The following is a 288,358-nucleotide window of genomic DNA, read 5'->3' on the forward strand; positions in this document are numbered from 1 at the left end:
ATACAAATTTGCAATTTTTCCTCACAGTAAAATAGAAAACAACTCCCCTGTCCCCTCATTGCATAGCCAGAAAGCGGATAATAATATTCGCCATGAGTGTACAACATTTCGCCGAATATCATCTTGCGAAAAACCTTAAGCGGAATGTACCATTTCACGGAAAACTTTTTTGTGTAAAGTACCATTTCGCGATCCTCTCCTTACTCGCTGTCGCTCGTTCCAGGAAACCCAGGTAGACGTAGTTAAACAAATAAACCTAGACAGTAGAGATTTGTGCGGGGAGTTGCCTTCCCCCAGTGGGCGGCGCTTCCGACGGCGGGTCACCGGCAACACTCGCGGCCGTCTCGTCCTGAATGATCTAGTGTTACTATAGATAGTTTTTGTGGTCTTGTTATTGACTAATGTTTTATGGAAGAGTCTCGAATTTCTCGAGTTCGATTAGTTTTTGAGTTTCGCAAAAATTTCCCCCATATCCATATCCCCCTACCACAGGGGTGAGAGGTCTCTAACTATCATAAAATAAATTCAAGACTCAAAAATCTCCCACATGCAAAATTTGGTTCCATTTGCTTGATTAGTACTCAAATTATAACGAAATTTATATTTCATTTGTATGGGAGCCCCCCCCCCTCTTAAAAGGGGAAGGGGTCGTAATTCACCATAGAAAAAATTGCTGCCATCTAAAACTCCCACGTGTCAAATTTGGTTCCATTTGCTTGATTAGTTCTGGAGCTAAGAGGATATTTGCATTTCATTTGTATGGAAGCCCACCCTCTTAAAGGGGAGATGAGTCATAACTCGCTTTCTAAAGAAGAGAGGGGTCTCAATTCACCATAGAAAATATTCTTGCCTACAAAAACACCCACATGCTAAATTTGGTTCCATTTGCTTCATTAGTTCTATAGTTATGAGGAAATTTGTATTTCGTTTGTATGGGAGCCCCTCCTCCTTAAAAGGTAAGGGGTCCTAATTCATCATAGGAAAAATGGTTGCCCCCAAAAACACCCACACTTTGCTTGATTAGTTCTCGAGTTATGAGGAAATTTGTATTTCATTTGTATAGGAGCCTTCCCCTCTTAAAGTGGGGAGGGGTCCTAATTCACCATAGAAAATATTCTTGCCCTCGAAAACTTTCACATGCCAAATTTAGTTCCATTTGCTTGATTAGTTCTCGAGTTCTGAGGAAATTTGTATTTCATTTGTATTGGAGCCCAATTTATCATAGAAAAATATTTTGTCTCCAAAAACAGCCACATGCCAAATTTGGTTCCATCTGCTTGATTAGTTCTTGAGTTATGAGGAAATTTGTATTTCATTGATACAGGAGCCCCCCCTCCTAAAGTGGGAAGGGGTCCCAATTCATCATAGAAAAAAATTTTGTCTCCAAAAACACCCACATGCCAAATTTGGTTCCTTTTGCTTGATTAGTACTCGAGTTATGAGGAAATTTGTATTTCGTTTGTATAGGCGCCCCCCCCCCTCTTAAAGTGGGGAGGGGTACTAATTCGCCATAGAAAATGTTCGTGCCCTCGAAAACTTTTACATGCCAAATTTTGTTCCATTTGCTTGATTAGTTCTCGAGTTATGAGGAAATTTGTATTTCATTTGTATGGAAGCCCCCCTCTTAAAGGGGAGAGGAGTCATAATTCACCTTCCAAAGAGGGGAGGGGTCCCAATTTACCATAGAATAAATTCTTGTCACCAAAAACACCCACATGCCAAATTTTGTTCTATTTGCGATTAGTTCTCGAGTTATGCAGAAATAAGTGTTTAGTTTGTATGGAAGCCCCCCTCTTAGTGGAGGGAGGGATCTCTAACCATCACTAAAACCTTTCTTGGCCCCAAAAACATGCAAATTTTCACGCCGATCGGTTCAGTAGTTTTCGATTCTATAACCCAAGTAGCACACGTTGTCACAATTGAGTCGCAGCGGCTGATATGCGACAAATTTAAATGTAAAACTTCGGTTACAGTAACCTAAAATATAACAGTTGTGTAACCGAAATAGCGCAACTTATGTAACTAAATCTGGTTGCATTAACAGTTACTCAATAACCAATATGTAACATGTATAGTTACAAAATGGTTACTATTGAAGTTACACATAAACTGTAAATTGACTTTCAATTGGTGGCAAATTAGTTATCTTGTAACTTTTATTGCATAGCGAAAATGTAGCAGGTTTATTATTTCAATCTATGGCTGTCAACGTCAAGCAGTAAATTTAACTGTTGAATATAGAAGAGTGTATAAATTATTATTTCAACACAAATTTTAATGCAGTTTCAAATTTATGGTGAAATGCATGATTCTAGCTTTGAAAAATTCACGCGCTCTTATTTAATATAGCTTTTCGTTACTTACTTCTTTGAAAAATTGATGTTTTGTAAATCAAATATAAAAATTTAAATTTAAATTTTTTGATTTTTTAAATTTATTCTTAGCAATAATGAATTAGTGGAGCATTCACCTAGAAACCATTAAAAATCAAGTTGTTTTCGCTATCACTTCTATCACAGTAAAATTCATAGCCATTTTGCTTTTGGTTCTAACTACTACACCATCGTCCTTGAAGTTTTGTATCGTTTTCGGCATATTGCATGAAATGATTTTAAGCAGCCATTGTTCATTGTTCACATTGTTGATATCGGGAAAAGGTATTTTTAGTGATTGTTGTGAAAAGAAAGTGTTAATTTAATATCAAAGAATAGTTTCAGTTTGAATAAAACAGTTACCACCAGTGTTAATCATAGAAGGTTACATTTAAGTTACATTCTAGTTGTACGTAACCTTAGCCTTCGACCTGGTTACGGTATCGGTTATACGATAACCAATATTAAATCTGTTGTAGTCACTTATTTCTTATGTCGTCATTTCTAAGTTACACTGTAACCTATTTTCATTGCCGGTTTCGTTTCGATGTAACTTGATCGTTTTGACGTTTGAGAATAATCATCATTTGTTTATTTAATACCAATGTCTGGGCGGAGAAGATTCCAAGTACCATCAATTAAGTAAATAAACGCATTTACAAGAGCATTTCACAACCCGTGTACCAATTGTTTATCTTTACCATTAGCAATATTCTTCAGGTCTAGTTTTTCCTTAATCCGTTGTGTTTACAAGGAACAGTGAACAAATTGTTGCGAAAATGTTACTAGCCGACTTTTTTTGACTTCGTAACTGCTCGTAACGGAAAATTAATTGTTTTGCGACCAGCAAGTTGATGACAGTTTGGAAAAAGGTTTCATTTGTGTCACTTGATACCAAATAGTAACTCGTAACTGAAAGGTGACTGTTTTGCGACGACCAAGTTGTTGACAGTTCGAAAAAAAGGTTTCAATTTGGTCATTTGGTAACTACCTGGTAACTTTTTGAGATTTTTGTCACTAGAAAACTAAAAAGTAACTATTTTTAATTTTATGTAACCTAACTCGTTACAAGTATCCTAAATGTAACCGCTGTGCAACCTTTTTGTATTTTTTTATTTTTATGATTAGTTACAAGTGCTACTTGGGAAGGAACATACGGACGGACAGACAGACAGACAGACAGACAGACAGACAGACAGACAGACAGACAGACAGACAGACAGACAGACAGACAGACAGACAGACAGACAGACAGACAGACAGACAGACAGACAGACAGACAGACAGACAGACAGACAGACAGACAGACAGACAGACAGACAGACAGACAGACAGACAGACAGACAGACAGACAGACAGACAGACAGACAGACAGACAGACAGACAGACAGACAGACAGACAGACAGACAGACAGACAGACAGACAGACAGACAGACAGACAGACAGACAGACAGACAGACAGACAGACAGACAGACAGACAGACAGACAGACAGACAGACAGACAGACAGACAGACAGACAGACAGACAGACAGACAGACAGACAGACAGACAGACAGACAGACAGACAGACAGACAGACAGACAGACAGACAGACAGACAGACAGACAGACAGACAGACAGACAGACAGACAGACAGACAGACAGACAGACAGACAGACAGACAGACAGACAGACAGACAGACAGACAGACAGACAGACAGACAGACAGACAGACAGACAGACAGACAGACAGACAGACAGACAGACAGACAGACAGACAGACAGACAGACAGACAGACAGACAGACAGACAGACAGACAGACAGACAGACAGACAGACAGACAGACAGACAGACAGACAGACAGACAGACAGACAGACAGACAGACAGACAGACAGACAGACAGACAGACAGACAGACAGACAGACAGACAGACAGACAGACAGACAGACAGACAGACAGACAGACAGACAGACAGACAGACAGACAGACAGACAGACAGACAGACAGACAGACAGACAGACAGACAGACAGACAGACAGACAGACAGACAGACAGACAGACAGACAGACAGACAGACAGACAGACAGACAGACAGACAGACAGACAGACAGACAGACAGACAGACAGACAGACAGACAGACAGACAGACAGACAGACAGACAGACAGACAGACAGACAGACAGACAGACAGACAGACAGACAGACAGACAGACAGACAGACAGACAGACAGACAGACAGACAGACAGACAGACAGACAGACAGACAGACAGACAGACAGACAGACAGACAGACAGACAGACAGACAGACAGACAGACAGACAGACAGACAGACAGACAGACAGACAGACAGACAGACAGACAGACAGACAGACAGACAGACAGACAGACAGACAGACAGACAGACAGACAGACAGACAGACAGACAGACAGACAGACAGACAGACAGACAGACAGACAGACAGACAGACAGACAGACAGACAGACAGACAGACAGACAGACAGACAGACAGACAGACAGACAGACAGACAGACAGACAGACAGACAGACAGACAGACAGACAGACAGACAGACAGACAGACAGACAGACAGACAGACAGACAGACAGACAGACAGACAGACAGACAGACAGACAGACAGACAGACAGACAGACAGACAGACAGACAGACAGACAGACAGACAGACAGACAGACAGACAGACAGACAGACAGACAGACAGACAGACAGACAGACAGACAGACAGACAGACAGACAGACAGACAGACAGACAGACAGACAGACAGACAGACAGACAGACAGACAGACAGACAGACAGACAGACAGACAGACAGACAGACAGACAGACAGACAGACAGACAGACAGACAGACAGACAGACAGACAGACAGACAGACAGACAGACAGACAGACAGACAGACAGACAGACAGACAGACAGACAGACAGACAGACAGACAGACAGACAGACAGACAGACAGACAGACAGACAGACAGACAGACAGACAGACAGACAGACAGACAGACAGACAGACAGACAGACAGACAGACAGACAGACAGACAGACAGACAGACAGACAGACAGACAGACAGACAGACAGACAGACAGACAGACAGACAGACAGACAGACAGACAGACAGACAGACAGACAGACAGACAGACAGACAGACAGACAGACAGACAGACAGACAGACAGACAGACAGACAGACAGACAGACAGACAGACAGACAGACAGACAGACAGACAGACAGACAGACAGACAGACAGACAGACAGACAGACAGACAGACAGACAGACAGACAGACAGACAGACAGACAGACAGACAGACAGACAGACAGACAGACAGACAGACAGACAGACAGACAGACAGACAGACAGACAGACAGACAGACAGACAGACAGACAGACAGACAGACAGACAGACAGACAGACAGACAGAAATCCTTTTTTATAGGTATAGATGTACGGTCAGAATGTTTTAATATTGATGCCAAACTGTTAAGAAATCTTTTCTGAACATATATTTTATATTGTACAGTCGAAGCGAATCTCGCTTTGCGGCTTTAGAAGTAAAAGCAGTCTGCATTCAGTTTTATCTGTTAGAGGGTTAAAATCCTGAGACCGTTCTGCCTTTTACGATAATTTTGAAAGTTATCCCCTTAAGCTAAAATTACTTAACATACGTTTATAGGGGAAGTAAAACCTGTTTTTGTTGCCATCGCAACTCCTATTTTCAAAAAAAAATCAAACTCAAGCATTCACTGAAACTGCACTTGTTACGATATAGGTATACTTAGGTACTTAGCGTACCATTCATTTTCCGATTAAATCTTTGATTCCAAAGTAACTATCGTGCAAATCAATCAACTACCATTAATTGTTCATTGCCCTGAACGAGTAATTGTGCACCTTCATCAATTAAGAACCAAGATCGGTTTTCCCTGAGACGACCCACTTTGCATAAATTGGTAGCAAATTAGCCACCAATCCAGTGCACCTACGTTCGTTGGTTGCCATTTACCGAGAGTGCTGCCGCGGGTAGGTACCTACGTGTGCATGTTTTTACGGCAGTCTCTTTCAGTTTGCTGGGCGGATCGGCTGATCCTCATAGGAGTCACACACGTCGCACTCATTCGAACCAGCGAACCGACAACTTTGCTGGTGGGATCTAAACAAGAGCTGTAGAAAACAATGAAATTAATACTCACTTTTGCGACACATCATCCGCAATCGAGAGTTAGGACCCGTGGATCTATGCGTGTAACCTAAGCCTCTTCTAGAGCGTGGTGATCTGAAACGAGAGCACTTGTGCCGAACCCTATACCTACCTGCCAGACCACGAACGAGAAAAGGAAAGGGTAGTCGATATGCTAGGCTGCTTGATTTAATAGCTGTGGCGACTTTGTAGAGATTTTCGCGCAAGATCGCTGCGCCGCTGCGCTGGGCTGTGCGGAAAGAGTATGCAGCAGCCAATGGCTTAAGTAGGCAACACGATTTGTTTGCTGCCGTAAGTGTCTACCATCAGGAGTGGAATGTACATGACCATAGGTACGTACATACGTACGTACGTATGAAGGCACGCACTGAGGTCTCGGCTTTCGTCACCGTTTCCTCTTCAGTGACTTTGCTAAGGTGAAAAAGGTGGCATTTCGGCTAGAAACTCGAGTAGGATCAACAACGGTGAGCGGTGAGACCTCCTGTAACTGGAAACCTTTGGCAGCATTTTGAGACTTATTGATATATGAAGTTTGTTTGTTTAATATTCGCATGTTGCATGCAGAATATCGACTGGGGAAAGGCCTTGCCGAAGTCACTCAACCGAAGTTGCAGGTCGGTACTTCGAAATTGACAAACTCGCACTTACTACTTCGACAAGAAACACTCCTCTATTGTACTTGAAACTCATCAAGTTACTACCGACTGTGGTGCATCAAAAGTTCCACTCGCACTTAGAGACCTTCGGATGTTCAAATTTTAAAACTCGCTTGGGAAAAATTCGGATTAGGTTATACTATAAGTAAATGGAATGTTCTTTCTTTTCATTTTATTACTGAATTTTCAGTTATGATCATATATTTGTGTGTTTTAGGGAACAGACTATATTCACAAATGGTTCTCGTTGCTCCATAGCATAGTTGCTATTTACATTTTAGACCAGTCGAAATAATTGGAAGAATTATCGAGAGATTATTGGCTGGTATAATATTTATAAGTTCTCTAAATTTCAATTTGTTCGCAAAGATATGCTAATTTATATTATATCTTAGTATAAATTTATACAGTATTGTACAATTGGCCAGGAAGGCAGCGTTCACTTTTTTTGTTCGTAAAACAGAGTTTGGTTTTTTCGAATCGATTATTGAATAATTATGCTTGAATCTTGTCTAGTCTTGAGCAGTTCAGTGATTTCCGAAAAGAAAAACATTACTCGATAATTGTACCGGCGTCGATTCGGGGTAGTTTATTTTAACGCTTGGTTGAACAAGCGAAGTCAAATGGAGGCTAGGTGATGCATTGCTGGAAGGTTTTTAGCTTTCGAGTAGGTAATAATCAACATTGATTTTTTTTTGTGTCCGTAGGTGTGATGAACCTCTTTCAGGAAATTGCCCCGACGTTAATGGCTTCCCTATTTCCTACAATCAAGCATATTTTTGGAGTCGGAACTGCTTTTTAGCGAAAGTGTTTTATATGCTTTCCGATCGGTTTGATTGGACTGATGGATCAATGATTAACAGAAAATGTAATTTTTCTGGCATCTCGATGTATTTAAATAAAAGTAGATGTTATCGATTTTTTTAAATTTCCACTGGATCCACGATGTCTGGTTCAATTGTACCTAATTTTAGGGACATCTATCACAGCACTCGAGTTGCTAAGAATCGCAATAAACCTTTGCTGCAGGACATTTCAAATATTAGAAATTCATGCTGATAAAGTTCATTCTATAAGCATTACGTGAAAAATAAATTTTGTGATAACTTTGAATAAAAAAGGCAAAGATTCAATTGGAATATTCATGCACCATTTTATGACATTTAAAACTAGGTTTTTTGTTAATCGAATTTCAGTCCCGATATCAGCATTGCTTCAAAATTTATTATTTTTTTGCAACAACATCTAATTTCCAATGTATTTGTCTGTCTGTTTATCAAATATGCACTGGCTATAAATTTATTTTTTTTTTATTTTCCGTGAAACTATCCATCAAACCTGGGCTTAACACTAGGCAAAGATATAGGAATTATCAAGTCTTATAGTTGGCTTCGCGTTTCACAAGTTTAGGTTTCGCTTTCGTGTCTCTTTATCGGTTGTTCTAATTCAGAGTTCTCTTGTTCACTTTACAATCGTATATTTTCTGGGTACAGGAGTGCCCACAGACAGCAATTTTGTTCTATTAACAGCTAGCTAATAAGATATAATGGTACATTTTATACAGAACAACTAGAGCTAGTCCTCAACGCACTAGGCAACAGTAATAAAAAAAGGTTAAACTAGAAGAAAACAGATTGCATACTCGAGATGTACTAATATGACAAGCAAATATATAACATAGATTAGGTAAAGAACTTTTCTCCTGCAAATAGTCCGTGTACAGGCTAAAATGGCTTGTGAATCACATCTAAAATTTATTTTTCTGCTCGTTTCTTCGTATGTATATATATACAGTGGTTGACGTTGAAAAAAAAAGCAAAACCTGTTCAACCATCGGAATCCTTTTTTGCTCTCTCGTCTCTAAGCTCTACCGGAACATTTCTTTACACCGAGGACCGTAAGGCACACGACAAAATCTGTACCGTAGGCTTATCTGGACGCCGGCGGGCATCTACTCGATTGCTATCTTGAATATTCTCGCGGTTGTTTTCGGAGTGACGAGAAAATTTGTACACCACCCTATTTAGAGACGTTGTGCTGTGGTCCACTGCACAGTGGGTAAAGTTGTTTGAACAAAAACCTCATGTGTATATCTTTTGATCATTTCGTACGTACTTTACCCACCATTTCAGTAATTCATGTGTAGTGTGGTTTGGTTACATGTCCAACGTGTGTCAGTGTTTTTGTTTAGCTATTATTTCTATTTCTAACGCTGTTTATCTGCACAGTCGTCTAGTCGATTTGCATGTTCGATTGGCAAATAACAAATTATTTCCGATAATTGCATGAAATAATTGATATTTACAGGATGATAACTGGAGTGTTGTGTCCCTTGTGTGCACTTGTTTTAATGATTTCTCTCTAATTTTCTCTACCATCTTTGTGATAGCATCCCCGCTTGTTGCTTTCGGTTGCTGATTTTTCCCTACGGCTTGCTGATTCCGGCTCGGAGTTCCAATCTACACCACCTGTACTGTGGCGAACGCACTGAACGTCACTTTTTTCGGGAATTCGGTACTATTGGAGCCACGCGTTTTGATGACTGGTTTCAGTGGCGGCCGCGGTTTTGCCGTAAGCAAACCAGCCGAGGTTGCCAAGTCTCGTAGTTTTTGCGAGATGCCAGTGCCGGTTGACTTGTTGGGTGGTGCTATCACCTGGGGTAAGGCCGTCGGCGTTATGTACCTGCGAATGATGTAGAGAAGAAGGCAAACTATTACTGGAAAGTTCTTATTTGAATGTAGTGGGTTGTAGGTTATTTTTTAATATTTTGTATTCATAAAGGTGACATTAAAACTATCATAACATTTTTCTTCAACACAATTGTAATGGTAATAATATGATTTAGTTCATTATTATTTTTTATTTAGAAGACAATCAGGATATCATGAATAAATTTTATTCTTGGTATGTACAGTCAGCCATACAACACCAATGAGACCATTATAATTTGGCAAAGGTGAAAGTGTATAACTTAAGGGATCGTTGTGTCTATCCAAGTTTGAATGCTGACAGGGAAGGGGACTTTTAATTCAAACACACGTCATTGATTTCCGAGATTTCAAAAACAGTTTTTATAGTCATAGTAATAATTATGTTCGTGAAACTGTTTTCACTTCATTTTTTGTATCTGTTAGAAAACAATGACAAAGTATCGTGAACATATCTTTTGTTTTGAGCATAAAAACTGCTTTTAAAATCCGAGAAATTAATGACGCGTGTTTGAATCTTCAGCGAATGCTGAGTATTTGCACGACAAAATAGCCTTTCCAGTCTCGAGCATCTGTCGCTATATCAGCGGTGGCTCTTGAAGGTGATTTCATTGTTTTTCAATATAGTTAGCCTCTGCACTTCATGGAGCGGCTCACAGCAGCGTCTGGCCAGGAGCTTGATATCGGAATTAAGAAAGATGTTGTCAAGGATGCTCCATTATGGATGGGACTCGTTAACTTGACCCGTCGAAATCAAAGTAATACACTCAAGTCGCTTTTTACGCGAAGGATACGTCCCGCGTAAATCAAAACCGTGTAAAAAAACCGCGTAAATTCCGAAAATCGCGTAAAAAACCGCGTAAATTCCGAATATCACGTAAAAAACCGCGTAAATTGCGAAAATCGCGTAAAAACCGCGTAAATTCCGAAATTCGCGTAAAAACCGCGTAAATCCCGAAATTCGCGTAAAAATAGTCGCGTAAAAAACCGCATAAAAAGCGACTTCAGTGAACTTGCATTGTAACAATTGCAGATCGGAATATTTGGTAGCAACAAAAGTAACGGAACAAGGACGACGAATGAGAATTTGCTACATGGAACTGCTGATTGCTCACTTATGTGGCAGGTGGCGAATGCATGCTTTTTGAACAGCGTCAACGCCATAAATGAGGTATAACGACACTGCCGGAGATTTGTAGCAAAGATGAGAAGGCCCAATTTTGTCATAGCGGTGGAGCTTTCAACAACTGGGAATGGGCTTTATAGTGTTGAGCAAAATACAAGCTCGCGGGTTGGATTAGAAAGCAATCAACGAGAGGATGTGTCTATTGAAGACAAAAGACCCTTTATTCAAAAACAGCATCGTCAACTGGCACTGTTTGCACGAAGATAGACTCGATGCGCTGTGGTCCTAAAGCGCCTAGCGCCTTTATTTTAAAACATTCGTTCGTAAAAATGCCTCCCAAATATGCATCTGAAAGTATCAAAAGTTGGTCATGACTAGCTATGATATAAATAAAAACAAATAACTTCTTTGTGTTAGGAGATAGAGATATTATTTTTTTGGCTAAGTTGCAGAAAATGTAAAAGTAAGCAAGTTTGCTGAAGAAATGTAAATGTTATCTTTACTGGATGAAGAGTTGTAGAGCATTTTCTACAGAAATTTCTTAAAAAATAGTTTTTCATACCTAGCTTTTGCTAGTGGCATTTTACAAAAACACATTATTTTAGACAATTATTCAAGCACTCAGCACTCATGCCGCAAATCTGTATCTTTATTTTTCCTTAACTTCACAAGTCAATACAGTAGAATGGGGCAAGAGAAAACATGAAATCAGTGCCTTACCTTGAAACTTAGGTCAAGCACTACACTACATTGGAGACATGCAGGCATTCGCCACATTCGGCAGTTATCAGTGGAAGGAGTTGCTGCGTAGTACTTTCGGAAAATTGATAAACGGATCGATGAACAAGTTGGAGAGAACCTGAACGAACAGTGGCAGTGGCGAACGATCAGTAAAACAGTGCGAGAAGTGTTGAATACTATTGCTGCAACCACTTCTAGTGCGCATAGATGCCATTTTCACAGATTTTTTCACACGCACAAATATGGGACCCTATGATTTCCTTCGCAACATTTAATTTTTCTAGTGTATTACTTTCTGTAATATACATAGTTTATGAAGAATTTTAATTATCAGACACATTGGTAGAACCAGAACTCACAGGAAGTGACATACTTGGACATAAAAAATCTGTGATTCTGGCATCTATGCTAGTGAGTGGCTTGACGCAGAGTGCCAGCGAGTGACTGATGAGAAGAATCGAACTAGAATTCAGAAGTTGACTGCAAGTGTGATAAGCCAGAGCAACAAGAGAGATACCGAGATGCTAGAATTGCCCAAAAGAGACTTCACCGTCATTGATGGCGTAGTTGGGAAATTTCCCTAGGAGTGCCTAGGGTGTGCCTTCCAAAGAACTTTTCACTATGTTAAAAATATCGATCTACTAGTAATTACATAAATAAAATTTCTCAGCATGAATATTTTTTATATATGGCCGAGCCGTTGCATCGAAGTAAAGAGAATTGAGAATGTTTAAGAGGAAAACTCTCAAAAGCAAAACTTACATAAGCGCCATCGTCGTCGTTGTCGTTCGCACTCGTCGTCAATTTCCCAATCGTCTTAGAAGTCGTAAATTACTTTGGACCTGGTCGAGTCATCCTGTACGTTGAGTCCCTCGGTTTCTGGTGCCGATGAGGTTGTTAAAGAGAACATTTTCGTTGCATTGTCGTCAGGTATCGTTACGACGTGTTCAGCCCTCCGTAGCCTACCGACATTCGTCGGTACGATGGAACTCTCTCCAAGCAGTGCCTGTAGCTTCTAGCCTCCGCCACTCTCCGCTTTCAGTTTACGCCGCCAAAGTTTAGTCCACAGCACTTTTCGCTCAATAGTTGCTGGCTATGATATCAAAATCATCTGCAAAGCCTAAGAGTTGGTTAAGAGTTGGGTGGAACTATTTCCTCAGGAGCGATGTTGAACAGCATGTAAGATGCGCCGTCAACTTGTCTCTACCCTCCCCGCGTCTCGAAGGAACTCGAGATTGTCCATCATGCATTCCAAACAAATTACTCGACTTGCAGTATCCGTGGGATGGTAAGACATGACCCGTAGTTGCGTGAGTCCCCAAGAACGTAACAGGATCTGGGAGAGTACCTTGTAGGCGGCCTTTACCAGCGTTATCTTGCAATAGTTTGTAAAAGAAACAAACCACACCTTCCATCCATTCCTCCGGTAGCTATTCCGCCTCTGAAATCTTGGAAATAACCCAGTGTAGAACCAGCGTTTCTTGGCCATGTTTATATAGCTCCGCAAACAGTTCTTGCCAGCGGCTTTGTTAGTCTTCAGCACCCCGATTTCTCGTTTGTCTATTTGGAGAGCAGGTGCTGGGACATTACATTCATGGGCATTCCGTTCCGCCTCCTTCTGCAACTTCTCCATTGTGGTGTCCATAGAAGAACTGCTGTCAACTGTCGACCACTTCGCGCGCGTTTGTGATTAGGTTCCCTCCCTCTTTCCTATATATGCCAGTTTTCGGTGTGTAGTCCTTATGAGTTTGGTTCACCTTCTTGAAAAAATTGGGCTTGTCATTAGCTCGGAATAGTTGTTCTAATTCTTCACAATCTCTTTCCTCCTTTTGGCGCTTTTTACTCCTCAGGATCGTGGTCAACTGGTTCCTTGCTCGTCGGTAGTTGGCCCAGTTCTCTCTACTACTCTCGCAACTACAAAACTACAAAGCTGTTGATATGCTACAAAGCTGTTGAAAGCTGTTAATGAAATCAATAGGGCTATTCACGTTGCTATGTTGCGTAAACGGTGTAATCCGTGTATATACTGGCGCTATTCGCAATACAGTCCCAGTTTCTATGGAGATGGAACTGTTACACGAGTAGCGGCAGTATAAATACGCAATACACTGTATACGCAACATAGTAAGTGCTACGTGAATACCCCTAATGACTTTTTGGGATTTGGGTTCTATTCTCGGTATTGAGTAAGAAGGAAATTTTCGAATAAATTAGGCCTAGATAAAGCAAGAGCCCCGTAATTGCAGAGCAGTTGCGTTGTACTTTCAAATGCAGATTCACAAAAGCGGAAGGTGCCTGTATCATTCGATATTGTTTAAATCATAAAGTGCGGGACTGTGTCCAGTTAGGAGTCCCCTGATTGTGCGTAGCTGACTGTTTAACTGTTCAGTCTGCAACCCTGTATTTGATTCCAACGAGATTCTTTCTTAACAGCATAATCTATTTAGCCCAAACTTTTCTGAGACGATAAGTACTACGTCCTCGGCATAAGTAATAATCTCGTAAGTCGTAACCAAGATGTGCTGTTCGTGAAGGAAAGGGTTGGCCACAAGTGATCAAAGCAAGGGTGAGAGAGCTCCTTGTGGACTACCATTCAGCGTCGAAAATGTTAAGCGATGTATCTCCCAATGAGGCCGTGATTTACTTACTTGAAAGAATTGCTAGATTCAAGCGAATAACACGTTATCGAAAGCGCCTTCAATATCACGGAAAACCCAAAGTGCCGTTTCTTGACGCTTGAACGACTTCTTAATTAACGACACAAGGCAAAGCCCTGCAGTTGCCTTAGATTTCCCGTGTTGATATGCATGCTGAGCCAATTGTGCTGTATACAGCCAGGGATTGTCCGCTAGAATTTTTAAATTTTTTCTCTAGTCATAGTCATCAAGTGCGAGGTCCCCCTGAAGCGCAAGGCTCCGTTCCACCGCACGGGTTTGCCAGCCTAAATGCCGCCGGCTCTGTAACCGAGGAGTACCTTTAACCCTCTAACGGGCAACATCGTAAAAACGATGCGATCAAGCTAAAGACTGTTTTATCATGAAAGTACACTCAAAAGAACCTTAGGTTCTGATTTTCATGCAAAAATAATTATCTGGAGGAGCGCCAGGTTAGAAAAAGTCCAATTTCTCTTTTTCGTTTTTCATGTCTAACGCTCTACCCAGATATTTTTTCAATTCAAATACATTGCAAAATTGATATAAAGCATGAAATTTACTCATAGAAAAAAGGTCAATCATTTCGTTCTAGATGTGCTTTTTCATCAAAAGTAAAAAAGGAAATATTTGTGCATTAATTATTTTCGAAATTTTTCGGAATTTTTGTTTTTGAAAAATGATAACTTTTGTATGCATAGTCAGAATGTTGTGATATTAATATCAAAATGTCAAGAAATCTGTTCTGAACACATTTTGCATATTGTCACTTTAAAACAAATTTCGTATGCGGCTCTGGAGCTCCAAAAGCGAAGGGCGTCTACAGACGGCCTTACCCGTTAGAGGGTTAACAGATAGTTGTACTGCGGCTCCCGATTTGTATGAGATCCGGCGAGAAATCGAACAGCTGAAGACTAATAGACTGCCCATCAAGGCCAACTAACAGATCTCTACAAATATGGTAAAGAACCACTAGTAACGACAGTTTTGGAGGAATGCATGGGAAATAATTGGAGGAATGCATTGTACGAGTGGTTTGTCCCATCTACAAAAAAAGGTGATCGGCTCATTTGCTGTAATTATCGCGACATTACGCAGATCAACGCCCCCTACGAGTTACTCTCCCTGATCTAGTGAGTGAGCCATGATGGTGCGGATCAAAAAGAGCAGGTAACTTCAAGACTCCGCAGGTGAATTCGAAAAGTTAATCGAAAATCAAATATATTAGAAGTAGGGGCTCAAGATATATCATCATCATTCACTTTCCACAGACTGCGACTATGAAGAGCGATGAACTTGGAGTGGTTAAGAAGTTCATTTATTTGGGATGGTCACTGCTGACAACAACACGAGTAAGAAGATTCAATGCTGGGAATAGAGCCTGTTTTTTCCCTAAGGAAGAGACTTCAATCAATAAGGATACGCCGTATCATGAAGATGAGGAACGGTAGTATTCCAAGGACTTGAAACTATAACTTTTCATGCGTGCACTTGCCGAATTCCATATAAAGGTACTACAAGGCTGGCACCACTTGGAAGTATTCCCACTGTACACCTGGTGAAGATTGGGTGGAACGGTGTGGCTCTTATTCGTTATTAGATTTTATTAGATATTATTAGATGACTCGACCAGGTTAAAACTGATATGTGAGTTTCGAGATGCTCGAGAAATTTCGGATGAGTAGTCCATGGTCGTGACCCCATCAATAAAGTAGATACGAGTTCTCGATACGGCACGAGGCACCCTGGCCCTATCTTGCTTAGGAACAAGGAGTTCAAGAAAACACGGGGCATGACAGTACAAGCAACAAATTTCAGGCGTTTAAGGCAGGTGGCATGTAGCGTACAATTTTTTTGAAAAACCTCCTGAAACAGGTTGATTCTATTAAAAGCCAAAGCTACGTGAAAATATAATTTTTGGTTTTTTTAATTCTATCGATCAGTGTTACAGATATTAACCTGTAAACTGGCAAATTCTTCATTGGATTGTGTAAGCGATAAGTTTCCCTGATACCACACAATTTCATCGAATCATTTTTATTACACTTTATATAAAAATATAGGCTCAAATTAACTGCATTGACGAGTTGCTCACGCCTTCGGGGCTACTAAATCATTTGGTATTCCAGTGATTTATAACAATAATTATACAGCAATTAAGCCGCGCTAAATATGTTTATAAATATGAAATGTTGCTTAGCAAATACTTGATCGCGAAAAATGGCTCGCGGAAAAAGATTTGGCCGGAGTGAAAAGAGCGACCAGGTATGTGATTATTTCTCGTCTGATGAAAGCAAGCTGGCAAAATTTATGGCAGAACTAAGTTTGCCTAATAGGGCATAATGATCGTTTAATATGTGTGCTGCTACGGATTTGCTATGGCCGCGCGCTTGCTATATTGACACTCGCTCTCTCTGCTAGGGTCTGAAATCGCGGGGAGCACCGCAACCGATGCAATGGCGGTGGATGGTGCGACCACATAACGCAGTAACGCGCAGCAAAATGCTCTGCAGTAGTTTGGGTCTTACCAACCGTGCACCCAGCTCTGGCTGGCAGCACGTTCATGTGACTTAATTTTTCTTTTTACCTCTGCTTACCAAAACTGTTTATGGCGCTAGACCGGAGACCCTTTGGCCAATTAAAGTTCATTCATCTCCTCATAATGAACAGGCCATTCGTTTCGAAAACATTGTGTTATTGGTGGATTCAGCGTTAAATGTGATTTATATTTGAATTTCAATTTTGTAATCCAATGTCAACGTGAATGGGATCTACATGAACATTGACATGATGGAAATTGCTACTAGTAATTGATCCGTAACACGATTAGTAAATTTTTTATTAGTACTTGACTTGAATGACATTCTGTTCTCACTTCATGTGATCCAATATTATCTGCTGGTTCTGCTGGATTCCATTTGATTTATGACTGTTGTAGTTCGATAGTAAAAATTGTAATTACTAGAAAACGTTTAAGCCTATTTAAACGGTTTTAACAATTTTCAGACATCCAACTTTGTGCGTGCTGTGTAAAAGCGACAGAAAGGATATGTTTTCGGATTTCCCACAACGAAATCGATTATGTAAACTGTCAGTCATGCACCTGCACAAGTCACAAGCGGTTGCAACGCAACTCGTACGGCAAGCTTTCGACGGGGGTAGGACGTAGAACAAATAGTTATTTGCTGAAGTTTTCAAGCACGGCATGTCGATCACGTTTGTCTCTTCGACTAGTCCGTTTGGAGTTCAGTACTCTTTCTGTGCATACTTACGATACGCTGCGGAGGGTTGCTCAAATTTGAATATTTGAATATTTTAAAGATTTACATCAAATTAAGGTTTCAGTTATCTTTTTCGGCGCTTGAAATATATGCCCTAGTATTGGTAATCCTTACCAGTGATGTTGAAAGCCACCCTAACGGTCATCGTCCGAGGTTCATTCAGGCTAGCACAAGCGCAAATAGCCGCCGGTAATCGTTAGTTTAACTGAGTTCAACGAGAGCATTTCACACGGTAAGTTTTGCACCTTTTCAAAGTCAATTGAGGCTCAACTGCTGGGAGGCTGCCTACCGAATCAGATTAGAGCGTTTCTCGTATCAACCAATGTATGAGTTGCCTTTTTGAAGGTAAAAACGAATTTTCACTTTTCTCCGCCAATTTGTAATTGAATATTTAAGTTTGTACTTTGTAAGCTCCCTTTGTTACGGTTGCCTCAATTTAACCGATAGGTTGTTTCGCTACCGATCAGTATTCAAATCGTTGTCTGCGCAACAAGCTTAGGAGGATTAGTAAATAGAGTAATGATATGCCGCCGAATAGTCATACCGCCAAAGGGTAGTTCGGAGTCCGAGCAACTCTGTGGGCTGGTTGCGCGGTCGGCCGTATATCGTGGGATAAAACGAATCGGCTGGTGCAATATGCCCCAAAGTTGTGGGACAATTTAAATGATGAGAACAGTTTCAACAGGTGGTGATTATTATTCACACCATATTTTAGTGATTGAGTGGAACAAGTTCTGATCGCCGCAAGTAAGGAACTAAGGGATACGTAGGTTATAATTGGAACATAGCACTTCGACGTAGGTTGTTTAGTAACTGCACCGTAGGTACGTGTTTCATTGACGTGAGAACGAAAAATGCATGATGGCTATTCAGTTACTGATGCCTAATGCCAAATTGTTTATATTGTTTATCGATATCACTACGTAATTTTACGCAACATTGTGAGACCAAAGCTCAAAAACGCGATCATTTAGTATAGTGTAAAAAATGTGTAGGTTTTTCGGGAAGGTATCTTTGAATGATTTCATAATGTTTACAGAGAGATTGGTTCAGGATATTTCACCAAAAATTTGAACGTTGCATAAACACATAATATTACATCGATGATGTTTTGAAGAACCAATTGCTTTCCCACAAAAAAAGAACACTATAAGAATGCACCACACTGCTTCCAACACGATTCTGCACCGTCTCACCAGATGAAAGCTACACAGGATTGGCGTGCGGGCAATTTTCCCGATTTTATTTATTCGGAAGAAATAAATTTCGTGCCTCTTCGCCTGATCTGCATCCCCTCGACTTCTATGCATGGGCTTAAATGCAAAGCAAACTAGGAAGCACCAAAGGATTTACTGTGGATACTTTCAAGCAACGTTCGAAGATTATTATGGAGTAATTATAGGATGAAATGCCTCGGGATATCAGGATAGCGTGCCAGCTGTAATGCTTTTCAACACCGGTTGCGACTGGTAATCAAAGCAAAGGATGCCTTCTTAAATCTTTGGTAAAATTATCAAATTGGAACTTTGATTATCTAACAACATTATTGAGTTAATTGAGGCAAATCATGATAAAGTTGCATTGGAACTAACTTTTCATATGCCTTTTTCCGTGATTTTTTACATAAGAAAAGTCAGTTTTTACCCCTTAAAAACAGTGGCAACAACTGATTCTCAATCGGACTCAGATCCGGAGAACAGGCTGTCAATCAAGCTTATCTCCAGCGTTTCTACGTAATCATCCGACTTGATTTTTGTTATAAACCATACTAAAACAAGCTTTCCTCGAAAGGAAAAACCTGCACAGAACATGGCTGTACCACCACCAAAGTTCTTACTTAACCTAACTTACTGCTCAACCTAGCGGTACTGCCAGCCATTAAAGTTGAACTTTTTTCATCAGAAAAAAAACATTATTTCATTCATCGCTCCAAGAGATGTACTTTTCTGCGTATTTGAAGCAATTCAGATTATGGCGTTCCGTCAACATGGGTTTTCCAAGTCGACTGCACGGTTCACTCTTCGAAGAATTCGAAGGTACCAGCGTAAAAAGCTACTGGGCACCGTTTGTATTGCGATGACCATCGGCAACTCCACGTATAGAGATAATCCCAGCGAGCAACCCTCTGTCCTCCAACAGAGATCCGGCCCTTAGACTCCGAATGCAAGACTGCCGACCCTCCGTCGTTGAACTGGATGCTAGTATGCAACGACCTTAGCATCTCGGAAGCCATCAACCCTCTCATCGCAGTCGAGCTGCTGCTATCAGCAGCGTTCAACAGTCGTCTCGGCTCTACGTGTGGGTGCGGCGAACAGGGCTTTTTTTTGTCGGAAGATTTGACCACTGCGACCATTATTTTGATCTATTGTGGTATACTTCTTGAACAGGGCTTGCGGAACTCTGAGTTTGGTACGTATAAATCCTGATCCTACCTATGCTCTGCTATTGCGTACCGCGCTTTCAGGCTAACGATCACTTTGATTTCTCCACCAAAAAATATGATGAAAACTGTCATCCCAGCCACCTCAATCGAACCGTGCTATTCCATGGATCGTACAAACAGTACCTGCCATCAGAGTCGTTCCCGACTAACACACAAAGTGTTACAAAGTAGTTGTGGCAACCGATATATAACTAGTTCTGGCCATAAACAGGTTGATGCAACTATAAGTGCTAAAATTGTGCTGCTTGCGTTCCGTTCCTGGCGATGAATGTTTCCAATTAGCTTTCCCAGGCAAGTACTGTCATGGCAGTTCATGTTCGCTTCCTGGAAATCTTTCGTGAAAAATAACCACCCCTCGGCGCCGTGCCGAGATGTTCGAGGATTGCTATAGGCGTTTTTGACAAGCTATCGCCCGCTTGGAGGCGCTGCATAAAAAAAGTGATGAGAAGTAAAATCGCTGTCAAGCTCCATACATTTTTGAAAAAAGCTGAAATAAAATGCAATTTTTGATTAACCCTTTCAATTGTCAGAAATTTAGATAGCGAAATATTGGAAGAAATTTGTTTATCTACGTTAAGGTAAGTGAAAATATTCGAATTAATTAACTTTAGGCAGAAAAATGTTAATGTTTAATTTTGTACCGCATGAAACAAAAGTACATGGAGTCAGCTATAAAGTTTACATATCCTGGATAGAGAATCACCAATTATTTTCAGTCTTCAGTGTTTTCCAATGTGTTTTCAAATGTTAACGGATTTATTTTCGTGATAAGCATCATCTGCGCAAAGAACCAAACATATAACCTATCAGTGCGTAAACATAAATACACTTGCGAAGCTCTAATAATCTCCCGAAACAGAAACAATATATATCAAATGAAAGGTAATGCTTTTTCTTACCTTTATTATCCATTTTCATCATTCCCACTGTTGTTAATTCAATAAAATATTACATTTAAAGTCGAGTTCCATATAGGTGCCAGCAAGCATTTTGGGAATTGCACTTTTTTTGTAGTTCCAATAATCACAACCAGGTAGCGAACGGTAGCTCTTAGTTTTGCTCGAATTCGCCTATAGTATTCGCGTTGACGGCATTAAACGATCTCTTGCACACTCATAGAAATGCCCGTATGTACGTGTGGGTGAAAATCTGCCAAAATGTTTCGAACTCTTGCGCTCTTTCAGAAATTTCTATTCCGCTTCACCCCTACAGTAAACTTTTGGAGGTGGCAGCAGCTTACGTTCGTCAACGCGAATAGACAGTGAGTGTTGCGTACTTTTATCTGTAGAAGACATCGAAGGAGATTACCAATAACGTAAGATGTCATTTGCCCACAGTTTATGGCATCAAAAAGTCTCCACAGGATGATCCTAAGCAAGAGAAGCCGGAAAGTGAACGCCAAACGTGATCATATCGGTTCGTGCAAAGATTGCTCGCAGCCGGGTACGTTCGATAAGGAAACTTGTCAAGGAAGCCAAAAGTTCTGAAAATCCATGCGAAGAATCATCATAGAAGATTTGCACGCATCTTTCAGAGCTAGAGTGAAACATCCCTTGGCCTTGAGTACGGAGCCGCAAATAAGCAAAGCGGCAAGCAAGCAACGAGTGACTCGTTCGAAGAGATTGCTTTGGTTGTTAAAGGAGGAAAATATAATGAAGAAGGCCCTGCAGTCTGTCATAACGCGCACATGGCAGTCGATCCTGGAGGACTATGTACGAAAGATGTGCTATAACTTCCGGCGTTGTCTTGAGGATCTCATTGATAAAAATGGAGAACACATCGAGAAGATTTGTTTGAAAGGACCTAATTAAGATGTCTGAACTCAAAAATATTGATATTATTATTTAAAGTTGTTGAAAATGGGATATGAAAGAAATACCATAAATTTTCGCATTTTTCCCTGTCGCACCATGCGGAAGCAACACGTCCGCCACTCCAGGTTGTAAAAATACAGGTTGTATAAATACAGGTGTTTTTCCCAGTGCAAAGACTGAAGTATTTATCAGGTTAGGCCTAACCTGAAGAACAATAGTAATTTAGTCACCTCAAATGTAACAAGTTGTTAAACAACCGTGAAAGTGACAACAAGTATATTTATTAAGTCTAAATGTCGCATTGTAATCCAAGTGTTAACCATTATATTTATTGTTGAACTAGCTGATTGCCCGATCTTACTATCTCTGTATAACGACACCAAGCCTTTTTTACGTTTTTGAACCTCCCATTTATCAATGGCCACCCTATTTCCACTCTTTTCTTGTCGTTCAGCCACTTGTACAACAACGATTGTTCCAAATGCAAGAGAAACGCACCCCCTTACCTACTTGAACTTTCCTCCCCACTTGTAATAGACCCCACCAGGGCTTGTTCGTTCACTTTGACTCAATGTTGATTCATTTGACAGTACCGTCTCAGTCGAGTAAAATTTGACAAAGTTATATATGGGACATTTGTAGAACCAGTCATTATTTACAATTTTGCTGAATAATGTTTTACTGTATCTTTTGTAATTACGGTGATACAATGTTAGTACCTTATTAGTGACTAAATGAATGCTCATTTAGTTACTAATGACGTACTAGCAATATAGCATCGTAACTACTACAGATACAGCAAAACTTTATTCAGCAAAATTGAAGATGATAACGAGTTCTACAAATGTTCCATACACAACTTTGTCAAATTTTGCTCGGCTGAGACGGTACTGTCAAATGAATCAAAATTGAGTCAAAGTGAACGAACAAGCCCTGGACCCCACTGCACAGTGGTCCCGCGTTTTGCCTTTCTACTATATGAAAATATAGTATAAAGGTATAGAAATCACTCGAAAAACCGTAAATCGAAAGAAAGCCTAGTGGGACGAGTGTCATATACCATTCGACTCAGTTTCGAAAACTGAGCATTTTCTGTGTGTGTGTGTGTGTGTGTGGAACGCTTTTTATTGAGCCAACATTTCTCGGAGATGGCTGGATCGATTTTAATGATCTTAGTGTCAAATGAAAGGTCTAGGTGTCCCATTGTTCGCTATTTAATTTCATACTGATCGGACTTTTAGTTCAAAAGTTATGTATAAAAATACGAAAAATATGGGACTTCATTATCTCATGGGTCCCTTAACCGATTTGAACAAAATTAATTGCATATGAAAGGGGAGTCTTTCAGAACCTTAAATTCAAGATTTCATGACGAATGGGCTTGTGGTTTGAAAGTTACATAAAAAAATGTGGAAAAAATGTATTTAAAACTGATTTTTGTTACATATAAGCATTAATTCAAAGGGAAACATCCTACAATTTATTATCATTTGAAAGTTACTGTTAAGATCTATCAAACGAAACCAAGTTACTGAAAATCGGACGTTTTATTCAAAAGTTATTCAAACTTTAACACTTAAGCACCGTATATTAAATCGTTCAAATGTATAAAATCGAAATAAATGAATCAAGGGTCGATTGTATTCAATATATGTGTTATGTATGTGTATGTATGCATCCATGCGTGTATGTCTGTATGTATGTATGTATGTATGTATGTATGTATGTATGTATGTATGTATGTATGTATGTATGTATGTATGTATGTATGTATGCGTGTATGTATGTATAAGCGATTTGCAATTTTAAAATTTGCATAGAAATACAAGAAGAGTGAGAAACATTTCAATTGTCATTTTCTTTACTTGCTGTTACTCGCAATCGGACGAGCAAAGCAAAAAGCGAAGAAAAGTATTTCAAGCATAGAGGTATAGTGGTGTATAGTATTGAAAATACTAATGAGTTGATTTTCCTAAATAAATTTATACCAATTTCAAACAAATTTTGCACATCAATAGACGCTTTTCCAATCAATAGGTGCTAGAGTTTAGAAAATTTTATATGAAAAAGAGGAAGAAAAGGTTACTAATAATCCTGTGAGATTTGTTTTCGCTAGTGACACTTTAAAAGATAATAGTCATGTGTCATGTATCATGTTTTAATAAATAAATGAATATGAGTCCACTCATAACAGCAAAAATAACAAGCGCCGGAAATAATATTGATCATATTCCCCATCCTCAAACATGTTTATGGCGCCGCTTTTGTTTATTTGATCTCATCGTTTCCTAAAACATCTAACGGGCAATAACGTATAAACGATTCGATCAAGCTAATGACTATTTTTTCATTAAAGTTTATTCAAAAGAAGCTCAAGTTTTGATTTTCATGCAAAAATAATTACCTGAAAGAGCGCCAACTAAGAAAAAGTCCAATTTCTCTTTTTCGTTTTTCATATCTAATGCTCTACTCAGTTATTTTTTTAAATTCAGTTTTTTTGGATATGGAGTTTGAAAAATAAGGAACGGATATTTAAAAATATAGTCAAGTTAATTATAGATGTTCCTGAGAAATAAAAAAATAATTATTGCGGCACTAGAAAGGCTAGGTCACACCGCTAGGTGGATTAATTCGGGTTTTTTTAATTGAGCCGAAATGGTTGATTATATTGTTTAAGTATGTTCAGTGAAATTTCTCAGCGTTAAAAGCTCTTTCATATAGCATGAACGATTCTTTGATTAATTCCCCCAAAAGTAAAATAAAAAAAATATTTTTTGAACAGTAAGAGATACAGCAGAACAATGTTTCAAGAAGTATGTACTATAGAAAGAACTGTGGTCAAAAAATTGATTTTCGTAAAGTCTCCACATAAATTGTTCCTTATTTCTACAACTATAATAGCTAGAAGGTTACTTTCTTTAACAAAGTTTTTTATAATATTCTTTTCAAAAATTTTGTGGAACATTGTTTTGCTGTAAGTCTTACTGTTCGTAGAACAGTAAGTTTGATCTTACTTTTAGGGGGATTAATCGTAGAATCGTTAATGCCATATGAAAGAGCTTTTAACGCTGAGAAATTTCACTGAACATACTTAACTAGTATAATCAACCATTTCGGCGCAATTAAGAAACCCGTGTTTGTTTTGATACCTTAGGGATCACGGTGTACTGCGCTGATTCTTTTATGCCAAAAACTTGTGTGCCAAGCCAAGTTTGATGAAGAAACTTCCAGGCGTTTCGAAGTTATGGTGGAACATACATTCATACCCACGTTCATCGTCCCCTCTGTTGGCTCCTTCCCAATCAGCTCCCCCTTCCGTCCCTTAGCTAATTATGTATCGGTTTTCTCTATGAAAATCCCTATAACCCTCCTCGGGACTCTCCCTTCCTAACCCCACCCTCCACAACCCCCGCGCCTTTTTGTCTCAACTCCTCAAGGAACGAAACCCCTTTTGCTTATGCTCTGCTTTTGCGTTGATAGGGACCACCTCCCTTTTGTCAGCCCCTCAGTGCTGATTCCCTTATGTTAAGGAACATGTGTGCCAAGTTTGGTGTTTACCCTAGATTTTATGGTTCATCACCATTCAACTACAGTTAATGCTATGGTAAATTTCGTCCAGTTTCGTTTGATTTCGACAAAGATTAAATTTCATGAGATCTCGCACAGCTTTAGTCTTTATGTTCACTAACTTCGTAAAACCGCTTGAATGTTTTTAATTTGAATCAGCGACATAAAGGTTTGAAGCATTTCTCCGGTCCAATGAAAATAAACTTGAACAGTGTTAGAAAAAATGAAATAAAAAATATGTGCATATTTTTTTCCCTCCCATTGATTGTATTAGAATTCTTCTTAGTGCATGTATGTTGTCCTTACTCGCTACCGCTTGTTTCAATTCAACTATTTTTAGTCCATAAATCTGAACAAAAGAAAAACAAAAATGATTTCGGTGCGTCGCAGAGAAATGCCCACATCATATGGCCGTTTTGGCTTTGCAGACCATTCATACGGTTGATCAGTCGTCCCATACACCTTTCATAATGTGAACATTTTATTTGCTAATTTCTCGTCTGCTGGCTAACAACCCCAATGTATACGCAAATATGACCCAACAAATATTTAATATCAGAAAAAAGATATACTTTAAAAACTAAAGCGATTCTAACGATATTTGGTATTTGGAAATAAATCATGGCTTCAAAACCTCGATTTCTCACTGATTCTAATGAAAGAAACTGTTATGCATCACAAACAAATAAAGTTGAATACCAAAAGTATAAAGAAAGCATTACTGCTATAAGAAACCAATTATCTGACGACTGATTTTCGTATTATATCATGTGTCTTTTATATTTTTAAAGCTATTCGGTACTAATGATCTGAATGGATATGTCATGCATAATTGCAATAGCAACTTTTGTTTATGAGACTAACATCGATCTTAACACCTATTGTAATTCATTTCAAATGATTTATTAACTGCGTAAGGATTAAATAGCACGCGCTATTAAGTGTACCACAGGGTTGAACCATTAAAAAATATTGAGGCAAGTTTTCATTCACCACTCCAATTGTCGTGTGATGTAACATTGTTGAGCTTACCCTAATTGCTTCCAGATTCCTCAACCACATATTCACGACGTGGCAGCCGGTGCAGTCATTAGACGGCGTGCTAAAACTTTGCGTAATATGCGCTCAATGCATATTACCTGTAGCTTGAACTAACCTGTCCGCGTTTAACCCAATGGTCAACGACACGCGGATCTTGATAGGTCTGAAGTAAGAGCAAAAGTGTTAGTCATTATGCATTCACCGTGCGCCCGGTCGGTCGTATGCAAACGTTGACTTCCGTTTGGTGTGAAAACGAGTCCAGCAGCTGACGGACGGCTTAGCCAGGCCTGCCTATCGATCTCCGGCAGACAGCGGCTAGACCGTGCAACCCACAACCCGCAACCCGGTGAGATCGAAAGTGAGAGTAGGTACGTAAACTTGTATGTTAATCGACGTTAGAATAATGATTATCGTGTAACAAGATTAGATCGTAGTTTGCTATGCTAAATTCTTCATTGCACAACATGCAATTTGGTAGCGTTGGTTTCCTATGCAGCATACGTGACTGGATTATTTAGATGGAGCCTTGCAATACGTATAAATAACTAACGATTTAGTCACTCAAATTTGTAGAGGGAAGCTAAAGAATGGGTTCACCATGACAATGCTGTGTATTATATGAAAATGATAAACGTTATAAGCATTCGATTAAATTGTACTCATTCGTGCGACCAGCAATTATCATTTGGGATTGACGAAACCACATATGTGAGAAACAATGTTTATTTTGCAAATTCTAAACTTACAACGTTAGGAATTTGACATCATTATACAATTATGTTTAGGCTCCAAACTTTAAACAGATACACCTCGCAATGAATGGATAAGATTTGTTTATTAAAATGCACGATATAGTACATATTCCTAAATGCACCTCTAAGGTAGAAAATTTTATTAACTGGTCGCCAATGAGTCAATTTTTAATCAGTATATTTGCATAATGTGAAAACACCACGCAAGAGCAACGCGTGATGACCTCCGGACTCATGGACACGCCTTTACGCAGCATCAGGCAAATAGAGATTTTATTATTTACCAACTAAGTCTGGCCACAAGAGTTCAACAGCTCTATAAATATTTGATCGCATTACAAAATGCACCTTCTTCTCCTCGGCAAGGATGTGGTAAATCTGTGCAGTCATTTCAGTGGTAATCATCACTATTGATACACAAAGATCGTACCGTTACGAACGGGAACGAATCAACAGCATTACTAAATTCAGTTGGATTATATCATTCGGCAAGCAGAAGCGATCAATGTCTCCTCCGCGGTATGTGCATGGTATCTTTGCGTACATATGCGAACGCGAAGATGGCAAATGTTGACCATGCGAGTGTTTTCTTCTATTATTTCAAGGGCTTTGATGTGCACCATGCAGTGTCTGTGGACTTCTTGTGTAAACGTTGTTTTTTTTATAATGGCGCAATCGGGTCACAGCAGGGTGACAATTTTATGACACAAGAGATTAAGGTTGTTGGTTTCATGCGAAGCCATAAAGATGGGTAAATAAGTTGATCTTGAGCTGTAGCAACCGATTATTAACTGCAGGCTTGATGGGACATTTGAAACCTAGCATGGAAGAGCACATTGAACAAGAAAACTTTTGTCTATCTCGAATGAAGTTATAGAAAACACTATGGATGCCTTATATGCAGATATTTATGCAAGCATAAATTTCAAAAAATCTTAAATTCCGAACTCACAGCAGGATGTAAAATATACAGGTTCTGCCAGATGCTTCTACTATTTGAGATCATACGATATCACTTTACTTCAAGTTTAAAGTTTTTGTTAAAATTACTTAAATATTTTGAATTTTTTCAGAATGATTGGACACATGCAACTTAAGTCTCGATTATGTAGACCTGTATGCAACAATTGCTATCTCAATCTGTATGAAAAAAAAACACTTCGTTGTCCCAATCAGAGTAAGAGTAACCAGAGGGAAGTTCCGGTACCAACACAGGATGGAAATTGGATCATATACAAAGTGACAACAGAGTTATACTTTGTTATAACGGTAGTCTTTTCATGATCGTCTTCTCGTGTTAGGGGCGGTGTACAACAGCGTTTAATCGGAAATGAACAGTTCCCTTCGAAATGCGGTATTTTGCTAGTTAGCGTGCTGGATTGGTTCGTCTATGATGTGAATTATATTCAAACTATTACCTGGCCCCAAACACGAATGCACCGAAATGGTGTAAAGTGTCTCTAATAAAATAAACAAACAAACAACATTACTTGGCCCTAATGTTTATGGAATGCCTCTTCGTTGTTGACGGAAAAATAAAGTAAGCACTATTTGTTCACATTTGAAAAAAAAATCTTTTTGGTTACCTGCTTTGAGTATGACGAAGAGCATCTGATGATCACTCGGGGTAAAGGGAACTCTGAAATGTTGAGCTGTGATTCAAACTATTTTCACTTTTTCTGTGGAAGTAGGATAGCTCTTGCATGCGACTCACAGTATACATATATAGATTTTTATAAATCTTTGTTGTATGTCCATGATAGACGAAAGAAATCTTCGTCATATGCGAAGTGCAGTTTTCGTACGACGCACTCCTGCTAGAGCATGAAGAATTGCTTTACTAAGAAATATATGCTCCCAAATTTTTTATCTGCCCAAATGGGTGTACATGTACAGGCAAGAAGTGTCAGATCCATCTCGTGTGAAAAGCTTCAATACTTACGGATCTAATTCTAATCTAATCTAATCTCACACTAATGCAGCCAATTCTTGAAAGCATCCTGGAAAATGACGATTACTTGAATCAATCGTTTCAGGCCTGCGCAGCATGTACCGCAGAGAGAATTTCAAGGAATTGAGTGGAACCAGAAATAATACCTAATTCCATCAAACTCCTTGGAATTAAGGGGAAGGAAGAAAGTGTGGATCTCCCGTACCAAACACTTCCCATGCAGATAATGATTTATTTTCAGTCGTTGGCTTTCTTTGCTAATAAAGGTTAAGTGATACGCCGGACCCACGGGGATGATCTAACGGCATTTAGATCAGAAGCTAGGTTGCAATTGGCCATGGATATAGCGTCTTATTTCGCTCTCTGAAAATAGATTAATCTCTCAAAAATATTAGTTTTATAATATAACACTTGAAAATAAAAGTTCAGTGGTTCACTGGTTGTCCAAAACTAGACATTAGGTACTGAAAATCAGACGACCCTGCACCTCCTAGCTTAGCTATTCAATTATACAAATTGAAGTATTTTCAGAAACGGCCACGTGGAGGCGCTAGGTGGGGGCTTGGGATGGCTAAAGCAATCTAAAGCGCGATCTAAGCGGATCTAATTCTTTTAAAAACTCGAAATAAAGTATGGGTCGTGTTTACGTATGACGAGGGGATCCTTACTTACTTTAATCAGCTCCAGGCCGTAGTTTCCTCTGCTGTACGAAGAAGTCGTCTCCATTCCACTCGGTCCATGGCCGCAATTCGCCAGCCACGTAGTCTACGTAGGGTCTGCAGGTCGCTTTCCACTTGATCGATCCATCTTGCTCGCTGCACGCCCCGCCGTCTCGTTCCAGTCGGATCGTTATTGAAAACTTTTTTAACCGGGCTGTCGTCCGACATCCTCACGACGTGCCCGGCCCATCGCAGGCGACTGATTTTTGCGGTGTGGGCGATGGGTGGTTCCCTATGCAGCTGATGCAATTCATGGTTCATTCGCCTCCTCCACGTTCCGTCTTCCATCTGCACTCCGCCGTAGATGGTGCGCAACACCTTCCGTTCGAAAACACTAAGGGCGCGTTGGTCCTCCACGAGCATAGTCCATGTCTCATGACCGTAAAGGACTAATCAGCGTCTTGTAGATTGTTAACTTCGTGCGGTGGCGAATTTTGTTCGATCGCAGCGTCCTACGGAGTCCAAAGTAGGCACGATTTCCTGCCATAATGCGTCTTTGTATTTCTCTGCTGGTGTCGTTGTCTGCGGTAACCAGTGAGCCCAGATACACGAACTCTTCTACCACCTCGATTTCATCACCGTCTCAATGAATCCGGGGAGGGAGGTCAGCATTCACTTCTTTAGAACCTCTTCCTTTCATGTATTTTGTTTTCGATACATTAATGACAAGTCCAATCCGTTTGGCTTCAGCTTTCAGTCCGATGTACGTTTCCGCCATCCTCTCAAAGGTACGTGTAATGATGTCAACGTCGTCAGCGAAACCAAGAAGCTGGACGGACTTCGTGAATATCGTGCCACTCGTGTCTATACCCGCTCTTCTTATCACACCCTCCAAAGCGATGTTAAACAGCAAACATGAAAGCCCATCACCTTGCCGTAACCCTCTTCGAGATCCAAAGGGACTCGAGACTGCCCCTGATACTCGAACAACACACATTACTCGATCCATCGTCGCCTTGACCAATCGCGTTAGTTAATCCGGAAATCCGTAGTAGTGCATAATCTACCATAGCTGATCTCGATCGATCGTGTCGTACGCCGATTTGAAGTCGTTGAATAAATGATGCGTGGGCACGTTGTATTCGCGACATTTCTGCAACACTTGCCGAAGCGCGAAAATCTGGTCCGTGGTGGCACGGGCACCCATGAATCCCGCTTGATATTGCCCCACGAATTCCTTTGCAAATGGTGATAGTCGACGACATAAAAGTTGGGAGAGTACCTTGTAGGCGGCGTTCAACAGTGTGATTGCGCGGTAATTGCAACAATCCAACTTGTCGCCCTTTTTGTAGATCGGACACACGATGCCTTCCGTCTACTCCTCCGGTAGTAGCTCATCCTCCCAAATCTTGGCAATGACCCAGTGCAGCGCTCTAGCCAGTGCGTCACCACCGTATTTCAGCAGCTTGCCGGGTAGCTGATTAGCCCCAGCCGCTTTATTGTTCTTCAGCCGACCGATCTCTTCTGCTACCTCCTGGAGGTCAGGGGCTGGTATTCTGTCGTCTTCTGCACGTGCTCCAAGATCTATTGCCATATCGTCACCTCCATGTTCAGCTACATCGCTGTTAAGGTGCTCGTCATAATACTGCTTCCACCTCTCGATCACCTCACGTTCGTTCGTGAGAAGATTACCGTCTGAGTCTCGACACATATCGGCCTGCGGCACATAGCCTTTGCGCGAACGGTTTAACTTCTCGTAGAACCTCCATTTATCGTTAGCACGGTACAGTTCTTCCATCGCCTCGCGATCTCGATCTTCCTGTTGGCGCTTTTTCCTCCGGAAGACCGAGTTTTTCCTGTTCTGTGCTTGTTTATATCGATCCACATTCGCCCTCGTACGGTGTTGCAGCATTCTCGCACGTGCTGCATTCTTCTCCTGCACTAATTGCTCGCATTCGCCGTCGAACCAATCGTTTCTTCGGTTCGGATTCATTGTACCTAGTGCCGTTAGAGCAGTGCTACCGACGGTGGTCTTAATGCCTTTCCAACCATCTTCAAGAGTTGCTGCGCCAAGTTGCTCTTCCGTTGGTAGCGCTGCTTCCAGCTGCCGCGCGTATTGCTGGGCAACTCCGGTGACTCGTAGCTGCTCGATGTTAGGTCGCGGCGAACGACTTCGACGCGTGTTATGCACCGTCGAGAGTTTTGAGCGCATGCAGACTGCAACTAGGAAATGATCCGAATCTATATTCGCACTGCGGTAGCTGCGAACGTTTATAACATCAGAGAAGAATTTACCGTCGATTAGAATATGGTCAATTTGGTTTTCTATTCGTTGGTCTGGTGATCTCCAGGTGGCCTTGTGGATATCTTTGCGGGGGAAGAAGGTACTTCGGACTACCATACCGCGGGAGGCTGCGAAATTTACGCATCGTTGGCCGTTGTGGTTCGTTGCGGCATGCAGGCTGTTTGGCCCGATTACCGGACTATATATAGCTTCCTACCTGCGCGTTCATCCGTCACCCTATATTAAAGATGGCAGCCTCGTTGCCTCAGTAAGGCACCATACTGAAAATAACGTACTACTGGCTATCCACAGAATTATATTAAGAGGAATAATCGGCACATACCTAAGTGAACAGTAATGAAAAAGCGACGTAAATAATTGAGCAAGCCTCTTCTCTAACACCAATGACTATACTGTACTATACTGTAAATGACTGTACTAGCATCTACTTTGCTCTTCGAAATATCCGTTAGCATATTTGGAGGCTCCTAAATGAGGGATCTTGCTCTCCAATGGATCGTTATAGTCAATGGATGGCACTTTTAAACGTTACAGACGAGATCAAACGTCGACTCGGATCAGTATTTCGGGGTATTGAAGTTCGGCGCCCGACTGTTTAAGATTCGACTGTTAGACGTCAAGGGAAATACGGTGGTTACTCAAGAAGCATTTTTTGTAAAATAGCTTATCTATTGCTTATTTTCCTGTTATTAGCTTAGCGTTCGACCGACTCAATCACGAAAACATCTGGGGCGCACTTAGGCGTAGAGGAGTTCCAGATAAGCTAGTCCATCTCATCGAGGCTCAGTACGAGGCGTTCTCGTGCAAGGTTTTGCACGACGGCGTCTTGGCCGACCCCATAAGGGTTACTGCTGGCGTGAGACAGGGCTGCATTTTATCACCGCTTCTGTTTCTCATCGTTATGGATGAGATATTAGTTGGAGCAATTGACAGTACATCAAATCGAGGATTGCCTTGGAATCCTCTAACGATGGAGCAGCTAAATGACCTCGACCTAGCCGACGACATTGTCTTGCTCGCACAACGCCGAAACGATATGCAGAGCAAGTTAGATGACCTCTCCGAGAGCTCCCAAGCAGCAGGTCTCACAGTCAATGTAGCGAAAACTAAGTCTATGGTAGTGAACACTGATAATGCCACCAACTTCACAGTAGCGGGACAACAAGTTGAGCAGGTAGCCGCCTTTCAATATCTTGGTAGCCAAACAACGCCCGATGGTGGTACCAAGACTGATATAGCCACACGGATCAGGAAGGCCAGGGGTGCCTTTGCAGGTCTGCGAAACATTTGGCGCTCAAACCAGATCACTCTACGTACGAAAACCCGAATCTTTAATTCAAACGTCAAATCCGTACTGCTGTATGCCTGCGAAACGTGGTGCGTCTCAGCGGAGACAACGCAAAAACTGCAGGTATTCATTAACCGGTGCCTGCGATACATTATTCGTGCCTGGTGGCCTGAAAATTGGATATCCAATGAGGAACTCCATCGTCGGTGTCATCAACGGCCGATAGCCACAGAAATTCGTGAACGTAGGTGGAAGTGGATCGGACACACCTTGAGGAAAGGAGCGAACGAGGTTTGCAGAGCAGCACTTGACTGGAATCCACAAGGACAGCATAGAAGAGGCAGACCCAGAGGCTCATGGCGACGGAGCTTAGCCAACGACATCCGGGGTGTAGACGAGAACCTGTCCTGGCGACAGGTAAAAGCCATGGCTGGTAACCGTCAGCAGTGGAGATCTCTGATTTCATCCCTTTGTTCTGCCGGACCGGCGGACATGGACACATAAGTAAGTAAGTAAGACAGAAGTATCCGGATATTGCCGAAAACTACGCGTTATTTTCCGAAGCCGCCCTGCCGGAAGAGGGTGACCGAGATGAAACCCTGTATTTGAGCACTGTGGGAGTGCCGTGAAAACAACCATTAACTGCGTAGCGGAGAACGTTTCAGGTCGTGTGGTGCCGAATTGACGTAACGAATGGTTTTACGAAGAGTTCCAGCAGTTATTGGATGAGAAGAACGCATCGCGAGTACAAATACAAACAGAAATGGAAACTGCAAACCGGGCTCTTCCTGAAGAAGAAGCCACCAGGAGGAAAACAAGTACGAAGAACTCGAGCAGCTGTACCGCTTTTCTCGACACACGGAAGTTGTATCAAAGACTCAAAGTATCTCGCAAAGGCTCTGTGCCGTAGGCCAAAATGTGCAGAGATAAAGATGGTGGTAAGCTGGATTGTTAGAACTACCGAGCGATCACTATCCTGAATTTCGGCTACAAAGTGCTTTCGACTGTCACCGATAGTCAGTAGATTCGTGGGAAGTTATCAGGCCGGCTTCATGGAGGGTCGGTCTAAAACGGAACAAATCTTCAACTGCGGGAAAGCCCTCAAGAAGTGCCGCGAATCTCGAGCCCCCAAACATCAGCTGCTCCTTGATTTCAAAGCCGCATATGATAGTGTAAACCGACAAACGCTATGGAAAATTCTGGACGAAACCAAACGACCCAAACACAATGTTGCGTCAACGCATTCGTCAGTGTCAATTTGACAGTAAACCGATGGGAAAATTGTCAGAATAAAACTGACTGACGCGTTGACGCAGTATTGTTTGGCCATGAAGCTTACCAGACTAATCATGGCTACGATGGGTGGGATCCAGTGCTTTGTGAGAATTTCGGGTGGATTGTCGGACCCATTCGAATTCGCAATATTCAACATTGCGCTTGAAGGTGTTATAAGACGAGCGGCGAACGAAACACGATTTTCAATAAATCCTATCAATTTATCTTCTTTGTCAATGACGTGGATGCTGTCGGCAGTACTAATTACCGGGATGCCTCTTGCCGTATCAAGAATTCCTCTCAATTGTACTCGGTCTGGGCTATTCGTCGCCAATTCGTAGCGCGTCTCGACACACGTAAGTCTCTTTCAACCTGGTCGAACCAGGAAGATCAGTACACCACACTAAAACGCGAAGCAGCGAAGAATGGGTTGAAGATTAATACATCTAACACAAGCGCGGCAGGACAAGCAAACGGCGGGTGCTAAGAACCATCTTTGTCGGTGCCAAGAGAACGGTGCAGGAGGCAAAGAATGGACTACGAACCTGCGCGTCTCTACGGCAACCCAGTATTACGAAAATGGCTAAAGCTGGACGGATGCGTTGAGCAGGACATGTTGCTAAAATGTCAGATAACTATCCAGCCAAAAGGGGTTTCGCTTCGAATCCGGTAGAAACGAGACGAAGAGCGGCACATTGAGCGAGGTGCCAAGACCAGGTGGAACGAGATCTGACGAGGACTGGGTGCCCGCGGAACTGGAGACCAGCTACCATGGACCGAGTTAAATGGAGGAATTAATTTATACAGGCTTTGTCATAAGACGTCATAAGAAGTAAGTAAGTACATTTGTATCCAGTCGACCACCGCTCTGATGATGGGTAGCATCATACCCGAAACCGGTTAGCGGATAAGGTATTTATATTTTTTGTAAGAACCGTAAGTGTTGTGTCTAGTAATCGCGTTACATTATAGTATTCGTCATTATAGCATTCGTACAAATGCAAACGTCGTTCGTGATATAACACAAGCTACGGTTGATGATGATCATGATAAAGTTAAGACTGTTGCAGGAAACCTTCGTTAGGTTATAGTAATGCTATTTCCTGAGAAGAACGCTGCTGGGGACTAAATATTTACCTTGCGACAGCAAAGCCTTGGCCTCTAACATCTTTCTAAGACTTGACTTTTTATTACCGACAGACATCGCAGCCGGCTGTTATAGTACAGTACAGTCACGGACCTAGTGCAACAATCATACTGACTCTATCTTGCAGCTTCGCCTAGCCGAGATTAGAGAATACGACGACTGGCTTGTTAGACCAGCCTGGTACCTCGAAGCTAACTTGGCGGTTGCGATAGGTTGTTGAGAAATTTTGAGAACTTAACAAAGACATTACATTTGTTCATAAATTTCAAGGTGGTGTATGATTTGGTCAAGCATAACGATTTTTGGTGGATTATGCTTGAACGTGCACGCAAAATAATCTACCCGTCCTTTCCACGTGAAAAATCCCGTAAATTTCTCTACAGGGAGTTACGTGATTTTCAGTTGATCATTATTGGGAAATATTATAACTTTTATCTGATTTTCACGTAAACGAATTAGTACGCGTGCAAATTACGTTAAATTCATGTAAATATTACGGGAAAAGTTGGATGGAAAATATTCACATAACTTTCCCCGTAATTTCGATATGAAAATTATTTTGCCAAAATAGTTTTTAAGTAGCATTTAAGGTGACCTAAATGCTTATGGGATTGCATTTAAATTGCATTGGTAATGCTTATGGTTACTTGGGCATTAACGTTATCTTTAAAGTTGCAGGCCACAAGACCTTCTGAGAGAAAAATTCTGAGAATTATCCCAAGCAGTACTCCATACGCATTTCTCGGTCGCAGCAAGCATCTTTGATTGAATTTAGTCCTATTTCGCTTGTCTCAAACGGGTTTGTAATAACCCTGCTAACAGGAGAGTAGAGGCTCATCGTTATGCCTAAAGTAAGTTGATGGTGGCTGCTGGAGAGCACAGTTTCGAAGTAGCCGACAAATCAATCTATTCGGATGCTAGTGATATGCGACAACGAGATATGTCATAAGAATAAAACGTAGTTAGTAACAGTGAATTTTTCTACCGTTTCGTTATTTAGGAAAGGAATTAGATCAGCTGAATGTTCACCTATTCTCGTTCCCTTGATCATGCTTTCCGAGATTTAGAGTTTTACATAATGATAAGTAAATATCCATTTATAATTTTTATTTTAATTTAAGTAAATAAATAAAAATAATTGAGGGGTTTGTTGATACTTTTTACCGCCGCCACCGAGAAATATCGACAAAACTCTCAATTTTAATCGAGCGGTGATTTAAACAACGGAAATAAATAAAAATAAATTTGAATAGTACAGTACGAAATACTTCAGTTTTCACTAATTTTGAAAATGCATTCAACAAACCTGAACCGACTACAATTTAAGTGGATAATCATCTCACCGTTTGAAACATTCTAGTTATTCTATTTCAACTGTCACGGGTCTTTTCACCGCGAGGTTTAAATTATGCGCAGCATATTAATTTATTACTTACATGCAACATAATACGAGAAATAACATTATCTTAATTCGCTATCATGCTAACCTAGCATTACGGTTAACCATGGAGATTGATGGGGTATCCGGGCTAATTCATAATTCAACGGAAGGCTAATTTAGTGGCTATCGTTATTCATACATAATATCATTGCTTTCAATCTGATAAGCAGCCTAGCAGTTTTACCACCTTTGCAACGGGGTTCCTGCCAACCCGATCAAGTGATTACTTCCTATCGTTCCATTATAATCACATCTTAGCGCGATTCCACGGGGTCTAACCATAGTTATCGGAGCAGCTGGGAGCCACAGTTCCACCTCGCGGTACCTGTGATTATCTACGGTGCCGGTGATGAGTGCGGTGTTTCACCGAGCCGCAGTTTAAACAGCTCAATTTTCTTACCAGAGTGAACGCTATAGGAAGCACTCACCAGGTGTTTGCATATTGTACTATTACTACTACTACTACTGCTCCCCGCCTGTCCTGCCTGCGGTGTATGCTTGGTACTTCTTCCCACTACCGATTGCGCCATTGCCCCCTGGCAGCGCTAATCGACACCCAACATCTCTGCCCTACCGCTGTCCTAACATTTAGGGGCTTTTTGAATGAAATTGAAAGTGCGAACTGGATCTTAGTCTGCCGGTTAGTGCCGGAGACAGCCGTATAAAGACTTTACGTTTCTCAGACGCACCGCAGAGAACCGCTGCTGTGAGGTGTCGTAACTTCAGATAGACTATACACTGAGCCGTCGCGACGGTCGGTAGACTACCGGATGGATTTCTGGCCTATAGGTACTCGCACGGGTAGGGGATGGAGCGGGAAATTATGATGAACGATTATTTAGTTTATTGGTGACTAGTGGTGCCACGGCTAGTAGTTCGTACTAATTAACTCGGTTTGGAAAAGAATGTGCACCTCGATGCTAGAGCGGTGCATTGAGTAACACTTGTTATTGCGGAAATAGTATGCGTTTTGTATTATACAATACCTTTTTATGGAGGCTTCAAAGCGCTTATATTACTAGCCTTAGTTTACTGTATGATTCGTTATTTGCATTAGAAAAAATGAACGTGTCTAATTTAAATCCATTGGAATTAAAATTGAATTGCTTTTTGTTTAGTTCAGTTTTCAGTAAGTTTTATTGAGCAAGCGGGTTTAGAACGTGTAATAGCTTGGATTAATTCTGTTAAACCATGACTCTTATATAATACCAGATGAGCCCGAATCTTACGATCCGGAGAATATAAATGTCTGTCATGAAAACTGCGAATACAATCCATTTCCCAGTGTTTGCGAATATGTTTAATCTTGGTTCTTTGAGCTTTAAATAAAATTTATTTGCATCACGGCATGCGACGATCTTACGATTACAATAATATAGCTCTAAGATGTTGTATCGTTGTATGTATATAAAAGAGTCATAGCCTGAAACTGAAACAAATAGCTTTTATGCTCGCATTGGGGAAATAAAAAGATCTTTATTTCTGCCGATAGGTGGGTAAAATGGTTCTTTTGTGAGTAGTTCTCAACCGTCAATTTTCTGCTGCGAACCGATTCAAATGAGCGGCACGTCGCGACGTGCAATCGAGTCGATCAGGCGAGTCCTGCAGTCGAATCAAGCAGTTAATATGAGTAGTCGAGTCGAGCAGTCATATCATGCAGTTATATCGAGCAGTCGAGTCAAGCAGTTCATTCGACCAGTTCAGTGGAGTAGTTGAGTAGAGCAGTCGAATCAAGCAGTCAAATCGTGCAGTTGAATCAAGCTGCTAGTCAAGTCGGCGAGGCGAGCTGTTAAGTCGAGCAGTTCTTTCGAGCAGTTGAGTCGAGCAGTTCAATCGAGTAATTGAACCGAATAGTTTAGTCAAGCAGCCTATTCGAGCAGTTGACACGAGCAATCAAGTCGAGTTGTTAAGTCAAGCAGTGGAATCAAGTCGAACCGAGCAGTACAGTGAAGCAGTTCAATTGACCAGTTCGGTAGAGTAGAGTAGTCGAGTCGAACAGTCAGATCAAGCAGTTGAATCGAGCTGTCCAGTCAAGCAATCCAGTTGAGCAGATCGCTCAAGCAGTCGAATCGAACAGTTTAGTCAAGCAGTTGAATCGAGCATTTGAATCGAGTAGTCTCTTTGAGCACTTGAATCGAGTAAGTTAATCGAGCAGTTGAGTTGGACAGTCGAATCGAACAATTTAGTCAAGCAGTTGAGTTTAGCAGTCGAGTCTAGCAGTTCTGTCGAGTGGTAAGTCGAGCATTGAAATCGAGCAGTTAAACCAAGCTGTCTAGTCTAGCATTCCAGTCGAGCAGTTTAGTTGAGCTGTCAAGTCAAGCTGTTGAATCGAACAGTCCAGTCGAGCAGTTGAGTCGAGTAGTCCATTTGAGCAGTTTAGTCGAGCAGTTTAATCGAGCTGTCCAGTCAAGTCGATTTGTTCAATCGAGCAGTCGAATCTAACAGTCCAATCGAGCAGCTCAGTCGAACAGTTGAGCAATGGAGCACTCCAGCAGTTGACCAGTGAGGTGACTGAGAGTAGAAAGCGAGTCCTGTCAGAGACCTGGTTTTGGCTACAGACAAGCCTCTTATATATAAGAAGATATTATTTGCTTTTAGTCTGCACTCATCAGGGATGGTTCGATCACTTCGACTCAATTTTGATTCATTTGACAACACCGCCTTAGCCGAGCAAGTTTTGACAAAATTATATATGGGACATTTGTAGAACTAGTTATTACCTACAATTTTGCTGAATAAAGTTTTGCTGTATCATTTGAGTTATAGCGCTACAATGCTAGTAACTCATTAGTGACTAAGTGAACATTCATTTTCACGAATTATGGTATGGTATTCCAGTAGTTTCGGTCCCAGGTCGCCGTTTTGCAAACTCCTCGACCACCAGCTTACCGTGCGCCGTACTCGTCAGTGTACATCCATCGCGTGCGGGGTCTGTCCCGAAGTCTATGGTCTCTTCCTGGTTCACTACAGGGTTGCCACATGCACAGATTATTCTGTGTTTAACAGATATTTGAAAGAAATCGCCGGTACAGAATCTGTGTGCACAGAATACAGATTTTCGCCAAATTATACAGATTCAACAGATTTTTGAGCTTTTACAGGAGAGTGAAAGAGATGGAAATAGTCAGCAAAATGACTCTCTATCTCTTTCACTCTCATTGTTTTGCATTGGACAGATTTTTGCACAGATATTTTTTCTCGCCGTACAGATTGTCAGATTTTTCCAACAAAAAACACAGAATTATATGTGGCATCCCTGGTTCACTACTGAACATAGTTTTGGCTTCTCTTTCGTCGGGATTTTCTGTCCATGCATGAAGCAAATCTCTTGTTCCAATCGATCCAAGGTTCACCTTATTTTTCAATTTCGCAGCGGATAAATGACTCTTCAAATTGGTATAAACATCCACTCACAGCGAACTGTTTGATCTCACAAAATTTCGCTTTGATGCACTATCTTTGCCCTTTACTTCTGTACTTACTTCTAAAAATTCTAAAAAACGCTAATAACTTTCGCTTTCAATTTCAATCTCGTCCATCCAATCTTGCTTCGCGTTTACTTTCAATCATTCACCTTTTTCCGCTTACGCTTGTTTACATTACGCTAGACTGTTATCCTCACTGTAGTCATCAGCAGGGTTGTGTTTGCGCACTCGTGAGTCGTGACCAAGGGTTTGAAACGAACGTCAAATGCATATGATTGCAGTGTAACCGTTTTTTCTGACGTTTTGGTTCCAATGACGGCTAACGCTTTATTCAATGGAAATTCTAATTGCCGGCGAACTAGTTGAAGGATGCTCTCTTCACTCCTACATGAGAAAGAGATAGCATGATTACATACCCTTGGTCGTGACTGCGCTGAGTTAACAGTGTCGCCAGAACATCTAGAGAAAACGAACGTTTGATAACGGACGCAAAAACTTTATACCATTGTATTATATTGTTCCAAAGAGAAACATTTTATTGGCTGTTATTGTTGGCATCAACTACTAATTATTTGTGCAACTGTTTATGTAATGCTATGCTAAAAAAACAATTCAATAGCCATCAACCAAACCCTTCTTCTTGTGTCACTACGCGCATTCGCGCATTCAAATCGGTTCAGCTAGCGAAACACCAAGAAGGATTTTAATAGCACGTTACATAACATTAGGCTTTCCTAATCACACACATTATATGAACTTCTGACCCATGAGTTCACGACATAGAGCTACTCTTCTCCTAATGTCTCTCATGTTATTACCTGCACTGTTTACGACCAACGAACAATTTAGCGAACGATAATTGGCCTCCGATTATCGCACAATAATAGCTATCGAAATGATCATGATCTGAAAATCATATGTTTTTCAGCAAGCATTTGTGGCAAGCATATGTGGCGTGGCGTTGCTGCCATCTCCGACGATGATGGGATAATCTGTGTTGTTCACTTTGAACTGACGCGCCACCGCACCGCGCCGGTTGAATGTTGTGCCAAAAACGAAGCAAAAATTGAGCAAAACATCAACAATTTGGCAATAAACTGCCGGTGCTTGTTTGCAGAAAAGTACAAGAGTGGAAGCATGGTTAAATAGATGAAGGCTTTGCAAACGTTTACCGCTCGACTTTGAAGTTTAGGGTACATTCATGGAAGGGCGTTTTGAAATGGTTTTCTTTTGCAAACCGTGATGAAAAATATGAATTGTTTACGCTGAAGAGCGTGTTTGACTTAAAGAGTCAATGCTGCAGACCAACTTGGCAACCATGGAAATGGGCCCAATGTTACCTTCGAGAGTGCTTATATGGGAGCTGCTATTTAGCTAATTAACGTATGTTTCCATGCAATTTTAATCTGATTCTATTAATCCATTAAGTTGTATGCAAATATTTGAGTTCACTAAACCTTTGGCGAAAGATTGTTTGTTGTATAAAAAAACTACATCATGCGTATCGTTTCCATTTTAAAGTAATTCCGGATTTAAACCGTTCAGCATACTGTGTTGGAATTAAGAGCATCACGAAACGCTACTCATGGCGTCAGGTCAATGCAGAATTGAACTGGATGCGCGATGCATCATGGTCATTGTGAAAACTGTTATTCATCACTTCGAGTGCATGTCAAGGCCTCCAACATATTTGGCAAACTTATATTCGTACTTATGCGCCAACTACCCCATGTGACCTTTACTCGAACATTAGCGAGAAAGACGAATCAACGCCTCTTTGAAGACGGTATTGACGAATGATCAAAAAAATTTTTAGATGCAGGCTTGGTTTGAATCAATATGATTTTTTTGAATAAATTTTTCAAACTGTGTACAAGAATTAGGTCGATTTGATAAAAAAGAGCTCAATTAAAAGCTTGTAACTTTGTGTTCTGAAAAAAGAATACAACTTATTTGAATGGTTCAAGCTCAAAATTTCGCTTTTAAAGGGGGATTTTTATGAACATTATCACTGCGACCGGCATTTTGATCTATTGTGATACCGTCGAAGTTTTGTATACCGCACTTCGTTCTATTTCCTATCTATTTTCTATTAGCTATTCGCTAGTATCTCCATAGAGTGATAGCTGCTTATTATCCGTGCTTAAGTGATGGTATTTTCTATTTAAAATGTCTATAAGTTAATCAGATCAAAATAGATTCCAATGATTCGTTTGATGCTTATTATTTGCAAAATCCTTTGGTTGTGAATTTTGTATTCAAAACAACAGTTTGACAGCAGTTACCGACAGAGCATCAAGGTATAATTATGGTTTGAATTGTACTTAATTTACTTGGCAGTGCTGCATAGAACGGATGACACAGTGACGCTTGCTGGTTTTCTTAACGGGAAACTAGCAGTCATTTTTTCCTCTTAATTAAGACAAACACCATGCAACTCCATTGCATTATAAAAATTGAATTTCCTTAAATATAGCATCTCAAATATAACAAAACCGTTTAATTTAAAAAAATATATCGAGAATGCGAGTCTCTTTTGTCTTCACCAAAAAAAAACAAATGTTTACTCAAATTGCAGCCAATTGCAGCCTGGCTTCTGGTCTAAATGCCGTTAGTTCATCCCCGAGGGTCCGGAGTATCATTTAACCTTTATTAGCAATGGTACTCCCAACGAAAGTAAATAAATCATTATCCATATGGGAAGCGTTTGGTACAGGAGGTCGACGCTTTCTTCCTTCCCCTTGATTTCAAGGAGTTTTGTGGAATTAGGTGGAATATTATTTCTGATACTACTTAATTCCTTGAAATTGTCTCTGCGGTACATGCTGCGCAGCTGGCCTGGCCGTTGACAAGAAAAATGGTTGATTGAAGTAATCTTCGTTTTCCAGGATGCTTTCAAGAATTGGCTGTGATAGAGTGAGATTAGTTTAGACGGTTTTGCTTTGGCTTTGTGCATAACAGAGAGTGATTAGATGGTGGTCGATCAACCCTTGAAAGTGCAGCTTGAATACTGAAAGCTGATTTTTCAACATCAGCATCATCAACGTGCACAGTCCCCACCTTGGAAGTACCGATTATGACAAAGCCGACATGATGCCCAAGACATCATCTGTGGAAATTACAATGCTCTGATCGGTCTAACGGAGCCCTTCAAACCGGTTACTGCACGGTTCAGCGCACACCAGCAAATAAACCAAAATGACTTTGGTTAAAACGTTAAATCACCGCAGTATCATGATTTGAGATTGTTTGATTCTTTTTGGAAAAATGATAACGTAAGCGTAAGGAATAGACAGTAAATGCTTAAAGTAATTAGATGTGCCTGTTTTGCGTCCGTAGATGGCCGAAAGAATACAGTAGGCTGAAACCCATCACGCATGAAACAACCATTGTCATCATTTCACCGAAAAGAATCAAGCAATCTCAAATCAAAATGAAAATGAACTTGGACTTATCGACTTCAAGAGAACATTATTTGAAGATCAATCAACCAAAGGACCACGTCTTGATAAATGGTCGACAGTTTTCAGATGTCGTCAGAACCTAACGTTAACATCAATTCGGACGGCTACTCAGGGATGGTTAAGATAAACTAAAAACTATCTGTTGCAAACAACATACAGGGTGTTCAATAAGTTCGAATACAACTTTTCATCGTTGTGCAAGTGCGCATCATGTGTAATCTATGTATTGGTATTGGTGTCAGCATTAGCCTTATATATAGGCTAACCGACGCGCAAGGTGTCGACTTGAAGTCATTTGCTATTTGTTTACCGCGCGCGATGAAGGAGTACCGCAACGTCGTAGTAAAGTTGTTTGCGAGAGGTGAGCGACCCGGCGACATATTTCGGCGGTTGAAATCCCACGGGGTGAAGCGGAATTTCATCTATTCACCGGGAGACGGGCTCGACTAAGGACCGTGCTAGATCCGGGCGGCCGCGTTCGGCGAGGACGTCAGCAGCCATCAAGGTGGTAAGAGAGCGGGTTCGTCTAAAAATGAACCGCTCGATCCGGAAGACCGCTGTTGGCCTTGATGTGTCGATCGGGACTGCCCACACTATCACGGCGAAGGACCTGAGATACAAGCCGTACAAGAAACGCAAGGTTCACGGGGTAACGGAGGCTACAACGAAGAAGAGGCTGGACAGAGCAAAACTGATACTTTCGCGGCACGCTGGTCAGGAGTTCGTGTTTTCTGATGAGAAACTCTGCATCTTGCAACAGCCGCACAATGTCCAAAATGATCGGCTGTGGAAGCCTACGTTGGCCAGCATCCTCCTGTCCCACATAAACATCCCGCGGTTTGGGGGGCCGTATCCAAGCGTGGGAAGCCTCTACTGGTGTTTATCGAGAAAAACGTGAAAATCAACACCGCGTACTATAAGACCGAGGTTCTGGAGAAGGTTGTGGCCCCGGCACTTCGTGACCTCTACGGAAAAGATCATTACGTCTTTCAACGGAACGGCGCACCGGTTCACACGGCTAATATCGTCCAAGCGTAGTGTCAGGAGAATTTTAGTGATTTTCTCGATAAGACTTTGTAGCCTCCCAGCTACCCAGATCTTAATCCCTTCCACCAAATATATCTTGAAGGTTCTTAATAAAAATTCTGCGAAAATGCTTCAATAAAAATTGACTCAGAAAAGAATATCTTGTATTTTCATTTTTAAACACATTTCTAAAATGTATGCGAACTTATTGAACACCCTCAGAGGTGGGCACCGCTAATCAGCTAACCGCTAACCTTTTAGCCAGCGAGTAGTGCGTTCGCTAGGTTTCAAATCTGTTAGCGCTTTTATTAGCTTCCGATAAGTTAAAGTGCCACTAAATAAACTACTTGCCGCTAATTTTTGAAAATAATAACAAAAATAAGTGTGCGGTTTCTTACAAATTGATAAAATTGCTCGCTGCTGTTCGCGACGCGAGCAAATATAGTTCATTCATGGCTAGTTGAACTATTTCCAAAAATTATTTTCAAAAATTAGTGGCTGGTAGTTTATTTAGTAGTACTTATGTTTATCGGAAGCTAATAGCAGCGCTAGCACATTTAAAACCTAGCGAACGTGCTACTCGCTAGCTAAAATGTTAGCGGTTAGCTGATTAGCGGTGCCCACCTCTGAACACCCTGTAACTACACGTGGCTGAAGCATCTCGATGTTGCCGAAAGTTATGCGACATCCCTCGACAAGCCTCGCTACCGGAAGAGGGTGAATTGGGTAAAAGTCTTTTGGAGCATCGTTGAAATAACCATTAAATGGTTAACGGAGAAAGTATTAGGTCGTGTTGAATCAACTTTGATAAGAGGAGCACGGGCGCAAAGATCTAGAGCGGTTGTGCTGCTTTCATGACACACGTTAATTCTAGCAAAAGGCTTTGAGGTGGTCTACCAGAAGGTAATCGAGAGGTGGAAGCACCGAAGCAGCACTTCGATTAACACTCGAATGGTGTGCATGCTGAGGGACAAGATAGCGAAGGAAGCGACTTCATTGATGGAGCAAACGATAGAGTTGTACTTCCCCAGCAAGAGGTGAAATTTAAGAAGATATTTAGCGGACAAGCTGGCCTGTAGTTTTCATCAATTGATCGTTAAGAATTATTATCTGGATTGAGAAAATCACAGAGCGGTCTCTGTTCTGTATGTCTGCTACAAAGTGCTTTTCCAAACTTTCTTCTACCAGTTTATAACGGACCAGATTTCTACCTTGCGGCAGATCCTTTAGAGGTGTAGCGAAGTCTCTAGACATCACCTTGTTTATCGACTTCAAAGCGGTGTATGGTAGTGTAAATCAACAAAAGCTATGGAAAAGCAGAGACGAAAACAACTTTCCGAGGACGAGTTTGATGTAGTCGTTACTTTGGTTTATTGGCAACCGAAGACAACAACACCAACCATGAAATTAGGAGGCGTATTATCAACGGCGGGGTTAAAATGGGACTAGTTAAACTGGCTACCTGTCTACACCGGTTAACTGTTAGGATTTGGGATACAGAACAGCTACCGGCGGAGTGGAAAGATGGAGTTATCTGCCCGAGCTACAAGAAGGGCGACAAGTTGAACTGTGAGAACTATCGAGCGATCACCGTTTTCAATTCCACCTACAAAGTGCTGTCCCAAATCATTTTCCACCGTTTATCACCAATTGCAAACCGATTTATCAAGCTCAACTTATCAAGCCGGCTTCGTCGAGGGACGGTTATCAACAGATCAATTATTTGCACTGCAGCAGACTCCAAAAGTGCCGTGAATTCAGAGTTCTCATGCACCATTTGTTCGTTAACTTCAAAGCCGCATATGATACCATCGACCGAAAAAAGCTATGGAAAATCATGGACGAGAACGGCTTCCCCAGGAAGCTCATCAAACTTATTCAATCCACAATGGATGGTACATAGTGCTGTGTTCGCATCCCTGCTGTTCAACATAGCGCTATAAGGTGTTATGAGCCGAGTGGATATCAACACGTAGGTCACGTTCTTTAACAAATCCAGTCGATTCGTCTGCTTTGATTGATATGTCGCGATGATATGGATATTATCGACAGAACATCTGTGACGGTGGCTGAACAGTACATCAGACTAAAGCGCGAAGCAGAAAAGATTGGGTTAAAGGTAAATACGTCTAAAACAAAATACATGCTGGTCAGCGGAACGCCTCTTGGGCAGTAATGTAACGATTGACGACGATGAGTTTGAGGTGGTTGGTGAATTTGTCTACCTTGGTTCGCTGGTAACGGCGGACAATGACACCAGCCGTGAGACCCGGAGGCGTATTATCAGCGGAAGTTGTGCTTACTATGGGCTCCATAAACAATTGCGGTTGAACAGACAAAACCCTTGTACAAAGTGCACCCTGGTTAAGACGCTTATTGGGCCGGTTGTTCTCTACCCGCATGTAAGGTTGACAATGCTCGAAGAGGACATGCGAGTGCTCGGAGTTTTTGAACGACGAGTACTAAGAAAGATTTTCGGCGGCATACAGGAGTACGGAGTATGATGGCGGATGATGGACCATAATTTGACACAGCTCTATGGCCAACCCAGTATCCAAAAGGTGGCTAAAGTTGGGCGGATACGAAGGGCAGGCCATATTGCATGTATTCCGGACAACTATCCTGCATAGATGGTGTTTGCTTTAAATCCGGTAGAAACAAGACGACAAGATGGTTAGACCAGGTGGAACGAGATCTAGCGGAGACGGAGAGTATTCGGTGTCCAAGGAATTGGAGAGCGGTAGTTCACAACCGAGTACATTGGAGACACTTTGTTCATCAGGCTTTGTCTTAGAACGGCAAGTCAACTAAGTAAGTTAGTAATTATCAACGGATGTCGTGTCTTCTATGGATTCCACAACCTTTGCCGTCGAATGACCCGAGCTTCCGTGCAATGTGAAACTTATAAAAAACGGTATTAGAGTTAAAACGGTCGACTTCTATGAGCATGAGACTTTGCTCGCACTCGGAGTTTTTTCCGACGACACGTTCTAAGAACCACATTTGAAGGTGTATGAAGATGAAGAATGAGTCAAGAACTCTCTACGCCGGTCTCTTACGGCGTACTATATATTCAGAAGGTGCATAAAGCTGGAGGGATACGGTGGGCACGACATGTTGCCAGAAGGCCGAAGAACTATCCTGCAAAATAGTGTTCGCATCGAATCCGTTTGGTTGGAACACGACGAAGAGGAGTGCAGCGAGCGAGGTGTCTAGTGGGTAACCATTCCAACGTTATGGGACACCATGCCCATTATGCAAACTAGTTCTTACTTAACCAAATTTCTGACATACAACTGAAAAATTAGCCCGTTCTTGGTCATATATTTTTCCAGTTAGGGTCTTTTTCTAATTCCCGTCGTAATAAGGAAAGCTATTCTAATTTTCATCATTTGCTGGATGGATTTAACGAATACTCCAAAAGTTCTTGTGCTGATTTGACTAAAACACACTTACCTTCCGATCCGTGAACTTTGAAATCACTGAAAAGCGACTATTAAAGCATATTTTTGAAATTACGCAACTGACTTCATTGCTAAAATTCGTCGTACCGTTTTAAAATCCGTCCATCAAAATTTTTCATCGTCCGAACTAAAAATAACAACAAAGTTTACGCGCTAACGCGCATGTATTTGTGCAGGACGGCATGACAAATGTTATTCTACAAAATTTCTGCAGGTCAGGCAAGTTTTTCTGGCTGTAGAATAGCGACAATGCCTTGCGTAAGTTAATTTCATTTATGAATGACGGAAATTAAAACGATTAGTCGACATTGTCTTCTTCGTCGCACGAAAAAACGTAGGTAATTTGGCTGGTAGGACTTCTTTAATGATAAAAAGCATTTAAATAGATCTCAGCTCACTTTGATTGATCGCGTATGATAGACAACTAACTAAAATAGTAAGGAATAGCTAGTTTTGCATTGTGTGTCATAAAAATGCTGATATTTTTAATAATTTGTGTTGGATAGGACGGGAATAGGCAATTACGACGATGTAGCAACATACCCTGTGTGCTGAAAATTGTTGTTGATTATGTCCCATAACACAAGAATGTGTCAGGTGGAGCAAGATATGGCGACCACTGAATACCCACAAAACTGGAAACTATCGACCCTTGACCGATTTCGATGCAAGAATTACGTTATGTCCAACGAAGTAAGTGTTTTGTTAGAGGGGGTTTTTATCTATTTTTTTCTTTATTTCCTATGATTATCAGCAAACATTTTGGATTTCAGAATGGCGTCAAAACAAGCTATTAGACTCTCACTCGACCAGGTGTTTCTTCCATCACCTATTTTATGGGGAAGTTTACATCATTTCATGTCATTTCAAGTCCCATGCCGATGCCAGAGACTACTCTCTGGCGAAATGTTTTTAGGATTGCAGAAAAACTACGAAATCCTCTCAATTACATATTTAGCTGAACAGGGCCCGGGATTAAAAGTGCAATCGTATTGTGCGTCATTAGAGTGAGGAGGGGTAAAAATGCGATTCAATGATTTATCCGTACATATTCCGCATAATTTGACAACATTTGTATGAATGGGTGGATGGTATGGTATGGAAGAGCTTGAACTCCTTCGTAAACATTTGCTTTTTTCGAAACATAGTTGCCGAGTTGAGTGTAAATACTATTTTAGAGCTTTTTTCGTTTAATAGTTAGTTAGAAGATATTTCGGTTTTGTTAGTTACTATTGCGTTAATTTCATGGATTCACACTTCGAACTTTTGACTCGCTAGTGGGGCAAAAGTGCGAGTTGGCGGTAGATTGAAAAAAATTAAGAATTTATCGGGCATAATGCTATTACTCGAGATGATTTACAGTTGAATGTGAAGATATTGAGTTACTGTATCGAAATTAAATAATTTTAATTGTGGTGCTGCTTTATATCTCATGAAAAATGAAGACAACTTCCAACAAGCTCTTATGCCCCGCTTTACTCTATAACCAGCATTACTTAAGTAAATGTATAGAATCCACACAAATATAACAAGTTACAAGACAACAAGATATTAACTGTAACAAGATATTGAGCCGTGCAGTCTAGATTCCATATTTTAGGTCACCATCTGTTTGTGCTACTGGTTGGTAGCACCTGCAAGCTGAAATCAAATCCAACCATCATCATACAGACAAGGCTTATTGAAATTATCATTCGATACAGTCACAGACTATCGAGGTTCGATACTGTAGAAAATTGATTGACAATAAATCGAGTTCAGATTGTCTGTCTGAATGCTGCTGATGCGCTATTGCATTTTAATCAAGTAGCAAAAAACAGAAGAATGGAATGACATAAGTCCCAATGAAATCAAATTTAATTTCTCAACCAGTTGGATCAGCTGAACCTCATGATCTAAATATTAAACATTTTGTAGTTAAATTAGAACTCAAACAGAAGTTGACTCGAGAGATTAAAATAAATTTCAAAGCAGTACAAATACTGATTAAAGTACAGCGAGAATTCTAATCAGCAACCGTCGAATTTGATTTTCTTCTAATGTACGATAATTGCAAATTATTCCTTTCTTTCTTTTTTTTTCGAGCGATCGTAACTTGGGCGTGATGTGATGCTGTTTTAGAACCATCATACCGTTTCATCCACTTTGTTCTCGTCTGCCACAATTTCCTCGTTTTCTGTGTTACCAAGGCACTTGTGATGATTGTGATTTTTACGATTTGCATTCTTGCATTGCACTTTTATCCGCGATTCCGAATTGCTTGCAGCAAGCAGTAGGTACATCCGCTGTTTAACTGGTAGTTATTTATAATTTAACCCTTAAGGACAATTTGCGTTCGGTATTCTATGTAAAAGTGTGAGACAAAAAATTGAAATATTATATTGCGTTTATGATAATACTTTTTCTAAAGAATGTTCTGAACGGATGAGAGCACTGTTACCAGCTGTACAGTGCCAGCTGCAGCTCGCGAGGATGCGAACCCCGTTAGGAGAATGTTAAACTTGATTATCTTATAATGATGTTCTCTAAAAAGGCTGTTACCGAGAGCAAGATTTCTCACAGACCGTTATAATTTTGTAGAACAGAATCAATTTTCTGATGGATAAGAATGAATCGAACATAAAAAATGCACTTATATGTAATAAGGATGGACTCCACATTAGAGTGCATTATTTCTAACTACAGTTACATATTGTATAAGACTATTATTCTCATCGCTTTGCGGCCATTTGCTTGCCACCCATTAAGCTAACCTCCTGAATAGATCGTCTTTTGCGATTTATTGTAGCGCTTGCCATAACCAATTGTATTAGAAATTAGTTTTTCTTTAGAATAATAAACAAATTCTGCAGTGTAATTTTTTAGATTGATTTTCTTGGCATTTTTATATCTGGACTGGGGACTTACATTATAGCTGTTTGTATTCATAAAAACACAAACTGTATCAGCTGGTCCAAATATATTAAAAATTGTAATTAAATTGTTAACAGAATATTTCATATACAAGGTTTTGATAACAGCTAAATGCTCATAGCAGCATCTGTTCAAAATATTCCCGGACTTAATCTGATCGTTCCGGTTAATTTTTTGCAGTGAAAACAAAGCACAGAAATATCTGTCAATGCGCGGACGGCACTGGGCGAAACGTGTTCTGCTTTGTGCAATATCCATCGGGCGAATGATACAGAAAAAAAGTGTGCCATTTCTGGAACGAATTGCGTCTGTTCACTGGCACTGGCAAGGGCTGCACGGTTGCATCTGCTGCCGGGAAACTTTCTGGCCAAGCCTCCAGAGAGACCTGGTGCACGCGGACACGATCGGGCGGAAAGTGTGTTACCAAGGCAGGTGTTGATGGTAACCGTTCGTTTTCGGTTGGCATTATCCCTGCCGGCATGCTTTGGCGCGGTGCCGCTTTGCCACTTGTAGTCGAGGCTCTTCTAGCCGGCGACTACGACGACTGGCGTGCGGGATTGGCAACAAAAGCGGCAGCGGCAGCAGTCCCAGCATTAGTACCGGGACGCAGAAGTAGGTTGAGTGATATTGAACAAGTACACTAAAGAATTAGGTTCGGTACCGTAAGCAAATTACGGTCCGTATGCCTTCCGGATGAAGATGAGTTATTAAACTGCACTTGTGTCAGGGTTATTCGTGCCACCGATAGCGATGAGTGAATGTTCGCTGATGTAGTCGGTTGGTAAGTTTCTGTTCCACAATAATTATTTCCTCTGCTGGAGAAAAGCCGTATGATTGAATGGCATATGTGGAATTCTTGTTTGTTCTCGAGATAGGATGCTGGAATTATAGTTCAGATAACATACGGTGAAGCCCGGACAAGAGATTGGATTATAAATGCTAATAGGCTCATTTGATGGTTTTGATGGGCCGTAGTAATTTCACTATTGTTGGTTTTCATTTCGGATTCGTTATTTTATGTTGGTACTTACTACTCTTGTTAATGGTCAATTGACGTACCTGAAAGAAGGAAAAAGAAAGCAGTTTATTAGCATTTTTTTGATAAAACGACATCTGGTTATGTTCAGGGCACAAGGTCTCATCTCAACGAAACGTTTAAATTTGTTAGCTATCCCGATCAGGAGCCTATAACAAAATTATATCAAGTTTTGTTACCATTAGACTTGTTTTGTTACCAACTTTTTTGACCTTGATATGGTTTATAGATAGATAAAGTTTATACATTGGTATTTCATAAATATGACAGCAATGAAAAATATGTCTGCAAGTATAGCAAATGTTTTTGCAATATTATATTATGCCAAGGTGACTTATTTTGTTATAAAACTGATACTTAGCGTATTAAGTAGTGGAATTTTCCGTTATTACTTCTTGATCAGTTTACTACCAATATGTAACACAATGTGATTAAAGTGCAGCGAGAATTCTAATCAGCAACCGTCAAATTTGATTTTGAACATTTGTAGCATAAAACTGATATAATCTTGTTATGGCCTGCTGATCGGGTAATCGGCATATCTACATATGACAGTTGTTAACTTACTGTAACGTGGCAGAAACGATATATTCCTGTATATTCCTGTCATTTTTTAAGGGAGATAAGTAAATTAAATTATATTTTTCTGCACGTGAATAAAACGCAATTGTCAAATACTCATGCAAAAATAAGTTTGCTAAAATCGTATTATCAAACTATATCTGCGAGTATAAAATGATTCGTTATGTTTTATAAAATGGATGAAAATTGCACAGAAGCTGCTTTTGTGTCATTTCCAATGATTCAGCTAGCTTCTCTTGCATTTGACTTGGATCTCCATCCATTGCTGCCTCCAATTGTTCGTCTTAGTCTATAAACTGGACAATCAAATACCAGAGAGGGGCAGAGGGGCTTGCTTTCAATACTGAAATTAATAACCTTGAAACGTCGAAATCATTCTCTGCACTATTTATCGGTAGGAACATTGTCGCCATAACCATCCACGGGCACTTTATGTGGTTTTTTCCAATTACCAGTACCACAACATTCAAAAATTTTACAACCGTATACAGTAAGGTTTATCTGTTTTATCGATAAACAAGCGATTTAAACTGTAAATTATTGACTGACTGACTGATTCACTGATCGCAGTATTAGCTCCGCAATTGTCATGTACCCTGACAGCTGGCTGCAAAGTCTGTAGAACAAAAACAGAAAAGGTCAAGGTTCGAAAACGAAATGTAGCACTTACGCTTCGCTAAGCTCGCTGAAGCTACCAGAACCTGCTGTCCCATGAAAAATTTATAACAGTTAAATTAAGCTGTTAAATATCTCTTAAAAACGAACCGAATTACTTTGTACAGCCAACAAATATCTAATAACATCATTTTTCATTGCCGTATTTTTTTGGAAATATAAAACATAAACTTTTCTAGATCAAATTTGAAGTTCATTATGATTAATTTCATGCATTTAGCAAACAATGTTGAATACACCCTGAAATTGCATCTGTGTGTATCTCCCACAGTACGTCCCTATAACTACTTTGGTTCCAACCAGTGCGAGCGAATTCCGGAATTTACGCGTTTGTTACGCAAATCTCGATAAATACACGATTTTTATGCGGTTTAGATTTACGCAAAACGTATTCTTTGTCTGAAAAGTCATTTTAGAATATTTGTGTCCAAGTTTATGTTAAATATGGCATGTCCGAATTTACCTTACTCGAAATAGTCAGAATATTGACTATGTATAAGTACATTTAACCTTCCGTTATTCGCGCTGTTGTATTTTGTACAACACTTGTAGATTTTTGGATGCCATTTTGTTTTAAAGTAACAGATCGATGTCAAACCAAAATGTATTCTTCAATAAACTTATTATGTAAAAAAATGACATAATTATTCAATACATTAATGCCTTCAGCAAAACAGATGAGCATAAACCGAAATCACAGAAACGATGTAAGCGGCGTGTGAGGGGTACCGCACTTGGTCCCTACTGGAATTTTCTCTTATTTCTTCATAAGGGAAAATGGTTTCTGTATACAGCAAAGTTATTCAGCAGTTGATGGTCATTCCGCGGGTGTGCAAAAGTTCATAATTTCGTGACTTCACGGCGCTAGTGTATGGGTTAGTTTTCTGAATGTGTTCTATCTACGGAATCTGTTTATTTGTAAGATCCTATTTTCAGAAAATGTTTTAGTAGACCAAAATGCTACATCATTTAGGAACGGTAAAAGGATCTTTCCGAATGCAGCTACTTGTATATGGCCGCAATTGTAAGATGTACAATTTGCAGCGGGTTTTGGCGCCGCCTGGTGACAAACTTATAAAATTCTATACCCCAAACGAAAGGTCTTAACCTACTGATTAACTTTGCTGAAGACAGTAACTTTCTATATAACCAGGATTCCGAGATATTTCGAGAAAAAGAGTGTTGCACAAAATACAACGAGCGAGTATCCGTGTTACAAAAGTTGGCGCGAGTAACGGAAGGTTAACACTGCTAGGTAGATAAAGCGAACAAAGATGTTGTATACAGCACAAAAAGTATGTCAATACCATTTGTAAGCCTTTAATATTGAATAATATATCTTTTGGAAATTATGCTACGAACCAAGATCATAAATGCTACGAACCAAGATCGGCATGGTACGAATCAAGATCATAATTTCGCTGTTATTAAAAATCAGATTATAAATCAAGTAGATATCAAAATATTGTTTCAAATCCAGAAATAGAATCGTCCGTAGTGGTTCTTTCCACAAATACCAAATTTTGGTTGAAAATCGTTGTAGTTTTGTAGAAAACTGCGAATCACTGCGAGGGTACCATGAAAAATAGTAAGGGTGATACGAACCAAGATCAGTTACCCTACATATGAACATACGAACAAAGCTATATTTGTACGAATTTTTGCATTTTACAAAAAGATTCGTAGATTTTACGAATGCACGAAAATGCTCACGATAAAAACAATACTACATTTTATTATTTTCCGATAGGTGTCCGTGTCAGTATTATACATTACCGAAGTCTTTTTTATCTCTGAAAAAAGCTGGTTTTATCGGGAATCGAATTGAGCTCGGTTGTCGTTCTTCTTTACGAACAGCCGATGACGCCGCAAACCACAGATCCACAGCTGCTGCATACCAAGCAGGTCATAACTGCACAAGTCTATTTTCTCTTCATTCAATCTTCGCAACCCGTTTTCGTCTATAACGATGCCAGAAAACAACCGTGCATCGACTAAGCGAACCGACTAAAACGTTTATAGCGTTATTATGGCGGAAACACAAGCAAATATTGAAAATAAAACAAACATTTGTATACGACACCTTATTATTTACTATTCGGATTTCCCAATATATAGAGTAATTTCTCGCAATATCGTCCTAAAAATGTTTCAGTCTGAAGTGAAGTGCTGGACCCAATTTAATTCAATTAAATTGGGTCCAGCACTTCACTTCAGACATAATTATTTTCATTAATATTATGTTTATTTGTATAAAACTATAATTTCAATCAATGGATGAAGATCAAACAGGAAGAAATAAGGTAATTTCTGGAATCATGCCTTTATGCTTTATTTACTATTAAACTAATCTAATCAAACTATTAAATAATATAATATAACGTTTATTCCGCAATTGTATTACCCCTTATAATACAACTCAGGGTATTCCAGCAGGCGCCACATGGTATCTCTCCTGGGCTGTACCATACTTTTACGTTTTTGAGTTTAGCTAACCAGGAATGTCTCTAACCGCTAACCAGGAATGGCATGTTGCCAAACTGTTCAGGCCAAGATGACGGCATGTTGATTATTATTGGATCTACTGGTACTCTGGATAAACACTTGCAAACGAAATGATGAAGACTCTGCAGTACGATACTACTTATAAACCGTAGTTCAGGTAAGTAGTGAGTAGTTCAGGTAGCTCACCGGTGGCCAAGGCGTGAATGCCGGACTCTTATCTATACCTATCCCAATTTTTTACCTATACCTACCTATACCTATATATACCTACCAATAGTTGATACTTTATTGTTTACCTATAGGTATATATACATACATACAAGGATGGCGTTTGACCTAATTCACATTCATTTGACAGTACCGTCTCAGTCAAGCAGAATTTGAAAATGTTACATATGGGAAGACTGAAGAACTAACTATTATCTACAACTTTTCTGAAAAACTTTTCTGAACGTTAAAAACTGTAAAAATGCTTTGGTTAATTTAATGTAGTATTCTTATTATAAAGATGAGAAGCAATATTTTGATACTAACCACTAAAAATATAAATATCCAGCGGCGAACTCGAATTTCGAAAACAGACACTGAGGAAGCCTGCAAGTGTAGGCAAAATACGTATCTGTCAAGAATAAATATACATAGTAGAATTAAATTGGATAAGTTTTCTTTTTTTTTAATTTCCAGGTTCAACTTTTTGTTTTATTGGATCTCCTCTCAAAAATCGAATGCCCGCGTCTTGCCTTTTACACCACTTATAAGGTTTTAGCCAATGGTGGGACCAACTTCTTTTGATACTTTTGCCCACTGTTCCTACGAAGCCACATTGTTCTCCTAGACATTAGGTATTTTATGAAGTCTGACCTTCATGTTGACTCAAAACTTCTCAATTGGGCGATGCCCGGCTTTTGATAGAAAACCACGGTTGTTACCTTTTATACCAGTCTAACATTGGATGCCAAATCCGGCCAAAACAGGACACAGTGGGGATTTTTTTGCCAAAAGGTCCTTTATCTCAATATCTCAAAATACCGCTGGGTTACATTGGATCTTTTGATGTCAAAAAAAATTTTCTATGAGGTTTCCAATGGTGTGGTCGTTGCTCACGGCGCGAGTCTGTTTTTAGCAGTTTTGGTCAAATGAAGGGGAGTAACGGGTGATAACTAAAATTTTAGAATTGTTTCGAGGCCTTTATACTCAACAACAAACGAGCTCAGAGAGAAATTAGAGTATGTAGGGCACGGGAGGGTATTTTCAGCCCATTAGCATCTATTTTTCGGCCTATGGCCTAGTTTTAGTTGAAGAACAGGTGGTTTTGACCTAGTTGACCTAGGATAGTAGATTACTTACAGTCTTGAGAAAATAGTTATAACATACTAGAGAACCCGGCGCGCATTGCTACGCCATTCTAAAAAGGGGGTACATGCATAATCCTGCATAATGCATAATGCATAATTAATGCATAATGCATAATTAATTGTAATCTTGCAACCAAGAGCTTTCTTTTTGACAACGCAAGATATTCCTAAATCATGCCGCAAATTTCTAATCCAACGCATCAGCATTTGTGACTCGAGCAGCAAGTCCAACGTAACGATTTGGGTTCTATTACCAACCCATAAAATGGTAATGTTGGCAAAATCGTAATAAAATATCAGTGCAGTTCGATTGAAATCAGTTGAAAACTGGTCAGAAACCATAAACTTAGTGTAATCTCAACATTATTTTCTTCATATTTTCATTTCAACAATGTATTTTCTCTTCAATTTTGTTTTTAAAATAAGTATTATATTTTCTTACTTTTATTTTATTTGACCCAATATTTAGGCTTCACCGATTTATTCTTAACAATTTTGATCCAAATTTATCTTATATTTTAGTATGGACGGCAACACTCGCGCGTTCGATTACTTTTTGAATATTGCAAAAAATTCTGTTTAGTTTGTATGAGAGCCCTCCCCCCTTCCAGAGGGGAGCAGAATCTCAATACGCCATAGAAAAAAATGTTGCCTCCAGTAACCCCCAAATTCATTTGCTTGATTAATTGTCGAGTTATGGGGAAATTTATGTTTTATTTGTATGGGAGCCCCCCGTTAGAAGAAGGAGGTTTCTCAATCTACCATAGAAAAAGAAATTCTACCTCCAAAAACCTTCACATACCAAATTTGGTTCCATTTGCTTGATTAGTTCCCGAGTTATAAAGAAATGTGTGTTTCATTTGTATGGGAGCCCCCCCCCTTCTAGAAGGGAAGGGGTCTCAAACAACCATAGAAAAAAATCCTGTCTTTAGAAACCCCCACTTGCTAAATTTGGTTGCATTTGCTTGATTAACAGCCAAATTATGAGGAAATTTTTGTTTTATTTGTATGGAAGCCCCCCTCCTAAAGGAAGGAGAGGTCTTAATCTACTATAGAAAAAATATCTGCCTCCGTAAACTTTCACATGCCAAATTTGGTTCCATTTACTTGATTAGTTCCCGAGTTATGAAGAAATTTGTATTCCATTTGTATGGGAGCCCCCCTTCTAGAGGAGGTAGGGGTCTCAAACCATGCTAACAACATTCCTCACATCAAACGCAATATGCATGCTAAGTTTCATCAAAATCCGTCGAGCGGTTTGCGTGTCTATACCGGACACACGAACAGCATTTCATTTTATATATATAGATTAAAATTGTATGTCGGCAAAGTATTTTTATTGGCGAAAGAAAAGGCAAATAGGCTGAATTTAGAAACCTGCTGAAAATACCCTCCCGTACCCTGTAGGTGTTTTCTCCTCATTTTACCAATTTTTTTTGTTTTTTTTTTATGCTTGCACAGTTTTGGTTAAAATGGCGTCGAAACAAGAAGCATTTCGGTAGCGCGTTGTACACTTCTACGAACTGCCAAAAAAATCTCGGCAAAAAGTATACGGTTTAAACAACATTTAAAAAGCGAATATGTTGCGGCTTCGACTGTTTACCATATCCTAAGATGCGCAACAACTAACTGGAAGAACAGTCAAAATTATGGACGCAGAAGGACATCGTTCTCTTTCTCGTGTTGTTGAAGAACAAACCCTCTGGTTTGGCTATCAATTTAGATGTGCACCAGACGAATGTTTGAAGAAAATTTTGATCCCGTTTCTCCAAAAATATCATGCAGATGGACAATACGTGTTTTGGCCGAATAAAGCATCATCGCATTACGCGAAAAAAACACAATCGTTCCTGAATACCCGTTCGATTCCATTTTTACCCAAAAACCACGACCCGTCAAATCTGTCTCATTGCGCCCAATCGAAGATTTCTTCGGGACTTTGAGTTTCTTGGTGTACAAAAATAACTGGAGAGCCACGAATTGCAAATAGTTGATTAGTAGAATCAAGAGATGCATTTGAAAAGTTGACATGACGGCCGTACAACGCTCCTGTTTCGACATCAAACGGAAGCTTAGCCGAACAGTCGATTACGGACCGTTTTCAAATGTACACTAATTTTTTTCAACAATGGATAATGTATCTTTAATTTCATTTAATCAGATCTTCTTTTTGGAAAAAATTCCAAAATTTTAGTTATCACCCGTTGTTTTGATCAATAACTTTGGAACCATTTGAGATAAAACCGATCTTTCTTTACGACAAAAAAGCTATCTTTACGTCGATTATGATGATGTGGTATTTAATAGTGACAAAATTAGTTATTTTCCCCATAATTTTCTTAGCTGATGTCGCAAAATTAGGGTGGCATCAACTGTATTTGACCAAAATTACAAGAAACAAACAGGCGCTATAAATAAACATCATGCTGTTGATATGCATATGAAATTAGCTTTCTTTCGGTGAAAAAAGATTAAATTTATCCTGGAGAAATCCAGAGATATTCGCTTTTACATTAATAAAACTAGGGTAAAATGCCGTTTACTTGACTAGAACATCAAGAAACAACCATGTGCCGTAAACCAATACCGGATGTCATCGGATTCTCTTGGAAATAGCTTATACATGGTGCAAAAAGTTCAATTTTATCCAAGTGGAATCCGGAGATATAAACGTTTACATCTCTTCATATCGAGAAAACTAGGGTAAAATGCTCTTCTTTTGGCAAAAACTGCTAGAAATAGATGCGTGCCGTAAACAAGCATCAACTCATTGGAATTATTTTATAAATATCTTTCTTTTGACATCAATGGATTGAACTTAGCTCTGCCACATTATGAGATAAAGACCTTTTTTCGAGAAAATCCCCACTGTACAGCGTCTCGCCTGCGTGAGACCGCAGGAAGGGCAACAAGGCTGTGAATCATTTCGCGAAATTTTTAACTTTTTAGTTAAAGTTTGACAGTTCGATGGTTATTCTGAGAGCCAATGAGATAAGCACTGGTGAGGAAGAGAGTTTCGATGTATTTCACTGATTTTTAGTTGGATTATTATTACCAATGTATGGATATTGACCAAACTCGTGACTTTAGTCATGACCTTGAAATGCGGTCAGGCATATATTAATATTTTTTTTTCTTGAAACGATGATTCTACAATTGATGAAGGGATGGTAAGGGAAAGTAATGAAGAAGGATTTTGTTTCGGGAATGAAGGGGAAGGGTGGAAAGGAAGGGGGGGGGGGGGGTAATAGGTAGCTATGCTCAACAAGTTGTCGTTGTGACTCCTATCTTTTGTCCAATGCTGGAAGGTGCATGGTGTCGTGAACCAAAGCGACTGGCTTGCGTTCATCCGCCCGTGCTATTGCTGCTGCTAAGCAGTAATCGGAAGGGTCCGCGCCGCTGGTGGGTATCAGCCACCTTTTACTGCGACGCTTTCAGACCCTTCGGTATTGCTACCGATTAACCTTTCTGCTGGTTCTGCTCCAGTGGATGTCCTTTCTGCTGCCTCCGCTCCAGTGGATGGCCTTACTGCTGCTTCTGCTCCAGTGGATGTCCTTCCTGCTGCTGCTGTTGCCTCTCCAAAGTTCGTCACAAGAATGAGCATTCATATGGATGACGTCCGTTTATATAGCATCGCTCGGCAGCTGACGCGCCGTTGCCATATTGGACTATAATACGTTGCATTGACAGTGTTGTCAGAGCAGACCGAAGTGAATCGCTTTATTATTATTTTTTGTTCATGATGTTTGTTCATCATTAATTGTTATTATTATTCTTATCTCCCACACATGGGTCGAACCAAGCTGTAATCAGAGATTATAACCGGATTTGAACCCACAACACCTGCCAGGGCGTGTCGCTCACTGGTACCCGTGTACCTTTGAACCACAGAGGCGCTTCCCCTTCATTCCCGAAAAAAAAAATCCTTCTTCATTACTTTCCCTTACCGTCCCTTCATCAATTGTAGAATCATCGTTTCAAAAAAAAAAAAAAAATATTAATGTATGGATGCTAATCGTATAATGAATTTGTTTATTCAACCCGGGTTGAAATAAGATGAATTTTATCTATCAAATAGGAGAAAATGAACAAAAAAATTCCTCCAATTCTAACCCGGACTGAATAAACAAATTCGCTATTACAAAAGGATGTCTTCATCCTCACCTTATATGCTCTCATTGAGCAAAACAATTATCAATCTGTCCAATATCAATGGTTCGCATTCTGAATTGATTTTGATCACTCGAGGAGAAATAACTCGAGGAGAAATGGTTCACAACCCAAGTAGATTTGCCTGTTGATGGCATCCCTTGTGATGGCTGGCTAATCTTGTCACACCCATCGATGGCCTACCAAACCAAAAGCGTTTTGGTGGATTTGTTTATCTTCTTCTTTCTTGCCTCGTCAAGAACTGCCAGTCGTGGCAACTACTTTGTGTGCGCCTTGATGTAATTCTCGTCGTCCATTACGACGTAGCTCGGTTTCGTCTGCCACTCTCGACACAGCTTCCTATCACAGGCTTTGGCAACCGTGTTTTGTTTGTTGTTCCGGTTCGGTGTCTTCCGGACCTTGAAAACATGGAGTTGAGCAACTTTCGTCGTTTTTTGAACAAACCATATAGAAACATCCGCATTCATCGGCATATTGCGAATCGAAAGTTTCGGTCAACGCTTAAGCTTTTTTTATTGACTTACTTAGGTTAAAGGTTAAAAAAAAGTCAGGTGAACAATATTTGGTTTTAGTTTATTCTCATTATCGACTAGTTAAAGATAACTCTCTAAATTTGAATAAACCACCCTTACGAATATTTTCTGGCTACGCCCCTGATTCAACCTATATAATTTTAGGCCCAGATCCTTACGTAAATTTTTTAAGTGATCGGGTAACATAATCCCTATTGCTAATGCTAAGAATGGCATCGGCATCGACAATTCGCGGTTTGAATGTTGCCCTCATTAGGTTATTTATGATGAACATAAAATGATTTCAGTTCGTGAAATACATTTTTATAGAGCATAAATTTTGATAATAAAACTCAATGCTTTGTATACATTACTTGGCGTAAATCTTTCTATGATGAAATGGCAAGACAAACCTCCAAAGAAACCGCCATTTAGATTAGAAATTCGTTTATGTGCAGTGAGTCACTGAAAGCATTTAAACCGATGAAGTCATTGCGGAGAAAATTTGTTTTAGAAATATAGTCGTTTTGTATGTGAAAATGTTTTCGAAAATTTGTTGAAAAGCTCATTTTGGTCGGGAAATTATAGCCTTCTCTCAATGAAGAAGACAACACAAAAGTAGTGAATTTTCAGATTGCAATATCTATTCGAATCAGAGTATCAGACAGCTGACTTTCACTACGATAATCAAAACCTGTATTATCACTAATTCAAAGCATCAATTTTCGAAGTGCCGATCAAAGCCATAATCAGTGATAATTTTTCACGGGAGCAATTTGTTCACTATCGAGAAAAAAATCATCCTCTAATTTTTGGCACGATTAAAGTCTGTACACATTGCATTTATTACGCGCACTTTACCTACTGTCGGAAGATTTGATTTCCCAATTTTCCAACCGCGGCGCACAAAATCGCACCTCCATCGCACCAAATCGTGGTACCACAAAATTGCCGAAGATCATCGAGTGCCTGCCTGCTTCATCTCCGAACTGGCGCACGTTGGGCTGACTGGCAAGTGCATCCGCCCCAACTCGTCCCACCCGGTAGGTACCGATGAAGTAATCAATTCTACGGCATGCAGATCGCTGTTTCGTTGAACCTGTCCGGTTGGTTTGCTGGAGGTATGGTAATGCGAAAAGATGCACGAAACTATTATTTTAATGAGCATTGGCTTATGCACACTTAGCATACGCAAGTGTTTCTCCGGTGCTCCCCAACTCCACCCCCCCCCCCAAAGGCCAGTTAACCGAGAAGTATGGCCGTTCTGTAAGCACATGTAGTTAAAAGTGGATTGGAGCTTGTGGATTTTTTTTGTGTTGATTGGCACTTCCGCGGGTAAGAATAATGGAAATTGGGTTGGGAAAAAGGTACTCTCGGCAAGTCGGCAATCGGTTTGGAAGATTTTGCGCTTTTATTTTCGCTGCGTTTTGTAGATCTAGTGAGTTCTCGGTTTCGCTAAATAGCAGGAAACAAATCTCAAACTGAGTGGAAGTTGAATGATTTGCAAAATCATCGTCCAAATGCTGATGGGATGGTTCAGTGCGTTCCGCAGCAAGCGCTCGTTGGTGTTTTGTTGGACTAATTCAAAAGTGTTTCTAGCTGTGCGGTCCTTTCGAGTATTGTCGGATTACCGTCATGATATACAAACTTGATGGAACCAGAGAGCAGTGTGCTGGCAGAGCCGGAGTTGATGGAAAAGTGTACCTCGATTGTTTAGAAAGTTGTTTTGTTTTTACTGGCGTATTAGTTCTGTGAATTGCTAGATGAGTTTATTTTGTTGTTGTTTTTTAATTTAGATTAAGGTTAATAATAAAAAAGCAAGCAATTGTAATGCAAAATAAATTATGGTAAAGCAGCCCATAATTATACATTCAGAAGTAAGTCTACACTAAAGCTGTTTGCTCCAGGTTCGTAACAAAAATCAGTATTGTCATACTTTAAAGCTCATATTTCTAAATGACTGTGACCGGCAGTCCTTGCCCAGCGGATCAACAAACAAGATAATTTAACACTTCCTTTTTGGTGAATTGAAATAGCTTTTGCCCCAACAGTTGTATGTGTGTAGCTGAACGTCTGCACGCCAGGTAGCCACTGTCAGTGCATTCAACTGCCTACGGCAGTACCGCTTCTTTTTACGAATGCGGGAAATCCTGCTTCTCCTTAAGTAAAAAAGCACTCCGTGATCTGTGCCGCATTTGATAATTAATCGATATGCGCAAAAAAAGTGATGTCAGTCCTAGAAAGGTTCTGTGGCAGTTTTTGCGTAGGGTCATATTTGGGCAAATTGGCGAACAAATCAACCTTCAAGGTTTTTAGAACGGTCAGATCGTTGTATTCGATAATGAAGCTCAAACCGTTCGCTGCGATGCAGATTGGAAGGTGGACAACACACACATTTCCGAATCTTGACAGGTGCACATCAACGGCGAAACACGAAAATGAATTGAAAATGTTCAAGGAAAGCTAGTTGTGGCCGGTTTAAATATGAGCATATAAATCAAGAGCAAAAGTTGATGTCCATCATACTGACTAATTTTGCACGAAAGACGACATGTGTAAGCTCATAAATTGTATCTGTGGCTGTGGCCGGGGAAGATGAATGAGCGATGATCTTTTCGTGTCTTGATTATGAAACCGTTGATTCCGATTGGGAGGTCTTGGATGAGTTGGCAGGCTTGAAGCAAATTTTTTTCTTGTACAGAATAATAAGCAGCAGCAAAGCGGTGTGAAACTAATGAACCCACTGGGCTCTCTGGGGGATAGTTCGTCACGTCGATTGATAATATTCTAATAACCTACCATTGTGTAGAGTTCGATTGGGACCGAAATAGGTTTTCTCATGTTAGGCCTTATGTTCCAAATCTTTGTTTTCTTTTTAGATATCCGTACTTAACATTTGAAACTGTTAAATCATGATTGTTAATGATTATTTATGAGCCGATTTGATAAATTTTTCAAATAAGTTTAAAGAGATTGTATTAATACAAACGTCTTGTTTTATCATTGTTTAATTGTTATCATTTCTGTTGAAGTCACAAACCGTTTCTTACTTATTTTTGATATCTTTATTTGGAAGATCAAAACCATTATACCATGTGTGGGTGTGGATACCAGAGTAAGGGCTCCAAACAACAGCTGCCGTCTCCAGTGATGAGCGTACAAGTGCGTAATACAAAGCTCTCAGGGAGTATGGATCACGAAACTCTTTTGTAATTTTCATTATGAATCCCAGGTTGTTGTTTGGTTTGAAAATGATGCTACTGTAGTGATCCTGAAATGTAAGCTCGGTATCCAATAGAACACCAAGATCCTTGACGACTGTTACGCGTTCAATATTCTGATCGTTCAAGGAATAACTGTATTCGATTGGAGCTTTCTTTCGGCTGTAACTGATTACAGAGTACTTGGAGACGCTGATAATGAGCCGGTTGCATACACACCAACCATAAAACATATCGATTAGCTTTTGTAATTCGATGCAATCAGTGACTGAGCGAACTGCAAGGTAGATTGAGGTCTTCAGCGTACACGATTCTGCATCCTGGAGGGAGTATCATGCAGACATCGTTGTAATACAGCGAAAATAGCAAAGGCCCGACGTTGCTGCCTTGAGGCACGCCTGAGGTACTCCGGAAGTCGCTAGACTCGTTGCTCCCCAGTTTCACGGAAAGACAGCGGGGTTCAAGAAAAAATTTCAACCATCGGACAAAAGCAGCAGAGGCACCGGGATGCTTTATTTTAGCAAACAGTATGATGTGGTCAACACGACCGAACGCAGCTTTGATGTCATTACACACCATGTTGACCCTTGTACTCCACCTTCCATATGTTGTAGACAAATGAGCTGAACTCCACCAGATTTGTGCTAATCGTGCGACCAGGAAAAAAACCATGCTGATCAGTTGAGATGTATTGTGCAAAACTTCTATGCAACGAGCCACATATAAGGATCTCAAATAATTTCGAGCCAGCTCAAAGCGACGTAATCCCGCGGTAATTGGCAATATCGTTTTTGTTTCCCTTTTTGAACACAGGAAAGATATAGCGTTGATAGAATAATATTTACTAAATATCGGCGTGCACTTTGCTCTTAATGAAACGCTACTGAATTTGAGTTATAGTAGCGAGAAATGATGAAGTCGGTGCGGCTAAATTGGGTTTATTTTCCATAGTGGTGTTTGTGTTTTTTAAATCCGATTGGCCGAAACAGCCTGCACAGGGATTAGATGGGGGTTGGTTGCTACGCTTAATACAAAAGGTAGGAGTCATAACGACTACTTGTTAAGCGTAGCTGCTGGTTTTTTCAGCCTGATTACGTACCAGTTTACGACTGGTAAATGGTTGGATAACGCGTAAAAATGACCCCATTGTGGTCCCTAGCCTCTTATCTAGCAACTCCTACCCCTACCTCCACGTGGTACCAGCTGGAATACGAGCAACCTTAGCGGAGATCGGGTAACCAACCCCGGTGGAAACTAAGGTCGTATACCAACAGGGGAGGAGGCACAGTGTGTCTTGACACTGCAAGATGGCAGCCCCATCACGAGACTCGGTAGGGTAAGCCCTAGTACGGCTACCTATCTAAACAACAAAAAACTTACAACAAGAGTCAAGAAATATCTTCTCGGAATATTCGGCATGGACCAAGGCGACGAAATAAGGACATGGAATGGGAACTTGGTACCTGGAAATGCAGATCGCTAAATTTTGTTGGTGGCGACAGGGTGCTGCTCGATCAGCTAGAACCCCGAAAGTTTGGCATCGTGGCACTGCAGGAGATCTGTCGCAAGGGTGAGAAGGTGTGGAGGATCCGTGGCGGCAGAGCTCGTTTTTTTCCAGAGTGGTGGAGCTACCAACGAGCTGGGAACGGGCTTCGTAGTGTTTGGCAAAATGCAGGATCGCGTAATGGATTGCAAAGCGATCAACGAGAGGATGTGCGTGTTGAGGATAAAAGGCCGTTTCTTCAACTACACCATCATAAACGTGCATTGCCCACACGAAGGTAGACCCGACGACGAGAAGGAAGGGTTCTATGCGCAGCTGGAGGCAACGTACGACAGCTGCTCACCACGGGACAACAAGATCGTCATCGGGGATATGAACGCCCAAATCGGCAGGGAAGCAATGTATAGACCGGTGATCGGGCCCCATAGCCTGCACACCGACACGAACGATAACGGCCAGCGATGCATCAATTTTGCGGCTTCCCGAGGCTTGGTGATCAAAAGCACCTTCTTTCCTCACAAAGATATCCACAAGGCCACCTGGAGATCACCTGACCAACGAACCTCGAATTAAATCGGCCATATTCTCATCGAGGGCCGGTTTTTCTCGAACATCACCAACGTACGCTCCCTACGGAGTGCGGATATTGACTCGGACCACTACCTAGTAGCAGTACGTGTGCGCTCAAAACTATCGAGAGTTATACCTCGCGACAAAGTCGCCCTTCTCGGCTAAACATTCGGCAACTAGACAACTCGCGAACTGCCGAAAACTACGCGCGCATACTGAATGAAGCTCTGCCTTCTTCTGTGGAGTTAGATGCTTCGACCCTCGAAAACGGATGGAGTAGGATTCGCTCGGCCGTCAACGAGGCCGCAACCGCGGTGCTAGGTGTGGAAACCTCGAGTTCACGAAATGATTGGTTTGACGGGGAATGCCAGGAAGCGATAGAGAGGAACAAAAGAGCTTGGGAAAACTATCTGAGCATATCCACCAGAGAGAATTTGGCCAAGTATCGACGAGCGAGGAATGAGTTGACCACGATCCTGAGATGGAAAAAGCGCCAGAAGGAGGACAGAGATCGTGAAGAGCTAGAACAACTATTCCGGGCTAATGATACCCGCAAGTTTTTCGAGAAGGTGAACCAAACTCGCAAGGCCCACACACCAAATCCTGACATGTGTAGGGACGAGGGAGGGGATCTTATCACAAACGAGCGCGAGGTGGTCGACAGGTGGAAGCAGTTCTTCGATGAATACCTCAACGGCGATATAGCAGCAGGAGACGCAATGGAAGTTAACCTCGGAGTATCTACAAACGACAACAGCGTACCGGCTCCCGATCTCGAAGAGATCCGACGAGAAATCGGTCTGCTGAAGAATAACAGAGCCGCCGGGAAGGACCGACTCCCGGCAGAACTCTTCAAAAACGTCCAAGAACCGCTAGTAACGGCACTTCACTGGCTGATTTCAAGGATTTGGGAAGAAGAGAAACTACCGGAGGAGTGGATGGAAGGCGTAGTCTGTCCCATCTACAAAAAGGGCGACCGGCTACACTGCTGTAACTACCGCGGCATTACGCTGGTCAACGCCGCCTACAAGGTGCTCTCCCAGATTTTGTTGCGTCGTCTATCCCTAATAGCAAGAGAATTCGTAGGGCAGTATCAGGCGGGCTTTATGGGGGCCCGTGCTACTACGGATCAAATTTTTACTCTCCGACAAATCCTTCAGACATGTCGAGAGTACAACGTGCCCACGCATCATATTTTCGTGGATCTCAGAGCAGCATACGATACCATTGAACGCAAACAGCTATGGCAGATAATGCAGGAGTACGGGTTTCCGGACAAACTGACGCGGCTGATCAAAGCTACTCTGGAACGAGTGATGTGCTACGTGTGCGTTTCGGGGACACTCTCAAGCCCTTTCGAATCGCGCAGAGGGTTACGGCAAGGGGATGGACTGTCCTGTATGTTATTCAATATCGCTATTGAAGGTGTGATCCGGCGAGCGGGCATTGAAACGAGAAGAACGATTTTCAGTAAGAGTAGCCAACTCCTAGCCTTTGCAGACGACTTCGACATCATTACTAGAAACCGTGGGACGGCGGAGGTAATCTACGCCAGACTAAAAACGCAGGCTAGGAGGATAGGGTTACAAATTAATGCATTGAAAATCAAATATATGGTAGGAAGAGGCTCCCGAGATAGTAACGTTTGCCTCCCACGGACAGTGACTATTGACGGCGATGAACTGGAAGTGGTTGATGAGTTCGTATATTTGGGATCTCTGGTCACCGCCGACAATAATACGAGTAAGGAGATCCAACGACGCATTCAAGCTGGAAATCGAGCCTACTTTTCCCTTCGCAAGACGTTTCGATCAAGGAGCATACGCCGCCGCACAAAGCTAACGATGTACAAAACGCTAATCAGACCGGTAGTCCTCTACGGACTGGAGACAGTAACTTTACTTACGGAAGACATACGTGCACTTGCCGTTTTCGAACGAAAGGTGTTGCGGACTATTTTTGGCGGAGTACAGACGGAAAGCGGAGAGTGGCGGAGACGTATGAATCACGAGATACAGGCACTGCTTGGAGAGATTCCCATCGTACACCTGGCGAAAGTTGGGAGACTACGGTGGGCCGGCTACGTCGCAAGGATGCCGGACGACTGTGTAGTGAAACCCGTTCTCTTCAAGAACCCCACCGGCACCAGGATTAGAGGGGTTCAACGTGCTAGATGGCTCGACCAGGTTGAAGCCGACTTGCGTGTGTCGAGACGCGCAACGAATTGGCGACGAGTAGCCCAGGATCGAGTACAATGGAGAGGAATTCTTGATACGGCAAGAGCCACCCCGGCTCTCGGCTGAATAAGTAAGTACGTACCAATGGAAAAACTGAATTATTTTATTGAATAAAATTTCGCAAATTACATTTTTATGAAAATAGTTATAACACATTAAAGCTTATGAGTGCTACATTCGTTTAAGTATTGTTATATAGCGGCAAAGTTTTTATTTGGGAAAACACAGCAAAAAAAGGTAATGTATGCCCAATTTAGTAGCGTGCTGGATTTACCCTCCCGTACCCTTGTTATGTTTATATCGCACACGTTTACTGAAGTACTGTTACTGGCGAATATACTAGAGAATTGCTGAGCAAAAAGATTACAGGTCAGGCCGTCGTGCCGCACATTGTCGAATGCCTTTTTGATATTCAAGAGTGCTATTGTAGTCGTCTTGGATGCTGACTTGTTTCGCTGGATTGTGTTGGTAACGCGATGAGGTTGATGGATGATGGATCTTCGCGTTGCGTCGTTGAATCTCTTTACTCGTATTAGGCCTTGGCCTTGTTTTGAGGACCTCAATCATGTACCAGTATGGTTTTGAATATGGTGGTATTTGTTGGAGCTCCCGTTCGAATACCTTGTTTCTTAGCTCTTGAAATAATTTTCGACAGTCTTTATAGGATTATCCAGGAAATCCTATAAAGACTGTCAAAAATTATTTCTGCCGATCACCAGTACGCTGTTAGTGGTGCCGGTACAAAATGCACAACCTCATCAGATGTTTGATGGTGAAATCTTTGAAGAGGTACTCACCTAGTGTTGTTGATCCGAGACCACATTTGCCTGGCAATCGCTCGTTGAAGTGTTTTCAGTGCCTGATCGATCAGCTCCGGTGTATACAGAGGGTGTTCGAAATAGATGTAGTCATCAACGATACGTTGAAACTCGACCCATCACAGGGTAATGATCGGAGTACAGTTCTTCGAAGACCTCTGATACTGTGGAGATCGCCACGTTCGTTATAAAGATGTCTATAATGGAGTGGACCCCCGATCTGGAGATTCTAGTCGGACTGTGTGGCCGGCGTCAAAATCTTCCGCCAAGATGGTCCCATTCTGATATCTCCTTCGGTTGCCCCATACTTCATGCCGATCATTGAGGTCACCGGTAATGATGTACTTCTCCCACCGCCGAATTAGTTTGCACAAATCGTATCGTAAATGAGCGGCAGTACCGTCCTGGGCCCTGGTTTGTTTGGGACAGTGGGCCGTAATTATGTTAGTTGAGCCCATCGACGTGCTGATCTCGACTCTTATGGCCTCGATGACTTTCAAGTTAAAGCTCGGCAGTAGGCGGAATTTTATGTTGCGCCTCACAGCAACGGCTACACCCCCTCCTCCTGCACTTGTTCGATTGAGTCTCAAAAGTCGAACATCGAATAGGTAGACGCTAACCTTTGGCTTGAGATAAGTTTCCGTAATGACGGTGATGTCGATCTTCTTCACTTTGAGAAAGTCGAGCAGTTCAATATGCTTGCTTCTCAGTGAGCAAGCGTTCTACTTATCTATGGAGTCGGCTTCACGGTCCATTTTTGCTGACGATGGAAATTACAGCTTGGAGCTGCTGAACTAAAGTATTACAGGAACGCTTCATGGCGATTGCTTCCGAAATGAGTTGGACGAGGTCTTCCGTCGCGAGAGGGGCACCGGTGGGCGCACCGGAGGCACTGACCAGAAGCGGTTGTAGAACCTGGAAAGGTAACTGTAGACACGTATTCGTTGGTTTTTGAGAGGGAACGTAGACAGGTTTGGGATCTGCCGACGAGGCTGAAGAGCAAGATACTGGATATCCGTGATTACTGGAGGTCGGCGATTGGTTCGCTTGTAACAATGTGCCTTCCAGTCGAGCGCCCCGTCGAGTAGTCAAGTTGAGCGGTCGAGTCGAGTGGTCGAGTGGAGCACTCAAGTCGAGCAGTTAAGTCGAGTCAATCAGTCGAGGCGAGCAGTTAAATCGAGCAGGTGTGTCAAGCAGTCGAGTATAGCAATCCAATCGAGCAGTATAGTAAAGTGGTCGATCCGAGCAGTCCAGTCGAGCAGTTGAATTAAGTCAAGCAGTCGAGTCAAGCAGTTGAATCGAGCACTCCAGTCGAGCACTCGAGTCAAGCGGTCGTGTCAAACAGTTAGTCGAGCAGTCAATTCAAGCAGTTCAGTCGAGCATTCCAGTGGAGCACTCGAGTCAAGCAGTCGAATCGAACAGTCCAATCAAGCAGTCCGGTCGAGCAGTTGATTCGAGCAATCCAATCGAGTAGTCAAGTCGAGCAGTCGAGTCACGCAGTCCTGTCGAGCAGTCGAGTCTAGCAGTCGAGTCGAGTAGTCGAGTCTAACAGTCGAGTAGAAGAATTGAGTCCAGTCGGGCAGTCCGAGTGTGACCCGTGACGCAGCAAGCGAAAAACAGGATCGAGGGTGAAACTCATCCAACAATTTTCCACATGACGATATCTGATAATCTGATGATCTGATCTGATAAGTCATAAGTTTATTCTTCTTCTTGAAGCAACAGTAGCAGGCTACTAGCAGCCGTACGTTTGGTGTATGTAATAGTCGTTCGTGCCTGTGAAGCAAAGTTATCGCATGGAAAATATATGGGGAAATTTAACCTCGAAAGTTTTCGTTGATTTTCACTATCTAGTGATTGGAAAACAATTTTTTTCATGAAAACCACAAAATTGCTGCATCTTTTGTGAATCAAATGCTATACGAACCAACAAAATCCGTTCTGAATTGGAAAAGCTATTAAAGGTCAACATGTTCCATTCTTTTGTGACACCTTTTGGCCTGAATCTAAATTTTGGATTGGTAAGATGGTGTTCTACGTCCAAAAATCATGAGAAATTCAAATTTATTAAAGCAACGTATGTTACATATTACAAAAATTTGTAAATTTTGAGTTGGGTTGTGAAGTTTCCTCGGTTCTCGGCGTGAGAGGCGTGAATGCTAACCAATACACCGGGATTAGCCCGTTTATATTAGCTGCTTAGTTAAGCTTAAAGAATCCCTCACCTGCGTACATAGACCTTATAAGGCGAATCTACAATACCTACTGAGGAGATATTGAATTTCACCATAGAGTTAAAATAGCTAGAACTCATTTTACGACTATCATATGGGTATCATAGCTATTTACACTGAAACTACTACCCAGATGTGGTAATTTTCTCTATTGCATCAATATTTTCAATAGCTGCAACGAGTAAGAACTCGCTACACCAACTGCGATTTTCATGGACCATTCCATTAAATGAATGTGATAAAATGATAATTGTGCGGTGACAGTATTATAGTTCACCACTTTCCCTAACCTAGCCATTTTTATTACAAGTTGCGTAATTTGATGTACTAATAACTATAAAAAAATCAATTACATTTTTCCCCTGAATAGAGTACCATTTTCTAAAACTGAACGCTGTTGCAATAAGTATCGTTTATAAGAAGTTATGTCAATACGGAAATTGCCAAGTTAATGGGTAATACAATACATACAACATCGTAATTTACTCAACAAATTAACTAAAGAGAATTAATTTTCCTGGTGACTATGTTATGAGTCAACTAATTTTACAGTATCTCGCTTTCATGATTGTAACAATAAATGGTAAAAGTGAAAGCATTAACTCAACATCGTTCGGAGACTCGGTATTTCTACCATGATAAGAATTTCTATTACGGTGCATTATAAAAAAACTCACGTAATACAGCACGTTAAAAAGCGTTTGCCGTAATGCAATAATCATTGGCTTTTCTTTCATCACTCTAGCAAAGTCTACCGGCAGTTGTCGGCGTCCACTAGATGGCGGTACTTTCAATAAAAAACCAATTACCTTCAACACTGATAACAGGTTTGACTCGAAATACGGTCGGACCAAATCATTTACAGCCAGCTGTCGATACATCGTGGACAAGCCATGAAGCCTACCTATCAACATATCAGACTACATAATAGCGTTGAAGTGCGATCACCTAACAGTGGACAAGGTAGTAGCGGAAACCTTGAGGTTTGAAACTGGGTTTACGTTATTTTCATGTTTTGGTTGCAGTCAATTTAATTTTATGATACTAATTCGCTACCATTCTAGAGTTGTTGCTTTTAATATTTTGATTATCGGTTCTGTTTCACGCTATCGATTTTTTCTTGTAAATCGCTACAAAACGTATGTTTCATGAAGGGGTTCAAAGGAAGCAAGCGGGAGCACATTTTCAAAATAACCCTCTCAGTTCAGCGATATTTTTTCCAAACAATTTTATAAGCAAGATTGGTCACGCTTTAACAATACCGGTGTTGAAACGCCTGCTTTTGCAAATCAGTTTCGGGTTTCAATATGAAGTAAACATTTTGCCTTCAAAGAGCCCATACGCTACCTGTCACCCCTGTTCGTGGTGCGACTATCACAGGGATTGGATACCTAGCAGTGCCCTAGCGGGGAGCAGAAGCACAGTCGATCCACGCCATGGTTCGTCTCTTGGTTGCAAGGTGCCAGCAGCGTGAGCATAGCTTCCAGCTTGAAGAAACACAGCGACAGCCACCGATGACCAGAAGAAAGAAACGAGAATTGCTTTCACTTTCGTTTCGATGCTTCTTTTATCGAATTCCAATTCACTTTTCAATGGCCGTTTAACCGGCAGCCCGTAACTGCCGGCTTGTCTGACTGACTGGCATCATCATGGGGTTGTTTTTGTTTATGCCGACAACGAGCAGCAGCAGCAGCAGCATCACAGCAGTCAAATAGCCGGCTGAGCGAGCCGGTTCGTTGTTTCGAAGCCGTTCAAGTCTTTCTCGCGAGGTTACTGCATGCATGCAGACAGCACGGTCTTAACCATTAGGGGAAGGGCGGTAAAGACGGACACCTTAAGGTAAAGACTCAATATCTACTCAAATATAACTGTATTGATCGCAATTTTCGCACAAACTGAACCTTTAAGTCTCTGTCTAATAAAGTTACAACGTGCGCTGGAAAATTTCTTCCAAAATTTATGCTTTTTTTAATATTATAAACATCATGTATAAATCAGAGTTTCTGCGCAAGGGCGGGAAAGACGGACACTTGATATGGGAAAGACGGACACTCGCAAAAAGGTGTCACGCGTCGTCGAATTATCAGTATTAAGAAAGATTAACATATTTCATCATGTATTTAGGAAAGAATTGGTTTGGGAAAACCCCCTTCCCGATCCCCCCTTTGAGCGAGAAAATAAAATGGTTCCCTTCAATATTTTAATTGGTGACGAATTAATCGTTTCTAAAAGTTGGCCTATTCCAACTGCTATATGACTTCTGGTTACTTTTACATATAAAATATTTAAGTATTTGCAATGTTAAATAGTTGTTGGGCAAAATGGGTTCAAAATCTGTGTGTCCGCCTTTCCCTACCTTTGGGTGTCCGTCTTTCCCGACTTGGATATCATTTGTTCAAACTTCAATAACTTTTTACTGAATATTCAAAAGTTTACCAGGTTTCCAATGCATATTCAGTGAAGGATCAAACTAACGGAATGTCGTCTGTTTAGCATGATTATGTTATTTTTTAACGATTTACTAGCTATTTTCTTCACACACAAAATTACATCGGTAAGCGTATATACGTATTTTTTCTTTGTTTTGCTTATAAATTTGACAGCTGCGCTGCTAAAAATCAGCAGTTTAATTCAAAAGTGTTAATTCAGTCTATAGAAACATTTCCCATCATTGATTTGCTTCAAAAAAATATTGTTTATGAAATATGACAAGTGTCCGTCTTTCCCGCAGTGTCCGTCTTTACCGCCCTTCCCCTACGTAGGTACTTTACGGTATGAAAAGTCACTGACACTGTGGATGCGGGGCCAGCGGAGGGAAATGTTGTTTCTAGTGTGTTGTTTTGGCCCATAGGGCATAGGTTCATGCAGTGTTATTCCGATGCGAAGATGCGCTAATAATGAAAGTATAGTACAACCGAAGAATGGAGGTACCTACTCGACTGTAAAGTTCAGGTGTCAAAACGATCTCAGCACGGTGAAATTGCCGGGGGTTTTGCACGTGAAGACGATCCAAACGGAAATTTCTCAAAACAAAATTGCTCATTACTGACCTTTTTCAAATCTGGCGTGATTTTTATGTTTCTAGCATTTCTCTTTGTTGCAAAAGTATTCCATGATTGACTAGATAACAAACACTGATCGAACTACGAGCTATAAAACCATGTGAAAGGAGCGTTATCTCTTAGACATTTTTTTCTTGATAGGAAAAGTATAAATGATGATGTTCATTTGTTTATTGTAAGAATGGATCATCAGATAATTACAGAATATTTCGTTAAAAACCGCGACATGTGAAATGTGATCCTCATACGTTGATTTAGTTGATCAATCAGAATTCCCAAATCCTTAAACTGTTGATTCACGCTGTAACCAAAGTGCCAAAGCAAACCATAGTGAGCGTTTCGGCATGTTCTGGTTTATACGGTTAATTTGGCATTCTTTTGGTTACTTTATCGTATAGTACTTACAGTTTCAAGTTGTTAGCGTACGAAAGTTTCAGAGATTTTAAGATATAATTGACATTGTTCATCCCAAGTAACAAATCTACAGCTGCTTGGTTTTATTAAATTTTATGAAGATTTTATTGCGGAATGACGATTACCTAAAGCTTTATAGTGGACATACCCATTGCCAAGAAAAACGAGTAATATTTAATACTTTTAGCTGACTATTTAACTCGAATAAAACTATCCGTAAACCTGCATCACAGATTACCACAAGAAAACTAGTTGACTATGTAACAACTGTTACAAAACAGTTCTGAGTATTTCCCAGAGAGCGCGTACCAATACATTGGCGTATCAATACAAAACTGTCCTTATGGAGGCTATTTGTCAAACTGCAATACAACTTAAAGGCTACAATATTTATAGATTACTAGCTGACCCGACAAACTTCGTATTGCCACAAATTAAACTGTGTTGTACATAAATCCTGAATCTCGGATGACCTTTATCACAATCTCGAGTTTTCCAAGTTTCTGATGAGTTCATGGGTGTTTTAATATACAAATTTTCCTCACAGTAAAATAGAAAACATCTCCCTCCATTGCTTAGCCTGATAAAAAAAAGCGGATAGCATTTAAATATTCGCCATCATTACAAACCATTTCACCGAATACCATTTTGCGGAACACCAATTCCCGGTTGACCATAACGCGGAATATAGAGTTTCGCAGAATACCACTTTATTGTAATTGTGTTGAAATGATGGAAAGGTTTTGTGCCTGTGGGAAAAGAGGCTATTGCTTCATTCCCAAGGGTTTTCCTTCTCCTATTAATAAAAGTAAGTTTTCAAGCTGGAAATTAAATAAAAACAAAACTTATCCAATTTAATTCCACTATGTATATTTCATTCTTGACAGATACGTATTTCGCCTACGACTTGCAGGCTTCCTCAGTGTCTGTTTTCGAACTCGAACTTAGGAAACCTGCAAGTCGTAGGCGAAATGCGTATCTGTCAAGAATAAAATATACATAGTAGAATTAAATTGGATAAGTTTTCTTTTTATTTAATTTCCAGGTTACGTATTCTACTAAGACGCTCCAAAAACTTCAGTCAAGTTTTCAAGTTCAAGTACCATTTCGCGAAAAACCTTACGCGGGATGTACAATTTCACGGAAAATCTTTTCGTAGAAAGTACCTTTTCGCAGGGGTGACCCAACTGAAGGAAAGTAATAGAGGTCAGTAGATCTGGGAAAATAAATAAAACTAGATAGAGGTAATCTCTACGGGGGGCTGGTCCCCGCAGTGACCGGCGCTTCCGACGGAAGGTCGCCGGCAATACTCGCGGCCTGTGGCCGTCTCGCGCTGAATTATCTAATGTTACTATTGGTAGTTTTTGGTGGTCTTGTTATTGATTAATGCTTTATGAAAGAGTCTAAAATTTCTCGAGTTCGATTAGTTTTTGAGTTACGCAACAATTTCTGTTTTATTTGTATGAGAATCTTAATCCCCCTACCACAGGGGTGAGGGGTCTCAAACCATCATTTAAAAAATTCCTGCCTCCAAAACCCCCCACATGTTTGGTTCCATTTGCTTGATTAGTTCTGGATGAGGATGATTATGAGGAAATTTGTATTTCATTTGTATGGTAGCCTCCCTCCTAAAAAGGTAAGGGGTCCTGGGCCAAATTATCATAATGTGGTCGTATGTGGGTTCTCAGATGGTTGTTATAACAGTAAGGTCGTTATAGTGGGTTTTAAAATTTGGTTCTGGAATCTACTTTACAATCAAAATAAAACCAAATTTACTACTTGGGACATATAGCATGAATAGAAACGGCCCGGGGGGCTTCCTTGTGTTACGTTAGCCACGGACGCACGTGGAAGAAGGTCTACTTTCTGAATTCAACAAAAAATATAATTTGCGTAAGAGGATTTTCTTAAATTATAGCACTGAGTTGGGCCGAAGGATGCTAGTATTTCATAAAACTTAAGTAATGATTAATAAGATGAACTGGAAAATTTAAATATAGACCAAAAATATATCGGGGTGATGGCGGGTGGGATTCGCACCCACACATTTTCGGTTGGTATCCGAATGTTTTACTATCTAAACTACTCCCTTCCGCTCGATTTTCTTCGACATAAGTTTTTCAAAAGGTTATAACTCTTAAACTATGTCCTATAGAACAAATCAATACCTATAAAAATGGATTTCTGTCTGTCTGTTCCTTATAGAATCGAAAACTACTGAACCGAACGGCGTGAAAATTTGCTTGCAGGGGTTTTTGGGGCCAGGGAAGGTTCTGATGATGGTTAGAGACCTCTCCCCCCACTAAAAGGGGGGGGGGGGGACTCCCATACAAATCTATATCTATAAAAATGGATTTCTGTCTGCCCGTATGTTCCTTATAGAATCGAAAACTACTATCGATGTGGTTCTTGAAGAGAACGAATTTCACTGCACAGTCGTCCGGCATTCTTGCGACGTAGCCGGCCCCCCGTAGTCTCTCAACTTTCGCCAAATGCATGATGGGAATCTCCATGTAGTATCTGCAACTCGTGGTTTATACGCCTATGCCACTCTCTGCTATCCGTTTGTACTCCACTAAAAATAGTCCGCAACATCTTTTGTTCGTACAGCAAATGCACGTATGTCTTTCGCAAACAAAGTTACTGTCTTAAGTCCGTAGAGGACTACCGGTCTGATTAGCGTTTTGTACATTATCAGCTTTCTGCGGCGGCGTATGCTCCTCAATCGAAGCGTTTTGTCGAGGAAAAAGTAGGCTTGATTTCCAGCTTGAATGCGTCGTTGAATGTGCCTACTCGTATTATTGCCGGCGGTGACCAGAGATACTAAATATACGAACTCATCAACCACTTCCAGTTCATCGCCATCAATAGTCACTGTCCGTGGGAGGCAAACGTTACTTTCTTTGGAGCCTCTTCCTACCATATATTTGGGTTTCGGTGCACTAATTTGTAAGCCTATTCCCCTAGCTTCCGTTTTAATTTGGCGTAGATTGCTTCCGCCGCCCCAAGGTTTCTAGTAATGACATAGAGGTCGTCTGCGAAGGCTAGGAGTTAACTACTTTTGCTGAAGATCGTTCCTCTCGTTGCGATGCCCGCACGCCGTATCACACCTTCAATAGCGATGTTGAATAGCATAGAGGAAAGTCCATTTTCTTGCTGCAATCCTCTGCGCGATTCGAAAGGACTCGAGAGTGTCCCCGAAACGTGCACGCAGCACATCGCTTGCTCCAGGGTAGCTTTGATCAGCCGCGTTAGTTCGTCCGGAAAACTGTACTCGTGCATTATCTGCCATAGTTGTTCGCGTTCAACTGCATCATTCGCTGTCCTGAAATCCATAAAATATGATACATGGGCACGTTGTGCTCCCGCCATTTCTGGAGGATTTATTGGAAAGTAAAAATTTGATCCGTAGTAGCATGGCTCCCCCATAAAGCCCGCCTGATATTGCCCTACGAATAGTCTTGCTATTGGGAATAGACGACGTAACGCAACTTGTAATTACGTAACGCCTCGGTAATTACGGCAATCTAACCGATCGTCTTTTTCAGGGGATATGATGACACATGCCAGACCTTCCGCTCCTCCGGTAGTTTCTTCTTCTTCCAAATACTTGAAATTATCCAATGAACTGCCGTTGCCAGCGATTGTTGGCCAGTTTTGCAGAGTTCTGCTGAGTCGGTTCTTTCCGGCGGCTTTATTATTCTTCAACTGACTTCTCTCTGGCTCTCTTCGAGATCGGAAGCCGGAACGCTCTTATCGTTTGTAGGCACTCCTAGCTTAACTTTCGTCGCGTCTCCTTCTGCTATATCGCCATTGAGGTGATCATCGAACTACTGGTCGACTACCTCGCGCTCGTTTGTGGTTAGTTCTTACATATGTCAGCAGTATTAGGTGTGTAGTCCTTACGAGTTTGGTTCACGGTCTCGTAAAACTTGCGCATGTCATTGGCCCGGAATAGTTGTTCCTCCTCAGGTTCGTGGTCAACTCATACCGCGTATGTCGATTTTTTGACCAAATTGTTTCTCGTGCAAATGCTTAGATATTTTTGCCAAGCTCGTTTGTTCCTCTCCATCGCTTGGCATTGCCCGTCAAATCAATCATTTATTGCTGCTATTAAGAAGAATAATAGAGTTCAACAAGAAAGACATTTTTTTATGAGAGGCCATATTGCCATATTCTAGTTCTAGTTACAATTTACTGCGCATATGCTGCACAACTACGGAAGCTCCCAAAATAAATTATTTATTCTATCGGATATTTTATTATGACCGCTATAAACCAAATTGTAGAATAAAACATACTTTGTAGAACAAAACGAAAATTTCACTAAATTATGGTGGTCGAGCAGCGAAAAGCAGAGCGTGATAAAACTACTTAAGCTTATAAGCTGATTCTTAAAGAGGTTAAAAAAAACTTATGAAGAGTGAGCCGGTTTACCACTAGCCAATTTTATAGCGGCCATCAAAAAGTTTTAGTGAAGCTCAATGTTTTATTAGCGGTATTATTAAATTGGTCATGAAAACCACTAGAGTAACGTAATATTTGAAACCTAAATTGCTGGTTGGGAATGAACGGAAAAATCTACGTTAAAGAGTGTCTGCAAAAAATTGCTACCCTTGATTAAACAACATAACTTTAATCTTCTGTCTGTACAAAAAAATACTTATGTTGTCTGTACATTCAAGGAGAGGTTTTAACAAAAATAAGTAGGAAAAATCAGACTTTTTCAGATTTTCAGATTGCGTTTATATTACGAAATCCTTACCATCTATAACGATGCTTCCTTCTACAAAAATATACGCCAACATGAGATCTTCAAAGTTATTTATGGCATTTTACAGAATTTGCTCGCTAGGTGGCGTTTATCTGGAAAAAATTGATGGTTTTTGGTATCAAAGTTTTGGGTTCTACACGTGTGAATTATTTTTGTTCTCACTAAAGTTGATTAGATATACAAAATATGAAGTGAACATAGTCCGGTGGTAGTAAAAACCTTGGTGAACGGTTCAGAATTCATTCATCAGGTGGTGTACGTGAACCATTTTATAAATATTGGTCGCAGTTAAACAAGTTGATGACATGCAAGTTTCTTGTCTTCGGCAAGATTGGTTAGATGGACTAGATTCATTCTATGGTGGACAGTTTAGCACAGTATTTAATCACCAGGCGGCGCTAGTGTGCATTGTGTTTTGGTTTATTTATTGCGTATGAACATATTGTCTCGACAATATGCAGTAAACATGGTCTTGTGACAGATAAAACTTATGCACAGACTAACAGACGTAACACTGGAGCCTAGTTCCATGGCCGACAAAAACCATCACTTCAAATTTCCTTCTAGCCAAGACGCAAACAACAGTCGTTTGCCTGCGCTGGCGCTGCTATCAAATAAAATACGAGTAAATTTATAGCATAGCTAAATTTATAGCTATTCGCTTTGTAAAGCGCGAAGACTGCACCAGGTGGTGCTAGTGTTTTTTGTGAGATTTCGAATAATCATTTGAACGACTACGACCACATAGTCTGTGACTTATGGTTAATAGCGTGGTTCGCGATCAAGAACGATTTATACGAAGATCATTCATAAATTTAGGACAAAAAAATTGATTATTCTCGCATTAACGCCACCTAGCGAGCAAATCCCGTAAAACGTCACAAGTTATTTTGAAGATCTCATGCTCGCGTATATTTTTGTAGAAGAGAGCATCACTCTAGGTGGTAAGGATTTCGTGTTTATCACAAATCTGAAAAAATCCGATTTTGAAACTTGGTCCCGATGTATACTAAAACCCCTCCTTGTAAAAGGTCCCCCCGCTAAGCTTTCATAACTTTATCATTTATTCTACTAAATTACCTTTCCAAAACACCTAAAAATTCAAAAATCCGTCAAGTTTTCGCTGAGATACAGTAGTTTAAGTCTTTGGGTCAAATTGGACCCAATGTACAGACAATGTAAGTTATTCAATAAAATTGTCGCAAAACGTAAATTTTCGAAGTTTTTTGATCAAACAACTTTTATAATAAAAGATCTCCGGTAGACACACATAGTCAAAAAGTCAAAAAAGACAAAAATTAGATTAATCCATTGTAAAATAATTTTTTTTTCGAAGTGGCCTGGGGTCAAATTAACCCCAATGTACAGACAGGAGTTAAATGAGAAACAGGAGAAAGGGTTAGGATGCGCTACATTGGTATGAAGCCGTATGAATGTGGTATGTGCACCGAAAGACATAACCCCTCGAAACTGTCAAGCTTTGGGCTTTCGCGAAGGCGAAGCCTAGGAAACACATAAACCAGTGTACAATGTTGAAAAATTGTAAAGGGCAAACCAGAACTTGTGAGAGATAAATAAAGAAGTAAAGAAAGAGAGAAAAAGAGAAAGAGAGAAAGAGAGAAAGAGAGAAAGAAAGACACTAAGAGAAACCACCTAAGTCGGAAGGGGGATCACTTCTTGTCATGGAATTACTAAGTGGGTACACCTGTACCCGGTTGATCAGATTGCGTTGATTTTTTGGTTGATCAATTGAGGGTTAAACTGAAAAACTGGATATAGACCGAAAATATATCGGGGGTTTGCACCTACGCTTTCATGGTTGGTATCCGGGTGTTTTACTAACTAAACTACCGTCACCCGCTATATCGCGAATATCTAATTTTGTTTTATTCTTCCAATTCTATCACTCCCGTATTACAAAATAAATGAAATTTGCTCTCACGGAGACTCTGACCTTGTAAAACACATGTTTTTCCGATATCTCACATCACTGTAAAGTCCACAATTCCAATGAAACTAACTGTTTTAAACGTTTTAAAATCATCCTTCGTTATTCGCTATTTGTTCCTTCGACTAAAGCAATTATGTAGCTACTCGCCACCCTTGTTAACAGTTTGGCTATCAGTAAACTAAGTGAAACAAATCTTCCACTTTATTTATATTGGCTACTTGAAAGTTCAAACCAAAATTATTTTACGGTAATTAGTTGATTTTATCACCAGAGCATGTTTATTCATGAAAATAGAAGATATTATTTTACTGTGGTCAAACCAAAAATGTTTTAATAAAAAAATTCGGAAGCCATCAGCATTTGTCATCACTTTCCGTGTGTGATACATGCCAAGGGGTCTCCAACAGCTAGGATTACAACGCATCGTTGAAAAACGTTACCTTTGATTACTGATTACATCTGATTACCAGTAAGTTTTGATAACCATGCTCTTGAGATTACTAAAAATGAATAAAAATTAATGAACCAATGATTACTTAAGATTACCATTGATTACACTAGTTAACAGCATTTATGAATTCAGTAAGCTGAAGGGGAAGGTGAACCCGAGCAGGAGCGAAGAGCAAAATAATATCAAAATGTGTTATTGGAAATCGAATAACTCATATCAAAATTTGGTCTTGTTTTGGCTGACATAGTTGGTAAAATAACAAAAAATAATATCAAAATTTTACTCCTTTAAGGCAAAAGAATAACTACTTGTGTTATTTGAATAACAAAGCAATAACATGACTGTATTCAGACTTTAGAATAACATATTTTAGTATTTAAGGTATTGAATAACAAATGCAGTAGTATATGAGATATTAAAAAAACATTTTATAAAATATTTATAATCTAAAATCTCTTTAATCAATAAAAAAATGTTTATGAAATATATCGAATGTCATTTTAAGGCCAAAATAAGATATGATAACAAAATAAGTTTTTAAACTCATCTTACGACTGTTTTATATATCTACTCAATAACAAAATGTGTTATCAATGCATCTTCATATCTATTCAATAACAAAATATACCATTATAACACAGTTTGATATTGTTTTTATATTATTTTGCTCTTCGCTCCTGCTCGGGAAGGGGAAGGTGAGGTGCGCAAATATTACTGTTTTAGTAAAATGGTCATAACTTCTACAATTTTCAACCGATTGTTATCATTGACCACATGATTTCTTTGTTTTGTATCGGCCTTTAAGACCCACATTTTTAAAATGCGTTAATCTTGTCTAAAACCTTTGACAAAGTTGAAATAATTCCAAAAAATGCATTCTTTTTTGTTTTGTTGTGAACAAATTCTCAAATATCTACAGTACTATTATTCTTACAGAAAAGTGAAGTTCAACTAATCGGTAACAAATTTTCTCCTCTTCAATATGAAAACAAAAGATATTTGAAATTGGTGCACCGCAGCCGGAGAAATTTGTATTTATGTGCATGTACTTTCTTTCTTTAAGCAAAATTTCAACTTTAGTGTATATCTCAAAAACTATCCTACTTTAAGTTTTTCTGACCTCATTTTCGTATTCAGCGGCCAATTTTACATGAAAAATCACCTTCAGCTTACTGAGTTAGCGCGTTTAGTTTTATTTGGTTAACCAGTTTTATTATATTGATTGACGGGTGGCAACTAAAATTTTGGAATTTTTTTGCTCAAGCTGACAAAAAAAGACAAATCTAGTCGTCTAGGCAAATCTTATATGCCTTACTGGAAACCCCTTGTGCATGTATTGATTTTTTGCTGGGAAAATTTTGATGGACGGATTTTAAAACCGCACGACGAATTTAAAAAAAAAATCAATTGTGTAAGTTCGATAAAATGCTTATAATAATCGTTTTTTACTGAAATTAAAGTTCACGGATCACAAGGTAAGTGTGTTTGAATCAAATCAGAACAAGAAATTTTGGATTATTCGTTGAAATCCATCCAATAAATGATGAATAAATACAACTGGCTTCTCTTGCTGCAACGGGAATTAGCAATATACCCTACTTGGATGATTTTTTTGTAATTTTCGGTTAATTATATTTTTATATTTTTTTACGAAACACTTAGTGAAAACGCATAACTTGTAAATAAATGTTAAAGGGTTATTTGTTGGTAAGGACTCAAAGTTGAATGATGCGGGATTCACGGTATATTTGCGAATAGTTTTGAAACAACTTTCGAAACGTATGATATTATTTTTAGTCGCTTTTGTTACTATTTACATTTACATTGTATGCATTTTATTTTATGGGACCATTTTTATTACTTGTTCAATAAATTTTATGCTTTTCAGTATATAAACAAGAGATGCACATTGAAAATAGTGTCAATTATCTGTAGCAACAAACTATTACAAATACGAGAAAGATCAACAAGAGTTTATTGAAAATCACCAATAATGGACAATTGTGACACGAAAAGGAAAAGGTAACGCCTGTTTTGCACTCGTTTTCCAAGATGAATGTATAAACATGCACGGTAGATCGTAAAAAGCTTGCTGAAACGTTTACGTAAAGCACATTGAATGGTCCCAATGCAATGTTTATGTCTCAGCTTTAAACCAAATTCTTTTAGAAACTACTGTTTCAACGCTCTTCTCAGTGACAGCCGGATTGTAAATGCGTATGTCGAAATTGAAGATCTAAAGCAACCAGAAATGTTCGTATCAGCATTGATCAAGCAATAAATTCTTCATAGGCCAATTAGCAGGCAAGCAGCCGGGCAGTGTTTACAGAAGTCTCGTCAAATCAGCCAAGGAACTACAAAGTACCCAATCAACCCAATGTACCCAATGACAATAGTGAGGAGTCGGCACACAACAGGATTATCAGCAATTTCACTTATGCAATAAGCATTTAACTCTTGACCATACTGTTATTTTCCTTCATGTTCAACATTCGAAGTAGTATCCAACATTTTTTATAGAGTAATAATTTTATAGGTTAAGTGTACTTTGAACAAAAGCTGCCCGTTTCAGCAATGGTCATAAACATAGTAAAAGATTTCGAAGAACGATAAATCACTCGTATCAGCTGAAAGTTATTACCGTTGCACCTCATGAACGCTCATTATTTAGATTATCGCCTTACCATCGCCGCCTGAAAGAAGTACTACCATAAAATCATAATTATGCGTCGATCAATTTCTCACTCATCACAGGCAACCGGTAACCAAAGTGACTAAAGTACCTGGTGGTTTAGTTGACGGCCGGCGAGCTAATCGCGCCCAGTTATCAATCAGTTACGCGCAACTTCATCATCGTCATCGCCTGTCGGCTTCCGCTTTACATGCCTCAACCGGTCACTGCAGCAGCAGCAGCAACGAGATGGAGAATAGACAGGCGAGCCACTTCTTCCCACCAGCAAGCAACATCAGTGACTCCGCTGGTGAAGTATTTTCAGCGCAGGCCACTGCACGTCTAGTCTGTGATCAATCGATTACGAAAGTGACGCAGCAGCCCAGCTCACCAGTCAGTGCTATGCGGTTGCTCACTGTGTTATGCAAGATATGCGTTGACGAATCAGGAAAAAAGCCGCACCGTTGACCGGTGATCCATCCATAAAGGAGAAAGGAATGATGCTAACAAATTTGGTTCCGCTCTAGCTTCGGTTAGTGACCGTGTGGAAAGATTACACCGATAGAAGACTCTTGATCAGGCTTTCGATCGAATGGGATCACTGTCTGTGTGCGGTCAGTATGCCAACCAACCTTTCCTTTCGGTTAGAAAAAAAATATACGAGAGGGCAGGCGTGTAAATGCTAATCTTATGATCACTTTCATTGATGGTAGCTAGCTGACAGCCCAAAATAGGAGAAACCAAAAAACAAAGTGCTCTACGAAGAGGCTTCCCATTCCGAGCTGTTTTACGTTCAATTTTGAAGGGTTTGTTGCGGTTCGAGTAGATTATGCGGTGAGAGGAATCTACTACCTACTATGCATGTCAGTGTGTTATTCAACCGCGTGCGAGTTTTGGCTTTTTGTGGATCGAAGATTGGAATCGAATCTGCAGCAGTGTATTGTTGGAATGGAATTGTTTCAAGCCGACCACGCCTCTCTCGCGGTTATGTAACCGCGTATCGATGAGCGATTGATTAAGGGGAGTTCGATTTTTCGCGATTTACTGGGACAATTGACCGATACAAACCGCGCCGGCTTATGTTGTGTGGTCATTGTTTGGGTAGCAGATTGGAAAAAGCTATTAATTTACAGGTCGAGAGGTTCATATCGACAAGCTCATGCTTGACTTACGATTTCAATAGAATTCAAACAAGCTTCACTTAGGATTATCCTACCATAATCGGAGTTTTCAACCAATTTTGTGAATAACTTTTTTAAAATTACATCTTTTTGGTTCGTTAATAAAATTTATTTACGTTTCACACAGTGAGAATGATATACGCTTCAACAGGTGCGGCTAATGGCTAGTGGTATTGCAGCGGAATACGTCTGATCAAAGAATCGGCAAAACAGCAGGAAGAGTTAGAGCTGAAATCTCTATCCACGATAGACCAAATATTCACCTTGATATAGATCCTAGTTAAATTTCAGAAGTAATTGCAAAGGTATAATCTATCTGCGGATTTCGAGGCGGCGTGAGATTTAGTCAAGCAAAATTAAATAATAATTGAACATGGCTTTCGAACGAGAGAGAATGGTAGAGGAAAGTAATGAAACGAGAAGTGCTTTATAGCATCCCTAGAGTGGGTTCAGACGTGGAGGGGAAAGAACTGAAAATTTGGGAGGGTTATTCAAGCAACATTAAGGTTAGTGGTTCGTTACCTTTTACCAAACTAAGCAATTCGCGGGTTGAAGCAGGTTACAGTGGAAGCCAATCAAAACCGGATTCGAGTCCATGTTTTTCCCTAGGCTTTCCCGGGATGCTTACGATACCAGTCAGTGTTGCGAAGCCCGCACTCGTGTGGTCTGATTTTCACACACATGCGTACTCATTCTAACGAACAACCCGGCATAAGCATCTCTTTAAAATTCCCGCACTTATTTTTTCATGCACTGTGTTCGGACGTTTCCGGAACTAATTTTTTGAGCAGCTTGATTCTCGATCATAGACAGCTAAAAACTGTAATCATTTATTTTAGTTAACTTCATTTTTTGTAACAATAACTTGTAATTATCTATACCCACATGAGTAGTTCACGCTAGTTACTTCATCCGAAATTTTCAACCTCACTTGACTATCTCTCAACTCCTAAAAATCATTCTCCATACGGATTTACAATGTTACAAATTAAGTTAAAGTTAATTTACCTTTTTAAAGCACAAATTCTCTTTAATTACTTCAATTTAATCATAAAAAAAACTCCTACACTACCACTTTACTTCAATTAGCCTTTTGTTTGATTTTTCTTCTTCCGTTTACTTCCGTCGATGACAATTCGTCACGATGACAGGTCGTAGCGATGACAGTTTTCACTCACTGTTCAGGAGCGCTTCTCACCTCCGGTAGGGTTGCCAGTGGTGCCGCAACAGCCCCGCCCCGTAATTCTGGTGAGGGTCCACCACTAGAACCAGTTTTACGCTCTCCTACTTCAGGCACCGCCAACTTAGCTACCGGGCGTTTGTAGACACCCTTGGTTGTCCGCACTATCGCTTGCCTAACGCGCCCGTCGATGCCCTCGATAACCTTCTCCACGATTCCTCGAATCCACGTCTTTCTATTCTCGTTGTCTGCAAGGTAAACTACGGCACCAGGCTCGATCGGTTTTTGATTGTCGTACCACTTGGTCCGCTTGTTAATATACGGTAAGTACTCCAACAACCACCGTTGCCAAAGCTTGTCCGATAACAACTGGGACCGCTTATAGCTGTCCTTCAACGCTTCCGCTTCGCTCGCTGAAACAACATACGATTCTGTGCCACCTGGAGGGTAGCCGCGAAGGAAGTGATTGGGTGACAATGCTTCCTCTGTATCCGTCCCCTGCGGCATGTATGTCAACGGTCTCGAGTTGATCGCGTCTTCAGCCTCGGCCAGAACCGTCAGCAATACCTCGTCTGTCAGCTTTCGCCCGTCGTTCATCGCTGATAACGCTTCTTTCGCTGATCGCACCAGTCGTTCCCAAGCCCCGCCCATATGGGGGGCTGCTGGTGGATTGAAGTTCCACCTCGTCCTCGCATCCGTGAATACTTCGCTACAGCTCATACCGATGTTCTTCATCACCTCCTTACTCGCCGCTACGAAGTTCGTCCCATTGTCTGAGAAAAACTCCGTTGGCATTCCTCTTCGACACGCAAAACGCCGGATCGCCATCAAGCATGCCTGGCTTGACAAACTATGGGCTACTTCTAGGTGGATTGCTCTTGTGACAAGGCAGGTAAACAATGCCACCCATCGCTTCTCTACACGCCGACCAACGGTAACCTGCAAAGGACCGAAGAAGTCCACCCCAGTAAAGCTGAACGGACGACGATTGGGAGTTACGCGTTGCACAGGTAACGGTGCCATCCTTGGTGCTTCCGGTTTGCATTTTCTAGTTTTGCACCTCATACAACTGTCCATCACCTTCCTGACTTCGGCTCGAAGATGTGGTATATAGAACCTCTGGCGCACTTCGTTAGTGACCGTCTCTCGTCCTGCGTGGCCGAGCTTTTGATGGTAGTGTTCCAGAAGTTTCCGCGTGATATGGTGGCCCTTCGGTAGTACTATCGGGAAACGCAGTTCGAACGGAAGAAACTCAGCTGTTGATAATCTTCCTTCCATTCTAATCACATCGAACTCATCTAACATCGGCGAAACTTTGTAGAGAGGACTGCTCTTCTCGAGTTTGACTCCAGTTGATCCCTCTGTGCGACGACTCTTCAGCAAAACTCTAACCTCGTCCGGGAACGCTTCAACCTGAGCAAGCTTCAACAGCGCTCTCTCTGCCACTTGATACTCCTCACGGGTCAATGGTTTCACGATCGTCTGCAACTTCGTCATGACCAACGCTTTGACGTTCGTTGATGCTGGAACTGTTTCGATAGCCTTTCCTAGCCTCTTGGTCCGTAGATTGTCGATAAACCTCTTTACACATGCCAGCGTTCTGACGAGCACGTTCCACTTGGAAAATCTGGACACGTCCACTAACTGAGCTTGTACTTCGATGTCGTGTAACAAAAACGCCGTTCGCATCTCTTCCTCTACATTCGGTTTCGTGGATCGATGCTGCGGCCACTCAGACTCTGGTCCATACAAGAACTGTGGACCCCGGAACCAAGAAACCAGCTGTGGGCCTTTGTTCCACTTGGTCAATTGGTCTGCTACATTTAACTTGGTTGGCAGCCAACGCCATTCCGATGGCTGTGACCGGCTGATGATCTCCCCGATCCGGAATGCCACGAACGGCTTATATTTCCGTTGGTCGGAGACAATCCATGACTGCACGGTGCGGGAGTCCGTCCAATAGAAAACTTGCGTTACTGTCAAGCTGTGATTCTCTTTGATTGTGTCTGCCAGACGACATCCCAAGACGGCTGCCATCAGTTCCATCCGGGGGATCGACACTTGTTTGATCGGAGCGACCTTTGATTTCGCCTGTACCAGCGCACACCGAGGGATACCACCAGCCAGGATGCGAAAATAGCCTACACATCCGTATGCCTTTTCGCTTGCGTCTGCGAAAATGTGTAGTTGCAACGTTGAGTAGTCGAGAGATAACCCATCGCCGAAGTAGTACCGAGGAATTTGCACCGCCTCAACATCAGCTAAGTGACCCGTCCACAATTTCCAGTTTTCGAGTGCTTCGCCTTCGATGACTTGATCCCACTCACAGCCCATTCGCCACAGAATTTGGATCAGCGCCTTCGCATAGAAGGTGAACGGTGCCAGTAGTCCTAGAGGGTCAAAAAGACTCATGACGCAGCTAAGCACTACACGCTTTGTAGGCACCTGTTCGTCGTATAAATACGGTAACAACGAGTCACGCATCTTCGTTGTGAACGTGAAAACGTCGTCTCTTGTGTCCCAAACTATACCCACGACTCGTTCGGGGTTGGCCGAATCAATGTGAATTGCCTCCTTATTTTCCGTTTCCCCCATGCGCTCCAGGAAAATGGGGGAGTTGGATACCCAACTCTTGATTTCGAAGCCCCCTTTAGAATGCACAAATCTTACCTCACTCGCTCTCTGGACTGCCTTTTCAACGGTGTCAGTGCTATCAAAGTAATCGTCCACATAGTGTTTGTGGACGATCGCTTCGTATGCTTCGGGGAACTGGTCGGCGAAATCTCGAGCATTTTTGTCCTTTACGTACAACGCCATGCTAGGAGAGCAGCTAGCGCCGAATATCGCACAGTCCATCACGTAGATTTCGTTCTGGTACACGAACATTTGGGCCTGCCTGTCCTCCGGCCGGATCTTAAGCTGGTGAAACATCTCGCGGATGTCACCTCCAAACCCGACGAGATGTTCCCGGCATTTGACTATTACGGACGGTAACGACGTTAAGTAGTCCGGTCCTTTCATTAATTTGGAGTTAAGTGACACCCCGTTTACTTCCGCCGCCGCGTCCCATACAAGGCGAACTTTATTTTTCTTTGGGTTGACGACGACGTTCAGCGGCAAGTACCAACACTTTTCTGGATCAGCAGAATTTAACTCCTCCTTCGTCGCTTTATGACAGTAGCCCTTCTCCAGGTACTGCACAATTTGTTGCTTTACTGCCACTTCCAATTGTGGGTTCGTTGACAGTTTTTTCTCCAAACTCTTCATGCGCCGCAACGCCATCGGTAGACTGTCCGGAAACGTGGGGTTTTCTTCTTTGAAAAGCAATCCGGTCATAAAGCCATCGCCGACACGAACTGTCCTTTCCTCCAAAATGTCTCGTGCCCTTCTGTCCTCCTCCGATTCTGGCAGCATCTCAACCGAAATTCCCTTTTCTTCGAGAGCGTACTGCGACTTGAGAAGATCGTGCAACTCTTCGTTTGACAACCCGGCACACGAGTGTTGTCCCACAAAACCTTCACCGGTGATTGACCCTTGTGGCCCGTAGATCGACCAACCGAGTTTGGAACGGACTGCAATCGGTTCGCCTGGTTGACCGATGCGCGATTCCAACGGGGCGAATATTTCGATGTGTTTGAGCCCAATCAGAAGCATCGGTGGAGACGGGGCATAATCGGCTACAGGTAATCCTTCTAAATGTCGATATTTTCCGGCCACGTCAGCAAAACTCATGGACTGTGCTGGCAACTTTAGGTTGTTCACGGTGTACACATCTCGCAAAATGAATTTTTCGTTTGAACCGCACGCTGCGATCGTCAACCGTAATCGCTGTGAATCTTTTTCCAATCTAGAGACCCCAGCGGTCCAGGAGATACGTAGCGGCTGAGTAGTACCGTTGCATTGCAGCTTCCTAGCCAACGAACTGTCGACCAGTGAATATGACGATCCTTCATCTAGGAACGCGACTATCGTAACGCTCTTGTCCCCGTTGAATATCCGAACCGGCACCATCCTAAAAAGAATCGAATTCTTGTTGAAAACGTTGTGGGTGTTACAGTTCGACTGAGCCTCGGCAGGATGTAGTAGGCTGTTGTGACGCTCTGAGCAATCTCCCACTGTACAGCGAATATTCAGCTTACACTTCGCTTTTCCGTGAGCATTGAGGCATATCTGGCATAGTTCCCATTTATCCACCGCTTTCTTCCGTTGTGGCACACTGAGCTTGCGGAAGTTCTCGCAATTACGTAAGCGATGATTTGTTTGTCCGCACATGACGCAGGGTGTTCGACCTTGCTTATTTATTTCACCGGTACCGTCGAATCCACCATGTGTGTAGACGTAGCTCTCCTGTTCCTTATTCGTGGCATTCTTCGCTTTCCCCATTTTACCACCTCTGATTTGAGCCGACGTATCGGAGTAGTCGACCACTTCGCTTGCAGCGGATACTAGATCGGACAAAAAATCTGCCAAAGTACGCAGTGTCACCGTCGCTGTTTGCCGCTTGTACCGTACCCAATCAATTTTCGTAGTCGCCGGCAGTTTTTCTACTAGCTCACGGATGAGCATAGGGTTTTTCACGTGGTCCTCCAATTTCGATGCTTCGAGGTGGTCGCAAAGCTGTTGGACGAGCACCCCGAAGGTGATGAACGACGTCAACTTGTCCGACTTCGGCGGATCGGCCTTCCGTACTTTCGCTAAAAGTGTATCCAGAAGCTGCTCGGGGCGTCCGTAAAGCATACGGAGCGTCTCCATTACTTGGGGCACAGCATCCGGTGACAAAAGGCGACTGCAAACTGCGTCTCTGGCTGCACCCCTCAAGCACTCTTGAAGACGGGCTAAATTTTCCAGATTGGAAAACCCACATGCTTCGGTGGACGTGTGATAACTGCTGAAAAACATGGGCCACTCTTCTGGCCGCCCGGTAAACGTTGGAAGCTTGCGGGACAAGAACTGGCGTGCTGTCAACTGCGCCTTGGTCGGTCCAATCCTAGCGATGTCACGCTTACCTTTCCTTTCGGTTTCCTCTTCATCAGACTCCGTCTCGGAACGACTGCTGTTATTGGATTCCGATTCGGAAGTGCTGCTATCACCGGTTTGGGCTTTAGCCGGCGTCAGTGCTCCTCCATGTTTGGGATGTTTTTTGCCGATACTCAACCCCGAAGGTCCAGCTAACGGAATAGGAGTCGAATGGTTCACGTTGTTGTCGCAGAACGCTTTAGGATTCACCATATCCTCTTTTTTCCCGACGGCATCGGACTTCTTCGAACTCTTCTTTCGCTCCTTTTCCTCTTGGGATCGCTTTCCGACGAGCTGTTTTAACTCCTGCTGTAACTTCTGACGCTCGGATTCCCGTTTATTATTAAAATCTGTCTCTGCCTTAATTTTCATCTCCAGAATCTTCTTTTCTGTATCCCACCGCATTTCCGACCTCTCTCGTTCCAGGTCTAACTGCATTTGAGCCAGCTTAAGCTTCTGAGCCTGATTCTTCTTTAACTTTTCCCTCTGCTGTTCCAACGCTTTCATTGCAGCTGCAATCTCTTCGTCTTCGCGGTCGGGATCTACCTCTTCCGCAGCAGTACCGGACCCACGGCACTCGGGACATATCCATTCATCTTCTTTTTCCACCGCTTCAGTGGCACCGACACACCCGATGTGGTACCATTTTTGACAATGATCACAGCAAACCATATGTGTGTCTTCGTGATCCGGCCGAGTACAAATCGCACAGTTGTACGCCGTTTTGTCTGGATCCTCTTCGAGGTTAGGTTGCTTCGACTTTGACCGAGGTCTACTCATTTTTTAGAATGTTCGGACGTTTCCGGAACTAATTTTTTGAGCAGCTTGATTCTCGATCATAGACAGCTAAAAACTGTAATCATTTATTTTAGTTAACTTCATTTTTTGTAACAATAACTTGTAATTATCTATACCCACATGAGTAGTTCACGCTAGTTACTTCATCCGAAATTTTCAACCTCACTTGACTATCTCTCAACTCCTAAAAATCATTCTCCATACGGATTTACAATGTTACAAATTAAGTTAAAGTTAATTTACCTTTTTAAAGCACAAATTCTCTTTAATTACTTCAATTTAATCATAAAAAAAACTCCTACACTACCACTTTACTTCAATTAGCCTTTTGTTTGATTTTTCTTCTTCCGTTTACTTCCGTCGATGACAATTCGTCACGATGACAGGTCGTAGCGATGACAGTTTTCACTCACTGTTCAGGAGCGCTTCTCACCTCCGGTAGGGTTGCCAGTGGTGCCGCAACACACTGCATTAAGTTTTTGCGCGTATATGTTTAGCTAACAGCTACAGTTGTCGCTCGTCGTTGCATCTCGGTCTGCTGATGCGGATTACACGCGAGGGCTCGCGCTCCCGCCCGTGAGTGGAATCGAGGGCGAAGATGAAGAAGAAGAAGAAGAAAACGTACTACAAAATATGCATCCCAGTACGCCACCAGCCTCACGGGCATTTGATTCTCCACAAGTTTTTTGTCTCGGGAATAAACCATGCAGGAAGACGATGTGAGGGTAAGTGTGTGCGTAGCAAACTGTCTGACACAGCACCGGCGGCGGTTTTTTTACGCCTGCGTGTGCGGCGTAAGTGTTGAATGCTGTTTTCCTCATACTTTTTCGCGTGTGAGTAGGCATGGTTGGCTTCTCGCTCGATTCGCAACATTGGACAAGACTGACTATCCCGAATTAGCCCAATGATGCCATATGGCATCACTTGACATATTTCATATTTTTCACCATAAAATAAAAACAAATTGATGTTTTCAACATTTAGTAACCTTTCTTCGAAAGCAATTGGATACAGTTTAACAAATATCCCATTAAATATTTGACCGTTGTACTTTGATGCAATAGCGTCTCAAAGTTGATAATTGGATTGATTTTGCGGGATAAGTCTAGGCTGATTCGGATTAATATCACAATAGATGGTGTACAGTGCTGTGTAACGACATCGGGCGCGTTATCAGGCTAGTTTGAAACACGCAAGGGGCTTTGACAAGGTGATGATATACATATTACATCGTTGAATGCCGTCTCGAAATTGTTCGAGCTAATGGTCTTGGATATCTACTATGCAACCTAGATCCCTTCGAAATACTGCTATGCTGGAGGATGTCACAGCATCGTACGAACTAAAGCAAATGAGGGGCTTGCCAATCAGAAGCTGGTCTAAAATCCAGATCAAATAGCTAGCGATGAGTTCATGCTAAAGATTGCTAAACATTTTCGTAGGTAGCATATTTGTGGAACTGGAAAGTACTATTTGTAGGAAAACATTTTAGTAGAAAGAATAGCATCTAATCAAGTCCGTGGTTTTCAATCTGCTCACAAAGAATGTGTGATCCGTTTTCACATACTGTCGCTTGTTTATCCAACTGAAGGAAAGTATGAGAGGTCAGTAGACATAGGAAAACAGATAAACCTAGATAGAGGTGAATTGCGGACGCCACGCTCTGAATCTCTCACAATTTGCTATAAATATTATTGCAGAATAGTTTACACCGCTAAATGGTTTTCCACGAAATGGTACTTTCCGCCAAAGATTTTCTGCGAAAGGGTTTTCGGCCCTACGGAATCAACCGTAGAGCAGTGGAAGAGGCCTTTACGCCTTTTAAATCGGAAGCAGCGAGATTTGAAGTTACCATTAACACTGCCAAAACTAAGTACATGGTTGTTGGCAGGGAACGTGTGAGTCCAAATGGTATTGATGCCGAGGGGGACTTGGATGGGGAACAATACGAGGCAATCGAGGAATTCATATACCTTGGTACGCTCGTGACTTGTGCCAACGATGTAAGCCGCGAAAAGAAACGACGGCTTGTAGTCGCGAATCGCGTTTTCTACGGATTACGTATGCAGCTGAAGTCCCACAGTTTGTAAATTCGCACAAAACTGGCGCTCTAGAGAATACTAATCCTTGCAGTGGTCCTGTATGGACATGAATCATGGACGCTGAAGGAAGCTGACCGAGGAGTATTTAAAGTTTTTGAGCTTAAAATTCTACGATCACAAAATGGAAAACGGAATGTGACGTAGAAGCATGAACTACGAGCTTTACCAAGTATACAAATATGCTGATATAGTGAAGGTAGTACAATGTAGGAGGTTGCGGTGGGTTGGGCACGTGGACAGAAGGCCCGACGAAAGAGTAGCCAAAACTATTTTCAGCAAAGAACCAGGAAGAGGCCGTAGGCTTCGGGCAGATCTCGCACCCGATGAACATACGCTGTCCAGGTCGACGCACGGTCAGTTGGTGTTCGAGACGATTGGAGAACGGCAGCCCAGGCCAGACAGTACTGGAGGACCATAATTTTTCAAAGGAGGATCGATGACGAGCCGTCCTCAATAAAGTAAAGTATAGTGAAGTAAAGTAAATACTGATCACGTTTTTTTGACTTTCTAACAAGAGAGCAAAAGTATTCTACTGTCCTTGGATGCATAGTTGACGTAAAAACTAATTTCTCCAAAATCTACTTTATTGTTGCATCATATGATTTACTATATTATACACAAAATACACATAAAAATAAAAATGTTTTGTTTGAAAAGATTGCGGCAATAATGAAAAAGCCATCTGACGTAAGTGCCACTTTTATACAATAATGTCGTCTCTCCCTACTGTTTGCATTCCAAAGAAACATCCACAATTGAACAAAGTTTTTGTTATACACTGCCCATATATCACCTCAGAATTCGTGAAGTCATTACTATCAACAGGTTCATCTCTTGAATTAGAATTCTTATTATTACCCTTCTAAGGTCTATATACACACGGGTCTACATCATTTTTACCATCCGAAAATTTGCTAAAATGTCCGTAACTTTTCTATATTTCAATATTTTTTCAGTAAATTTGAGAATCTTTCCGAAAATATTTTCTACTTTCATAATATCTACAAATCATAGCCATATGTCATATGGTCCTGGAGTTATTCCAGTGTTCCTTGGGGGACCGCGACATAGCTTTTTTACATAATGTTGCTAAATATTTGAAATTTGTTGGAAACATGCTAATTTTTTTTAGCAAATCATCGACTGTGGTCATATCAGGGGTATGAAATGGGGAAGCCAAACGAGAAAGCGACCAACATAGCTTTTGCCAGCCAAAGCTCCTACCTAGCGCCTCCACGTGGCCATACCCGGTAATACTCTATTGAGTAGCTAAGCTAGGAGGTGCGATGCCGCGTGGTTCCCAGATGCAGACGGCTGAGCCACCCGGCATTGGTAGAAGGTAAGTATAATATGTTATTTTAATTATTTGTTTCGTTTTAGCCCATCAAGCACAATTACAATTAAGACTCTAACTGTAACAAGCTCAAATAACGCATTAAATTAATTATTGGATATTAGAATGATGGAAACTGACGCAATTATTTTTCATTCGAAGGATTGCTGGTGAGATTGTTCTATTTTTCCCATATATGCTCCATTTCATTTTATTTTTAATATTTTATTCATATCGTAGGGTACAAGAACACCTATGAAGATTACGTGAGTTTTTGCGCATCCTCTTAAAGTAGGTGGTCAACTAACGTACCCATTTCTACAATCGTGAGGACATGGCCAGGTGTGTGGTGTACTTACGGGTACATCATGTCAGCCACCCGTGATGTGTACGGTTGTCTATGATATGCTATGCTATGCTATCATCGACTGTGGTCATATCAGTTACTTTGCTGCAGTTATAAACCATGTGCGCGCCATGCGGATCCGGGAGGATACTGGAAACCGGAACCGGTTTCAATAGAGGGATATTTCAGCATCAGTAAAATTGTTGGCAACTTCGAATATCACAAACTCGATAGTGAATATCACAATCACGAGCCATTTCAACCCACCCCTGTCGGTTGCGGGCTTAACGCTAAGCGGCAACTGTCATCATCATCATCATCATCATCATCAGTGGTAACACCAAACAGCAAGTATCCGAAAGATGATCAACTCATCCGATGGAGCTCTACGATAATCGGCCTGAGGCGGAGTGGAGTAAAACTTCGGTTTAGAGCTGATTCGAGGAACGAGTGCGAACTTGGATAAATCCTCAAAAGTGGCCACCATTGCCATTTTTGCCGTGAAACAGCGAGGACGCTCAAATTACTTTCAATTTATAATTACAAGAAAATATATGCTAGTTACGTTTAAATAAAGTTGTTTGTGGTGTAGGAGTTTTATAAGGCAAAAAAAGTATATTTTCTGTACGCAATTGTTCTGATTTGGCGACAGAAAAATCCTTGGCGAAGCAACGGTGACTTCAGTGAATTTCACCCCCAACACTACACGCACGTTTTACCCCGGCTGTGATTTGGCTAATTTTCGGATTCCGTGATACAGTCCACGCGCAAGGGAAGAACCAGTCCGGGAACTAAGGTCCAGTTCCCAAACATTTCATGTCGCGTATCAAAAAACATCAGCACTTCACAAGATAGCGATTTGATATGCGACATGACATATTCTACTGATGCTGAAATGTCCCTCTATTGGAACTGGTTTCGGATTCCCAGTGTCCTCCAGGACTCGTATCCTCATATCGACGTAAACAGTTGGATGGAATGGGATGCTTATGAAGATTCAACAATCTAAGTGCGAGTATGTTCCATTTTCAAATTTTATTGTTATTCAAGTTTTTATTATTTTCTACAAATTAGAATCCAAAGACAAAAACTATTTGTTCAACACATAATATAATACAGTGGCAGAGAAAAACTGACGTATTGAGTGCTACTGTTACAGGGAACACAACTGATATGAGCTACGAACGTAGCAGCCTAGTTTTTAAGCCGAACATGACAAAAAAAATAAACGTTTATCGAAACGACTGATTAGGGTAGTTGATCCAATAGTTGTGGTAGTACCAATAGTTGCGCTACTATGCATTATTAATGCATATTTTCGTCACCGTAGCATTTTAGATAAAACAATTACGTTCATTATATAAAACAGGTTCTTAGAAGTATTGGTAGTTAGACTACACCATTTAAAATTAAAGCTTTATTTGCTAAAATGCCAATTTTCCAAAACCTAACGCAACTATACGCGCTGTTTGCTACGTATTTCTATAGTTTTGCTACGATGTTTTTTCTATAGTTTTGCTATGATGTTTTTTCACTCATTTCTATAGTTTTGCTACGATGTTTTTTCACTTAGCAACCTAGCAATGTGTATAGAATAACACAATTAAAGGAACACCAAACTTAATTAAGGAAACATTAGCGCTGTTGGTACAATATAATTGAATCGGAAAATTCATTTTTTCGTTATAAAGCTTCTCATACAACGAAAGCAATTGTCTTGCCTTGTGACAAATACCTTGTATTTGATAAATTTATATCCCACAAGCATTAATTGAAGCATATACCTTAATAAACAAGAAAAATGAAGTTATATTGTGTTAAGTGGCGCAACTAATGGAACATCTACCCTATTCGTAAAAACTGGCGTAGGCATTTTTCAGATAAAATAAACTTGCATTGAATTACAAAACCTTATCGGCCCATTTCTTATGAATAATCTTTATTGAAATGACAGATTATTTAGTTGAAAATGTTAACAGATACGGTTATTAATCTAACAACAATATAAACGCGTTTTCCCAATAACAATGGTGATGGTTGTTACGTCAACTATGCATCCATGGGCAGTCTAGTGAAGAACGAAAATGGAATGAACTGATGATAAACTGATTGGTGGTGTAATTGGATAACGCACTCAATCGAAGATTGAGACTTCGGTTGATGGTTCAATCTATTATTTTTAACAGTTTTCATATCATTTTTCTTAGTTCATTGAATTTTTGTTCTTCACAAAAATATATTTATACCTGCTCCTCCCATTAGAATGACAAAAAGGACAAAAAGGTATTAGGAGGCAAGTTGAAGAATAGTAGTTGAATAAAGTGCAAATAAAACTATTTCAAATTTTACAACAGTTTGTTATTCCATTGGTTTAGTTGTTTGTTGGTGTTAAAAAAGTAACTACTCTAATGCAATTGATTTGATATGATTGAATTCTATACCTAATATATTCGGAAAAGAAAGCCTTAATGTTGGTCGCAAATGTGAGGTTATGCGATCTTTGTCTTAAAATGAAGAATTTCGACAGCCATAAAAATATTTAAAAATGCCACAATGACTTCATCCGTTGGTACGGAGGTATAAATAATGTCAGTGATTTTTTGTAATAAATTACCACAACCGGCAAGAATGTTTTTTCCGTATACCTATACCTTCCCACACATATTTGCGTGTTTAGAATATGGTATTCACTGTTAATTGACACAGTGCAGGCAACAGAAAAACGAACAGACTGACTTTTGTTTTTTCGTTCATTAACACTTAATCACAAAGAACGAACATCCAAGTGATAGACGCTCACACTGGGAAATCATGTGACAACCTAAACTAAATAGGGTGCCGCTAACATTGTCAAAAAATTCGCGAAAATTTGGGGTCAAACTTTATACTTTGCCGCAAAAGTAATCTTAGTTTACAGATAGTCTGTTCTTCGTAGTCGGAAATTGTTTAGTCTGCTTGCAACAGTAAGTGCTTTAATTTCCAGCTGCTGTAAACTTGTACCTATGAATCACAATTTTAAACAATCGTGAAATGTGCTGTCAATTTCCTTTCAAAGCGGAAACCCCGACTAGTACCTTCATCTGGTCGATCACAGTTTACGGGGTAGCTCGAGTTTCACTGAGTCTTGCGGTAAAAATGTCCCAATGTCTTGAGGCCAGCCGGAAGCGATTGACTTTTCAATTTTCAAGCGAGAGTACCAACTCCGAAAGTTGTCAATCATCGACCGGCGAGGAAATCACTTTCAGTATTTAGCAACATTGTCAACATTTCCTATACTAATGGGAACTACTAATACATATGTATTATATATAGAGGTTGAATTCGAGTACTTATATTACGTTATCTTACATATTACATATTTAGTGTGAATTCCGTAAAACACAAACTAAACTGTCAATTTTCAAACGATGTTAAGTTTCTCTGATGTGCTTGATTGCCATTCTGGAAGGACATTTCATTTAAGATTTCGTTTCCTCTCTTCTATCGGCCGGTGTCGGCAGGGGAAATTCATGGGAACAATCCAGATCCCATCTACGGCACACAAAGTGCCACATTGGTCATGCTCATCAATTCTCGAATGCAATCTATTTACGACCTGTGATTCCGTCAACTGCATTTCGCTTCCTACTCGGTCGGTTCGGTTGGAACGCCAACAACCGGCAAGACACACGTCAACGGTCTGTGAGATAAGACCTTTACGTACCTCTCCCGAGAGACCCGTTTGCAGGGAAGAATCGCGCAGGAAGATCTGTACACCTGAAAGGCTCGGCAACTTTAACGGATCCAACGCTCATTGCTATGATAATTTACTACCTGAGATAAATCAAATTAATCCATTCTGGCTGCATTGCATCATATCCCCTACAGTCCCGTCAGGCGGATCTGCGGATCTGACCCAAAGTAGGTTAAGAGCGGCACGAATATTATGCGAAACTAAGCCACACCGTTACTATCGGCCAATCCACCTGACATAGATTTTTCCTGATCCCAAAGAACCGGCTGGATGCAACAGGCTGCCTTCTTCGAAACTGCAGCCACCGATCCCGCCAAACCGCAACCAGAAGAACTTGTTAGCAGTTGTCTCTCGCTGCGCCAGCATGGTTAGCTAGTTAGAAGTAGGCTGCAAATATGTTACTCTGCCCGGCCATTTTCGACGATTGGATAGCGATAGGATAGAATGTGCGCATAATCGCCCGGAGTCGACAGACGGAACGTACGCCGTCGAATGTGGTGAAGAACGGTTGGCCCGAGGGGAAACATGGTTATTGGTTGTGCTCGCTGACTGTCGGCAGAAACGGTGTACTGGTTTTCAACTCTCTTTGAAGAATTATCGGCTTTCAGCTGGAAGACCTGGCAGGAGAATTGATGCCCAATTGCAGCTCCGTTTTATACTGCTGTTGTATTGTTGTTTTAGTTTGCAGCTTTTATTGGCTTTATTGGTAGTCATGTATGGAATGTGGAGCAAAAACCCTCCAGATTGCTAAATTCATTATCGCTGCAATTGCACTTCTAACCGAGTAATTGGTCATAACTTGCGCTTAAATATGTGTCATTATGTTATGTTTTATGGCTTTGTTCTTCAAACGAAATGGATGTTGTTTTTAAGATATTTATGCGTACTAACATAGTTATTTTTATTAGGAGAATGTATCAATTGAAGGGAGTGGCATTAGTTTAATCGATGGATTGCTCAGAGGTCAGAGCTCAGAATTCATGAAAAATACCTAATAGCCATTTTTTTATCCTTGATGATATTTACCGTCGGTCTACATTTATTGCTAATTGTGCCAATCAAGGACGCCTGGGGGATGATTTAGACCTAACCTAATAGGATGTGCTTTAAGCTGGCGTCGCACGTTTTGTTTTCTCATGCAAGGTAAGGCAATTTTTCGGCTCAGATAATCTTACTCACGTCGCGGAAATTAGAACAGTAAGAATGTGAGGCGGTAATATATATATCCCCTGGCCTCCGACATCGGAATTCACTCAAAAAAGTTACCCTCTAATGCCCAAGTTTTTTCTTAGCTATCCAGAATTTTTTAACTTCCTTAAGCAATAACTCCTTCAAATTAACGTTATAAATCAAAACATATATTGGAATGAATAAATTAAAGGGTGTTCCACATCAAATTGCATCATGCAAAAAGCGCTGTAGTAAATTACCGATTGGGTATTTTCTCTGGAAAATTTGGGTAGAAGTAGTTTAGAGTGTATTTTTTACATACACTGTATTTTTATCACTGTCAGTTTTTCGAAAATTGGAAAAGATGGCGTCACCCGAAAAGCAACATCGCGAATTGATTTACCGTGACCGCTCCTAATTCTGCGCATTTTTCTTTATATAAGTATTTTTTGATCATTGTGTTATTTTTTTTATAAATGTCTGTTGAATATTACGCCATTATTCACAAACGGGCCATAATATTTGAGAGCGAAATAATTGAACGTGAAACATAAGTATTTTTATGGCAGAAAACATTGTCGTTAGCAGCAACGCTATCCTTCTAGAAAATTAACAAATTTATGATCGAAATTTTTTGCAATGATCAAATTACCCAGAATAATTAGAAAGAATAATTAGTTTTAGTCATGTTTTAGACAAAAAGAGTGATTGCATGCATTGCTTTCCTTAGAAAAATGTGATGCAATAATGCGCAGATTTAGGCACAGAGTTTTAATTCATGTTCCAAATTCTGCGCAGTAATGTATCCTACGAAGAAATCGCGAAAGAATACGCAACCTCACCCAAATGGCTGAGGTATAGAGGCATGAAAATTCAAGTAGAATCTTTAACTTGCATTGATTGGCATCCTGTGCTGTGTCTCGGGGTCCGAACCTACGAGCGCCAATTCATGAAACCATGTCTTCTATTTTTTTAATGTCCAACCTCATGGGGCTGTCAGAGAGTGGGGAAGTGGTTTCTACATGAAAACACAATTATTAGTATAAGTCTACAGTGTAATGTTCAGTATGCAGAAAACCCGATTCAATTCGCCCTTTACGTTATCAAGAATAAAATATTTAAAATGAGGCAATCAAACTGGTTACAATATTCCTTTGCCACCCGTACAGCACAAGAAGGCCGGATCATGGATTTAATTTTGGTAATGGCTAATGCCAGATTTTTTGGTGTGCTTTCAGCGTATAAAGACATAAATAGCATGGCAGGAGTATTTATTTTCACTTTTTGGATGCGCAAAATTAGGAGCAAACATACGCAGAATTAGGAACATGGGCAAGAAAGTGCGCAGAATTAGGCACCGTGGATAAGTTTACAAAACGAAAAATACACTCAATTGTTGGTCGACTTATAATTCCCATATTTTTTACCAGATATTATAGCCCGTAGCACTACACGTTGCTGCTATCCACGTTGTTAATTTAAATCTAGAATACTTAAAATAGCGGAAGAATCATAAAAATGTCTTAACTGCGCAGAATATGGTACGTTCACGGTAGCACACCTGGAAAATCTTCAACTCTCTCATCGGGACGTCGGAAAACTACTCAGAATCGTGCAGTCAACGGTGAGTCGTGTGATTAAACGTTACTACGAAACGCTGAGCATCGAATGGAAGGAGATATGCGGTTAGAATGGATATTAGATGTGGTAAAAATGTTGAATCTGTCCAAGTCTTTTGTTTAGAGAGCCGACGACCGGAAGGTACTGCATACGTACAAATAGCAGAAGGTTCCAAATCGTGACGAACGGCAAAAAATGGTGGGAAGTCACGGGCCCGAAAACCCAGATACTGACGAAGCCTCAATGTCTCGTCATGGATGGTGAGACTTACGTCAAGGCGGACTTCCGGCAGCTTCCGGGGCTACTGTTCTTCACCGTCCAGTACAAGTTTGACGTTCCGGAGGAAGTAAGGGTGCAGAAACCTTCAAAGTTTGCCAAGAAATACATGATTTAGCAAGCGATCTGCTAATGTGGCAAACGGAGTGCGCCATTCGTGTCTATAAACGGGCAGATCTAATTTAAGAAGTGTCTACAGAAGCGTCTGCTTTCTCTGTTGAAGCAGCACGAAGGCCCTACGATCTTTAGCCTCGTGCCGCTATTCAAAGGATATCCTGGAGTGGTACGAAACCAATGAGGTCACTTTCGTACCCAAGGACATGAACTCCCCAATGCACCGGAAGGTCCATCGAAAAATACTAGGCTGTTATCAAGCAAGTACTACGGAAGCATCCCAAAGAGGTCAAATCTGAGAAACACATGAAGAAAAAGTGGGTTTCCGTGCAGAAGAAGCTACAGTCGGATGTTGTACAGAACCTTATGAGTGGCATCTTAAATTGAACATGGAATGCGGCGCATGCTCAAGAAACAGCCGGACAAACATGCAGATGTAGTCTGACGAATAAACCATGGTAGACGCAGTGGGTTGGACATGCACCAATAGTGTTAGATGTGCGACAAGCAGAGGAAGCAGAAATACCAATAGACGCAGACTCGCAGTTAGTGTTTGTGAGCTATAGCCGGAAACATCAGTGCCACGTGTATTATAACCCACTGAAGATTAGCTGTCCAAAGCCGAGTGACCTGCAAGTATATGCTGAATTCGGAACTAAATACAGCGTTAGATTCGGTACTGGATTTAGCACTAAACTCTGCATTGGTTTGAGCATAGGATTCGCATCAGATCGCAACACCGTCGTCGTTATCGCCAGCAGCCTAGAGCCGGAGTGGTTCGTGCTGTTTCTAGCGGTCGTCTCCATTGAACTCGATCTTGGGCCATTCGTCGACAATTTTTCAGTCGTCTCAGGAGTCGCAAATCACTTTCAACGTGGTCAAGCCATCTGGCACGTTGAGCCTCCTATTCCTGGAGGTGGATTTGTTGAAGAGAACTGTTTTCGTCCTACTGTTGTCCGGCATCCTCACGACGTGTCCGGCCCACCGTAGCCTACCGACTTTCACCAGATGTACAATGGGAATCTCTCCTAGTAGTGAATGTAGCTCGTGATTCATACGCCTCCGCCACACTCCGCATCGGTCCGCAGTACTTTCCGCTCGAACGCGCCAAAGGTGTGTAGGTCCTCCGTGAGCAGCGTCACGGCTTCAAGTCGGTAAATAACCACCGGTCGAATAAGGACTTTGTACATTGTCAGTTTCGTAGGGCAGTATATGCTTGTTGGTGACCGGACGAGAGCCACAAATACGATAGCCATACGGACGGTTGCCATACGGATGGTTGCCATACGTACGAATGCTATATAGACGAATGCCATAATGTACGTTTGCCATAATCCATAAATTCAACGTTTCCTAGATGATTCAGGGCGTGCCGGCCGCAGGAACGGCGAGTGTTCGCCGGTAACCCGCCGTCGGAAACACCGGCCACTGCGGGGGGCAGCCTCCCCGCAGAAATCACATCTGTCTAGGTCTATTCGTTTTCCTAGGTTTACCGTCCTCTAGTTAGTTTTCCCTAGTCCTCGCTTCGAGATACTTTTTATAAAATGAAAAGCGGCAAAGCCGCTTTTTTAAGCTGAATCAATTAGACCACTTGCGACTTGGTCGCGCTGGTCCTTTTAACTTTGAACTGGTCGAAGTGTAGTTCTGGGCCTCCATACCAAAAATATGAATTATGGCAAACATACATTATGGCATTCGTCTGTATGGCTCCCGTCTATTATGGCAAACATACATTATGGCATTCGCCTGTATGGCAATCGTACGTATGGCAACCGTCCGTGTGGCAAAGGTATATATGGCTGCTGGGGTGTTGTCATGTTTGTTGATCGTAGCGTTTTGCGTAGGGCAAAGTAGGCTCGATTTCTCGTTTGAATGCATTGCTGGATCTCTTTACTTGTGTTGTCCGCGGTCCCCAGCGATCTCAAATACATGAACGCATCTACCGCCTGCAGTTCTTCGCCGTCAACGGTTACCGTCCGTACCGTTGTTTTCTTTGAGCCTCTTCCTTTCATGTATTTGATCTTCGACGCACTTATTTTTAGCTCAATCCTCCTAGACTCCGCCTTCAGTCTGGCGTAGCTTGCCTCTGCCGTCGCAAAGTTCCTGGCTATGATATCATAGTCATCTGTAAAGCCTAGGAGTAAACCATACATCTTGTTTCGATACCTGCTCTTCAGATCACGTCCCCCTAGAGCGATATTGAACAGCATGCAGAAAAAGCCGTCACCTTGTCTCAACCCTCGTCGCGTCTCGAAGTGACTGGAAAGTGTCCAGCGATGCATACGAAACACATCACATGATCCTATGTAGCACGGGGAAACCCGTTTTCGTGCATTATGTGTCCTAGTTGGTATCGTTAGACTGTATTGTTTGCTGCTATGAAATCAATAAAGTTGTGAGGTCTGTATAGGTTGTACTCCCGACATTTCTGCAAGATCTGTCGGATAGTAAAAATCTGTCCGTAGTTGCGCGAGCCCCCATGAAGTCCGCCTGGCAATTCCCTACGAAACGCTGTTCTATTGGTGACAGCCAGAGCAACAGGAACTGAGAGAGTATTTTGCAGGTGGGGGTCATCAGCGTCATGCAGCGATAGTTGCAGTAGTCGAGTCGATTAACTTTTTTGTAGATTGGACAAACCACTCCTTTCATCCATTCTTCCGGTAGCTTCTCCTCGTCTCAAATCATGAAAATAACCCAGTGCAGAGCCGTTGCCAGTGTTTCTTGGCCAGGTCTGCTGGTAGGCGGTCCTTATTAGCGACTTGGAGGTCTACAGCAACTTGTTGGTTCATTGCACTAGACCCGCAATTGTCGTGTACCCTAAAAGCTGGCTGCGAAGCCTGTCGATGAAGAAGAGTCAAGTCTTAGAAATATGTTTAAGTCCAAACTCATCCTCATTCTAAATCGTCACAAGATTCTTCACATTCACAAGATTAATCACAGGATTCATCACAAATTTCATCATAAAATTCATTACAAAACTCTTCACATGATTCATCACAAGATGAGTAAGTGAGTAAGTAAATGAGTAGAGTGAGTAAGTAAGTAAGTGAGTAAGTGATTAAGAGTGTTTTAATCGTTGAATGGTTATTCGTCTCAAGAGTAAGTGTGTAGGTGAGTAACTAAGTAGGCGAGTAAGCGAGTAGATGAATAGGGGAGTAAGTGAGTAGGTGAATAAGTGAGTATGTGAGTGAGTAGGCGTGTAAGTGAGTAGATGAGTAAGTGAGTTAGTGAGAAAGTAACTGGGTGAGTAAGTGAGTAGGTGAGTAGATGAGTAAGTAAGTGGGTGGGTGAGTAAGTGAGTAGGTGAGTAAGTAATAGAGATGGTCGGGTATGAAAATTTGAATACCCGAACCCGACCCGTACCCGATTAAGAAAATAAATTAAAAACCCGTACCCGACCCGAATCCGCAAGTTTAGTATATTTGATACCCGAACCCGAACGAAACCGTTCGGGCACGGGTACCCGACCATCTTTAGTGTTAAATGTGGTCAATAGAGATACCCGACCCGACCCGTACCCGGTTCCAAAAACAAAAAGAACCCGTACCCGACCCGAACCCGCAAATTATTTTTTTTCAATACCCGAACCCGGCGGGTACGGGTACGGGTGCGGGTTTCGGGTAAATTTTCCGCTACCCGACCATCTCTAGTAAGTAAGTAAGTAAAAAACACTTTTAATCAATCACTTACTTACTTACTTACTCACTCTACTCATTTACTTACTCACTTACTCGTCTTGTGATGAATCATGTGATGAATCTTGTAATGAATTTTATGATGAAACTTGTGAATGTGATGAATCTTGTGACGAATTAGAATGAGGATAAGTTTGGGCTTAAACATTCTAAGTAAGTAAGTAAGTAAGTAAGTAAGTAAGTAAGTAAGTAAGTAAGTAAGTAAGTAAGTAAGTAAGTAAGTAAGTAAGTAAGTAAGTAAGTAAGTAAGTAAGTAAGTAAGTAAGTAAGTAAGTAAGTAAGTAAGTAAGTAAGTAAGTAAGTAAGTAAGTAAGTAAGTAAGTAAGTAAGTAAGTAAGTAAGTAAGTAAGTAAGTAAGTAAGTAAGTAAGTAAGTAAGTAAGTAAGTAAGTAAGTAAGTAAGTAAGTAAGTAAGTAAGTAAGTAAGTAAGTAAGTAAGTAAGTAAGTAAGTAAGTAAGTAAGTAAGTAAGTAAGTAAGTAAGTAAGTAAGTAAGTAAGTAAGTGAATGTAGGAAATTAAATTCGAATTTGAGAAAACTCCGGATTTGTGACATAGTGTGTCCTCTTTGATTGGTAATGTCTACAAATCCTTAGGTTTCCTTGAACTGGACTTTCGCGATTTTTTTATTTCTATGGTCTCTTTACAAATTACGCAAAATTACGGCTAGTTTACTGTTAATCTTCTCAAACGAAAAATTCAAAGCCTAGGTGCTACATTCCGTTATCGAAACTTGACCTTCTGGTTTTTATACGACAGACTTCCCAGCCAGCTGTTAGAGTACAGGATAATTGCGGGACTGGTGCTGGGAGACTTCTCAAAATGCTGACAGTATTTATTTGCAGCTCGTTACCCGGAAGAATTCGAATAGAATTTTTGATGCCAAATTACAACAGCTATGTTGTCAAAAAGCTATTATACAACAGTGTGCAGTTGAAATGCCAAAAAAGGTTGATTTATAGCGCAGTTTAATGCTTATGACGTAACTGGGCATTCACACTATTGAATTATTTTTCGTAATTAGTATAGGAATCTGGAGATATGCATTACAAATCAAGCGATGTGACCTAGTAAGTAAATATGAAACGAATCGTCCACGACTGATCGGCGCTGACACAAATAGGTTCTGCGGAAGATGAAAACACATTCGTGTATAGACAACAAATGGACGAACCGGAGACAACGCGCCATTAACGAATGTGTGAGGGCAGATAGAAGATTAACCGCTATGGGGGACGCGGCGCGCGATCGCCCGGCTGCCGCGTCGGTCGGGATCTGTTCGGTGCTCCTAATGATGGCTATAAATCGTTTCGACGACAGTTTTGGACTCCCGTTTGTTTCCACTGCTACTCCCTGATTGGCCGTGTACCGCTGCTGGTGGGCGTTGTGATTCCAGTAAAGGGCATAGCACAGAATTGATGTAGTGTATGCTGAAATAGTGTGCGCAGGTTTTTCCAGGACGGTGACACAATTTAAATTGATACCATCGAGCCTACTCCCAGGAACGACTTCGATTGGGGGAAAGAAATACGCTCTATCAACCCGACGTGGGGTCTGTGAAGTTGGTATTTCTCAAGTGTCGATAAGAATTTATTATGTCAGTTAGATTCAGCTGGCTTGATGGGTATGATGGTTTCCTTTTATAGTTCAATATAATCGAGGCTATTTAACTTGTTGGTTTGTGTAATAATTTGTTTTATAATGAGTAGCAGAGGAAATATGGCGAAAGAAGTTATTTGGTATTATTATTTCTGTGGTTATTGATGAATTATCAAGAGAATCATTTTTCAAAGATCGTTCGTCAATAATGAACTTAGAAGTATTTTAGGAAAAAGCGCTTTCTTAAAACTGTTTAAAGTTATGAAAGTATGTTAACTTGTAAAACTGAAAATTTTCAAGTTCGTCAATCTCTAAGATGAATGCTGTAATCCTTTTGTCTTATCTTACACTCGTCAATCTAAAAACGATTTCTCGAAGGCAGACTACGGATGTTTCGTAAAACGTAATCAACACTTCTGCTCTTAATTATTAACGACTGTTTCAGCATGCATCTGTAAAAAAGCGGTGACAAGAAAAAATAAATTCCCGAAAATTGAATTATTTCAACACAAATTCATTAAGGTGTTCCGCGGATACAACTATTTTTTACTGTACTTGTGCAACACAAAGATGACTAGAAGTCATCGAACAGAATGATTTATGACGCCATATCTTGATTGGGCCAATCTTCAAAGTTATAACATTGATTTGGCCGCCAATAAAAAACATATTATGAGTCCACTGGTTTAACAAGTGTAAACACCTACACGTCGCCAACACGCGGCCTTCAATCATCCTGATTGAAAAGATCATCGGAAAATATGTTATCATCAGCTTGAGATCACATAGTATGGACCACGTCTGTATCGTTATGCCTTGGGGCTAAATCGAACGTTCAATGCCTGATTCGGCCCCAGGGCAACGACCCATTCTTCCTCTGTTTTGATTATTGAAATAGATGTAGTTTTCGTGGAAATGGATAAAAACCACTAGCCAATGCTAGGGTTCAAGCTATAACTCACAACAATAAAACATAACTACGAAACCGTTTTTGTTTCACATGGAAAGGAAAGTGAAATTAGCTGGGAAAATTGGCTTTAAAATGTGGGAAGATGAACAGTTTTGCCCAGATGGAGTTTGGTCCGATGCTGATTTTGCATCGTTTTAACTCAATTGGGCGGATTTTCTCGAAATTGTTACCCTGCGTAATATTAATGACCGGAAATAGAAATACACAATAAAATCGAAAAGAAATGTTACCAATTTTGCCGTCCAATCATCAACTAATACATCACACAACCGATTTCAATCGAGTCAATCACATGCGTTTGCAATCGAGCTGCTTACCTACAATGAGAGAACAAAAGAAAGAGAACTAATTAGCGAAATTCCATCAATCAACCTCTAGGTTTCGTGGATGCAATTGGCAGGTATATAATTTAAAAATTGAACGCGCGTTCGCACATGGTGTGCAGTTTGTGACAGAAGAAGTATGTGCCACCACGGTTCGTCTGACCGGCGGCCCCTGCCCGAATCTGGGACGGCCAATTTCAATCGTCTTCAATCGTTTCAGATTGCCTTGATGTGCAAAAACCGCTTAAATAAATTGTCGTCGCAGAAATCATCAATTATTGCCTTACAAAGATAAATATTATAAACATCGGTCTGATAGCTAAAACTTATGTAATTTGTGCAATTGCAATGCCCCGTGCTCGGGATGTTGGAGTTACTAATTATGAACTTGTCTACCAGTTCGGTAAAGCAAAGGGTTCATGTCAGGTTATTTAGTGCTAGTACAGTCGAGTTTTTTACTATCCGCTTAAAAGTTGAACGAGTTTCCTTGTAGTGCATTTAACCAGTTTTCATGGTCATTGAAGGTTTTCGGTCCAAATATGGGTAACCGGGTTGATGCTCTCGTGGTTGAAGTGTAGTAAAAATGACTTTCATTACTGTCTAGTTGATAAATTGTGACTCATGTTGCCATTCAGACAGGTGATACAATTGAAATTAACAAACAGCTATAGGTACATAATTTACTGGACGCATTCGATGTACCGTAATAGATGACTTGGTAATTTCTTTTCATTAGGTAAAATGATGAATTTCATTTGAAATATAGTGCCTTCACGAAGCTAATTTTTTGCGATTTTGTGATTTGACAAATTTATAATTTTTAAATTGCGATTTTATAACTATTTACTTTCATTTAGAAGTTGCACAGTTGCTATTTTTAGGATTTGATTTTAATATAAAATAAGTGACAAAATAATGAATTCACGTAATGATGAACTGTAAGGACTAGGCTCATTACTCTAGATTTGCAGCAAACAGTTCCACAATTCAATGCTCAAACTATTTAAATCTATTGGGTTTATAGTCACTTAAACGAAACTAATATGTATCATACAAATCGTAATATTAATTTCCGAAACGCAACCACCTATATAAACGATACGCAACATCCCAAGCAACAATGTCAGTTTTATTGTACTCTTATGGTGGTCTTCAAGACCAATTTTGGTCTTAAATGCCATCATAAGAGTGTAATAAAACCCAAATTGTTGCTTGGGATTACATATACAAACACAACCCCAACCCCAACCCCATCCACGATCGCATCCACGGCTAAATATTATATAATACACTTCGCTCTTCCTGACTTCCTGATCTGTTCAGGTAAAACATCAAAAGAAGAAGACATAGAAGATCAGCAATCAGCTTCTCAAGTATAGAGTCAATAGCTATAGAGTTCGTAAGATTGTTGCACTAGCTTCGTAATTGTCCTGTACTCTAAAACCGGCTTGGAAGTCTGTCGATAAAGAAGGGTCACTTTCTTAAGGACGTTTATACCCATGGCTTTGCTTTGCTTCTCAAGCAGCTAGAACAAGAGCAAGAAACCTTTTCACGAATGTTCGAACAAGACCAAAAGCACGTCATTGCTTTTCCTTAACTTGCGTTTGGTCAGTTCGGAAATTTTTCAGTATAATGATAGGAACCTACATTGTTTTCAAGAAGAGCGTGAAAACAACGCATCAATTTGTTGCATATTTGTCGAACCGACCACACGGAAGTTAAGGAAAGCTAGGTATTCAACCAACTTCTCGTTAAGACCGAGATCCAACGCAAGTTTATTTTGGTTCAGATAGTAGTTTTCGGCACAATGATCCTGTTGTTATCGATCCAGCTTCACCTTGTTTAGAAATATCCTCCGGTGTTTCGAACTAACGTAGTAGAACGTCCGGAATTTCTGCTTTCCTCTGTTTAAAATTAAGTTCAACTGGTTTGACCTTTAGCTCGAAGCTGTCCAGATAGCTTCGAGGTACGATACTGGTCTAATAAGCCAGTCATCGTATGTTCGAATCTCGGCAGAGTGGTGCAGGTAGAGTCAATAGTATCGTTGCACTAACAACCACTAGTCAACCACCATTGTCCTGCACTTTAATAGCTGGCTGCGAAGTTTATCGATAAAGAAGGATCAGGTCTTAAAAACGTTTATAATCTAGGTTTTAGCTTTTTAATTTCACCTTCAAAACTATTATGAAGATGATACCATTAGACGCTTTTTAAAGCTAGCAATTCCCCATTTTAATGTAAAACTAAGATCAAAATAACTTTTTTTCGAAACAGTAATTCTCTACGCAATGTAAAAACACTTTAGCATATCGGAAAAGCATTTATACAGTATATCAAAGGGTTTTTGTTAACAGTGTTGCCAACTTTTCAGTTACCTGCATGATTAGTTACATTAATTAAGGGTCTCCTAGCAACAATAAACGCAATAAACAAGGAAGGTAAGAGCTCATGTCTATTAGCGAGATGAAAAACAGTTTACCAGGCTATGATCAAATAACTAACGTATATTTTACGCCTTTTTGAAGTATCATTTCCTCATCTAGTATTATAAATCAGACGAGAAACTGAAAGACTGGCAACACTGTTAAGAAAAACTCTGCCATATATTGTATAAATGCTTTCCCGATATGGCAAAGTATAGTTTTACATAGCTTAAAAAAAGTTATTTTGCTTATATTTTTACTTAAAAAATGGGGTATTGCTTGCTTTAAAACGCTGTATCTCGGGATTGGCAAAGTATACCTCGGGGCGATAAGTGATTCTTATGTAAAAAACCCGATTTAATCCACCTAGTGGTGAAAGGAACCTTTGTTATACGGTCTTACTTGCTATTTGAGACAGAAATCGACACGTCTTCGAAACATAATTCATCTATTGGTTATCGTTGCGTAGTGCGTTGGTTTACATAAAATTTTTGAAAATTGAATAAGTTTACAAAATTTGAACAAAATAGGAACACTTAAATTTTGATAGATATTTTTTTCATGAAATTGCCGAGTAAGGATAAGTAAGTTGTTATTAATCTGAGTAAATGCAAATAAAAGTAAGTTGTAAGTGTAAATCTTATCCTTTAGCATATACATTGTCTAGTAAAGATCTAGTTTATAGGTTTTTGAACTATGCATAGTTTCCTGTAATGCCATTCTATTTGAATCACATCAATAGAGTTTTCTTGAATAATTTTCATCAATTTTTATTAACTTATGCTGTTGTATTTTATACAACACGTGTAGGTTTTTCAACGCCATATTGTTATAAAGTTACAAATCGTAGTTTAACTAACGTGTATTCTTCAACAAACTTACTGTGAGCAAAATATCATAATTATTCAATGCATTAATAATTTAAATTGTTGGGAAAATTTATGCAGCAAAACTATCAGCAAATGTAAAATGTATCCGTCTGCTGGTAGTCGAGTAATGCGGAGTCAAAATTAGGGTATTTTTTATAATCAAAGTTCCACAGATCCTAAACAAGCAAACATAGAGGTATACTATTTTCAGCAAAGTTGTGTATTTTTACTATTTGTACAATTTTGTAGTACATGAAAAAGTCATACAACAATTACAAAAAGAGCAAAAATAGAAAAATTGATTTTACAAATTCATATACAATAAATAAGATATTTCTATCTTCGCTGCATAGATAGAAGGTTACTGTCTTTAGCAAAATTTCTTGTGATAATATGCTCTATAACTTTGCAGAACACATCAATGTGTTATATTGACACTGAAGAAAAATATTTTTTTTATTTCACTTTTAAGGGGATTAATCAAAATTTAAATTCCACCAGACGATAGAGCTTTCAATTTCAAGAAACTCTTCCAAAGGTTCGATAAACCTAAAACCAAGTTTTCCCAGTCAAAACTCTAGTGCACACGTTTTCTTTCGTTTGGGGCTATTGTGCGCGCGAGTAACTGTGTTACAAAAGTTGGCGCGAGTGTTCGAGGGTTAATATCTTTTAACCGGTGAAACCAATTTTTATGCAATTTTGCATATATATTCGTAGTGTCAAAACCTCTCGTTTGATATTAAAAATAATTGAAATTAGGTAAATTATCTTGGTTAAAATCATTATAAATTATTGTTAATTTTGGTGTGGTGTATACGGTTGCTCATAACTTTCAAATTAAACGTCCAATTAAAAAACCATTCAATTGTGATCTATTAGGATATATTATCTTTCAAATCAGACTAATAGCGCATAAATCGGTTTGGCCATCTCTAAGAAACAGGCGATAATTATTACCTTGTCAAAACAGGTTTTTTAAGCATAACTTTTAAACTACTTGTTTGTTTTCAATTAAAAATTCCTGAACAATTTAGCTTTAGTAAGGGCTTTCATTTGATACTAAGATCGTTGAAATCGATCATGTAGTTCCGAAGAAACCCGTGTCACGTATTTTTCACATTTTTGCTTATAACTTTTAAACGAAACGTCGTATCACGAAACAACTCAATAGTGATCTACTAGACAATAACACCTTTCAAACGAAAGTAATAGCGAACCATTCGGTTCAGCCATCTCTGAGAAACAGGCGATAGAAAAAATCATTACATACATACACACACACACACAGACATTGCTCAAATCGTCGAACCCTATCGATTGGTATATGTGACTTGGCCCTCCGGGCCTCGGATCAATTTCGTGTTTTTCGACCAATTTTTAAACCTTTGTTACAGTATAACAAAGGTAAAAATCTGCAAAATACGATGAAGTTGGAATTTTTGAGATCAAATTGTCTTCATTGAGAGAAAAATGAAAATTTAGTTTACAAATTGAGTTTAAAAATATTTGTCAGCACTGGTGCTTAAAAATATTTTTAAATTTTCCTTTAAAAATGTGAAAATAGTGTCTTTGTAAATCCAATACTTCCGGAGAAATAAGCAAAAGAAAATAATAGGTTTTGACAAAAAAGGGTATTTTCCTTAAAAATGGAGGTGCTCCCATTAATCGAGGGAATGTCCGATCGGCACCAAATTTTCGATTTTTACTTTTTGACCGAAAATGAACAATGTAGCGAAATTTGGTTCAAATTCGTGAAGGTCGATTACACGGGGCTCGGACACTTCGCGTGGAATGACCCATATACCGTGGACCCCCGTTCGTTTGACCATTTTTAATCTTAACACTTTTTAATTTGAACCCCGTTGGTTTGCACGACGTGCAAATTAAAAATGGTTCAAATGTCATTTTCAACATGACATTATTTGTTTATGCAGACAATGCACATAAACACGATTCGTTTATACTGACCTAGCGTGTTTAATCGGTTTCACATTTCGTTTTCCTAACGATTAAGAGAGAAATCCGATCGGAAAATGCAATATTCGCACTTGCAACTGCCAACTAAAACAAACCACCAAAACAATAACAGAGAGCAGGGCGGCCCGTTCACACAGGTTTCAGCATATTTTGGGTTACCAGTTGTTCAAATTAAAAAGTAACCCCGTTAGTGTGCATGAGGAATCGTTCAAACGAACGGGGGTCCACTGTATAATAAATGTAAAAATACTTACTTTTTAAATGCATTTTTCTATAGAACAAGAGAAGTGTGGAAAAATGTCATAACATGGAATTTGTGGAGTCCGATACGTACTTTTAGACCACGCATTTTTGTTTTGAAAATATGTGCCAACGGAAGTTTAAAATGTCGTTGGAAACTGCAATATTTTGGTACAAAAACCTCTGTAACTTCCTTCAAACAATCGATTGCAACTGCCTAACAGCTTAAAAAATGCATCATTTTACGCCGTAAAAGTCATCTGAACACAGTTTCTGAACTGATTTTCAAATAAAAGTGTTAGAAGAGTAAAAATACTGATCCTTTAAGACCCATCCTGACACAAACTAGAAAAATCGTTAGATAGCGATACACAAATGAGAAACAATTTTTGTTTCTTCAGCAAAGTTTCTGCAAAATAAATTACCTACAACTTTGTAGTAGGAATATTGTGCTATAGCACAAGAATAAAAAGTAAAAATGTTTATTATGAGCAAAAGTGAACCACCCTAATGACTAATTACACCGAAATCATAGTGGAATGGTGGAGATTTTTAGTGGTTTTTAAAGATGTTCTTTGTTTTTGTCATTTTCTTATGGTAGTTTTACTGCTAACAGTGCACTTTATACCTTAGTTACTATGACTTATAATGAACATTGAAGAAATAAATGACTTCCGATTATCACTGGCGTGACCAGGCTGAGGCACAATGGGGTACATGTCCCATCTTCTCTACAAATACGAAAATGAATCTATACCTATAAAGAAGGATTTCTGTCTGTCTGTCTGTCTGTCTGTCTGTCTGTCTGTCTGTCTGTCTGTCTGTCTGTCCTGTGTTCCTTATAGAATCAAAAACTACTGAACCAATCGGCGTGAAAATTTGCATGTAGAGGTTTTTGGGGCCAGGAAAGGTTTTAGTGATGGCTAGAGACCCCTCCCTCCACTAAGAGGGGGGGCTCCCATACAAATGAAACACAAATTTCTGCATAACTCGAGAACTAATCAAGCAAATAGAACCAAATTTGGCATGTGGGTGATTTCGGTGACAAGAATTTATTCTAGGGTAATTTGAGACCCCTCCCCTCTTTATAAGGGGAATAATAACTCCTCTCCCCTTTAAGAGGGGGGGTTTCTATACAAATTTCCTCATAACTCGAGAACTAATCAAGCAAATGGAACCAAATTTGGCATGTGAAGGTTTTCGAGGGCAAGAAAATTTTCTATGGTGAATTAGGACCCCTCCTCACTTTAAGAGGGGGGGCTCCTGTACAAATGAAATACCAATTTCCTCATAACTCGAGAACTAATCAAGCAAATGGAACCAAATTTGGCATGTGTGTGTTTTTGAAGACAAAATTTTTTTCTATGATATGATGAATTGGGACCCCTCCCCACTTTAAGAGGGGGGGGGGGGGGCTCCTATACAAACGAAATACAAATTTCCTTATAACTCGAGAGCTAATCCAGCAAATGGAACCAAATTTGGCATGTAGGTGTTTTTGGAGGCAAGAATGTTTTCTATGATGAATAAGAACCTCTCCCCACTTTAGGAGGGGGGGCTCCTATACAAATGAAATACAAATTTCCTCATAACTCGAGAACTAATCAAGCAAATAGAACCAAATTTGGCATGTGGGTGTTTTCGGTGACAAGAATTTATTCTATGGTAAATTGAGACCCCTCCCTCTTTATAAGGGGAATTGTAACTCCTCTCCCCTTTAAGAGGGGGGGCTTCCATACAAATTTCCTCATAACTCGAGAACTAATCAAGCAAATGGAACCAACTTTGGCATGTGAAGGTTTTCGAGGGCAAGAAAATTTTCTACGGTGAATTAGGACCCCTCCCCACTCTAAGAGGGGGGGGGCTCCTGTACAAATGAAATACAAATTTCCTCCTAACTCGAGAACTAATCAAGCAAATAGAACAACATTTGGCATGTGGGTGTTTTTTTTGGTGACAAGAATTTATTCTATGGTGAATTGAAACCCCTCCCCTCTTTATAAGAGGAATTATAACTCCTCTCCCCTTTAAGAGGGGGGACTTCCATACAAATTTCCTCATAACTCGAGAACTAATCAAGCAAATGCAACCAAATTTGGCATGTGAAGGTTTTCGAGAGCAAGAAAATTTTCTATGGTGAATTAGGACCCCTCCCCACTTTAAGAGGAGGGGCTCCTGTACAAATGAAATACAAATTTCCTCATAACTCGAGAACTAATCAAGCGAATTGAACCAAATTTGGCATGTGTGTGTTTTTGGAGACAATTTTTTTTCAATGATGAATTGGGACCCCTCCCCACTTTAGGAGGGGGGGTCCTATACAAACGAAATACAAATTTCCTCATAACTCGAGAACTAATCCAGCAAATGGAACCAAATTTGGCGTGTAGGTGTTTTGGGAGGCAAGAATTTTTTCTGTGATGAATTAGGACCTCTTCCCACATTAGGAGGGGGGGCTCCAATACAAATGAAATACAAATTTCCCCATAACTCGAGAACTAATCAAGCAAATAGAACCAAATTCGGCATGTGGAGGTTTTTGGAGGCAAAAATATTTTCTACGGTGAATTAGGATCCTTCCACACTTCAAGAGGGGGGGCTTCTACACAAATGAAATACAAATTTCCTCATAATTCGAGAACTAATCAAGCAAATGGAACCATATTTGGCATGTGGGTGTTTTTGGAGGCAACCATTTTTCCCATGATGAATTAGGACTTCTTACCTTTTTAGGAGGGGGGGGGGGCTCCCATTCAAACGAAATACAAATTTGCTCATAACTTTAGAACTAATCAAGCAAGTGGAACCAAATTTGGCATGTGAGTTTTAGATGGCAGAATTTTTTTCTGTGGTGTATTACGACCCCTTTCCCTTTTAAGAGGGTGGGCTCCCATACAAATGAAATACAAATTTCCTTATAATTTGAGTACTAATCAAGCAAATGGAACCAAATTTAGCATGTAGGAGATTTTTGAGTCTTGAATTTATTTTATGATAGTTAGAGAACTCTCACCCCTGTGGTAGGGGGATATGGACTCATACAAATAAAACAGAAATTTTTGCGAAACTCAAAAACTAATCCAACTCGAGAAATTCGAGACTCTTCCATAAAACATTAATCAATAACAAGACCACAAAAACTATCTATAGTAACACTAGATCATTCAGGACGAGCCGGTCGCGAGTGTTGCCGGTGACCCGTCGTCGGAAGCGCGGCCCACTGGAGGGCTTGCAAAACTCGAGAAGTGACAAAGATCATCCGAGATTCATGATTTATGTACAACACAGGTTAATTTGTGGCAATACGAAGTTTGTCGGGTCAGCTAGTATAGAATAAAATAATTTTTTTTATTAGCAGAAAGAAAATCCATGAGAGTGGAGCTACTTCCCTCTTTTCCCACAGGCACAAAACCTTCCTTTATTTTCAGTCATATACAATAGATTACACTTTCAGTGAGTGAGAACTCTTTTAAGGAAGCGCCAAGTTATCACAAAATAAAATAAATAAATAAATAATTATCACATATCACAACAAAATTACAATTGCTTGATTGCATAACTACCGGATGAGATACACGATACAGTACGGCTGTGGTGATTCGTTCTGATAGTGCCTTATTGTGTGCGTCTCGGTTGAACTCCGACAGTTGGTTGTATCATCTAGGGTTACTGGGTTCTAACGTATTCGTTAACATGTCACTGGAGATACTGACTGAGAGATCCATGATGCGACTCCGACGACAAGACCGGGAAGACATTGGTGGCAGGATGCAGTATGACTGTGATGATTCGTCCTGAGCGTCACGACAGGGTCAGAGCCACCAGTGGTTTAGTTGTGTGCATCTCAGTTGAACTCCGACAGCTGACTGATTAACTTTGGAGTACTGGTCTCTAGCGGGTTCATAACCACCATGGGCAAAAAACATTTCAGGGGCAGCAAAAATCCCGGATATTCACCATACTTGCCTGAACGTATAGGCTGAGAGGCCCCTGCCACGACTCCGACTACAAGTCTTTGAGATGTAATTTGGATGTTCCCAGTTTTCATTACAATAGGCACTGTTTTTGCGACAGGTAAATTAACACCGTAAAAGTAGATCCAGTCAGTTTTAAGTTGAATATTTATGCAGGAAGTGATTCACCCCGTGGGTTGTGCATTTCTTAGATACGGTTTACTTTCAGGACATCGACTTCGTCTACGTCCACTAGGAACAAATGACCGGAACGCGTTAACTTGGCTTGCTATTTATTGGAACCGAAGCCATCGAAATCGCAGGTGTATAAAATCGTCGTCTGGGGCAAGGGCAACAAAAGTATGCTTGGTAGAAAAATTAATATTCCAAAAATGTTATCGTGGGTCCGATTTTCATTTTATCTCTCAGCTCTATATCAGATAAATAAAGTTCATGTTTATCTTTACTATTTTTTGCAATCAGGCTTTTTAGGTGTTGCTTTGATATTATGTGACTGCCTGTCGATATAAATATTAAACAGAGAGTAAATGTTTCATGCCTTGCGACTTATTCTACCAATTCACATGTCTCCGTTTAATAAACAATTCTTTAGTTTGTTTATAGTGTGTATAGTATCTTGAACATTAACGGGAGTGTTATGTTGTCAGTTACTCAGTTAGATGTAAACCAACTAGCACAATGAGACTCAAAATATTGAGTGTTGAAATAGTAAGTTCTCGATATAATCCCATCTTTTGAGGACATCACGGTGTTCGAACTTATTATATATGTATTCGTATATAACACATATGGGGATGCAATACGTGCCAGGGCTAAGGCTAGTTGCACTAAGCATAGTTACCCATAACAAAGGAACTTAGGGTACTACACTGATAAGATACTTTCGTATTTTTTCGGAATTTTTTGACGTAGGACTACGTCTTACGGCAAGTTTTGAAATAGGGTGTCATTCCAAAAAATCGAAAAATGCGAGCGTCACGAAAAATGAAAGGTTTTGAACGCTAATAGCTCAGCGGTTTTCCGATCGATTTTCAATATTCTTACACCAATCGATCGATAAATCTTCTAAGAATTGACCCAAATGAAGAAAAGTATAGATCCTTGATGTTGAACTATTGAAAAATTGAAAATAATGAACCTATGTTTTACCAGAATTCTCGCTTCGTGATTGGTTGGAAGATTCTTTGCGATGATCTAAACCAGACTTCCTGAAATCTCGCGAGCAAAGAGAAGAGACAACGAGCTTTGCTCTATTTAGTTTCGTATCTCATGCAATCAATGCGTGCTATGTGTAACAGTCAGAGGTGGGCACAATTTCGCTAATCCGCTAACAGCTAATTAGCTCAGCTAACATTTTGGTTAGCGGTTAGCGTTTTCGCTAATTTTTATAACCGTTAGCGTTTTTGTTAGCTTCCGCTAAATTTATGTACCGCTAAATAAACCGCTAACTTTTTTTTTGGCAGAAGGAAAATTTGTGAGAAATATCACACAGGCTTCGGTCGAAGGATTCCAAATTCCAAACTTTTGTACGTACTTTACCAGCCAAGCGCCGGGATGGCTCTTACCGTATCAAGAATTCCTCTCCATTGTACTTCTGGGGTGACATTGCGATTCTCGTTTCGAGTGATTTTGGTTCGTTTCGCCCAATCGTTTAACGTGGTCGAAACGAACCAAAATCACTCGAAACGAGAATCGCAATGTCACCCCTGGGTCCTGGGCTACTCGTTTCCAAATCGTTACGCGTCTCGGCACATGCAAGTCGGCTTCAACCTGTTCAAGCCATCTAACTCGTTTGGCCCCTCTATTCCTGGTGCCGGTGGGGCTCTTGTAGAGAACAGATTTTACTACACAATCGTTCGGTATCCTTGCGATGTGGCCGGCCCACAGTAGTCTCCCAACTTTTTCCAAATAGTGACTACAACTCATGGTGCATACGCCTATGCCACTCTCCGCTATCCGTTTGTATTCTGCCAAAAATAGTTCGCAATACCTTTCGTTCAAATACGGTAAGTACACTTCCGTAAACAAAGTTGCTGTCTCAAGTCCGTAGAGGACTACTTTTGGACGCGGGCTCAAATAAATCGATATTTAAAAAAAATCGAGGCCTCCTACATTCACTGAAAACATCAAGGGAGATTTTTCGATTTTCTCGGACATCACTAGTTTTATAAATTCATAAGTGTTGGGCCAAGTATCAACGCAATAAAGTTTTCACAACAACCAAGGAAAATTATTATCAACAAAATATGTTTTTACAAATTTTCTACCTGCTAATTCCCTTTATTCTGATTTCATTGTATTTTTACTAAAAACTTGAAATTTTATTACTACCTGAAACAAAAATTTCTTTTATTGCCGAAATCAGCGCTTTTCGCTTAAGTAATGTTGATTTTACAGTGCTAACAAATTTAGCTGTTAGCGGTTAGCGTTAGCTTCCGCTAAATTATTGATTGATTTAGCGGTTAGCGGTTATCGAAGCTAACGTTTTGATTTAGCGGATTAGCTGTTAGCGAAGCTGAAATTTCGGTTAGCGGTGCCCACCTCTGGCAACAGTCGACCGTCGCTAAAGGGAAACGAGCGAGACTTTGTCTCGATACGTGGAATTTTCGGTGCGACGTGCTTTACGATGTCTCGTCTCTTGTCAGGCCCAGCGAGCAGCAACAACTTCGTGCACATGAAACAGCTCGTGTACTTTTTCTCGTGAGCTCGTCTCGCGTACCCCAGATAGATTGACTTTCTGCGTAAAGCGAGATATCCAAATGTGTAGCTGTTTTCCAAGCTTTATTCGAGGTAACGTTCTGACATGAGCTTGCTTATCTCTGATAAAGGGTAATGCTTAGAATGCTGAATGTTTAAATAATTTAGTTGCTGTGCATAAGGTGTAAACAAAGGTGCACGTTAAACTATGATTCTAATCAACGTTTTGGGTCGATTAATGAATCGATGCTTTTGAGCTCTTATGATTCTAAATGCTAAATTTATACAGGGGGATTACGATTTTGGCATGCCTCGATTTCGGCACGGAGTGATTTTATTAATAAAAGTATTCGTTTTTGTCAACAAAAAGTATCTCGCTTCCAAAAATATGCTTAAACATCAAGCAGTTTCTGCATACATGTTCAAAATGTCGCAAAATGATGCCGTCCGTATGTACAGTAGGATTTCGAATTTGGCAAAATCGTAACCGTGCCAAAATCGGGACCTTTTTTCGATATAAAAAAAATTAATTCTAAAGCATTTAGATGTTGACTAAATATCATTAATCAACGATTGCAACCATTTTATGTTTAAAAAGTCCGACAAGAGCTGTCCGTCCGGTGCAAATAAGTTATTGACACAAAACATTTTTTTCATGAAAATACTCAGGGCATAATTTTTTTGTCATTTAAAGCATGTATGCGGAAACTGATTGATATTTAAGCATATTTTTGGAAGTGAAATATCTTGTGTTGCCCAAAACGAATACTTTTGTTGCCAAAATCGAACCATGCCAAATTCGAAATCCAACTGTACACGAGAAAAAGTTTGTAGTTGTAGAATGTTTCGAAAAGTAATATTTTTATTGACGTAGGACTACGTCTTGCCGCAGAGTTTAAAAACTTGCACATACTGATGTTATCATTTTGGGTCATTTTGAACATGTATGTAAAAATTGATTGATGTTTAAGCATATTTTTGTTTGCGTGTTGCCAAAAACGAATACTTTTGTTGCCAAAATCAGTCCGTGCCAAAATCAGTGCGTGCCAAAATCGAGGCATGCCAAAATAGAACCATGCCAAAAACGAAATCCCACTGTATTAAGAAAACCAATGAAACATAATTCCAAAATGTAAAGAGATAAGTTCATAATCATTTCGCCTCTCCTCTCCCGGACCCAATTTCTCGCTACAATTCTTTTGACTGCAAGTTCGATAACTGCAACAACTTTGCAGTCATCAGATCCATATATGTATGACGTATAAAAATCAACGCACAAGACTGGATCCACAATGCAATAAAAAATAAAAATTTATGAATATGAAATGCTTTTTTATATAAATACAGTAGGATTTTATATTTGGCAACAAAAGCGTCTCGCCTATGTTGTCAAAATCGAGACCCTTTTTGTAATGGAAAAATTGAGCAAAAATGAGTCAAAATGGGCTAAATATAAACAATTAACGATTTATCTACGATTGCAACAATTTTATACTCGGAAAGCCCGACAAGAGCGTCAGACCGACGCAAGCAAGTTTTTGACCCCCTGCGGTAAAACGTAGTTCTATGTCAATTAAAAAATATTATCTTTTGAAAAATTCTACAGCTACAAACTTTTTTTCATGCACATACTGACGTCATCATTTTGCGTCATTTTGAACATGTACCTGTGCAGAAGCTGATTGATATTTAAGCATATTTTCGGAAGTGAAATACTTTTGTTGCTAAATTCGGTCCGTGTCAAAATCGAAGCATGCCAAAATCGAAATCTCAAAGTTCATAAATTTATATTCGATTTTGGAGCTTAAATAACTCAGGAAAGATTTTTTAATGAGTAATACTCATTTTGGGTGCTATCCGGTAATATTATAAAAGTTCGTTGCGAAATTAACGACATCTGGTTTTATTAACCTTCTGCTAAGGTTCCCTAATCTTAACGATTACGCTGTTGTGGAAGTCTGTTGGACACCTAAACTTAACTTAATAATTGTTTATTCGGCCATTGCAGACCATTTTCAAAGTTTTTGTCGTCCGCCCACCCCCCTTGGAAATTGGCTTGAAAAATCGGGGGGCAGAAAAATAATTTGTAGGATATGAGTCAACATTTTTTTTATAAAATCAATTGTATGTGGGCTCTACAGTCTGAAAAACTCGAAAAATGAGTGTACACGTTGAGGTAAAGCTTCTAGCACGAAACAAAAATGGAAATTCAAACAACGGAATTTCCAAAAATCGTTCAAAAAAAATTCCTTCGTTTTAGTCTTTTTTTCGTAGATTTTTGCATAGAAAATAATAACGTATATATATTCAGGGTGTCGATTTCCTGGAAAAACCTGGAAAATCAGGGAATATCAGGGAATTCATTTTTGGATCAGGGAAATCAGGGAATATCAGGGAATTTCGAAATTCAATCAGGGAAATTTTGTTTACCCGGCAATATTGTTGATCAACTTTGGAATCAAATCAATTTTCGTGTAAAATATACGCAGATTGATCGGTTGAATTAAAACTTGTTACATGTCTAGTGGCGACTCGATTATCTTTCAGTTTGCCGTAAATTTCTTATTTGCTTTGCGCCGTACAATTGTCAGACTTCAATCGCTGTAGTGCTCGAAATCGGCAATGGCAGGCCTCAAGCACTTCACGGTGCAGACATCAAGAGCACAAACCGGGATACAGACTGTTATTTACACGCGATCCACAGCGTTTTCACCAATTGCAGAATTTTACACTCAGAAGCCCCAAGCATTGAGCATCTTCCTTCAGTGTCCATGATTCATGTCCGTTGAGGGTTACCGGGAGCATTAACGTTGTAGAATTTGCGTTTATGCGAGTTGGCAACCTTCGGGACTGGTTCAGCTGGTTACGTACTACGCAGAAAGCTTACATGTTTCTCTGTTCTGACGTGATCCGCAGTGAGCATGCGACTCTTGGCCTGGTCTCATCTGTCATTTCCTGGCATTCGACATCAAACAAGCTGTTACACTCACCCTTATTCTGCGAGGCGAGTGACGTATCTAATTTGGAGTCATCGCGAATGAGGTGACAATTGTCACCTAGGTGACTCACTTTGTCACCTAGGTTACACGGTTTGTCACTTAGGTGGCACGGGGTTGTTACCTAGGTGACACGGTTGTCACCTAGGTGACAGCACTCAATTCGACTCGCCGTGGCGAGTCACGGCGAGTGACAATTGTCGTATTGAGTCACGTGACTCGCAGAATAAGGGTGATTGTCTTCCCCACGTCGTGCCTATCACTTCCCTCGTAGTTGTTGGCGCCATGGCGGATCCTCCACAGCCTACTTACGTCTTAATCCCTTTCGTCATGCTGTTCTGCGATTCGTTGATCAAGCCCGATGCCGTTTCATTAGAAGTGTAGTGAAAAGATGTGCTGTTGATAAAATAGGATTGAATTGGTAAAATCCCTTCAACTTGGGGAACCATGGGTAATAAAAACAATCTTTAGTTTCAGTAAGGTAGCAGGAAAGCATTAGTTTGTGTTCTTGATTTTGTTAAATTGTTTTCAAATGCACAATATTTTAAGAATTGAACCTATGCGATGTTACTACTTTGATAAATGTTACATACTACGCATGTAGCATGTATATATGTTGCATATAGCATGAATACATGAAGAATCGAATGATTACAAGCATGAATACATGCTACTATCACTACAAAGAGACTTACGTAGTCCTGCGTCACCTATATATGCGGTCGTGTCTTGTACACAACCCCTCTGATTTTTTCGTAAAATGAGATTCGTGCAGTATATACATCTTTCGTACCGTTCAAAAAAGATTCGTAAGCTCAATTTAAGCACAAGATATTTCAGTTACGAAAGATTACTTAGTATTTGGCACAAAACCACATTTGTAGCCGGGTCGGTATCGGTAGTAAGAAACGGTCAGTGATGCCACATAAGTTTTTTCCTATTTAAAACATTACAAAGACCATCACGGAGCTCGCTGATGAATTTGGTTCACCCAATTTCGCATGAGTTTTGAATAAGCTGCTGTCAAAACATTTATAAAATCACCCAGATTCCGTTCTATTAACCCAAAAGTGTTAATTTTGAAACTTCGGATATCGCTTGTTAACACAAAGTAAATAAACAGAAAATCAGTTTATAAATATTGTGCATGGAAAACCTGCGGTAATCTATAAAATATTCTAAAAAACTGCAATATTTCTTCAGTTTATAGAATTTGCATTTCATGTTCCAAAATCGGCAATTTGCAAATTTGGCATCGCTGATTGATGACAATAAAAATCGATGATGTTGCAATCACAGAAGAAAAAAATCTCCCCTCTCTTTTTTTTCTTGTGAAAAGTCACCATCGCGAATAGAAAGTTCTACAAATCCAAAGTGTATGTTCGCAACGGATCCGCTGCTTGCAAAGTGACAAAGATATTTCGTTAATTTTGTCATCCTTTTGGAACAGTAAGCATGTATAGCGGTAACGATAAGCAATTTACTTATTACTTAAATATATCTCTCTTTTATGCAAAATCCTGAACAGCACTCCAACGGAAACGCCATCGGAAAACGTATTTCGGTTAGTTGCTTCCTGCTATTTTAACTAGTGGTCCTTATCTAATTGTCATCGATTAGGAATAGTAAGTTTATGAAAGATTAATATTACAGAAACGAAGTAGAAGCAGACAGTTCCGAAAACTTTAAGTATTCGGTGTTTGGAATTTCCCATTCTACATCGTCGCTGTTACATTAATTTTTACGGTTACCTATTATCACAAACTATACAGACAACATGCGAACGGTTTTTCCAAGACCCAGAAGGGACGTGAGAAAGTCACTCACGGTCCCTTCACAAGCACTCTTCAATAGAGACGTTAATTCATCAACAAGTACCATGCTAGCACCATGTTCAAAACCTAATTATGAACAGTTGCAGATTTGACCTACATATTGACCATAAAAATAGACCAAACCTCGTGATTTTAGTCATGACCTTGAAATGCGGTCGGGGCCTTCCCCCGAAACCCCGCACTGAGAATCGCGGCTAACACGCTGACAGACGAACAGCGTTCACACGCAGTGCCTTGTAAGCCGTAAGGACCTGCATAGTGTCGTCGTCCCGCCAGTAAACACTAAGTTAGATTAAACTTCTCGGTCGGTGGTTTCTACAGTAGGTGGAGGACGAGACACAATTTGTGTCTAAAAATAGCCCTACTCATGTCGCTACAATAATAACGGGAGTTGTGCAGTCTCCTGTTGTCCAGCGCCTCTGTGGTTCATAGATACACGGGTACCAACGAGCCACATGCCCTGGCGGGTGTTGTGGGTTCGAATCCAGTTATAATCTCAAATTATAGCTTGGTTCGACCCATGCACCTTCCAGCATTGGACAAAAGGTAGGAGTCACAACGACAACTTGTTAACCGTAGCTACCTATTACCCCCACCCCCTCCTTTCCACTCTCTCTCCTCCATTCCCAAAAAATCCTTCTTCATTACTTTCCCTTACCGTCCTTTCATCAATTGTAGAACCATCGTTTCAAAAAAAATATTAACTTAGAAGGGAAAAAACGCTTAAACGTTTCAAAGGTGACATTTATTCATTTGTAGAACTCCTTGAGAAAGATGTTAAATACATCGAAACGTCGGGCATAGAATAAATAAGTGTCGTTTTGCTTTGCCGTTTGACTGTCCCGCCGAAAACATAAAGTTTGAAATCAACAACAGTCGACAGCTTGACTTCGTTATTTGAGAAAAGCTTGATCGTTGTTCGATTTTCTGTTCTTTTTCAACCTAACCAACAGGCCTGTCTTCTTGAAAATCTCTGGTAAAAGTATCGAAATGGCATTTTCCCTGTAATACAAAAACCTTGAGTGAAATGGAGCAAAACAGACTTCTAGATTATGTTGTATTAAATAAAAAAATTTCGTATACCTTTCTCCTAAGATTCATCATCCTTTCTTATCATAGAATCTCAAATTAGAGAGAGTACTTCCCGTCATTCCCGCGCGTTGAGACCATCATCAATCGATTTCTCGTGATTTTTTACATAAAAAAGTCATTTTTTACCCTTAAAAAACTGCGGCAAAAGTTCCGTTTTTTCGGTCGATTTTGCCCACTGTGCACTGGTAGGCTTACGCTGGTGCACGTTTTCCACGTTTTTCATAATTTAAAATTAAAAAATTTCGTATCCGTACGCGGAAGTTCGAAGTTTTAACCTATTTGACCGATATCTTTGCGATTATTAAATTAATTACATTAAAAATAAATTTTTCCAGACCAAAACATGCTTTTGAAAGGGCGATGGCCTAGCTGCTGTTCATGTTTGGGCAAGCCAGTGCCGATTATCATTTCATAATGCTTAAAAGTTCATTCGCAAGTGTTGAATACATTGAAATCCAATTGCAATTTGGTATCTCCACTGCGAAAAAATGTTGCTCTGCGATAAAGAGTATAGAAATCCAACAGCAAAAATTTATTACTGCATGAAACGTTCATTGAGATAGTCCCGTAGTTTCAAATTGAAACGTATTAATCCAATGTAGTGAAATTGCAGGCCGAAATTATGAAACACCTTGAATTATCCAGTCATTTCCTGCATTTTTTTAATTTTCACCTTTGATATATAAGAATGAGACATTGCTTGCATCGGCCGGCGCGGCGGTGTGGCGATATGAGGAATGATATTTATCATCATCAAACAGAAACACGGCCGGCGACCGCCGTGCCAATGTTCAGTTATAGCTATTAAAAGCCACTTAGCCAAAACTGAGGCGCATCATTCGACCGGAAAGCGGATTAGCCTGGGAGAAGAACTTTATTCTGCGCGCACCTGACCTCTACGTCGGGAGTGTGTGCTGTATACGAGTACGTATAGCGGTTCTCGCGCAAAGTCCCTAATGCCCGTTGAATTATCTAACGTGCGCGTCACAAGCGTCCCGCTTTTCGGTTTGGCCGCATGAACCTGTCCGTAAAACGCCTAATTTCTTTTTATTTGATTGCCGACGTTGGTTGTTGATTCCGGTACGCTGCTGCTACGAACGAACACGACGACGATGACTGACATTGACGAGCCTCAGCCAGCAGCGCCTGAGCGCAGCGGCAGCGGCAGTAGCCTAATGATGAAGACTGCATCGTACTACGTGAACAGTTAGCGAGATTTCCATCACCTACCTACCAGTACCAGGCGGACCTTCTTCTGTCGGCTGTTGGCTCTTTGGGGTTTCATTTCCTTTCTACCTTTGCTTGGTGTGCAATGGCTGTGCAATCCAGGCGGAAAGTGTGCAATCGATCTAGCACTAGTAATTTGGTATCTAATTTCTTTGTCTAGGCCTAGGTGACAAAATGTATGCCAACTAACGGAGGTAATGTAACGTAGAATAGAATTGCTGCTTGTAGATATAACAAAACGAATAAACTAACATAGTTATGTAATGTTAGTTTTCAAAGTTGGATTGATTTTAATAAATAACAACATACAATTGGCATAAAGATGCTAGAACAATGTAAGAAAATTATAGAATGCATGACAACCTGAAATGAAGTGAGTACAATTATTGAATTACTTTACTTCAATCTTGTCTTCGTTTTGTGTCCAACATCTTGGGTGATTAGTCCACAATCTATTTTATTTAGCTGGCATTCTTTTTAATCAATCACACACTTACTTACTCACTCACCTACCCACGCACGCACTCACTCACTCATTCATGCAATCATTCACTCACCCATTCATTCATTAATTCATTCCCTCTCTCACTCACTCACTCACTCACTCACTCACTCACTCACTCACTCACTCACTCACTCACTCACTCACTCACTCACTCACTCACTCACTCACTCACTCACTCACTCACTCACTCACTCACTCACTCATCCAATCACTAACTCACTCATTCATATTAACCCCTCTAAGGTCTACATCATTTTTAGCACCGCAAAATTCACTAAAATGGTCATAACTTTTTTATCTTTCAATATTTTTTCACCAAATTTGGGAATTTTGCCGAAAATATTTTCTATTTTCATAATATCTATAGATAATGGCCATATGTCATATGCCATATGGAGTTCCTTGGAGGACCGAGACACGGCACGGGTTAATATCCATGAATATATTTTAAGTTTCCCAACATTGTTTTTGGGAAAACACATCAGAAAATTGACAAACAATGTCTTTGTATAGAATAAGAACTGCACTGTGCTTATGTAAGAAAGCTTCCATTACTCACTTTAGGTGTTCGGCGGCCAGCGTTCTTGACGAACCGTCAAAGGATCGGAAAAGATAAATCCCTGCTCATTAAAATAATTCTTATTTGGCTTTATGGCTACGATCGGAGGACAGCAGAAGGAGGAGGGAAAGCCTTAAAAAAGCTACCCAGAAGATGCACAGGTGCACTCAAGCCGTAAATGTGAGCTAAATGAAGATGTGCGCTGGTGTGTTGTTTGTTTTGATCATATTTAATTTTGTTGTCGTACGATAACGTTTTTTCGGGATACCTACTTGGAAATAAGGCTTTAATGTTGATGGGTATCGAGCAAACACAAGCTGTTGAAAATAATTTTAAATGAAAATGCCTAGCAGTATAATACAAACCGTGTAATTTTGCTTTTAAGACCGCAAAGGGCGTAACAGTAAAACTTAAAATGGGTTCAAATAAAAGATGCTAAATCTTACTATTGTTATCCAATCAAGTTTCAGCTTATTATGCGTTATGAAATGATAAATTTCTCAAAGTTTATTTCTTAGAATTGCGACAAAGAATACAGAAGTGGTTAAGTATTTTCTTGGTATCTTTTATATTTCCAATCGGTTATTCCCTCGCAGCACGTTCGGAGCAGTTTTGGCATGACAGGAGTTTTGTCGAACTATAAATTACAGAATCTTCCTAAAAATTTAAATGGTAGCAGCTTAACTCGAATGGCTATATTGTGACGGAGGCGTTGCGTCAAACAATGCGGGATTTCAGATTCTAGGAAGATTAGAATAGGCCAAAGCATGTGGCGGAAAATTATGAACTGGAAGTTTATGAGCTGCTTCCAGTGGAGCAAATAACTTAAGATTCTTTCCGCACACAAAAGTCGTGCGTCGCAAATCGTGCGACTCTATATTTCAAGTTTGAGCAAAATTCCGCTTCCTGGAGAGCATTTGTTTCCCACTTGTTATATAATATAAACTAACTAACATGATACATGACTTCCCGATGTTACGTAATGAGAATTATTGATCAACCAAAAATAGCATCCTAGCATGTAACGCATAGAAATATCTCGAATCCCATCGCTAAACTTTTGGGTGCCAATTTTGGATGGCTTTTCGTTATTGTCCCGTTGTCCTGTTGAGAATATAATTAATTAATGCGTCTCTTCTGCGGGGTCTGAATCGGTCGCAAATAACTGATTGCTTGTTTTGAGAGTAATAATTCTGAGGCTGAGACTCAGCATGAGCTACCTACACTAGTCGACAAAATGTTAGCGTTTTCTTCGAACCAAACAGAACTTGTTTTAAAGCTTTAATTTTCGTTGATTCTTCCATAAGACTGCTTCGAATTTTCGAACTTCGGTGACCTCCTAACAAATTAAAACCAACGCACAATGAATCTTTGGTTGCGGTATCGAAAATTAAAAATATTTGGTAATGGAACCTTTTAAACTCCACCCAATTGGCAGAACCCCTGTTGATTAGTGATTCACGCAGACTTTCCAGAACAATGTCGTCTGGCCAAAGGCGCGCGGAATATTCCATTCAAATTCCGATTATCACATCGTTGTTGCTACAAAGTGGCGATTAATGTTCGGGAAGTTTCGAATTCGATTTGGTTATTAAAATCCCTGTTATTAGTTCTTTTATTGATTTCGCTAACCGCGGTTTCGTCCACCCAGGTTTTGAATAGATAAATGATTTGTTGATCAGACAGTCACTTATCCAGCCACAAATGACCAGCAAAGAACAGTTATGCGAGGGCTTGAAATGTACGCAGCAAGCAGAAAAACCCACAAAAAATAGAATTTATTGCCCTCATCCGGCTCATCATTCTCAGCTAGAGACAAATTAGAAACAAGAAAATATTTGGACCACACAGTCATGTGTTAGCTCGGTCGCAGCTTGTAGAATCCCTAGTGACTGCCAGATATGGCCATTGGTTTCACGTCAACACAACCCGACAACCGCCAATTAATAACGTATTGTATGGCGAAGGGGCCCATTAGGGCGTTCGGCGGGTGTGCGAAATTACAAATTAACGGGAGAGAGACGACGGCTTTCCGTTCTGACTGGTCGTAAGCGTTTGCGGTCATGGTCGGGCGGGTCGGTTTGGTTTAATCGTTTCGTCAAGCCGTTCTTTGCTTTACCGCACAATTGATCATTGAATAATCCTGCCTAATGTTCGAGAGCAGCGGGATCTAACATCGCCGCTGATATCTAGTGGCTGTGGGCTCAATTTCAGCCGATGCCGGAGAATCCGTTATGTTAGAATCCTGGATGGAGTTGAGGTGAGTCCCCCAGCGGGTGACAGTACGCATTACAATGAAAGATAATCAACCAGTACATGGGAAAGACCAAAATTTGCTCCTACTTCTAGAAGTGTTCTATTTGGTACACACGTGGTGCTTTTTAAGGTTAGAATTATTTCATTACATTGGATAAAATTTTGATCGTCATCACAAACTGAACTTACCTTTCTTCCAATCACAATGTTCATACCCTTACAGTTAGGTATCCAGCTTTTTACGAGCCATAATGGAGGACGTGTTCGTAATATTTGAGCAGCATTTTTGACATTTCTGTAATACATCGCACGTTTTCTTTCCGTACATTCCTTTAGTTTTACCGTGAACGCGCGGAAAGAAAACGTGCGATGTATTGGGGAAATGTCAAAAATGCTGTTCAAATATTACGAACACGTCCGCCATTATGGCTCGTAAAATGCTGGATAGCATAGCTTTTTTGATTTCTGACGCCAAGGAATCTACTCTAGATTAATTCGTCCCAGACTAATGCGAAATAAATGAGGCAAGTATTGCCACAATTGATTATTTGTTCGAAAAAATGTTTTTAGCGAATGTCAAAAGCCTGTAGAAATTATCTTAAAGAGCTGTGCAGCGTTCCCTCAAGATCGGAATAAATCCGAGATCAAGTAACATATAACGAGGTTTAAGAGCACATTAAGAAACTAGAAAGGTTTTTCGGGAAAGTTCCCAAACTTGGTGAAAAATGTTGACATTAGTTTAACATTAAGTTTTCGAGCAACCGATTTATTGACTTTCCAGTACATTTGGTTTCGATGAATGGAATCTGAGTTACGTGTCTTTTCTTTTACTAAAACTTCTTTAATCTAGGGATAAAGCAGACTACACAGTGGGGCGCTCTGTAGCCTTAGGTTTACCGAGCACCTTTTGACAAGCGAGTGGTCGTGTATTCGAATCTTAGTAGACTCAGGCCATTAGATATCTAGTGACCTTAGCATGGGTTTATTCTCAGGTCCTTCATCGCCCTTTCGTGCTGAATTATATATTACCGCAATGAAGACTACTTTTGACAGTGCAAAATGTCACTCTTATAGTTAAATGTAGTGGTCGGCAGCTTTAGGGATGGCTATATATGACTAGAGGAATACAAATCGGTGATTGGAAGGTTCAGTGCACACCAGCGAACCAATGAAATGGGCCTAAGACTTATCGACTTTGCCGCCTCCAAGAATATGGCCGTACGTTGTACTTTTTTCCAGCACAAAATCCATCACAAGTACACCTGGAGGTCACCAAATCAGACAGAATCACAGATCGACCACGTTTTGATCGACAGTCGGCACTTCTCAGACATTATCAACGTCAGATCCTATCGAAGCGCTAACGTTGACTCGGACCACTACCTAGTGATGGTTAAGATACGCCCAAGACTCTCCGTTGTGAACAACATTCGGTACCGACGCCAGCCTCGGGCGCGGCAGAAGCAGCCAGACGTCGCCGCAAACTACGCTGCGCTGCCGGAAGAGGACGAGCTGCACGAAGCCCCTCTCGAGGACTGTTGGAACACTATCCAAACAGCCATCAGCAGTGTAGCGGAGAGCTCCATCGGGCATGTGGCACTGAATCAGCGGAACGATTGGTTTGACGATGAATGTAGGAGGGTGATGGATGAGGAGAACGCTGCGCGGGCGGCCAAGATGCGCAGTGCCACACGTCAGAACGTGGAAAGACACAAACAGAAGAAGATGCAGCTAAACCAAATCTTTCGGGAGAAAAAGCGCAACCTGGAAGAGCAGGAATATGCAGAGTTGGAGCGGTTGCATCGTTCTCAGGAAACGCGGAAGTTCTACCAGAAACTGAACGGATCCCGCAAAGGCTTTGTGCCGCGAGCCGAAATGTATCGGGATAAGACTGGCAGTATTCTGACGGACGATCGTGAGGTGACCGATAGGTGGAAGCAGCACTTCGACGAACACCTGAATGGCGCCCAGGCGGAAAACTATGGCGGCGGGGAAAGCGATTTCGACGGTGCAGCAAACGGGGAAGAGGTGCCAGCCCCAACGATAGGCGGAGTTAAGGAGGCCATCATGCAGCTAAAGAACAACAAGTCAGCTGGAAAAGATGGCATCGGAGCGGAGCTTATTAAAATGGGACCAGAAAAGTTGGCCGTTTGTCTGCACCGACTAATTGTTAGAATTTGGGATACGGAACAGCTACCGGAGGAGTGGAAAGATGGGGTATCTGCCCGATCTACAAAAAGGGCGACAAGTTGGACTGTGAGAACTATCGAGCTATCACCGTTCTCAATGCCGCTTATAAAGTGCTGTGTTTTCCGCCGTCTATCACCAATTGCGAATAGATTTGTGGGAACTTATCAAGCCGGCTTCGTCGAAGGTCGGTCTACAACGGATCAAATATTTACACTGCGGCAAATCCCCCAAAAGGGTCGTGAATACAGAGTTCCCACGCATCATTTATTCGTTGACTTCAAAGCCGCATATGATACCATCGACCGGAAAGAGCTATGGAAAATCATGGACGAGAACAGCTTCCTAGGAAGCTCATCAAACTGATTAAATCTACGATGGATGGTACACAGTGCTGTGTTCGGATTTCGGGTGGATTGTCAAGTTCATTCGAATCAAACAGAGGGCTTCGTCAAGGTGATGGTCTTTCATGCCTGCTGTTCAACATAGCGCTACAAGGTGTTATGAACCGAGCGGATATTAACACGCGGGGCACGATATTCAACAAATCTAGTAAATTCGTCTGCTTTGCCGATGACATGGATGTTATCGGCAGAACATCTGTGGCGGTGGCTGAACAGTACACCAGACTGAAGCGCGAAGCAGAAAAGATTGGATTAAAGGTAAATACGTCTAAAACAAAGTACGTGCTGGCCAGCGGAACCGAGGCCGACCGACACCGCTTGGGCAGTAGTATATTGATCGACGGCGATGAGCTTGAGGTAGTCGATGAATTTGTCTACCTTGGCTCACTGGTAACGGCGGACAATGATACCAGCCGTGAGATTCGGAGGCGTATTATCAGCGGAAGTCGTGCTTACTATGGGCTCCACAAGCAATTGCGATCGAGCAGACTAAGTCCCCGTACAAAGTGCATCCTGTACAAGACGCTTATTAGACTGGTTGTTCTCTACGGGCATGAAACATGGACAATGCTCGAGGAGGACCTGCGAGTGCTCGGAGTTTTCGAACGACGAGTGCTAAGAACGATATTTGGTGGCGTACAGGGGAACGGGGTATGGAGGCGGAGGATGAACCATGAACTCATACAGCTCTATGGCGAACTCAGTATTCAGAAGGTGGCTAAACCTGGACGGATAAGATGGGCAGGGCATGTTGCAAGAATGCCGGACAACTACCCTGCAAAGATGGTCGCCTCAAATCCGGTAAGAACAAGACGACCAGGAGCGCAGCGAGCAAGATGGTTAGACCAAGTGGAGCGAGATCTGGCGGAGAGTACCCGTTGCCCGAGGAATTGGAGAGCGGTAGCCCTCAACCGAGTTACATGGAGAAACTTTGTTCAACAGGCTTTGTCTTAGCACGGCAAGCCACCTAAGTAAGTAAGTATATTTGGAGACAGGACTGACATAAGAAGAAGGTCGTGTCAAAAGCGAGTAAGCATTAAAGGAAGGTTAAACAAAAATATTCAAAAGCACGAATATAAATTTAATTCTCTAAAGTATGAATGAAGACTTGAAGAAATATCCATAAATCTGCGTAATTAATAAAGGTAATTCATCTTATATCTTGAACCAAATGGACCATATTCTCATCGAAGGCCGATTTTTCTCGAACATTACCAACATACACTCCATACGAGGTGCGGATATCGACTCGGACTAGTAGCAGTACATGTGCACTAAACACTACCGACGGTTTATATCTCGCGAGAAAGCCGCCTTCCTCGGTTAAACTAATCCGCGAGTTGCCGAAAATTGCGCGCATGTACTGGATGATACGCTCGGCCGTCAACTAGGCCGCAACCGCGGTGCTAGGTGAGGAAACCTCGGGCGCACGAAATGATTGGTTCGACGGGGAATGCCAACAAGCAATAGAGAGGAAAAAAGAGCTTGGGAAAACTCTCTAAGCATATGCACGAGAGAGAATTTGGCCAAGTATCGACGAGCGCGGAATGAGTTGACCACGATCCTTAGGACGAAAAAGCACCAGATGCAGGACAGAGATCGTGAGGAGCTGAAACAACTGTTCCGGGCTAACGACAAGCGCTAGTTTTACGAGACGGTAAAGCAAACTCGTAAGTGCCACACGCCTAAACCTGACATGTGTGGGGACGAGGAAGGGGATCTACTCATAAACAAGGGCGAGGTGGTCGATAGGTGGAAATAGTTCTTCGTTGAGAATTCAACGGCGATTACACAGAAGGAGACGCAACGGAAGTTAGCCTAGAAATGCTTACAAACGACAACAGCGTACCGGCTCCCGATCTCGAAGAGATTCGTCGAGAAATCGGTCAGCTGAAGAATAATAGAGCCACCGTCTCCGCCTGCAAATGACGGATCTCTGTAGAGGCATGTTCGAACCAACCTGAAGCTACTGAGAACCAGAGCAGAGGGTCCCAAGCCTCTAAAAGGAGAATGGTTTTAATAGCTTTTATTCATGGCTATTACGTAAAGACCTGAATAGATAAACCCCTAATCCAAGGTGTGACGCGACCCGTGTCGAGGGATGAATGGTGGAGGGGGTTCTATAAATATTCAGTCGTAATGGAGCCTGTAGAGTACCAAGGCGCCATCCACACTAATTTGCCCTTGCTGCATTAAGCCGGTCACTGATGCAGTGGATCATTTCTTACCGAGCTGCCTCTCTCTGCCGGAAAACAAAGAAACGAAGGGGGCGGAGATGAGAATAGGGGATGAACAGGATCTGAATGATGCGCTAGCAGAAATTCAGTCCAGCTCCTCATCTATCCTCAACACGCCGACTCCTAGTGAGCCGACAGATGAGGATGTGCCACCAAATCTCCATTCACGAGTCCAGATTAGTTCTCCCGAATCTCTGACTGTTTGCTGAAGGGTGAGCTGAAACAATGGGAGAGCCGAACAGTCATGATCAATTGGATGGCCGTACAATCGCCCAAACAGTCAAAAAAATATTATAACTCCGCGTATTAAGGTTACTCAAAAGTTGCTGAGTCTCAATAAGAGAGGCCTCAGCACGCTTATCGGTCTTGTGACAGGACATTGTCCGAGTAAATATCATCTTCGGAATCTCAATTTCGTACAAGATGATATTTGTCACTCGTGTAATGCCAAGAGCAAAACCTCGAAACACCTGCTCTATAATTGTGGACGCAGACTGCAGTATCTCAAAAAGGGCCTACTACAGCCTAGGGAGATCTGGTTTGCGACGCCGACTAGGGTAACAAGGTTCATAAACCAAGTCATCCCTGATTGGCACCTGTCTCGCTCCAGCTACCAGCCTATCACTTCCTCAATAACTGATAGGTAAGCTTGAAGCTCACAGTAAAAGAAATCTATGGGGCATACCACAACCGCGCAGTTAGCTTCGAGGTACGAGGCTGGCCTAACAAGCTAGTCGTCGCATGTTCGAATCTCGGCTAGGCGGTGCTTGCTAGATAGAGTCAGTAGGATTATTACATTGGCCCCGTAATTTTCCTGTACTCTAATAGGCGGCTACGAAGTCTGTCGATAAAGAAGGGTAATGTCTAATGATGGTTTAAGCCCACGGCTTTGCTTTTTTTGGGGCATACCACAATAGTTCCAAATACTGGGCGCATTGTTAAAAGTACCTAACAGAAGAGTCATAGAGCTGCCGGAAAGGACGGGCTCCCGGCAGAACTCTAAAAATGGCCAAGAACCGTTAGCAACGGCAGTTTACTGGATAATTTCAAGGCTTTGGAAAGAGGAGAAAATACTGGAGGAGTAGATGGAAGGTGCGGTCTATCCCATCTACAAAAATGGCGATCAGCTAGATTGTTGTAATTACCGCAGCATAACGCTGGTCAACGCCGCCTACAAGGTGCTCTCCCAGAGTTTGCTGCGTCGTTTATCCCCGATAGCAAGAGAAATCTCATGCTCATGCTCACAATCAGGCGGGCTTGGTGGGGGCCCGTGCTACAATAGATCAAAATTTTTACTCTTCGAAAAACCTCCAGAAATGTCGAGAGCACAACGTGCCCATGCACCATGTTTTCGTGGAATTCAGGGTAGCATACGATACGGTTGAACGCGAACAGTTATGACAGAAAAGGCACGAGTACGGTTTCCCGGGCAAACTGACGTGGCTGATCAAAGATACCCTGGAGCGAGTGATGTGCTACGTGCGCATTTCGAGGACACTCTCTAGTCCTTTCGAACTGGAATAACCGATTTCCTATTGTTCTTCAGAACGATCAAGAGCTCCCTGAAGGATTGAAGTGTCGCAAATTCAACGTCGTGGCACTATAGGACATGTGATAGAACTGGAAGGGCTCAATGGTCAGGCCTTTAAGAATGGTCGTACCATCTACCAAAGCTTCGCAACACGCATGAGCTGGGTAGAGCTTTTATAGTGATGGGTGAGATGCAGAACGAGTGATTCAGCAAACGAGATGAGCGTAACGTTAGCTGCGATGCTTGAAAGTTACGCAAAGATAGCAATTTTGGAGAATCTATTTCGCCGTTGATGAGTTTAGCCATGAATATTGCCTGATGCATTTTGCTATCAGGATGCTATCAGCATGCTGCCATGGGGGATGTCGTAAAGCCAGTCGAAAAATTCTTCGTTGCATTATTATTATTATTATTTATTTATTCCATCCGACGAATTGTCTTAATGAACTATCTTATTATCTAAACACAAATTGTAACAGTCTATTTTTAAATTCATTGTTTGTCACATTAAAATCAAAAAGGTGTGATACATCATTAAAAACATCCATCATCGCTCGAACAGGCTCATTTATGGTATAAACTTGTCTACCCAACGGAAGTCTCAGGAACTCTGCACGGCGAAGCTGGTACCCGGGAACATTCAGATCAATGAGTTCAAGAAGCTTCGGGGCATCAATATCACCAGTTAACAGTTTTCCAATAAAGATGGCCTTAGCCCGTTTTCTTCGCTGCTTTAGAGTTTCCATCCCAATCAATGCGCATCGATTTTCGTATGGTGGCAAAATCAGGGCATTATTCCATGGTAAGTTTCTCAGGGCGAACCTCACGAACCTTTTTTGAACGGCTTCAATTCGCGCGGTAGTGGAGCTGTGGTAAGGGTCCCATATTACTGAAGCGGTTTCCAGTAACGGTCGAACAAGACTAACATATAGACATTTCAGTGTATACGGGTCCTTGAATTCTCTGGCAACTTTGCTAATAAATCCGAGTTGACGACGAGCTTTTTCGATAATACTTTCGTAGTGATTTCTAAACGCAAGACCAGTGTCTAGAGTCACTCCAAGATCTCGAATAGTTTGTACTCTGTTCAATTGTTCTCCGTTAATAGTATAGTCAAATGATATGATGCTCTTTTTACGGTGGAAGCTAATAGTGCAACACTTAGCGATACTAATTTGCATTCCATTGACTCTACACCACTCAGCAAATTTGTCAAGTAAAGTTTGGAGGAAATGACAATCATCAATGCTGTCAATAACTTTGAACACCTTTAAGTCGTCAGCATAGACTAAACAGGAGCCATTTCCAAGGCAACTAATTGCATCGTTAATGAATAGCGAAAACAGAAGTGGGCCTAAGTTGCTACCTTGTGGCACTCCTGAACTGTTAGTAAACCAACGTGAAACGGACCCACCAATCTTTACCGCCAATTGTCTTCCGCTCAAATAAGAACGAAGCCAACCAATAAACGCAGGAGAGCATCCGATTTTGTTTAATTTTGCTAACAGTATCGAATGGTCTACTTTGTCGAATGCTGATTTGAGATCGGTATAGACCGAATCGATTTGTCGCCCTTGTCCAATGTTACGAAGACAAAACGATGTGAACTCGCATAGGTTTGTCGTAACACTTCTCCCAGGAAAAAAACCATGCTGGTTCGTTGAGATGTAGTGCTTAGTTTGATGAAACAAATATTTTGATACGATGATCTCAAGAAGCTTGGAGCAGGCACAGAGAGAGGTAATACCTCGGTAACAGCGTATATCATGCTTGCTGTCTTTTTTATGTACGGGAAACATAAATGAAGCTTTCCAGCAGGTTGGAAAAGTTGCTTTTCTGAGAGACATATTTATAAGGTGCATTAACGGTAAAAGCAGTTGAGCAAAGCATTTTTTAGGATGCACGCAGCAATTCCATCCGGTCCTGGTTTATATGAAGTTTTCAGTTTTTGTATAGCATTGTTCATGATTTCAGGCGTCACTTCGAAGATGTCCACATCAACAGTATTACTGGGTGTATACTCTAAAGCATCTCCGACTATGCCGGAATCAGCGTGGAAGACTGAATTAAAGAAAGTAGCAAAAAGGTTGCATTTATCAATCGTTGTGCTAGCTGTACGTTCATCCAGGAACATCGACGATGGTAATCCTGACTCTTTCCGCTTGGATTTTACAAAATTCCAAAAGCCTTTTGGGTTGCGTTTAAGATTTAGTTCCGTAGAGGCAACATGGCGTTGATAAAGTAAGCAGTTTAAGCGTCGGTAACGGCGGCTGGCATTATGAAACGACAATTTATTAATTGCTGTACGATGTTGTCTATAACATTTAAGCGCGGCATTGCAGCATCTTTTTCTATAGCGTAGCTCGGGATTAGACCATAACGGTTTCTTTGGAGGCCTTTGGACAGGAACGTACATTGTGAATGCATGCTGGAGAGTACTAGTGAAGTAGCCGACTGCAATGTTGAGATCCAAGCATTCGGTTACATGGTCCCAGGAGATTTGCGACAGATACTGGCTTAACTGTCTAAAGTCAGTTTTTCTAAAATTAAGCGCTTGAGCATCAAAGTCTTGGTCAACAAGCTCCGATGAAAAATCACTTCCATAAAACATGCACGTGAATGGTGGGTGGCAGCTGTCGATTGCAACGAGGGGGTCGCAAGCGTCATCGATAACAATCGAGTGCGAAATCTCCTCATTGACGAACAATAGATCTAATGTGTTACCATAACGGTTTTTGAAAGGATTCATTTGTCGCATGTTGTTGGAGCTCATTCCATCTAGCAATGCTGTATTGGCGCGAGTTAAAGTTGAGGTTTCAATTTCAACGGAGCATATCTGGTTCTCAGAACACAGCCAGCGGAGGCCAGGTTGGTTGAAATCGCCAAAAACAGCAACAGCGTCGCAGCAACCGCTAGATGACGTAACGGATTCTAAACAGGTAATGTACCGCATTCGTAGGTTCCCGTAGGGCCATGACTCAATCGGTAGGATACAAGTAAAATGACTGGGGAACCATACCAAATAACAGTTCTCCAGTAGCGGACGAACTAAGGCACAATACAATGATTTAAGGTAGATCTCTAAAGTTACGCCCAATTTCGACAATAAATCCAAATTGACGAGTCGCCTTAGAACATGACCGTATGCCGTATCTTCTTCAAACAGGACCGTAGATCGACCACGTGTTAATTGATGGCCGGTACTTTACAACTGGTAAACATTACTGATGTAAGATCCTGTCGAACGTGCATGCAGACCATTATTTAGTGATAGTTAAGATACGCCACTTCATATTGTGAACAACATGCGATACCTCGATTATATCTCGAGTGGTTGAAACAGCTCGACGTCGCCGAAAATTACGCGCATTCGCTCGTAGCTGGGATGAGGAGAACGCTACACAGGCGGCGAAGGTGCAGTGCCACTCAACAAAACGTGAAAAGACATAGACAAATGATGCTGTAAACCCTAAACTTCCAGGAAAAAGCGTTGATTGTAGGATGAAGAGTATGCAGAATTGCAGTGCTACCAACTCTGGTCAGCCAGGTAAGCAATACTCTCCGATAGACCAAATAGACTACTATGTAATATCTCAGGATCGGCATGAGTTAAGAAGGATAAGATTTTTCGTATTCATATGCAGTTTATTCCCGCGGTATCCTCACTAGGCCCTAACCTGAGCTAATCACGCGGTTCACTTTACCTTACGTACTAACTGCATGCAATTTGTAGCTTATAGGGTATGTTACTGTTTCGTCGTAATTGCCTATTCCCGTCCTATCCGACACAAATTATTTAAAATATCAGCGATTTTTATGACACACAATGCAAAATTAGTTATTCCCTAATATTTTAGTTTGTTGACTATCATACGCGATCAATCAAAGTGAGCTGAGATTTATTCAAATGCCATTTTTCATCAAAGAATTCCTAGCAGCTAAATTTCCTACGTTTTTTCATAAAATGAAAATAACTCACGCAACGCATTGTCGTTATTCTGCAGCCGGGAAAACTTGACCTGCAGAAATTTTGCAGAATAACATTTGTCATGCCGTCCTACACAAATACATGCGCGCTAGCTTCGTAAACATTATTGTGATTTTTAGTTCGGACGATGAAAAATTTTGATGGACGGATTTTCAATCGGTACGATGGATTTAAGATATAAAGTCAGTTGCGTAATTTCAATAAAATGCTTTAATAATCGCTTTTTAGTGAATTCAAAGGGCACGGATCGGAAGGCAAGTGTGTTTGAGTCAAATCGGCAGCAGGACTTTTGGAGTATTCATTAAATCCACCTAAGAAATGATGAAAATTAAGGTGGCTTTCTTTACTACGACGGGAAATAGAAATAAACCCTACCTTCGATCATAACGACAGTGCAGGGCAGATTTCCCGTAGCTGCTATCAGTGTTGTGAACGGCACTGAATTCGCTTTTTCAGGTCGTGTGTGTGATTCACTCTTTTTATTGGAAAACGTTCACTTTCGTAGCGTTAATATTGCAAGCAAAAGCTCACTTACTGTTACATTTGAAATGAGTATCGTATAAATGAACATTTATCTTGCTGATTGTAAATCGAAAACTTTAGTTCTTTGCTATGTCTAAAAGATGAAGTTCGTGAGAGCAAATAAGTTTATAAATTTTATTCGATCTAACAAAAGAGTAAATGAGCAAACGTAAATAAACCGAGTGAAAGTGTTTCCAGTACTAACGGGACCATCGTAGAAGAATAAGCTCTCTGCTCTTTTAGGGTTCGTTTTTTAAAGCCTTTCTGTAGTTTCACGTTTCAAATGTTCTTTATCTGTTTGCGCAGATTTCAACGAGAAAGAAGTAGTATGAAAAGGTAGATCAATTCAACTTTGTGTGAATAAGCATTTACGACGATGATTTTGGAATGGTTCGTCCAGGCTAAAATTTTTAAGAGCCGTTATTCCCATAACAGTCCCATCTCCATAGAAAAGCGCCTGTTTTGCGCGTACCAGCAGTATATTGAAAGAAGAATTTTATAAATACTCTATGCGTGTTGCTTGAAAGTTCATACAATGTTTCCATTTCGAATTATTCGCCGTTTTCAAAACTTAGTAGCAGAATTGGGAATCAGTATTTTGAGCAACGTGTTTTTATGTATAGCAGCTGTCAGTTTGTTATTCCGTTGGTTTTGTATCAACACGTCACAATAAACAAGCTCTAACAAACCTAGTAATGTGATAAACTTAATTGTTTCGTGGTTTGCAGTGTGTTTCAGCGACATTTTTGCGCTTCCCTGGCGAATTGCTTGCATCAGCGAATTAGGAAGTTGGCTCCTTTTTGACAGAAAATTAGTTTCTTTGTGATACGATTTATCACGTCCTGTCGTAGGCCTCAACGATAGGCGGTTAAAGAAGCAAGGACGTCATCAATCAGCTCAACAGAAATGAATCGGCTGAGAAGGATGGCATTGTGGACCCTAATTGGATTTGTCTGCACCGGTTAATTGTGTGAATTTGAGATAAAAATTATTTGACAAGTGGACGGATTGGGTTATTTGTCCAATCTACAAGAACAAGCAGGCACGCAGGACTGTGAGAACTAGTGCGATCATCGTTTTTAATGCCATCTACAAAGTGCTCTTCCAAATCAAAATAGAAGGCTATGAAGCCGGCGATGAACTTCAACTTGACGCCACGCCCCTTGCATCAACTGTCCATCGATTTCAAAGCTGCATATGAGACCATTGACCGCAATGGATTATGGAAAATTACGGACGAGAATAGATCTCTCTGAGCTACGGACACTAACGAGAACGAGACTGATTAAGGCTTTGCTGTAGAGAAAATAAAAGTGGTGAGAAGTTACGTGCCCGAAAACCCCAACGAGTGCATCATTAATTTGTTTTCCGTAGCAATGATTCCAAGTTTCAGATTTTCCTGTTTCGTTTTTATCTGAATTAGTTAACCCGGCACATTCGCCGCTTTTTTCTGTGTGGGTTTATCACTACGACCAGTATACTTTGATCTACTGTGATATTGCTCGGGTGTATGCTGTATTTTGCACTGAATTTCCTCAGACATTACTTCAGTAGGCAATATGACTTTATGATCAGTACACTAATTATAAGAAGCAGCGCCAGGGTAATGTAGAACTCAACATGAAGAAAGAGTATAGAGAGATCTTAGAATAAACTTATGCTTACGTTTACCGACATGGACTGGCCATGGACTGGCCATGGCTCTACTAAGATTCGAACCTGTAACCTTGCAGGTATAGAGCCTCCTAAATCGGGACATTATCCGCTTACTGTATTCGCATTTTGATACCATCATCAGCTCTATGATAAATGGAGAATTGGCCATTTTAAATGCCACGTTTATTAACGTTTGCAGGCCATCTCGATCTGAATCTGAATTTGACCTAGAATAAAGTCAAATTCAAATTGGGATGCTGATAACCTTTGAAAATTTGATTAAATCATGAAAAAATGCCGCCTTTATCGCGTTGATATGTATCTTCATCGAAACATTTAAAATAGACTAGTTATTCTTAGTAGTTATATACATTAGTCCAAAATTTCGAAACCTTTTCAATCTGTGCCACTATATTGTTCAAGGTTTGGTAGCAAATATATGCTAATCAAATATTAAAAAGATGTTTGTTGAAAGAACTACTTTCTAATGAAAATAAATGAGCACAAAATAAGAGAGCAAAATGATATTGATCATATATTTACCACAACAATTCATTTGCTGTTGGTTTTCAGTAGATTAAATGATTCACCAGCAACGTGCACCAATTAATTACAGCCGGAGATGTGCGGTCACGCTTCGACCGGTTTAATGAATTCGAAATAGATGTTTCCTATGTGAGAAATTTTGCTGCCCCTCGAAGCACGAAGGATTCATTGATCATTCCGGCGAGGTGGCGAACCGTGGCAGATAGTTTCAGTGTGATATGCGGTTTTCCTGAATGTCGCGACTCAACGGTTCGATGATTGATCCCATTGAAATGCAACCATTAAGTTGGCAATGACCTACACCTTTCAACGAGACGACGTTAGTAACGACGGCGAAAGTGAACAGTGTTCAACCTCTATTCAAGTAAAAAAATGGTGCGTCCAACATTATTGGATTGTAGAAGTTTATTAGCACATTAGCAACATTTATAGAAGAGTTTGCGATATAAATATTGTGCATTAAACACCAAAATAACCAAAATTTAAAATAATTATTGCCTTGGTGTAAGGAATCTACCATCGTCGAATCTTCAATGCAAGATCATGTTTGTTTGAATCCTCTCTTTCTTGCTTTTGGTAATTGGATTATATAATCACGCATGTATTTATAGTTAATTAGTCAACTACAATCAGATCCGTTACGCAATGGATTGCAATTTTCCTTTCGCTTCTGCAATTGACTATCCTCCAAAGCAGCTTTCGTTTATGTGTTATTTTATAATCAGGACGGACGGCTATTGAAAGTAGCCACGGAAAGTTCACTTGATTTAACCTTAAAATCGAAATGGCAGTCGGTAGCGCGACCGCTACTGCGGCACTTGGTTTATTATTCGAGTTTGTTGGTTATCTAAGAGTTTCAATTTCATTTTTCATTCAATAATGGGCAGTAAAATTTTTATCTCTACAGTCAGTAGGACTACTGAGATGAAATGACACGAATAATGTTTGTTGGGTCGCAATCGACTCAGTTATGTTCCCAAACACCTGCCACGGAAATGTGGAGTTTGATTTGAAGTATCGATGACGGTAGTTGTACTGGTGTGCATCGAGTGCAAATCATAAACTGGAGATCTCATCATTCGTTGCGTGTTTCCCGTGTCCCCATTTTTCTGAGTTCGGTGATTATGCTAGAGAAGATCTTATTATCAACAGTCTCTAAGCTCAGAGCGCTAAAGATGAGTCACAAGCCTGTCATTTGTTAGTCACAAAACGTTGAAAGTTAAAACCGAATGACAATTAGGCAACACACGTCCGTAGTGTCGTGATGGATTACCTTCGTGCAGTGTGAGAGAATGATAGTTATTACAAACGAGTTTAAAATGAGGCTGCTACCCAAACTAGGTTTGACCTTCACCGTTGGGGCTTGTGAGTCAGTCGAAAGATGGAATATTTCTACTAAACCCTCTATAGGTGCGCTTAATTTGAGGTCACAAAAAATAGGGGTTTTTTGTTTGCATTTTTTTGTTCTACATCCTTTTGATCCGACTTGCTCATAAGTTTTCAAAAAGGGAAGAAGACTAAAAAGACAAAAGCATCAGTAAAAAACTGAAACGTTCTGTTACATACACGGCAGCATGGTTGACGTAGGAGGTCGTTAGGCAGCTTTTTGCTTTATAACCTTGCTACATAATATGGTAAATTCTACTGAACAATTCTATTGGTTGTGTGTTTGAGATATTTTTCAACCATTGACGAGTAAACTTCAAACAATTTGAATGATTCTAGAAGTGTTCAGCACATCTGGTTATATTTAGCAAAGTCAACCATCCTTCGTCATCAAACTTTGTCGGTTGTTTGTAGAATTTAAATTTGGAATAAAAATAGCTTTATTTTTCAATACTTTTAGTCGTTCATTTCCCTTTAACGGAGATGGGACGAAGAGAGGGAGAGTTAGAAAAAGGGATGGATAAGAAATCGAAGGTGAAATATAGAGACAAAGAAAAGATTACATGAACATGGAAGAAGTGAAAGACAGAAAGTTGAAAAGAGAAGAGAGGGATAGTAAAGAAGTAAAAAGAGAATAAGAGACAGAATTGAAACAGAGAGACGGCAGGAGGGATAAGGAAATGGAAAAGCCTTATTTTTCATAGTTTTCGTACTTGTTACCCGAGCAGGAGCGAAGAGCAAAATAAAAATAAAAACAATATCAAACTGTGTTATAATGGTATATTTTGTTATTGAATAGAAATGGAGATACATTGATAACACAATTTGTTATTGAGTAGATATTTAAAATAGTGGTTGTAAGATGAGTTTAATAATTGATTTTGTTATCATATCTTATTTTGGCCTTAAAATGAATTCGATATATTTCATTCAATTTTTTTTATTGATTAAAGAGATTTTAGATTATAAATCTTTTATAAAATGTTTTTTTAATATCTCATATACTACTGCATTTGTTATTCTATACCTTAATAATACTAAAATATGTTATTCTAAACTCTGAATACAGTAATGTTATTGCTTTGTTATTCAGATAACACAAGTAGTTATTCTTTTGGCGTTAAAGGAGTAAAATTTTGATATTATTTTTTGTTATTTTACCAATTATGTCAGCCAAAACAAGACTAAATTTTGATATGAGTTATTCGATTTCCAATAACACATTTTGATATTACACTGATGTCGCCTTTTACGCGGTTTTCTTACGCGTTTTTTACGCGAATTTCGGAATTTACGCGGTTTTTTACGCGAATTTCGGAATTTACGCGGTTTTTTTACGCGATTTTCGGAATTTACGTGGTTTTTTACGCGATTTTCGGAATTTACGTGGATGTTCTCAAAACGTCTATTTTTTCGCGTAATGTTGAAAACCACAAAGTTTTTTTACGCGAAATTTTGGTTTTTTACGCGAATTTTGGAATTTATGCGGTAACCGCGTAAATTCCGAAAATCGCGTAAACAACCGCGTAAATTCCAAAATTCGGGTAAAAAAAACAAAATTTCGCGTTTTTGATTTACGCGGGACGTATCCTTCGCGTAAAAAGCGACTTGAGTGTATTTTGCTCTTCGCTCCTGCTCGGGTACACATTAAAGGCACATTCCAGCATTACGGGACATAATAGGCATCCAATTTGCAATGTGAATTGATTTCTGTTTCACCCAAATTTGGCAAATATCTTGTAGGTGACTGAGGAAGACCTTAATCTTGCCAGGAATTTGGTGATGTAAGAACTGATTTGTGCAGTGACGATGGTGTCCCGTAAAGCAGGAATGTGTCTAAGGTGCTATAAATAATTCAAATTTTAGTTCAGATTTTTCTTGTAAAGTAATTCTATTCATAACTTCTCGTTTTATAGAGAAGAGATTTCTAATCTATTTTCTGAACTTTTTTCAGTCAATTATTTTTCACAGTTCACGCGATAGTTTTCTCAGTTCATTTAATTTTAAATAATAAGCATAATAAGCATTACCAATGCTATTCAAATGCAAGCCACTGTGCATTTAAGTCATCCTTAATACTAGTTAAAAACTATTTTGGCAAAATATACGGCTACTTTAGTGCTAGCCTTCTTATGTGCTGACAATGCTTATTTGCAGCTGTCTACTGACAACAAGAATTTGAATAGAATTTTGGATGCAAATTTACGACAGCTATTCAGTTAGAAAGCAAATATACATCAACGTGCAATAGAAAATGCCAATAGATGCCTGCTCACGTTAAGCCTCGTTGGATACATCGGATTAATTTACGAAAAAAATCATTTACTCCCCACAGTGATCCAAACAGCGAAATAGGTGATCTCGTGAGATTACGTCGAAAGGCATGATTTTTCGCATATGGCGTTTTTGAAAAAGTTTCCTGGTATCAAAAACCGCTTTTTTTATTTGCAAATAGGGGGTCATTAATTCGCTAGAGAGTGAGATACGAAATTTATTTTGTGGTGAATTCGTGATACAGTTTTAGTGTCTTCGATAGAGTTGTAGTAAACAAAACGAATTTTACCTAAAACACCAGACTAGATACAGATCTGGAGTTTTTAGCAAAATATTTCATTAAAATTAACTACGAAATCTTGTTTATGGACAAACCCTTAAGAACAGTTTTTTGACCCAAACATTTTCTGGTCAATTTTTATGTGTTCGTAGTGTTCTAGAGAATGAAGAAGATAAAAGAAGTATAGGAAAATCTACTGCTATACATCCTACTCACTAATAAAAAATGTTTATGTTGAACGTCGTAGCAGAATTTTGAATGCGAGTTACAAAAAAAGTTTTCCGTTTTATTCTGCTTCATAACTTTTTCTTTAACTCGCATCCTGCTTACGTTCACAGGCTTTTGACAGCGCACGATCTAGTGGTTTCATGAGCGGGCTGCACAGAACGACGCTACGAGGTTGTATGCTTGCGAGTGTGTCGGTAGCAGAAATACCTATGCACACAGCAACAGCGGTTGTTTGTTGTACGCTTGCGTCAGGGAAGTAAGAGTTGGATGCTATGCTTTTCACTCTCGCTTGCGTATGGGTCGACCTCGTTTGATTCTCGCTCGATTTTGATATTCCATTCCAAATCTGTAGTTTTAATGTTCCAGAAAATTAACTTAGTATCTCACATTTAGAGGGATTTATCAGCCAACAGTTAATATCGAAAGAAGGAGTTTTTATACTAATAAACTTTTCGAAATACATATGTGAAAAGTTGCACCACAGATAAAGAGACTCGTTCTTCCATTCGTCGCAGGCCGTAACAGTCATTTCAAATTTATTGTTGGTCGGGAAAGTCTCCGTATTCATCAAACCTAAGTAACAATTCTAAGTTGTATTACGTTCCTCTAGTGGTTTTCTTGACCAATTTCGTAAAACCGCTCATAAAATTATGAGCTCCACCGGAACTTTCTGATGTCCGCTATAACTGCATTCCGACCAAGTGGCTCACTCTTTAGAAGGTTTTTATAACCTTTTTATAGCCGTACCACGCTCTGCTGAAAGTAGCAATAAAAGCGATTATGCTTTTGCTCCGGGTTCCGCAACCGCAAGGTTACCGAGTCTGCCTTGACAAGCGAGTGTGTGTGTGTGTGTGTGTGTGTGTGTGTGTGTGTGTGTGTGTGTGTGTGTGTGTGTGTGTGTGTGTGTGTGTGTGTGTGTGTGTGTGTGTGTGTGTGTGTGTGTGTGTGTGTGTGTGTGTGTGTGTGTGTGTGTGTGTGTGTGTGTGTGTGTGTGTGTGTGTGTGTGTGTGTGTGTGTGTGTGTGTGTGTGTGTGTGTGTGTGTGTGTGTGTGTGTGTGTGTGTGTGTGTGTGTGTGTGTGTGTGTGTGTGTGTGTGTGTGTGTGTGTGTGTGTGTGTGTGTGTGTGTGTGTGTGTGTGTGTGTGTGTGTGTGTGTGTGTGTGTGTGTGTGTGTGTGTGTGTGTGTGTTTTTGTTTTGTTTACGAGTAGGGAAATTTGTTGAGCCCCTTTGAAGATACGATACTATCAGACACCTGAGAAGACAACTCAGGGAGTGGGATTTGCTATCCCGACCCCGTGAGGATCCGGACCCACTAAAACCCTACTCGAGTCTCCAGTCTCCATACCCCATTATCGGTATTAATTCGAGGAGGGGCTATTGTGCTTAACGCACCCTCTTAGATAACTACTGGACTATGGTAGTTAGGCTATTTATTCGCCGTTGATTGGCTCTCCAGCGGTTTTGTAGCTTAAGTACAATCTGGGTAGCAGCCGCATTGACCGCTCTCCAGACGTCCGAACTGGAACACATTTTTGGACTAAGTTATCCGGAGTAGTGTCCTGTCCGCTCACTGCCATCATGTTGCTTCTCTCGTCCGCGAAACAAGGGCATATAAAGAAAGAATGTTCTGCAGTTTCCTCAACATCCACGCATTCGGGACACGCGGGGGACTCCGCATGCCCAAACTTGTCCATATACTGTCTAAAACAACCATGCCCTGACAGAATCTATGTCAGGTGGAAGTTGACTTCGCCGTGGCGCCTGTTGACCTACACGGATAGTTCCGGGATAAGTCGGTGTGTCCACCGACCTTTTGTGGAATTATACCATGCCCGCTACCATGTGGTCATCGAGGCCGATCTTGTGGTACTCCGCATGCCTTTAGTTCCACGTTGGTTGAAGCACTCTACGTCCTCGCTGATGATGATGCCAATAGGCATCATACCCACTAAGACGCAGCTTGCGTCATGCGAAACTGTACGATACGCACTCGCCACTCTCAAGCACATGAGACGATAGGTGCTTTCCAGCTTGGTTGGATAGCTTCTGGTACCTTACGTCGATGACTACACCGGCCCGCCATACCTGAGTATGGACTGGACCACGTTGGCTAAAAGCCTTCGCTTGCTGCCATATACTGCAGAGCTATTAGACATCATACGAGACAATGTCGAAATAGCTGTGAAAGCCTTCTTGTAGGCATAGTCGACGTGGCTCCCGAACTTTAGTTTGTCGTCGACCATGCCTCTCAGGAGTTTTAAGGACGTTGACGAAATAGTGCAGTCTCCGACACTGATATATGCGTGCGGCTTTGATTTGCGTTTGTTCACCACGATAACCTCCGTTTTATGAAGCGCTAGCTCCAGTTTCCTGGATGTCATCCAATCTTCAACAATGCTTATAGAGTGGGTAGCCGTCAACTCAACTTCTATGTTAGATTCACCGTAGATTTCCAAGGTGATGTCGTCCGCAAAACCGACAATCACCACCCCTACCGGGAACTTTAGCTTCAACACCTCGTCATACATGACGTTCCACAACACCGGGTCCAGTATGGAACCTTGCGGAACACCTGCGGTGATTGGAACACACTTCTGACCCTTCTCCGTGTTGTAGCATAGCACACGATTCTGGAAATAATTTTTCAGAATTCTGTACAGTGACACCGGCACTTGGACGTTCCGAAACGAGTTGGCTATGGAGTCCCAGCTAGCGCTATTAAACGCATTTCTCACGTCGAGCGTGACAACTGCGCAATAATGGATACCTGTCCTCTTGCGCTGGATTGTCACGTCGGCTGTCTTAGTGACAGACAAGATGGCATCCACCGTAGATTTGCCTTTTCGGAAGCCGAATTGGTGCCTTGATAGACCGTTTGTGTACTTTACGAGTCTGTTAAGGATAACCCTCTCCAGCACCTTGCCGGCAGTATCGAGCAGACAGATCGGCCTATATGACGAGGGGACACCCGGAAGTTTTCCCGACCTCGGCAATAGGACCAGGTTCTGTCGCTTCCATCTGTCGGGGAAGTGGCCAGCTTCCACGTATCTACTCATTACTGCCCCGAATAATTCGAGAGCCTCTAGAATAGCCGCTTTAATGACCATATTCGGGATTCCGTCTGGCCCCGCACGCATACCAGGAATAACAATATTATGTGACTAGAATGAACCCAAAATGTTTCTTCACAGGGATTTAATATATGATATACCCTTTCAGAAAAACATAATCCCAAAATATTCTATCGGTGAAAAATTGAAAAAATCATGTTTAAAGTTTTTTGCCGTGACATAAGCAAGACAAGACGTTGTTCGGGCGACCAAATAGTTTAAATTTATCTCCAGTGTCTCTCAGCCTCTGAATTCGTCAAAATGGTGTAAGAAGGATTTGTAGATAATAAAATTACCTATAATTTTTCCAAATATGGTATTGTTCTATTTCCAATATACACGTCACCAGGGAAGCGAGACCTCCAGCGCATATAATATGGTAACCAGTTTCTAAACCTTCATCTATTTCTTCATTCCTTCCTGTGCTTCAAGAAAGCACAAATCACACATTTTTTACGAGATGTTCTAAAGCATGCTTAATAAACTTGTCGGTTTGTAGTTTTTTCGCTATTTTGAATATAAAAAATATTTACCCTATTGAAACTAAAAAAATTTAAAATTTCTTCATTTAGGGTGATTTAAAAATCGTCACATTTATTGTTTGTAAAAACCCATAACTTTGATAGTTTTGGTACAATGTAGCAAATTAATAAGTTTTCAAAAGCTTTCTAAAAATATAAATAATAAATGCACAAAATTGAGACAAAGCTACAAATATTACGTCAAGTCGTTGTATTGGCAGAATTATTTATTTTAATCGATATTTTTTTCCTGAAAGTTCAAACTACAGCAAACCAACACTCAGCAAACATGAATCTCAAAACACTTTGAATCTCATATTGCAAGAGATTGAATTTTAATTAATATTAAATTAAATTAAATTAAATATTCCAAGAGACAGTCTATCTGACCGGCAACGATCGTACTATCAAATGATCCTACTCAAACAATTCCTCTCAGGTAAGAATCGAACATGGAGGCTGGTTTGTTAATCTAACATCGAAATGCTAATCAAAAGCATGTTTAAGCCCTTTTCGTGACAAAAAAAACAAAATTTCATCCTTGGGTCTAATAATATACTCATATCATTTGCTGATTGAGGATTTTTGTGTAGGAAAGCGAGAGAGCACTATATTTACGTTTTTGCCATTACAAACACGTAACCACTTTCTTACGGGTTTCGTCAGAAATTTCGCTGCCCAGGAACAAAAATTTTAATTTTTTGATTTTCTTCACAGTTTTAACATATCGTTTAGTGGTTTCATAGCTACTCGAAATCCCATATGAAGTTATCAAGTAGGATCATTCGCCTTGTAATCATTCTGCATAAAATCACTCAGAATTTCAAGTTCCAGTTTTCTGAAGAATTACGATAAATACACGGATTTGGTTTCATTTGTAATTGAAAAATGGGTAAATATTCACCATCAAAAATCAATCTAAAATCCATGATTTGTTTTGCAGAACGTTCTGACCTTTTAGGGAAAAATAACAAATTCCATATGGCCTCTAAATATTTCAACATGCTAATAACAAAATAAATCAGTTGTTAATGGGACTGTTGCTGTTAGCAGCCATGAAAATCATCAAAATCGACCTGGAAACTAAAAAACTGTTTTTGTTTAAATAACATACGTGACTTCGCGAATAACCGCGAGTGGTTAAAACGTCTCTAACAAAAACACGTGACGGCCTTTCGAAACGCCCTAATACCAAAATGTTCACCCTAATGACTAAATTCTCAAATTTGAAACAATTTTGAAACATTCTGCATAATATTGCAGCAGTTTTAATACGTGAAGTTACCGGCGAATTGTATTGAAAGTACATGTGCACAAAAATCTATAAGATTTTAAATCCCAATATTCCCATACCTACGCAAAATATGCTTTTCATCGAAGATTTTTGTATTAAAAAATTAGGAAAAACTAAAAATCTAGAAGTCTTGTAAGCATTGGTATAGAACTTCACGAAGAAATTCATCAAAAGTTAGATTTGTGCTTTTTTCAATGTAAAGAAAAGATGAAGGTTTAGAAATTAGTTTCCATGTTACATGTGCTAGAGGTCTCTCTTCCATGGTTACGTGTATATTGGAGATATAACAATATCATGTTTGGAAAAATTATAGGTAATTTTATTATCGACAAATCTTTCTTATATCATTTTCACGAATTCAGAGGCTGAGAGACACTGGAGGTAAATTTAAACTATTTGGTCGTCCGAACAATGTACGAGTTTTGCTTATTTCACGGAAAAACCTTTAAACATGATTTTTTCAACTTTTCACCAATAGAATATTTTGGGATTATGTTTTTCTGAAAAGGTTTATTATATACTAAAACCCTGTAAAGAAACATTTTAGGTTCATTCTAGTAAAATAATATTGTTATTCCTGGTACGCGTGCCCCGGTGCCTTGCTCACTTTTAGAGATTTAGCGATCCCAATGAGTTCCTCGTTCGTAACCGTCACTTCCTCCCCGACCTCTATGCCGTCGTCACCCACGTTACTTTGGATGTTCGGCTGGGAGGCCGATCATCCTATGCTATGGTCTGAGATACTGTAACCTCGGCCGTGGGACGACTCAGCGGCCTTGGCTCGTGGCGCGGAAAAAGGATCTGTGTATGTGTGTGTGTGTGTGTGTGTGTGTGTGTGTGTGTGTGTGTGTGTGTGTGTGTGTGTGTGTGTGTGTGTATGTGTGTGTGTGTGTGTGTGTGTGTGTGTGTGCGCGTGTGTGTGCGTGTGTGTGTGTGTGCGTGTGTGTGTGTGTGCGTGTGTGTGCGTGTGTGTGTGTGTGTGTGTGTGTGTGTGTGTGTGTGTGTTTGTGTGTGTATGTGTGTGTATGTGTGTATGTGTGTGTATGTGTGTATGTGTATGTGTGTGTGTGTGTATGTGTGTGTGCGGGTGTGTGTGTGTGTGTGTGTGTGTATGTATGTGTGTGTGCGGGTGTGTGTGTGTGTGTGTGTGTGTGTGTGTGTTTGTGTGTGTATGTGTGTATGTGTGTGTATGTGTGTATGTGTGTGTATGTGTATGTGTGTGTGTGTGTGTGTGTGTGTGTGTGTGTGTGTGTGTGTGTGTGTGTGTGTGTGTGTGTGTGTGTGTGTATGTATGTGTGTGTGCGGGTGTGTGTGTGCGTAAGAGAGAGAGAGAGAGAAAGAAAGAAAGAAAGAAAGAAAGAGAAGGATCGAGATCGAGAGAACGTTGTAAATGAATAAAAGATTAAGTTAAAGAAGGGCGAAACGTGGAGGAATGTAGAGGAAAGCAAAAGAGGAAAAAGGCAAATAAAATGGGAAACAATATATAAATAAACGAGAGAATACACAGTTTGCATGCTATACTTATATCTTTTCACGCTATACAAGCAATGTTATATAACAATTCGCCGAAGGCCATAACTGTTTCGTGGAAATTACTACTACGCAGAAAACTCTTTCGGGGAAAGTACCTTTTGGCGGAAAACCATTTGGCAGAAGTAAACTGTTCTATGAAAATCTATATATCAAATTGAGCAGGCTGCTGTAAACGATTTAGAGGGCAAAGTCGGAAGCGCGTTGGTTTTCCTAGGTCTGAGCTCTAGTATCATCTTTCAGTCTGAGCAAGCGACAGCGAGTAAAGAGGAATCACACTTACTTTCCTTTAATAGATGATTTTCCAAGAAATTAAAGTTTCCGCAAAAGTGTAGTTTTCCTATTTGTTGTACTTTCCGCCAAATGGTAATCGGCGAAATGTTATACAATCGTTCAATCTATAAATGTTTGGCACTTGAATATACTCCTTGTACTTCCTACTCCTTCTCACCACAACGATTTTGGAAGTTTAGTGACTGTAGTGTATTAACATTCCCATCGCAAAAGAATTGATTGTAGTTCAGTAAAACATAGCTGACAGTCCAGCTTTTATTCTTTTTATATTCGGCAAGGCTTCGTACAAATTGCGTTGGGCAGAATTTAATGAACTTTGTCGTAAAAATACTATTGCATATTATACAAACATATTATGACAATCGGGTTCAGTAAAAACGGGGTTATAAAGTGGATTTATGGCGGCCAGGAATACGTCTAAAGAGTTATAGCGAAAACGTCATATAGTAAAATATTTGTAAAATTTGTGGAACAGGTATAATCGAGTTTTCTTACTTTTAAAGCTCGAATAAAAAACTAGGTATCAACTGGGTTAGTTTATAACTGTAGCTGTCCTTCTTATAACACATTTCGTTCTCCGAGCAATAATAATGATTCGATATGACCGTTTTTAGGTATGATTTAAAAGTCTGTAATTTCAGAATCGTTGAATGCTATTTTGTTTTGTTGGAGGTTATGCATAAAAATCACAAACAAATTTCGTAAGCAATGGCACAATTAAGAGCTGTTGTATTCTAGCTAGTTTCTGTTGAATATTTTATTGAAAGATTTACTAAATAGAAAGTTGCGCATGAAAAGGCTTATACACTTATCGCTCTTTACTAAATATTTCTTACGGGGAAAATTGAAAACCATGTGCTGTGTGGGTAATCAAAAAGTACTTAAATCACCGTCTTGATAGACCTTTAAATGTGTTTGAGCTCTTTGAAACATTTCTTTTGCAGTGAGCCTAACCCAGCTGGGTATAATATGGAGTAATGCATTTGCCATGATGTATGTTACCGTTTAAGTTTTTATAGCTTTGTTACGTAATTGAGCCAATCTTGGTGGTCTCTTTGGTTACGAGATTAATAAAGACATTCGGTTTTTCTCACATAAAAAATGATATTTATTTTGCATAACATAATAACACTGATACTAAAATACACTCTAGTCTTTTTTACACGGGGGATAAGTGGTGCGTAAAAGAAAACCGTTTTAAAAAACCGCGTTTATTCGAAAAATGTTGCGCAGCAGCTTTGGCAATTTTGCTCATATGCAACTTAGGGGAAATGTGTATAATGTGCTCCCCCCCCCCCCCCCTAAGAATATATGGATATATCTCTGTTATGATTCCCTAAATTAACGTTACAACTACGAGTGTATGTTGGTATCTGAGCTGAAAACCAATTGCAATTGTTTATTTCATTTAGTATTGTGGATGCTACTGTTTTACCTGACTCACAGCAAATAAGCGTTGTGTTCGCGGGAGGTCAAAACCTGGAAAAAGTTGAAACGAGCGAAGTTCCCTCGGCACATTACACTGCAGCTGTGGCATTTTGCACCACGTAGTTCAATTACCTGGAATTTGGACGTTGGTAATGAATTATTCCCACTACGGTTTCTCTACAATACTAATTGAATTGCCATCATTTAGGCAATTGACTTCAACTAAGATCTATTTACTTATGTTTTAGCCACATTTCCTTGCCCCTTTGCACCACCGCAAGTGGGGCATATTGGCCTGCTCTTACTTATTTGAAAAAATATTAAATGTTAAAGCAAATCATGCATTTCATACCGTTTTTTTGGCAGGGATGTATTTTAGAAGCTCACTTCACGCAATCGAATTGCAACATCTGGTTATTTACAGATTTTGACAAGAAAATAGCTTATAGAAACGACGCAAAAAGTTACATCGGAAGCTGCTCAAAACTAAATTTATTTTTGTTTTGTTTTTACATGTGACAACTGTCATACTTGCATAGTATGCTGGTTCCATCAAATACTATGGTATCTGGGTGGTTTTGCATTTTAATTTCGCTTGTTTCGGCAAAGACGAACGGGGACAAATTGGCCAGAGGGGCACATTATACACAATTCCCCTACCGCTAGTGAGCACCCAAAAAAACACCGTCTTAGTTAGAAGGCCGAGTATATTTCTTATTTTCTACACATAGAATATTTAACACATAGAAATCATTTAGTGGGCACATTTCTAAAACCTATAGCTAGGACACATAGAAACAATATTTTATCAGTGTACGATCGCGGTCAAAGTCACATATAAGATATTCATAATTGGTATTGGTATTTTTTGTATGATTGTTTCTTGGCAAACACAATTGCAAAATAAACTGCATAAGTGACAACGAAGAAATGCTTTTAAAACGTGTCGCTTGGAATTAATACTATCATTTGAAAGGTTGGTCATTCATATTGTTGCCAGAATAGCGAGCTTTGTTTCATTTTATCTATTGCGAATGTTTAGAAACTTTTATATGGTTCGATGCAAAACGACGAGCGAACAATGAACGGAACTGTAAACAGCGTTTGTTCGAGAAAAAATGAATCATAAAGCTAACTACCATGCCATCATAAAGTACAGCGTAGAATTACGACTCCGACAGCTTTCAACACAATTATGCTAATTGAATTAGTTCATTCCAGCTCGACAGCAGTCGCTGTAGGGTGATATAGGAAGGTAGTAGCGTTGCTGCGAAGATTCAGATTCTATCGCACAATAAATGTTTTGAGAGCAAGAGTTATGATGAATGATCAAATCGTTATTAGCACTGATTTATCAAAATTTATGTATGCAGGTAAGAAAGGAACAACGGTTTTGCGTTTTACTTATTTCACCATTGAACTAAATACACAATTGAAACCAAAAAAAATTTTTTTTAGATATTTCAGAGGTGACAAAACCATAATTGCAGTCAAAACTAAACCAAAAAGTCAAACTATAATTGCTGTACATGAAGCACTCTTACTCTTGTGGCTTGTCCCCTCTGAGGTCTATACAGTTTCTGGCTGAGTTACGCTCTTTAACTGCGCGCTTCCTTTAACGTGCAATTTGAAGCTTCCGATATTAAGTACACAAATACCGGCATAAATTACCAGAAAGCTTACGTAAGTCGACTGCGCACTTTCTTACCCTGTCCACTCAAGGGGAGGATGAACAGTGCAGCACTTGTTCTCATCAAAATATCATTTTTTATTCATCGGTGTAATGACGCGCAATACTGACGCTTTCTGCGATGCCGTGAGTTCACTGTTTGCTTAAAAAAACTGTATCTGTAATAGTACAACAAGGGTGGACGATGTGCACTGAAAATATTTACATTAGAAATTATAATCACAAAGTTAAACGAAGTCTGTATGATTGTAATAAAATTTAATTTTTGAATGCTTATTCTAAAATTTGATGAGATTTGGCAAAATGCGTCCACCCCAGCGTACCTCCCACAACGTTGCAAACAGTAGCATTCATGACTTACGATCATCGCCACCGACCGAGCGACGACGACGGCGATAGCGCCTCTCTGAAAGCGAGTGAACTGCTGTACTTCTTTTCACACAATTTATGACTCAGATGATAATTAGCAAGATGATCTCAGATGTTTTCTTTTTCCGCGGATTAGTTTTCCACAAGCTCGCTACTGCGCACATAGCCCGCTCGTAGATCATGAACCGATGGATCTTCAGCGCTAACTGATGGTGGGTACGAGATGAAGGGGGGGGGGGGGGCGTTTTAGATGATAGACCACCCAGTAGTTAGCATGACGCTTTGGATAAACATAATGAAAATTATCATAGCAGCAACTGGGTAATTTGATGTGATAACTATTTACTAACAATCTTTTCTGGTGATTATTTTTTAGATTCAGTATGAATATCATTATGATTGCTTTCCAAATAACATTTAAACACATGAGCGAAGCAATTGTTATGAACAGGTGTACTTTCTAAATTTATTTGAATTTGTGTGGAAAACTAATGTCATGTCTATCGTTTCGTACTATTCATTTTGCCTTATGTTGATATAATTTAAACAAGTTTTAATGTTTCGCAAAGCTTTTCTAGTTTTTTTTATGCAGTTTTATATTTGCTATAGTCGTGGTAAAATCATCGCAACGATTCTATCAAATACCACAGCTTACAACTCTTTGAGGATGCGCTATGAAACACGTTAAAATAAAAATTAAACGAGAAAATGAAAGATTTACACGTTTCGCATTTTATAGCGTATATTATTTCATATATCCTGTCACTGATTGAATTTTAACCATTAATATATTGCCAGATGGATGAATTGTATACCGATTGGGTAACATAATGGAGAAAACTATTTTGTGATGATAAAAGTAGTGAAATTTTCACATAAATATTATTCAACAGTCAATTATGTTCTCACTTTGCGCGTCGCAGTGTTTGCACTGTAAGTGCGCTAGCGATAAACGATATCGTTATTCTCTTAACTAGATATGCACCTTTTAAATAAGAAAGACAGTTTGTTTTTATTCGAATATCTTTCATTTCGCTAATCGTGTACCACATACCACCTTCTTTATTGCTTGTAAAATTGTCTGGGCTTGACAAGGTGTCCCTCATCACAGTATCAATGTAATATTTAATGTAATGAATTGTGGGTTCAAATCCCACCTGGACAGTTAATTATTTTTCGCAGTTTGCATATCATTTTTCACTATTTTCTTCCAATGCGATGTTCGTTCTTCACAAAAACACATTTCACTCCCTCATAAGTGTATCTTAGTAGGGTTTATTTCTAATTCCCGCCGTAGTAAGTAAAGCCATTCTGATTTTCATCATTTGTTGGATGGATTTAATTAATACTCCAAGAGTTCTTGTGCTGATTTGACTAAAACACACTTAGCTTCCGACCCGTGAACTTTGAAATCACTGAAAAGCGATTATTTAAGCATATTATTGAAATTACGCAACTGACTTTATTTCTTAAATTCGTCGTACCGTTTTAAAATCCATCCATAAAATTTTTTTCATCGTCCGAACTAAAAATCACAATAATGTTTACGAAGCTAACGCGCATGTATTTGTGTAGGATGGCATGACAAATGTTATTCTGCTAAATTTCTGCAGGTCATGCAAGTTTTCCTGGCTGTAGAATAACGACAATGCTTTGTGTGAGTTATTTTCATTTATGAATGACGGAAATTAAAACGATTTTTCTTCTTCGTCGCACGAACAAACGTTGGAAATTTACATACCCTATAATACAAAATTTATTGTACGATTTCTCTTGAGTTTTCAAACTATAATCAATATGATTTTGATTGCTTTTTCCTGCAATCTCGTTTGAATTATGCTTGATTCGTTCATTATTTTAACTTGGCTACTCAAACAATCGAAAGTTCAGCATCGTGGCAATGCAAAAGATCTGCCGCAAAGGTGAGATGATGTGGAGAATCCGTGGCGGCAAAGCCCAATTTTTCCAGAGCGGTGGAGTGACCAACGAGCTGGGAATGGGCTTCGTAGTGATGCGCAAAATGTAGGATCGTGTAATGGACTGGAAAGCGATCAACAAGAGGATATAAACGTGCAGTGTTCACAATAAGGTAGACCCGACGACGAGAAGGAAGCGTTCGATGTGCAGCTGGAGGCAACGCACAACAGGACAGCTGCTTAACACGGGACTTCAAGATCGTCATCGGGGATATGAACGCCCAGGTCGGCAGCGTAGCAATGTATTATAGACCGGATCGGGCCCCATAGCCTGCACACCGACACGAACGATAATGGCCAGCGATGCATCAACTTTGCAACTTTGCAGCTTCCCGAGGCTTGGTAATCAGAAGCGTTTTCTTTCCCCACAAAGATATTCACAAAGCTACCTGGAAATCACCTGATCAACGAACTTCGAACCAAATCGACTATATTCTCATCGAGGACCGGTTGTTCTCGAACATCACCAACATACGCTCCCTACAGAGTACGGATATCGGCTCGGACCATTACCTAGTAGCAGTGCATGTGCGTTCAAAACTATAGACGGTTTATACCTCGCGACAAAGCCGCTCTCCTCGGTTAAACATTCGGCAGTTTAACAACCCGCCAGTTGCCGAAAACTACGCGCGCGTTTTGGATAAAGCTCTGCCTTTCTCTGTGGACCTAGATGCTTCGACTCTCGAAAACGGATGGAGTATGATACGCTCGGCCGTCAACGAGGCCGCAACCGCGGTGCAGGAGTGGAAACCTCGAGTGCACGAAGCAATTGGTTTGAAGGGAATGCCAACAAGCGATAGAGAGAAAAAAGAGCTTGGAAAAACTATCTAAACATGTTCACGAGGGAGAGTTTGACCAAGTATCGACGAGCGTGGAATGAGTTGATCATGATCTTGAGAAGGAAAAAGCGCCAGAAGGAGGACAGAGATCGTGAGGAGCTGGAACATCTAATCTGGGCTAATGACATGCCTAAGTTTCACGAAAAGACGAACCAAACTCGTATCGGCTACACATCTAAACCTGACATGTGTAGGAACGAGGTAGAGAATCTAATTACAAACGAGCGCGAGGTGGTCGACAGGTGGAAGCAGTTGTTCAATGAGTATCTCAACGCCGATATAAAGAAAGTTAGCCTAGGAGTGTCTACAAACGATAACATCGTGCCGGCTCGGTCAGCTGAAGCATAATCGAGCCCCCGGCAATGACCGTCTCCCGGCAGAGCTCTACAAACATGGCCAAGAACCGTTAGCAACAGCACTTCATTGGATAACTTCAAGGATTTGGGAGGAGGAGAAACTACCAGAGGAGCGGGTGGAAGATGTGATTCCATCTACATAAAGGGTGATCGGCTAGATTAATGTAATTACCGCGACATTACGCTGGTCAACGCCGCCTACAATGTACTCGCAGCTTTTGTTGCATCGTTTATCCCCAATAGCAGAATTCGTAGGGCAGTATCAGGCGAGCTTTATGGAGGCCCAGGATACTACGGGTCAAATTTTTACTCTCCGACAAACCCTCCAGAAATATCGGGAGTACAACGCGCTACGTGGGCGTTTTGGAGGCAATTTCCAGTCCTTTCGAATCGCGCAGAGAGTTGAGGCTAGGGGATGGCCTGTCCTGCATGTAATTCAGATTCGCTGTGATTCAGCGAGCGGGCATCGAAACGAGAGGAACGATCTTCAGCAAGAGTAGCCAATTCGGAGCTTGCGTAGATGAGCTCGTTATCATTACTAGACACCTTGGGAACGCAAAGGCAATCCACACCAGACCAAAAATGGATGCTACGTGTATTGGGTTACAAATCAACGCGTCGAAAACCAAATATATGGAAGAGGCTACAGCTAACGGACAGTGACACAGTGACAGTGACTATTCACGGCGATGAATTGGAAGTAGTTGATGAATTTGTATCTTTGGGATCTCTGGTCACCACCAACAATAATACGAGTAAAGAGATTCAACAACGCATTCAAGCCGGAAGTCGAGCCTACTTTTCTCTCCGCAAGACGATTCGATCAAGGAGCGTTCGCCGCCGCACAAAGTTGACGATGTACAAAAGGTTAATTAGACCGGTAGTCCTCGACGGACTTAAGACAGTAACTTTGCCTACGGAAAACATACGTGCATTTGCGTATTTGAACAAAGAGTGTTGCGGACTATTTTTGGCGGAGTACAAACGGATAGCGGAGAGTGGCGTAAGCGTATGAACCACGAGTTGCAGGCACTTCTTGGAGAGATTTCTATCGTACACACTTCGAAAAAATCTTGTAATTGTACGTCTTCTGTCATGCACATAAATGGAACATTGCAAATCATATAAAATTACGTGTTATTTCACTTAAAGGCTTGTTTATTACGTTTGAATTGCTGTAAAAATACATCATTAAAAACGGTGTAAGCTGTTTACGTTTTATTTAATGCAAAAATTTATCGGATTTCAGTTCACGTGGAACGTGAAATTCATTTATTCGTTCTGTGATGTTGGGCCGCCCACGTCGCAAGAATGCCGAACAACTGTGCGGTGAAATCCGTTCTCTTCAAGAATCCCACCGGAACCAACGGCCGCCCCGGCTCTCGGCTGGTAAATTATTATGACTGACAACGTAATGAAAATGTTCCATCAGTTTAATATAAGTTTTATTGATTGCCAATCGTGTACCGTAACCGTCCAAGAGCTTACGTCATGGACGTCGCTACATTCGGGTCGTCCTGTTCCCGAGCCTCCCAGTTGGCCTCGAGGTAAGACGCTGGTCTAATAAGCCAGTCGTCGTATGTTCGAATCTCGGCTGGGAAAGGCTGTTAGAGTCAATAGGATCGTAGCACTGACCCCGCACTGTCCTGTATTCTAACAGCTGGTTGCGAAGTCTGTTGTATAAAAAACAGAAGGTCAAATTTCGATAACAGAATTAGCACCCAGGCTTTGCTTGCTGTTCCCGAGTGTCGGCACAGCACATCAAAAACCTCAATGCGAATGAGTTTGCCAACGAATATCCGAGATCTGCAGCAGCCATCAAGAACAAGAATATTACGTTGGTGACTACTTGGGCAGCTTCTAGGCGACCGAGGAGCCGATACAAGTGGTAAACGAAGCTATAGCAAGTTGGTACACTCCAAAGTCGGGTTCACTCTCCGGTGATTCATATCAAATGAGTCTGAAGTCCTACGTGGAATTGGCGAGGTAGCAAACGGAGGATCGAAAAACCTAGAGGTGCTGGGAATGAAATGGATCCTGGACGAGGCCGTGTTTACCTATTGTACGTAGGACGATCTGTTGCGCATTCTGAAGAGCAATCACATTCCCACCAAACGAGAAGTTGCTAGGGTGGTCATAAGTCTATTCGATCTGCTCGGTCTTATCGCATAGTGCACAGTGAAGTGTTTAAACAGGAGCTTTGGGCATCAGGTGTGGAATGGGACCAAGAAATACCGTACGGTATCAACAAACGCTGGCGATTTTGGGCAGCTTCTCTTCAGCAACTAGACTAATTCTGCATTCCGAGATACTATTTCCGCTCTTCGAATGACTTCGATCATCTACTGATTCATCTTTTCGTGGAAGCCAGGGAAACCGCCTACGCTGCTGTAGTCTACTTCCGGTTGAAAACCGATCGTGGTATCGAGGTGGCACTTGTAGAGGCGAAGACTAAGGTGGCGCTGCTGAAAACGCTCTCGATCCCTCGACGTGAACTGGAGGCGGCGGTTCTGGGCCTCCGCTTGATAGAAACCGTTCAGAAGTATCATTCGTACACGGTCAATCAGCGCTACTGTTGGTGCGATGCAAGCACTGTACTTGCGTGGGTGCGTTCAAGCGATCATCGCTGCTAGCACAAGTTCGTTGCTGTTTGGATTGGCGAGATTTTGTCAGCAATACAGCAGTCGGAGTGGAGGTGGGTATCGTCGGTACTGAACGTTACCGATCAAATGGAAAAACAACCCGCCGGTAACCTCAAACGGCGCTTGGTTTCGAAGAGCGGACTTCCTCTACGAGGCTGAAGAACAGTGGCCTAAGCAGCGCACTGTCGCACCGACTGAAGAAGAGTCGTCCGATTCATCTCACTTTGTTACTAACATGATATTCGCAAGATTTGATCGGTGGACCAAAATGCAAAGTGTAGCTACGACAATTTCCGCGACGTAGAGCCAAGGAGAAGTTGAAACTGGGTCACCTCACCAGCGACGAACTCCGAAGGGCTGAAGAGTGAGTGAGTGCTTTGCTGATGAAATTAGCATCCTCGTCAAAAATCAAGGGCCGCTCGGGAATCGACATACTACCGTGAACAAATCACATCGGCAGACACCACCTGGAAATTCATCCCACCAGCGGCGCCGCACGTGGGATACGCGGGGGAGAGGCTCTTGCGATCGGTGGCGTTTGGAGCAGTCCTACATTGTCCACGCAAACGCAAACCACTTACCGTTGTCCCTAAGAGTCTGCGGATCAGAAGGGTTTAACTGGTTTAACATCCAACCACTTCCTGCTGGGTAGCTTTTCTGGGTCGAAGTTCCGAACTGCTGGACGTACGCTCTACACTTCGGAGTAGATAGATGTGAAGGATTTGGTGGAAGGCGACTTGGTACTCGTGGTTGACGGAACGGCGAGAAACCAGTGGATACGAGGACGGAGTATGTCACGATGGGAGACCTTTCGGTGCGGTAACGCTTCTAACGGCAGCGCACCGTCAGCTGTCAACGAAGAGTTAAATCGAGATTGACCTTCGTCAGATACTGTTGGAACGTCAAAACGGATAAAGCAGAAAAAAAAGTTGATAGTAGCATCGATTCACAGTTCAAATTTCTTATTTTATTTATTTCGCTAAGTTTATTATCCTATTCATGCAATCTATTCTAATGTAAATACTAAAACAAGTTTAACTGCAAAAGAGGCGAACCAGCCGCAGGCTGAAAACCTCTCTAATATAGAATAAAAAAAAGTTTAACTGCGGTTATAACTTACCCTTAGCAAAAGTGTAAAACTAAAATATGTAAGTAAGGAACGATAAAAGTGAATTTAGTTAAACTTAATACTGGCGTTAAAATACTACGTTAAACATACAGATAAAAGTTTGAAGTTGTGGAAAGTGCGAATTATGCCACACCACTCCCAGAAACTGTACACCAAATTTGTAAGACTGAATTAAATTGATCATTTATATTTTTTTAGCTTAAAGCTTCACATGATTAAACACACGAGTCGCTATTCAGTGTTAGTCGACGTAACCCAACATTTAAGTATAAAAATTGTTTTTACAATCTAAAATCAATCTAAAATCTAAAATCAATCAATGACGACTGCTTGAACCGTAATCAGCTTACATTTGTTTGAAAAATAACGGGAAAATCCAATGTCTTCGGCGCTCGACGATAGTTTATGAATGTGTAGTGCAGCTTATAATTTTCAAAAGAGGCTTAATTAGTGCGGCTGGTGAATAAATTTTCCCTTAAGACATTAAATTTAAATGTTTCTTTTTGTTTTCATATGCCAGGATGGTTTCGCTAACCAAGTCAGATTTCGCTTACCAGGATCCCACGGGTAAAAGATATCATAGAACGGGGCTTACTTGCAAAAAATGAAAAAGAGAACATGTTTTACTATATTTTCAATTGAAATGTAGTATTAAACTCATGCTAATTATTTTAAAATGCGATAGCTCCGGATTTTCCATGTGAATTTTTTCCCGCGTTTTCACTTGACTCGCTTTCGAACTTCACTTTCGAGAGCAACTGTACTACATTTGGTTAATTTAGAAAAAATATGACCAATTGTAGGTGTTGCGATAATTTCCTGTTCGCCCTTTGCTACACAAATCTTCCAAACAGCTTCCAGTGTGAAACCTATTGCTACAAATGCTGAAATCTGATAATTTTACAACAAGTCTGTTTAAGATGAAGCGGAACATTTTCATCGTTTAAAATCATCTCTATTTCATACGACAGTCGATTGACCAAAGCTGCAGAATAGAGGTCGCGTTCGCGAGTTCGCAAATCGATGCGGAACGGCCTTCTTCTATCCAGCTGGAAATTTACATATCCATATACATTATGACCAAATATATAGTTACACACTGTCCACGGAGGCATGACGTTTAGAGATTTTAGAGTCTGTCAAAAACTGTACATAGACGGCGAATTTTCATGACCATCATAGTGCAGTTCAAATATTATCCTCTGCATCATGTTTCATGATAGAAATATAACACCTCAACCGGTATTACTGAGCTTCTCTTTATTCGACGGAAATGACAACGAATAACTGAAGGCCTGAACCTAACACTGTATTTAACGCTATTGCGAGAAACCTGCGCTTACTTCGGCCGTCAAAGAGCAGAAGATACGGGTAAACAGTTACGTAACTAACCGGAGAGATTTAGCAAATAGCAACATCAATGATTACCATTCCGTGAAATATCACTTGCGTCACATGGTGCACGTCCTGTGCTCGCCCCGGGGAAGCGGGACAGCGTTTTCTCCGGAACTATTGAGCAGACGAGAAAATTGAAAAACGAAGAGTCCCTAAGGGTGAATTATTTATTCCCATCTCTGCAATGTCGTGTCGTTCCACAACATCAGATGTTAGTGCCCAATCATAAATATTCGAACGTAAAGGCCATTTAGTAAATCTGATCAAATGATTTCGTTCGAAGTGCGCTGGTAAAATATTTAGAGAAATAAATTTTGTACCCAGATGGCATGAACTTTTTTTTTCTGAGATTGAAAATCTAAAAAGTAGCTAAACTAGCATGAAGTAACGCGGATGAAAGAAAAAAAGCACCAATTCTGCAAGCACTTGCTGGAAATGAGCTTAAACAAAGCACTGATTTGAATTAAAACGAGGCCTGGAACATTTTTCAGCTGTACATAATCGGAACACTCCGAGCTGCCTTGAATTTGCGAACTGTTTGCGCTAAACAACATTCACTCGTACATGCTGTCTGCCGGCGGTTGCTCCTTTCTTCCCACGGAGGCTACCCGAGTTGATGCCGAGCTGACAAGAGCCTTTCTCTTTATATTACATCACGATTAACAACAGAAAGACAACATCAGTTTCGGGGCCAACCAGCTGAGCCGGCCAAAGTCGCCGCAGTAGTATTGGCGGCGCGGCAGCCGCGGCGTTGCTTCTTGTTTCTCGGGGTTGTTGATATCATTTTTTTTTGCTCCAGGCCGCACAGGCACAGGTTTTTGGTGAAACAGCTAGCGGCTGTTTGGGTGACTTTTTTCCCACCGCGGATGTATTATTTTCCTGTTTGTGGATGCTGTGGACACGGGAATCGAAGCGTCGACGTCGAACAGGTACTAGGTAGCTAGCAAATTGTATGACCGAAGAAGTATGCCGAGGAACCTGCTTGTGCATTATCGAATTGGTAACAGACGAGTTCGTTTAAACGTAATTGTCATTTCCGGGGTCTTTATCCATTATAGCTTGAATTGGTGTTAGATTTTTTTTTATTTGTAACCATCTGCAAAGAGGGTTCGGCGACGCCGCCTTCAATTGAAAAGCGTCGCTTGATGATGAAATAATAAACCTTCAAGTTCAAATGAAATGGATCCGATTCAATACAAAAAGCCTTTCTATATAGTCATCAGTGAGACAGCCTTCAATGTCATTATCAAATGTTTGTTGTGGTTTCATCAGAATTCAGTTGTTTCTCGATGCCAATTATTATTGGGTAACAGGCTACCTGCTTTCAACGGAAGTAAATTGAAATTAGTTTGTGATTGCAACACAGTAGCGTTGATAATTTTATCCAGTCAACACACTTTTCACAGATGATTCAAAATAGTGATTAACCGTTATGTGTTCGACAAAAAAACACCTTTAAGTGCTCGACAAGGGTACCCGGGTACCCACAAATTGAAATGCTTGTAACTTTGGCAATATTTGACCGATTTGGACCATCTTACCACCTAAAGATTTAGGAACTTATCCACTTTCAGTGGGGTTGCAACAGAACCGGAAGTGGTTCATCTGGTTCCCGGAAATCCGGTATTCCGAGAGTGTGTTCCGGAATTAAGGCACTTTTTAAGATTTTTGATGTAATCATAGTAATATGGGTATCCAAAATTCCTCAAATGACTCCGAAAGGTCATTTTTCATAGTTTTAAAACCGTATAATGATTTATCCTCGGAATGGCCATTCTAGAACAAGTTCCCGTGGGACCTCCTGTGGCCACAGAACTGTTTGGCTTGCAACACTGGCAATTTGGGTATCCATATCCATGAAATTACTCCGGAAGGTCGTTTCTCATTGTTTTGACTCTATCTGATGATTTTGCCCCGGCATGGCCATTCCGGAACATATTCCAGTGGGGCTTCACAGTGGTCCAAAACCACATAAACGTGCGCATTACAGTTTTGAGTGGGAAAACTTGATTTTAGGTTTATGAAGGCTTTGGAAGAGTTTCTTGAAATTAAAAGTTCTATCGTTTGGTGGAATTCAAATTTTGATTAATCCCCCTAAAAGTGAAATAAAAATTTTATTTCCTTCAGTTTCAATATAACACATTTACGGGTTCTGCAAGGTTTTAGAGCATATTATTACAAGAATTTTTCCAGAAGACAGTAACCTTCTATCTCTTTAGCGAAGATAGAAAAATCTTTTTCAGCACTTTTTAGCTTTAATTCCGGAACACATCCTCGGAATACCGGATTTCCGGAAACCAGATGAACCACTTCCGGTTCTGTTGTAATCCTACTGGAAGTGGATAAGTTTCTGAATCTTTAGGTGGTAAGTTGGTCCAAATCGGTCAAATATTGCCAAAGTTACAAGCATTTCAATTTGTGGGTACCCGGGTACCCTTGTCGAGCACTTAAGGGGTAAAAAATTTCGAAGCTCCCCCTTTCCTCCCCCTTAAATGCTACATGAAAACTTATTTTATAAAAAGTTGTAATTTAGCGAGTTCTGAGATGTCACGGAGTTTCAGTATCCTGGGTCGAAGAAAACTTTAAAATTTCTTACTTTGAAATCTGAAAAGGTACCCGGGTACCCTGTCGAACACATAACGGTTAAATTCATTTCAAATTTGGTTGTGTTTAGAATTGAAACCTTTACTACTTGAAAAACACTACTATAGGAAATGATAATAAAATGGAGATAAAGATCGCACCTAATAGAAATAATAATTCGGCAATAAATGAAAGCATACGTAACGTAAATGTATGTATGTACATAAAACGATTTACATAACTACTTAACTATCAACTAATTGTAATGTAAATTCTGCCTCGCTCGACGTGCTCATAACACTTCAATTAGCATGTGAATGACAAATCGTGAAACGACAGAAAAATATAATTGAGCTCACGTGTTGGTGCAGTACTTTTCCTCATAAAAATCACTGGAAGTGAGAATACTTGAAATACTACTATTCTTATTACTCCGTTTATTCTGATTAATAATTGAAGATAGAATTAACAAAAGGGCGAATGTCGCAAGCGTAAACAAACCGAGTGAGGGTTGATTTTCCTATGCTGGTCCAGCAAAAAGTAACTCTCACTCGTTTTGTTTACATTTGCGACATTCGCCCTTTTGTTAATTCCTTCTAGAATTATGTAATTCAAAATTGATCCAGATAATCAATTTTAACCAATTTGTGCAAATAATGGTACCATGAAATGTAGGTTATAATTTCACTAATGATTTTATTGGTTAAGTGATAAAAACTTGAGATTTAATGTGTGTATTCAAATTGTGTCATTGTAATGAGACACTATTTGTATATGATTTCAACGATATATTGCGCTTTTTGCACCATATTACACTCCTGTGCAAAAAATTTCTGCACAGTGAAAATTTTTGCACACTCATACTTGCATTTTGTAGCGTTTTGCACACTTACACTTGTACTGTTTTCATCTACTGTCAGACGATTTATACTGTTGAACAAATGTAAACAAGATCAACGTTATTGGTAGTCATCACAAATATTTGATAGTATTAGTGACTGCGAAAGTTTAACTGTCATTGGAATTATTTTGCAGAAGTCTAAGAATTCGTGCAATCATCAATATTGCGACATTTGCCCCTATTTAGACTACCTTGATTTACACGATTATCACAGTCAAATCTCGCACACGATTTCGCTCAAAGAAAATGAAGTGAAAGAGAAGGGCAAGAGAGAAAAAGAAGTTAAACTCATTAGTAGATCAAACTAAAAGCCACTCTAGTGTCAGATTAACAGTGCAAAATGCGGTACGTTGCAATAAATGATTATCACAGTAGTCTAAATAGTCATAAAAGGGGCAATACTTTATTACGAAAATAACCATACTTGAGCATTTTGTAATGAACAAAATTACTTTGAAAGTGCTACAATTGGCATGACCCTTAGTTATTGCGTAAAAGATACAAGTAACATTAATAGTTGTTTATTAACAACAATAACTGTACTCTATAAGCATTAGTACGGTTTCTACTGAAAATGAATAGAGTGACACTTGATTAAACATTATTTAATGATCTATTTTACTGTTTGTTACTGTTCGCTTCACCTACCAATATTTTTTTTGAAAAAGTAACGATTTACTTCAATCTGTTGTAGATTATCAGTTTTAGTTCCGTCTGAAATTTAACTTTAGTATGTGAATTAATTCACATGGTTTCATCTCCTATCAGTTATCGCTGGATATTGTTAAAGAATGAAATCAGTTCGTCTGCACTTACGATAAAACTTGCTCCGAATTCACGATCTTTGCAAATACACCGAAAAAAAATATAGAAACCGGAATTCGAGAATAGTGAAAACTAAATCGGACTCTACATGCTAAACAACTGCCTAAAAACTGGAAATGTATTTTAATTAACCGATCGTCGTATCGGTATCGAATGGCATAGAAAATGCATTAGTTATTATCTTGTTTACCTCGTTCATCGATTTATTAGATTTCAACCAGCTGAACTTGATTGGCTTCCAGTAACTCGTCTATTGTTGCTTTGGCTATAAATCGAACAATCACTTGCAGCATAATGAGCTACCTATCTACCGTTGAAATGTCGATGATTATTTTTGTATTGTTTAAGATATAATTAACTATTCATAGTTCTTTTTCTGTACAGTTCCTACTAATAAACAAATCATCTCACCGTTCGCCGATAGTATTGTATAGGCCTTCAAGAGTTATTCAATGAATTACCATATTTGTAATGGTCGAAATGATCTGTATCATAGTATGGTTGTAGAGATGCTGCTTAACGTGAAATAGGCAATAATGATTTGTTTGTGGGTTTTGATTATGCAGCAAATCTAAAAAATGTGTTATAAATGTGTGAATTGATTGTGATTCAACTAAATCTTTCCATCGCCACCCACGGTACTGTGATTAAGTAAAACTGATAGTACAGAGTTGATTTACTATCAATTTCACCTTGTTTTTGTATTCCAAATTCTTATTTTCACGTGAAGGATTCAGTGCAAACATAGAAACCACGAAACAGCCTTAAGGTGAAGTGAGAGGTTATGTGGTTATCATATTTGTCTTAGTAAGTGTATTCCAATAATAAAAAAACGTTGTCTATACTGTGAACCACCGCTAATCTAAATGACACCTCGTTCAAATTAAGTGATTTCATTTTCAATCCGAATATTTGGTAGCTCTATTCATATTCACATGCTTAGTAATCGCATTCATACCACCGGGGTTCAGATTAAAACATGTCATGCTAGTAGGGGTTCACGGTACCTACATGTAGATCGACCAGCAGCATTATTGAAAAACGGGAGTATTGTATAAACTATATGAATATTGAACTTGCAGTGATGCTAAACAAACACTGAAAAAAACACTCACTCTCGATCACAGTGGAAATCACATAGATTTTCTTCTGATGCTAATTACTACAGTTCCATAGAAATAACACATGAATCACATTTGCTTAATGTGTTTTGCTTATGAAATATTTCATTTTACGTTAAATCGAAGGAAAAAACTTTTGATACCCAAATGATTGGTATATGAAACAAAATTAACAATATTTGCACGTTAAAATCATGTGTCAGTTCCCTTGGTAACGCCGTGTCTATTTTTATCAATGCAATATTCGTTAATACCATGAGCCTGAGTGGGGGCTGTGTATGAGACCTTCTTTAATTTAAACATTTTTACTCTGAACCTTGAAAATTTGAATGTGTTCATATTAAAAAATTAACAAATAATTGAAGGTTAGAGTGAATTGCCGAGCGATCTTCTTATTTTCTGCAATCCGGACGTTAAGAATTTGCGTATGTTAGATTCATTTTTCGAAATATTTTTTATTCTTGAATTAAGCTTTTGGCGATCTTTGAGCACTTTGAGGGATTCTCAACCATTCTGTTTAAGATACTGCAATTAGCGAAAGCATCCTGCTGGTGTTGGAGTTCGTGGCAGTCTTAATAACGTGGTCCTTCAAGCACAAGGTTCACGTCGATAAAATAGAGCAATAATATGAGCGGTCCCCATTGACTGACCTGCGGAATACCTGAGGTGGCGCAGAATGTGCTAGATCTGCCAGACCTTCCAGCCGCGCGTAGAACGCTACTTCTCATTATCGGTTCTACCTTTCGTGTGGGAAGTGCACGTGTTCTCCAACATAGCCAGCTCTTCTTTAACATCACGAACATACATTCCTTACGGGGTGCAGATTTTGACTCTGACCATCACCTAGTAGCAGTATATGTGCGCTCAAAACAGTGAGCAGTATACCAGACACGTCAAAGCCGTCCTTCTCGACTGAACATTAGGTAGTTAGATAGCCGTCAATATGCCGAGAACTATGTACGAATACTGGATGAGGCATTGCCTTCTTCCGAGGAGTGGAGTGCTTCAACTCTCGAAGACAGTTGGGGGAGAATGCACTCGGCCATCGAAGAGGCCTAAATGTACTAGAAAGAGATCATGAAGAATTGGAACAACTATTTCGAGTTAATGACCCGCGCAAGTTTAATGAGCAGGTGACCTAATCTAGTAAGTTGACATGTGTAAGGACAAGGGAAGGAATCACAAACCAATGTGAGGCGGTACGGAAGTTAACCTAGAAATGGCCATGGAAGATAGTGATGTCCCATCAGCTGTTCTGCGGGAAGTCAAACGAGAAAACGGGTTGCTGAAGACCAACGAAGCCGCCGTTAAGGACCGCTTACCAACAGAGCCTTACAAATATTACCGAGACACGCTGGCAGCGGCTATATACTAGGTTATTTCTAAGTGTTAGGTTTATACATTAGAAATATGACCCACCCTAACAAATTATTAATCACGAGAACACTCATCACACTTGAGAGTGAGTGTACCCGATCGATGACCGATGATCGTCATCCACACTGTGTGCCTACAGAAGAGGCAACAGTAAGCCTATAAAATGATCTATTATCACTGTAAATAGTTTAGTCTTAAATTACACTTTATCGATAGCAAACCTACGTCGCTCGTTTTCTTCGTTTATTCGGTCGATAACATCGACCTTATGTGTGCGGTCAAGTTCCCGTTTAGAAGAGGGACTTGTCGGTGATCAGTTTTCTCGTCGCGGTTTGGCAGTCGACAGATCTTGAAGAATTGGAAGGAGTATGTCGATGTTTCAATTTTTTATTGATTTTAAAGCAGCATTCGATACAGTCGATCGAGGTCAGCTATGGTAGGTAATATGCCTGATCAGAGCTGCAAGAAGGCTTCCACAGCTATTTCGGCATTGTCTCGTATGATGTCTAATAGCTCTGCGGTATATGGTAGCAAGCGAAGGCTTTTAGCCAACGTGGTCCAGTCCATATTTAGGTATGGCGGACCGGTGTGGTCATCGGCGTTAGGAACCAAAAGCTACCTAGGTAAGCTGGAAAGTACCTATCGTCTCATGTGCTTGAGAGTGGCGAGTGCGTATCGCATAGTTTCATATGACGCAATCTGCGTGTTAGCGGGATTGATGCCTATTTGCATTATCATCAGTGAGGACGTTGAGTGCTTCAACCAACGTGGAACTAGAGGCATACGGAGTACCACAAGATCGGTCTCGAAGATCACATGGCAGCTGGCATTGTCTAATTCCACAAAGGGCCGGTGGACACACCGACTTATTCCGGAAGTATCCGGGTGGGTCGACTGGCGCCACGGCGAAGTCAACTTCCACCTGACACAGATTTTGTCAGGGCATGGTTGTTTTAGACAGTATCTGCACAAGTTCGGGCATGCGGAGTCCCCCGCGTGTCCCGAATGCGTGGATGTTGAAGAAACTGCAGAACATGCTTTCTTTATATGCCCTCGTTTCGTGGGCGCGAGAAGCAACATACAGGCAGTGAGCGGACAGGACACTATTCCGGACAACTTAGCCCAAAGGATGTGTTTTAGCTCGGACGTCTGGAGAGCGGTCAATGCGGCTGCTACCCAGATTGTACTTGAGCTACAAAACCGCTGGAGAGCCGATCAACGGCGAGTAAATAACCCAACTACCATAGTCCAGTAGTTATCTAAGACGGTGCGTTAAGCACAATAGCCCCTCCCTGAAGTAATACCGATAATGTGGTGCCAGGGGGGATTGAGGCTGGAGACTCGATTAGGGTTTTAGTGGGTCTGGGTCCTCACGCCCCATTATGGGGGTCGGGATACCAAACACCACTCCCTGAGTTGTCTTCTGATAGTACCGTATCTTATAAGGTGCTGTGCAGATTTCTCTACTCGTTAAAAAAATACCAATAACGCAATGTAACACCTAGGTTTTGCTTTGTTTTTTTTAACCGATTCCTAGGCAGTTGACCCAGATATTATACCCAGAAACATTGCGATGACATAAGCCATCTATGTAAGACTTCAAGTGAAGCTTAGACGAATTGGGCTAGAAATAAATGCATAGAAGGCCAAATACGTTGAATGGTAGAGGCTCAAAGGAGATGAATGCGCGCCTTCCACGGATGATAATCGGCGATAAATCAGAAGAGGTAGATGAGTTACTGTATTTGGGATTGCTGGCGACCACGGACAATGACACTAGTAAGGAGATCCAGTAGCATATTCAAGCTGGAAATCGCGCCTACTTTGTCCACCACAAAACGCTAGGGTCAAGAAGGATACATCGCCGTACGAAGCTGACAATATAAAAATTCTTACTAGGCGGGTAGTTCTTTATGGACTTGAAGCTATGACACTGCTCACGAAGAAATACGCGTCCTTGTCGTGTTTGAGTAGACCCGAAGACTGCAGAACTCAAGACTGGGCATAGAAGGAGGATCGCATATATACAGCAAAGGATCATACTACTAACTCCATCTTTTATCTCAAGGGAGTTACTACTGCTTATAAGTGTTAGTGATCGCAATCATCTGAAAGAGTGGATGCGTGTGATGTTGATGTACGATTTCATACAATGACGTCCGTATGGTTGTGATGCTAGAGTGATGGCACATATACAACTTAAAAGTTACCACCGTCATCCGTAGAGGGCGTACTGACCCTGTCCGTCGAGATTTGGCAGAATGTCAGAGGGGTGGTAGAAGGTGCTGCGCACGATATTTGCCGGAATGCAAATTGAAAGCGAAAAATGGTGGAGGCGTATAAGTCACGAGCAACAGGCACTACTTCGAGATTCGAGAGATTCCCATCGTACACCTGCGAAAGTCGGTAGTGGACGTGACACGTTCTAAGGATGCCGGATGACAGTACTTTATTTAAGACAAATTTAAGAAACAATTCTTATTAGTGTCAAAATAAGCGGAAAAGTATATTTTAGAAGCTAAATTATTCTGATGACTTGTCGATTATTTGCAAACCATTTTAGTGAAAATTTATTTCCTACGAGACAATCCAACTAAGTCGTATAGTCAAGGACAATGACTGTTTAATGTTTTGTGCCATATAATTCAATGTGCTACTAAATAATAATCAATAATTTCAATTTAAACCAGTTATAATTGTAGTTATAATTATATTGAATAATTACTTTTTGCGACTGTGGTAGAATTTTTATTTTTAAATACAGTCGAACTACAAGTAAAATGTGTATAGTTTGTTTCTAATTTTTTACTTTATGGCACCTCTAGGGTCCAGAAAAACCGGCCCATTTTCATGTTAATCTCTCCACTGATTCCACTACCAGCTTTTTCGAATGGGAAGCAAGCTGCTGCAAAGTTGTTCGCACTAGGTACCTAACCATCCAGCGCGTGCACAAAACAATTGAAGAATCAAGACGACGACCGTGGGAGTTGCACTTATTTTCTCCGATGATCACTATTATTTTCTCCATCATCATCGGCAGGGTTTCATTTTCTGCGGCCCAAGCCAAGGGAAATTTCCGATCTTTCTTCGCACAAAAATACTTTCTCGACGGTTGTCAGATTGGCTTAAGTGGGAAATACACTTCTAAGTTGTATGATTTTAACAAGCATGCAATTATGTAAGCTGAGATAAGGTTTTTTTTCATAGAAATTATGTTGTTAAGTATATGTGTCTTAAATTCAACTAGACTATGATGCGCAGCACACCAGATGCTACCAGATTTATCAACTTTTAGTAATCGGCGTTGTAACATAATAAAAGGCAAAGCAGATGTTCTGTAGGTTCGCTCTCGAGCATCTCTTCTGCATACATTGCATAATTTATACACTTTTAATCCTCTTTATTTTTAAAATTATACATGTGGAATATAGAAATATAGAAAGTATCCTGAAAACAGTAGCTTTTAATTAAATTTTACTAAGTAAATGACCTTTTACGCCTGATTTCACAAGAGCTTGCATTCTTCTAGGTGTGTTCCCAGAAATTTGACGGAGACAAAATAGCACACCATGGGTTGAATGCCTTCGAAATACTATACGAAGTTAGCAGTTCAGCGTTCACAGCACCGGAAAAGACCGGCAAAATTGCCGGTTTCAAAATAATAGAAAGCTTGGTTTGCTAATAATATGTATTCGGTGGAGACCCATGGCGTAACGAATTGATGATTGATTTTCATTAGGATATATTGCGTTTGCACTGTTTTGACAGGCTGATTACGGTTGAACTACTATTTGAGTTTGATAGTTGGTTTGTTATGCCTCAAAAGAATCAACCATTCATTCATTTGTGTTAAAAAAAATCAGAGAAACGTGCTTAAAGCTAATCATGATCTGCTACACGGAAAAGCATGAGCTCTTACTTTCATTAAAGCAACAATTTAGCCAATAAGCCTGTTTGTTCAGTCTAAGCGAAGCAAAAATTTGTTACCTTTTCGGCAAAAAAACTTACATTATCATTTTACACTTTTAGTATTTGCCCTACTAGCACGGTTGTTACAAATCTGTTTTGGCGACCGATATATGACTAATTTTAGTTGTAATCCGGTTGCTTCAACTAAATGGACCTAAAGTGTGCTACTTGGGTGGTTCTGAACTAAGAGAGCAATAAGTTTTAAATAAATTAATTTAAATTAGGTACTTTTATATGACAATGTTAAACATTTCATTTTCATTATTTGGTTGAAAATTTTTAAGGCTGATGAACGATGTAAAATACTTTTAGAAAAATTAACATTTCTTTGACAAACTTTGCAGAAATGGAAGACAGTATGCTTTTTCCACATACTAAAACAGGATTTTTATCAACTTGATTCGGCTTTAGAGCTCCGCTGTAAGTAAACATTTGAAAGGTGGTAAAGCAGCTAAACGTTGCAATTATTCGCAAGCTTGTTTTTGCTCACCCAAGCGACCGGTCGGTTGGTCGGTCGGTCCGTCTCTGGCCGTCGTCGTCGTCGCCGACGTGCGCCGTCTCCAGCAGCCAGAGTCAGTGATTTCTCACAGGAATGCGTTGCAGTTGCCTTTCATTTCGTCTGCTGAGAGACGTCGGTTCCAACCAGCGCAGCGGTACGAATGGAGGGCTCGGAAGAGACCGCCAAAGCATCCAGATGCGATCGCTTACGGCATGAGTGTTGAGCGGCTCGAGTGGCATCACCCAGTTCAACACTTTGGCCGTGTGAATTGAGGAAGTAGGTATATCAGTTGGGAAGATTTACCGAGTACAGGAAGTTGCCCAAGATTGTGAAGAGTGCGAATGATAGTCTGATAAAATTATTTTTAACCGGCGTGGCGCACGTTTCCTTGAATTCCTCACGGGGATGTTACGTAAATGCATGTCGTTTAATGTCAACATCTCAGAGGGATAGCAAGCAGGTTTTTGGTTTTGGGTCAGGTTTCACATCATAGATATAGAAGTGACAGGCTGCAGGTAAGTGGATTTTTTCTAGGCACGCAGTAATTACCAATCTAAAGATATTTGCACTTTAATTGTTTCCTCATTTCAAATCGATAGAATTCTATACTTGTAGAACTTGTAAGGAATGTGTTGAGTTAAATGAATTAGCGATTAAAATAAATCAAATTAAACTGAATTATTTCTTTTAGTGCAATAAAAGTTTCTCTGCATGTTAGGAATTTCTTGCGAAGGGAAGTGGCAAGCAGAGAGATCGAGAATCTAATATGACCTAATATTTTATGTAATTGATTGATTTGAATTACTGTATACGCAGCTTCCACGTTGCACCAAGTTGGACTACGGATCAGTTTCATTATGTTGCTAGATGAGCTTGTTGAAGCCCTCCCAAGTAACCAAAAGTTTCGATAAAAGGGGATTTTTTGGCTTAATCAGCCAACGAATTGATCATGAATAAAATTTTATTCAGCTTAATTTTTTTTAATAATTAACCGTACTTTCAAGTTCGCATTTGATGATTAAACTTCGAAAGGAATGCAAAGCAACTCCCAAACAGAACTAGAAAGTTCGCTAAAAGTTCACTTAAGTCGTTATATAGAATACTGCTCTGTCCAAAAAAATAACTTCAATAATATTGCAAATTGCATCAAAAACGCGAAATGCAAGAAACTTGCAGACATTTTGCAAGCAAAATCTCAGCAGCGAGCCGTCAATTATTCATGTCAATTTATTGGGATTGACACTCGCAATAAGTTAATATAAATATTTGACAGCTAGCTGCTGGCATTTTACTTGTAAACTGTTCACAAGATTTTTGCATTTCGCGTTTTCAATGCAATTTGCAATATTAGAAAAATTAAAACGATTGGGGGAAAATTTTCCACTTCATCCTGTTTTGTATTTATTCATGACATTTCCTTAACTAAAGCATTTATTTCGGTTATTAATGCCATTACAAATATTTTACAAAGTTTTTGTCCTTCGGTGTCCTTCCGGTGAGCAAAAAAAAATATTGATTTTCGGCATTTTTACTTAAAGTTTAAACGTGAAAACCAAATCTATTCTTGCTTTTAATATATACGTTATTATTCGCCATGCAAAAATCTACGAAAAAAGACAAAAACGAAAGAAAAACTTTTCGGCCGATTTTCGGAAATTCCGTTGTTCGAATTTCCATTTCTGTTTCGTGCTAGAATCATGAACTCAACTCGTACACTCATTTTTCGAGTTTTTCAGGCTATAGAACCCACAAATAATTGATTTTATGAAAAAAAATTAACTTATATCCTACGATAATTATAATAGACCGTTGTATTTGTATTAAAAGATGTGGCTTTTCGGTCTCGGGTTTCTTACGAAAACTTTATTTTACGTTTTCGGCTGACGTTTCGAAGGTCTATGCCTTCATCCTCGGAGCAACTATTGTTATAAAACATTACAATTATTTAAACAATCTTCGTCATTACACATACAATTACTTACAACGTTAACAAATGTTTTCTTAGTCAAGTGTTTACATTTAAACGTGAGAATGTTGATTTTGTTTAACCCTCTATACTGAAAGTATAACAAAATGAACGGAAACGGACTTTTTACAACTAACTATTGTATAAGATAATTTAAAAATTCTAACTTACACTATAACCTTCCACGCACATCACAACCAGACCGATTAATCCAATATGAACTTTCTAATATGCTGCTGTAAACGAAGCTTATACTGTATTTAATTTGAGAGACGGAGAGAAAGAGAGCAAAAATTAGACGGTTACTGAGCAAGTGAATGCAAAATACCCGAATATGCCACATTTAAATTGTTCGTATCAGTTCTAAAATTAATTGTAAGTTGGTCTGTAAATATATGGCACATTTCAAGTATTTGCAGTGCTTGAACTCGATTATCTTGATTTAAAATCGTTACTTTAGATAGATCAAAATTATGATCATTATCTATCATGTGTACCATCAGCGCCGTCTTTTTGAACTCATCTTTTTTGTTACTCTCCGCACTGCCCGACGCATTAAACTCTTGATATCGTTTCATAAGTGAACGATGACCAGACAAACGTTGTTTGAGTTGTTGTGTTGTTAACCCAATGTATGCACTGTCGCAGTCTATGCAAGGTATGCGATAGATTACATTGCGCTTAAAAAGTTTTGGAGTCGGATCTTTTAATTTTGAAAACAAAATTGAATTTGTTTTCGAACACTTAAAACCCAATTTAACGTTTTTGAAGTTTCTGCGTATTATTCTTGCAAGTGCGGGAGTTAGAGAGTCAACGTGATGAAGAGATCGATAAACTTGCGGTGTATTCTCAGTGGTAACACTATTTCCATTTCCATTTGCCACTCTGTTCATCAAGCGGTTGACGAGAGCGATCGGGTAATTGTTTTTAGCCAAATACTCACGCACCGTTTTCTTCTTCTCTGCTAGCGGTTTGCATGTTGATAAGCGAAAAACTCGACTTATGAAACCGCTGGCCGTGTTAAGCTTCTGTGTTAGTGGGTGCAACGAAAGATAATTTAAAATTCGTCCCGAAGAAACGGATTTCATGTACCAGTCGGTGACGATTTTTTGTTCCTCGGTTCTTATTAGAATCATATCTAAGTAGGGCAAACGGTTTTCATTTTCAACTTCACACGTGAATTGAATATGTGAGTCGTACGCGTTGAGAGCGTTCTTAACATGCTCAATTTTGTTGGGGGGAACAGCGGCTATCAAATCGTCCACGTATTTTTTAACAAATGGAATGGGAATATCGATCATCTTCAGCACATTGTCTAGTAGCGTTTCCATTACGAGGTCAGCAAGTGCCGGGGAGAGAGGATTCCCCATTGCAGTGCCTGCCATTTAATTTAATCTCTCCTCCAGTTATTTCGTCTTCCGTGGCATGTACTTTCGGCAATTGGCAGGCACTGCAATGGGGAATCCTCTCTCCCCGGCACTTGCTGACCTCGTAATGGAAACGCTACTAGACAATGTGCTGAAGATGATCGATATTCCCATTCCATTTGTTAAAAAATACGTGGACGATTTGATAGCCGCTGTTCCCCCCAACAAAATTGAGCATGTTAAGAACGCTCTCAACGCGTACGACTCACATATTCAATTCACGTGTGAAGTTGAAAATGAAAACCGTTTGCCCTACTTAGATATGATTCTAATAAGAACCGAGGAACAAAAAATCGTCACCGACTGGTACATGAAATCCGTTTCTTCGGGACGAATTTTAAATTATCTTTCGTTGCACCCACTAACACAGAAGCTTAACACGGCCAGCGGTTTCATAAGTCGAGTTTTTCGCTTATCAACATGCAAACCGCTAGCAGAGAAGAAGAAAACGGTGCGTGAGTATTTGGCTAAAAACAATTACCCGATCGCTCTCGTCAACCGCTTGATGAACAGAGTGGCAAATGGAAATGGAAATAGTGTTACCACTGAGAATACACCGCAAGTTTATCGATCTCTTCATCACGTTGACTCTCTAACTCCCGCACTTGCAAGAATAATACGCAGAAACTTCAAAAACGTTAAATTGGGTTTTAAGTGTTCGAAAACAAATTCAATTTTGTTTTCAAAATTAAAAGATCCGACTCCAAAACTTTTTAAGCGCAATGTAATCTATCGCATACCTTGCATAGACTGCGACAGTGCATACATTGGGTTAACAACACAACAACTCAAACAACGTTTGTCTGGTCATCGTTCACTTATGAAACGATATCAAGAGTTTAATGCGTCGGGCAGTGCGGAGAGTAACAAAAAAGATGAGTTCAAAAAGACGGCGCTGATGGTACACATGATAGATAATGATCATAATTTTGATCTATCTAAAGTAACGATTTTAAATCAAGATAATCGAGTTCAAGCACTGCAAATACTTGAAATGTGCCATATATTTACAGACCAACTTACAATTAATTTTAGAACTGATACGAACAATTTAAATGTGGCATATTCGGGTATTTTGCATTCACTTGCTCAGTAACCGTCTAATTTTTGCTCTCTTTCTCTCCGTCTCTCAAATTAAATACAGTATAAGCTTCGTTTACAGCAGCATATTAGAAAGTTCATATTGGATTAATCGGTCTGGTTGTGATGTGCGTGGAAGGTTATAGTGTAAGTTAGAATTTTTAAATTATCTTATACAATAGTTAGTTGTAAAAAGTCCGTTTCCGTTCATTTTGTTATACTTTCAGTATAGAGGGTTAAACAAAATCAACATTCTCACGTTTAAATGTAAACACTTGACTAAGAAAACATTTGTTAACGTTGTAAGTAATTGTATGTGTAATGACGAAGATTGTTTAAATAATTGTAATGTTTTATAACAATAGTTGCTCCGAGGATGAAGGCATAGACCTTCGAAACGTCAGCCGAAAACGTAAAATAAAGTTTTCGTAAGAAACCCGAGACCGAAAAGCCACATCTTTTAATACTTATATCCTACAAATTATTTTTTTGCCCCCCGATTGTTTAAGCCAATTTCCAAGCGGGGGGGGGGGGGGTGTGACAAAAACTTTTGAAATTATTTGCAAAGGCCTAATGATATCCAATATTAATTGGAAATAAAATCCAATTGCCCGCCCAGCTAGGTCCGAGGTACGATGCTAACCTAACACGCCAGTCCTCGTATGTGTGATTCTCCACTGGGCGGTGCCGCTAAAGAGTTTTTCCCCCGTATTGGGGACTTACGACAGTGTTCAACAGAGATCATTTGTTGAGACTCTACGTGTTGACAGTAACTTCTTTGACCTTTTTTGCGATGTAACAATGTCTACAATACGGGATCCTAGAAGCAGACGAACCCCTGCTTACTAGTGGAATGACGCTCTTGAGGAACATCGAGCTGACGGTTTCAGGATCAGAAAAGCATTTAGCAGGCATATGATACCTGTGAGAGCGAATCACGGAGAATAGTGCCCCGGGTGGTCAAGCTGCACTGCAACAGGCAAATCTAATTGCTTTAAGAAACTACGTCGAAATACCAATGCTAACCCTTGGGGGACGCATATCAGGATGTCCGAAGTCCGACGATGTCCATTGAAATGTGTCCAGACAAGCTAAGGGGCATCATTGAACGGCTTTGTCCGTTCCGGCTACCTTGTCCATACGGCGAACTTGAGGGAGTTGACGGCAAAGACAAAGGAGTCTTATATTCCTAGATACTTGTAACAACAGCGAAAGGTATGAAAGCTAAGAAAGCTAAGACTGTCCTAGACGGAATCCCCAATGTATCACTGATAGAGGCATTTCCAGATATGTTTAGAACGGGCGGTCCTACAAAAATGTTTTGATGAAGGCTACTTTCCAGAGCCATGGAAGTTTCAGAAGTTAGTTCACCTGCTGAAACCGAGAAAATCCCAGGAGAACCAGCTCCTTATAGACCCATTTGTCTGCTGGGCACACTCGGTAAACTCTTGGAGAGGATTATTCTCAAGTGGGTTACAAAATACACGTAGAGTGAACATGGACTGTCAGAGAATCAATTTGGGTTCAGGAAAGAAAAATGTACGGTAGGCGCCATACTGACAGTAATCGAATGTGCTGAGAAAGCAACTAAGCAGAAGACAAGTGGGAACTGACACTGTGCCGTAATCACGATTAACGTTAAGAACGCTTTTAATAGCACTATCGCTGCAGTGCAGCACCCAATTGGTGTCCCTGTCTAACTGTGTAAGATCCGCAATAGCTAATTCCAGAACCGTTTTCTGGTTAATGAAACGAACATCGACTAGAAGTCGATTAGGGTTACCGCGGAAGGCCCATTCCTCGGCCCGTCGCTCTGAAACGCTATGTACAACGGTGTGCTTATACTGCAACTGCCTAGAGGTGTGGAAATCTTCGTACATCGCAATGACGGCCTATACCCAAATTATCAAGAGTTCCGATAAAAGGGTTTTTTGGCCTAATCAGCCAACGAAATGATCATGAATAGAACCCTATTCAGTTTAATTTTTAAGTAATTAACCGTACTTTATAGTTCGTATTTGATGAATAAACTTCGAAGGGAATACAAAACAACTTCTGACAGAACTAGAAAGTTCGCAAAAAGTTCATTTAAGTCGCTGTATAGAACACTGTTCAGCTCAAAAGGAAACTCCATAAATCTTAAAAAAAGATTGGGGAAATTTTCCCAGTTCTTCCTGTTTTGTGGATTCATGACATTTCCCATTTAAACTAAGGCGATAACCAATATCAATTATTTTATTTGAAAGATCATCAGACGAATAATCGACTAGTTTTTTTTATAAATATTAATTTACTATAACTTGCCACACACCACCATCCAAATCTTGGGGATTTGAACTCGAGTACTCCCTTTCGGTGACTTAGATGCATACCACTGCTCCGTTGCTGGAATATGCGATTTGCATCGACACAGTGGACCAATCAGCGAAATACGTGATCGTTTGATATTGCACCAAAACGTGAAGTTTTTCGCATATCTTTAGTGTCTTTCGTGTCTTTAGGAACATTTCTTGGTACAATAAGCCCCTTCTTGTGAGAGAAATCTTTGGGTGATTAATTCCCTTAAAAGTGAGATAAGAAATTTATTTTCTCGTACATTCGAGATACAGGTTTGGTACTTTCGGCAAAGTTGTAGTAAATATCAATGCAAACAACTTTGTCAAAGATACTATACTTGTATCTCTTCATGGAAATTATCTATGAAGCGTTATTCGCGGACAAACCCTTTAAAACAATTTTTAAACCCTAACTTGTATAATAATTTTGTACAAAAACGTTGATTTTAGCAAGATAAACAACTTTCTAGAACACTATGAACACGTAACAATTGACCAGAAAAAGTTAGGGTTTAAAAATTGTTTTAAAGGGTTTGTCCGCGAATAACGCTTCATAGATAATTTCCATGAAGAGATACAAGTATAGTATCTTTGACAAAGTTGTTTGCATTGATATTTACTACAACTTTGCCGAAAGTACCAAACCTGTATCTCGAATGTACGAGAAAATAAATTTCTTATCTCACTTTTAAGGGAATTAATCACCCAAAGATTTCTCTCACAAGAAGGGGCTTGTTATACTAAGAAATGTTCCTAAAGACACTATATGCGAAAAACTTCACGTTTCGGCGCTATATCAAACGATCACGTATTTCGCTGTTTGGACCACTGTGCAGCCCCGAAACGAATTTACGCTCAAGAACAATTCATCGGCAAAATTCATGTCCTGAAATTGAATGAAAAGAAAACTTATCCAACTTAATTCTACTCTGTGTCACTAGCGGTGTCAGAGATGGCGCAATGCATCAGGAAAGGCTTGCAACGCGGAACGCTTGGGTTCAAATCCAGCAGCGGTAGGTGTTAGTTAGAGTTTTTTATATGGTCTACCATGACCCGATTTTACAGAAGTTAGAGGGAGGCGGAGGTAGAAAATAGAAAAGTATAAAAATAGAACTTAAAGTGCAATTTTATAAATTTTTGACTAAGTTTCTTTAGAAGCTGCATAGAGAACTCAACGCAACTTTGAAGTCACAGGTCACAGGTAAAGCTGCTTAGCAGGCTATACATCCTTAGACATAAAACTTGTTAACCTTCCTAAGACACCACTATCAGAACCCTTGGTTATTTTCAAGTTCCATGTTGAACTTTCAAGTTGCTACAGATATTAACGGTACTTTATTGAGAATAAAGTTCGGTTTACAAATGTAGTGTCTGGTTGTTCAGCAATAAAGTTCTGCGGAACTAAATTTGAACCAAATATGAACTTCCAAGTTCGTTCCTTAAGTGAAATTCGAACTTTTGGTGGCTTGGGTAGGCGAGACTTTGAAGGAGGTCGATATACTGTTCTCCCAGACGGAGACGACAGACTCAATCGAAACCTGGATGAAAGGAGTGAAGCTGCAAATATCTCTCCACAAAATAGAGGTGCTATTAGTTAGCAACTGTAGAGCGGTGCAACGGTTGGAACTCAACATTGGTAAGTATACTACACCCTCTAGGTGTGTGCTGAAACACTTGGCTGTGATGGCCGAGATTTCAGGCCAGGAGCAATGACATTCTTAGCGGATTAGCCTCCCACCGTGCCACGTGAACATCCATCATTAGTGTTCGTACATCATCGTTAGTGTTCCAGGTATTAAGGTTCTTCTCACTTGAAAAAAAAGTACACATCTTTGTCAACACATACATCATCATTCACTCTCGGTGCAGCTTCCTGGTGCAGGTTGTAGCCACCATGTTTTGTTTGTCATTCCGGTTCGGTGCCTTCCGGATCATGAAGACGTGCAGACTGGCATCGTTTTTCCGACATTCAGATCAAAACACTGGCTTATTAGGCCAGCGTCATACCTCGTCATACCTTATATGGAGGTATTACTGAGTAATAGTGGCTTATGTTACTCTCGCTACATTATTATTATCTACTCTTTTCCTTTCACGCCTTACTGTTCCATTAGAATGATACCACACTCTGCAATTTTGTTATCCTTTTCTATCTATGGAATAACATTACAAAATAATTCGTATACTGTTGATTTTATTTATAAACCAAGACAAAAAATCACGTAGGATAACATATAAAGCATGGTGAATATCAGTAAAATTGTAATAATGATAAAACAAATGCTTTTAATTATACTGTAAAGCAGGGTTTACTGAACATATGATCGAACTATTCCAAACAAGCAAAAACCATACATGAAGTTTTGTAGACCAACAGCATGCGAAGTCTAATCGATTCAGGAAATATTCCCCATCAGCTTAAAGTGTATACCTAAAGTAACACACACAAAAAAAAAAAGCTCCAACCCAGTGATCGAATCTTGACCCGTTAATCACTGACCTCGTTTAGCTTCACTTTTCCAGTTCAACTTTATGCTTGCTTCCACTCGGTGCACTTTGTCTAGCAATGCCGGGGCAATGTTTAGGAAAAAGCATTTCAACAAGTTTGCGGTTTGCGGAAAACCTGACCGGCTGCTGCCGCGGTATCGGCCTGGCCTCGGCCTGGTAATAGTGGCGAAAAGCTAATTAAAATAGTTCAGGTTGCGTGTTAAGATCACGCGGCGGCCTCACTCGTACCGAAGCATGGGCTAAGCCGTAGATGTTGTCCACAGATACGGTGCTTTCTTCTGTCTGTTAATCCATTAAATAAATTAGTACGAAATCATCAAGTGAAGAGTGATAACTTACCTAGAAGGTTGTATCGCTTCAAATAAGCACCTGATTTGAATTAACTACCATACTCGAGAGCGTCTATTTTGTTGCTTAATGTCGAAAATTGGATCAGCGCTGATTAGAGTGGAAGATGGCTTAATTTACTGCCAAAGTTCCTAGTGAGAGTTAAGTGACCCAGTAATCAAAAAAAACTAAACTGAGAAATATACCAACTCATAGTTCTTTCTTCCCTTTCAGCTTCGCTCTTCCACGTTTGTCGTTCGTTTTTACCACAAATGGGTAAAAGTCTGCCAGAAACCTATTGTGGTACAACATTAATTACGTTCGCTCAATTAGATGCAATCTAAATGATGTTTTCTATACCGCACAGCAGCAGCAACAGTACGAGCCCCACCCAGTGTGGTGCCCACTGTGCGCGCAACCGTTGGTTGTAGTAGATTTGGAATACTTAAAAAGCAAAGGCTTCGGCTTAGACGTCTTTTTCTAAGATTTGACTCTTCTTTATCGACAGCCAGTTGTTAATGGGCTGTTGGAATACTTATTGGAGTAAGGAAAAACTTTTTACCAATTTTTGCTTATGTTCATTTATGAATGTGTGAAAGTGAAAGCCATCGGGCATCGACTAGTCAGTAGGTAAGTAAGGTAATACCATTAGTAGAGAAAACCTAATCATACTCGCTGTAGAAACTTTTTTGCACGACGGAATATTCGGGAGCATACCTGGAACATCTTAAAGGAGAGGCCTGCTGTCATATCGACCACGTTCTGCTCGATGGCTGGCACTTTTCGAATGTCGCAGACGTGCGATACTTCCGGGGACCAAACGTGGACTTTAATAACTATCTCGTAGTAAGCAAGATTTGTGTCCGGTTGCCCGTAACGTATTCCAAACGAGACCAACGAGGAAAATACGACTGAATTTTTGGAGATTATCAGCGGAAGGAGTTGCTGCATAGTACTCTCTGATGAGCGGATCGATTAACAACTTGGAGAGACCCTGAACCTGAACGAGCAGTGGAAGCACGTCCATGATGCGATCAGTATTATAGCGTGTGTTGACTACTACCGCTGTAGATACTTGCAGTGAGTGGTTCGATGCAGAGTGCCAACGAGTGACTAACGAGAAGAACCGAGCTAGGGCTCACCCTGTCAGCCAGAGTGCTGCAACTGAGCAAAGAAAGATACCGAAATGCTAGAGCTGACGAAAAGGGACTCAGCACTGGGACTGGGTCCTTAATAAGGTGGAGAGTTACTTCGAGAGGCACGATACGAGAATTTTTTTTAAAACGGCCAACAGAATCAAGAACCAGAACATGTCAACTCCTATTACGTGCAACAACCTGGAGGGAAAACTGATTACCGAAAGGTGGCCAGACGTAGGAAACAACATTTCCATGTGCTATTGAATGGTGAACAAGGTGAAACTGTAATCAGAAATAGGTAACCGATTAAAGATGACAGGCCAGCTGTGAATCCTCAACTTTGGACGAGGTTTCAAAAGCAGCTAGAGAGCTAAATAATGGCGAAGCAGATGGAAAGGATGGCATCCTCGCCAAACTTTTGAAAGTCGGGAGCGAACGGCTGTATTCTGCAATCAATCAGGTTATACTGAAGGTATAGACTGAAAAGGAACTACCTAGGAACAGGTCTCATATGCCCTATTTACAAAAAGGGCCATCGACTTGAATGCAGCAATTATCAGGGCATTACCTTCCTCTATTCTGTATTCAAAATTACCTCTAGCATTCTATTTCATAGATTGAGACCGCTGCAGGAAACCTTTGTTGGTGAATACCAGTGCGGTTTTCGAGAAACTTACATTAATCTTACAGACTCACCATTTGTTATTAATTTGTAAATAAACTTCAAGGTGAAGTACGATTCAGTTAAACGAAATTTTGTTGTGCGGATTATGTTTAAACATAGTTTTCCAACAAATCTGGCTAATATTTAACCTTCATGGTTCAAAATCAGGCGTCAGAATAGCGGCTGAGATATCGGGCTCGTTTGTGACAGACGGTTTGAGGCAAGGTAACGAACTATCACATTAACTGTTGGACATTGCATTGGAGGGTGCTATTTGAAGGGCAGGCGTACAGTGAAGCGGTACCATCATCATCGACGTTCGGAGAATTTCGCAATTGATGATAGTCGGCGTCAAAGGACTTGAGACAACACTTTGTAGGCGGCATTGAAAACGGTGATCGCTCATCGGTAGTACTCACAGTCCAACTAGACGACCTTTTTGTAGATCGGGTAGATAACCCCGTCTTTCCACTCCTCCGGTAGCTGTTCCGTATATCAAATTCTAACAATTAGCCGGTGCATACAAACAGCCAGCTTTTCTGGTCCCATTTTAATAAGCTCCGCTCCGATACTATCTTTCCCATCTGATTTATTGTTCTTTAGCTACATGATGGCCTCCTCAACTTCGCCTTTCGTTGAGGCTCTTCCCCGTTTATTGCACCGTCGAAATCGCTTTCCCCGCCGCCATGGTTCTCTGCCTGGGCGCTAGTTAGGTATTCATCGAAGTGCCGCTTACACCTATCGGTCACCTCACGATCGTCCGTCAGAATACTGCCATTCTTATCCCGATACATTTCGGCTAACAGCACCAAGCCTTTGTGGGATCCGTTCAGTTTCTTGTAGAACTTTCGCGTTTCCTGAGAACGATGCAGCCACTCCAACTCTGCATATTCCTGCTCTTCCAGGTAGCGCTTTTTCTCCCGGAATATTTGGTTTCGCTGCATCTTCTTTTGTTTGTGACGTTCCACTTTCTGACGTTTGGACGCATCTTGGACGCCCGCGCAGCTTTCTCCTCATCTATCACTCTCCTACATTCATTGTCAAATCAATCGTTCCGCTGATTCCGTGCCACATTCCCGATGGAGCTCTTCGCTACATTGCTGATGGCTGTATTGATGGTGTTCCAAAAGTCTTCGAGAGGGGTTTCGTCCAGTTCGTCCTCTTCCAGCAGCGCAGCTTCGAGTGAATGCGCGTAGTTTACGGCGACGTCAGGCTGCTTCTGTCGCTTGAGACCTAACCGAGACTGGCGTCGGTACCGGATGTTGTTTACAACGGAGAAAATCCACAATATTCAGGAAAGCCTTCAGCTATCAGTTTTCTGTCAAACTGTTTGTCACCAGCTCATAGCCCCTAAAGTTCCGGAAAATGGTTTTCTAGACGGACGAATCAAAATTTGAGCTGTTTGACCGAAAGCGCCAGGTTCGTGTGTGGTGCAGATCGGGTGAGAAGCTTCGAAAGCGCAACATCCTAGGCACGGTGAAGCATAGAGGAGGAAATGTGATAATCTGGGTGTAGTTTTCGTGGGGTTGAGTAGGAAACCTCGTGAGACGACGGAATAATGATGACAGATTCCTATATCGGTATCCTGCGGAAAAATCCATAGGTTTCGTTGATTCACGTAGGCCTTGAAAAGAGGTTCGTGTTTCAGCAAGACAACGACGCGAAGCATACTGTGAAGAAGACCAAGCGATTTTTCCGGTCTCGCTGAATCTAACCGCCGAAATGGCCTTCACAAAGCCCGTATCTCAACCCCATCGAAAGTTTGTGAGCAATACTACTAATAAAAATGAAAATTTTAAAGCCTTGGAGAACCCAGGTGAGAGCATGCCGAAGCGCAATAATAGAATTTAACCAAAAATTCATTTTGAGTATGTTCTCTACATGATTCTACCTAATTTTCGTTGAAACAACCACGAACACGAGGTCTTCAAATATTAGAAGTTTTGTACTTCATTGGTTGAAAATAGTGTAATGAGAATTACACTTTTAATAAGTCGATCAAGTGGACCCCTCGTTCGCCAAAGGGCCTTTAGTATTCGGAAAAAATGTGGAATTTTTAGCAAACCTTGAGATTATATCATGTGATATTTTGTAAATTTGCAACGAAATAATTATCAAATGGCACGGTTCTATAAAGAAGAAGAACTGAGCTTTCAAATGGAGTTTTTTGGTGGCTATCTTGGATTCGGTCGCCATATTGGATTTTATCAAAAATTGCCGTTTTCGCCGAGAGCCCCCAAATCGATTTTCATTCTAAAACCACCATTGGAAAGTGGCGAAAGAATGCTACAAGAAACAATCATAAAATTAGTTGTGCATTGGTATCAACTAAATAAAACAACCGCAACTACCAATAACTGGTAGGAAGGTTCAAAGTTTTCATATGATTATTGTGATATTTCCAAAATTTGCTATGAAATAAACTACAAACGACACGATTTTGTAAAGAGAAAGAATAGGGGTTTCAAATGAAATGATAAAAAAATGGCGGCCATCTTGGATTTGACCGGATGTTATCAAAAAACCGCCATTTTCGCCATGATCTCCTCAATCGATTTTAATGTTAAGAACACCATTTGAAAGCTGAGAAAAAATGCTACAAGAAACATTAATCAAATTAGGTGTACAGTGGAATTTCCTCATTAAGGAGAAACCGAAAGTGGCTAACGTTATTGTGCTAGTGCGACAAACACTATACTATACATCTCATGTGTTCATTGAAAACCAAAACATTTATTTGAATGTTGCATAAGTATTGGTAATATATGTCAAATAGCGGAGCCTGCAAACATAAACACAGCTGATCCGCAGCCAACCGCATCGACTACGAACATCCCGAAATATAGTTTGTTTTCTTTATCAAGACATTCTGATACATTTAGGATTACCAGCAGCAACTGTATAATGCATAGGTTCAAAAGGATGGTTAATTAATCAGTTTGCATTGCAGGCCAGTTTTTGATTCCTGGTCAGCTGATCGTTTGTTTACATCACTCTAAGCTTATCGATGCGGCAAAAGTTGAAAGCTCTTTAAAAGCTCATTGATGTGACGAAACTTTGAGACCGTGGTGCTGTTTTTTCGGAAATCGCTAGTGCAATGAAATATGTGCGCAACCAAATAATCATTATTTAATTCCAGATTATACGTTTTACGAACACGTAATGATCTATATGATCAGTTAAATTCGTTTTCCATTAGCAATTATGTTTTGCTGAGCGTTTGTTGATATATATCGGATCGATAAATGAAATGACAAGTTTTAGGAAATTATAACAGCACTGGAAGCACTGATTACGTGGCGAAAGCATGAACTGCCAATACAGATGCATTTTTAAGGCATAAAACAATACATGCATCGAAAGGTAGCCATTTATCCAGCCATCTTTGAGCCATTTTCGGGTTCCCCTTAATTTAAAATTTCTGTAGCAAGATTTAATTTTATAAGAGAATTGTAAACCTTGCCATAGATAATTATTTTTTTCGTTTAATTAATGCCACTGCACTTCTAATTTGATGACTAGTTTTTGTAGCATTTTTTCTCAGCTCTCCAATGGTGGTCTTGAAATTAAAATCGGTTGGGAGAGGCATGGCTAAAATGACGAGTTTTTAATAAAATCCAACATGGCGGTGGCGGTCAAATCCGAGATGGCCGCCAATTTATTATCATTACATTTGAAAGCCCTATTCTTCCTCTTTACAAAATCGTGTCGTTTGTAGTTTATTTCATAGCAAATTTTAGAAATATCACAATAATCATATGAAAACTGTGAACCTTGCTACAAATAACTAGTTGTTTTATTTAGTTAGTTTACTTAATACCAATGCACACCTAATTTTATGAATGTTTCTTGAAGTATTTTTTCTCAGCTTTCCAATGATGGTCTTAGAATGAAAATCGGTGGGGGGTTCATGGTGAAAACGGCGATGTTTTGATAAAATCCAACATGGCGTCCAAATACAAGATGCCCGCAAGACAAAATTTTACTCCATTGAGAGCTCACTTCTTCTTCTTTCTAGAACCGTGCCATTGGTAGTTATGCTATCTATATAAAGTGATGAGTCCATCCAGAATAAACAAAATCTATATAAATATCAATGTATGTATGTTTATATGTTTATTTGCAGCGCCATAACTCAGGAACTCCTGGACGATTCTTCATCAAACTTAGCATACATGTTCCACGACATAAGGGAATAAGCTATTTCCAGAAACGTATCACTGAACACTGTTTCAAGAATTTGGTTTTTCTAAAAAATCTTAACACTTTAAATACTCGATTGCAAAATTGCCCCACCTCACGGTACAAATGAAAGGCACCCGAGCGGCGAGCAGTACCAGCTCTCAGTTTGTAGCCAAACCCTCCGCGCTCGGTGAAAAGATTTGCACCCGCGTAATAAACCGGCAATGCAGATGCTGCGGAGGCGGATAAATGTTGCGCTGCGCCGCGCCGGTGAATGTTATCTTGATATAAAAAGAGATGAAAACCGTTGAGTGCATTCTACTTTTTGGTCGAAACAAAACAGGAGTCAACTGCGGGTTAACTGCAAAATCGCCGGTTGCAATTTATCTGTCCGACGAGGTTAAATGCTCTCTTATTATGTATCATCCGCGGTTGTGTTTTTTTGCTGAATTCTGGGTCAGCCACCGCACCGGACAATGGAGTCCGAATTGAAGTATCAACTGCAACATCTTAAGTACGCATATATTTGTCATTCTGTCTATATAAATGGAGAAAACAGTCCATCACGCCGAAAGAGCACAGTTCGGTGGGATGTTATTTTTAAAATTCGAGGATGATTTTGAGACGAGTAAAAAAACGTGTCCAGTTTGGGGAAACATTTAAATCTGATTATCACATTCTCAAGGTCTCTTGCCGATATTCGATTTCCCAGATGATCGCTGATCAATTCGCATTCTCTCAACAACCGTTTGCCATTCAGAAACGTTTCGGTCAAACAAATATTTGAATAAAATCAACATAAATCTGATTCCTAATCCACACACTGTTCTTCAATAAGCCATTAGCAGAGAGCCATAATCGGAATACGGTTCGCGTAAAAGTCGGCGTTGATGTCAATTTGCATGCGCATCGTTATGCGCCATTAGGGTGAAGAATCGCATTTCACTACAATCGCGCTTTCTAGATCCGCCGGCTGTCTACGAAACCTCGCTTAGGACCAATATTGGGCCGCCGCAACCACTACAAACCGGAGGATCATTCAGCGATGATGACACCATCTCCGCTGCCACTTGGCAGCCAGCCAGCGGGGTCTGCTTTTCTACTTGATATTTTTCTGCATCATAAGCTCTTCAAGTAGCGCATAACTGACCGACCGACCGTCGCTGACGGGCATTTAGCGTCGCAACCGAACAAAGCCGATGCGATGCGATGCGGCAGCGACTGCGGCCGGCTTGGCACACGGAATTGGCGCATTGATATGGGCTGTACGGTATTTACGTGGCAGATGTTGCTTTTTACATGGTCGTTATCCGGCGTTGTGAGGCGCAGATTTGTTTTGGACGCGCGAGAGGTTCAATGGTGAAGCGTAAGTGCCTATCGAAAAATATATTCATAAACAATAGAGATGCACGTAATTGCAGCTGGGCTATAAGATCGGCAATGTTATTGTGCCCTTTCTGGTATAAATTATGTTATTGTTAAATTGAAGTGACTTCATTAGCTTGTGTTTAATTATGTAATCTTTTGAAGTGTAACGAATTGCAATGACTGATATTTCTTGTATTGATTACTGATGTGGTATGTACATAGCTACGTCTGACAATTGCGCAATAAGAATGGTAGTAAAATGAAGGTTGTATAATATTTTGCCGAAGACGAATTACTCTTCCTTTGTGAGCACATCGAACGCACTGGGTTTACCGCAAAAATATGGTTTCCGAGAAAAGGTATTTGCTTCGTTTACTTTTCCACCAAAAAATTCTTTCCACTACAATGTTTTTCGCTAAATGGTACTTTACGAGAAATGGTAAGGCGGATTTGCACATGTGCAGGGACGAGGGAATGAATCTGACCACAAACGAACACGAGGCGGTCGACAGGTAGAAGCAGTTCTTCGATGAACACCTCAATGGCGCAGTTGCAGAGAAAGGCGGAACGGAAGTTAACCTAGGGATACCCATGGAAGATAGTAATGTCCCAGTACCTGATCTCCAAGTATTCAAACGAGAAATCGGGTTGTTGAGAAACAACAAAGCCGCTTGTACGGATCGCCTACCAGTAAAGATTTATAAACATAACCGAGAAACGCTTGTAACGGTTCTGCATAGAATAATTTTCAAGATTCGGGGAGAGTAAAAGTTAGTGATCGAAACTGGATGTGAGTTTATCTAATATAGGGTGTCGTGTACTGATAGTTCAATTGTCAAAACATTTGGGCGCAAACCGAAAGAGTGTGAGTTACAGTCCCACTCAGTAAACTACGCAATATATTTTTGGTCACATCGAAGTTTCGCAATATCATCCAGTCTACCATTCTTACTCACCAAACGCTCCTCCACCTTTAATAAACAAATGATGTTCGTTGGGCCGCGACAGAGTCAAAGACAAGTAAAACAGAAAAATAAGTAAAGTTTTATTTGTATGCAAGTTGAAAAATCACCAAAGGGGTTAGTACGTCAAATCGGCGTTTTCGAAATTGTTTTTTTGACGCCAAATAAGGCCATTACAAATATTTTATAAAGTTTTTGTCCATCCGGTGTTGGGCCAATGAAGGGGGGGGGGGGGTTCGAAAAAAAACAAAGAGATTTTTTAAATTGAGCACCAAAATATATAGATTTTAGGCATTTTTACTTAAAGTTTAAACGTGAAAACCAAATCTATTCTTGCTTTTAAAATATACGTTATTATTTTCTATGCAAAAATCTACGTAAAAAGACAAAAACGAAAGAAAAATTTTTCGGCCGATTTTCGGAAATTCCGTTGTTCGAATTTCCATTTCTGTTTCGTGCTAGAAGCATTAACTCAACTCGAACATTCATTTTTCGTGTTTTTCAGGCTGAAGAACCCACAGACAATTGATTTTATGAATAAAAATAACTCATATCCTACAAATAATTTTTTTGCCACCCCCACCCTATTTTTCAAGCCAATTTCAAAAGGGGGGGGGGAGGGGTGACAAAAACTTTCAAAATTAATTACATTGGCCTAACTTTAAAATGTATGAAATGTCGAGATCTGGCGTTATCTCGAAAAAAAATTTTCGTCAAAAATCAGCCCCCCCCCACTATTTAATTTCATAACACCCGTTTGTGTTGGAGTTCGAACGCTATACACAGTACCGCCACTCTTCGTTCAGTCATACCTCTTGATTGTAAAGCAAAGTGAACGCGTTCTGGTTTTTTTACATTTTCGTTTCGATCAAGTTTCCTTTATCGTCTGGAGCAGCGAATGACTGCAAAACAGTCAATTGACTGGTAGTCATCACATTAACGAAAAGCAACCGCGCTATCGTACAACAAACACTGCATGTACATGGAAGAAGTCGGTTGGCTGTCGTCCGACCCAAACGAACACTTTGCTTGCGTCGGGTTAACGCCGGGCGACAAACTTTTACTGTGGGTAGCCGATTTGAAAACAAAAAGAGAGACGAGAAAAAGATAAATAGGTCACCTAATGCTCCCAGTCAGTTTACAGTTTATATTCTTCAATATGAACGTAAGTACGACTGGATTTTATACTGAAAATTTGATGTTAAACCAAAAATATCGACTAAGCGAACCGACTGAAACGTTTATAGCGTTATTATGGCGGAAAGACAAGCAAATATTGAAAATAGAACAAACATTTGTTTATTCTAAATACGACACCTTATTATTTACCCAATATATAAATTTTTATTATTATTTACCCAATATATAAAGCAATTTCTCGCAATATCGTCCTAAAAATGCTTCAGTCTGAAGTGAAGAGCTGGACCCAATTTAATTCAAGACTTAGTTTTAGATCGCGCATAATTATTTTCATTAATATTATGTTTATTTGTATAAAACGATAATTTCATTCAATGGATGAAGAACAAACAGGAAAAAATAAGGTAATTTCTGGAATCATGCCTTTATGCTTTATTTACTATTAAACTATCTAATCTAATCTATCTAATCTAACTATTAAATAATATAATATAACGTTTATTCCGCAATTGTGCTACCCCTTATAATACAGCTCAGGGTATTCCAGCAGGCGCCACATGGTATCTCTCCTGGGCTGTACCATACTTTTATGTTTTTGAGTTTAGCTAACCAGGAATGTCTCTGAAGTTGAGCAACTGCATTGTAGTCTGCAAAACATCCGCCGAAGAACATAGTTAGCCGTTCAAAGTGGTTATGGGGTTCGGCGAATGTCAACAGTTGAAATGCGAAATCGGACAGGTGCAACTTTTCCAGTTGAGGAGCGTACAATTCTAGTTGGACGTCGGCTGGTGTTCCCCGCATGGTACCGAAAGTTTCTTTGGCTATTAGAACGATTAATTCCGTTAACTTCGGTACGTGAATCACAATAGGATCTTGCTGTTCGGTAGAAGATCCATACGGGAAGCAGTAAGCCTCGTCGATAAGAAGTTCTTTCAACTCCGGGAAGCTTAGAACAGATGGAAAATCCGTGCTGATGGCGTGGTGCATTAGGTGTAATTTCGAGAGATTCCTGCAGTACCGTTGAACGGAAAGAAGAGCCTGATCATGACCGTTGCGCATGATCAGACTGGTCAGCTCGGAGAATTTTGCGAAAGCATTGGACCACGAGGCGCAATCGAACGTGCCTATATCAATGGTGATGTCTAAATGCCGTAGATTAGGCATGAAACTGGTGATCCAGCTGTCCGAAAAGCTGAAATGTTCTATTTTGGCTGTTTGGAAGTCACACCGTGCGCTGAGCTGCTGGACTGCGTCGACTAACGCAATTTCCCGGGATAGATTGCAGTGGTTCCTACTTGCTGTGAATGTTATACCCTGATAACGTCGTTTGGTGGTCCTGATTATATGCTCATCTATCGGACGCATATTGTTGTGCTCGTCATAAGTACATACTTTCACCGATAGATTACGAAGAAGCCTACGGGACTGATAGATGGCTGCTTCCCAATTTTTGCATACTAACGAAACATTTAACAGATCTGGAACGTTCAGACGTTGAAAAATGTTCTCAAAAATTTGAAATGGCATGTTACCAAACTTTTCGGGCCAAGATGACTGCATGTTGATTATTATTGGATCTACTGGTTACTCTAGATAAACACTTGGAAACGAAATGATGAAGACTCTAAGTACGATACTACTTTTAAACCGTACTATAGGTAAGTTTGAAACCCATCAATTGAGTAGCTCCGGTAGCTCCTATATACCATTTTTTTACCTATACCTATATATACCTACCAATAGTTGATACTTACACATTACATTTGGTTACCTATAGGTATAGGTAACATTTTGACCTAATTCACATTCATTTGAGTACCGTCTCAGTCAAGCCGATTTTTTTTTATTTAAACAGAGGAGCGTTTGGTGCGAAAAATGTTAGACTGAATACTAGGCAAGTATCAACAAAATATACAGCCCAACTTTATTCAGAAAAGTTGTAAATAATTAGTACTCCAGATGGAATGCTTGGATTGGTAGGACAAAAACTAGATCTGAGACTAATTAATATATGGGTGTAGAATAGTTTAAATGCGTAAAGCACTCGAGTAGTAATCGAGAAATTCCGGGTTGGAGTCCCGGTGCCGCGCTAAGCCCAATATTTTTGGCCGCAGATCGAAACTTGCCCAGTATTCAGTCTAACATTTTTCGCACCAAACGCTCCTCTGCTTTAATAAAAAAAGAGCTTACGTTTGACCGCGATAAAGTCAGTACCAGTAAAAACAAAAAACAAACAGAATTTGAAAAAGTTACATATGGGAAGATTGAAGAACTAATTATTATTTACAACTTTTCTGAATAAAGTTGGGCTGTATCTTTTGTTGGCTGAGGAAGCCTGCAAGTCGTAGGCGAAATACGTATCTGTCGTGAATAATATACCCATAGTAGAATTAAATTGGATAAGTTTTCTTCTTTTTTATTTTTAGGTTTGGTATTCTACTAAGACGCTCCAAAAACTTCAGTCATTTAATAGCTTTTGAAAATTTATATAACGGAATTATATATAATCAAATCATATTTTAAAAAATTCAAAAGGATTTCGAATTTGGCAATAAATGGGTGTCACCTATGTTGCCAAAATCGAAACCAGGCCAAAAATTGAGACTTTGATATGATAAAATTGAATGTAAGTGCGTTAGAAATTGACAAAATGTTATTAATCAACGATTGCAACCTTTTTATATTTACAAAATCCGCCTAGAGCTATCCGTGCGGTGCAAGTGAGTTTTTAGCGACCCGCGGTAGGACGTAGTTCTACGGCAATAAAAATATTATTATTAGAAATAATCTATAACGGCAAACTTTTTTTCGTGAACACACTTAGCTCAATATTTTTTCATCATTTAGACTTTAGAGTATGTATGCGGAAACTGACTGCTATTTAAGCATATTTGTGTTACCAAAAACAGATACTTTTGTTGCCAAAATCGAACCATGCCAAATTTGAAGTCCCTCAGTAATGGTTTTTGCTCAAGAGAAAGGCGAGCTCACACCGCAAGGGGAATGGATTCCAGTTTTTTACGTAAGACTACGTCTTACCGCAGGATATCATTCCTTAAATTAGATTCTAGTTACCGTCAGGAAAATATGAAAGATTTTGAACGCTAAAGCTCTACCAATTACGAAGAAAAAATGAAACAATTTTTTTTTGTCCAACAGATCGCAAATTCTTTACGGAGAAACTATTGCTCTTAGGCGTATTTGATATTGTATTGGAAATGTGTGGTACAAAGTGATGAATGACCCTCTGGGTTGAAACCACTCTAAAAAAAGTGTGGTACAGCTGTAGCGCTCGGTTGCAATATGTTTCTATATATATGCGCACGTAGATGACGGTAGGTAATAAATGGAAAACCACGATTTAGAATGAGTAATTCTCGCTGAAACGGGGCCACTGCTGGAAGGACGTCTTCAAATATTGAAACTTTTGCCCTTAATTGGTTGAAAATTGTAAAAAAAAAAGAATTACACATTTGATTCCTCGAAATAGGTTCAAAAAAAGTTCAATTGTGAGCAAACCTTGAGATCTGTATCATATGATATTTCATAAATTTGCCATGAAACAACTAACAAATAGTCCGGTTCTGTAAAGAAGAAGAACAGGGCTTTCAAATGGAGTTAAAAAATTTTTGGAGGCCATCTTGTATTTGGTCGCCATATTGGATTTTATCAAAAAATCGCTTTTTTCACCATGAGCCCCCAACCGATTTCCACCGTTGGAAAACTGAAGAAAAATGCAACAAGAAACTTTCATAAAATTAGGTGTGTAATAACATTAAGGAGAAACCGAAAGTGGCTAACGTTGTTGTGTTAGTGCGACAAACACTGTACTATACATCTCATGTGTTCGTTAAAAACCTAAAATTTTATTTGAATGTTACAAAAGTATTGGTAATACATGTCAAAAAGTGAAGTTTGCAAACATAAACACAGCTGATCCGCAGCCAACCGAAGCGCTTCATATGATCCTCCCTTGCCCTCATCTTCCGCTCTTTCCCCTTCACGACTGATCTCAATCTATTAGATCCTATCGACTCTTTCACTACTTTCTTCTACCGTTCCCTTCGTCAATTGTATAATCCAGCGTTATAAAAATTTGCAGTTACAAAAAAGTAGCAGTTTCCCGACGTGTGGTGGGTACGCCAACCGCGATTTCTCAGTTGTCCATTAACCAATAACTTTGATTTTTGGCATATGATTAGTAACTAATATAAGCTAGTCATCTACTAAAAATCAACTTTATTGGTTAATGGACAAACGAAAAATCGCGGTGGGCATACAACACCACCCACCACCTTTTTCATGATTTATTACTAAAACGGCTTATGGAATTGATACGACATCTTCAGCAATGTTATGCGCGCCTTTATAAAAAGTTATACACTGTAAAAAATTATTTTTGGTGAAAATAAAAAAACTTGAAATTTTCAAAATATTGTAACTTGATTGCTTTTAATCATGAAACTTTTAGAAACAGTAGTAGATATTACTACCTTTAATACAACAAAAAATAACATTTTAAAAAAATGAAGTTTGTTGGATATTTAACCTTTTAATTTTATTTTCTATGTTTTGTCAACAACAAAAAATATTTTCACAGTGCTCATATTTTTTTTAGAGAGCAATTTTATTGTCTACAACTTTGCTGAAAACACTATTTCAATTAAACCAATATGTTTAATTCATTAGTACCATTTTTGGTTAGGCCCTTTTGATAAAGCAGTCGAACTCGAGATCTTAAAAAAGTCATTGATACGGTGAAATGACATCTTTTTTTAAGGAGAATATCTATGCAAAGTTTCAGCTAAATCAAAAATGACAAATTAAAATCGTTTTGCGAAACTCCGTGCAATCACTCTACTGTGAAGATAAAAAACTTTAAATCGCACAGCTTGTGTGATTTCTTTCACACGCAGAAAATAATCGATTGTATGGAACTACACCTTGCTTATCTGGTCAGATACTCTCAAGAGCGTCAGCTTCAGGATCTACTATGAGAGATCCCTTAAATTCTACTATTTATATTTATTCCCGACAGATACGTATTTCGCCTTCGACTTGCAGGTTTCATGAGTGTCGTTTGTGAACTAAAATTTACCAACATTTTTTGACTAAATCATGTGTATTTCTTGTTTGTTTTGCTTCCTTTTGTATTTGCGGTTTGGTTGGGTTGTGCTTCTTACAATATTTATATTTTTAGTGGTTAGCATCAAAATATTGCTTCTCATCTTTATAATAAGAATACTACATTAAATTAACCAAAGAACAAAAGATACAGCCCAACTTTATTCAGAAAAGCTGTAGATAATAATTAGTTCTTCAATCTTCCCATATGTAACTTTTTCAAATTCTGTTTGTTTTTTGTTTTTACTGGTACTGACTTTATCGCGGTCAAACGTAAACTCTTTTTTTTATTAAAGCAGAGGAGCGTTTGGTGCGAAAAATATTAGACTGAATACTGGGTAAGTTTCGATCTGCGGCTAAAAATATTGGGCTTAGCGTGGCACCGGGACTCCAACCCGGAATTTCTCGATTAATACTCGAGTGCTTTACACATTTAAACTATACCACACCCATATATTAGTTATTCTCAGATCTAGTTTTTGTCCTACCAGTCCAAGCATTCCATCTGGAGTACTAATCGAGAAATTCCGGGTTGGAGTCCCGGTGCCACGCTAAGCCCAATATTTTTAGCCGCAGATCGAAACTTGCCCAGTATTCAGTCTAACATTTTTCGCACCAAACGCTCCTCTGTTTTAATCAAAAAAAAAAAAAATTCGGCTTGACTGAGACGGTACTCAAATGAATGTGAATTAGGTCAAAATGTTACCTATACCTATAGGTAACCAAATTTAATGTGTAAGTATCAACTATTGGTAGGTATATATAGGTATAGGTAAAAAAAGGTATATGGGAGCTACCTGAGCTACTCAATTGATGGGTTTCAAACTTACCTATAGTACGGTTTAAAAGTAGTATCGTACTCAGAGTCTTCATCATTTCGTTTCCAAGTGTTTATCTAGAGTAACCAGTAGATCCAATAATAATCAACATGCAGTCATCTTGGCCCGAAAAGTTTGGTAACATGCCATTTCAAATTTTTGAGAACATTTTTCAACATCTGAACGTTCCAGATCTGTTAAATGTTTCGTTAGTATGCAAAAATTGGGAAGCAGCCATCTATCAGTCCCGTAGGCTTCTTCGTAATCTATCGGTGAAAGTATGTACTTATGACGAGCACAACAATATGCGTCCGATAGATGAGCATATAATCAGGACCACCAAACGACGTTATCAGGGTATAACATTCACAGCAAGTAGGAACCACTGCAATCTATCCCGGAAAATTGTGTTAGTCGCCGCAGTTCAGCAGCTCAGCGCACGGTGTGACTTCCAGACAGCCAAAATAGAACATTTCAGCTTTTCGGACAGCTGGATCACCAGTTTCATGCCTAATCTACGGCATTTAGACATCACCATTGATATAGGCACGTTCGATTGCGCCTCGTGGTCCAATGCTTTCGCAAAATTCTCCGAGCTGACCAGTCTGATCATGCGCAACGGTCATGATCAGGCTCTTCTTTCCGTTCAACGGTACTGCAGGAATCTCTCGAAATTACACCTAATGCACCACGCCATCAGCACGGATTTTCCATTTGTTCTAAGCTTCCCGGAGTTGAAAAAACTCCTTATCGACGAGGCTTACTTCTTCCCGTACGGATCTTCTACCGAGCAGCAAGATCCTATTGTGATTCAAGTACCGAAGTTAAAGGAATTAATCGTTCTAATAGTCAAAGAAACTTTCGGTACCATGCGGGGAACACCAGCCGACGTCCAACTAGAATTGTACGCTCCTCAACTGGAAAAGTTGCACCTGTCCGATTTCGCATTTCAACTGTTGACATTCGCCGAACCCCATAACCACTTTGAACGGCTAACTATGTTCATCGGCGGATGTTTTGCAGACCACAATGCAGTTGCTCAACTTCAGAGACATTCCTGGTTAGCTAAACTCAAAAACATAAAAGTATGGTACAGCCCAGGAGAGATACCATGTGGCGCTTGCTGGAATATCCTGAGCTGTATTATGAGTGGTAATACAATTGCGGAATAAACGTTATATTATATTATTTAATAGTTAGATAGTTTAATTAATAATAGTAAATAAAATAAAAGCATGATTCCAGAAATTACCTTATTTCTTCCTGTTTGATCTTCATCCCTTCTTCTTCTTCAGCAGCATAGAGCCGGGGTGGCTCCTGCTGTTTCAAGGACTCGTCGTCATTCAACTCGGTCTTGGGCCACTCGTCGCTAATTTCCTAGTCGACTCAGAAGTCGCAAATCGCTTTCGACCTGGTCGAGCCATCGTGCACGTTGAGCCCCCCCTGTTCCTGGTGCCGGTGGGGTTGTCGAAGAGGACTATTTTCGTCGCACTGTCGGCCGGTATCCTTACGACGTGTCCGGCCCACCGTAACCTCCTAACTTTCGCTAGATGTACGATGAGAGTCTCCCCAAGCAGTGCCTGTAGCTCGTGATTCATACGCCTCCGCCACTCTCCGCTTTCAGTTTGTACTCCGCCAAATATCGTCCGCAGCACTTTCCGCTCGAACACGGCAAGAGCGCGTATGTCCTTCGTGAGCAGCGTCACGGCTTCAAGTCCATAAAGAACTACCGGTCTAATAAGGGTTTTGTACATTGTTAGCTTCGAGCGGCGGCGTATGCTTCCTGATCGCAGCGTTTTACGAAGGGCAAAGTAGTAGTACGGGAAATCGGGCCTCCCGCTTGGATGCGCCGTTGGATCTCCTTACTAGTGTTGTTGTCCGCGGTCACCAGCGATCCCAAATACACGAACTCCTATACCACTTCTAGTACGTCGCCGTCAACGGTTACCGTCCGTGGGAGGCGCGCGTTTGTTTCCTTTGAGCCTCTTCCTTTCATGTATTTGGTCATCGACGCATTTATTTTTTGCCCAATTCTCCTAGACTCCACTTTCAGTCTGGCGTAGATTGCCTCCGCCGTCGCAAAGTTCCTGGCAATGATATCGAAATCATCTGCAAAGCCTAGAAGTTGGCTACTCTTGGTTCGATGCCCGCTCGTCGGATCAGCCCCTCAAGAGCGATATTGAACAGCATGCAGGATAAACCGTCATCTTGTCTCAATCCTCGCCGCGTCTCGAAGGGTCTCGAGAGTGTCCCAGAGATGCGTACGATCAGTCGCGTCAGTTTGTCCGGAAAACCGTATTCGTGCATTATCTGCCATAGCTTGCCTCGATCGACTGTATCGTATGCTGCTTTGAAATCAATAAAGATGTGATGCGTGGGCACGTTGTACTCCCGACATTTCTGCAAGATCTGTCGGATAGTAAAAATTTGGTCCGTAGTTGCGCGAGCCCCCATGAAACCCGCCTGATAATTTCCTACGAAGCCTGCAAGTCGTAGGCGAAATACGTATCTGTCGTGAATAAAATACACATAGTAGAATTAAATTGGATAAGTTTTCTTCTTTTTTATTTTTAGGTATTAACAAAATGTTTTCTCCGCTTTTCTTAACGTATTTTTCAAACCAGACGATCACACAGATCTCTTCGGCAATTGTTAAATTTTGAACGGTCCCTTCTTGCCACAATGTCACCTATCGCTTGATATTTTTTTATGGCTTGTCGGGCCAGCATCGCACCTCGGAGCTAACTGGGCGGGCTTATCGATCGATCAATCGAAATATGAACTAAAAGCAAAGCAAGGCAGATATTTTTTTCGTAGAAAGTAACAGTTTAGGTTACATGAATTATGAGATATAGCGTACTCAAGAAGTCATATATACACTAGCGCTGCCTGTTGAGTAAATTCTATTTTCCGTATTATACTGAAGGTGACCATCACTTGAACAACCAGCAATGCAAGATATAACCTATACAAGAATATTATGTGTACGCTAGCACCATAATCCAACAAAAAAACGTTTTCTACTGAACAACTTTGTCGAAGACACCAATATTCAATACGGTCAGGATTTCAAACTATTTCGTGTTGGAACCAGTTGAGTCAATTTCTATATGCTTCGTGGACTCCATTAGGGCGGTCCTTCCCAAGTAACAATTTGCGTTTTATCACACTCTTAGGGTGGCATTTAAGACCAAAATTGGTCATGAAAACCGTCATAAGAGTACAATTAAACACACAGGGCTGCTTGGGCTATTAGCGTTCTGATTCGGGTGATTTCGTTTTTTGATCCAGTCCGCTGTGGTTCAAAGGTTCATCAATAGCTGCGATTAACATGGCCTGGGGGAGAAGTTGCGTTCGAATCCAGCTATAGTTGGTTCGGTTATACAACGTTATGCAAACTCAATAAGCATTGCTTCATTAACCCTCCCTTACCTAATTTTCCGCTCTTTCCCGTTCACGCCTTGTCTCCCCTGAGCTACTATTAATACTTTGGTTCTATTACTTTTTTACCGTGTCCTTTTATCTTGTTGCCGTATGGCATCATTGGGATGACTCGGGTTAAGCTTTTGTTTAGGATCCATAAAGTAAATCACAAAATTTTAGAATAAAAATGACGAATAAATATTGCGAACATAGAAAAATATGCATACTGTAAAACTTAAAATTACTCAATACACGTTAATAAGGCCGATCATAGCGAAAAATTTATCTGTAATGGAAAATCTTAACCTATCGTGCGCGAGTCTTTCTCCGCCAGCGGAAACGTCAATTAAAAACCGAGTGAACCAATGAATGCAATGGAGGGCCATGAACTTTCCCATGGGTCTAATTGGCCCCGTGCTGCATCATCTTCACCCGGAAAGACGTCTTCATTTGTGCCAAAGATTGCCGATCTGTCGAATGAAACGTTTTATAGTTGCTCGCGATAGCAATCGAAAGTGTTCGTTCGGTGTGGCCGAATTTTCCATCCCCAATGATCCGGGTACGTTAAACGAGTTGCTAATTATACGATTATGGCTTCGCAGTGCAATGAAAGTAAGCATGATCTCCCCTTTCGGCAGGTGTGCAGAGGTGAGCCGGGTTCTTTAGGTGCGAATAAGTATAAAAGTGAAAAGCCGATACGATTGGATGCCGAGCGATGGAAATACAATGAAGCATACCGATATGGGGCGGTACCGAAAACGCGAGAGCAAAAAATGAGACCCAGAAATTGTGTCAATCGAAAGCGTTGTTGTAACGGTGGGGTCTTCTAAGCAATCAATTAACGCGCACTTCTGCGTCGGACGATGCGGAACTGATAATGAATTCAGTAGACGGAAACAAAACGGAAAGTGTTTATTGCTGCTCAATTTCCTATTGTTTTGATCACTGGTAGTCATTTGAGATGCGTTCAGATGTGAAATTTTCTACGGGGGGTAGAAAAAGTATTTTAGCTTAACTTGGTTAGCATACAGCAAAGGTTAAGAGGTTGTTCGGTACGGAGCCGTTTACTTTCCAATTCGAACGAAAAAAATGTGGTGCACAGAGAATGAGTTATGGTAAATATACAGAGAGTTTCGTTATAGGCTATAAAATTTCGGACCCATTCATTGCTCGAAAATTACATACAATTATTAAATCATTATATGTACCATAGCACCTTTTCGTACAGGACCACCCACCAATCATACGAGGGAACCCCTATTACTTTGGTTATGCAATTACCGGGAGCCAGCCAAACACATCACATCGTCGATTGCCGCTACCACTCAACGCTCAAAGCAGAGGGTTCATTGGTCCGAAATTGACCAAAACACATAACAGTACCGCCGAAGCAAAACAGCTTTCTCGTTATCTTCGTCGAAATGGATCGAGTTTAAAGCCCTTCAGCAATGACGTACGGTGCTGAAATGTAAAACGTTTTTACGTTTCCTACCTGGAAGAAAACTATAAAAATTGTTGAATTGGAATTTGTAGTAACCTGAATCATAAAGGTATCCTTATTTGAACTGTAGCCGTAGACATGATATTTTGTTTTGCACGCTTTAAACATACTTTTGCTTATGAATTTCGAGCTTATTTGCATTCGGCAAACTTTGAAGTGAGAGGAATATCTTGATCTGACTGCTAAGGCGATGTAATCTTTTTTTTTTGCAAACACATTGATGATATACATCGGAGGAGGTTCATTGTTCAATTGTTTGCAGGTAATAGGTGAGACAGCAACTGAAAGTGATAGCGAACTTTTTTGCCTCACTGTGCAGTGTTAATCTTTAATTGAGTAAAGGGAGTAAAAGCAAAGGTAATGAAGTGTGTAAAGCTTTTCAGTTAACTTTTTCATCGAAGGTTGAACTCTTGAACCTGACAGGTGCAGGGAGGTCGTCAAAAATTTGTTAGGCCATTCAAGTGGCGTATTACAATAATCGAATCGAATCGAGCGAATAATTCGTGTAGATGACGAACAGACTAGTTTATAACCCTCAGCTGTAGCTTATGAAATTAGATGGCATAAGGTCCCAGGTTTAAGTTTTGGCGCTACATTTTGACAGAATTTCGCCTTCTGATTTTTTGTTCGATATTTTGTTTCGAATAACTAACTAAATAATTATAAAAGTCTGGGTAATGCATAAAATAAATCCCAGCCCATAGTGGTTCTTAGCAACCCCTATCCTTACCTCCTCATGGTACCAGCCGGAATACGAGCAATCTTTGTGGAGATCGGGTAACCAACACCGGAGGAAACTAAGGTCGTAAGCTGAAAACGGAAAATCATGGTCTTCGTGTCAGTGTGAAACACTAAACAGTACCGTTACGATTGTCCTCCGGTGACACAGAGGGTTGGTGGAGGCCTTACAAGCCCTCCGTAACACCAATACCGGAAGCAAATCCAGCGCCTCTGTGAATCATAGGTACACGGCTACCAACGAGCCACATGCCCTGGCAGGTGTTGTGGGTTCAAATCCGGTTATAATCTCAGATTACAGCTAGGTTCGACCCATGCACCTTCCAGTATTGGACAAAAGGTAGGAGTCACAACGGCAACTTGTTAAGCGTAGCTACCTATTACCCCCCTCCTTTCCACTCTTTCCCTTCATTCCCAAAAAAATCCTTCTTCATTACTTTCTCTTACCGTCCCTTCATCAATTGTAGAACCATCATTTCAAAGTTGGGTACGAAAGTAACCCCGTAGGCTTCGTACCACTCCAGGACAACCTTTGAATAGTGGCACGAAGCTAGAGCCGGCCAGAAGATCGTAGGGCCCTCGTGTTGCTTCAACAGAGCAAACAGACGCTTCTGTAGACTATCCTTGAGGTAGATCTACCCGTTTACAGTCTCGGTAGTCATGAACGGCGCACTCTGTTTGCCACATGAGCAGATCGCTTGTCAAATCATGTATTTCTTGGCAAACTTTGAAAGTTTCTGCTTCCTTATTTCCTCCGGAACATCAAACTTGTACTGGGCGGTGAAGAACACTAGCCCCGGAAACTGCAGAAGATCCATCTTGACGTAAGTCACATCGTCCATGAATAGACAATCAGGCTTCGTCAGAATATGGGTGCACAGTTTCCGGGTCCGTGACTTTCCCACCGTATTTTGCAGTTCATCACGATTTGGAGCCTTCTGCACTTTGTACGTATGCAGTCCCTCCCGTTCCTTGGCTGTCTGAACTAAAGACTTGAACAGATTCAACTTTTTGGCCACATCCCTGACCGAAGCATTGGAATTCTCCTTAAACGCTTCCACGACACGCTTGTGATCCTGATCACTAATAGAACATCCATTCTGACCGCTTTTCTCCTTCCGTTTGATGGTCAGAGTTTCGTAGTAACGTTTAATCACACGACTCACAGTGGAGTGCAGGATTCCGAGTTGTTTTCCGATGTCCCGCTGAGAGAATTGAGGATTTCCAGGTGCTTGCGCAAAATCAATTCCGACGTTCCTTTTCGGGTTACTCATTTTTTCCAATTTTCGAAAAACAGACAGCGATAAAAATACAGTGTAAACAATACATTCTAAACTACTTCTATTCAAATTCTCAAGAGAAAATGCCCAATGGGTAATTTTCTACAGCGTTTCTTCCGTGGTGCAGTTTGATGTGGGACCTAGGGTTGCCAAGTCTCAAAGTTACAAAAACCGGCCGGTCGGTCCTGCCTTTAAAAAGTGCGGGGGGGGGGGGGGGTTGTCGCAGCATATTGTTAGAGGATTTGCCTGGAATGCGTAATAATGTGCGTTATTGACATATTATTTGGGTAGTCGCCGGAAACGAAACCACAACAAACATTAAATGGATTATTGAAGATCGCATAGCTAGTTTCGAGTGACTAGTTGCTTCTGGTACTGGTGGACAATTTAATTACCGTCAGAAGCAAAATATTGTCACTGCAAAACTGGCTATTTTCAATGATCCACTACTCAGGATTGCTAATAAATTTATCAGAAAATTTCACAAATCCGGCAAAAAGTACCAATCCGGCTTCATATGTCAGAAAACCGGCCTATTTTGCAGGATTGAACGGCCACCGGCTTTGCAGGTGAAAAACCGGTCGGGCCGGCCAAAAACCGGCCACTTGGCAACCCTAGTGGGACCTTCGACATTCTACACTCTTGAATGATTCTACCAGTGAATTGGTCGGATTTAGTTGAAGCTAGGTTGAAACTACTCAAAATGCCCTTAAAGTGCAAAAAACTCAAACTTTGGGTAAAAATTTCAACCAATTTTGGCTACTTGCTACCGATAATTGAGTTATTCTCTATGACAAATAACGCACTTTTAAGTTCCTGCTACCAATTTTTTGGTTCAAAAACTACTCAAAATCTGAGTTTGTACACTTTAAGGACATTTTGAGTAGTTTCAACCTAGCTTTAACTTTAACTTTAACGCTTTAGCGCTGCAGGAGGTATGCTGGAAGGGATCTATGGTACATTCGTGACAGAAATTGACACACCACTTACCAGAGCTGTGGCATTACATACGAGCTGAGTACAGCTTTTATGGTGATGGCTGATGGGTGGCATGCAAAAGCGCGTGGTTGGATGGTGGCCAATCGACAGCCATATATGTAAGCTTAGGATTAGATATCATTTCTTCAACATTAGGATTATCAACGTGCATAACCCACACCTAGGAAGTGACGAGAACGATAAGGATGCGTTTGAGCATGAATACGACAACTGCCCAAGACATAACGTCAAAATCGTCATCGAAGACCTCAACGTTCAGGTAGACCAGAAGGAGGAATTCAGAGCGGTTATTGGAAAGTTCAGGTCACACCCGCTTACGAACGAAAATGGCCATCGACTCATTGACTGCACCGCCTCCAAAAATATGGCCATACGAAGTATTTACTTGCGGCACAGCCTCCCATATCAGTACAGCTGAAGATCACCACAACAGATGGACTCGTAATCGACCACGTTTTGTTTGATGGAAGGCACTTCTTGCATGATAGCGTTAAAGCAGCCATCAACAGTGCCACGAAAGGTACCATTGCGTATGTTGAAAGAAGTCGACGTAGCGACTGGCTCGACAAGGACCCAGCTAGCATTTTCATATGTATAAAAAGGTAAAAATCAGCATTACGTACAGATATACATGCTAAATAAATCATATTTCATGCGCAAAATTGGCATATCCGTACTATTTTGGAGGCGATTTACGTGATTACGAATAATTTTCAGCGTTGCGACTATATAAGTATTTATATACGATAATATCCGATTAAGCGCGAGTCGTTCCGTACTACTCTACGATTTTTTGCTGAAAATCGTATGTATGTCAGTCATCATTATATACGACAGAAAATCAACTTGATCCCACTTTATCCAGCTTTAGTTACGATTTCGAGTTTGTTAGGAGATATTTACGATAGTTTTCGTACATTGATATACGAGTTGGTGCTAGCTGGGGAATGCTAGCGGATATTAGACGAGAAAAATGCAGCGCGGGTGTCGATGCTGCAGCAGAGGACCCGTCAAAACGTGGAACGATATAGTCAGAAACGAAGGCAGCAAACCCAGTTTTTGCGGAATAAGAAGCACCACCTTGAATTCTGTTTTACAAGAAACTGAACGTATCCCGCAAAGGCTTTGTGCCGCGAGCCGAATCATGTCGGGATAAAGACGGAGGAATCTTGTCGGCTGAACGTGAGGTGATCGAAAGGTGGATGTAGCAATACAATGAGCACCTAAATGGCGTGGAGACGAAATACCAAAACAGCAGGGGAAATGGCTACTGCGCAGTACTGCGGATGATGGTGATGTGCCGACCCCCACAGTAGGTGCAGATATCGAAGCCTTCAAGCAGCTCAACAATCTCAGGTCATCTTTCGACGTCTATCGCCGCTAGCAAGTTGATTTGTGGGAAGTTATCAAGCCGGCTTTATGGATCTTTGTGTTGCGACAGGTCCTCCAAAAGTATCGCGAATGCCAAGTCTCTACGCACCACCTATTCATAGATTTCAAGGCTGCCCGTGATTATTGACCGTGAAAAGCTATAGAAAATTATGGACGAAACGGCATTGCCGGGAATACTGATTAGGGCGATGGTACGATGGATAAGGATATCGGGTGCGTTATGAAGCCCGTTTGATATATACAGAGGACCTCGACAAGGCGGTGGTATTTCATGTCTCCTATCCAATATCCACGTTGTTATGAAACGTGCGAGTTTTAACATGCGGGGTTCAATCTTCAATAAATCTAACCAATTTATCTGTTTCACTAACGACGTGGATATTGCAGGAAGAAAGTTCTAAATGCCTACTGAGCAGTATACCAAACTGGAACGTGAAGTAGTGAAGGTTGGATTAGTAGTGAATACGTCTAAAACCAAGTACTTGTTAGCAGAAGGAACCAGCAGAAGTGTGGTAGTCGACGGGGACGAGTTCGAGGCGGTGGACGAATTTGTATACCTCGGGCCGTTGATAACATCTGTAGTAGAGAAATACGTAGACGTATCCTTGCCGGAAGTCTGGCTAGTTATGGACTCCACAAGACTCTAATCTATGGTAAGCTTGTATAAAACGCTAATAAGACCGGTAGTCCTCTAAAGCAAAGCAAAGCCTAGGTGCTACATTCCGTTATCGAAACTTGACCTTCTGTTTTTATACGACAGACTTCGCAGCCAGCTGTTAGAGTGCAGGACAATTGCAGGGCCAGTTGCTACGATCTTATTGACTCTAACAGCCTCTCCCAGTCAAGAACATACGACGACTGGCTTATTAGGCCAGCGTCATACCTCGAAGCCAACTGGGAGGTTCGGTAGTCCTCTATGAGAACGAAATGCCCAGCCAGCACCAACTCGTATATCAATGTATGAAAACTATCGTAAATATCTCTTTACAAATTCGGATTCGTAGATAAAGCCTAATAAATCGCACTCAAGTTGATATTTTATCGTTTATAATGCTAGTAAGTGACAAACATGCAATTTTCAGCACGAATCCGTATAGCTGCATGCAGCTGGTCACGCTTAATCGGATCTTATCGTATTGAAATACCTATATAATCGCTCAAAATTACTCCTCAGTGCGTACACTCAAGTCTTTTTTTACACGGTTTGTTTTTTTCGATTACTCGAAAACGGTGCAGCTAAGGAACTATTTACAATCTACGTGAGGAATGTCGAGCTACTCCCAAATGTATTGAGAAATAAATGAATGGTCTCTAAGTTACCCCGTTCTTAATACCCAAAAAACTAAACCGTGTAAAAAAAGTACTTGAGTGTATAACGCCTCCAAAATGGTACGGATAAGCGGCTTTTGCGCGTCGAATACGATTTTGTTGAATACATATCAGTACGTAGCTCTTATTTGCAATCTAATTATACATATGAAAATGCTGACAGGATGTGGACAATGTTCGACGGGGACTTGAAAGTATTGGTCGTTTTTGAACATCATGTGTTAGGACCATCTTTGGCGCAGTTCTTCGATGAATTCAATATCCAGAAATTCGCTAAAGCTGGAAGGGTACAATAGGCGGGACATGTGTTGAGAATGTCGAACAATATAGCCATATACGCCGAGTGCAAACGATAAGGGACTTGGGCGTTACTGTTGATTTCAAAGCCAGATTCAACGATCACTGCTAAGGCCTTCGCAATACTTGTGAATACAAGCCTAGGAAAAGAAACACCAACGCATTCCAGGGTTTACACGCGCTTATTTCTTTGTATTGTGCACTTGTTCGCAGCATTTTGGAGTACACAGTGGTTGTGTGGACACCATATTATGCTGTGTATATCAACAAGATAGAGGTCATCCAATACAATGTTTTGAGATATGGGTCTTATGCCTTGAAACGATGCCGCAAATCTTCCAGCCTACGACAAGCCTTGCAAGCTTATTGATCTGCATTCGCTGGCTGCCAGAAGAAAATTAGTGCAAAGGCTATTTGTCTTCGGATTACAGAGTGAAGATGTCGATTGCAGCTCTCTCTTCAGCCAGGTAGACATTCATGTTCCCCGAAGGCAGCTTCGAAATCCTATCCTACTGTGGCAGCCCTCCCATCGCACAAATTACGGATACAATGAACCTTGGGCCATGTGTTGCCGTGTTTTCAATGAAGTTGGTGAAACCTATGATTTTCAAATAAGTAAGATTGTTCGACGTCGCAGCCAGGTGGAAGGAGCACTTTTCAGATACTATTGAATGGAGAGGTAAATGCGGAGATCAGCAGGGACAGGATAGAAATTGTAAGCGATGGTCAAGCTGTGGAGCCGCTAACACAGGAGAAGGTTAAGAAGGCAATCAGTGAGCTGAAAAACGGTAAGGCTGCTGGGAAGGACGGTATCCCGGCTGAACTTCTAAAAGCGGGGAGCGAGCGGCTGTACGAAGCAATCCACCGGATCTTTGTCAGGATCTGGGAGGAAGAACAAATGCTGGAGGAGTGGTTGGATGGCCTCAATTGCCCAATTTTCAAAAAGGGACATCGAATGGAGTGTAAAAACTATCGAGGAATTACATTGCTCAATTCTGCCTACAAGGTGCTTTCCCGTATCTTGTTCTGCAGACTGAGACCGTTAGCGGAGTCCTTCGTCGGCGAGAATCAAGCTGGTTTTCGAGAGGGTCGCTCCACGACGGATCAGATGTTTACCCTGCGTCAGTTGCTAGACAAGTTCCGGGAGTACAACTTGCAGACACATCATCTGTTTGTGGACTTTAAAGCGGCGTACGATTCAGTTAAACGAAATGAGCTGTGGCAGATAATGCTAGAACATGGTTTTCCGAGGAAACTAATTACGCTGATTCGTGTGACGCTGGACGGATCCAAATCATGTGTTAGAATAGCGGGTGAGACCTCAGCTGCTTTCGTGACATTGGATGGACTGAAGCAGGGGATGTACTCTCTAACCTGCTATTCAACATTGCCTTGAAAGGTGCATTACGAAGGGCAAACGTGGAAAGGAATGGAACTATCATCACGAAATCTCACATGCTTCTTGGTTTTGCGGATGACGTCGATATCATCGGAATCAACCGTAGAGCAGTGGAAGATGCCTTCAGGCCCTTTAAAAGGGAAGCTGCGAGATTGGGGCTTACCATTAATACCGCCAAAACGAAGTACATGGATGCTGGTAGGGAACGTGGGAGCCCAAGTGGTGTTGGTGCCGAAGTGGAGTTAGATGGGGAACGATATGACGTAGTGGAGAAATTTATATACCTTGGTACACTCGTGACATGTGACAACGATGTAAGCCGCGAAGTGAAGCGACGAGTTGCAGCCGTGAATCGGGCTTTCTACGGATTACGTAGCCAGCTGAAGTCCCGTAGTTTGCAAATTCGCACAAAACTGGCGCTCTACAGAACACTAATCCTCCCGGTGGCCCTTTACGGACACGAATCATGAACGCTAAAGGAAGCTGATCGGCGAGTGCTTGGGGTTTTTGAGCGTAAAATGCCAGAATGCCCGATGAAAGAGTAGCCAAAACTATTTTCAGCAGAGAACCAGGAAGAGGCCGTAGACTCCGAGGCAGACCCCGCACCCGGTGGGTGCGTGCTGTCGAAGACGATGCACGTTCAGCTGGTGTTCGTGGGGCTTGGAGAACGGCAGCCCAGGACCAATCATTGTGTTAGTAAATTGTCTGTGCAACTATGCTGAAGATGTAACAAATAAATTAAATTAAACAATCCCGCGAAAATGGTGCTCGTCGTAAATCCGATTAGTACCGAATGCTAAGTATTTGTATGCTTGGATTGTACTTTCCTCAGTGTGTAGTTTAGGGCAGATTGCAGTCTATTGGTACACTCATATTTACCCCTTACAAATTTTTTTAAGTCGTCAGCGAATCCCATGACCTCCTTATCTATGTTATGAGTTTATTTAGAAGATCAGTGACTACCAAAGACCACAGCACAGGAGATAAGACATCCCTTTGAGGGCAACCTCCAGTTGGTTTTGTCGTTAAAGTAGTTCCTTCCAGTTTTGCTGTTATTATACGGTTGGTTAGCATTGCATGTATCTGGTTCAAAATGCACCTGACAATACCCCGTTTTTCCATGGCTTTATTTATTGAATCCTGGGAAACGTTGTCAAATGCTCCCTCAATATCAAAAAAGCTGCAAATATGGTTTCTTTATTGTCAAAAGTCCTTACATTATATTAGAACGTCTACGCAGCTTATTAGAGTTGACTTAATTGGTCGGCTAATCGAATTGGTTTCAACATCGAATGATCTTGTAGAGGTATATGGTGTCTTCGACAAAGTCGTTAAGTACATTAAAGTCTTCCGGATGCACAAAGCAATAGTCTAGAATGTTTTAGTTACGTTGCGCTAGTGTAATATTCTTTTATATGCTGTACCTAGTGATGCTTACTATATAGAGAGATAATTTTTTCGGGTCAGATGTTCAGATAACCGATGCCGGTGGTATGGAAAATGTATCCGGGTTATTCCTCTATACGGCGCTAGCATATTTGTGAGCTTCTTGTATACGTTACAATACTGTATAGAGGCTATAGCGAAAATAATTATGTCACTGTATCGTGCAATACTGACTCATTGAAGATGGTCATAGCAAAAAACCTAAAATCCGCTGACCATCGATTGCTTGGTGAATTTGGGGATTGAAACTTAAAATCATTGAAATCTAACCTAGATTTTTATCGAAAAAGCATCTCTTGGTCAAGGTACATTTCTGCTTGAATGGGTATGTAAACAAATAGAATACTATCAATCACCAATCATTACAACTCGAATAACTGACGATTCGCTGGCATCACAGATAGGCCCGTATTTTTATTTCTTTTTAATGAAGAAGCTCATACGATTACGGTCAATAGTGAGCGGGGTCGTAACTTGTTAACTATCTTTTACTTCATCGGTCTTTAGTTTTTAACAAGACAGTGAAATATGCAATACTGTGACCGCTACAGTAGGTTTATTGCGTGTAACGTTCGATGAATCTATAGTTACTTGAAATGGAACATTCATTAGGTCACCAAAACTATACTACATGACACCGTTGGAATATTTCTGATGCGATAGGTAGAATGTAAAGGTAAATGTAAAGCTCTTACACAATGTTCGGACCATTATAGCGGTCATGCCAGCCAAAATGCTGCACAAAGTCATCGAAATTTGGACCGTTAGAATGCACCACTGCAATTGCATTATTGCAATCGCGGCAGCCTTGTTGATTTCTTAAAGTCCATAACATTTTCCACCAAATAAAGTGAATGTACATAAAAATCGATAAAATGGTTTTATTTCTAATTCCTCATATTCCAGGCTTCTGGGTTACTCTTTTTTGTCTAAGTTAGATTTACGCAGGGAGAGAAAAGAGAGTTGAAAGGTATAGAAGTTTATAGTTATTTCAAAATCGATGATGGCTTAACCAGGGCTTAACAGTTTCTCAGTTGGGCTCGAGAGACGACACAGGTCTAACAAGTCAGACCTGCAGATAATTTTGAAAACCTCAAGTAAAAAATACATACATATCTACAGATATAACCCGTCACCGGTCACGTGTAGCAAAAGTTTCACTGTGTGAAAGGGTATTCAAATTGAAATGTATCCACGGTAGTGTCGTACACTCTGAAATGAGTTTATCCTTAAATTGGTTGGACTTAGCCAAAACTTGGTTAAAAGTACTCATAATGCCCTTAAAATGTACACACTCAGATTTTCAGTAGTTTTTCAATTAAAAAATTGGTAGTAAGAATTTAAAAGTGCGTTTTTTGTCACATGGAATAATTCAATAATTGGTAGCAAGTCGTCAAAATTGGTTAAATTGTTTACCCAAAATTTGAGTTTGTACACTTTAAGGGCATTTTGAATAGTTTCAACCAAGTATTAGCTAAATCCGATCCATTTACAGGCAGAATCATTTAAGAGTGTAGCGTCGATTTTGTTGTTAATTGGTAAAAATCATGTTCAGTATTGCGGCCTCCGCGCTCTCTGCGGCTGCACTGCAATGAATGGTATAAAAGTGAGACTTTTCTTTTCGAATGTGGATAAATAGACCACTTTTCACGTTCATGTCGCATTCCGACACGTGTGCTGGTTTCATAAAAGCTAAAAATGTACATATCCGCCCGCTGGAACAGGCTATCAAAGATGACTGCTTATAGAAATTCCTAACATCTAAACTGCTTGCTTCCATTTCGTGAGCACAGAATCATCCCAAAGCACCAGCAGTTTTTTCATGTCAAAAGTAAGAGCATAAAAGTGCGTCATAAAAAAACCATCACACATGAAATTCCTTTCGTTTCTCCAGAAACATTCTTTCGCGGTTAGTCGTGCGACATAGGTATAAATCGGAGTTACGCTGTTTGATGTGCGTTAACGTTAACAGTGCGTTACGAAGCGGCCTCCGTCGCTTAACCTCGGAGTCGAGGTCGTTATTTTTTTTGGCTGGCCAGGATTACATTTGATCCAGCTGTAGCCATTCTGGCACAAAATGGTAAAAAATTCATCGTTTTATTAGACTCAGTGATACCAGCCAGCAGGTAGAACCGACTGTCACGAAATGTAGGTTATTATCATTTCAACTGTAAACGGATACCGAATGTTAAACGGATGCACGCAAAAAAAAATACCGAGGGAAAGCATGTGCAGATTAGCGATGCAAAACCGGGCGATCGTTTCGTTACGGATTGCGAGAACCTTTGACAGCAGCAGCGCCGGTACATATTGACGGGCGACCGAAATACGTGAGGAATTTGATTAATCCTGTCCGTCTCCGGTACGGTGCGGTGCGGTATAGTTTTGCACCGATGCGATGTGCTCTCTCTCTTTTGCATACCTGTACCTGCTCTGTTCAGGTTCATTGGGATTCCGAATGCTGTAGTTCGGAAGCGGTTTTCTTATTTTGCAGACTTAGGTTGATAAATCAGGGCTGAAGTTATATGTTTTGTGTGAGGGAATTTCAAGCCTATGACAAGAAGCCAGAATCACAGCACGCTCCCCACATGCTTCACACATAAAAGAATATATATTAGATTCACCTAACCTAAAGCTGGTGTGTTCGCTTCACGAACACTTCCTTGTCCGAGGTAAGGTTTGTTGTAGACTCGAAAAGAGACGGACTCAAAATTTGTGTTACAAACAAACCCTGCGCTTTAATCTAGGGATGTCAGCGGCCTAATCAAAGGTCTTGGACTGCTATGACTTCAACAAACGTGACAGAAACTTAATCAATAAGCTTGATGAACAGCTGACAAATTTGCTAATGCTAAACGCTCTGTAGTACTGTAGTCGCTTAGTTTGTAAGTTTTAGCGTGTGAGTAAAAATTGATGACATTTTGACTGAATCCAGCTACGAGTGTAATGTTTACATTGGCCGCATTTCAGCTCAAACTGTTAAGTTGTTATCGAAATGGCATCCAAGCAAGAGCAGTTATGCTAAAAAATCGTGAACACCGTCGTAGAAAATTCGACTGCGTCTCACAGATCGATCAGAAAAAAAAACCTGGAAATCCATCTTTTGACGCTGTCTCGACTAGTGAAATCATTCAAGTAGGCACAGACAAAGACGATCCAGCAGCGCAAAGCCGAAGACCAGGATGGTGTTGGGTCTACATAAACGTTAACCGAGACTTTCGATTAGCGATGCGGTGTATAAGGAGAATATTTCCATCTGATTTGTCAAGGTCCGAAGAGCACTGATCCCGAACGGCAAACCCGTGCCAGGAAGCTGTACGAAGAGTGGCTGATGAAATCGAAGTGATGGTTGTGATGGATGACGAGACTTACGTCAAGGCCACAAAACAGTTACCGTGGCAGGAGTTTTACGTAGCAACATTACGATTGACCATTCCGGAGCAGGCAAGAAAGAAGCAAATAGACAAGTTCGCCAACAAGTGCAGCATACCATGAACAGGCAAATCTACCGTACCTAGTACCTCCAGAAGGGTCTGTTGCGGTCTGACGGCGGAAAGACGCTGTTTTAGTCGTGTTTGGCCTCCTGCTACTATGAGCAGCCGGTTGTTAAGGCCCAGACACAATGCATACGGATTTTACTACGTTGCGGCAATTTGACAGTTTTTCCATGGGTTTTCTGTCAAATTTCCGCAACGTAGTAAAATCCGTATGCATTGTGTCTGGACCTTTAGACTGGTGCAAAGATGACAATGTAGATTTTGTACCAAAAGACTTCGCCCGGTTGAGAATTTTGGGCTATCATGGAGGCCAGACTTACAATTATGTAAAAATATAGGAACGGATGGTACTGTCGTCCCCGTTTCTTCTTCTCTTGAAGATTCGAAAATGTATCATTGATCAATTAATGTTTGACCTGGTTACATGTCAATGAATTATCCCTGCGGCAAATGTCACTACATAGGCCGATTTAATATTTATGTTGTGCAGGGTGAGTAGTAATCTCAAGTAACAATTCTAAGGGCAGTTGGTTTTACTTGAATTTTATAAAGGTTTTATTGCTGTATTAATCATTACCTCCCAAGTAACACACTTGGTTTTAAATAAGAATTGACAACAGATTTAAAACAAATCGAATTGCTGACCTTTCGTTTGCTCATACTTAGTTATGACCTGATTAAGACTGAAACAGCGCTAGAAACGAGCTAAAATGTAACATGTTTGTGAAATATTTCAAAGTGACGCCTATGCGTTGCATGGTTTTCGCACTACCAACAGAAAAGCTTAATCGCGCTGTTGACAGGATTTTTTTCTGATATTTCCCTGAAGTTATACATTTACATTCAAAATAATGACAGACATTTTTCGCAAGATAAAATGGCTAAAGTATATTTCGGTAATTCATCAATCACTCAAAGCAACATTGTAGCCTTCAAATAACCCAAATTAAAGTTCGATTTTAAATTTATCGTGAACTTTGCCATTCTACTTCCGAAAAATTGATGCGCTCAAGATATACTTTTATAAGCAAAAATTGAGTGGAATCGAAATAAATATCATTTTTTGACAATCTCACAAAACATGCTCATCTCTTTGCAAACCGGTGGGATATTTTATATTAATTATGTTATATGTCCCTTGTATACATAAAATCGTTCTACGACACAAAAATAATGATCTATTTCATTATATTTTGGCGCAGTCATCGGCCATGTTTACACAAGATTGCGTACAAATGAGCATACCGATGGCCGAAAAATTCGAAACCAACGAAAAGCTGTACTGTATGCATTTTGTTCTGCGTTACCTTACAACTGATTCACAGTTAATTTTTATTTTTCAGAGAACTTAAATTGCGCTAAAAAAATACTCGGAAAACTCATAAATTGGAGCATTTAAGCTCAATAAAATATTGCAATGTTGCGAAAATGTGTCAAAGTTATTGATCTGCGCTGTACTCACGTCATCGCTTTGCCCGCCGTTCAATGCCGGCAATTCACCATTACGAAATTGCTGATATTTATTTGATTTTTGTGTGAGAAAAAAGAGAAGGAAGTATTTCTGCTTTTGTTTTCACGCAAGTTTTGACAATTCGGCATGGGGTTTCGTGTGAGTGCGAACAGCCTTAAAAATCTCTTTTACTGTCGCAGTCGCGAATACTCAGTTATAAATTATCGATAAAAGCTTAGCTTTACAACCGAAATACAACTTTAACCTGTCATTCTGGCTGAAAACATCGGCGTTAGAAATAAAACATTTGTATGACATCTTGTTTTCCATGAAACTTATTTATAATTTAAATGCAACTGTTTTCTGCATATTTTTCTAAAAAACATGTTGCAAGTGTCACTTGGGCTCTGGTTTAATTATGGTATTACGCCAAGACGGTACAAGTCTAAACACACTTATAGCCAGCTATACAACCATAATAAAACTGTTAATAAAGTAAAGTTAATGTTGTTGCCTGATGATGTGGATTATTATTATTTAGCTTATGTAAATTACCACGATAAAACTAGTTGCGGGCACCACGTCTCCTAAAAACTTACCATACGTGTGACGTAGCAATACAATATGGCGCACCGATTAAAATTGATCTTATTACGGTTGCTTGTCAAACCGCAATAAATCTGTTAGTTTTATATAGCTATTAAAACGGTAACATCCTGACTAATCAGATTTATGGCTGCTATTATGAAGAATATTAAAGTTCAACACCGAAATTATTTTTTTATGCGAGACCATATTGCCATACTCGAGTATTGCATATAGTAAGGTCTCGATATATTGTTTTTAAATTCTTTGAGAAATGACGTATGTGGTCAAACCAACATTGTTACAAATTCTCAGTTACTCTCCGACGTTTCGCTTTTTATTTCTAAAGCGTCGAAATGTCAGAGAGTAGCTGAAAATTTGTTACGATTTTAGTTTGACTACATACGCCATTTCCCGAAGAAATTATATTCTAGTATTTTGTAAAACTCATCAGAGCAAAGTGTTTTGCAGAAAGAAAGTTTATCGGTTTTCCTGTCACAAGAAGCAACAAAAATGATTTTGATAGATTGAGACACTGAATATATTTATTTTGTTAAAACAGCCTCTTTTCGAATATTGCAGAATGTCGATGGCGCGTTAATTTTATGCACCTATCATATCAATATGCACAATACAATTTAATGCGCATGTGCTGCAAAACAACGGAGACTGCTGAAAAGTTATTCATTGTTTTATTCACGAAAGCGGACAAGATGATTTGACAGTAATACTTCAACTTTTCTGCTCACGAATGCATTTCCAAGTTAGCAAAGCTACCGGACTTAAGCTATGCACTAGAGCAGTGGTGCCCAGACATAGGCGTAGTGCGGGCCATATCAGATCACCCCACGAGTCCGCGGGCCGCAATGACCTCTGACGATTTTCGCGCATAGAAAAAGGTGACATAGGCGGCGGCAAAAGCCGATTTTTAGGAATCACCACAAGATTTAAACTGGAAAGCAATCAGATCTACAATATGCACGAGGTATTACGACTGATCTGAGTGACCTTTGTATCATCAAAAAAAATTATTCATAAGTTCGTTATCCCCCAAACTAGTTCGCGGGCCGCGTTTTGGCCATCACTGCACTAGAGCAAGCAGTGTAGGTTTTATAGCTTTCCAGTGAAAAGCTTCAGTAAATTATGGCGATATCTGTCAAGCAACGAAAGGAATAATCGGTTGTATTGCCTACTTTCTGCAGAGTGTGATAAGTCTACTTAAGCTTGTAACCTGATTCTTAAAGTCGTTATCAAAACATTCTGAAGAGTGGGCCCCCGGTCAGAAGGTGGAGTTCACAGTTTTATTGGTGGTTTTATTAAATTGATCGTGAAAACCGCTAGAGAAACGAACTAAAACATGGCATTGTTACTTGGGATAACTGTCGATACAAGGAAACCGGCTTTTGGAAAATATTTCCCAAACCTGACCATAAACGCACTGTAAGGAACACCGGAAGTAATCAAACGAGTCAGAGATCGAATCCCTCTGAAACCAGATCAATCTGGAAATAAGATAGCTAAGGGACCGGGAATTTCGCAGTCAACCATGAAAAATGTTTTGAAAGATGATCTTCGATTGATTCCATACAAAAACAACGGTTCACGGTTTAAGCATAAGCATAGGATACCGCCCGTGTGCTGCTACTCCGTTATTGACCAGGACCGATGAAAATTGCAAAATGATGGTTGGCAAAGCATACTTGGGACAGCAGGCAATTTTTCATTGTGCAACATTATCAGGTCCCTGCATGCTGATCAATACCGACGCCGGCCACGTCCGAATGCGGGTCCTGGTGGGATGGGAAGGAATGTTAGTCCAATACTTGTTGCTACTAAAGACCAGGGAATCCTCTGCATCTTCACAAGTATTTCGGGGAAGGAATTGTTGTTAGTAGATGGGCGGAGCTAGATGGATAATGTAAGTATGTAAGCATCGGTCATATGAGACTAACCTGGATATTCGAAAATTTTCTTGTAAAGCCAGTAACTCCGAAAATTAAGATATAAAAAATACCTTTTTAACAAATTTAATATAATGCCAATGGTGCTCATATACAACCATAATTTAATTTTATATCGAAAAATACTATGCACATGCGAGATTTACGGTTCAAAAACCACGTAACAACTTGAACTTATCCGCGATCAGGGAAATCAGGGATAATGAAACGAGTCAATATAGTCCCTAAGTTGATAAGCATTTCCTCTTACCAACGCTAATATGCAGAGATATAGCGCCCTACACGCTTAACAACGGTTCACGGTTTGACTGAAAAGCAGAAGGTTGCAAAAGTCGAAAGATGTCGGTTGCTGCTCAAACGGCACGGTCATTTGTTTGTGGTAGATTTGTTTTCGGACAAAAAAATGTTCCTGCTACAGGATCACCACACCACTGGTGTTAAAACCAACGCTAAATATTACTTCGACAATGTTTAAAAGACCATTTTCTGCTTTCCATCGTGAAAAAACATTACAAGGATGCACTTTACTACCTTACTCCAACAAGATTCTGCACCGTCTCACCAGGCGAAAGCTACACAGGCCTGGTGTGAGGACAATTTTCCGGATTATATTTCTTCGAGAGAGTGGCCTGCGTCTTCGCCTGATTTGAATCCTCTCGACTTTTATGCATGCTAGGCAAACTAGGGAGCACCGAAGGATTGACTATGGATACTTTTAAGCAACATTTAGAGACGATTTGGCTTGAAATGCCTCAGAATATCGCGCGTTCCAACTGTAATTTTCAACTGACGGCACTTAGTAGCTCGCATTCGCCTGTTAGATAAAAAATAAGCACCTTATCAGATAGAAAGCAGCAGCTTATACGATTCTACTACGATTGATCGATAAGAAACTATGATAGAACATTTAAAATATGATATCACCGCTAATCAATAAAAGATGTGTGATTGTAAAAAATTTGAAAAAGTTATGTTAGTTATGGGCATTTGTAGACCCAAAAATTATCTACCTATTGCGGAATTAAGTAAACTTAATTAAGAAAACACTCTCGGTTAACACCCGGTGGTGCTCAAACAACGCTCTTGGTGTACCAACCGGTGTGGCACGGCCCAGGCAGCAATGTAAGTTTTATTATACTCTTATGGCGGTTTTAATGACCAATTTTGGTCTTAAATGCCATCATAAGATTGTAATAAAACCCAAATTGTTACTAGGGGGAATGTTTTTTTTTTGATAAGACGGTAGAGACAGGACAGCCCTAGGCCCCAGGTTACAGTGACTCCCAATCGAGATGATTAGCCAATCATCACAGCCGAAACCAAAGAAAGCGTAAATTGTACATGAAATTATGGACCTAGTTAGATTGCATCATAATGGACGATGAAAAATACGTCATAACTAGTTTTAAGCAACTCCCTGGTCAACAGTTTCATTACCGCTACACGAAAAGGAAAGGTTCAAGATAAGTTTAACCTGAAATACTTGCTAAATTTCTCAACTAAATATTTGGTTTCGCAGACGATTTCCCACCTGTGCACAGGTGTGGGCTGAATAGCGAACTTTTGTCATGTACTGTTATGGCCACACCTCGCTTTCTATTACTACAGAAAAATGACCGAGGAAAGTTATACTACCAACCACGTTGTTATGTCACGCTTATGTATTAGATTAGATTAGATTCTTTATTTCAAAGGCTTTCAGACTGCAACTGTATCGCATCTTATAGCCACGTAAAAAATCTTTCCAAAACTCGCCGGAGCAGCTTCCAGATGAAAAATATGGAGAAATCGTGAAACAGAAACTCAGAAAACTGTTGGAAGTGAGAAACGGTTCCAAGCAAATTGGCAGAACGCAACAAACATGGATGAAGCAGTGATAAAAAGTGTGAAACGTAAAGTCCAGCAGTTCGTATTAGGAAAATCGAACACCCAATCCAATATTTTTCCTGTATATTGTGGTCGTTGACTTCAAAAAGAAATAAATTCTAATAATTTATATAATATTAACATACTTAGTGTGTGCTGCATCATTTTTGAACAATTTTTAACCGTTACGCTCTTTGATTCATTAATAAAATAAAGTACCATGGACCCCCGTTCGTTTGACCGTTTTTAATCTGAACACTTTTTAATTTGAACCCCGTTGGTTTGCACGACGTGTAAATTAAGAATGGTTCAAATGTCATTCTCAACATGACATCATCTGCTTATGCACCCAATACACATAAACACATTCCGTTTTCCCAACGATTATAATAGAATCCCGATCGGAGAATGAAATATTCGCTGCTTGCAACTGCCAACTAAATTAAACCATCAAAACAATAACAAAGAGCAGGGCGACCAGTTCATACGAGTTTCAGCATATTTAGGGTGGCAAGTTGTTCAAATTAAAAAGTAACCCCGTTAGTTTGCATGAGGAATTGTTCAAACGAACGGGGGTCCACTGTAATAGGGTGGAAAAGTACCTATATATTTTTTCCTAATTTTTGTTAGAAACGAAGCAAACGAAGAAAAAAGGCTCGACCGAAATCAATCCCATAAAATCAAAGAAAGATTTGTTCATTTGTAATTAATTTCGTCAAAATCGATTAAGAAAACTGCCAGAAAATTAAAAAATGTTTATCTTTTCTTAAGGTGAAATTAGTCGTCATCGATTCTGCCAATTTCAAAAGCAGTTTTTTTGTTTGACACAAAAATTCTGTTCATGGGAATATATTCGCTGTGTTCAGATTGACATGAAAAATGCAGTATTTACATTTTTATAAACAGAATCCCGCTTTTGGGCCTAAAAACTGCTTACGAATTTGGGCTTTCCGACGACAAGTTAATGACTGCTAGTTTCCCGTTAAGACAGTAACAAAATCGTAAAGAATTAAGGTGAAATTCCAAGCAATTTTTTTTTATATTTTTGGAGGAACTAATGTTTTTATTTCACCCTAGCCAAATTTGCTCCAACAAACTAAGCAAATAACTGATCTAATCCAAGCTAATATTCACTACACCCCTGCAGTCACATCGTTTCACACGAACTTGTCAAGGGCACTGGCCGCAGGGGCACGAAAAGTGTCCCCGTAGCCGTGCGATCCGTTTCCTCGGTGCACTAGTACAACCGGCCGGCCGGACGCGGCTGCGATGGCACGCAGCAAAGGGGCACATGCCTTGAATCCTAATGAATTCGCGCATCCATGGGCACTATCATCGTCGATACGGTCCAAGATGCACCGGTTAGGAAGTTAGTCGCTGAGGAATTTTCGAGGAACTTACCGTCTTGTTTGCCTAGGTATCGACTGAGTCCAGCATACTGGAACGTGGTTGAAATGTTTGTAGTTCCTGCCGGTTTGCTGTGCAACTGCTCCTGCTGCTGAGGTATGATTCGGCGCCGGTTGAATCGATCCTGCGGATAATCCTCCGTGGTATTGCGGCGGTAACGTGTATAAATTGCTGCGGCTACTGGCGCTGGCTATCGCAGAATTGCCACCACCGCCGGCGCCAGCTGAACCGTGAAGATGATGATGCATCGAGTGATGCTGATGGCCGGTCATTGCCGTTGATGCGTGACAGTACTTGTAAATATTGTTTGTCGATAGTGAAGATAAACGGTACGGATGGTTTAGCGATAGATGCTGTGACTGCTGATGGTGATGTGGATTCACGGCAACACGTACGAATCGACCTGCTAGAACGTCACCGTTGCTATTGACCATATCGAGATGCGTGCCGGACATTCCGAGCACCGGGTCCATGCCGTACCGGTTACTGTTGTGCATATTGGCTCTGTTCACGGAGTCAACAGATTGCGAGCGTTTTTGATAATAGTAGCTTCCCAAGGGTGGTGGAGGTGCTCTAGTCTTGATTCGGCGATAGCGAATGTGATTGGTATTGGTTTTCTGTTGGCCAAGATTCTGAAGACCAGTTGGAGGTCTGCCCAACGTTGTTTTCTCTAGTTTGCTACGAAGTTCGTTTTCGACTTCGCCATCCAGACAAATTATGCTTTCAGGACCACTGTCTTTTGCAACCGGGCTGTCCTGAGTTCGCCTCGCAATCTGAGTGTGCTGAACTCCGTCGCGGTCTGTTGTTTGCAGAACATCGAAAGCCGGAGCAGCCTGAGCAGTAGCTAACTCGGAATCCGTAGAAATACGATCAGGGTCGCTCTCGAATCCTTCATCCAATGATCTCGTTGGACTCAAGATAGGCTTGGAGCGGATCTCCGTTTTACCTTCCATTTTGTCCTCGTCTATTGTCACTACTGTATGTCAAGGTACTCGCAAAAAACACTGATTTAATATATACAAATATCTCACTTCCTGTCGCTTATTTTCCACTTGGCAGGCACTGATCACTTGACTTGCCACCAACTATCATCATTACTGGCAGTCTTTCTAACTCATTCATTCGCGTCACACTAGAGTGGCTTCCCTTTCGGTTTCGGATCCAATCTTCCACACTAGACTGCTCTCACGTGCCGCGCGAGTGTTTTCTTCCCTTCGCAGCGGCCTTTTCCGACTACAGACGGTGTCGAAATTTCAGAACATTCAATCTTCATCGAACCGAATCTAAAGAGCTCAATTTTTCACTGCTCGCCGGTTTTCGGTCTTTCTATTTCTTTTTCCCTTCGAGTGGTACTGTAAAAATCACTGTTGCATGTCACCACACTGGCAATAAGCTATTACACTCTGGTACGAATTCGGCTTGATATACTGATTTAGGCAAGTTTCGGCTTAACGTTCCCCAACAATCAATGAAAACCTCCAAAAATTCTGACACCTTCTTTCGACCCGATCCACGATTCAAACATGCACAATCTACATATCAGTTTCAACATCCACTTGTGAACATCACTAGGATGCAAACAGACACCTTTCACTCAAAATTTCGGCAAGTTTTCTGCGCAGCCCAAGGCGCAAAACTGTAACGACCCCTGTAAGAGGGATCTGCTTTGTGCCCGGAACACCTCTCGATAGTTTAGTTCGTTATCACGAAATTCGTGCGCGAAAAATTTTCACCCGCCAATTTCAAAACACACTAACCCGCGCTCACATAGCTACAATCCATCCGCGATGCAATCCGGCTGGCCGTCGTTCGTAAACTAAACCGATCAGTTGGTCCAGCAGGTTCCCAACCTGAGTCATATGTGCCCAACCTGAGTCATATGTGCCGCACTGCCGCGGCCATCCGTTCCGCAGCTGTGCGGTCGCTCAGGGCTAATCCACTTGACTTAGCCGCGGTACGCGTGCAGCGCACTAAGCGAATGAGAGACACTGACGGGAGCTTTCGAGAATTCTCTGCGAAAATGGGAGAAGAAGAGCGAGTAAAGCGAGAGACGATGTTGAACAGGGAAATGAAAGCTTTCCGACAGGCACGCACTTTTCCAGTACCTCTGCCGGACCGGTTTCGGCGAAAGATGTGAATGAAACCTGCTGCAGGAGCCTTGCCACCACCGGCAAGAAGAGAGTTTGGCATGCGCAAGGGCAGTAGAAGCTCTCTCACTATCGGCTGGCCCCGTCTGGAGAGTACAACCGCAAGCACCGGAGATAGTTTCGCTGAATGAAGTTATGGGTGTGAAAACCTTGGGTGGCAATGTAATAACTGGAAAGATTAGTTATAGCATCGGATTTAACCACTTTTACCGGACCGGTTCGTAGATTGCAAACAGTCGTTTGTACATGCGTATCGATGTTGTGTAAATTGGAAAAATTGAGCAAAACAAAAATAGCGTAGGCAGTTTGCCAATTTGGCAAGTGCAACTGCCAACTTTAGCGCTAGGTTTGTTTAAAAATACAAGATACGAACCCTTGGGATAAGGTGAAAAGGTTATTTCGAATGGCGCTATGTAACACCTGTTGAAATCTGAATGCTGTTTGAGGTTTGCATTGCATAGAATTAGCATAAAAAAACTCCTCTAGGCTTTGGGTATCATAAAATATTCAAAATTATTGATCCACCTGGGGACGAGACACGAGATTTGCGGACGTGTTATGGATGGAAGACAAAGACATGTTGTCTATAGCAGTGGTGGCCACGGTATAAGCATGATGCGGGCCAAATCAGGTCGACTTCTGGCATTAATAAATTTAACCTATAGTTCTCGTCAACCATCCGTCAAATCAGTCCACGGGCCGCAAGGACCATATTGGAGAGCCACATGCGGCCCGCTGGCCGCAGTTTGGCCATTACTTAGCTATAGGCATAAAGAATGCGACGTAGAATGGATATGCGATCGCATGGGCGTGAGGCCGATAAGATCTGAGATCAAATGTGAGACCAGTTGACCAGTTGAGTTGCTGCTCATTATAGCTGCTTACTTTTTGCTTCACATTCTCACTTCTCATTTCACAATTTTCCTTTATCGTTTTTTGTTTTTCACTTTTACTTTTTACTTTTTACTTTTTACTTTTTACTTTTTACTTTTTACTTTTTACTCTTTACTTTTTACTTTTTACTTTTTACTTTTTACTTTTTACTTTTTACTTTTTACTTTTTACTTTTTACTTTTTACTTTTTACTTTTTACTTTTTACTTTTTACTTTTTACTTTTTACTTTTTACTTTTTACTTTTTACTTTTTACTTTTTACTTTTTACTTTTTACTTTTTACTTTTTACTTTTTACTTTTTACTTTTTACTTTTTACTTTTTACTTTTTACTTTTTACTTTTTACTTTTTACTTTTTACTTTTTACTTTTTACTTTTTACTTTTTACTTTTTACTTTTTACTTTTTACTTTTTACTTTTTACTTTTTACTTTTTACTTTTTACTTTTTACTTTTTACTTTTTACTTTTCGCTTTTCGCTTTTCAGTTTTCACTCGCCTTCTCCGCCAGTCTCGTTGGCTCAGAATGTCTCGAGATGGACACTGTGACGGTACCACTTCTTTCTCTCACTTCTTATTCCCCACTTCTGATTTCTTGCTTCTTACCTCTTAGTTTTAACTTTAAGCTTTACACTACACTTTTTACTGTTCATTTTTCTCTTTTCGTATTTCACTGTTCATTTTTCACTTTTCACTTTTCATTTTTCTTTTTCTACTTTTCCCTATTCACTTTTCATTTTTAACCTTTCACTTTTACATCGCACTTCATTTTTCATTTTTCATTTTTCATTTTTCATTTTTTATTTTTCGTTTTTCATTTTTCATTTTTCATTTTTCATTTTTCATTTTTCATTTTTCATTTTTCATTTTTCATTTTTCATTTTTCATTTTTCATTTTTCATTTTTCATTTTTCATTTTTCATTTTTCATTTTTCATTTTTCATTTTTCATTTTTCATTTTTCATTTTTCATTTTTCATTTTTCATTTTTCATTTTTCATTTTTCATTTTTCATTTTTCATTTTTCATTTTTCATTTTTCATTTTTCATTTTTCATTTTTCATTTTTCATTTTTCATTTTTCATTTTTCATTTTTCATTTTTCATTTTTCATTTTTCATTTTTCATTTTTCATTTTTCATTTTTCATTTTTCATTTTTCATTTTTCATTTTTCATTTTTCATTTTTCATTTTTCATTTTTCATTTTTCATTTTTCATTTTTCATTTTTCATTTTTCATTTTTCATTTTTCATTTTTCATTTTTCATTTTTCATTTTTCATTTTTCATTTTTCATTTTTCATTTTTCATTTTTCATTTTTCATTTTTCATTTTTCATTTTTCATTTTTCATTTTTCATTTTTCATTTTTCATTTTTCATTTTTCATTTTTCATTTTTCATTTTTCATTTTTCATTTTTCATTTTTCATTTTTCATTTTTCATTTTTCATTTTTCATTTTTCATTTTTCATTTTTCATTTTTCATTTTTCATTTTTCATTTTTCATTTTTCATTTTTCATTTTTCATTTTTCATTTTTCATTTTTCATTTTTCATTTTTCATTTTTCATTTTTCATTTTTCATTTTTCATTTTTCATTTTTCATTTTTCACTTTCAACTTTTAACTTTTAACTTTCAACTTTCAACTTTCAACTTTCAACTTTCAACTTTCAACTTTCAACTTTCAACTTTCAACTTTCAACTTTCAACTTTCAACAATCAACTTTCAACTTTCAACTTTCAACTTTCAACTTTCAACTTTCAACTTTCAACTTTCAACTTTCAACTTTCAACTTTCAACTTTCAACTTTCAACTTTCAACTTTCAATTTTCAACATTCAACTTTCAACTTTCAACCTTCAACTTTCAACTTTCAACTTTTAACTTTTAACTTTCAACTTTAACTTTCAACTTTCAACTTTCAACTTTCAACTTTCAACTTTCAACCTTCAACCTTCAACCTTCAACCTTCAACCTTCAACCTTCAACTTTCAACTTTCAACTTTCAACTTTCAACTTTCAACTTTCAACTTTCAACTTTCAACTTTCAACTTTCAACTTTCAACTTAAAACTTTCAACTGTCAACTTTTAACTTTTACTTGTAACTTTTGACTTTTAACTTTTAACTTTTTTCATTTTTCACTGTTTTTAAATTTTAATTTTTACTTTTCATTCTTCACTTTTCACCCTGCACTTTCATTTTTCATTTTTTATGTTTTGCTTTTTACTTTTCACGTTTCATCTTTTACTTTCACCCTTTCACTTTTCACTTTTCACTTTTCACTTTTCACATTTCACTTTTCACATTTCACTTTTCACATTTCACTTTTCATTTTTCATTTTTTATGTTTCACTTTTTACTTTTCATTTTTTTACTCTTCATTTTTCCCTTTTCCTATTCAATTTTTACTTTCTACCTTTTACTTTTCAATTTTCACTTCCCTTCTCCACCAGTCCCGTTGGCTCAAGATGCCTCGTGATGGACACTGCGATGGTTTTTTGATTACGCCGCACCTTGGCGGTTATCTGTGGCTTAATAAACTAATTTCCGTACTATAAGGTACGTCTTGAGACTCGCTCACAATCCACTTGACAAGATAGACCTCAACGGTATGGCGTTCTCTATGTTCACTTAGATAAGCGGGAAATGTCTCAGATTGTCAACTGCGGTAGGTTTGGTACAGGATCAGGAATATGCGGATTCAGCTTGTCATCTCGGACTCGGTTCTCACTTGCTTTGCCTCTACTCCAGTGAGCCGGGTTTTAAGTTACACCGCAACGGTCGCAATGGTTACCAGGGACTCTTTTAAATTCGTTAAAACTTTTCACTTTTCACCTTTCCCGTTTCAGTTTTCACTTTCTGCTTTTCACTTTTCACTTCTTCTAAGTCTCTAATAATGTCTCTTCTGAGTCTCTTCTAATGAGGGGTCACCCCTCATTAAATGGGTATAAATGAGGCTTTGAAATGGGTATAAATAGTATGGAATGTAGCCCTGGTTCTCGCAAGCCCCTGCCTAACACCTCCTCGCAGATCTACGACAAACGATCGATGACCATACTTGGAAACGCTACATGTACATGCTTGAGCAGCTAATCTAAGAGGTGCGAACTGGACCTTCTATTCCCCAGGTGAGAGGTTCCTCAAACAGTGACAGTCTCAGAGTGAGATTATGCAACGCTGTATGGAACATCCACTCGAGTGTAAAAACTATCGAGGCAATACATCGTTAAATTATGCCTTTGAGGTGCTCTCCCGTATCCTGTTCTGTAAACTGAGACTGAGACTGAGATCAAGCTGGTTTTCCTAAGGGTCGCTCTACGACTGATCAGATGTTTACCGACGTCAGTTACCAGACAAGTCCCGGGAGTACAACTTACTGATTCAACGTACAATTCAATCAAATGTAATGAGTTGTGGCAGATAATGCTAGAACAACATGACTGAAACAATGCGATGCTCTGTCTAAACTATTATTCAACATTGCCTTGGAAGGTGCAATACGAAGGGCAAACATGGAAAGGAACGGAGCTATCATCACGAAATATCGCATGCTTCTTGCGGTTTGATATGAGGATGATATGAGGAACACCTCGGAATTAACCGTAGAACGGTCCAATAGTTCTTTAGGCCTTTTAAATTCGAAGCAGCGCGATTGGGACTTAACATTTATACCACCAGAACATTGTACATAGTTGCTGCCAGGAATCGAGGGAGTCCAAAGGGTGTACATGCCGAGAAGGATTTAGATGGGAAACGTTGGCGAGCGAGTAGGAGATAGTATTCAATACTTACGCCACTCGCGCAAGCGTAACACAAACAGCCGCTGTTGCTGTGTGCAGACATTCTGCTATCTACACACTCGCAAACGCACAGCTTCATATCGTCTTTCTGCATAGCCCACTCGCGAGTCAAACAACTCGTAAGCAACCAGCTACCTGTGAGGGCTAGTGGCGTACTAGGATATAGCTTTTACATTACTTTTTCTTTTCTTCTTCCTTTTTGCCCTCGATTCTATTCACGGGTGGTAGTGTGAACCCTCGCGAGTAATCGGTATCAGCAGCTCGAGCTGCACTCGAGACGAGTGAAAGCGACGACCGTGGCGGTTAGCTAAATATACGCTCGCAAAAACTCGTCGCAGAGCATGAATAAATACCGTGGACCCCCGTTCGTTTGACCATTTTTAATCTGAACACTTTTTAGTTTGAACCCCGTTGGCTTGCACGACGTGCAAATTAAAAATGGTTCAAACGTCATTCTCAACATGACATCATTTGTTTATGCAGACAATGCACATAAACACGATTTGTTTGTACTGACCTAGCGTGTTTAATCGGTTTCACATGTCGTTTTCCTAACGATTAAGATAGAAATCCGATCAGAAACTGCAATATTCGCACTTGCAACTGCCAACTAAAAAAAACCACCAAAACAATAACAAAGAGCAGGGCGGCCAGTTCACACAGGTTTCAGCATATTTCGGGTTACCAGTTGTTCAAATTAAAAAGTAACCCCGTTAGTTTGCATGAGGAATCGTTCAAACGAACGGGGGTCCACTGTATGAGCAAGGATGGAATATGAGGCCGAAAAGGATGCTTTGCTGACGTGTTCGTTAGAACGAGTACGCGTGTGTGAGAAAATTAGGCTACATGAGCTTCGCAACACTGGTCGTTAATCGGGTTTTTTACGGATTACATAGCCACCTGAAGTCCTGTAGTTTGCAAATTCGCACAAAACTGGCGCTTTACAGCACACTAATCCTCCCGGTGGCCTTTTACGGACAGAAATTATGGACGCTACAGGAAGCTTATCGACGAGTTGGTGGCAACATGAAAAATGGTGTGTGGCGCACTCCTAATATAATGTGGCAGGCTGCGGTGGACTGGACGCGTGGCCATAATGATCGATGAATGAGTAGCCAAAACTATTTCCTGTAGAGAACCAGGTGACCATAGACTTTGGGGCAGAACTCGCGTCCGATGGATCTGCGCTGTCGTTGGCGATGCACGTAAGTAAAGTAAAGTAAAGTAAAGTAAAGTAAAGTAAAGTAAAGTAAAGTAAAGTAAAGTAAAGTAAAGTAAAGTAAAGTAAAGTAAAGTAAAGTAAAGTAAAGTAAAGTAAAGTAAAGTAAAGTAAAGTAAAGTAAAGTAAAGTAAAGTAAAGTAAAGTAAAGTAAAGTAAAGTAAAGTAAAGTAAAGTAAAGTAAAGTAAAGTAAAGTAAAGTAAAGTAAAGTAAAGTAAAGTAAAGTAAAGTAAAGTAAAGTAAAGTAAAGTAAAGTAAAGTAAAGTAAAGTAAAGTAAAGTAAAGTAAAGTAAAGTAAAGTAAAGTAAAGTAAAGTAAAGTAAAGTAAAGTAAAGTAAAGTAAAGTAAAGTAAAGTAAAGTAAAGTAAAGTAAAGTAAAGTAAAGTAAAGTAAAGTAAAGTAAAGTAAAGTAAAGTAAAGTAAAGTAAAGTAAAGTAAAGTAAAGTAAAGTAAAGTAAAGTAAAGTAAAGTAAAGTAAAGTAAAGTAAAGTAAAGTAAAGTAAAGTAAAGTAAAGTAAAGTAAAGTAAAGTAAAGTAAAGTAAAGTAAAGTAAAGTAAAGTAAAGTAAAGTAAAGTAAAGTAAAGTAAAGTAAAGTAAAGTAAAGTAAAGTAAAGTAAAGTAAAGTAAAGTAAAGTAAAGTAAAGTAAAGTAAAGTAAAGTAAAGTAAAGTAAAGTAAAGTAAAGTAAAGTAAAGTAAAGTAAAGTAAATTAAAGTAAAGTAAAGTAAAGTAAAGTAAAGTAAAGTAAAGTAAATAAAGTAAGGTAAAGTAAAGTAAAGTAAAGTAAAGTAAAGTAAAGTAAAGTAAAGTAAAGTAAAGTAAAGTAAAGTAAAGTAAAGTAAAGTAAAGTAAAGTAAAGTAAAGTAAAGTAAAGTAAAGTAAAGTAAAGTAAAGTAAAGTAAAGTAAAGTAAAGTAAAGTAAAGTAAAGTAAAGTAAAGTAAAGTAAAGTAAAGTAAAGTAAAGTAAAGTAAAGTAAAGTAAAGTAAAGTAAAGTAAAGTAAAGTAAAGTAAAGTAAAGTAAATAAAGTAAGGTAAAGTAAAGTACAGTAAAGTAAAGTGGTAGGTCCGTCGCTAAGTTCTCGGTATTTTTTGTATGAAAATACATTTCATCTGTACAGAAGTGATTTCGGCGAAAAACACATTTCTGATGTGATAATCTAGATGTAGCATGTAGCAGAGATAACTAAATGTGTGAACAAAACGTCTAAATGTACCTCTAACGCTATGTAACTTAATGCTTGGCTTGGAAGCAATCCGGCATAATTTGTTTGTGTGTTACATTTATATACCTACTATATTTGCCACTGTCAATTGTGGTGCTGAGATTTTAACTAGGGTACTGAGCTGCGATCCTTACTATAAAAATATAGCGTCCTGTCAGGGGCCTGGTTTTATTAGCAGGCCTGGTGGTAATAGAAGTTTGTGGACAGCGAAAATGAATCAAGGAAATAGCAATGGATTAAAAAAAAAAGAAATAAGGCCAATTAGAATGGAGAACGGTAAAGCGAAATAGAAAAATGAAATAGAAAATGGAAAAGGAAAATGAATAAGAAAGCAGAAAAGGAAAAGGAGAAGGTAAAAATGCAAAATGAAATGGGAATGTAAAATAGAGAATCAAAAAGGCAGAGAGAACCAGAAATAAGAAAAGGGAAAAGGAATACAAAATAAACAAAAGTTTAAAAAAGCAAAATTGATTAGTGCTAGTGAAAAAAGCCACTCGTAGTCACTCAGATACCAAAAAAGTAAAAGAAGTTATGAATAATGGAAGAGTTCTCCTGTATCAAAACGCTATATTTTGATTCATTTTGTTTGTTGTGTTGTGTTTGTGTATACCTACACGCATAAACCATTAGAGATCCAGGTCAATAACGGAATAGTTGCATACGGGCGGTATCCTATGCTTATGCTTATCTACCCATATGAACCATAGGAATGGAAAAAATCGCCGTTCACTGTTATGCTACTAACTAATTATAATACCCCAAACACAGTTTGTGTTTACTTTTAATTCTTATTTGAATAATACGTTATTGGATTTGACCTTTTCAATAATTTCGATTTCCTCCAGCTTGTTTACTGCTGATGTTGTGTAGTTTAATTTAGCCGAAGCAGAGCGGTCATGTTTAATGATTATCATAAGTACACAAAAATAAGTATGTCTACTCTACGGCGATGTTTAAAAGAAAAAATACCGCGCCGAATCGAATCGAACACTGTGGTTTGATTGATGAAGACGCCCGCGGAGGATGTTCTTTGCCAAAGGCAAACAAGCAAAAAGTGGTTCGCGGTTGATTAAAATGGTCGATACTACTACAGGGTTTTCATGGGCAAAATCATCAGTGACGGCTGAAACCATCAAACAACCGTTCGTTAGTTAACTTCAATGTTGGCCAATTAGAAGATAAGTTCCTGGGGCTGTGAATAAACTGCTGGCCACTAATCTTTGTTGAAACTGTTCGGTTACTAAGTGAGCTTCCCTACAGGAATGCTTTTTTATAGACTTATAGTACAATAAAGTTCGTTCTGGTATACCTAAAAAACTGGTTCATAAGAAATCAAATTTATAACCATCCAAAACAGTCGTTGGTAGATATCAAATATCATATGCACCAAGGTGTGTAACATATGTTTTAGTTGTAAACTTTACACCACACTTTGATAGATTTCTGACGATCTGTTCATAAGAAATTATATTTTTCATATCAACATGGAAAGGAAAAATCTACTACAAGTAAATAAATCCTACAATTCATTTACAAAACAGATAAAAGCAATTTCAGTACCAGCACTAAGTTTGAACTAGCTTTGCTAGTCGTATCACTTATCGAATAATTATTAATTTTTCAGTAGTTTAATACATTAATTCAATCCAACATAGCCAATTTTGCTAAACCAAAACAATAAGGAAGTTCACATGCCATTGTACCGCAAAAGTTTTCAAATTATTTATTTCCCAATGCTTTCTGCTAAATACCAAAACTCATCCAGTTTGTCGGGCAAAAAAAAACTTTTTTGCTAAAGTGAAAACCAACTTGTGAACGTCAAGGGTCATGTGACGAGCCGATGACGATCTTACAAATTGCGATTAATCGCCAGCCGGTTTCCATCGACATTTCGATCACTCTGTTTAATTCTTTCACGACGTGGTCAACGTTGTTTTGTGCCGAATTGTAGGTACCTCTACCTATACCTATAAGTATTTACATCACATTCTCTTCTGTGCCGTCCACTGCTGGCCGGTCAGCGTCTCCGAATTGGCGTCGTTCGTCGCGATCGCGGCTGCATATTTCCGCTGATTTTTTTTCTCTCTCTCTTGTTCCTCCGTCGGCCATTATCGGTCGATTTGTTTTTATCGACCAGTTCGATCAGGTTTGCGGGATTAGATGTCTCTTCGTGCATCGGAATTTAAGCCCCGTATGGATGGGAAGTGTGCGCAGGGAATCGCCAAACAAGATGGGTATATTGAAAGCGAAAATTGCGAATAACCCAACCGGTGAAAAGTTACCTTGTTCGTGGCTTTGCCGATGTTGATTGGTACAGGAAGTGGGGATTTGAGGGGAGAGAGAGAGAGAGACAGAGTAGAAGGTAGGAAGGCATGTTACTACTAGCCAGAAGGCAAACCGTCGCTGGATGGATTCCTTATACGGAAGGTTGTGAAACAGGAAATTTTTGGCTCTCGTTCGTTGATGGCAACGAAACTCTCGGGACAGACTCCAGCGTTGCTGCTTGCATCCATCGCAGGTTGTTGGCAAGCGAATAAAAGCGAATGCAGCCGGTTTTCGGGGAAGTGTAGCTGGGAAAAGTAAAAGTGATTAGCTCGTGAATTGATGAAACGGAGAAGATAAAAATTATGTCAGTAAATTTGCGCGCGTGTCGGTTTCATTAGTCGTTTCCTAATGTAATCATCTAGGTATATGCAGTTACTCGAGGGTGTGCTTCGATAGTGCAGTTTGGTTTGATAAGCTAACCAGCAGCATGTATGTGATCATTAGCAGATATTGTTATTAATTGACCATAAAAGTGAAGTATCTGCCGTTAAAAGTAGTATTTAATTTACTACTCATTAAGTCTTACCGATATACCACTGCTGAAGCTTGGTCTTTTGTTCGGACGGACTGCTTGACCACATTATTTACATTCACGTAATGTTGTAGTATGCTTTTATTGATACTTAAAATTAATTCCAAATTATTACATACGACACCTGACTGGTGTATTTATTATCTCACTCCATGGCTAGATAGATGGCTAGAAGTATTGCACACAACATTTAGTCTATTATGTCTGTTGTTGATCATCGCATCTAATGTTAATTCTGTTCGGTATACATCAAACCTTACGTCCATTATGCCTAATGTTTGCATGCCACTACCTCTAATATCATGCCACGCCATGCCTGTTATACCTAACATTTTCTATATGTGTATTTGGTTTGATTTGATTTGTTACAATTGTACAAACTATCGAGGTCAGTCCCGGCGTAGTGGTGAGCATTCACGCCGAGGACCCGGGTTCAAATCCCAACCCTGCAGAAGTCACGTATGACCCAAACTGGTTAATGTGACTAAAATCTAAAAAAAATTGTACAAACTTCTTTGTTCAAGCGGCCCAGCTAGCACCAACTCGTATATCAATGTACGAAAACTGTCGTAAATATCTCTTAACAAACTCGAAATCGTAGCTAAAGCTGGATAAAGTGGGATCAAGTTGATTTTCTGTCGTATATAATGATAATGACTGACATACATACGATTTTCAGCACAAAATCGTAGAGTAGTACGGAGCGACTCGCGCTTAATCGGACATTATCGTATATAAATACTTATACAGTCTTAACGCTCAAAACTAATCGTTATCACGTATATCGCCTCCAAAATAGTACGGATATGCCAATTTTGCGCATGAAATACGATTTATTTAGCCTGTATATCTGTACGTAATGCTGATTTATACCGTTTTTATGCATATGAAAATGCTAACTAGGCTAGGCTTGCATTGGTACTTGACACCTTAGTAAGTCGAAAATCTATAGCTCGAACACGACAAGGGCGCGTATGTCCACCGTAAGCAGCGTCACGGCTTCAAGTCCATAAAGAACTACCGGTCTAATAAGGGTTTTGTACATTGTTAGCTTCGTACGGCGGCGTATGCTTTCTGATCGTAGCGTTTTACCAAGGGCAAAGCAGGCCCGATTTTCCGCTTGGCTGCGCGTACGCGTGCATCCGTGGTCAATTTGGTTCATTGTACGTTGGTCAGGTGATCTCCAGGTGGCTTTGTGGATATCCTTGCGCGGGAAAAAGGATCACCAGGCCTCGGGAGGCTGCGAAGTTAATACATCGTTGGCCGTTATCGTTCGTGTCGGTGTGCAGGCTATGAGGTCCTACCACCGGTCTATACATTTCTTCCCTACCGACCTGTGCGTTCATATCCCCGATGACGATCTTGATGTTCCGTGACGAGCAGCTGTCGTACGCTGCCTTCAGTCTCGTGTAGAACGCTCCTTTCTCATCGTCGGGTCTACCTTCGTGCGGGCGGTGCACGTTAATGATGCTATAATTGAAGAAACGGCCCTTTATCCTCAATACACACATTCTCTCGTTGATCCCACCCAACACTACAAAGCCCGTTCCCAGTTCGTTGGTAGCGCCACCGCTCTGGTAAAACTGGGCCTTTCCGCCACTGATCTTCTATACCTTCTCTCCTTTGCGACAGATTTCCTGCAGAGCTACGATGCCGAGTTTGCGGGGTTCAAACTGTTCAATCAGCACCCGCTCGTAACCTGCGAAATTTAGCGATCTGCAGTTCCAAGTACCGAATCTCCATTCGTCGTCCTTGTTCCGTCGACTAGGTCGATACCGAATATTCCGCTCCAAATTTGCTTGAATTTTGTTAGTGATTTAATTTAGGTGTGTAGCCGTACTGGGGCAACACTACCGAGTCTCGCGATGGGGCTGCCATCTTATAGTGCCGAGACTCACTATACCTCCGTCCCGGTTAGTATACGACCTTAGTTTCCACCGGAGTTGGTTACCCGATCTCCGCTAAGGTTGCTCGTATTCCGCCTGGTACCACGAGGAGGTCGGGATTGGAGTTGCTGGATAAGAGGCTAACGACCACTATGGGGTCTATATTCCGCATTATCCAGCCATTTACCAGGCAACACTAAACACTATTACAATAGTGTAATAAAACCCTAACAGTTTCTTGGGTTCAGCTGTTCATCGAAGTGTTGCTTCCACCTTACGGTCACCTCACGATTGTCCATCAAGATACTACCATTCTTATCCAGACATATTTCGGCTCGCGGTACAAGGCTTTGGCGAAATCCGTTCAGTTTTTGGTAGAACTTTTGCGTTTGCTGAGAACGATGCAGCCGCTCCAACTCTGAATATTCTTGCGCTTCCAGCTCCAGCTCTTACTGCTGCAGTATTCTTCTCATGCATCGAACCAAACGTTCCGTTGATTCGATGACATATAGCCGATGGAGCTCTCCGCTACACTGCTAATGGCTGTTTTGATGGTCTTTCAACAATCTTCGAGAAGGGTTTCCTCCAGCTCGTCCTCTAATGGTTTGCGGCGACGTCTGGTTGTTTCTGCCGTGCAAAATTCAACATTCAAATTCAACGTCAACATATTGTCCACAACGGAGAGTGTTAGGTGCATCTTAACCATCACTATGATGACCAGGTGTATTTGTGAAGTCTATGCTAAATGAAGGTATTGCGTACGACCATGTTCTTGGAAGCGGCAAAGTCGGTAAGTCTTAGGTCCATTTCAATGGTCAGCGGGTGTGTACTGAACCCTCCAATCACCGGTTTGTGTTTCTTTTCTTGGCCGACCTGAGCGGACCCCGATGATGATCTTGATATCATATTTTGGGCAGCGGTCGTATGCACACTCCAACTGCGCGTAGAATTCCTCTTTGTTGTCATCGGTACTTCTTAGGTGAGGGCTGTGCACGTTGATGAGGCTTATGTTGAAGAACCGGCCTTTGATTCCCAACCTGCACTTGTGAAGGATGATTGGCCACCACCCAATCACACGTTTCCGCATCTCGTCCATTACTATGAAAACTGCACCCAGCTCGTGTGTGTTGTCGCAGTTCTGGTATGTCTTTCTTGTAACGTACGTACCATTGAGCTCTTTCAACACACCTCCTGCAGCGCTACGACGTCGAACTTGCGGCTCTTCAATACGTCGGAGAGGACTTGAGTGCTCTTTTAGAAGTTGAGAGATCGGCAGTTCTACGTCCCGAGTTCCCAATATATAGTTCTTTTTTGTCGCATGCGTCTATTCCGATTGTTCTTGATCCTCGTTCATTGCTTAATAGTTTTTCGTGGTGGTGGCTTGCGAAGTCTGCTGCACCAACCCCCTGTTTCAGCGGACGACCGACGAAACCCGAAAGAGCCCTCCTTCCTTGTCAGCATACGACCATGACTTCCACCGGGGTTGTTTACCCGACTTCCACTAAGGTTATACGTATCCCGTATAGCTGGTACCACGGGATAGGAGTTGCTGAATAAGAGGCTCCATTTTATGCCGCAGGTGCGCAAAGCACCGACGGTACGCATTATTCAGCCATTTACTAGCCTTCCAAGAGTACTCACAGCTTTTAATGCTTACTTTTCCGATGGGAGTTCAGTGCGCGGTGCATGACAACTGTAAGCTAGGGGATTTCGACTCTAACGGGGTCACAGCGAATAGACCCCGACACACACAGCGATGGCAAGAACAGCAGAGCAAGCAAGGGTGACAGACACGCGGAAGTAAGGCAGCAATTTTCTTTTCCCGGAGGTCTAGGATCGCGACTGCAATTTGCGTGAGCCAAGCGGGTCGCACTGGCCTTTGGATTCTTTCCCTACGAAGACCAATTTGTATTTTCGGCTACCACCTTACCCAAGCAGCACGTGTTTGGCACTTTTGGTTGCAGCAACTCATTTATGACTAAAATTGGTCACAAATCAGTTGCCACAACCGGTTTGTAACAACAGTGCTACTAAGGTAGTAGCGTATTGTGCTTACGAGGACGAGACTCCAAATCGACGATAAACGCACTCCGAATGCACTAAACTTCAAGGCGATAGGTGCTCCCAGAGGATCCACCTAGTCCACCGATCCGATCCTAATTCGTTCACCGATGGTAACGCGTGCAACATTGTGGATTCCCAATCTAAGGGACCGCCAACGTGGTCGCTGCAAACTAATACTTTCATTAGCACACACCAAAAATGCAACCGACCCTAATCCTGACCTTTCTTATGGCTCTAATAGTCCACAATTATCACGACTAACGACTTGACTTCTGTCGGTATGACCTATTATCGAATCTAATTCATTATTTTCTTTTCCAATCATTTCAACTTTTTTATCACTAGATTCACGACTTTTTATTTTTACGGCGAATTTTAGAAAATACAAACTAAATTTTAATTTTTATCCGGGGGCCATCACGTTTCATACTTATAATTAATTTTGACGTAGGACTACGTCTTTCAGGAAGGTAGCTGGTATAGGGGGTAATTCGAATTTCGAATATTCTTACACCAATCGTTTGGAAAATCTTTTAAGAATTGGCCCAAATGTAGAAAAGTATGGATTCTTGATGTTGATCTATTGAAAAGTTGAAAATAATGAAACTATATTTTACCAGAATTCTCGCTTCGTGATTGGTTGTTGGAAATGACGTCATCAAAGTGGAAATGCGTTTTCACGCATCGGCTTATAATTCAGTTAATTTTCAATAGATTTCCAAGATATTTACACCAATTAATCGGAAAATCGATTTGGAAAATACTGAAAATATAAAAAAATGCGCGTCATTTAAAAATTGAATTATTTTCATATTTTTTTGCCTTCCCACGTCAGTGCTTCCCTAGCACGGATGACAGAAATATATACGATATGAGCTGTAGGTTAAGCTTCCTTATGATTGTATTTACGCCCTATAGAATCCGATCGAAAATTGTTGAGCTTCAGCTGTTGCTGCTTCCCCGCATAAGGCAACGAAGACATCCAAATTCACCAAGCGAGACGCCAACAAACCGAAGAATCCATCGAGTCATTCGCTAGTGAACGATATGGTTTTGGCTGCTATGCCTTTTACTGCGAATCGTCAGTCGGTTAGCGGCTTTCGTTGGCGACACATCGGAAAGCAGCTAGCTTGCGACACATCGGCCAGGCAGCTTTCGAGTCTCATCCGTGGCATAATTTTGTTGTATTGAAACATTGTTTGCCTTACGGTGAACATCGTCGTCAGTTCTGGAATTGGCAGGAAATATGCTGCTCGCGACAACAAAATGACCAGAATTATGCCACGTCACTTGCAGTTGCAGTTGCTTGGCTTAGATGTTACAGTTAAATAAGCAAAATCGACGCACTGAGTGCAGGACAGCCCTGGCCTTCGGACATAGCGTGCGGCATCAAATCTACTCAATCCTGGTCATCCCGTTTAGGCAATACGAATGCCAGACAATGGAACCGTATTCGAGAGGCGAACGGATAAGTTAGCAGTATAATGCCTTGAGACAATACACTTTGCTCCACATGTTGGATTTCAGTACCATGGGGCTTTTAGTTAAAAATCACCGGTTGACGAATTCGGGGGAAAGAAATAATGAAGTATTTTCCAGGCTTGACGAGCATGTGATTCAAGTTACACCAATCCATAAAGATGTCAAGCTCTCGTTGAAGACGGACTGCATCGACCTTGGAGCGAATCCTCAAGAAAACTAAGCTGAAGTCTTCAGCTCATCGGCGTAGGATAAATGAGGGTCTTTAAGAACGTGGTTGACATCGTTGAAGTACAGCAGGAAGATTAATAGGCTAAATGACTGCTTTATGGGAACCCAGGCGAGACCGGAAACGTATAAGATTGAAAACCTTTAGCCGTTACAATCAGTTAACGACCTGCGAGGTAGGAACTAAAGCAACGCAACACACTCCCGCCGATACCGAGTCTTTCCAACTTAGCAACTGGAATAGCATGATTGATTTTGTCGAACGCAGTAGACAAATCGGTATAGACGTTCGTTTGAGCACGATCCGCTAAGCTTTCCGCAATATAGGGTACGGGTGGGTATTTCCAGCCCATTAAGCGGTAGCCTGAACAATATTCAGGAATTACGTTGAAACTATATTTATTCGAAACAAGATTTTTATACCAGTTGATAGAATATTATTTACTGAATATCGGCGTGTATTTTGGTTTTAATTAAACGCTACTGAATTTGAGTTATAGTCGCGAGAAATGATGAAGTCGCTGCTGCTAAATTGAGTCCATTTTCTATAGTGGTGTCTGTGTTTTTAAATTCGACAGGCCGAAGTAGCCTGCACAGGGATTAGATGCTTCGCAAAACCAGATCAAAAGAGACCGATGGATAACGTTTCGGTATTGCCTACATTCCGGGCTCATTGAAGATAATTAGTTTTGCAGTGACAACAGCTTGCTGCTATGTCTAACCAGCTATGTCAACACGATAGAAGCTTTTCAGGCGTTTCAGACCTCACATATCGGTAGTAGTGCAAATAACGCGCCATATGCTGGAATTACAAACAAAATGCTGCTAATAGCTAGTGAATGAAAATTGATCTATATTTTGATATCAGAGGGGAATTTTTGTATTCTTCCGTGATAAAAAGAAGTAGAATAGGACACCATACGAACCGTTGCTTTTCAAGAGATGGCGCTTTTCTAGTGGTAGTAAAATCAAAATTTCTCACTTATTTATGTTTACCTACCTGAAAAACAATCACTAATCATATTTTATTTGTGGTACAGTTATTCTGTTATACTTAATTTTCATGATTTCTGCCTAATTTTGATAAAAAACAAACATTTCTTATACCTCTCCATAGCATCTTACTACCAGTCATCCGAGAGCCCTATAAAAGCTAAAGCCCTATAAAGATACATTTATAGGGCTTTATGAAAAGTATGTTTGCGACATTTCAATTCGAAAAAATTAAATTTCACAACATGAACGCAATAAATAAAAATAATGTTTACCAACTATTTATTGGTTCAGGTGTCAAACGTTATATAACGATTAGCGATAAACACAAAAGAAACTGAGAAGCATCAGAGAGTAAGGGTGTTGATTTCAGTTAATTTATTGTCGCGCAAAATTCAGATATTACGGAAATGCACACTATGCGCTACGAAGTAACGACATCTGTTGTATTCAACAGGGAAACATTGATAGTTTCAAGCATACTCTCACGCATGGCGCATGATGAAACCCTGGCGCCAACTTCTGGTATTTATTATCAGAAACTAGAGGCGGTGTCCTATTGTACTGTGATAGCATATTCACAGCTGTTTAGTTTCTAGAATTAGTAAACGTGATCATAATTGTATACGTGTGTGTGTGTGTGTGTGTGTGTGTGTGTGTGTGTGTGTGTGTGTGTGTGTGTGTGTGTGTGTGTGTGTGTGTGTGTGTGTGTGTGTGTGTGTGTGTGTGTGTGTGTGTGTGTGTGTGTGTGTGTGTGTGTGTGTGTGTGTGTGTGTGTGTGTGTGTGTGTGTGTGTGTGTGTGTGTGTGTGTGTGTGTGTGTGTGTGTGTCTGCGTGTGTCTGCGTGTGTGTGTGTGTGTGTGTGTGTGTGTGTGTGTGTGTGTGTGTGTGTGTGTGTGTGTGTGTGTGTGTGTGTGTGTGTGTGTGTGTGTGTGTGTGTGTGTGTGTGTGTGTGTGTGTGTGCGTGTGTGTGTGTGTGTGTGTGTGTGTGTGTGTGTCTGCGTGTGTGTGTGTGTGTCTGCGTGTGTGTGTGTGAGTCTCTGTGTGTGTGTGTGTGTGTCTGTGTGTGTGTGTGTGTGTGTCTGTGTGTGTGTGTGTGTGTGTGTGTGTGTGTGTGTGTGTCTGCGCGTGTGTGTGTGTGTGTGTGTGTGTGTGTGTGTCTGCGCGTGTGTGTGTGTGTGTGTGTGTGTGTGTGTGTGTGTGTGTGTGTGTGTGTGTGTGTGTGTGTGTGTGTGTGCGTGTGTGTGATACTTGGATTTTCTATCGCCTATTTCTCGCAGATGACTGAACCGATTCGTTCAATTTTACTTTGTTTGAAAGGTATTATTGCCTAGTATATCACTATTGAATTGTTTCGTGGTCCGATTTTTCGTTTAAAAGTTATAAGCAAAAATGTGAAAATTACGTGACACGATTTTCTCCGGCACTACACAATCGATCTCAACGTTTTTAGTACCAAATGAAAGCTGTTGCTATTGCTAAACCTTTTTCCCAATTTTTATTGTAAACAAACAATCAGTTGAAAAGTTAGCCTTAAAAAACCTGTTTTGACAAGGTTCAAATGAACGCCTGTTTCTCAGAGATTGTCAAACCGATTTATGCGCTAGTAGTTTCATTTGAAAGGTAATATAGCCGGATTGATCACTATTGATTTGTGTTTTTGATTGGACATTTAATTTTTTTTTTCATTATAATTTAATTTGAGTTATGAGCAATCGTGTACAACACATCAAAATCAACAATAATTTATAATGATTTTAACCAAGATAATTCAACTAATTTCAATTATTTTTATATCAAACGAGAGGTTTGTCGGTTTATTCTGATCGATTTTCCAAACAATTTAAAGCATTTATGCATTGAACAATTCTGACATTTTGCTCATAACAAGTTTATTGAACAATATACGTTAGTTAAACAACGATTTGTAACTTTGCAAACAATATGGCATTCAAAAACCTACACATGTTGTGTAAAATACAACAGCGTAAGTAACCGAAGGTTAATAAAAATTGATGAATTTTATTCATGAAAACTTTATTGATGTGAATCAAATAAAATGGCATTATAGGGAATTTTGCACAGTTCAAAAACTTATAAACTAGACCTTTACTACGCAATGTATATGTTAAAGAAAAATATTTCTTCTTACAACTTACTTTTGCTTGCACTTACTTACTTATACTTTTTTTTTACTTATACTTACTCGGCAATTCAATGAAAATAGGATCTATCAAAATTTATTGGTGCTCCTATTTTGTTCAAATGTTGTAAACTTACTCAATTTTCAAAAATTTTATGTAAACGAACGCACAACGCAACGTTAACCAATAGATGAATTATGTTCCAAAGACGTGTCGATTTCTATCTCATATAGCATATAAGACCGTATAACAAAGATTCCTTTCACCACTAGGTGGATTAAATCAGGTTTTTTTTAATAAAAACTTTTAGATGTAATTTTGGAGCAATCGATAGTTCTCTAGATATGAATTTTGAAACATAATGCTTATGAAATTAAATACGCCCTTTTTAAAAATGTGTGGAAGGTGCATGTTTCCTCCTATCAAATTCGCAGACAAGGTTTCATCCAAATTAGAAAGGTTCAAATTTTGTCATTTACCTATTTCACGTGGAACTGCTTTAAGATAGGCATTTAAAATGTGTTTTGTTTCTAGTTTGACTAATAGGCATTTTGAAAAATTATGTGAAGCTTTAACTACAGTTGGTGAAGGTCATTGAATCTATGTACAACTATTTGTTGCTTGTTTTTTTCTCTTTTTGCTATAGTTTTGCATGTTCTTGTCAGCGGAAAAGCAGTGGGTAGTAACCTGTTGCTGAATCTGAGCAACAATAAAGCTTTTGCTTGCAGTTCGATGCTGCTCGTTATGCGATTCTTTGTTACGCGGGCGATGGTATTCGTTGGTTTTACTGTTTCCCGGTACCCATGTACCCATTAGACAGGCAGTAGTTCGTTGTTTGGTTTGTTTTTACATTAATTTACCACCATTAGAAGTTAATCGAAAAATATGTGGAAAAAAATCACCGACATACGCACACTCCTATGAAAGGGCTGCTTAGTTATTTATTTAGCAAGTAATGCAGATGTTAGTAGAAAAAAAATTATACTGAACTGCTCATGTTATAAACGTAACATTACATTAATATGCAATTAGATTTTTTTTGCCGCCACCACTTCACCGCTGCTGGAAGAAAGCAAACTGGTGGGCGCGGAAAATATTTGCCGATCAAACCCGACAAAAAGCTCAAAACAAACGTGTACGAAACAAACAATCGAAATGAAAAAAATAAACTAACATTGCCTTTCCTTGCCCTGGGGGCAGTAAAAGCAACAAGAGTCTTCTCGCGCGCGGAGTTCGCTTCAATTTGCACACCACCCACTCGAAACGGTGATCGCTCCAGATGTTGCTCCTACGCATCTCTCTGTTACGTAAAGCATGGTGGGTGCTCATCAGCAGAAAGCGATTATGTACCAATTTTCGCATTCATCGTGTGAGGAAAGTTTCATTCTGATCAGCCGCGTTTTACCGCTGCTGCTGCTGCTGCTGCTGCTGATGCTAGGCTGCTACCTCAACGTTCAGACGCTAATAATCGTTCCAAGTCTGCGCTTTTAAAAGCAAACTAAAAGTAGAGAACAGCGCCGGGTGAAAGGCATTCGTGCTTTCTTCATTATTTCATATGCATGTATATTGGAGCCGTGGATTTTCTTTTTCCATCCATTCATACGCGCTGTTTTGTTTACTCACATTTCACTCTTTTCGCATGATTGATGCTAACAGAAGCTGAAGCATCGCATAGTAAACTGGCAGCAGCATGAGCTATAGCCCCGGCCGGAAAGCATTCACGACTGTTTGTAGTAGGTATGATGCTTTTAGCTTGAAATTGTGGTGATAATTTGTAAAATAGTTCAATTTTCGAAACATCTCCGGAGGAGATCGTAATTTTTTTCTAATGATTGTCGATTTCGGTTGGTTTGAATATTTATATAACACTTTCAACTTTAATGTGAACATATGCATATGTATTATGACTTTCAACTTAAGTGTTTTAGCAGTATAACAGTGAGGGATATTGATTTAAACGCAAGCTGATATTGGAACGAGCTGAACTACCAAGTGATCACAAAAAAGTCAATGCAATTTTATGTTTTTATTTGTTGAAGGTTCCGATCTGTAAGGACTCATTTTAAGCACTGAGTATGTCTATGATAGAGTATAAAATCTGGATTTATCTATTTATTTATTTTTTTATTTATTGTCTTTGTGCATCGGAATCCCCAACAAAACTTCGAACCGTGAAAGCCGGTTCGCGAGATTTCATCCCGTTTTCAAATCGACATTAAAGATAATGAATATCATTTATTTTTCAATTAATTCAATTTATTTTCTTTTCAAACTTAATTAAACATAAAAACATTAAATTCACAATTCTATAATATTAAATTTAATCCTATTCTTGATTGTACACGTCGATAACGGAAAATCAAATTGCTCATAAAATCTATTATATTAAAAGCGCATTGCATAAGTTGGTTCTTCTAGGAATAATGTGTACGATGAAAAGAATGTCCGAGAAATGCTCGGAATGTCAGCGGTCGAGGTATAACATTTACGCTTATCATACATAGAGCATTCGGAGCATCGATCACTCACTTCAAGAGGATGGCAACAAAAACGATTCTAGAGCCATTTCTTTGCTGCTTTTACTTGAAGTTTGACCTCCAGTAGATAAAACTAGACTCCCAGTGGCTCTTATCCAGCAACACTTGTCCCTACCTTCTCATGGAACCAGCTAGGTAAGCTTAGCGATCGAGTAACTAATCTTGGTGCAAACTATTATCATATGAGGTCGGAGTGTTGCTGCCTCGTAACATCTGTTTCTTATTAGGGGCGGTTTTTGACGATTTGACGTTTTCTCAACCTAGTGAGTAGCCTGCACTCCAGGTTAGGAGCGGCTCATGACAATGTCTGGTCCGGAGCGGACGGCTGAATTAAAAAACGTGTTATCTCAGTATCAGCACTAAACCTTATCGAATCTTAGTGGCATGGCCGTAGTAAGGCACCCCTAATAAATAAACAAAGTTACTACGAACAATCATTCGAACCTTCCACTGCCGACTTGCAGAGAACTACGCACGCGTCCTGGGTGTAACTCTACCTTCCTCTGTGGAGCTAAGTGCTCGAAGACGGATGGAGATTGCAACTCGGTCATGACGTCCCTCACCGATCTATCGACAGCGTTCCATGCACGCTGTTCTGGACACATTATCTGCACGATGTTGTTGGCGTTGATGTCTACTCCGACGACTGCAAGCATCTCACACCAAGTGGCTTCGAAACGCGGATAATGAAATATCGGCGTTTCCGCGGCTACCGTACACATGGAGCAGATGGGTGAACCTACCTTCCCACTTCCTGTGTAGGTACTTCTTGAAACACCCGCGGCCTAACAAAAATTGCGTAAGGTAAAAGTTTACCTCATCATGTCTTCTGCCGATACAAGATGAAATATTTCGGATCAGCCTATACGATACTCACATGCAATCCATAGCGGCTGCAGTCTGAACACCTTGTTCAGACATGCCTGATTGCGCCTACTACTCAGCACTGAGACCCAAGTCGTTGCACCGCACCGCACCGCGCAGTGACCTGGCCACCAGACATCTTTAACTGCTGTTAGGTCCAAAGCCATTCGGCGTAATCTTGGACAGCGCAATGACCGCCGTTGATGCCTTAAACACACAAGCCTTATTCAAGGGGAACCAGCCGCAGGCTGAAAATCTCTGAAATAAAAAGAAAAAAGGCCTAATCCAGATGGTTGATGAAGTTCACCCAAGTACTTCACATTACGTTTACTAGAGACAATCACTTGTCCCGCTACCGTATTCTTGACCTTTAAGGCCACCTTACGGTTACTGCTCATTACAGCTTCCGTCTTATGGTGTGCCAATCATAGATTGACACCAGCCATCTCTCGATTATGCTTATGAGATCTAATGCCAGCATTTGGACTTCTTCAAGAAACTCACCTATCACTGTTCGGACGATATCGCCAGCGAAACCGGTGTTCTCGACCCCATTGGGCAGCTTGAGTCTCAACACTTCATCGTACATGGCGTTCCAGAGCGTCGGGCCGAGAATCGATCCTTGTGAAACACTCGCGGTCACTTTGTACTTACTTGCACCATCAGCCGTGTCGTACACTAGCGTCCGGTTCCCAAAACAGCTTCTAAGTAACCTGTATAGGCGGTCCGGTACCCAGCTAGCACCAAATCGTACATCATGTACGAAAATTATCGTAAATATCTCTTAACAAATTCGGAATCGTAACTAATACTTAATAAAGTGCACCCAAGTTGATTTGCAGTCGTATATAATGATAATGACTGACATGCATACGATTTTCACCACAGAATTGTGTGGCAGTATAGAACGAGTTGCGCTTTATCGGATTATATCGCATATACATACTGATATACATAAAATGCGTATAATTATTCCTCATCACGTATATCGCCTCCAGAATAGTACGCATATGCCAATTTTGCGCATCAAGTACGATTTATTAGCACGTATATCTATACGTTATGCTGATTTTTTACTGAGAGTAAAAATGATAGCTCGATATGTATTCTCATATTGTGCAGTACTAGAGTACTAGGGTATGCAGTACTACGATCGCTCCTCAACTAGCGCTGTTGAAGACGTTTTTGTCGTCAATCGTGGCTATGGCACAATATCTGTCACCCCACCTCTTTTGTTTCATTTGTTTTTCCGCTTTCCCTATGACTGACTTGATGGAATCGACGGTGGAGTTTTCTCTGTGAAATCTATACTGCGTTTTTGCCAGCCCGGTCTCGATCTCCATAACGGGCGTAGGCCTATTTAGGACAATTCGTTCTAACAGCTTCTCTAGCGTGTCAAGCAGGCAGATAGGCCTGTACGATGAGGTATCTCCTGGGGGCTTCCCCGGCTTGAGTAACAGCACTAGCCTTTGTATCTCGTCAGGACCGGGAGCCTTCTTCGCCTTCAAACCCCTGGCAACCGCTATGAGCTCCTCATTCGTAACCGAAATGAGGGTGTCGTTCGCTTGACCATACGGGGTCAAAGGCCATGTTACTGGGTTGTGCTGCGGAAATAGCCTTTCCACGATGACTATTAGTTTTTGTAGGCAGGTTTTCGGCGCGGAGTCGATGCACCATTCAATTGTTTCATTGCCACCTGGTAGGCACCGCCCCAGATATTTGAGTTCGCTTCGCGGCATAGTTCCTGGAAACATGGTTTTTTTTACTGCGCCTGACCTCATTGTTGATCACCAACCTGGCTGCTCTAAGTTCGACCCCACGCATTTCGGTGTCCGCGTCGGCGCGGGCGCTCTGCATAATCCTCCTCGTCCTATGGCACTTAGTGCGAAGGAGGCCAATGGTCTCGTTCCACCAGTATACCGAGCGACAACCGTTCATTAGCTGCACGTTCCTAGGTATGGTTGTATTATATGCTTTTATTAGGACGTGTGTCGGCTCTGAGTGCCATTACGAAAAGCTCCTTATTAAAGGCTTACACCTTCCACTTCCGAGTGGTCGATTCAAGCCTTCGCGACGACAGCCTCCGTATGGCTTGATGGTCGCTATGTGTGTACTCACCGGACACCTTCCAGCTGATGTCAGCTAGCAGCGTAGAGCTGCAGAAGGTGAAATCGATGAAAATGTACTAACGGAACTCACGTTAGCCAAACTCCCATCCAGCTTGACAAAGCTTCCAATAAGCTTTGCCATCTAGGTGCAGTCTGCATACTACCCCATTCGACTGCTCAGGCATTGGAGTCGCCCTCAATGACCACCTGCTTCTGCTGTGAAGAGCAGGCATCTGGGTCACCCTTTCGCGAAGTAGCATTCCTCAACATATCGCCTACACAGCTTAGACCGATCGGTAGCTTTGCATTTCCCCATCCGATAGCCGAAACCTATGCACTTAAAACAACTTTTCCACCAGTCCCTTGAAATATACTTCGAGCTCTGAACCGTCGGGTCTTTTATGAGCTCGAACAGCATCTCCCCCTTTTGAGTACCGCGGGTCTTTGCCACTTTGGCTCCTCGCTCTTGCAGTGTACGGTCGGCTTTCACCTTACGGAGTTGATCAGCATCGCCCTTATGGGCCTTCTTCGGCTTTGGCTTTGCAGCCGTGGTCTCCTACGGCTTCCGCCTAAGCACGCGTCATTTGTCTTCGGTTCTGGATGCACCAGCCGGGACCTGTTCCGTCTGCTTGCTGCTTGAGGCGCGGTTAGTCCTCTCGGCAGGCGTCGCCGCTTTGCGCTTGCCAACTTTTTTGCCTCCTCCAGCTTGCTACTAGCTGGAAGTGGCACCTCTCCCATTTCTAGAGGGTTCGCTTCCGCTACTTCCTCGATCGGGTCCTCGTTTAGAAGCATCGTCTATTGTTTCTTTATTCCGCTGTAGCAGCAACAGCAAACCCCTGCAGTCTAGCAGACATGTTAGATTTGGGAGGGGCCTTCTTAGGCGGTGCTCCCGATGTTGGAGGGTTCCTGTTCTTAGATTGCGCCGCAGATTTCGTGTGGCTCCCCTTCTTTAGCTGCACCCCTCGCCCGCCCAGTTTGCCTGCCCTGTTAGCTCCGGGGTACGATGCTGGTGTAGCAAACCAGTCGTCGTAGGTTTGAATATCGACTGCGTGATGCCGCTATTGAGTCAATAGGATCTTTACACAAACCCCGTAGCATTCCTGTACTCTAATAACCGGCTGCTGTCTGTTTGTCGATAAAGAAGAGTCCTTAAGGACGTTTATATTCATGGCTTTGCTTTGCTCTATGATCCCGTAGTTACCTATGCAAGTCGTGAGGTCATGCGAAGGTTGTACCGCTATACTTCATGTGGATAGCGTGTAGAGCCAGATCGACGCTAGTCAGGAATATTGCATCTGAGCTTACAAGCCATTCGAAGTTTATGATGAGTGCATATATTTGCAATCTCTGGTCACCACCGAAAATATTACGAGTATGGAGATGCTATGAGCTAAAAGCTGTGGTTCGACATTATTCGGCAGTGACCAGAGATCCCAAATATATGAACTTATGAACCACTTCGAGTTCATCGCCGTCAATAGTTACTGTACATTGTTTTCACTGAAGCCTCTTTTTATCATAAATTTGATTTTCGACGCATTGATTTGTAGCGATGATCAATAACATACAGCACAGTCGCAACACTCAAGAGTGCTCTCGAAACACGTACGTAGTACATCACCTACTCTAGGGTAGATTTGATCAGCCGCATCCGTTTGTCCGGAAACCCGTTCTCGTGGATTATCTGTGATAGTTGTTCGCGCTCGACGGTATCGTATGCTGCCCAGAAATCCAAGGAACCATGATGCGTGGGCACGTTGTACTTCTGATATTTCTGGAGAATTTGTCGAAGAATGAAAAGTTGATCCACAGTAGCACCGCGTTTTTTTGTATATATGGCACATAAGCACCTTCTATCCACTCCTCCGGTAGTTTCTCCTTATCCTAAATCTTTAAAATTAACGGGTGACAACTAAAATTTTGGAATTTTTTCGAGGCCACTATGCATAACAACAAACGAGCTCAGGGAAAAATGGGAGTGTGTACGTGTTAGCACTTTCTCTCCTCTTTCTGCCAGTCTTTTTGTTTTTGTTTATACTTGTCAAGTTTTGTTTAAAATGGCGTCAAAACAAGAAGCATTTCACGAGCGCGTTGTACATTTCTGCAGGACTTCATTCTCTTTCTCGTGCTATCAACAATAAGAATTTCGTGAGCCAACGGAATGCCGCAAAAAAGTTCAACTTTAATGCCGCAAAAAAGTTCAACTTTTCCCACTAGTACATCTGCAAAACATTGAAAAGAGTCGGAATAAAGTGCGGAAAGAAGACAAGAGCCTCGGAATATACTGAGGGACAGATTTCGACGCTGAAATCCCAATTCCGCTGGTTGATGAAAAAATATACCGAAAAATGCTTTGTTTTGGTAGTCGAAAGTCACTTCCCTCTTTCGAACACGCACATCCCCGGTAATGATCGATACTACTCCGTGGATAGTTCTGCTGTATCTCGTAACATAAAATATTAGTTTAAACATAAGTTTGAACATATAGTGATGCTGTACATTGCCATTTCCGATTTGCCATTTGACCCTACTGAATCTATACCTATAAAGAAGGATTTCTGTCTGTCTGTCTGTCTGTCTGTCTGTCTGTCTGTCTGTCTGTCTGTCTGTCTGTCTGTCTGTCTGTCTGTCTGTCTGTCTGTCTGTCTGTCTGTCTGTCTGTCTGTCTGTCTGTCTGTCTGTCTGTCTGTCTGTCTGTCTGTCTGTCTGTCTGTCTGTCTGTCTGTCTGTCTGTCTGTCTGTCTGTCTGTCTGTCTGTCTGTCTGTCTGTCTGTCTGTCTGTCTGTCTGTCTGTCTGTCTGTCTGTCTGTCTGTCTGTCTGTCTGTCTGTCTGTCTGTCTGTCTGTCTGTCTGTCTGTCTGTCTGTCTGTCTGTCTGTCTGTCTGTCTGTCTGTCTGTCTGTCTGTCTGTCTGTCTGTCTGTCTGTCTGTCTGTCTGTCTGTCTGTCTGTCTGTCTGTCTGTCTGTCTGTCTGTCTGTCTGTCTGTCTGTCTGTCTGTCTGTCTGTCTGTCTGTCTGTCTGTCTGTCTGTCTGTCTGTCTGTCTGTCTGTCTGTCTGTCTGTCTGTCTGTCTGTCTGTCTGTCTGTCTGTCTGTCTGTCTGTCTGTCTGTCTGTCTGTCTGTCTGTCTGTCTGTCTGTCTGTCTGTCTGTCTGTCTGTCTGTCTGTCTGTCTGTCTGTCTGTCTGTCTGTCTGTCTGTCTGTCTGTCTGTCTGTCTGTCTGTCTGTCTGTCTGTCTGTCTGTCTGTCTGTCTGTCTGTCTGTCTGTCTGTCTGTCTGTCTGTCTGTCTGTCTGTCTGTCTGTCTGTCTGTCTGTCTGTCTGTCTGTCTGTCTGTCTGTCTGTCTGTCTGTCTGTCTGTCTGTCTGTCTGTCTGTCTGTCTGTCTGTCTGTCTGTCTGTCTGTCTGTCTGTCTGTCTGTCTGTCTGTCTGTCTGTCTGTCTGTCTGTCTGTCTGTCTGTCTGTCTGTCTGTCTGTCTGTCTGTCTGTCTGTCTGTCTGTCTGTCTGTCTGTCTGTCTGTCTGTCTGTCTGTCTGTCTGTCTGTCTGTCTGTCTGTCTGTCTGTCTGTCTGTCTGTCTGTCTGTCTGTCTGTCTGTCTGTCTGTCTGTCTGTCTGTCTGTCTGTCTGTCTGTCTGTCTGTCTGTCTGTCTGTCTGTCTGTCTGTCTGTCTGTCTGTCTGTCTGTCTGTCTGTCTGTCTGTCTGTCTGTCTGTCTGTCTGTCTGTCTGTCTGTCTGTCTGTCTGTCTGTCTGTCTGTCTGTCTGTCTGTCTGTCTGTCTGTCTGTCTGTCTGTCTGTCTGTCTGTCTGTCTGTCTGTCTGTCTGTCTGTCTGTCTGTCTGTCTGTCTGTCTGTCTGTCTGTCTGTCTGTCTGTCTGTCTGTCTGTCTGTCTGTCTGTCTGTCTGTCTGTCTGTCTGTCTGTCTGTCTGTCTGTCTGTCTGTCTGTCTGTCTGTCTGTCTGTCTGTCTGTCTGTCTGTCTGTCTGTCTGTCTGTCTGTCTGTCTGTCTGTCTGTCTGTCTGTCTGTCTGTCTGTCTGTCTGTCTGTCTGTCTGTCTGTCTGTCTGTCTGTCTGTCTGTCTGTCTGTCTGTCTGTCTGTCTGTCTGTCTGTCTGTCTGTCTGTCTGTCTGTCTGTCTGTCTGTCTGTCTGTCTGTCTGTCTGTCTGTCTGTCTGTCTGTCTGTCTGTCTGTCTGTCTGTCTGTCTGTCTGTCTGTCTGTCTGTCTGTCTGTCTGTCTGTCTGTCTGTCTGTCTGTCTGTCTGTCTGTCTGTCTGTCTGTCTGTCTGTCTGTCTGTCTGTCTGTCTGTCTGTCTGTCTGTCTGTCTGTCTGTCTGTCTGTCTGTCTGTCTGTCTGTCTGTCTGTCTGTCTGTCTGTCTGTCTGTCTGTCTGTCTGTCTGTCTGTCTGTCTGTCTGTCTGTCTGTCTGTCTGTCTGTCTGTCTGTCTGTCTGTCTGTCTGTCTGTCTGTCTGTCTGTCTGTCTGTCTGTCTGTCTGTCTGTCTGTCTGTCTGTCTGTCTGTCTGTCTGTCTGTCTGTCTGTCTGTCTGTCTGTCTGTCTGTCTGTCTGTCTGTCTGTCTGTCTGTCTGTCTGTCTGTCTGTCTGTCTGTCTGTCTGTCTGTCTGTCTGTCTGTCTGTCTGTCTGTCTGTCTGTCTGTCTGTCTGTCTGTCTGTCTGTCTGTCTGTCTGTCTGTCTGTCTGTCTGTCTGTCTGTCTGTCTGTCTGTCTGTCTGTCTGTCTGTCTGTCTGTCTGTCTGTCTGTCTGTCTGTCTGTCTGTCTGTCTGTCTGTCTGTCTGTCTGTCTGTCTGTCTGTCTGTCTGTCTGTCTGTCTGTCTGTCTGTCTGTCTGTCTGTCTGTCTGTCTGTCTGTCTGTCTGTCTGTCTGTCTGTCTGTCTGTCTGTCTGTCTGTCTGTCTGTCTGTCTGTCTGTCTGTCTGTCTGTCTGTCTGTCTGTCTGTCTGTCTGTCTGTCTGTCTGTCTGTCTGTCTGTCTGTCTGTCTGTCTGTCTGTCTGTCTGTCTGTCTGTCTGTCTGTCTGTCTGTCTGTCTGTCTGTCTGTCTGTCTGTCTGTCTGTCTGTCTGTCTGTCTGTCTGTCTGTCTGTCTGTCTGTCTGTCTGTCTGTCTGTCTGTCTGTCTGTCTGTCTGTCTGTCTGTCTGTCTGTCTGTCTGTCTGTCTGTCTGTCTGTCTGTCTGTCTGTCTGTCTGTCTGTCTGTCTGTCTGTCTGTCTGTCTGTCTGTCTGTCTGTCTGTCTGTCTGTCTGTCTGTCTGTCTGTCTGTCTGTCTGTCTGTCTGTCTGTCTGTCTGTCTGTCTGTCTGTCTGTCTGTCTGTCTGTCTGTCTGTCTGTCTGTCTGTCTGTCTGTCTGTCTGTCTGTCTGTCTGTCTGTCTGTCTGTCTGTCTGTCTGTCTGTCTGTCTGTCTGTCTGTCTGTCTGTCTGTCTGTCTGTCTGTCTGTCTGTCTGTCTGTCTGTCTGTCTGTCTGTCTGTCTGTCTGTCTGTCTGTCTGTCTGTCTGTCTGTCTGTCTGTCTGTCTGTCTGTCTGTCTGTCTGTCTGTCTGTCTGTCTGTCTGTCTGTCTGTCTGTCTGTCTGTCTGTCTGTCTGTCTGTCTGTCTGTCTGTCTGTCTGTCTGTCTGTCTGTCTGTCTGTCTGTCTGTCTGTCTGTCTGTCTGTCTGTCTGTCTGTCTGTCTGTCTGTCTGTCTGTCTGTCTGTCTGTCTGTCTGTCTGTCTGTCTGTCTGTCTGTCTGTCTGTCTGTCTGTCTGTCTGTCTGTCTGTCTGTCTGTCTGTCTGTCTGTCTGTCTGTCTGTCTGTCTGTCTGTCTGTCTGTCTGTCTGTCTGTCTGTCTGTCTGTCTGTCTGTCTGTCTGTCTGTCTGTCTGTCTGTCTGTCTGTCTGTCTGTCTGTCTGTCTGTCTGTCTGTCTGTCTGTCTGTCTGTCTGTCTGTCTGTCTGTCTGTCTGTCTGTCTGTCTGTCTGTCTGTCTGTCTGTCTGTCTGTCTGTCTGTCTGTCTGTCTGTCTGTCTGTCTGTCTGTCTGTCTGTCTGTCTGTCTGTCTGTCTGTCTGTCTGTCTGTCTGTCTGTCTGTCTGTCTGTCTGTCTGTCTGTCTGTCTGTCTGTCTGTCTGTCTGTCTGTCTGTCTGTCTGTCTGTCTGTCTGTCTGTCTGTCTGTCTGTCTGTCTGTCTGTCTGTCTGTCTGTCTGTCTGTCTGTCTGTCTGTCTGTCTGTCTGTCTGTCTGTCTGTCTGTCTGTCTGTCTGTCTGTCTGTCTGTCTGTCTGTCTGTCTGTCTGTCTGTCTGTCTGTCTGTCTGTCTGTCTGTCTGTCTGTCTGTCTGTCTGTCTGTCTGTCTGTCTGTCTGTCTGTCTGTCTGTCTGTCTGTCTGTCTGTCTGTCTGTCTGTCTGTCTGTCTGTCTGTCTGTCTGTCTGTCTGTCTGTCTGTCTGTCTGTCTGTCTGTCTGTCTGTCTGTCTGTCTGTCTGTCTGTCTGTCTGTCTGTCTGTCTGTCTGTCTGTCTGTCTGTCTGTCTGTCTGTCTGTCTGTCTGTCTGTCTGTCTGTCTGTCTGTCTGTCTGTCTGTCTGTCTGTCTGTCTGTCTGTCTGTCTGTCTGTCTGTCTGTCTGTCTGTCTGTCTGTCTGTCTGTCTGTCTGTCTGTCTGTCTGTCTGTCTGTCTGTCTGTCTGTCTGTCTGTCTGTCTATCTGTCTGTATGTCTGTCTATCTGTCTGTATGTCTGTCTATCTGTCTGTATGTCTGTCTGTCTGTCTGTCTGTCTGTCTGTCTGTCTGTCTGTCTGTCTGTCTGTCTGTCTGTCTGTCTGTCTGTCTGTCTGTCTGTCTGTCTGTCTGTCTGTCTGTCTGTCTGTCTGTCTGTCTGTCTGTCTGTCTGTCTGTCTGTCTGTCTGTCTGTCTGTCTGTCTGTCTGTCTGTCTGTCTGTCTGTCTGTCTGTCTGTCTGTCTGTCTGTCTGTCTGTCTGTCTGTCTGTCTGTCTGTCTGTCTGTCTGTCTGTCTGTCTGTCTGTCTGTCTGTCTGTCTGTCTGTCTGTCTGTCTGTCTGTCTGTCTGTCTGTCTGTCTGTCTGTCTGTCTGTCTGTCTGTCTGTCTGTCTGTCTGTCTGTCTGTCTGTCTGTCTGTCTGTCTGTCTGTCTGTCCTGTGTTCCTTATAGAATCAAAAACTACTGAACCAATCGGCGTGAAAATTTGCATGTAGTGGTTTTTGGGGCCAGGAAAGGTTTTAGTGATGGTTAGAGACCCCTCCCCCCACTAAGAGGGGGGCTCCCATACAAATGAAACACAAATTTCTGCATAACTCGAGAACTAATCAAGCAAATAGAACCAAATTTGGCATGTGGGTGTTTTCGGTGACAAGAATTTATTCTAGGGTAATTTGAGACCCCTCCCCTCTTTATAAGGGGAATTATAACTCCTCTCCCCTTTAAGAGGGGGGGTTTCCATACAAATTTCCTCATAACTCGAGAACTAATCAAGCAAATGGAACCAAATTTGGCATGTGAAACTTTTCGAGGGCAAGAAAATTTTCTATGTTGAATTAGGACCCCTCCTCACTTTAAGAGGGGGGGCTCCTGTACAAATGAAATACCAATTTCCTCATAACTCGAGAACTAATCAAGCAAATGCAACCAAATTTGTCATGTGTGTGTTTTTGGAGACAAAATTTTTTCTATGATGAATTGGGACCCCTCCCCACTTTAAGTGGGGGGGGGGCTCCTATACAAACGAAATACAAATTTCCTTATAACTCGAGAGCTAATCCAGCAAATGGAACCAAATTTGGCATGTAGGTGTTTTTGGAGGCAAGAATTTTTTCTATGATGAATAAGAACCTCTCCCCACTTTAGGAGGGGGGGCTCCTATACAAATGAAATACAAATTTCCTCATAACTCGAGAACTAATCAAGCAAATAGAACAACATTTGGCATGTGGGTGTTTTTTTGGTGACAAGAATTTATTCTACGGTGAATTGAGACCCCTCCCCTCTTTATAAGAGGAATTATAACTCCTCTCCCCTTTAAGAGGGGGGGCTTCCATACAAATTTCCTCATAACTCGAGAACTAATCAAGCAAATGCAACCAAATTTGGCATGTGAAGGTTTTCGAGAGCAAGAAAATTTTCTATGGTGAATTAGGACCCCTCCCCACTTTAAGAGGAGGGGCTCCTGTACAAATGAAATACAAATTTCCTCATAACTCGAGAACTAATCAAGCAAATTGAACCAAATTTGGCATATGTGTGTTTTTGGAGACAATTTTTTTTTCAATGATGAATTGGGACCTCTCCCCACTTTAGGAGGGGGGGTCCTATACAAACGAAATACAAATTTCCTCATAACTCGAGAACTAATCCAGCAAATGGAACCAAATTTGGCGTGTAGGTGTTTTTGGAGGCAAGAAATTTTTCTGTGATGAATTAGGACCTCTTCCCACATTAGGAGGGGGGGCTCCAATACAAATGAAATACAAATTTCCCCATAACTCGAGAACTAATCAAGCAAATAGAACCAAATTCGGCATGTGGAGGTTTTTGGAGGCAAAAATATTTTCTACGGCGAATTAGGATCCTTCCACACTTCAAGAGGGGGGGGCTTCTACACAAATGAAATACAAATTTCCTCATAATTCGAGAACTAATCAAGCAAATGGAACCATATTTGGCATGTGGGTGTTTTTGGAGACAACCATTCTTCCCATTATGAATTAGGACTTCTTACCTTTTTAGGAGGGGGGGGGGGCTCCCATTCAAACGAAATACAAATTTGCTCATAACTTTAGAACTAATCAAGCAAATGGAACCAAATTTGGCATGTGAGAGTTTTAGATGGCAGAATTTTTTTTCTGTGGTGTATTACGACCCCTTTCCCTTTTAAGAGGGTGGGCTCCCATACAAATGAAATACAAATTTCCTTATAATTTGAGTACTAATCAAGCAAATGGAACCAAATTTAGCATGTAGGAGATTTTTGAGTCTTGAATTTATTTTATGATAGTTAGAGACCTCTCACCCCTGTGGTAGGGGGATATGGACTCTCATACAAATAAAACAGAAATTTTTGCGAAACTCAAAAACTAATCGAACTCGAGAAATTCGAGACTCTTCCATAAAACATTAATCAATAACAAGACCACAAAAACTATCTATAGTAACACTAGATCATTCAGGACGAGCCGGTCGCGAGTGTTGCCGGTGACCCGCCGTCGGAAGCGCCGCTCACTGGGGGGCTTGCAAAACTCGAGATAGTGACAAAGATCATCCGAGATTCATGATTTATGTACAACACAGGTTAATTTGTGGCAATACGAAGTTTGTCGGGTCAGCTAGTTATTAATAAATATGGATTGAATTCAAATTGGAGGTATCTAGCAATTAGCAGACTAAAAAGTCATTTACCACAGCCGTAAAACAAATATAAACAGTCATTTTGATATTTTTTCATCATGCGAGCCAACGTTTCTGAAAAGTTTAGACTGCTCCATTCACCTGCTGTTATGTGCATTCACTAATCACTGCAGCTACCAACAACGCAGTTCAAATCTAAAGGGGGAGAGTGAATTTTCCACAGAAAAATGAAAACGGTGAACTTACGCAAAAGGAGTCCACATAATTAACCTAATCTGGATCGCACTCACTTCTCCAGCTGCATTATGCTATGCTCCACAAAAAATGTTCACAATGCTGGAGATGCAACAATTGGAACTTGGTGTTGCTCACACAGGCCGATGTCGGTGCAGCAGCGGGTGGCTGGGGGAGGGGCGGACGAATTTGTACGCTTGACGTGCGCATCATGTGAAATGGGGAAAATTGGCTCAGAGGCTTCTACGCTACGCAACCGTGGGAGGGTTGACAGGCAGACAGAAAACAATCTGGAGACTGTCAACTGCAGCGAACTACTGGTAAGAGACAATGCAGCTCTAATTAAAGGTCATGGGAATTTGCTGGTTAAGTAGCTTCATGCTCAAGTACGTGTTAACGATGTAAGTTTGTTAGCAGTGATCGCTGCTGGCTGGATTTATAGGGACGGTTGATGCAAAGCTCAACCACATTACTTTTTTGAAAACATAATCAATTACCTGTATCTAGACCACTTCTCCAATCATTCTTCAATGACCCAGCAAACTAATGGGCATTGCAAATCTAGACCAGTGCCGTACCTGTGAAAGGTAATACAGTTATGAACATTTTTTATACAATACGCGCCATTCTGCTGCATGGTCAGCTTATCGGTGCATAATTTCACCGTTAAACTGTTCTCACTTGTGTCGATCCTCAATATGCTCTACAATGCATGCAATATGGTCGGTAAAGTCGCTGGTAGGGCCTTATGTGCAATACCGCTTAAAGCCACTTCCGTCGAATAGAGTGTGGAGAGTCGAATTGCTCTGTGAAAGGAGGCAGGGAAACGGGCGAATGCTCAACTTGTGCCAATTTCAGCGCGAAACAAGAACTGACCTACAGTCAACCGAGCCGTTGAGTATCCCGAACGGACGGTAGTCGGTACTGAAAGGAACCTGAAAGGAGGGTGGAAAACAAATGAGATCTTGATTAAATTAGGGGGGCTGCTTTTTCAATTGCATAAGATGTGTACCTCGCTGGTTGGAGGTAATGTCGGCGGAAATATGAATCACATTCTACCGGCAAAGCTTTCCAGTGAATTCGTTTATAGGTTGTGAGAATTTCTTTCGTCGGATATGAGAGAAATCAATTATTAATGTATTGGCATTTATCATTAGCGTTCTTTTTGTTCAACTGCAGGAAGGGAGGATTTCCTTCATTTAAATTTACAGTTATATGGCGAAGTTAGATATGCTTCTAAGATTGTTGGTGCATCTGGTCTAAGGCAAGAGTAACAAATTTCGAGTGTCAATCTTAGATGAAACCGACTAATTCGCAGAAAATTATCCAATTAGTGTTGCCACCTGATGTCGAAACCGGTGTTTGGACCTTACAGCGATGACTTACAATTGACTAATTTGGCAGCGACGATTTTGCATTCTTCATCACTTGGTTATTGTCAGTGGCCAAGCTTATTGATGGTTGGCCGGTGGAGCGAAACAACCCATCGCGATGCTCTGCGTTAGTAGCGTGACAAACACGACGGCCGGTAGTCAGTGGCATTGAGTGAAGCATAAAAAGTTTACTACAAGATGGTGAGATGATCGATTTATGATTGCAGGAGTTGGTCGTTGGTTATTGCGTCTGGCATTGTAAATTACTCTTCGTTTGTCAGTCACCGAATCGGAATAATTCGTAGTACAATAACACTACTATTGTTGAAGTAATTGCAGACCGTGATCTTCAATTGTGTTGCCGAAAACATAGACCATAGTTTTTTGTTAGACAAATTTTAGTTAAATGAAGTCGTAGCTAAATATACTTAACGCCTAGGTAATTTGACTCGGTTGAATAAAAAATAGGTTGTTATGAATTTTCTGATCAGTACCTTTAAAGAAATTGGTGTAATAAAAACACGTAACACTTTCAAACGACTTTCCCAATTTAAAACACACATTTTTTATTGATCAAATTACTATATTATGGGCACAACAGTAATGAGCACAAATCAATAATCGCCGCTCAGATTTGATTTTCTCATCAAAACATTCGAGCAATGACCGTCAAAATTGCCTAACGCTGGCAGGTACTAAGAGTTCGATAATTGCACAAGATTTGCCAAAAGTAAAAGTTCCGCGACGTACAAGCGTACCCAGTAGATGCATCCATCCAGCGGTTGATTGTTACGTTATGGCACGAACGTCAATCATTTAACCAAAGGTCTGATTGAAATTAAGTGCAATCTGTCTACCGTCGGTGCCTAGACTTCCCCAAGGCTTGTGAGGTGATTTTGGTTAATCGAACCTCAATTATCGCGTCCGTGGAAACGCGTAACCCATAGTATAGTTGCATGAGAGAAACTCAATCATCAATCGGTAGTAATAGTGCTATACGGAAGGAAAATCGTTTTGCACGTAAAAAATCATAGCTGTAATTTTATGTTGGGAAAACTATAACAGCGTGCTTGCTGTATAAATTACATGTTTTCGTTAATTGTTAATGTAGTACCTTTGATTTATGAACAATCGTATTGATACTCGTTTAATTTCTTTCACAAGAAATAGGTGGCCGGCATAATAAAATGGATTTTTATACGTTTATTTATTACTAGTTGACTCGACAAACTTCGTATTGCCACAAATTAACTGTGCTGTACATAAATCATGAATCTCGAATGATATTTGTCACAATCTCGAGTTTTGCAAGTTTCTGAAGAGCTCAACCTTAGATGATTCATTTTGGTAGTTATGTAACTATGAAAGCATGGGTATGGGTAGTTTAATATACAAATTTGCAATTTTTCCTCACAGTAAAATAGAAAACAACTCCCCCGATTGCACTATGGGCAAAAATGAGAGAAAAAACGGATTAAGATACCACCTGCAGGCTGATAAAATATACGTGATTCTAAGTAAAATTTTCTGGAGAATTGCGTGGTGCCGACCCCTTTTCTGTTTATCATCGGGAAGTGCCCCATTTTACTCATTTTCTCATATTTTTAATATTTTTCACCCGTTTTGGACTATTCCAAGCAAGGCTTTGAGAAAACAAAACTTAAAAATCTAATAATTTTGTGTATAAAATTCCGCAGAATCGAATAGGGTTTATCTCATTTATTTTAGAGCACTTTAATTTTTTTGGTTGAATTCTTGTTTGGTATGGTCGGTTTGATAACGGGAGCTCAACCAAAAAAAAAAATGTGCTCTAAACTAAATGAGATAAGTCCTATTCGATTCTGCGGACTTTTTTACACAAAATTAGTAGATTTTTGCGGTTTGTTTTCTCATAACCTTGCTTGGAATAATCCAGTAAGGGTGAAAAATGTTCAAAATAGGGGAAAATGTGCAAAGCGGGGCACTTTCCGATGACAGACAGGAAAGGGGTGGGCACCACGCGATTCTCCGGAGAATTTTACATAAGATCACCTATATTTTATAAGCCTGCAGGCCGCATCTTAATTGCGTCCGTTTTTTCTCTCGTTTTTGCCCATAGTGCATTGCTCAGGCAGAAGCGGATAATAAAACGGATAGCAATATTCACCGTGATTGTATAACATTTCACCGAATACCATTTCGCGAAAAACCTTAAGCGGAATGTATCATTTCACGGAAAACTTTTTCGTGGAAAGTACCATTTCGCAGGGGTGATCCTCTCCTTACTCGCTGTCGCTCATTCGAACCCAACTGAAGGAAAGTAATAGAGGTCAGTAGACCTAGAAAAACAAATAAACCTAGACAGAGGTGATTTCTGCGCGGGGCTGGTTCCATTTGCTTGATTAGTTCTCTAGTTATGAGAAAATTTGTATTTCATTTGTATGGGAGCCCCTCCCACCTAAACAGGGGAGGGATCCTAATTCACAAAAAAAGTCTTGCCTCTAAAAACCCCCACATGCCAAATTTGGTTTCATTTTCTTGATTAGTTCTCAAAATATGAGGAAATTTGTATTTCATTTGTATGGGAGCCAACCTCTTAAAGGGGAGTGAGGGATCATAATTTCCCTCGTAAAGAGAGGAGGGGTCTCAATGCATCATAGAAAAAATTCCTGCCTCCTAAAACACCCACATGCCAAATTTGGTTCCATTTGCTTGATTAGTTCTCTAGTTATGCAGAAATTTATGTTTAATTTGTATGGAAAGGAGTGCTCTTAGGGGGGGAAATCCATTTTATAGGTATAGATAGCTAGGTTATCTCTAACTAGTGATAATGGCCTTACGCCAAACGAAGAGGCGAATGTGTTTGCCAAGAGTGGAAGACTACAACGATCAGCATATTAAGATATTAGGGTGAAAATCGATGAGCTTTACGAGTTCGTTAAGGATATTGTACACGGAAAAAATCTGATTCCGATACCATGAATAAAGTCATGAAATCATGAAGCTTGAATTGCTGTCAAATCATAACTGAGCTGCCATCGTATCAAGCAGTACAAATTCATGAATAATAGTTCATAATCTTGCGTTGTGTTGTACTGTAAGAAGTTTGCGATATTATGATTATTATTCATGGTGTATTTTCATAAAACATAAGCTAGAAACCTGAAATCATGAGGCATTTTGCTTATTTTGGAGAATACATTTCCACCCGTGTAGTTAGTGGCGAGCTAGGACAGGACGTGACATGTTGTATCGCAAAAGAGCCAATTTGCTGTCAACTGTAGAAACAAAAATTCACGAGGGAAGCGCAAAAGTGTTGCTGGAAACCACAGTTTGTTTATCGTGGCGTGTTAGCATAAAACAAACTAAACTCTAGTGAAAGTGTAATTCGGCCAAATTGAATCTGTTATTAGTGATCAACTAGGACAGTGGTGTCCAGGCATAAGCATAGTGCGGGCCAAATCAGATCGCCCATGACTGCCGTGGGACGCAATAATCTCTGGCCATTCCTGTGCATAACAAATTGTGTAATATTACTTACTTACTTACTTATGTGTCCATATCCGCCGGTCCGGCAGAACAAAGGGATGAAATCAGAGATCTCCACTGCTGACGGTTACTCGCCATGGCTTTTACCTGTCACCAGGACAGGTTCTCGTCTACAGCCCGGATGTCGTTGACCAGGCTGCGTCGCCATGAGCCAGGATTCCGGTCGAGTGCTTCTCTGCAAACCTCGTTCTCCTTTCCTCAAGCTGTATCCGATCCACTTCCACATACGTTCACGAATTTCTGTGGCTATCGGCCGTTGATGACACCGACGATGGAGTTTCTCATTGGATATCCAGTTATCAGGCCACCAGGCACGAATGATGTATCGCAGGCACCGGTTAATGAATACCTGCATGTAGTAGATAAGCCTGGTATTAATAAAAGTTGGCATTCGCCAAATATGTTTGTTCGCTATATTCTTCCAGTTATAGATCTCAAGCGCATACACGCACACTGGCAGACGGCTGCCTTGCTAGATATGAAAGAGTGGAAACTATAGTTACTATATATATAGTTCGGCGGATAGAAAATCGGGAGCCAAATAAACGTCAAAAGCGGAGCCAAAAGCTTTTCAAAATCCAAAATGCAGGAGTAATGTTAAAAAAACACACTTTATTTTCTTAGAACTAGTCATTTTCAACACCCGCCAGTGATTATTTCTCGTAAAAACCTGCACATTTCACCATAATTTCAAATTTAATTTCATAAATCAGGGATGCCAATTCGCCTGGTTTTCTATCCGCCGAACTATATATATAGTAACTATAGTGGACACCTATAGAACTATAGATTGCGTTAGCCGTAGCTTTCGTGTTGACGGTATTGAGCGATCTCTTGTCCACTTACAGAGCTGCGCATGTGTGAGTGTGAGCGCAAGCTCTGTAAGTGGACAAGAGATCGCTCAATACCGTCAACGCGAAAGCTACGGCTAACGCAATTTATGCTCACATATCATGTTTGATGGGTTTCCACTATAGTTACTGTATATATAGTTCGGCGGATTGAAAACCAGGCGAATTGGCATCCCTGATTTATGAAATTAAATTTGAAATTATGGTGAAATGTGCATGTTTTTACGAAAAATAACCACTGGCGGGTGTTGAAAATGACTAGTTCTATGAAAATAAAGTGTGTTTTTTTAACATTACTCCTGCATTTTGGATTTTGAAAAGCTTTTGGCTTCGCTTTTGACGTTTATTTGGCTCCCGATTTTCTATCCGCCGAACTATATATATAGTAACTATAGTTTCCACTCTTTCATATCTAGCAAGGCAGCCGTCTGCCAGTGTGCGTGTATGCGCTTGAGGTCTATAACTGGAAGAATATAGCGAATAAACATATTTGGCGAATGCCAACTTTAATTAATACCAGGCTTATCTACTACACTGCAGTTTTTGCGTTGTCTCCGCTGAGACGCACCACGTTTCGCAGGCTTAAAGCAGTACGGATTTAACGTTTGAATTAAAGATTCGGGTTATCGTACCTAGAGTGATCTGGTTTGAGCGCCAAATGTTTCGCAGGCATTGGCAGGCGCATTGTAAAATATGCGACAACAAAAACCATCACCCCAAGATTTAAACCGGAAAGCATTCAGAATCAACATGCATGAGCAATGTTGAAAAATTCATAGCAGCAAAAAACTCAATGAGATTTCAAGCACAAGAAATTTCAACTTTGATCAGAAGCGCCGAACATATGAATTTCTCTCGCTATTATATGCGATGTCTCTGTTGCTATGCGATGTGAAGCAAATTCAGCTGTGAGCATTTTGCTTACTTCTTCCACAGCTGGCATTTCATACAACGAACCAAAGAGCGAAAGAGAATTAACCGCCTGAGAAAACATCAGCTGCGAAAAAAGCTAGCACACATTCATGAATGAAGATGGCAAACAAATTGGCAGAATTTACATTTTTCCTTCGCGGGAATCGACATTTTCGTAACTAGAAAGTAAAAAGCCTAATATAAATTAGATAAACATGTAGTTTTTTTAGTTTAACTTTACGATTTATTTAGAGATTCATTCTCTTACGCTCAGTCACAGTTACGTATCGCACGAGAGAATGTCTATGCTGTTCAACAAGTATGTGTATAGCTCCGGGTAGCAGTTGAAGCAAAGCAGAAAATGATCAAGCGGGAAGAAATATGTGTGAGTTTTGTGCTTCTTGCTATGAAAACAGAAAAACTCACGCGTGAGTTTTTTCTGCATAGAATCAAGTTGACATGATTCACAGTTGATTTTGATTTTTGATGAGTTTTGAGATTTCGAGTTTTTAACAACACTGGCATTACGACTAAACAGAGGGACTCCTATGTCATCAAAAAAATTTCGCATAAGTCCACCATTTTCAAATCAATCCGCGGGCCGCACGAATCATCTCGAAGGACCACATGCGGCCCGCGACCCGCGGGTTGGCCATCACTGTAGTAACTACGCCCATCGCGATCTCAGCGGTCTATTAACCAATTAAGTTGATTTTTGGTAGTTGACTAGATTGTACCACATATTAACAATGTACCAAAAATCAACTTTATTGGTTAATGGATAACTAAAAAATCGCCATGGGCGTACACCACCACCCACCGCGTTATTCGGGGGACTGCTGTAAGAAGTCACAAGTCATGTCCTGTCCTAGGTGGCGAGCACTAAATCTGCATCTACATAGCATATTAGAGGATTTGCCTGGAAGATGTAATGTGCGTTAATGACAGTCGCCAGTAGCATAAAGAGAAAGTGGGAGTCGATTGACAGTTTTCCGTGTAAATGGAATGAGCAGTCAGTTGTCGAGATGGCGAACGGCAGGACATCGCAGTCGTAACTACAAGGAACGTTGAATGGATTATGGAAGATAGCTAGTTTTAGAATGACAACTACTTGCTCCTGGCACTAGTGGACAATTTAATGTATATTACCACCAGAAGCAAGGTATTGTCACTGCAAAACTGGCTATCTTCAATGAGCCATTGCTCAGGATTGCTAACAAATTTATCAGAAAATTTAACAAATCAGGCAAAAAGTACAAAACCGGCTTCATATGTTGGAAAACCGACCTTTTTGCCGGATTGACCGGCCACCGGCTTTACAAGTGAAAAACCGGTCGGGCCGGCCAAAAACCGGCCACTTGGCAACCCTACGAGCATATCGATTAGTAGAGTAGGGCGGGGCATAAGTGCGATGTTTGAAGTTGTCATCAATTTTCGCGAGATATAAAGAAGGAAAACAACAAAATATATTTTATAGTGATGCAGCTACTCAATGTCTTTACATTCAACTATAAATCATCTGGAATAATAGTGTTATTGAAAATAAATTCTTCATTCTTCTGATCAAGTGCCGATTCGCACTTTTACCCCACTCGGGGCAAAAGTACGAATGCCGCGGGGCAAAAGTGCGAAGCCAGAATCCATGAAATTAGCACTGCAGTAGCTAACAAAGCCATATTATCTTCAATTTGCGGTATGTTTCGGTAAGGAATATTCTCAATTTACACTTTTCCTGTTTTGCGCTGGTGTATTGCAGCTTCTGTCAGATCGAAAATTTCCCAAACGTTTGTTTTTTTGTTTCATCAGCGGGAAAATATTGTTTTCAAGTTTTCTGCAGATCTTCCATTTCCAGTATCTGTAATATAGTGCCAAAAGTTGAATATAATTAGCTATACATTTTTGCCTCGTCCATGAATCGCAATTTTGCCCCGTCCGTGAATCGCACTTTTACCCCGCTAAGCGCTTGACGGGATTTGATTAACTTATGGAAAAGCGAAATATATTTTGTAAACTCTTTTCACCATATTTTCAAAACAGATATGCAAGTGATGTAAAACACTGCTACAAATGTTTAAAAAGTAATTTCCTCCTGTTGATTTCGTATTACCCGTATAACGAAAAATTACATCAAAACCGTCCTAAAATAACATTTGCATATAACTCAGCAACTATGCTTCGTAAGCAACCAAAGTTTACGTTAGATTCAAGCTGTCAAAGTAGTACCCCCATCCATGCCAATGTAGTCAATTTACTCGGAATCTGCACCGATAAATCATTAAATCGCACTTTTACCCCTCCTTACTCTATAACAAAGGTAAAAAAGTAGTTTCAACCACATTTATGGTTGTTTTACGCACAAACAGAAATTTCAAACTGATATGCATGATTGAAATATTTATTGTTATATCAATGTTAAACTAAATTTGAAAATACTTTACTTTTAATTCAAAACTGTTATTTTCTTGATTCAAATAGAAATTTGTTTTGAAACAAAAATATTTTTAGGTTGTTATAAAAATTTCGTTTGAAACAAACTGAAATTTTTTCGCTTCGTGATAGCAACGAAATCTCAACCCCGTTGAGAATCGCGGCTAAAACGCTGAGAGACGAACAGCGTCGCGCGCGGTAACTTACAAGTCGCAAGGACTTGCATAGTCCCGTCGTCCCGTCAGTAAAATGAGTTAGATTCTCGATCTATGAATCGAACTTTTACCCCGTCAGTAAATCGAACTTTTTCCCCGCTAGGCGTTTGACGGGGTTTTATTAAATTATGGAAAAGCGAAATATATTTTGTAAGTTCTTCTCACCGTAATTTCATGAGAGATATCTGAGTGATGTAAAACGCTGCTACAATTTATCAACAAGTAATATCCTCCTGTTGATATCGTATTTGCCGTACAACGAAACATAACATCAAAACCATTCCAAAATAACATTTACTCATAATTCAGCAACTATGCTTCGTAAACAACAAATGTTTATGATAGATTTAAGCTGTCAAAGTACTCACTCATTCATGCCAATGTAGTCAATTTACTCGGAATCCGCACTGATAAATCATTGAATCGCACTTTTACCCTCATCGCACTTTTACCCCTCCTTACTCTATAGCTTTTAGTTCTCATGTACATAGGTAACTTATCACTCTGTTGAAAGTTACATATCGTAAACATTAAAAAGAATCCAAATTTATTCGTTTGTTCATGAATTCTCCCAAGCCTCTCGATAATAATTTAGAATTATTATGACAATATTCGACTTTCGAAGAGATCAAAGCTTTGGGTTATGTCGAAAAACGCGTTTAATATCTGTTATACGAAAAAAAACTAAATTAAGGCGCTTTTTGCATTTGTTTGGTGTACGATTGCAAAGCTTTCTTGGTTTAGCTCTTTCAGAGCTTTCAGCTAAAAGAAGAGTGATAATTTCGTGTTATTTTCCTGGTTCAAAATTCAACCACGAGGTAAAGGCGTCGTTTACAAAAGACATCTGGTATTTTTCGGCGTTTAAAATCCCCCATGGTCCATTTTAGTCCACACCACCCCCATTAATTCATTTCATTTTTAATTCAACTTGTTTTAAAAGAACCGAATTTGGTTGAGGCAACAATCAATTAAACAATATATTAGTGAAATTTGGTATCGCTTGTGACAGAGAAATTTCGAATTGCAGTTGGATTATTTTTTTCCCGGTATAGGTACTAGATAAGACTAAAATAGAAATACGACAAATTAGACACTCCGGAATACCAGATAGCGGCGCTTTTGGGGCTCTAAAATGGTCGTTTTATACCGTACTTGGCTACCCTAATTTTGGAAGTAATGGGCGTAAAATTTAAAGATACAAATTTTTACCATGCATTGGATACATGTAGAAAGATGTTACTGAAGTGTTCGAAACTTAAATTTTCTGACTTTTGGCATGTTACGATTATCAAATGCCCGCCTCGACCACAACTTAAAATCAAGTCATGTTAAGTTATGTTGCTTTTTTATTGAGCTAGATGAGGATTTTCTATGCGCAATGAGCACTCTTCCAAATATTTCTGATACGTTCAACGTTTAGTTATCATTCTTGCTGATCAATTTAAGATTTAATTTAACACTAATGTGTGTTTTATTTGCTCGAAAGCAAGGGTGTCCTGCACTGAGTGCACCTATTTTGCTTATTTAACTAACACCTCAACAAAGCAAAATTCGAAAATGTTATGTATGGGGCTTTTATAGAGTCACTTATTATCCATAAGATTGCTGAACTAACTCCGTTAGTAAATGAACAGCCGTACAGCACTATGAATACAAAAGATACGAACCGGCTACATTCTGTGAAACCGCAGACAACAACTTGTTCTACATTAGCTTTACAAATGTCCCATACACAACTTCCCCAAATTCCACCTTGCTGAGATGTGCCTGCTAAACGAATAAAATACGAACCAAGGTGAGCGAACCACCCCTGCCAGAAGGAATTAAGTTAAGAGTTGTGAGCTTTTTCGATTGTCACAGAGTTGTTATCGAAACGGTTTGCATTCTTAATATAAAGGTAAACACTTTATTGTTGGAGAACCAACATCTGCTGAGGAATACCCTGATATTCATACTATTTTGTGGTTACCGAGTTCTGAGCTAGTTGGCGACAAGGATTTGGATTATTTTAAAATACCAGGTAACTAACCGAATGACACGCATGTTCAAAACAAAATTTAAATGAAGGACAAGTTGTGGCTCCCTTAGGTGATCTGTGGCACTCCACTTTTATCAAGCTGGTTCATCTCTACCAGGATGCCTACTTTATGTGCTTTGGACGAAAAATTTTGATGGTTGGTTCGGTTTGAACTAAAATTGAAGTATTGTAAAAAAGTTTTGTATTAGATTTTTTATAATGCGGGAAAATAAACACTGGTTGCTTCTTTTTCGTTTAGTTATTGGAGGTTGGATGTTATTATATTTTTCTTGCTTAACCCCCCCCCCCCCCCAAAAGTATATTTTGACACCAGGATATAAACTTTTTTTTAAATTTGTATAAGCCTTATAGACTGAAAATAGCAGCCTGTTTTTCTAGATAAATTCCGGAAGTACTGCCTAGTAGGTACCTACAAACTCACCATCTCATTGTGGATATCAAGGCGGTGTACGATTCAGTTAAGCAAAATGAGCTGTGGTTGGTAAAGATTTTAGTTTTAAGTATGTAACTGGAAGGCTCAATATATAATTGGCAGAACTTACAGGGAAAATGTCATCCTTCTTTATTTACAAATTCTGAGCATATTCAACAACGAAATATTAGTCAGTAAATGTAAATAAATGTCAGATATTAAAATGCCATGGAAAACTTTGTAGTTTGAAACATTCAGGTATAAAAAGTGCTTTTTAATGTAACAAATTAGTTCAACTATATGTTATGATTTCTCTTTTCAATCGACAGCATAAACCCCTGTGGGAGTTTCAATGTTATTTCGTGTGACGGTCGTAGCTCGTGCAATTTCAGCTGCGTCCGTAAGTGGTATTCCTTCACAACGTGAGTTACCATCGCTTTCACCGACAGCATGGCGTAGCGGTATCCGATGCAGATCCGGGGACCTCCACCAAATGGAAAATAGCAAAAAGGATGTCGTTTGGAGGAATTATCTTCACGAAACCGCTCAGGATCGAATTGTTCCGCATCCGGTCCCCATAAATCCGGACGACGGTGAAGCGCGTAGAAGTTTATTAGTAAGGTTGTAGCAGGTGGAACGACGTTCAGATCTCCAAGGTGCATTGGGTGAATTGTTTCACGACCAACAATTGGGCCCACCGGGAATAGCCGCATAGTTTCTTTGATGACAATTTCCAGATAGTATTGCTGTTGAAGTGAATCATAAGAAAGCTCTTGATGGGCTTTATTGCCGTAGATATTAATTATCTCGTCATAAACTTTTTGCTGGACATCGTGAAACATGGCAAGCATTAGAAGGACGTAAGATGTCTGTAGAGCGGAAGTTTCGTTACCCTGTTAAAAATTGTTAGAATGTTAAAAATTGAAAGTGTAGTTTATTGCACACGACTTACTGCAGCAATAATTGTATAAATGTGACTTTGAATTTCTGAAATGGTAATCTCTTGTCCATCACGTTCCATTTTCAATAGCTGGTCAACAAAAATCATAGGTTTCCGATTGACTTCCTTTTCCCACGAATCAATGGATTCATTCCTCTGCCGCAGAAGCTCCCGTTTTTTTGTAATTAGCTATGGAGAATGAAGTAAGTAGAATTATTAAATACAAATAGAATAATAATAGTAGGAAGTAGTAGGAAGACTCACAGGTTCTACGATTTCCTGAATATCGGCCCTCAATTGTTCTTTCTTTCTGTACATTGGCGTAAGAGCGTACAACCAATCACTGTGAAGGATTACTTTGAACCATCGTTGCGACAATAAACTCAAAAGTTGTTCCAACAGGACACAAAATTTTGCGACTTGAGGTTGTGTCGAAACCGCGCTTCCCAACGAACTTTGGCAGATCATTTCTAGAGTACAATCGGAAGTAAAGTGCAGGACATCGAACTCTCCTCGACCGTCTTGTACTGACATTCGCTCGGTCATAGTTTTCGAACATTCTTCAAATATAGAAACAAAGCTTTCGAGGATTTTTCTGTTAAACGCAGGATTTAGTAATTTCCTGTACTGTTTCCAATCGTGGTCTGAAAATAATATGATTAATAACTGATAATAAAACATCATACATCATGTACTATTTACTTACACGAAGCAGACAGCAGTCCATAATCGACCTCGAAAAATTTATACATAAACGCTTTATTTTGACACTCATTGCTGGTTAGAGCTTGCTGAACTAGACCAGGATCGGTTAAACATATTACCCTGCGTAGGCCGAAATCATATTTGAAGTATTTAGGGTATTGAGCAAAATGTTTGTAGATGATATCGAACGTTTCGCAGTGATCCTTCCGAAAAAATAGATACGAACTTCCTATCAAAGGATAGCACTTTGGCCCGGGAATATTCGCTCCGAAGGAGCGTTGACGAAAGAACAAATTTAGAAGCCATACCAAAGTGGCAAGCACCAGTAGGAATACAATTTGAACGGTCATTCCTAAGAGTACCAGACCGAACAAGTGTATTTAGTGTACTGGTAATTAGTCAGACAAGTTTGCTTCTATTCTGAGATCTAATTAAAAAAGTCTCAGTCAGTTGCTTCTTGAAGGTTTACTGTTTGTTCTAATGGCCTTATGGTTTACGACGTCAGAAGCTGTGAATCAGAGCAAGTGATATTGCAGTTTATCGTAAATGATTTTATAAAAAGTAATATTTACCGTAAATGAAACAATAGTGGGTCCATGGTTCTGACATGTCCGTACGTCAATCGATGAATTTGTATGTCCCTTTGGAAAATTAGAACGTTTGCGTCTGGAAAGCTTTTTCCAGTAATAACGCGTATTTATGCACATAGCTTAACTCATAATTTAGCCATAACTAACTGACGACATTTACCTGACGGCTATTTACGAGTCGTTAACAAAGTAATAAAAAAGTATACCCATCTGTGGTACATAGTAATAAATGGCTGGAATCTACGCATATCAAACTAGTGTAACTTTGCGTTGTAATCATCCTTGTTGCTTTCGTTTTCTTAGTCTCACAGAGCAATGCTTCATATGAGGATCCAATTAGTTTGGGAAGTGATCAAATCTTTTACATTCAACTTGTATATCTCTCTGCCTCTCATATTAGAGTCAAAAAGAACGAAAACCTGCTGTAATTCGTTATCTGCCAAATGTATATTGAACATTTTGTCTTACAAAATATTGTATAGTGATTAATTTTGTGTGCTAAGTTTTTGTGAAGTGTAGTAGTGGAAATAAGCCTACTTTATTCACAGATCTATCACAGTGATTTGTATATCTGATATTGTTACCCGCTTATTTTTATTTATTTTTATTCGCATTGAAGCCACTCGTTTGAATATTTGAAACAATTAAAACCATGGAGAATTGATAAATTTACAAATTTACAAATAATCAACTTAGTTTCTTTTATTAGTCTGAAAAATAAAAATCAATGCATTTTACCAACCTTTTATCAGCTCTTAAACATCTAAATCTGGTGCTTTTATCAAGCTTCGGACTTGTTTTTGGCTGCTTTCGAAACTGCAATGAAGCTTATTAGAGGCTTTTGCGCGCTTTTAAATAGTCAATTTGCGTAATGCTGTCAATTCTATTTTTAGAACGAGAAATAGTTTTGCAATGCTTTTCCAGTCGCTTCAACATCTCATTAACCTTTTTGCAGCCAAAAGAATCTATTTTTAATTTAAAAACTACAAGGTATACAGCCCTAAGGGTTGTACGAAAGGGTGACGTAGGACTATATCAGATCATCAGATCTAAGACTACTATAAACCACCGAGAACAGACTACCAGGTAATTGACAAAAAGTGTTACGTGGACGGGGGTTCATAAGTACAACGCCTGCAACCTTTAAGACAAAGATATTTCCTTTAAAAATCACTTGTGTGCATCATAAAGATTGAAATGGTAATGAATGACAAATTTCTATTTTATTTGCATGAGAGTCCTTATCCTCCTCCACAGGGGTAAGCCCATCATAAAATAAATAAATTCAAAATAAATTCATGCCTCCAAAAACCCTACATATCAATTTTAGCTCCTTTTGCTTGATTAGTTCTCGAGTTATGAGGAAATTTGTGTTTCATTTGTATAGGAGCCCCCCCTCTTACGTCCTCCTTAAAATCGCTCTCTTACCCCCCTATAAAATTGCTGGCCATTTTATCTATCCAACGACATATAAATTGTTCAGTTTCGTTCAGTAGTTTAGTAGTTATTAGCATTTGAAATCTTTCATTCAAACGTTACATTTCTATTTTCGTTTTCACAAAGTGCTACCCAGTCCCAGTATAGTAAACAAAGACGTAGTCCTACGTCAAAAAATGGAAAGCGTCATTTTTATTTTACAGTGAACATGTCTTGAACGCGATGTTTTTAATTTCGAATAAATCTTAAATTCGATAAGTAGTAAGCTAATTAAAAATGCAAGTCTTTTTTCGGGAATTGAACCCGCTATCTTTTGATCCATAAGCACTCAGCGTATGATCCGACCCATTTGCATCTGCATAACAGACAGTGGGATTATCTTTACACCTGGAGCCTAGCTCGCCTAGCCTGCAGCAGTCGATAATGTCGATAACTGACAAACTTTTGCTGTCATCCGAATTGCGAAATTCTATTATCTGACAGTATGTATGCTGTGCTGTGAATGAAAACTTCGTAGTAGTTTGTCAAGCCACTTTAACACCCTTAAGCAGCTTTAAAGTAGTATAAAGGCTGTCAGCCTAATGAAAGCTTCCACTGTACACTTTAGCACCTTTAAGCAGCCGTAAAACGGTTTGATGTTTATGGCTGTTTACAAGCGGATTGTCTAGCAGAAAAATCTGCTATTAAGCTTGTTTATCAGCTTTTGGGAGAGAACTGGTTTGAAAAGTTTAAAGCAACGTGAACAATGCTTATTTAAACACCTTTCAAGTGCTTACTTTATGCAGCTTTGATCGCCTTAAACCAACCTATAAAGAGCCATTGCTCTTGCAATTCAGCTACCGTTGTTACTTGGGCACCCATTCATACCAATCTTGTGAAATTACACTGAATCTGCACTGATAAATCACTCAATCGCACTTTTCACCCGATCGCACTGTTGCTCCTCTTTACTCTACAGCCAAGATTCGAACATACGACGACTGGCTTGTTAGACCAGCATTATACCTCGAAGCTAATTAGAAAACAAACCGTAGCAAACTAGAAAACATAACTACGTTTAAAACACAACCATAACTTCGTAATTTTTATTCAGTAATTGTTCTGGCATCAACGAGATTAGACGTATGTATCACTGCTGCCACAAATAAAGATATTCATCCGACACTTGCCGCTCTTGTTACTCTGAACCTGAAAGTTCAGCGTATCTGCTCTGCTATTGCGGAGCTCTTGCATTATCAAGGCACAACTTCTTAGGAAGTTTCCTTCTTACTCCATATCAGGTATGGAGCCTAAATCCCAAAACGGTCATTGGCTTTATAAACCATGTAGTACCGATTTGGGGCACAGGATTACAACTATTCCGCTCAACTCCGTCAATGGGTATGAGTGATCCGTAAACTGTGTACAGCAAACGGGGCCTGCCACAAAAGACGATCATTAAGACTGTCGCAGTGGCCTTTTAACCCAATGCCCTTCTGGCATACAAAAAAAAAATTAGATAGATATAGGTAGATTAGATTAGATTAGATAGATAGATAGGTCTGTGAGTAAATATTAGAAAAACGTAAGCGTAGATAAAATTACTAGACGCGTCGCACACCACGTGTCACAGACCAACTAACTTTCTGCTGCTTTCGCTTTAAAAAGCATTTGATATTTAGACCATGAAATTCTGCTGAACAAACTTAATCGTTACAAGGTGAGAGGAGTAGCCAAAAGCTATTTATCAAATCGACAACAGTATGTATCAATTAATGGTGTACGTAGTAGTTTATGCCCGATCGACATAGGAGTTCCCCAAGAAAGCAACATAGGTCCTTTACTATTTCTGGTTTACATAAATGACTTTGGAAATCTAAAGTAGCGTGGAATACCGAGACTCTTTGCAGATGACACAGACTTATTTTACCCTCGTTCTAGTACTCAATCAATTGTAATAGACATCGAAACGGATTTAGCGACTCTTATGGAATATTTTAATGGCAACAATCTTTCTCTGAATCTCGCTAAAACGAAATACATGATTTTTCATTTGCCGCGTAAAAAAATACTTCAACACCCTGACCCAGAGATTGGAAGTTTGTCCATTGAAAAAGTTCCTTCTTTTAAGTAGTTTTTTACAATAGATGGAGGGAACGGTAGAAGAAAGTAATGAAACAGGCGTGTTTATAGTGTCTGCAGAGCGAAAAAACTGGTAAGGGATGGCCCTTGAAGCAACGCTTACGGGTCCATGGAACAAACCAAGCGATAATAGGAGTCAATTATAACAGATTTCGAACCCAACTTTTCCCCAGGCCCTGCGAATCGTAGATATTGGTGAACCTTTGAAGCACAGCGGGCTGAATATGGAATAATACTCACTTTTCAAATGCGTTTTTGTACAGAACAGGAGAAGTGTGAAAAAGTGTCATTACAAGAATTTTGTAGATTCAGGTACGTAGGGGAATGTCGTCGTGGTTGGGCCATCTTTTGGTCCACAAATCTCATTTCAAAAAAAAACTTTGGAAATTTAATAAAGGTCTAAATACGGTCTAAATACAAACTATTAATAAGACCTTTGTTAAATTTCCAAAGTTTCTTTTGAATTGAGATTTGTGGACCAAAAGATGGCCCGACCACGACGTTATTCCCCTACTTTTAAACCATTCATTCCGTTTTAGAAAATATGTGTTAACGGAAGTGTGAGACGCCGTGGAAAACTATAATATTTTGAATCAAAAACCTCTATATCTTTCTTCAAACAATAGATAGTAATTATCTAGAAGTTATACTTTTACGCTCTAAAAGTCATCTGAACACAGTTTCCAAATTGGGCTTCAAAAAACTGCTGTATAGCGACACACAGATAAGATTTTTTTTCCTGTATGGACTCATAACTCCGACCAGTATCGTTGATCTATTGTGATATCGCCCGGGTGTTTGCTGTATAACATGCACTGCATTTTTTGCTATGATCGCTATTGAATGAGCGATACGCTTTTTTTTAATTTTATGCCTGCTTGCGTGTAGTGGGGTTTACCCTTCCTTCAATGCTAGATCTACTTTACCCACCTTGCTCCTCAATGCCAGTACTATCTCCATGGCGAGGATGACCAGTACATTTAACTATAGGACTGACTTTTTGCACTGTCAAGAGTGCCTTTAAGGGGGGCCATATAGAATTTAGCATGGAGGAAGGGTAATGGGGGGCCTGAGAACAAAAAACATGCTAAAGTCACTTGACATAGAATGACCTGATCCTCCGAAGATTAGAACCCACGACCAGGGCTTGAAAAGGGATCGCAAGTTGAATGTGACTGCCGTGAATGCGAACTTTCCGCATTCAAACTCCGCTTTTTGAACGATCATTTGACTGTTTTTTCCAGTCCAGTCAATCTGCCGCTTGCGCTGCTGCCGTCTTACAATTCATGCGGCATCTCAGCAAAAGCAAACAGTCGATCTCCCGTTTTGTTTTGCGCTTTGAGAATATAAACTGCAAACTGACTGGAAGCATACGGTGACGTATTTTTTCGTTTCTCTTTTGCCTCCAAATCGGCTGCTCACAGTAATAGTTTGTCACCCGGACGTCGGTCCGACGCAAGCAAAATATTCGTTTGTGTTGGACGGAGTCCGACCGACTTCTTCCATACACATGTAGTGGTTGTTTTTTTGTAGTATTGAATCATACGATTGTGCGGTTGCTTTTCGTTAGCGTGGTGATTGCCAGTCATTTGACTGTTTTGCAGTCATTCGCTGCTCCAAACGGTAAAGGCAACTTGATCGAAACAAAAATGTCAAAAAGCTCTAGAACAAGGTCGTTCTGCTGCGTGCCATCGGCGTTTGACTGAGCAAACTACCAGTTGTGTTATGCATAGCGTTCGTATTCCACCTCTAAACGGACGGTGTGAACTTGAATGCGCGTTGGTGTGACTGCGGTAGAAAAAAAGGATCGGTCGAAGCCCTGCCCACGACCACTCCCTTGTCAAAGCAGACTCGGTAACCTTGCGGCTACGAAGCCTCCTCCCCCCACAGATAAGCTACAATTTTAGTTTCTTCAGCAAAGTGTCTGCAAAATTAATTATTTACAACTTTGTAGTAGAAGTATTGCAAGACAAAAAAGTTAAAATATTTTCAACGAGTAAAAGTGAACCACGCTAATGACTAATTATATCAAAAGATAGGTCTTTTTTCTAAAAAAAAATCTTCTGAATACATGAAATATGTACAGCCAATGGTTTTCGAGATATTGATTTTTGTCTGGAATGTTTGCTTTTTCGGCCATAGTGGGCCACTGGGAACGCCACTATCGCCAAAATGAAGTGATAATTTTTAAATGATCCCATCTTTACTACCGAACCGATTTAGAAAATAAGCCAATTGATATGTCCCGCATCAATCCAAAAAAAAATCGGGTCACTTTAATATAGGCACACAAAAAAGTCAGTCAAGTTAGGCATATGGTAGGTATGGGTATATGAATTTTCTTATTCATTTCTCAATTCAAGCACAAGGAGCTGCAACAAGTCGCACTCGATTTGCCTATACACGGGCGTGGTTTACCACTTGTACGTGCAATAACATCTGTCATTATTATGTCTTGGTTTATCCAGCAGTTTTTATCCATTTCGGTTGGAGCTTTTGTGTTGGTTAATAGCAGAAACAAAGGCGTTTTTTCCGTTTTCGAGCGTTTCAAGAAGCAAACTTCGATTCAAACAAGGCTCCGCGTACCAAAAACTGACCGATTTGCCTGAAAAAGTACGTAAATAGGGTATGTTTCTACATCGTCGTAATTGCCTATTCCCGTCCTATCCTACATAAATTATTAAAAATATCAGCATTTTTATGACACACAATGCCAAACTAGTTATTCCCTAATATTTTAGTTTGTTGTTTATCACAAGCGATCTATCAAAGTGAGCTGAGATATATACCTATATAAATGCTTTTTATCATTAAAGAAGTCCAGCCAAATTTCCTACGTTTTTTCGTGCGACGAAGAAGACAATGTCGACAAATCGTTTTAATTTCCGTCATTCATAAATGAAAATAACTCACGCAAGGCATTGTCGTTATTCTACAGCCAGGAAAACTTTCCTGACCTGCAGAAATTTTGCAGAATAGCATTTGTCATGCCGTCCTATACAAATACATGCGCGTTAGCTTCGTAAACATTGTTGTGATTTTTAGTTCGGACGATGAAAAATTTTGATGGACGGATTTTAAAACGGTACGACGAATTTTAGAAATAAAATCACTTGCGTAATTTCAATAATATGCTTTAATAGTCGCTTTTCAGTGATTTCAAAGTTCACGGAGCGGAAGGTAGGGTACGGGAGGGTATTCCCATCACGCTACTAATTTCGGCATACATTACCTTTTTTGGCTACACTTTCCAAAGTAAAAACTTTGCCGCTATATAACAATACTGAAACGAATGTAGCACTCATAGGCTTTAATGGGTTATAACTATTTTCATAAAAATGTAAGTAGTTTGCTTAATTTTATTCAATAAACATCAAAACCACTGTTTTTCCACTAGCACGTAACCAGGCTGAAAAAAGCAGCAGCAATCGCTTACGCGTATCCGCTGTTGATGTTGGTTTGGAAAACACACAATTATGATCACGTTTACTTATTCTAGAAACTAAACAGCTGTGAATATGCTATCACAGAGCAATTCTACTTCTTT

At 40.4% G+C, this 288,358-nt stretch overlaps 2 protein-coding genes across 2 annotated transcripts; both read right to left on the reverse strand.

Annotated features, from left to right (window-relative positions):
- Nucleotides 1–7,446: 7,446 nt before the first annotated feature.
- On the reverse strand, nt 7,447–233,073 carry LOC128742657 (uncharacterized). Its single transcript, XM_053839083.1, has 2 exons — nt 231,245–233,073; nt 7,447–9,907 (listed from the first exon to the last, which is right to left on the reverse strand). The coding sequence occupies exons 1-2, from the start codon at nt 232,201–232,203 to the stop codon at nt 9,685–9,687; spliced, it is 1,182 nt and encodes a 393-aa protein (XP_053695058.1). The 5' UTR covers nt 232,204–233,073; the 3' UTR covers nt 7,447–9,684.
- A 46,241-nt stretch (nt 233,074–279,314) lies between these two features.
- Nucleotides 279,315–281,013, reverse strand: LOC128739799 (probable cytochrome P450 313a4). The gene is made up of 4 exons (XM_053835302.1): nt 280,665–281,013; nt 280,223–280,602; nt 279,971–280,147; nt 279,315–279,911 (listed from the first exon to the last, which is right to left on the reverse strand). Exons 1-4 carry the CDS (start codon nt 281,011–281,013, stop codon nt 279,315–279,317), a joined length of 1,503 nt encoding a protein of 500 aa, XP_053691277.1.
- Between the last annotated feature and the right edge of the window lie 7,345 nt (nt 281,014–288,358).

This window comes from Sabethes cyaneus, chromosome 3 (genome assembly GCF_943734655.1).
Source record: "Sabethes cyaneus chromosome 3, idSabCyanKW18_F2, whole genome shotgun sequence".
Taxonomy (NCBI): domain Eukaryota; kingdom Metazoa; phylum Arthropoda; class Insecta; order Diptera; family Culicidae; genus Sabethes; species Sabethes cyaneus.

Coding starts and splice junctions, on each gene's coding strand:
- LOC128742657 (XM_053839083.1), bottom strand. CDS start 232,203: ATGGAAGGTAAAACGGAGATCCGCTCCAAGCCTATCTTGAGTCCAACG. Junction 9,908..231,244: donor ATACCTAGGCAAACAAGACG/GTAAGTTCCTCG, acceptor CATCATTCGCAG/GTACATAACGCCGACGGCCT.
- LOC128739799 (XM_053835302.1), bottom strand. CDS start 281,013: ATGACCGTTCAAATTGTATTCCTACTGGTGCTTGCCACTTTGGTATGG. Junction 280,603..280,664: donor TGGACTGCTGTCTGCTTCGT/GTAAGTAAATAG, acceptor TATTATTTTCAG/ACCACGATTGGAAACAGTAC. Junction 279,912..279,970: donor TTTATACAATTATTGCTGCA/GTAAGTCGTGTG, acceptor AATTTTTAACAG/GGTAACGAAACTTCCGCTCT.